We start from the raw sequence: 262862 nt of genomic DNA on the forward strand, positions 1-262862 counted from the left end.
ATGAACAGCGTCTACGGATAACTGTAATTTTTCCTTTGTGTTCTTTCTCAGCTAACTGTTGCAGCAAATAAATGGAATCTTTTATGAAAGCCTTATGGAATCTTTACAGTAGCTGAGTACAGCAGGAGGTTATCTCCATATGGTAAAAAGGCTGATTTCTCAGGGAACTAGAGGGTACTTAAATCTTGGTGAAGTACTTGGGAGGAAAAAAGAAGGGGTCCCAGTGAACCCTTGAGGCATAAAAGTGCAGGTATACTGTTGATTGTTCCAAGTAAAGGCATGTAGATATTGGCTGTTGGGCCTCCGGGATGCTGAAGAAAGGTGAACAAAGGTCTCCAACAGTAAACCATTGCAAGTCAGTTGAAGCTTGTGACAGAACGGTGGCTAGGTTTGGAACAACAGGAAAACAGGGAAAAACTATTTTTATTAACAGCTCCCAAGTCCTGGACAAATCGCCATCCTGCCAGGTTTCCAACCAGGCAAGATTGGCATGCTGCCGGGACGAGTACAGGAATGATTACCTCCTGGGCAATTAAGTCTTCTACAATAGCTATGAGACCTTGTATGACCGCAGGCTTTAATAGCTGTTGAGGAAACCTAGGGAGAGGTTTAGCTACATCTATCTGAATCTTTATAGGTTTGCATTTTTTTATTCTTCTGATGTTAACACTGTCAGAAGTAGCCCCCCAAATTGCAGGCATCTCCATCCAATTAGGGAACTTTTGTTGAACTTCCGCTTTTATGTCCAGGACAGATTGTAAGGAACATAAATGATCAGGTTCAGGCTGATCAGGAAATTTTAAGGTGAGATCTCCACTGGAGGCGAAATGTACCGACCCTTTTAAGTTAGAAAAGAGATCTCTACCGAGTAGATTAACTGGGGCTATATTGCATAGCAAAAAGGAATCTTGGTTGAGATAAAAATTCTCTCTGAACTGTATTAGGTACTCCCACTATGGAAACATCCTCTTTACTCAGAGGGACCTGTTGTTCTTTGAGGGTGGGATTTAGAGTAGAAAGCACAGCTCTGGATAGGGCTAGGGGTAGGGTGTTAAAGGGTTAGGTAATTATGTTTACAGTTAGGGTTAGAGTTTAATGTAGATTTCAAAGTAAAATATGAGAGTGGGGTTTAAAGTAGAAAGCATAGCTCCAGTATCAACTAAAATTTGGCAGTTTTTCATTATATTTTCCTCTGGGCTGTTTAAGGTCATTGCTGGTAATAGTTGACCAGAGAACCTCTGGAGTTCTGCCAACTAGGGGAGAGGGTCATGGGGGGCCCTCCCTTTGAGACAGATATGAGAGCATTTGTGAAGAGTTTGCATAGGACCTTTGAGGACACCTCTTTTTCCAGTGTCCTCACTGATTACAAATGAAACATCAACTTTGGGTCATCGAATTGATCATGGACCCCTAGGAGGTTGTAATGGGGGAGGCCCAGGTGTTATTTTGTGTCTCTTGCCTTAGAGCTATTGTAACTGTAAGGCTAGGAGCTTGGTGGATTTCTGTTTGTGGTCTTACTCCAGGGTCCTTTCAAAATGCTCCGCTATAGTCACGAGTTCAGTGAGGCCTAGAGCCTCCCACCCTCTTTTCTGCCCTTTTATCAATCCACTAATCTCAGAAGATAATCCATTTACAAAGAGGGCAGTTAAAGCAGGCTGAGTGGCCTTTTTATTCCTTGGAACACCAACTGCTGTAAAAAGAGAGCTGCCAAACTGGCTCTAAAGTCTTCCACAGATTCACCCCTCTTTTGTTTGTACGAGTGAATAATAGATCAATCATTATTAGGCCAATTAATAATAGACCAAGTGTGAGCAGGGAAGATTTTAGGAATAGCTTATAAAAGGTTAGTTGTTATTCTGCAAGCCTTTTTAGGTTGAGGATCTTGAATATCATCCTAGGGATTATGTCATTTTGCTTCCCACATCCATTCTGGGATTTCACCCAGTCCTACCAACATGTGTACAAGCGGATAAAGATCTAGCAGTTTGGGGACATACGCCCTGACAGTGACTCTAAATTCTTCAAAAAATGTTGGGGGTTCCTCCCTAGGTTTAGAGAGTTCTTTAACTACAGTTCTCAGTTCAATCTTTGACCAAGAGGTAAAGGACACCTGAGGGGGCTCACCTGCAACCTCAGGTAGTTTTACTTTAAATGGCAATTGTTAAATATTCTCTTTGGAATAGAAAAGTATTTCAGACAGAAAATGAGTAAAACAAGAGTACTCAGGTGAAAAAGGAAAGGGGGGGACAGTAGGAGTTAAATCTGCAGTCACATCCGTCCAGTGGTCTTTTGTTTCAGGTACCTTTTGTCTCTTTAATTTTGCATTAGCTTTTTGTTCTAAGTCTCTAAACGAAGCTATTTTGGAATCTTGAAACCTTCTGTAAACTTTTACATACCGAGTAAAGCAGGCATCTCATTCTCCCTGTGCAATCTGTGAACCCTTGCTCTCTAGTGTTTTCCTTAAATGAACAATCTTGTCTAACTGGAACATGCCCCACAATGACCACTGTAATTCTAGATCAATATTAGTATAATTTTGTCATCTTTCTAAATATCTACAACCTCCAGGACCATAGTTCTTAAATATAAAATAAGCAGGTGTGCCAGAAGCTGGCATTCTCAACTCTTTGGTGATAAAAGATCTCATTTCCTTAGCTTTGTCAACCCCAAAGAACACACAAGAAAACTGCGCCTTAATATATCAGCAGTAACAAAGAGATGTTACTATGTCCTGGACAAAAGAAGGCCTGGTATGCACCACCACCAATTCCCAGGGATCCTTGGACTGAGGACAAAGATCCAACCGGCAAAACCCAAGGAAGGGGGACTGCAAACTGATTCCAAACAAAATGGAGAACTATAGCCGCCACCAACAGCTCCAAGCATGGAAACTGGGGGCTGATTCCAAACAGATGGGCGAGTGCAGACTACACTGTCAGCAGTGCGCAGTGTGGAGTCCAGGGAACAAATTAGGGGCTGTGGTTTACCACTCAAAAATACACTGGCAATCACCAAGAGATGTTACTGTGTCCTGGGAATGTCCATCTGAAAGGCTAGGGGTTTGGCCTCAGGGAGAATCCTCTACCAGCCAAACTGACCTGCCCTGTAAAGGAAAGCCAATTAGATTGGGAGCACAAACGCAAAGAGAATGGAGCTCAAACCAAGAGGAGCTTACCAACAACCTTCAGGAATGGCCAGAAAGACAGTGAACTCTAAGGAGTTGTGGGCACCACACCTGTTTCTCCTTGTCCCAAATGTTATCAGAAATTTGCTTCAGATCCCATCACTGCCACCAATATATTTACCTTTTTCTTTTTTAAAAGATAAGCATTTAATCATAAAATCATCTTGTTAGCAGTAGCAATCATAAGAGTGGATTTTAGAAAAGTGCACACACATATTTTTATACAGAACATTTCTGGAGGGATACATATTAAACTGTTAGTGGCCACCTCTGCATGCCACCAATGTATTAAAAAACAAAATTTAACTGAGTAAATTGGAAGATTTACTTTGAATTTTGAATAAATTGGCTTTATTAAACCATTCATGAATCAGGCAGCATCTCATCTGATAGAAAGGGAGATACTCCAACGGGTTACACAACATGGAAGGCTTTCTTTTTTTTTGGCCATGCCACATGGCATGTGGAAATCTTAGTTCCCCGACCAGGGATCGAACCCATGCCCCGTGCATTGGAAGCGTGGAGTCTTAGCTGCTGGACCACCAGGGAAGTCCCAGAAGGCTTGTATAGTAAGGAGGGTGGGACAAGGAAAGAAAGTCATCATCAAGGGAAAAAATGAAAGTTCACTGGAGGAAAGTAAAACTTCAGGTGACAATGGCGTCTCATTGGCTAAACTGCGGAATTTTCTATTAGCTATTTCTATTTTCTATATCTTGTTGCTGGCCAGGAAGGAAGTCTTCCCTCCTCCAGCTGGGGTAGTAAAGGGGTTGCACTTCCTCTTTGGGGTCAGTAAATGACCTCTTCCTGTGGGGGTAATTGATGATGAGGGACACGGCATGAGAGCTCCCTCTATGGGCCTTCCAGTCTCCAATTCTAGTGGAGGCTTCCTTTTGTTAACATTCACAGCATGTTTTATTGGCAGGAGGAGTCACAATGAGAGAGAAAAGGCCACAAGACTCACCATAAAGAAGGCGCAGAAATGCTTGGGTGGCTCCAAGGGAGGCACAAGGTGGCTGTGGGGTCAGCTGGTGGCTACAGTGATCACATGGTTCCCTCTGATGGGTTTGCAGCTTGATGTAGAATAGTGAATAAAAGGGTCAGTTCATCCTATCAGAGAAACATGAAACTGAGATAAGCTTCCCACTGCTAGAAGCATTTTGAGCCTTCAGAAAAGAACAGAGAACATGTCTAAAGGGTTTGGGAACATCAGAGCCATATCTCCTCAGAGTGGGACGCCCCAGGCTCTCCAGGTCTCAGTCCCCAACTCTCCCTCAGTGACAAAGCCTCCCTACCTCTGTCCTTGTAAGCTCAGTGATCCCTAGAGGTCCTGCCTATCCGTGAGGTCTTAGGTTTCCATGAGACAGGTTGGTTGAGACCTAGTGATACAGTTGACCAGCCTGATACGCAACAGTTCCCACCACCCTGGGGCAGTTGGGCTCAGGGACACATGGCTCTGGACCCCATGTGGAGGGTGTCCTTGTACGTCAGCTGTGCCACAGAAGAGCCAGTAACGCCTGTAGCTGTCCAACTGATTCTCAGGGGGTTTTCCTGGGAGAGCCCTTGGTCATCTGACCTCCTAGCCGGGAAGCCCCATGACTTTCTGATTGCTGCCTGTCACGCCAACAACACACCTGTGAAGGTTCTGCTCTGCATGGCCATCTGTCCACCAGGCCCCTCCTTCTAGGGACCCAGATGCTAGGACCACACAAATGCTGAAGGAGTGTCCACCTGACTAAGGTACAGACACCCCTGTATCCATATGCATGATTTCTACTGGGAATCAACAACATTTCTGGGGATTCTCTGGCCCTAAAGAACAGACCAACCTGATAGGAGCAATGCAATGATTCACAATTACCAGGGTCAATGCACATATACAAAGGCCCATAGCCCCAGATGCCCCACTCACAATTCACATAAGTGTCCCATACATACCCACCGATGCCCAAATATTCTTGCTTCATACATACATACATCCAAACATGCATATCAGTGGTACGCTGGCAAGTGATTGATAAAAAGCTCTCCGAGAAAGGCGGGAAAGACTTCACTTATGGTATCTACATGGTATAAATATTCCCAGCATGACCAATTTCAAGCTACCCACCTGACATCACTAAACACAGAGCTGGGAAGAGATATGCACCATTGACTCTCCCAAGATACTATGAACCAGTTCCAGCACATCCCATACCTTTTCCTGTGAATATGTGCACAGAATCCACTTACACCCCAAGTAGAACCCTCAACTCCCACCACAGATATATAACCAAAAAGATACCAGATATACATATGTGTTTGTACATATACATATATATATATATATATATATATATATATATATATATATATATATATATATATCCTGAACACACACGTGCATTTCTACCCTCACCCTGAATAAATACACAAACAGACCACCTCTTACTACCTAAATTTTTACAGATGAAACCTTACTCACCCTGAATATTCACATTCCACTCTTACAACTATATATACACACACAACATGGGCCTGAAAACAAACATGTGCAACCAATATGCCATCCAGATGTACACACTGAGTACCTAAACACACAGGCTCACCAAGTACACAACTGTCTCATGTGCAACCCCAAAAAAGACCCATATGCAATCCCACAGCCCTAAAATACATATACTCCAGGATTCCTGCACACACACATAACCTACACAGTCTACTTGTTTCCAAACACACAAACTAAACTCTCACATCTCGCAGAATACATACCCAAAAAGCCCCAGGATCTCAAAAACACACACAGACACAAATAACCTATACTTATCAAATACAGCTGACCCTTGAACAACTTGGGGGTTAGGACGCCAACCCTCCATGCAGTGGCTCTGCATCCATGGATCCTGTACTAGTCCTGTAGTATTTACCGAAAAAGAAATCCACTATAAGTGGACCCGTGTGGTTCAAACCCGTGTTGTTCAAGGGTCAACTGTACATATAAGTCCACCTCACTAATACTGAGAACACACATACAAGCAACACCACTAAATTCTTCAGGCATTACATTTTGAAATAGACACATAGAGGACTCTAATCCTCCTGATACACTCACAAATCACAAATACACACACCCACAAACTACTCATGAGTATACACCCCAAATGCTCAGACACACTCAAAACAGAAAAACACCGGCAACCTCTGCACTCTTACTAATATACATACACAATTCTCACACACCTATGGACACACACATGCAAATATTCCTAACCCCTGATCATACGGATCCCCTCCCAAACACTATACATTATGCTACCTCTTCAGAATACAAGCTCCCCACCACTACCCCAACATATAAACTGTATATGTGTGTGTGTATATATATATTTCTACCCTCACCCTGAATATATAGACAGACCACCTCTTACTCCTACCAAACACATGTATAAACACCCTAGCGTTCTCCAAAGAAATACACTTTGAATACTCCTAACAACTCCATACCTTATGATCAAACTTTGATAATGCATGCACCTGATGATGGACACGCACACGGCTTAGAATACACAAGTAAGATACATGGAAATATCTCCAGCAAACCATTTATGAAACAACTTCCATATATCAAATTATCCCTAGCTATCAGGAGCCAGCTCACACATATGCAAGTACTAACAAATACCCGTATCACACATTTCTAATACATATAAATGCAATTGTCCATCTTCCCTGTAGAAACATAGAACCCCCACCTCTCTATCAGATACACATATACTCACTTCCCCAAATACATAAGCCTAAGAGGCTCCTACTGAAAATTACAAATGCACAGCCTCAGCAAATATTCCTCCAAGTGGCCATGCCCCTTGAACACACACACAAACTCATTTAACACACAACTCTCCACAAGTCCCAAATAGAACCACAATTACCCAGTACACTACAAATAGGCAATAATGTCACCCTATACGCCCTTTGTTCCAAATACACACACAGTACCACACTACTGGCGTATACATAACCCCACATTCCCAACCTCTCACACAGAATTAACTCTGCCATCTTGCAGAATACAGGATCATACAAACACAACATACCTACACATTCAACATCCACCAGCCCCATAAAAGAGTCACAGACTTGCCCTCTACACATCCAAATATACATAGACAGCTCCTGAAAATGCACACCCACAAACACCCCATAACCATACAACATGCCCTGAATACACAAATGATCAGCCTACATTCCCCAAATATACAAAATAAACAGACTGGACACCCAAAGTAATATACACCATTACTTTTCCTGACATTGCCCTTATGCATATGCAGATAATCCTTCCAAATCCACCATGAGACACACACAAATCCCCAAATTCATGGGTGAAAAAAACACATGTAAACATATTCCCCAAACACCAAATTACAAACACCTAACCACCAACTCCTTGAGTATGCCTGCGTCACATCTCAACACCCTCCAAATACAACACTCACTCTTACACACTTTCACAAAAACACAGGCATGACCTCCCTTCAAACACAAATATCCACGGACAAAACCAACCCACATATTTGACTACATATCAGATTCCCACCAACCAATTAAATATGTACAGACCCCATCTATGCTTGCAAATCAATCATGATTTGACACCAGACTACAAATACATGTTTATTACCACATTCAGCAAAGTTGCTCGCATCACTGACAAAAGAATGCAGTTTGAACATAAGTGTTGACTGATGTTTTTATGATAAGAAGGAAGACACTAGTGAAACGATGAGTGTGTTCCTTCCATCTTCACTCATTTTCCAATCACCTGAGCTACACCTTCGGAACCAGATGAGGGTTTTCAACTCGCAAGAACTTCCCTCTAGCTTTTGTACTCTTCACAACGCGCAGACTAGAACGGCACCTGTTTAATAGCTCGCACACGCTATTTACCCCCCACTGTAGGCCCCGCAATCACTGAACCCTTCATGCAGCCGGCTCCCCAGTGGTGCCGATAATCCTGGGGTAAACATCTCAAGGGAATCGAGCTCTATGGGGGCGTGAATCCACATTGTGGGGAGTCTCCTTACAGGGACAAGGGCACAAATAACCCACAAGGTGAACAACAGCGCAGAGCGGTGACACCTGAGGGGTGAAAAGTCCCCGTACCCCTTACCTCAGGATTCCTAGAATTGACTCTAGAGGCCGCCATGACACGCCCCTCCCCCGCCGGACAGCCATTGGGGCCCCACCCTCCGCGCTCGCGCATGCGCTCCTGTCTTCCGGAGCAAACTACCCCAACAGACGCCGGGAGCCATTGGAGGACGGCGGTCCGCTTGCCCGAGAGACCCGCCCCAGTGGGCGTGCGCAGGCATGCGCGGGCGTGCAGGCGCGGGGTGCGCGGGCCTCGGAGGTCTCTGCAGGAGAGGAGAGAAATGGAGGTTCGGGCACGCTGCGGAACTTCTCTGGCGACGCTCCTCGCCGGGAACCTTCGTGACGGTCTCTTCTTAAGACCAGCTCTTGTGAAATGTGCACTCGTGAGTTTTATATTGCACTCGTGAAACCCATGCACTTAGCTACAAAGAGTTCTGGAGAGCTCCGCTGTAAGCACAGTAGCCTCAAATTGGGGCAAGTACTTTCATGCCTTTTGGACTGCAGTTCCTTGGTTCTTGTTAATGCCTTTCAAAAAACAGTAGGTCCTTTTTCCTAGCACACCTGAAGTTTCCGTTAAAGAACAATGCTAGCAAAGAATTTCAGACCTGGGAAACACTCTTAAGATACTGTCTCCTGACTCGGTTCCTAGAGTTTTTCCAACGCATTTACTCTACTGCAATATTTTTTCTCAGTGTTCACAGGTGTTTCCTTTGTACGGTTTTGGGTTTTTTTTTTTTTAATAATTTTGAGAAAGAGTTGACAATCTGGGCCAATTTCAACAGGTAGTATGGGAACAATTTGACTTTCCCTCCCTCCTTTTTTATAATATCTTGCAGAATTTCAGTTGACAATAAAAAAACAACAACAACAAAAATAGTAGCGGGATCAACTTACTGACCTGACTTTGTAATACTTCCCAAAGAAACTTCAATCATCAGATCCGCTTTCTGGTCAAATGCAAGATTAGAGCATTTCTCACTCAACAGGATGCCTCTGAAGACCCCTCACCTGTAACAGCACTAAGCGCCTCCAAGTGCAGACTTGAAAACTCCACAAGACACAAACATGGTATCTCTTCGTTTCTTTAATGTTTCGTGATTGAGTGGAAATGAACTGTCTTCTAAGTTTTGTGATGCATGTCCAGAGATGTTTTTTTGTCAGTAGTCAATGCCCGCCCCCAAATTCTGTGCAGGAATAGTCAGAGATCATGATCCAAAGGACTTTTAGATACTCCCTCCTGTGACTGGTCTTCCCAAATTAGATTTGGTCTAATTTGCTTATCTCTGTCTGTGGGGTGTAGGATTTTGAAGTATTACAAAAGTGATTGCAGAATTGGGACTGGCTAATTTTTGCACAGTGCAATTTTTGTATCAGTGGCCTTGAGAAGAGTCCTTCAAATACTGTATCAGAATTATGAGTGAGAATCTTGTAAATAATTGGTTGAATGACTGAACAAAGGGAGGAAGCAACAAGGAAGCCTGCCTTTCTCGAGTGCCTGGGTACAATATTTTGCCTCACCATTCCTCTAGTATGAAGTTATTGGTTGCAAATCATTTAAGTTTTCCTTCATTATAAAAGCTCCAGGGCTTCCCTGGTGGCGCAGTGGTTGAGAGTCCGCCTGCCGATGCAGGGGACACGGGTTCGTGCCCCGGTCTGGGAAGATCCCACATGCCGCGGAGCGGCTGGGCCCGTGAGCCATGGCCGCTGAGCCTGCGCGTCCGGAGCCTGTGCTCCGCAACAGGAGAGGCCACAACAGTGAGAGGCCCGCGTACCGCAAAAAAAAAACCAAAACAAAAAACAAAAAACCTAGGTTGATGGATAAAGACGTGAAAGGAAAGGAAGGGGCTGTCATGGTCAACCTCGGTGCCGTGTATCAAAACAACAGTTTATAAACTGCCTAAAGAGGCACACGCCAATTGTGTTGCCACTGTGGGAGGTGGAAGGAACTTCCGGTTCTTGCCTACCTGCCAGATCCCTCGTGGAATGTCCCCCCGGCGCACGCCACCCCGACCCACGTGCCCTCTGCCCCTCCCCCACCGCAGAACGGTTCAGCCCGCATCTTCCTGTTTACTTTCAAACGTGTCCCTCGTTGACTTGGATCCCGAGCGTTTGCTGAAGCAGGTCGCTCTCTGGCTCCTGGTCTTGACTTTTCTCATTGAGGCTTCCAGGCAGCAGTAGTCCGTGCCCAAGCCTGCAGGATGACTTCAATAGGAGGTAAGTCTATAGGCTGGGGGTGTGTTCTCAGAGACCCTGCCATCCTCACATCCTTCGGGTTCACACGTTACACTTAACTGTGGGCACATAGTTGGACTGAAGTAGAGGGAGAAGAGAGCACTGGACGCACAAAGGACATTTCACCTGGGGAGACTGGGGAGCCTGAAGAAACCTGAGACTGCCCTGGGGAGGAGGGGTCGTTGGAGGTGGATCAAGAGGAATTGCCCTGGCTATGGAGAAAGGATGGCAGCAGACAGTTTGATTCTTTCTAGAAGGGAGACAAGCCACTTTGAAACGTGTGTGTAAGGATGTGTGTGATGTCCTGGTGGTGACACAGGGAGGGTCATGAGGAAAGCCTAGAGCTGTATTGTGTTCCTGAGGCACCTGAAGCTTGCCTCACCATATCTTTCAAAGGGATTTAAACAGGAGCATACTGTATCTCAGGGGGCCGTGGGGAGAGATGGTCTTGGTGAGAAAACTATTCAATGGGGCTGTGTGTGGCCAGAGCTGCAGTGAAGTGTCCTCTCCGAGAGCTAGGCAGGGGGTTACTCTAACTGCCGCAGCCCACACCTGGTCCACTCCTCCCAGCCCAGAGCTCACTTCTCAGTTCAGGTAACTGTTGCCTTGGATTCAACAGGGGATGGGCAACCGTTACGTGTAACTTCAGGCAACAGAGGGCTCAGGTTCTGAGTTGCTCTGAATTGTTCTTCCTTTTGTGGAATGGCAGTACTTCAGACCTACTTCATCTTGTCCAGTATCTCATGGTGGACCCTCAGGCTGCCTTGAGAGGAAGAGTTTGTTCCTATTTCATGTCACTCCTTCATGGACAGGGAACAGATGTGGAGTGGGGTTGGTTCGGGTGGAATGTCTATGAAGGCTGCTTCCTCTTTTCAAGGGGGAAGGAGTGTAGCCCAGGATCAGGCAGATGATCTTCTGTGTTACTGTTAAACGTCCTATGACATCTGTTCTGGTTCGTTAGGTGCACCGTGGTGTGTACCTTGTTCTCCTGAACGGGGATGTGTTTCAGACAACTTGATCACCATGGCATCTGGCTTATGCCTGCATCTCAGATTGTCTCTCCGTTATTGGGAGCTGGAAGGGAAAGGACCACAGGCGGTCTGTACTCCCACGACCAATGTAACATGACAATTCCCTGGCCCTTGTTTAATCCTCTGCAGCCATCACTGGCTGTGAAATGACAGAATCTAAGGGACACGTGCCTACTTCTGAGACCACCCCAAGCCCCTAGGAACAGAACTCCTGACTGATGACAGTGACTCTGGGCACTGGGGAGGGGGTGGCAGGACCTGGCCCATGTTACGTATCTGCTGTGGGTTGTTCTGAGATGCAGGTGCTTTCTGGGCCAGTGTCATGGGTTTGTATCAGGATTCCATTAGAGATATTTTCCAGCATTTTGTTTTGTTTTGTGAGGCTAGGAAAGAAAGAGGGGGTTTATACTGAGCATCAGGAAAAGGAGGACTGAGGAGGAGGTGGGGCCCTAATATTTCACACAGTGCCTGTCCACAAAGGGCCTTTGGGGGCCTAGAACTTACCTTGCAGAAGGCCCCTACCTGCTAGTACGCCGGCCGAGGGGCATTTCTCACAGAGCGGATGTCCACACAGCTCCAGGTCTTGGGAGACAGCCTGTGAGGCTTAGGTGCCAGGGTGTGCCTTAGGGAGGCTCTCCAAGTGAGTTCTTGCTGAGGCAATTTCTTCTTGGCAGGCAGGGGTCAGGGAGCTTGGTGGATGGGCGTGGGGTCACCAGTGGAATAATTCTCAACTGGAGGTCAGGGCATGAAAATCACTTGAAGACATTTGCACGCTGCAGTTTCCCCTGTCCAAGTGTCTCTCATCTGTGATTTACACTCTGATGCCGCAGAAAGCCTCAGTCCCACTTGCCCATTCTCCTCCTCCATTCACTCCTTTCCTTTGCCTCAACAGCATCTGCAGTGCTGGGAACGGATGTCCCCATGAACCCCGGTGCCTCCTTGTCTACTTTCACGGCAGTGTCCTTTCCTCCACCCATTCCTGGCGCCCAGCACCGGCCCCCCTGGGAGCAGCACCTGCCACCTCTCATCGCCCCCGCATTCCCTCCTGGCAGCGGCCTGCTGCTGCCGGCTTTCCCCAGGATGCCTTTGGTGGCTAACGGTGGCTGTGGCCCCCGTGCCCCTGGGGCTTGCAACTTCACTGTCCGAGTCAGGTCACAAGGGAGGCCAGTGCAGGCCCCCCAGACTCCGACGTTTATCGTTCCTCAGGGCCCCCTCAACTGGAGCGCTCCAGGGGCCCTCAGCGGGAGTGCTGCATGTCCTGCACCCATATTCTTAGCCACCCCTGCGATGGAGACCATTGTGACTGCTCCAGCTGTTGGAGTTACTCAGGCTGGCAGGGGAGGCTGGACCCCAGGCTTTCCTCCTCAAGCTCCACCACCAGCTGCCCAGATGGCCCCTAACATTCGCCCGGTGAACTCTGGGCCATGGCCACACGGCACTTCCAGGGAGGGCAGCCTGGACACCAACCAGCCCTACGCCTCGCAGGAGGACTGCTCGAACCACCAGAGCGTGTACAGTAACTTCCGACGGTGGCAGCGCCTCAAGCCACTGGCCCGGAGACACCTTCCCCAGAGTCCTGATGCGGAAGCTCTTTCCTGCTTTCTCATGTGAGTGAACGCTCCGGGGGTCGTGAGCTTATCGGAGCTCTTAGATAAAGAGGAACTGGGGATGGACTCGCAGGTTAGGTTTCTAGGGATCCTGGAAGCAAGGTGTGAGGGCGATGTCCATGCCATGGGAAGGCACATTGTCGGCCATACGGGCGAGCCTGCCAGTCCCTGACATCATGACTGAAATGTGCCTTATCTCGACTGACCCCACCCCCCTGTGAGTCTAGCCAGCTTGTTCTTCCATGATTCTCAATGTCATATGGCCTGACGACTTGCAGTCAGAGAGGGTCGTGGTGTACGTTGAGGAGCCAAGGAGTGGATGCCACACTCTCCTGTGCTGCCGTCTCCTTTCATACAGGACTTGAGTGTACATGGCCGGGGGAGGTCACTTCGGAGGAGGGGGAGGAGGGCGGGGCCCCGGAGTGTGCTTAATGCACGCCTGGACTTCGTTGTTGTGGAGACTTCCAGTAGGAACAGGGTGATGGTAGAGCTCTCCTAAGGGCGTGGGCTCTCTCCCGCTAGATTTGTGAGCCTGGCAGGCATTTCCATCCTAAACCTGCGGTCCCTCGTAAAAAGGGGACAATCACACTTCACTCAGAGGACCGTGCAGAAGACTCCTTGGGCTAATCTATGAAGTGTGAGCAGATTGCCTGGCACATGCCACGCCTCACTGATGATAGTGATTTTTATTATGAAAAGGCAGCCTTGAAGAGGAAAAGAGCTCCCCAAGGCACAGTGTCCCAGCTCTGGCCTGGGAGTGGATGGTCATCCTCGAGGGAGTGTGAGGCGGTGACGGCCGTAGCCGGGAAGGCTTGTCTCTGCCACGTCCCAGACACCTGCCTCTCACCCTCCTGTGGCTCAGTCATGCTGTGTTGAGTGATGTGTGGTCCACATTGGCGGGTGGGGTCAGGCAGGTGGGGGCTGACCTGGGCACGGAGACTGACCCCGAGTGCTTACAGCCCAGCGCTTCGATCCCTGGCCCACCTGAAGCCGACCATGAAGCTGGAGGAGGGACTGTGCAGGGCCGTGCAGGAATGGCAGCACATTAGCAACTCTGACCGGATGATCTACTACGAGATGGCGCAAAAGTGAGTCAGCGTCCTGGGCCCAGGGGCTGCGTGGAGGGTGAGGCGAGTGGGTGAGGGCAGGGTCTGGCCGTGGGGGTGCTCATCAGAGAGGACAAAGGAGAAGGGCTGTCGCTCGGAACAGGGACCCCGCAGCCCAGAGGCCCTACAGTCCTCCAGAAACCCCTCCCTCACCTTGAGAGTTTGGGTCTTCTGTCCTTCCTCCACCAGGAGCTCTGCCCTCCCCTGACATGAAGGTCTCAGGACGGGGCAGGGTGAAGCTGTGAGTCCAGTAGGGGTCCAACTCCGGCCATATGGGCTGGGCCGGGGAAAGAGCTCCACCCGCCAGCCTGCTGCTTCCTTCATGGTGGCTGACGGCGGCCACTGACATAGATTTGGGACCCCCTCTCCTCATGAAAAGTGGCCTGAGTGGGTACCCTGGCATCCCTGAAGGGGCTGGGGAAGCCAGCTGTCGTCAGCCCAAAGGTCTCTGGACCTTCCAGTGTTTGCTCCACGGTAATCCCCTTGGTTTAAGAAACAAAACCAAACAAACAAGCGCCTCTCAGAGGAAAGGAAGGCCTGTCCTCTAAGCTCAGCATCCACATCGTCCAGCTTGTCCTGAGCCCTGTCTCCAGGTCTATGTTCCAGGACTCTCAGTCCCAACCCAGGGTCCTGGATTCGGGCAAGGACCCCTGTGGGGAACACATGCCTGTTCCAGACTCTGGCTGTCAGCCCTTCATGTGGCTCTGGATGGGGGGCATGAGGAGGGTGCCCCCTGGGTCAGCCACGTGTCCCGTTGACCTGGTTCAATGCAGCGACCTGGCTCTATGCTGTTGAATGCTCTCCAGTGCTGGTGAGGCAGGAAGGGTCCCAGATCTTGTATCAGTTCCAGGAGCAGCTCTCTGCTGTGGACAGCACCTTGCAGGGCCTTGACAGCGCCAAGGCACATCCTCTCCCAATCCCTCATTCTTGGCTGCCTTTGTTGGGCTCCAGAACCCAGGCCATTTTCTCAGGGTGGCCTGTGCCTCCGTCACCCCCCAGGTTCACGGAATTTGAGGCCGAGGAGGAGATGCAGATTCAGCAGTTGCAGTGGATGCAGTGCACGCAGGGCCTGCCTCCTCCAGCCCCACCGAAGCTGGATCCTCGGGGGCCCCCAGCCCCGAAAGTGGGCCTTCAGCCAGCCACCCAGGTTCCCACTGGAGTTGAACGCACAGGTAACAGGGGCCTAGGGTTGGCCACTGTTCCCATGTGGATCATTTTCCTTCAAGACAGGGGCACTGGTCTTTCAAGCAAAACAGCCACCGAGGCGGGGGGTGCGGGGGTGGGGTGTCAGATGCCCTTTGTCACTACGGGGTATTGACTTGGTCAATTTTGTAACTTCTCTCACACCTCCCTGTCAAAGGACTGCACACCAAGTCTGCCTAAGAAGTGGGCTTGATGGGGACACCCCTGGAAAATTGGAGGTTCCCCACTTCCTTACATGTGACTCTCTTAGATGCCCCCCTTACCTCCCCCCTCCAACTGTGCATGAGGTTTCAGGTGGCCCTGAACCCCCACACCCACATCAATGTCCCCCAACAATGCCCTCACCAGCGTGCGCTCGGTGGTCAGGAGGTGGACCGGGAGCCCCTCACCTTCCTTCCCTTCCTCCTGCTCTGCCTCAGCCTGTGCTCCCAGGATGTCCGGCCCCAGCGCCCAGCCCTCCCACCCGAAGCCACACAGGTCCCAGCGACCCCCGGAGCCCAAGGCACCCGAGGAGATTCCACCTGAGGCTGTGAGGGAGTATATGGACATCATGGAGGCGCTGGTGGGGCCCGTCCACTCAGCCACAGGCGACTCAGATGGAGAAAGGGGAGAGGACGGAAATGAGATGCAGCAGGAAGAGGACGGCACCTACTCGGACCCGGATCTCTTAAACTACATTGACAAGCTGTGTTCCCAGGAGGACTTTGTCACCAAAGTAGGCTAGGCCTGGAGACTGGGGTCTACAAGATGCCAGGGCATGGAACACTCAGCACCCAAGATCTGGGTTCTGCTCAGGCCGTTGGGACTTAAGCTCAGCTCCTTGTTCCTGAGCCTGGTGTTAGGGGAGGTTTACGCAGATGTTTGTGTGTATATGTTTGTGTCTATCTGTGTGTATGCCTTTGTGTCTGTGTTTGTGCCTCTGTATATGTGCTCTTTTGTGTGTGACTGTGTATGTGCATGTGTGCGTGTGCGTGTGTGTGTGTGTGTGTGTGTGTGTGTGCTGACCATCCCTGCCTTGTGGAGGAGAGTGGGGTGGGTCTCTGCTTTTCACTTTCCCTCCTGGTCTTCTTGCCTCACAGGCCACTCCTGGCCAAGGATGCTCACAGCCTCTTCTTTCTGTTCTAGGTGGAGGCAGTCATTCACCCTGGATTCCTGGCATATTTGCTTTCCCCAGACCCACAGCTGGATCTCTTGGCCCTGGAGAAGGAGCTGGAGCAGGAGGAAGGGCTCACCCCCGAAGAAGTGAGTCAGGGGAGGGAGAGGGACACTCAGGGAGCCAGGGGACCCCACGGGAGGGGGAACCCAGGTGATCCAGGGAACAGAGGAACCCAGATGACCCAGGGGAGCCAGAGGAGGGAGGGATCCCCGGTAGAACAGGGGACACAAGAGACACCCAGGAAGACCAGGGCACGGAGGGACCCCAGTGAACAGGGGAGAGGTAGGGCCCCAGAACAGGAGGGCCACATAGCACTGTCCATCCCTCCCCTGCCTGGGACGCCTGGCATGGGGAAGGGCCCGTTTTGGGGTGGGTGCAGTGCAGGGTGAAAGGAAGGAGAGGATGGGCATCCGGGAGGGGTGGGAAAGACACAAAGCTGGGAATCAGGTGCAGGAGGATGGCAGGACTGCCACAGTGTCTGTATTTGGATTCGAGTCCTGGGGTCGCCCGTCCCCTCCTCCCCCCCAGGGCCATTGTCCCACTGCCCAGTGCTCCTCCTCTCACACGTGTGTGTGGAGTCGTCACTGTCCTCCTCCCTCCTACCAGCTGGTGCAGAAACGACTCCTGGCCTTGAAAGAGGACGACGGTGTGCGGGCAGCCCCGAGTCAACAGTGCACCCGGAATGCGCTCAGGTCCTTCTGAGTCTGACGCCAGCCAAGGTGCCCACAGGCACGACCAAGACCCCCATCTAGGGGTCAGTGATGAAGCCTGCCCACCAGAGATTGATTCTGAGGCTCTTCATAGGCTCATCCAAACAGACACTGACCTGTGTAGGCCCAAAGTCTTTGTTCCCTGTCGAGGACATCAGGAGGTCTCTCCATTCCGGGCCGGACGGCCCTCCCCTCCCCAGGATCAAAGGCGCACTGGCCCTCTCCTGGGACCCAGGGATGCATCTCTTCTCAGAGAGGCCTCTCCTGTTCGGGAGGCCCGAGGGCCCAGGGACGGGTCCAGTGAGGACGAGGAGGAGCTCTCCAGCCTGGCCTTCCTCTCTGGCTCTCTGCAGAGCCTGCTGCCTTTCTGGCTGTCCCAGAGTCCTGTGCATGCCTCAGGCCTGGCCTCCCCTGGAGGTTGGGGGGCCCAGAGTGCTCCTTAGGCCCCCTCCTCTCAGAGAAGAGGCCTCAGCCCAGCTCCACCAGCCGCTCCCAAGTCGAGGAAGTGGGCTCTGTGTGGACGCCCAGCCGCTGCTGAGAAGCTGCCCATCCCCGGGGCTGGCCTCGGCGTCTCTGGGAGGCCAGCCTTGGCTCTGGGGCTGGCTCACCCCTCACAGACCAGAAAGAGAAAACGTGACCCGTTTGTCACAGAGAAGCGTGGGTGGAGGAAGAAGCAGCACTGCAGCCAGTAGGGAACAGCTGGGCCAGCCCTCCAGGGGAGCCTAGGGCTCCTCCTCCTCCCAGTGCTGATCCTGGATGATGTGGGGGGAAGGGAGGGTGGGCAGGACCACCAGGGTGGGGAGGGGGAGCGGGATTGTGGGGGGTTAGGGAGGTGGGGGAGGTGGGTGTGGCCAGGTGTGGGTGGGAGGAGGACCTTTGGAGTGATGTATGTAAATTGTGAACAAAGATCGTTTTCGTGGGAAATGCTCTCAGGCCACTGTCATCTTGTTGGTGTTGAGCTGCTCCACAGAGAGCGATCCTGAGAGGAAGGAAGGATGAGGGAGGTCACAGGAGCTCTGGATCTACAGGTGGCCACACCTTTCCTCCACATAGACAAGGACTCCTCAGGCTGCTCCTGGGAACGCACAGCTCTCACTTGCCCCAGGGACCCCCTCATCATGCCCTTCTCTAACGCCTGCTTGGCTAGGGCCCTTCTGGGGCACCTGTACCATCTGCTGCATCCCTGAACCTTCTGGGGAGGCAGAGCTGCTTTTGTGCCTTTCCGCCCTCTGGACACTCACCAGTTTCTAGGATGGAGCCTGGAGACAGCCCTTGTCATTATGGAGCTTCTCTCTGCTTCCCTGAAGTGGCCAGGCGACGGCGCTGGGATGACCCTCCGCTCATCCAGGGTTTCCTGTGTGGGTGGCCTGACCAGAGAGGAAAAATCTTGGCCATGGGGACAGGACTGTCTGCCTCATCGTAGCGGGAGCATCCTCTAGTCCCACTGGGATTATTGCAATGTGGAGAGTGGTGGAGGCCGCTACCTCTTAATCCTAATGAGGGTGCTACAAGGGGAATGGGTGTGGGGAAATTCATGGGGCACCCGTTAAAGGTGTGTATAAGGGAAAGGACAGTTGGGCCCCTTTGTGGAACTTGTGGGATTTCTGTGCAGCAGCATCTCGTTCAACTGAGGGAGGAGGACCCATCTGGCTGTGGCTGTGGGGACTGGCGTTAGGGGCCTACGGGTCTGCAAAGACACCCCAGAACTACTGTCCCTTCCCTTTCCACCCATGGTTGGACATGTGTGTGTATTGGTATCAACACTGGTTTGTATCCCCATAGAAAACAGATCCTCCTAACAAACTATGACCACGTTTCACAAGAACAGCTTGCTCACAGGGGCAGCAGGGGGTGGGAGAGGTGTCTGTGGCCCCAGATCTGAGTGGGAGCTGGGATCCATGCTGAGGAGTGTGGAGGCCTCAGTCACCGTCCTGTGGGTGCCGGCAGAGACTTCGAATCATCAGAGCAGGGGAAATGACCCGCTCATTAGAGTGAGAGGAGCAAACAACGAGGGGCAGGGAGTAGACCCCTGCTGTCTCCCAGAAGTGCCTCCCCTCCCAGTCTGCTTAGCCTCTGTCACAGCCTGTGCTGGCCCACCTCTGAAGCCCCTTCCTCCTAAAGCACTGAGATGCTCTGATCTTTTATGGACCTGCCCTGGGCCTCACCCCCCTTCCCTGCTGGCCAAAGGCTCTTCTCCTGCTTCTGAATTCTGATTCCTTCCCCAGGACCCAGGCAGGTGTTAGGACAACAGAGACTCCCTGAACATGACCCCTACACCACCAGCATGCAATACTGGGGCCGCAGGCTTTCACAGGTGGCCTGACTCTCTGCTGGACCCTGCAAAGAGCCTGGAGAAGAAAGGGGCTCATGTCTCTCCACCTCCACAGAATCTGTAGGTCAGCCTCACAGGTCCTTCTCTGTCCAGGTGGGCAGCACATATGTGCTCCCAGCCCTCCCTGACCCTTTGTGAAAGAAAGTTTTTGCAGCTTAGTAGTCTGATAGTAGTCAAGGTGTCTCAGGGCTTGTTCCTTTTGAAGCCCTACAGGAGAATCTGTTTCCTTTCCCTTTCTGTCTTCTAGAAGCTGCCTGCATTCCTTGGAATTAGTCCCTTCTTCCATCTTCAAAGTGCATCACTTTAATCTCTGCTTCCCTCATCACATGGTCTCTCCAACTCTGACTCTTCCTGTGGCCCTCCTATACAGCTCTTTGTGTTTATATATAGCCCACCCCAAAAATTTATGATCATCTCTTCATCTCAAGATTTTTTACTTAGTCACAGCTGCAAAGTCCATTTTTCCATACAAGGTAACATTCACATATTGTTATAGGAGGGGTTAAACACGGACGTTTTTGAGGAACCATAATTTACCCTACTAGAAGAAATCCACAAGAATACCTACCATCAGAATCCACATGAATAATAGACTATGACCAGGTGGAATTTATTCCAGGGATGCAAGCCTTGTTCAATGGTAAAAAATCATCAATGTAATCTACCATATTGAGTCTAAAGAAGAAACACATACTGTCACACCAATTAATACAGAACAGGCATTTAACGAGATTCAACACCCCTTCACATTAAAAATGCTCAGAAAACTAGGAATAGAAGGTCACTACCTCAACCTAATAAAGAACATCTACAAAAAACCTACTTCTAACATCACATGAAATGGTGAAAGAATGAATGCTTTTCCCTGAGTTCAAAAACAAGGTTAGAATGTCCACTCTTATCTTAGTTTTCAACTTAGCACTTTAGATTCTAGTTAGTGTAGTACAGCAAGAAAAGGAAAAAAAGAGGCATACATATTAGAAAAGAAGAAATATAACTGTCATTATTTACAGATGACATAATTGTCTACATAGAAAATTCCAAGGAATGTATAAGTAGACTCATAATAAATTATAATAACTTGCTTTAGCAGGATCTCAGAATATAAAATCAATACATAAACATTAATACACAACATTGATCATATTTCCATATACTAGTAACAAACTGAACGATTGAAAACCAAAATTTAAAACATATTAAATAGGTTCCAGTTCAAGATGGCAACAGACGAAGATCCTGAACCCACCTCCTCCCACAAACACACCAAATCTACAGCTACATATGGAAAAATTTCCTCTGAAGAAAACTAAAAGATGGTGGAGCAACCCCTTCACAGCAGGAAAACCAGAGGGAAACCACATCAGAACAGGTAGGAAAGGCTGAGACACAATTTTGCCATAAACCCCATCCTTGGTGTGGAGACACACAATTAGGAAGGAACTCAAAACCTGGAGCTTCTTCCTGAGAGGTGAAGGGTTTGGACCCCACATTGGGCACTCCAAATTTTAAGGCTGGCACCTGAGAGATAGACCGCCAAAACATGTGACTTTGAAGACCAACAAGGCACATCCCATGAGACCCACAGGACTGTGGTGAACTGAGGAACAGCTCTTAAAGGGCCTGTGCACAGACTCACCTGCCCGAGGGCCAAGTGCAGAAGCAGCCCTTTGAAAAGCACTCTGACTTTTTGTGAAAGAGATTCACTTCCCAATTTTAAAGCATTAATCTGAGAAACAGGGGCCTGCTGGAATACTCCCCAGGGACAGAGGCTGGCGGGTGCCATCTTCCTGCGCTCTCTCTGCCTTGATAAAACTGAAAGGTGCCATCTTTTTTCCCCTTTTTCCTTTCCTGCAGGTGACAACTTTGTGCTCCAGCCATCTGGCTCCTTCTTCCCTGCTCTTCCTCTGTCTTGCTATGTATATATTTTTTCCTTCTTCTTTTTCTTTTTTTCTTTTCCCTCTTTCCCTTTATTCAAATGGTGTCATCTTTGCACTCTTCCCACCGCCTCACTCCAGCCAGTAAGCATCATCTTCACACTTTCCTTCTGATGTGCTCCAGAGAGCCAGAATCTCCAAGACGGGAGATCCCGTTTTTGTGGCCTCCACTCAGGGGATGCTCCTTGATCACCTGGCTCTGGAGGCCAGCAGGGATTTCTTTTCTGGGTCCCATGGGACTGTAACAATTGGAGAGACAGTTCTTTGCAGGATACCACCCCAGGATGTACCATTACAAATTAGACTGAGACACAGCCCCAGCCTTTACATGAAAAAGGCCTATTTGCTAGTAGGGACAAGACTTAAGAGCAGGCTTCAGGTTCAGCACACATCTAGAGGCTACGGATGTGCTCTCAGGGAAGGTAGCCTGGGGGTACCATCTTTCCACCCTCACTGTGCCTTACTACAGTTCACTGGTATCTCCCAGAATGGAGCTTGTACACTTATCTGAAGCACTGTTTTCTTGTGACTGCTCCCCAGGGAACACCTTCAGGTTGCTTGCTTCTGGGGCCCAGCAGGGCTTACACTTGCAATCTCACAAGACTGAATATGTTTGCATTCTTTAAAAGCTGTTACCAAATTTTCTGGCTTCCTATCAACCTGAATCTAGGTGCTGCCTGAGATCCTCCCCTTTGGGATGCTTATTTGTCTTGGCACACCCTCAACTGCTGGGATGGTGTGCCATGTCTATTAAAAATAAACTGCTTAGACAATCACAAAGGTTTGAAAGGCAACCAAGAGTAGACAGGGTTAAATGACAAGGTTCATCTGTCACACAGCTCTTCAAGACTGGGAGATGTGGCTATTTCACTTAATGCATAGAAACCAACACAGAGAGTCAAGCAAAATGAAGAAAGAGAGGACTATACTCCAAAAAAAGAACAAAATAAAACCTCAGGAAAAAATCTTAATGAAATGAACGTAAGTAATTTACTTGATAAAGAGTTCAAAGTTATGGTCATAAAAATGCTCACTGAACTCAGAAGAAAATGGATGAAAACAGTGAGAACTTCAACGAAGAAACAGAAGATATAAGAAAGGTCCAAATAGAAGTCACAGAGCTGGAGAATGCAATAACTCAACTTAGAAATATAGTAGATGAAGCACAAGAAAGAATAGGTGAACTCAAAGACAGGTCAGAGGAACTCATCCAATCAGAGAATAAGGAAGAAAAAAGAATGAAAATAATGAATATAGCTTAAGGGATTTATGGCACATCAAATGGAATAACATTCACCTTATAGGGACTCCAGAAGGAGAAGAGAAAAGGGGGCAGAAAACATTCGTAGAAATAATATCTGAAAACTTTTCCTAACCTGGGGAAAGAAACAGACATCCAGATACAGGAAGCCCAGAGAGCTCCAAAGCAGATCAACCTAAAGAGATCCATACCAAGAAATATCAAAATTAAAATGTCAACGTTAAAGATAACAAGGGAATCTTAAAATCACCAAGAGAAATACAACTTGTTATATAACCTGTTATATACAACTTGTTATACAACTTGTTATATAACGGCATCAACCTAAAAAGCTTCTACACAGAAAAATAAACAATCAACAAAATGAAAGGGCAAGCTACAGAATGGGAGAAAATATTTGCAAATCATGTATGTGATAAGGTGTTAGTATCCAAAATATATAAGGAACTCATACAATGGCTATATATATATATAGATATATATATAGATATAGATATATAGATATAGATATAGATATAGATATAGATATAGATAGATTTTCAAACAATTCAATTAAAACTTGGGCAGAAGAACTGAATAAAATTTTTTCCAATGAAGACATCCAAATCACAAACAGGTTCATGAAAAGATGATCTACATCACTAATCACCAGGGAAATGCAAATCAAAACTACAACAAGATATCACCTCAAAGAGACTAAGAGGTAACAAATGTTGACAAGGATGCAGAAGAGGAAACCCTTGTGCACTGTTGGTGGGCATGTAAATTGGTACAGCCGCTATGGTAAACAATATGGAGTCTCCTCAAAAAATTAAAAAGAAAACTAGCATATATTAGCAATCCTGCTTTGGGTATATATATATCCAAAGAAAATGAAATCACTATTTCAAAGAGATATCTGCACTTGCACGTTCATTGCAGCATTATTCACAATTGCCAAGAAATGGAAACAACCAAAGTGTCCATACATGGATAAATGGATATAGAAGATGTGGTATGTACATAGATGGAATATTATTCAGCCATGAAAAAGAAGAAAATCCTGCCACTTGCAACATTTATGGATCCTTGGGGCATTATGATGAGTGAAATAAGTGAGAGAGAGAAAAATAAATACTGTATGATATAACTAAATTGTAGACTCTAAAACAGCCAAACCCAGAGAAACAGAGAATAGAATGGTTGTTGCCAGGGGTTGGGGTTGGGGGAAATGGGGAGATGTTGACCAAAGGGTAAAATATCCAGTTAGCAGATGAATTTCTGGGAATCTAATCTACAGCATGGTGATTGCAGTTAACAGAACTGTATTATATACTTTAAAGTTGCTAAGAGAGTAGATCTTAAATGTTCTCATGGAAAAAAAGAAATGGTATTTATGTGAGGTAATGGAGTTGTGTTAACTAGCTCCGCTGTGGTAATCATTTCACAACATGTAACATACCAACAAGTTGTACACCTTAAACTTACACAATGCCGTATGTCAATTACATCTCAATAAAGTTAGAAAAAATACAGAAAACAGACTGTTGCGCAACATTCAAGCAAAAATACTAGTTTTGGACTCCTTTTTCTTGAATGTAGTCATTGTTCCTTCTTGAATCTGTTTTGTATCACATGATAGCAGACTCATACAGGCAGCTTACTTCTGATCAGGCACAGCCAAAAAGAAGCAACTGATGGTATATGGGAGTTTAGGGATAAGCTACGAGATTTCTCCCTTTCTTCCTCTACTTTGTGAAGATTCTCCAGCAGCAACTGTGTAACTTCCACGGCTCCAACTCCAATGAGACAGAACTGGTATGGTCTGCCATTGATGATCATTTAACCTGGCCCTGGACTCCTTTACAACCCTCTCCTTAACTTTGCCTTTCCAGCATAGGGGTAAAAGTAAATTCCTGTTCCTACTAATCACTCCATTATCTAGGTGGCCCTTCTTTACTTCTCAGAAGTTTCATCACTGGTGTTCTTAATACCCTGTATTAAATTTATTTGCTAAGATTTGAAACAATTTCTATTTTATTTGTTATAGGCAAATACAGTATAATAAAATTTCCAAGTATTAAAAAAATTAGAATAGACATGAAATCTCAAAATGGGGAAATATTAGCCACGTTTAGGAAGAAAATGTACTAATATTATTGGAGGAGAGAATTCAGGAATTGGAAGATAACACTAATGAGTTTGGAAGGTATAAGACTGTGGAGAAGTTTGAATGGTGGGCTTCATGCCACAGGAAATAGGGAGTGAGTCAAAGTTCTATAAAGATTGTGCTCACTTCAGCAGCACATATACAAAGTTTTATAAGATTAATCTGAAAGTGGTAGGCAGTTTGGAGTATGTGATGGAGTGATGTCAAAGAAAAATTGCACCAGATGGTTAAACAGGCAAGGAGTACTTTACTCAAGATGATTCTGTAATAGGGGAGAGAGACTGAACTCCGTTCTGCTGAAACAAAAGGCACGGAAGTTTTTAGATGCCAGGATGAGCTGTAGGAAAAATAGTAGAGGATGCTGGGGAAGAGGTTGGTCAATATAATTAGACCATCTCTGTTTGCTTTGGCTCTTATCAAAGTTAGGCTCCTATACTCCCCACAGAGACTGGGAACTAGGGGCAGTACCTTTCTTGAAGGTTATATTTCAAAGAGCTGACTCCCAGGTCCTTGAGAAAGACATTTCTGGGTTGGAAAATTATCAAGTGACTAGGAGAAAATTTACATCTCAAAGGGGCAGAGAAAGAATTTACAATTTCAAGTTTCTTAAAGTAAATGTTTTCAGAAAAGGGAGGTTAAGGGCCTATGGTAAAGAAAAAACCTGTCTGAGGTTTAGCCAAACTGAGGGAAACATTAAGGCCATCTTGATCAGGAGTTAAAATTAGCATTACCTTCAGGAAGGTTATTTTATAAAGGCATGATCTATAGGAGTAAAGAAAAGCAATGCTTTAGAAACTTTATCAGAAGAATCAAAAGTAATTGTCTGCTAGTTAGATACAGGTCAGGAATAATGAGAAAGGGCAGTTACAAGGTAAACTCAACTAATGTTCTCTGTGTTGTAGCTTTAATAAAGATGAAACACGTAGAAAAAAAATAATCCATTGGTACACGGTGAGAGCCAATTGGATGGATTGCCCAATTAGAAATACTTCTTTATTTTCTAGTCATTATCAGTCAAGGATTAACAAACCTACTTTTATTAGATATACTTCTGTCTAGGGATTGAGAAATCATTTTTTAAACTTAATCACTACTTTATTTCTGTGAGATTTTTAAAAATATACTTTGGGGAAAAGTAACGGAAGAGTGATATAGCACTAAAACATTGAAGTGAATGACATAATAAGATCCTATCTTTCTCAATTTAAGGAGAAAAAAAGAAAGGGCAAAAGAAATGGGCAGAAAGTAAGTTGACCTACCAGTCATTGTGTCAAGTGTTTTCATATATTTATCTAATTTAATACTCACAAAACAATGAGACATAAGGAAGATATTTATCCCATTCCGTAGATGAAACTCTGTTTACAAAGTAATATATCAACCAATTGTAGAGCTGACCCTTGAGTTTAAGGCCTTACGTCTGTTGAAATGCAAGAGCCAAACCCTGCTAGTACAAGGTGCTTAGAATAGGTAGACTTCAGTGAGCAGGAAAACTAGAGCATGCGTGAACTGATGACAAGTTCTGCTGATCTAGTAGCTTTGTGAGATTTGTCTAGATTCAAAGGCCCCTGCTCTCCTAAACCATCAAATTATCGGTGGTCTCCTTCTTAAACAACCAATATTTGCAGAGCTATTCAGACTTTGGGTCATGGTATTTTTTCAAGGATTAACTATTATCACTGGCTTTTCCAATTTTAACTTTAGAAAGTCCTTGCTTTTGTTGGAAGCAATGTTAAATTTTGATGCAGTTGTTTGCAGGGATGAAACTTGGTCGCCCTCTGGAGGCTATTCTCAGGTCTGACTACCATACCTTAATTTTGAGAAAGAAGTCAGGTCTTAACAATTTAACAACTCATTTTAAATGTGTGGAAATTATGTATATACATTATACTTTTTTAGAAGCTACAGAAACACTGAGTTCAAAATGCTCAAAATAGGGCCTCCCTGGTGGCGCAGTGGTTGAGAGTCCGCCTGCCGATGCAGGGGACGCGGGTTCGTGCCCCGATCCCGGAGGATCCCACATGCCGCGGAGCGGCTGGGCCCGCGAGCCATGGCCGCGGGGCCTGTGTGTCCGGAGCCTGTGCTCTGCAACGGGAGAGGCCACAGCAGTGAGAGGCCCGCGTACAGCAAAAAAAAAAAAAAAAAAAAAAAAAAAAAAAAAAAAAAAAAAAAAAAAAAATGCTCAAAATATTTTAAAATGCTGAATTAAACGTTTTATGGCATAGCATGTTTTGAATTCCTGTTCTCCCTTTGGAAATGGAGATGGTCATCATTCCCCTTTTATCATGCAATATCTATAATGGGACTAAAACCGTTATTTTTCCTCCCTTATCATAGGAACCCATGGGCAATTAGTTCTATAAATTGAATGATAAAGCATATGACACAATACTATACACTCAATTACTACCAAGATCTTTCATTTTAGGTTTAAAAAAAAAAAACTCTAAATTTCCAATTAAAAAATTTTTTTTCTTTCTCCCAGAGATAAAACATCGGAACTTACAAGAACCCTTAAAAACAGAATGGCTCAAAGGATAAAAATGTTTTGCTCCCTAATTCATTCTTTTTCAGTTTTCTTGTAGAAGGTGTATTATACCAGTTAGTGAAAATTATACAAGGAAAGTTCTTGCCATATACCGGTGACAGCTTTTCTACATAAAGTAAGCAGTTAAGGGGCTTCCCTGGTGGCACAGTGGTTAAGAATCCACCTGCCAATGCAGGGGACACGGGTTCCAGCCCTGGTTCCGGAAGATCCCACATGCCGCGTAGCAACTAAGCCCATGCGCCACAACTACTGAGCCTGCAATCTAGAGTCCGTGTGCCACAACTATTGAGCCTGCGCTCTAGAGCCCATGCGCCACAACTACTGAAGCCTGCGCACCTAGAGCCCATGCTCCGCAACGAGAAGCCACCGCAATGAGAAGCCCGCACACTGCAACGAAGAGTAGCCCCCACTCTCTGCAACTAGAGAAAGCTCACGTGCAGCAACGAAGACCCAACACACAGCCAAAAATAATAAATAAAATTTTTTTAAAAAGCAAGCAGTTATGAGCTGCTATAAACCTACTGTTTCTTCCCTTGATTTAAATGAATTTAATTCTTTAAATAACTGAGCAGGTAGAGAATTTAGACTCAGCCATTATTAGATGTACCTTATACAACCACAGTGGTATAAAAACCCTGTAACATGAAAGTGTTGTGGAGGTCCTTCTGGTCTTCTGAGACCGGGACACCCGTACCTTCATGTCCCATTTATAAATGGTCCTGTATAATGTTTGGGATGCTGAAATATTTCATGAGATAGATACACCATGCGTATTATATGCCTTCCCTATATCTCTCTCAACTACATCCCTCTAATGAGTTGGTGCAGCTCCAAGGCTCTATCCAGTAACAAGGTAGTGTCAGGCGGTGCTTGTTGTACTCACTGGCTTTTTTTTTTTTTTTTTGTGGTACGCGGGCCTCTCACTGTTGTGGCCTCTCCCCTTGCAGAGCACAGGCTCCGGACGCACAGGCTCAGCAGCCATGGCTCACGGGCCCAGCCGCTCCGCGGCACGTGGGATCTTCCCGGACCGGGGCACGAACCCGTGTCCCCTGCATCGGCAGGCGGATTCTCAACCACTGCGCCACCAGGGAAGCCCTACTCACTGGCTTTTAAACCTCCAACTGCCTTGTAATCTCCTCCTTCACACCTGGATGCTTAGAAATGGCATATTTCCTGAGGAAGAGGTTTCTAGGGAGTCCTGTATACTTGCTTGACATGGGGACAGGAGGATGGAGGAACAGAAGGGAAGATATTGGGAAGGTGAATGGGGTTTTTTTATATAAATTTTTATGCCATAATAACTATAGGTACCAAGCAAAGCAATCAGGGAAATTTATATTCATGCATTAATTTACCACTTACAACGATGAGTAGATAGAGAACATTAGATAGATTAAGGAAGTATCTAGGAGGTAAAATGGATAAGACTGATAATGGATAGGATATAGTGGCTGATGTGAGAGGTTGAACTCAAGGATTATTGTTAGGTGCCTGGTTTATACAACTGGGTGAATGGTGTCACTACACGCTAAGACAAATGAAAATGAAGGAGGAGAGATTCGGCAGTTTAGGGAGACCATGAGTATTTAGCTTTATGTATATTTTTAATGAACAGATTTAGATGTTAAATAGGCAACTGGATTTACAGAATTCAGATTAGAGGTCTCAGGTACACAAATGTCCAAACTTTATGGAGTTGGTAACTGAAGCTGTGTGTTTCTGTGAAATCATATTACGAGTTCTAGAGTGAGAGGACATAATGGCCTAGAACCGAATTTTGAAGAATTTCAACATTTAATGTCTGAGGAGAAGGATATGTACCTGCAAAGAAGATAGAGAATGAACTGCCACAGAGATTAGAGGAAAACCAGAGGAGTTTTTGGGTCAAGGAAAACCAAGTCTCAAAGACAGAAGCTAATCCTACTTACAGGTCAAGTAACTGGGAGATAAAATTTTCACATCGCATCCATGGATTTGGAAATAAGTTATGAAGTAACTTTTTATTGGAGTAATTTGGGAGTGGGTTGAAGCATGAGAAGGAAGTAATAAAGTGAAGATATCAAATATAGATAAACATTTATAAACAGCTTTATGGAGGTACAACTGATGCACAAAAAATGGCACATGTTTAATGTACACTATTTGATGAGTTTGGACATATGCATAAACCCATGAGACAATTAACACAATCAAGGTAATAGACATATCTGTCCCCTCCAAAAGCTTCCTTGTGTCCCATTTTTTCTGTGTGTGGTAAGAACACTTAACATGAAATCGACCCTCTTAACTTATTTTAAGTGCTAAACACTATTGTTAACTACAGACACTCTTTGTACAGCAGATTTATCGAATTTATTCATCTTGTATAGCTGAAAATTCATACCTGTTGAACAACAGCTCCCCATTTCTCCCTTTCCCCAGCCCCTGGCAACCAACATTCTATTCTCTGCTTCCAGGAAGTCTGATTATTTTAGATACCTCATATAAATGGAATTATGCAGTATTTGTCCTTCTGTGACTGGCTTATTTACTCAGCGTATTGTCCTCCAGGCTCATCCCTGTTGCCACAATGGTAGAACCTCCTTCTTCTTTTAAAGTTGAAAATATTCCGTTGTAAATATATACTACATTTTTTGAACCATGCCTCTGTCGATGGACATTTTGGGAAAAGCTTCTTGACATTGATCTTGGCAACGATTTATTGGCTATGACACCAAAAGCTCAGACCACAGAAGCAAAAATAGACAAGTAGAACTACATCAAAATAAAAAGCTCCTGCACAGCAAAGGAAACAACCAACAGAATGGAAAGGCAACTAATGGAATGGGAGAAAATATCTGCAAATCATATATCTGGTAAGGGGTAAATATCCAAAATTTGTAAGGAATTCCCACAACTAAGTAGCAAAAAAAACAAATAACTCGATTAAGAAATGGGCAAAGAACTTGAATATACATTTTCCAAAGAACACATACGAACGGCCAAAACGTATATGAAAAGGTACTCAGCATCACTAAGCATCAGGGCAATGCAAATGAAAATCACAAAGAGATATCACCTCACACCTGTTAGGATGGTTAGTATTAAAAATACAAAGGTAACAAGTACTGGGGAGAATATGGAGAAACTGGATCTCTTGTACACTGTTGGTGGGAATACAAAATGGTATATAGTCACTATGGAAAATAGTATGGAGGCTTCTCAAAAAATTAAAAATACAACTACCATATGATTTAGCAATCCCACCTCTGAATGGATTTATGTATATATATATATATGTATATATATGCATGTGTGTGTGTGTATATATATATGTATAAGGGAACTGAAATCAGGATCTCAAAAAGATTGCACTCTCATGTTCACTGAAGCATTATTCACAATTGCCAAGATATAGAAAAACATTTTCAAGAATTATTTTAAAAACTGTGCCTTTGAAGAAGAGATAGTGTGGTAATTAGTAACAGAAGTCAGGTGGAGAAAGGTGAGTTTGGTTTTGCTTTTCTTTTTTGCTTTACTCTTCTTTATTATTTTTCCCAATTTGGAAGATTTTAGAATGTTTAAAAAAGATAGTGGAAAAGATCCAGATTAGAGAAGGTATTGAACAAAATAAGGATCCTTAGAGAGTGGAAGGTGACACAATCCAAATCACGAGTAAGGGAATTGGGTTTAGTAGGAATAGAGCTTCTGTTCTGTTAAATTACCAAAGGAGGCAAAGATGGGAGCAGATGTAGTAATTCTATTATATTCATTAAGAGGAAAGTTCTCCTAATGTCTTTTCTTTTCTTTTCTGTGAATTAAAAGAGATTATCTCCTGCTATTATAGCAAATGGTGGGGACATGGCCATTTAAGAACAGTGCAATAGCTGAATCACTTTGTTATACAGCAGAAACTAACACAACATTGTAAAGCAATTACACTCCAATAAAGATGTTTAAAAAAAAAGAATAGTGCAGAGAGAGAGAACGCACTGTAGAGAGTGGGAAATGATGGGTCCAGATTAATGTAGCAGAATTAAAGGGCAATAATAAAGGATCTTTTAGGTTAGTGATCATGAATTTATAAAGGAAACAATCTAAACTATTATACACTTTACTTGGGAAGACTTTGAAAGCTGGAGATCAAGAAAAGAGAAAGCAATGGTTTGGGTTGGTCCAGCATAATTAAAAGACACTGGAACGGGGTAGGGACAAACACACTATTAGATAATGGACATTGGAATGTAAGAGAGTAAGGAGAGGTACAAAAGCAGTATCAGGAGAGAGCAAGGGAGTAAACAGACCTGCTTCAAAGTACTATCATAGTGGTGGGGCATTTGAACAAGTGAACTGGAATGTAAGAAGTTATTGAAAAGGGATGGCATATTTGTGTTAATAATTTTTAAAGACTATTTCTCTTTTTCCAGCTCTGATTTTTATTTTAGAGGACTGACTCCTGAAATCTCGGTTTCCCAGGATTCACTGACAACTAGCTTCCAATTAATTTTGAGTAAAGGAAGGACTGGTGAGAGTTTGGAAGAAGGGGATAGGGGAGAACCCAGAATGACCTCTTTCTATGAGTTGTACATACAACTGAGGCTTCGTCTCCCTCATGCGCCCAATTCCTCCTGCTCAAGGGCTTCTCCCTCCATGTTCCCAGCACCCACCAGCAGTCTCTACATTCATTACAGTTCTGCTTAGGGGATTCAGTCTTTCCAAACTCTAGGTTGCCTTCCTATTTCATTTGACTCCAGCTTTTATAACTTTTGAAACAAGCTCCTTTTATTAAAAACTACTTTCTAAACTTCCTGAAGCAGATTTCCTGTCCTGCATGAGTAATCCCAGGAAAAAGATGCTCAAGATGGGACTCTGGAATGAGGTTTTGAGCTTGAATGTACTAGTGACTCCATTGCCAATGCAAAGACAAGTGCTTCTTTCGAGTAGTGGAAGCAATAAAGAAATTACCAGCAATAAATTACCAGCAATATTTGCTTTGAACATATTGCCAATTGAAGACAATACTTTTACATGTCAAGTGGCAACTGATTTTGTCTATTATGGCAGTAATAAATAAATAATTGTGTGGGTCAATGCTGCCTTAATGAGAACATTTGTGCATTCTCACAAGGTAAAGTTTCCTTCCCTGTCATTTTGATGACTGATAATACTACTGTAAACGTATCTGATTTTCTGAAGCTCAGAGGGTATTAATATGTTGGAGCACTAAGTAAACTTAAAGAAGTCATAAACAGCATTTATTACTTTGGTATATAAAAAAAATAATGTCAAGATCATTCAAATCACACATTAAATTTGAGGTTTCTATTAGACATCTAAGTGAAGAGGTCCTGGAGGTAGTCAAATATGCATGCACATCTGGGATTCAGGGGAGAGTCTAGGATGCCCAAATGGGAGTGGTCAGCATATGAATGAGACTGAATGAGATCACGACGTGTAAATACAGAGAAGGAGCCTGAGAACTGAACCCTGGGGGCTTGTAAATTTCAGGGGCTGGTTGGGGGGGGATGAGGAAGACCCAGCAAGGTGATGGAGAAAGAGAAGCCATTTGGGGAGCAGGAAAGCTGATATCTTCTCCCATTTACTGATCAATCCATCTCAGGAAAGGCAGGTTTACAAAGGGCTTAAGACTGAGGGTATTGGACTCAGTTGGATCTGGATTCAAATCTCCATCACAGTAAGTACAAAATGAGTTTAGACTTCATATATGCCACTGGAACTAGTATAGGACCTGGAGGGTATTTGTTCAGTAATAACTGATTGCGCATTACTGTACACTGGGCATATATTGAGTGGCAAGGGAGTTTATGAGAAAGAATAAAACAGAGGCCCTGGCCTCAGGGAGCTCAGAGTCCTGAGGGAAGGAGGAGTCCTAGAAGCCGATGATTGTCCATGACATCACAACATGATAAATTCCTGAATGAAAGTAAGAGCCATGCACCGAGAGAACAGAGGTGGAGTGATTAATCCAGCCTGCGATGGCCTGACTTAAATGTGCTGGTTTTTTTTTTTTTTCTCATTCACCTTTTACATGCCATTTTGCCCATAAAATTCATGACTTTTCTGAGCACCACCAGTTAACCTACATGACAGTTTATGAGAATGCTTTTCTTTAGGAGAAAAGAAGTGGGGGAAAAAATCCTCAGGATATAGACTACGGTCCTACATTTAAAAAAATGAAGTTAAGAATTACCATCTTGAATGAAAGTGAATCTATAATTGCCTCTTAGCTCACATTGACAGCAGCTGCTATGTTCTCCCACTTTGGACTGTTAGCAAATCACTCCCTGGTGTGGTTCTCCCATCACAGGCTTAACTGCCCAGCCTGTTACATCTGGTGTGGGAGGCTTCAGTGATCTTAATCTTTTTCCTTGGGCGCTGAGTTACCTTGCATTTTGGGGGCAGCTTTTCTTATTCAGATAGTGAAGCCCCAAGAATGTCAGCCTTTCCCATATTGAACAACCATACATTTCTCATGAAGAAGATTTCTAGCATCTTCTGGTGGTTTTTATTTCTCCTTGTTTTCCTCTCTGTGCATTTATTCTGACTAGAACTAAAAATTTTAGAAATAAAGTTTGCAGCTAAAGATGTCCTTCATGAGTTTACCATAAATTCTTGCACTGAAAATTCCACAAAGGCAGATTGCAAAGCTGCTTGTAAGTCAGTGTTGAAGGCGGACTACCTTCATTCTGCAGACTTAGAACTCCTCCAGCTCTGCCTGAAGAGGGGATTTTGGAGCCAGATGAATGTTTGGATCATTGTGTCCTCCAATCCTAAAGTAACTGTACTGTAGTCTCTTTGATGGCTGGGGTGGATGACAGTGAATGTATCTGGGACAAGGCAGGAAAAGAGATGAGGGCAGCATGGCTAAGTGTTGAGCACTGTCAGCTGGGATCCAAGGAGGACATTCTCTTCAACCAGCCAGGAATATACCCAGGAACCAGTGTTTGTTCTTTCCAAAACAAAAAGACCATGAAAACTCATTAAAAGAAAATAAAATTAGATAAGTGTGTAGCCCTGATTCAAAAGTGAAGATAACACTAGCTTTTTCTCTTAGAAAAGATAGTTAAGGTTTATTTCCCTCGAAGGGTATATATTATTTGAAGAATAACTGCTCTTCAAAGTTGTCCCTGTACTTCAGCCTTTAACTAAAGGGACCAAGTCTCTTTTAAAGTTGGAATGCCAATGACACTGAGTACAATGGACTGAATATTTGTGTCCCCACGCCCCATTGCCAAATTCATATGTCGAAATCCTAACCCCCAATGTGATGGTAGCAGGAGCTGGGGCCTCTGGAAAGTGATTTGGTCATGAGGGTGGAGCCCTCCTGAATGGGATTAGTGCCCTTATGAAAAGGACTCCAGAGAGCAATCTCGCCTCTTCCACCATGGGAGGACACAGCAAGAAGATGGCCTTCTAAGAACTTAGAAGTTGGTCTTCACCAGGCACCAAATCTTCTTGGAATTCCCAGCTTCCATAACTGTAAGAAATAAATATCTGTTGTTTATAAGCCACCCAGTCTATGGTACTTTGTTATAGCAGCCCAAATGGACTAACACACCAAGTTTCTCCATGAGTAGATTAGCAAGGAGTTCAGTGTTCCATCTGGTTTGGCCAAGTCTCTCAATGATGTTGACCCATCCGAAGGGTCAGTCCTGGTTACATTCATCAGCAGTCACTGCTGAAGCCTGGCTGTGCTCCAGGGGGCAAGAGCAGACATTCTCCCCAGCCCTCCCTGTGCCCTCCCCAACTCCCACCAATTTGTTATACTCAGTCTCAGGCATGCCACTAGCTCCCAGTGGTATAGCTCTTTAGGGTCCGAGTTCTTCACTTGATGAGTGCATGGCCATTTCCCTTGGCACACTCATAGTGTCAAGGCAGGTGGGTTGGAAGGAGGCTTCAGCATCAGCCTCATGCCGTTCCCAGAGCCAACTCACCCCTATGATGGGCTCCAGGCCCTAGGTCACTACTGTCTTACGGTGAGGGTCATTTCAATGGCCTTGTCACAGCTGTCTGGCATTTAGCCTTGTCAGGACCCCTCTAGTTCATCTGACATGTTCTGGTGACTCTGAATCTCAAAGAGACTAGATCTACAAAGCTCAGTGTGAGCCATTATTGTTGTTGAGCATCATTTGCTGTCTAAGCATAAGTTCCTATTAAAGTAAACTGAATGAAATGGAAAGGTGGGGAGGAGTTGACTCTGCCACTCATAGATGAGTGTGTGTGTATGTGTGTGTGTGTGTGTGTGTATGTTGTGGGGGGAGGAACAGTCTATAAAGACCTGAAAGCGCATTCTACTGAGGTCCAGGACTCTAATTTTCCTTCTTGTGATTTCCTAAGGGAATCTAGGGTAGGACAATACCAAGGTGTTGAAGACAGATTTGGGGTGACAGGGAAATTTTATAACCTCTAGCCATCATCAGAGTCAACTGTCTAAAATTCTTGAACCTTCAGCCAGTTTGGACAGAGGCCTTGCACTGCCAGTAGTAACAACATAGAGCAGTTCTGTAAGTTTTTACAATCACGTGACAGGCTAGATAAAAATCGTACAGTAGGTATGCCAGGAAACCCAGAGAGAGCTGCTAAGAGCCCTGGGAATCCAGAGAGAGGCAGACATGCTTCTTTGGTCTATCACAAACATCAATTTTTCACAACCCAATTAGCAATGCTGAGTATCTCCTCTACGCTACACCTTTAGGGAATGGAATGCTCTGGCTCTTCCTGTGCAAGAGTTGATCACCTCCTTGGGGAAAGCAGAAGGATGCACTCCTAGAAATAAATAATTAAGACAACAGACTCTGGACAAGGCCCCTGGGCATGACCTTTAGCTACCCTGGTTACTACTGTATGACCAGCTACCTTCAGAAGGAAATGCTATATACCTCCCACATGGCCACTCTACATAGCAACAACCTGATTCCTGGCATTAAGGAAGAGTTTGCTCCTAGTGGTCAGGGCATTTGGGTTGAGAAGTGAGATGGCAGCAGCTGGCACCCCTTCTGTCCGTTCCAGAGACAGGGTAGACCTTTTACCAAAAGGCTTTACTCTAGGATTTACCATTCATCAAGAAGGCACAGACATCTCCCAGGAGAGGGTGGCTACTGTGCCTGGAGAGCCGGGTGCCTTGTTGTAGTGAAAAACCATCTGAACAAATAAAAAGACAAGGCTAAGTCAGGGTAGGTGGGAGCAGACACGGGCTGGCAGGGACATCTACCCTCATATTGGATTAGAAGAGGTTGGCCATCTCCTGGGAGAGTCAGGTAGGTATTTCTTACAAAAAGCAAAGTCCCCCAGTTTCTACAGGGCTATGAACAAAAGAGCTGTTAATTATGTTAATTACAATAACAGAGCACTTCAGTTCTCAGGAGAGCTTTTCATCTTCAAAGGGACTCCAGGACGGAGCATTACCGGTTGACATGAAAGTCTCTGGAGTTTCAGAACTGAAGTCTGAAGTCCGAGGGGCCCTAGCTGTGTGGGACAGGCAATGCCCAAGGAATTCTCTTGCTTCAGGGTGGGGAGCAGGTCAAGGCAGGGTTATGTGTCCAGATACTGGCCCTTGCCTCCCTGAAATTGGAGAGGCAGGGGGATGGAGTGTCAGCCTCAGTCCAGTTCAACCAAGTACTGCCCCCTATATTGGGGTTGCCAGATAAGTTCAGTTAAATTTGAATTTCAGATAAGCAAAAAGTTCACGGATGCACTAAACAATTATTTGTTGCACACACACACACACACACACACACACAAACACACACACACACAGCCCCTGTGCAATCAGAAGCTGGGCTTCCTACCCAGAGACTCCTACCTGAGAGCTCAGTGAGTCGGGACGTGTTCCCCCAAAGCCACAGGGAACAGGTGCTCTCCAGACCTGCCCAGATCCAGTCTCTTTCCCGCCCTCCTGTAGGAATGTGAGAAAGTCCTCCTTTCAGGGACTCAGGACTGGGCTGCTGGGCAGACAGTCCAGCCTTCCCAACTCCCTTATTTGCCTTGGATTTGGGGATGAAACAACCTCAGGGATGGAATGTCTCAAGCTTCCCTTCCCTCCCCTCTTTCCTTCTCTACAGACTGATATGCACCCCACCACTCTGTAGCTTAAGGGAGAAGAAGCCCGTGGCCACCCACCCACCCTCATCGTCCTGAACTGCTGGAATAGAAATTCCTCTGTGACAAAACCCAGGGAGAAATGGTCCCTGGGCTGAGATGAGCTTTCTGCCTAGGCGGTGGAATCCAGGCCACCGGGACGGGTCTGGGCCTGAGCTAGAAACGCCTCCAGTTTCCCAGGCTGGGCGGGAAGGGAAGAGAAGCTGGCACTTGCCACAGCGCAGAATAGCAACTGGGAGTTGGCCATGCCTGCTCTGAAACAGCGAAACTCTTGGGGCCTCCAGACATTGAAGCACTTAGAGAGAGGTTCCCCGGCCCCTAAACCTCCAGATCCAGCCCCTGGGTTCAGTCAGTCAGGGTCAAGGACAGAGCAACTTGCCTTCTTCACGCCCCCAGGACAGACAGATGGTCATGCACATTCACATCCTGGGATATTACTTCAGGCCCGTGGGCAAGATTAACATTCCAAAGCTTGGGTTCCCCTCCATGACCTAATGCAAAGGACACAGGGGCAGGCAGATTGGGCCTGGCCAGCTTCCTACTCACCATTTACCAGCTGGTAATTTATCCATTTACCTTGGATAAGACTCTTTTAAAGATTAAATTTAAGAAAAATCCCCCGATGGACTTGAAAATAAATCCACTTAAGGAAAATGAATGTGTGCAAGATGAACTGACTGGCCAGCAAAGCCGTGCGTGGGGTTCTGGCACAGAAATCAGTGCACTGAGCCGTGACTGTGCCTTCAAATACAAGCTTCTGGAAAGAGTCCAGAAATTGGTAAATTACTCCCAGAATTGTAGAGAGGAACAACAGCTTTCCCCTGTGAATTGTAATAGTTGGCAAAACATGCTAGTGTTTCCTTCTCTCCTTATCCTTTCTGAATAAACTGAAAGTGTATGAATATATGAATAAAATGTGACACAGTTCATGGGCATCATTCAAATCATTCCCTGCCAATTATGGGAGTCTGTTGAACACTGAACAACAAATGTTTCTTGACTGACTAAACTATTGTCTGATTTGATGAAGGGAGGAAGAGAGGAAGAAAGAAGGAAAGGAAGGAAGGATTGATTTTATGGCAACTGAGTAGATCTTAGCAGAAATCCTGACTCTGATTTTAGATGCCTCAAACACTGATATTCTATTTCCCCAAATCCCCCTTCACTGGCTCTATTGTTTTCCCACCTCCTTTCCTTTCTTTCTTGTTTTTAAATTAATTGATAACGGAGTACAGTTGCTTCACAATGTTGTGTTCGTTTCTGCTGTACAGCCCACCTCCTTTCATTTCTATGTATGCAGCAGCCATGAGCAGCTCTGCTAATAATGTTTGTAAATGAGTGAACTAGATCAGAAAAAGCCTTGTAGCTACCTGGTACCCCTAGGGATTTAGTCATCCAGGATCCTGGACAGCAAGATCTGGTGGGTCCTTGTTTGGATTTGAAAGACCCAGAAGAAACTGCTACTGCTAGCAACTCAATGTTTTACAGATGTCACTGTGCTGGGGAGGGACAGGTGGTGAGTGGGCTGCCTCATCTCTGATTCCTAGGTCTGAATGAGATAAGAGAGGGAAAACAGTCCCAGAGAACGGCATCAGAAGTTTCCCAGGGGGTTGAAAATCAAGTGGAGCCACACACAGGACATCTGAGTTGTCCCCACATCCTGGATAGGGGATGGGGGTGGTGTAAGGGTCTGACGAAGAGCTGTTTCTACTCTTCTACTCTTAGTCTACCTTAATCCATCTTTCTTGCAAGACATTTTGCCTATTTCCAAGTTCAGAGATTTGAACTTCAACCTGAGTGTGGCCACTTCCCGTGTCTTCTATTGTCCTCCATGAGCCTCAGTTTCCTCAAGCATACAATACGAATACTAATAACTAACACATACATGTACATTTAGCAAACATGTATGAACACCTACTGTGTGCCAGGCTCTGTGGCAAGCACTGAGAACACAGTGGAAATAAGACAAAGTCCCTGTCCTCCTGGAGCTTACTTATACTCCAGGCAGAAGCCCCCAGAGGGCAGCTCCTATGCGGCGTTTTATATACAATTAAAATTTTATACGTAATCAAAAATTTTTAAAAACTTGTTGCAAACATATAAAAAACTGGAAGATTTTATATAAAAATCTAGATTTCCCAGTGGCAAAACTGGGCCTGTCTTTCTGTACAGCAACCATCAGCCAGAACTCTGGCTGCTTCCTTTACAAGGAATGCATGCTTTCCAAGTAGACACAGTCCTCAACATTCCCGGACACTCTTACCTTGTTAAAGCTTAAACAATATTTTTGTTTACTTGTTTGTTTACCTAAAACCCTTCAATGTTCCCTCACTGTAAATAGGAGAAAGTCTAGCTCTTTGATATGACATTCCATTCAAGTCCTTCCAGATCTGTTTCCTGCCTAATGCATCCCTACAAATGCTACACACCAGTAAACTGCAGTTTCCTGACCCTCCCATGTGGTACCTCTGAACCTGTGCAGTGCTATTATCTTTGCCTAAAACGTCCTTTGTTTCTGTTTTTCTATCCAGATAATTAATATTGACATTTAAGGGTCATCCTAAACACCTCCCTCTTCCTTTGTGCAGGCTTCCTGTGAGGAAATGCCCAGAGGGTCACATGGTCTGTAGACCCATAAAGATGCAAATGGTCCACTTGAGACCAAAAGGGAATCAAGTGTTCTTTATCTTATGGTTGGGCCCAGGGACCTTCCAATTGGTGGCAACTTGTAAAAAGCCTCAGCTTTCCCAATAAGTGGGGACAAAATATAAACATTAAATGAAATCATGTCTGTAAGTGAAATTAGACAATATTTTTAAAAAAATTGAATGGAATTATTGATGCTGGATAAGTAGCAGCTATTATTCCAGTTGTTATTATTATTCGAAGTGGAGGCCACTTCATCAAGGATGATAGGTCGGACGCTGCCAAGTGTGTTCAGGGAACAAGAGTCTGTTAGGGCTACAGGGTAGCAGAATAGTAAGAGATGTGATTGGACAAACAGAAGAAGGCCAGCAAGGGGCCGTCCAACTCATCTCCCTGCTTGGCCATTTTCTCCTTTCTCTTTATTTTAAACACAGCAGCAAGAGTGATCCTGCAAAACAAGTCACCCCACGTCACTTTTCTGCTCAAAGACCCTAGTGGCCCCCTATCTCTATCAGAGTAAAAGCTGCAGCTATTAGATCTCAGATCTCACATCCCAACCCTCTCCCCTCTCTCCTCACTCTGCCAGACACTGGGCCTCATTCTGACCTCCCTGCTCATCCTTTAAAGTGTGCTCTTACCTCAGGGCCTTTGCACTTGCCAGCCTCTCTTTCTGGACCCATATTCTTTCTGCTATCCCCAGGGTTCCCTCCTTCATTTTCTTAGATCTTTACTTAGATGTCTTCTTCTTGCTGGTTAGTCTATCTAAAATTTTACTTCTCCCTCACCCCCTCCACTTCCTGACCTGTTGCCTTATTGCTCTTAGAACTTATCACCAACTAACATGCTTTACTTGTCGTACTTGTTTATCTTGGTTATTGTCTATCTCCCCCACTAGAATATAAGCACTGTAAGAGCAGTTTTTATCTGTTTCTCATGCTCACTGCTGTATCCCCAGCACCTAGAACAGAGCCTGACCCATCGTAGACATGCAATAAACATTTGTTGGATGAGTGAATCAAGTTTCTTGATTCAATAAACATTGGGAAATCACAGAAGGTTTTTGGCCAGAAGAGTAAACCGATCAGAGCTCACAAAGGGGCTTAGGATAGATTAGGGTAGGGGATAGGATGGGGCCACAATAGTAGAAGGATACACGTGGGAAGGTTTAAACAGAGGGCTTCAGTGGGAATAAAAGAAAACAGTAGGAGGCTGTAAGTTTCATGAGGGCAGGGAGTTTGTCTGGCATATAAGAGGCACTGAATAAATATTTACTGAAGGAAGAATGAAGGAATGTTGCTTGTGTCTCATGTGGGATGGGCCCAGGGCTCTGGTTTGGGTCTGTCTTAGAAAAGATATAAATCCTTTTTGATCTTGACTCGGATGCGCTCGTGGTCAGCGGTTACACGAGATCAACACTGAACTCTTATATCTGTATGTACATCTTCCCTTTCTTCCTGGATTGGGTTAACCCTCCACGGCATGTAGTCACCTTGTAGGCCTCAGTTCAACTCAGACAAATTGGGATTCAGACTGTGGGAATTGAGGAGGGGGGTCGAGCCGTAGGTGTCTAGGAGCAGCATCCAGATCGAATGACCTGTTTGAATGCTATGCAACCAAAGTTTTAAGTGATGTGGAGAAGTTAGTGTGGAAGGCAGCCCATAGTGTGGAAAATCAGTGTGCCAGTCCAGAGCCACTCAAGAGAGAGGAAATCCCTGTGGACACCATCTTTACCTTTTCTGCAGAACGATAGGTAATGGAATAGGAGGCTAATCTAGGTTGAGGTTGTGTATGTGGACACTGCTAAGAGAAAGTTCCCACAGTGGAGGGGTGGAGGGATGGAGGGTACTTGGTCAAAGAACCTCTCATTCATGCCCTCCCTTGTCTACCTCTTTAGTTAGCTACCTCTCCTCAAAGGAATTACTCACTAGGCTCTGATATCCACACTTGGACCTTGCCCCTAATACAACCAACAGAAATGAGGTGCTTCGCATTCTCCCTACCCCAAGAATAAATAATACAGTAACTCATTTCTGAACTCTTCAGGTTTTCATTAAACCAATGCCTGGTGACCAGAACTGTGCCAGATCCTTGCCTAAATATGGGAGGTGCAGCAGTTGAGAAAACATACATTTGCTGCTTCACTTATTTGTTGCTTTACGTATTTCATTGAATCCTTCTGTCAGTCCTGAGAAATAGGCAGTATCCTCATGCATGAGCTGAGTAAACTGAGGCCCAGCCAGCTCACACAGCTAGGAATTGAAAGGGGAAATCTGAGACAACTTGTGACTAATTCCAAAGCACACGTTGTTCTTCTGAGGACGTCAGTGCTGCCGCTATAAGTTACGTGTAGAACTAGGAACTGTTAGAACTAGAAGGTGATTGTGGCAGTGGTTCAGCTCCTTCAGATAAAGGGGCTCAGGCTCAGACAGAGACGGTGGCAAGCTCTGCTGTCACCAAGTACCGAAGAAAGATCTGACACCCAGGTCTCTCCTGAGTCCCAGGTGCTCTTGCTTCTTTCTTTAAAAAAAAATACTTATAATAATATTTTTCTTAAATTTTATATATATCTGCTTTAAAAATTAAATAGTACTGAAAGCTTTATAATCAAAATATCAGCCCTCCCCACTCCTTAGTTTTGTTAACATAATATTTCATCTCCTAGTATTTCCTGTTGAAATCTTTCATCCATCTTATCTCCTCGCCTGTGCTTTTGTCCTCTCTTAACCTTGTGGGTTAAAATCTTTTTTTTTTTTTTTTAATTCCGTCATTGTCATTTTACTGGAATGGCCTGGGGAGGGAGACACGATAAAACACATTTGGTCAATCAGTCTTACTGAACAGAAGTCCAGTTTTTCGTCTCACTGACCCCCAATGATCCTGTATCCACAGATAACTCATTTTTCTGAAGTCAACACATTCTCCATTGCTCGTGGAGATCACCCTGCCCCTAGCCCTGTGCCAGGAGCTCCTGACTTACAGGGGTTCCTGTCTGGCCTGTGCCTTGCTGCCCTCAAGGACTTGACTGAGGCCTGGAGAGAATGATTTACAGGAGGAAACAAAAAGCAGGTAATAGCAGTGAGAAGCCCTCCCATCCACACAGCACTTGTCCAATTTCAGAGAGCTTTCATATCCACGATCTCATATCATAGCCATAGATAATCAAAGGATAGGTAGTTTGGTGCTGACCAAAGTCAAAATCAGGACACTGCTCTGTCCCAACAGGGAAACATATTTGAAATCAGGACTATGAACCCTCACGTTCATGGTACTTGTAACTTCTTGTTTGGCTCTTTTATCTGCAGGTCCAGTGACAACTTTCTTTGCCAGGGGAGATGGAAGTGGGCTGTTAGATTGGTGCTGAAGGGAAGAAGTTTGGAGGGAGGGCCCCGGGTGGGTAGCATACTTCCAAGGGAGTTACTGAGCCTTCTTTTTCCTCCTCCTCCTCTTATACAGATCCAAGTTTGGAATAAAGAAAGCTGCTTCTCTGAGAACACTTACCAGTGCTCAGCTTGGTCCAAGGATAAGAAGAGAGTCAGAAACAAGTAATTCTGAACACGTTAGTGGAGAATTCTCCTAAAGTCCCAGGCCAAAGTCTGCTTCATTGTCTGGGTTGGAAAGTGAGATAGATTCATTTATGGATTTCTTCTGCAGCTTCCGTTGCAGAAAGCTCAGTGATTCTAGGATTTGGATTGCATTCTGGGATGCAGTCTATGGAGGGTAAGGGGACAGAGGAAGGGGCAACAGCAATGTGCACTACAATTTAGGTTGCTGTTCGGGCAATGTGTTAGGCCCATCGGTGGCCCCAGTACCTTGAAACACTTGATGGAGCCAGAGATAAGCCAGGGCCCAGAAAGGACTTGGGGTAGACCTGGTGGGCTCCAGAATTGCCTTCCAGAGGCTGGCTGGGGTCTGAGTTCCTCTGAGAGAGCACAGAATTGGATTGTTTAGCTTGAAGTCCCTACTCCTTCTTCAGGAGCTCCACTGACGTGCAGCCCAGTCTCTGAGATTATTTGCTGTCACTGATTCCAGGAACACTCTCCACTGTACCGAGCCATTGGGAAAGGTTCCAGTTGCCATGCCCTCTACTCTGCCAAGAAGAGGGTGGGATTTCGGTCACATTTGGGCTTTGGGCTTTATTGTCCTGTGTTTGATATTGCAGAGACCAAAGCCACAGGGTGGTGAAAAAGACCCCTCCTCACCAGGTAAGAGTTGCCTGGGAGCCAGAGAGGGAAATTCCCTGATTCCCTGTAGTTATGAATCACGGCCTCTGTGCTCAAACGTACATCCCACTGCCTGAAACTCAGACTCACAAGTGACTCAGTAATGCCTCACCTGAGCAGGGACGGAGGGCAAAATGCTGGGAACACTGCAGGTTCAAGCCACACTGGGGAAGTCTGAATCCCGTGAGAGCTCTTTTGAGAACATAGAAGAACTGATTCCTCTAGAGCCCTTGCAGAGACTCACAAGATGTTCTTATTCCTCAGACCAAGCAGATGAGGTATGTCTCAAGCAAAGGAGACTTCAGGGTAGCCTATTGCCAGCTCTCATCATTTGAAGAGCCAGGAGTTTCCTCCTGATCTCTACCTTAATTCCTCCTGCTTTATTCCCTTTCACTGATTCTTCAGTAGGGTGACACAGGAGTTGTTCACCATAATATCGACAGTGTCTAGATGCATGGGTAACTTAAAAAAAAAAAAAATTAACGACCAGTGCAGCACAGTCAGAATAGAGTCTGGCTGGGGTGCTGAACAGGGTCCAAGTGGGAAGAGCTCTGGGCTTGGGTTCTAGTCTTGGCTTTGTGGCTAATTTGCGATGTGACCTTAAGCAAATCACTTGACCTCCTTGGGCCTCAGTTTTCTCACCTTAAAAAAGGGATATTTGGACTAGAGGTTGCAAACTCATATGCCTACAGAATCGGGAAATTAAAGTAAATGAGTGAATCCAATAAGATGGGGTTGTCCTGACTGCTACCTGTAGACTCCCTCTAAATGGGCAGCTGCTGCCTGTTGGAAATGCTGACCTAGGCTGTCCAGAGCATTTGACTCTTCAAGAGATGCTAAGGATCTGGATGTTTATGTGAAATCTCCCAATGTTTAAAAATCTGTGTGGGGGACTTCCCTCGTGGCACAGTGGTTGAGAATCCTCCTGCCAATGCAGGGGACACAGGTTCGAGCCCTGGTCCGGGAAGATCCCACATGCCGTGGAGCAACTAAGCCCTTGCACCACAACAACTGAGCCCGCATGCTGCAACTACTGAGCCCGTGTGCTGCAACTACTGAAGCCCATGCACCTAGAGCCCGTGCTCTGTGACAAGAGAAGCCACCGCAATGAGAAGCCCATTCACCGCAACGAAGAGTAGCCCCCGCTTGCCGCAACTAGAGAAAGCCCAGGCGCAGCAACGAAGACCCAATGTAGCCAAAAATTTTTTTAAAAAGTAAAAAACCAAAAAACGTGTGGGTCAAACAAACATCTCTAAGCCAGTTTCATCCCTAGGCTAGAGGATTTGAAGGGCCCTCCCAGCTCGAATTTTCTGATTCTAAACTCTGTGTCTTCCAGGGAATTCCCTGGTGGTCCAGTGGTTAGGATTTGGAGCTTTCACTGTTGTGGCCCCGGGGTTCAACCCCTGGTCAGGGAACTAAGATCCCACAAGCCACACAGAGCAGAAGAAAAAAAATGTGTCTTCCAAAGAAGATCACTAAGAAATCATCTTAGTTATGGTAATTTCAGCTACTGGAAAAGTGAATGTCCGTGTGTGCACTCATACTCGTATGCCATTGGGCTTTTGGCTCCCCTCAAATGACACTCTCCTGGTGGTCTTCCTCCATCACACACACCTGCAGTAGACTGTTTGCTTGGTCTCAGGAGCCCAGCCCTGGGCCTGATGGAAGATATGGCTTGTCCGGTGAGCTCATCAGCAGTAATAGGCTGGCTGTGCTGACGAGATAGCCCTTCCCTTCCCCTAAGTGAAGGGAAGAGTGGCCACAAGCAGTGACTGAGACAGAGGCTGCCTGAGTCAGGATCTGGGCCTTGCTGCCTTCCCAGGCCGTTGCTAGCTATGTCTCCAGGCTGGATTGGGACTAGGAATCAAGTCCACAGTATTACCAAATCTGGAGCTCTCCAACCCATCTGTATTAGTTTACTAGGGCTACTGCAAAAAAGTAGCACAGACTGGCTGGCTTAAACAACAGAAATTTATTGTCTTACAGTTCTGGAGGCTAGAAGTCCAAAATTAAGGTGTCTGTAACGTTGGTTCCTGCTGAGTGAGGACTTTGAGTGAGGAAAGGATCTGTCCCAGGCTTCTCTCCTTGGCTTGAAGATGGCTGTCTTCTCCCTGCGTCTCTTCACATCATCTTCCCTCAATGCCTATCTGTCTCTGTGTCCAACTTTCCTTTTTTTTTTAGAATGACACACGTTGTATTTGATTAGGGCGCACTCTAATGACTGCATTTCAACTTGCTTACCTCCGTGAAGACTTTATCTCCAAGCACGATCTCATTCTGAGATACTGCAGGTTATAGGACCTCAACATCTGAATTTGGGGGGGGACACAATTCAGTCATAAAACTACTCCATCACGGTCTCTCACACATTGCTTTAAACCCCAAAACCTAAGTACCCTGCTTATGCCCCTTCTTACCTGTGACAGCCTAGTGCTTCCACATCTCATGTGCTAGTACACAGCTCACCGTAAGCATGCACTTTACGTGGACCGGAGTTCTCTGCAGTGGGAAAGGTGAGAGAACTTTTATCAAGCACCTGTTAAGGGACATACAGGCCTTGGATTACAGGTAACAGTAGATGTCTGTTTCTTCCATGAGGCAATGCCAATATGGTACTTTTTATCCTCACACCAATAAAAATGGTATTTATACTGCACTTGGAAAGTGCCAAATACTGTTCCAAGCACTTTATATGAAGTAATTTTTTGAATGCCCACAACACGCCTTTGAGGTGGGTACTATTATTTACCTCCTTCTACAGATAAGAAACTGAGGCCCAGACAGCTTAAAAAACTTGCCCAAGTCTGTAGTAACTGGTGGAGTTGGATTTGAATCTCAGTAGTTGGCTCCAGAGGCCATGCTTTTAATCATTACCTGATAGTATTTGGAAAAGGCAGGACTATTATTCTCATTGACTAGATGAGGAAACTGAAACTGAGCAGCTAAGCAACTCACTCGGGGTCATAGGGGTAAAAGGCAGAGTGAAGGCAGAATTCCTGCCCTGTAAGCCACGGGTCTTCCCTCAGAAGGGACCAAGTGTCCCGAGTCCCTCCCTTCCCCATACCCCACTCCACTTATACAGGCCCACAGGTATTAGGGCCAACACAGAATCTCTAAATCCTTATTTGTAGTTAACTGTCTCCACATCGCAGCGGGATTATGGGGCATGAAGGAAGGGAGGCACCTTCTCGACTTAGATCTAAGTCTTTTCGACTTATTTTTCCTCCCAGTCGCTTCCAGTTCAGAAGACCACTAGCCCCAAGGGGTCAGGTCTAGACCCCAGTCCCGGAATTTTCTCAGCCCGGATTAGAAGCGGGGGAGGGCGGTGGGGAAGGGGCTGGTGGGGTGCTGGGCTGCCCAGGAACACGGAGTATCATATTTCTCGCAACCCGCCAATCCTGAACGCGGGGGGGCGTGGCCACACCTGGGAGGCGCGGCCGGACGGCAGATGGGTCCGCGGCGTCCCGAGGCGAGGCGCTGACGTGAGCTTGGCTCACCTGGGCGGGGAAGGTGAGGGCCGGTGTGGAACCGGGAGCGGAGCCTGCAGTCCCTACGTGCGCAGAGCCAGGTGTTGCTTGCCCAAGCGGCCGAGGAGAGCAGTGGCGACGGGTGATCCTAACTGGGGACTTGGTTCGGAGGGACGTTCGCTTCTGGCGGCCGGATTGAAGAAAGGTGGGGACGCCAACGTCTGGAGCCTCGCTTGAGGGAGGGAGGACACGCCCGCCGGTGAAGAAGCGTCCCCTCCAGAGTTTGTGGGGGTGAGGAAAGCTTGCTTAAGGACATCTGTTTGTTTGGGGATAGCCTGTAGGGCTGGGTGCCCATCTCTCTGCTTCAGGTAGCTTTCGGGCGGTCCTAGCCCGGGGCCGCTGGGCCCTTACCGACCCCCTACTTCTGTCGACTCCCTTTCCCTCCCGCCCAACTGGAGTGTGACGCTCTCGGGCCCCTACCCACCAGCCGTCGGGGAGCGCTAAGGCTCCTCCACCACGCTGGTCCTCCCAGCTCACGGCTCCGCAGGCCCCTGGATCCCGAAGAGGGGATTTCCCAGGCCGGCCGGCGCTTGATCTTGGTGGGTGTTTTGGGAAATTGCGCGTCGGGCCGGCCAGTAACTTTAGCCAGTTTGTTTCCTCTCCTGGGATTTGTTTAGCACAGTCAGGCCCCTGCCCTGGGCCTGAGAGACACCCGTGAATTTCCAAGTAGCGAAGCTACGTGCTGGCGAGGGCGGCGCCGGGCGTGGTTGCTCTGGGGGTGAGGCCCTCTTCGCCTGAAAGGGCTGGAGGGCTGGTATAGAGAAGTGGGGAAAGTCTTCCAGGCCTGACTGGAAAGCAGGCCCAGGGTGCCACTGTTTACAGGGAGCCTGCTGTGTGGTAAAGGGGTCATCCCTCCCCCAGCCCTGCTCTCTTGCTGTATGTCAGAAGTGGAAGCCAGGGAAGGGAGAGGAAGAAGGCGTTTGAGTAGGGGTTGGTGAAAGCTGATGCCGACCCAGGAGAGTAGTTTTCGATGTTTGTCTCCTGGGTGACAGCAGCACCTCTACCCTGTAGCTCCCTCTCCAGCCGCCAACTTCAATCAAGCAGGGAGGCAGGGTGTGGGAATTATGGCTAGAGGCCCAGAATTTACCCCTGAACAGGGCTAAACTAAACGAAGGAAAGACTGGGGAACGTGGAAGATGGCATTTCAGGTCTCTCCAGGAGGAAGGGAAAAAGCAGGACCACTCCGGAGGCCTGTCTGCAAGAAATGAGGGTGTGTGTTTTACTCTGAGCAAAACCACTGACGACTGAATCTTGGCTTTGGGGTGGCCGTGTTCCTGGAAACTAGTCTGGGCAGGGGCTGCAGAGATGGCAGTACAGGTGTTTGTAGGGGACCTGTTCCCTGGAATGGGGGTGTGAGATTGGATGGTTTATGCCTTGGGGAGGTTGATAGTGTCCCTGCTCAGTGCCCAGTATGAGGGGAGTGGGTGGGTTAAATCTTTGTTCTTTGGCTAGTTGAATACCTGTTGGAGACACAGGCTTTGAATTTTGCTGTGATGGCAGCTAGAGATGCCAGAGCTGAGTTAAAGTAGGCTAAGCTTGTTCTGTGGGCATTGGGATTTGGGTGGTGAGAGTGTTCTGAAAGAGGACTCTGGTTTAGGTGTGTTTAAGGGTGGGTGTCATGCAGTCTCCTCCCTAACCACTTCGTTGGCCCTCCATGCTGCTTGGATCTTTGTTGATGTCTTTCATTTACTTTCTTGGTGTATAGAAGAAGGGAGGGACTTAGAAGGCTGGGTGCAGTGGCAGGATATGGTACAGCACACTCTGACTGAGAAGTGTTGGGTCCAGGCCCCAGATAAAACACTTTGCTGTGCCTCAGTTAACCCAGCTGTAAAATGGGGATGATAACAATGGGGATGATCATTTAATTATGAGGATGAAATCAGACACGTTAAACAAAAGCGCATGAAAAAACTGTTAAGCCTATGTAGGTAGAGGATTGTTGTTACCATGGTTTCATTAGTTGAAGGCCATCATCTTTTATATCTCCCAGTGACCAAGAAATGTCTTAGCTTCCTGTGGTTAAGAAAAATACTACTTGTAGTGTTTTGTTTTTAAGTTGTGAATCGACACACGGCATTGTAGGAAAATGTGAATCGTATATAAAAGTACTTAGGCACGTATAAAATTCACCCACAGTCCTATCACCAGGTAACCACTAAGAACTTCTTGTCGCATCGATGTATTATTTGTTTCCCTTTCAAAAATTCTCTGTGCTTATGTACACAAGTGCGCGTTCTGTTACAAGATGGAGATACTACTATACAGTCAATATTGTATGATGCCTTTTCCCCCCTTAAGTACATATTTAAACATTTTCCCAAATCCAGTAAAAATTCTTCAGATGCCTCGATGTTAATGGCTACTTGCTATTGCAACCTATGAATGTCTAATTAGATATTTTTCTCTGTGATCTTGGTTGCTTCCAAAGTCTGCCTCTCTGCCTGTTCTTATAGTCTTAGGTGCTGGGTGGCAGGTGGAGGAGATCTCGGTGGACTTTCAGAAGGTGGAGAGGGTTAGCTGTGATGGAGGTGGGGCATAGAGGAGGAGGAGGCTGGGGCAGCGTTGCTCCTGTGTACTGCCATCTTGGGAGAATGCTGAGAACACAGGGCTCTAGAACTTAGGCATCGACCTCTAAGGGTGGCTGCCTCTCCCTCCCCAGCACTCTGTGCAGTTCCTTGCGTTGGCCTGGTTGCCTTAATTTTTTTTGATGTGCTGTGGATCAACTAGGATAAGCCCTTTTCTTCAAAGCCCATGATCCGTCAAGAGGTGGATTTCACGTGTCTGCCAGGCCTCGACACAAGACTGACCAATATTGCAACAGAAATTCTCGAAAGCCCCTCACTAGGTGGACCAGTTTGCTGCCCATTTCCCTGTTCTCTTTGTTCTTCCCTTACCCCATCCCCCTTCCCCCAGGCCAGGACTGAGGAAGAGAAGGCTAGAACTTGCCCTGGGGAGAATATGCATTCCCTCCTCCTTATAAGGTAAATGTTCTCCATGGTTTGATAGCTTGACTCTGCAGTCCTACAGAGCAACCTACACCGAGGCCAAGAACATGGGGGTGGGGGGCACTTGAGTACGGAGTGCTACCTCACCTACCCACTGTGAGCTGCCCCCAGGGGGGAAGGTTTCAGTTGCAGAACTTGGTAATTGGGTCAGAAGGCTCAGGTGAGAGCAGGTCCTGCCTCGCTCTTAAAGTGCCAGTGACCGAGCTGGGTTTGAGTTTTCCCATTTGTTGGGAGCCTGGCTGGGGAGAGAAGTGGCCTTAGGACCCACCCCTTAAGCTAAGTTCCTCCGAGGGGGAGCCTTCGGGGGAGCCTTCGGCTGACTCAGCTGGTTTGGGTTCTGAACCGCGATCCAGGTGGGAATCTTTCTGGGTGGGAAGGTGACTTATTTATCTTCCTTTTCTCAGGTCAGTGGATGTTTGAGCAATTCCAATGTGGATTTCTTCAGGGAGTCTGATGAGAACATTGTGTTTAGTAACTAATGTCGCCCTTGTCACACAGTAGCTGACGGACAAATATTTGTTGAATGAACGTCCTTTTGCAGGCCTGTCTTTCTCACCCGAAGTAAAAACAAAGAGAAATGAGAACGCCAAAAAATCTAAACACAACACCCCAGGCAAACACTTCTCCGGTAACTGCTTTTTCCTTTAGGCACCCAATCTGGGCAGGCCTTTGTTTCCCCGCTGTGAGCGCTGGCCGCTGCCACCAATGTTATCTGCTACGCTATGCCCTTTATGAGAATCAATTGCAGACTTTACCCAGGCTGGCTCCAGCAACCAATCAGTTCAATTCAGCCTCTGTGGGGAGGTAAACAGACCCAGGTGAGGAGGCTGTCCCAGCAGTACAGAGCTTGTCTTATGACTGGCTTTAGTACTCTAAAGGGTTAGGAACTGTGGTATTTGATCATTCTAGGGCATCTTAGCTTTACCAGACTCAGATACAGGGCAGGGTTCTTACACTTTGTCTCCAGTGCTCCCAAGCCTTCTCCTAGACACTGGATTGTCGTGGGGATAACCAGCTCAGACCCCCACACCCCGCATTTTTGTTTTGTTTTGTTTGGTTTGGTGCAGAAACTTTGGGTGGCCCAGAGAAAGTTAAACTGACTTGAGGCCCAGCTCTCAGATCCCTGTGGATACACTGCCTGCCCATCTATGTAAGTGAGGACTTTGGAACCAGGGACCATCCCTTGCCTACTTCTCTCTCATCCTGATGGTATCATTTCTTACTAAAATATTCCCATTCACCTTAGTTGTCTAAAAAGAGAGCATGCTTCAAGTTCTTGCCTATATACCTGCTATTTCTGTAACTTTTTTCTTCCTTCTCCCGAGATGAGATTGAAAAGAGCAGTTTCTCTTCTCTTCCCTTGGTACTTGCGGAAGGACTGTTTTCCAGCAGGGATGACATCATCTCTTTATTTTTCTGCCTCAGGATTTAAATAGAAGAAATGTGATCTACTTACGTGATAAGTCTGATTTGGCTAGAGCATGAAAAATAAATGGCTTTGGAATAAGAATCAAAAGAACCTTTTAACCTGTTTTCTTTTCTTCCCCACCTGGCACAGTTTATTCCCATATTTAGTTTCTTTGCTGTAATCTAATGGAACTGTAGCTCTATCATATGGGAACAGTGGCTGGGACCTTTTCCCAGGGGCTGGCCTAATTCTCCTCTCCCCATTTCTTCCCCCTCCCCCCAACCCAGATCATGGCTCTCCACCCCCGCCGAGTTCGGCTGAAGCCCTGGTTGGTGGCCCAAGTGGATAGTGGCCTGTACCCTGGGCTCATCTGGCTACATAGGGACTCCAAACGCTTCCAGATTCCCTGGAAGCATGCCACCCGGCATAGCCCCCAACAAGAGGAGGAAAATACCATTTTCAAGGTAAAGGTATTCTTTTACCATCTGACTTGAAGTGTTTTCCAGTTCTCTCAGACCTTTCTGGTTTTTTGCTTTTCTGTTTTCAATTTTGGCTTGAAGAAGGTACTATATCCAAAATGCTGATGCAGCACTTCCCTGGTGGCGCAGTGTTTGAGAGTCCACCTGCCGACGCAGGGGACACGGGTTCGTGTCCCGGTTCGGGAAGATCCCACATGCCGCGGAGCGGCTGGGCCCGTGAGCCATGGCCACTGAGCCTGCGCGTCCGGAGCCTGTGCTCCGCAACGGAAGAGGCCACAACAGTGAGAGGCCCGCATACCGCAAAAATTAAAATAATAAAAAATAAAAAAAAACCCAAAATGCTGATGCAACAAAAAGAATGTTTATGATGGGGGAGGTGGGGGCAAACTTAGCAGGCATAGTAATTTCTCTTGTTGGGGCATGTCTGTTATGGTTGAGGCCATTTATTCTTTCCCATTGGTGAAAGCTACTCAACTCACATCCCAAGGGATCCCAGGTGTGATTGGCTAAACTCCTGTAAGTGTGTGTATGCTGTGTATGTTGTTCTAGAACTCCCAAGGATCAGCCAGCAATCAACCCTTCATTCGCTCAGGGCTCTTGCTCTGGCCCGGGAATGGCTGTCCAGATCAGGGCAGAACTCCTGAGTGTTCGCAGGCTCCTAACAGCCTGTAGAATGGGTGTCGAGGGCCCTTTGCAAGTTTTTCTTTTGATGTTAAAACCTTTTGCCCCATCCATAACCTCCGCTTAAAAATGAAAGGCGATTTAATTACAGGTTTTTATTCTACAAATATGTTTTCTTAAGTGAAGAGTAGCTCTGATGTGAGAGTTATTTTGCTTCACTGAAACTAAGATTGAACCACGTGGCATTTCATAAAATGTCAGTGAGACCAAAGTCTAAGACAGAAGTAGGTGGGAAGCTCGTTGTGGGAAGGGGTATTATGTGGTTTGTAACTCCGGAGCCCATGCCTCTGCTCTAGACCAACTTCTCTGTGCTGGTCAGTCTTCCATCTCATGAGTAGCTTTAGTTCCTGCCCTCCCAAGACACGGAGAAATGAGTTTGCCCATTTCTTCCCTGACTATAAGTTGGAAGTCAGAAGTGAAATCCAGTCCCTGCCCTGAGCCTCTCAAGATTGATGCTCCAGGTTCTTGCTGAGACTGGGCCAGGAAAGGTGGGCTCATACCTCAAAGGAGAGAGAGCCAACTTAGAGTTGTTTCCCACCCAACTCAGTTATATTGGGTGTAGAGATGAGAGGTAGAAGAAAAATTGGCCTGTGAATATTAGAAAGTAAATGAATGCTTTTAATGTAAACATTAAATAATGATATGAAAGTGGTAAGGAAAACATCTGTAAATCAGCACCAACTACTGGAGCTGGCATCAGAGGGGGATGGGCCTGCCCTGGCCCAGCTGGCCTCTCGCTGTGGCCTTGGTCTGAAACTGGACTTGCTGTTGAAGTGCCTGGTGGTGGCTGGCCATGTGGGAGGAGACTGGTTCCTGAAAGCTCCACTCGTGAGAATGTTCTGTATGCTCAGGGCTTGAGGAAAAATTGGCTGTGGGAAGCTGCTTTGTCCTACTTATATCTGTGTATCTGTTTGCAGAATGCTAAGGGAGGGCCTGGGTGTCAGGAGAAGAGTGAGGGTGCTTTCACAGATCCCAAGCTCTGACAGGCCTTTGGTAGGATATGGGGTGTGGGCCGTTCTGACTAGCATTAAGTGGGTGCCTGCTGCATACCCTAGGTCCATTATCTCATTTGCTTCTCGAGAACACTGTAAGGGGGGCGGCACCCTCATGTTACAGATGCAGAAGCTGAGTCTCAGGGGGGCTAAGTAACTTGCCCAAGTCACATAGCCAATAAGCGGTGGGGTTAGGGTTTGAACCCAGGCCTATCAGCTCCCCCATTATCAGACGGCCCCTTCTGACCAGGAGCTGGAAGACCTGGCTTCAGATCCTACTACCATCCCTTGCATGTGTGGTCTTGAACAAGTCACATAATCTCTTTGGGCTTTAGCTTCCCCTTCAGTAAAATGGGGCTAAAACCAGTCTTGCCTGCCTCACAGGATTGTTGTGAGAATTGAGTGAAATCAGTGTGTGGGAAGGGACTGGTAAATTGCCATGAAAATGCAGAGACTGTGTCCATTTTAGGAAGAGAAATAGGGACCTGCCCAGTGACCAGGATCTCAGAGGCAAGACGCAGAATGGGTTTGAATAAGGGATGTTTATAAAGCACAACGATTGTCATGTGGTGGGTACCACCCTCAACTGCATCAGCCTCAGGTTCTCTGCATCATCTGAGTGGGCCCTGGGGAATGGCTGTGTTGTGAGCAGGATGTTAGTCTGGCTGCTCTCTGTGGAGGGAGAGGGATTCAGGGAGCCACAGAAATTTTGCAGACCTGTGCCAAAGTCAGCACAGCCCAAGCCAGCTGGATGGGGACAGAGCGGGAGTGGGCACGGAGGATCAAGCAAAGAGAGGGGAAAACGTGAGGAGGCAGCAGCCAGGTACTGCCAGGGGCAACTGGAGACGTGCCTCTCCGACACTGGGGACTGATGAGGTTGAAATCCCCTGCAGGGGGTTGGATGGAATGGAGCCTGCTGAGTGCCCAAGGGCAGCAGCTTTGTCAAACTGCTTCATTCCATACTGCACACCAAGTGGAGGAGCCCCCAGGTCTGAGAAGGTGGTAAGAAGAAATGAGTGCATTGGAGGAGAAGGATTTAGCTCGGCTGTTGAGAGAAGCTTCCTCATGATTGTGAGGCTCTGCAGGGATTGACTGAGGGAGACCAGAGAGCTCAAAGGACGGGGCCGGAAAAGTTCCATTTCGGCTTGAGGAAGTAGTCTAGTTCAGGAGCAGAGGCGGGGAGTTGGGACTGGACAAGCGATGTGCCCTGTCCACTTGAACAAGCTGCCGTGTGCTTCCTGACCTTGAGTCCTCTGCAGAAGACATCCCCCTTTTCTGCACCAGCACATACGTCACAGCCCTGAAGAAAGTGTAGACATCTGAGATACGTTAACAGTGAGGGAGAGCTGATATCCCGTGAACAGACACATAAATGCCCGTTAGACCTGGAAATTGAAAACCAGAGAGGCGGGGCCGCACTGGTTTTGGCCCAGGCCACCAGCCACTGGTGTTCCCAGCAAAATGTTCCCAATGTGGGAGTCTGAGGAAGCAGGGAAAGGCAGGTGGTGTGAGTTTATTAGGACTTGAGGCCCTCAGCCTCGCACTGAGGCAAGCTGAACCCCCAGAGCATGCTTCCTGCCCTCCTATGGGCTGCTACTCCTAAAGGTACTTGGTTTCAACAGTTATTTGTGCATCAGATTACAGACTGAAGGGAGAGGGAGCAGCAAGCCTAAATTCTTCATATCATATGCCACCTCCCTTTCTCGTCTTATTATATAAGCAATTCATGTGTAAAACAAATAAGGCAAACAAAACAAAACAAAACTACCTGAAATCTTGCTATCCAAAAGTTACCATTAGAATTTTGGTGTATACTTGTTCCAGAGTTTTCTTTATTTTCAACCCTTCATTAAGGCCATTGTAGTCTTGACAGATGATGCTGGCACAAGCACTTGAGATGAGGCTCCTCTTTTTAAAAGACTGTATTTGCATTTGGCTTAATTTCCCTCAGGCCCTGCCTTGCCTGGTCCCCAGCGTGGTGTTTTCTGCTGCAGTCTCTGTCAGTTGGAGTTGGGGTGATGGGGCGGTCAGGCAGGGCTGTGTGTATCTGTGTCTGTATGAGGGAGGGCGGGCACACTTTCCAGTGTTTCTGGGCAACAAGCAGGCACTCAGTGCAGTTTCCTATCCCTCAGGCCTGGGCTGTGGAGACAGGGGAAGTACCAGGAAGGGGTGGACGACCCCGACCCAGCTAAATGGAAGGCCCAGCTCCGCTGTGCGCTCAACAAGAGCAGAGAATTCAACCTGATGTACGACGGCACCAAGGAGGTGCCCATGAACCCAGTGAAGATATATCAAGTGTGTGACATCCCCCAGCCCCAGGGCTCTATCATTAACCCAGGTGAGGCCCCAGCTGCTGGGGAGAAGGTGGACAGTGTGCCAGGTTCCGGACTGGACCCTTAAAGCGATAGTCGACTTGAAAGTCGCCTCGCTTACAAAGTTGAAGACTGGTAAATAAAGCAAGAAATCCTGTCCCTAGAAAGAACCCAGAGAACAAAAGATACAAACTCAGCACAGTCTTCCTGCCCATGCACTGGAACAGTAAAGCATTAGAAAGAAGAGGGGGTATTGAGTTCTATAAAAAATAACTTCTCTTGGGACTCAACACTGAGAAGAGAGGCAAGGTAGTTTACAAGAAGGAGGGATTAAAACTTAGAAGGTCTGAGTTATAAACCTCGGTCTTTCCATCTCACTACTTGTGGGACATTGAATCAAGTCATTCAACCTTTTGAGCCTCAGCTTCTCTCACTATAAAATCTGGGTTCTCATCTTTCCTGCGTATTTCAAAGGCTGTTCTAAGAATCAATTGACATGACATTATGAAGGCTATTAAGTTCTCTTTATAAATGATGGGTATTTGTATGGTATTTTTCCTAGGAGAATACCACCTGATCCCTATATTTACTCAATGTTTAGCAAGTTCCGACTAAGAGCCAGATAATTTAGACTTGACCTGCAGTGAATCTAGTGAGGCTCTGCCATGAGGGAAGGGTCTGTCTTCACAGTAAGCTTATAAAGGAGAGAAGCTGTGCTCCTTGGGTCCTTAGAAGGGATGCGAATGTGCAGAAAGGGATTTAGAGTAGGAATTAAAAGATTTCTAGGAGAAGGGAGTAGGGTCTGCAGCTCCTGGATAGGGGAGGGGATGAGAGCTTGCACTGGGGCTCCGTAGGAGGAGCTGGGAGTGGGGTGAACACCCTTGGTTCCCACTCTTTGGCATTGAGGGTGCACACTGAACCCAAGGAACCTCTGTGCTGGCAGTGCCTAGCTTGAACAGTGGGTCAGCTGCAGGGATGACAGTGCAACGTGAGCGCCTCACTTCTGACCTTTGTGTGTGTGTGTGTGTGTGTGTTTCTCGGGTAGGATCCACTGGATCTGCTCCTTGGGGTGAGAAAGATAATGATGTGGATGAAGAAGATGAGGAAGATGAGCTGGACCAGTCACAGCACCACGTTCCCATCCAGGACACCTTCCCCTTCCTGAACATCAATGGTGAGTGGGGTGGGGGGTGGGACAGAGGCATGGAGAGGATGTAAGGGGCTTTGATTTTGCAACCGTTGACACCATATCCACCATTGCCCTGGGAGCAGCGACCAGGCCCTGGGGCCAGGCTACCAGTCTGTTAGCAAGTAGGAGTCATAGGCAAAGGAACTCCGTAGGCATAGTTATCCCAGTGGGGTGGCTTCTAGGCAGAGAGAGCATCTTCTGAATCTTATGTGATAATTCAGAGAAATTAAAAAATTAAATTCCTTCTCAATCCCGCATACAAATACACAAGCTGTTATAAATGTTGCTGATTTCCTTCAGGCCAAGTGCAGGGATCATTTTCGTGAATTGTAGGCAAACTCTTCTGCTATTTCCCTCGGTACAAATTTTCTGTCACTGCCTTAACAGCCTCTGCTAAGGCGGTATCATGGGAAACTTGTGGCTCTACAGCTCTTAATACTAGGCTCTGATAAAATTTCTCTACTAGAGACTTTTATCTTTTTTTTAAATTGACTTTTTGAATCCAGCTTCTCAGGAAAGATGAGTTTAGAGGTTGGAGGGTCACTGTGAGACAGAGCAGGTACTGCGTCTCCCATTGCACGTTCTGAGGACGCTCAGCCACAAGGTGAATTGCTCTTCCACAGCATCTTCACTTGAACTTTCCACTGACATGCTCCTAGTCATATGACTTGCATTCAGTTGAGTAGCTTTTCACTACTTTTCTAAGTTCCATCTGGCTGCTAGGGTCAAATGAGATACTTTTGCCACCTAGAAAATTTAGTATATCAAGATGATTCCTGTAGGATTTTGGAGTACCCTTCCCTAGGTGATGCCCCTTCTTCTGAGAATCAGGAAATGACTCTTATCTGTCTACTTGCCCTCCTTGACTTACCCTGTCATTTATAACCTTGCAACCAAGTGATGAGTAAAGACAACGATCATAGAGCTCTCTCAGGTTAATTTGCCACAGCTACATTCCCACTTGGTGCAATTTTAAGATTTGGACATTTGGAAATGTGAGATCCTTTCCCAAATCTTTGGCTCACTCATTCTGTCATTCTCACCCCTTAAAAGGATGCAACCCATTTCCAGGATCATGATTTCCCTTTTTTTTTTTTCATGTTTTTTTAAAGCTAATATTGTGTGTCCTTACGTTATGGGCCACCTTGGATCCTTTATGGAAACATGTGAACATATATTAAAAATAAAAAAGTAAAATGGGTACATAGATATAACCAGACTCGTACACAAAGGGTCAAAGAAACCTTAACCTCTGATTTCAGAGCTGTTGGGCAGAGGAAGAAGAATTGTTGAAGGATAGATGCTTAAAAGGTGAGGCTAGGGGGAAAAATCTGTAAACTTTGGAGTGAGCCAACTTTGACAATAGCAGGGATATAGGATGTGTTTTTCATTCTCTCTTTTAAAAGCTTTAACTGGATACTTTTGAATAAATAATACTCTTACATGGTTTAAAATTCATAATGGTACAAAAAGGAAATCAGCTGAAAGGTTTTCCTTCTAACCTGTCTGAACAGTTCCTTCCCTGGAAGAGAGACAGATCTTTCCAGGTTCTTGAGTATCCTTCCAGATGTTTCATGCATGTAAAAAAGTATGTGTTTGTTTTTAAAGGAATTTCTATACATTAACACTTACTCGAAGCTAATCAACCAATTTAGTTGAGTTCATTTTACGGAAGACAACCAGTTTCTGTTTAATTGCTGGGTTCCAATTTTGTAACAGGGGATCTCTCATTCATGCCTGTTCTAATTTAATCCCAGGGAGTGCCCACTTGTCTGTTAATCATCAGCAAATGCATGTTTTCAGAATTATGAGTTTATGAGAGAACTAATAAGATTAGGAAGCAGAAGCAGCAGAGCCTTATTTCTTTTGGTGTTTGTTGGGGGAATTACTGATGGGCTGCCACACGGAGTTGTGGTCCAGTGTTGGACCTTTTAGGTTTGAGAGCTTCGGAGCCAGGTGATATGCATGTGTGGTGCTCCTGCCTGCTCACCCACATCCTTCTGTTCTAGGTTCTCCCATAGCACCAGCCAGTGTGGGCAACTGCAGTGTGGGCAACTGCAGCCCCGAAGCAGTGTGGCCCAAAACGGAACCTCTGGAGATGGAAGTACCCCAGGCACCTATACAGCCTTTCTATAGCTCTCCAGAGCTGTGGATCAGCTCTCTCCCAAGTAAGTGAGCCTTGATTTTCTAGCTGGATCTTCAGCTCCTATTACAGTCCATTTCCTGCCCCACCTTCTGCCTCCATTTCTTTGCCATGTATAGAATAGTCCCCCAGGCAACCTCTGTGTCTGGTTCCTGGCTGGCTGATGAGTCACCAGGAACTAAAGAAACATTAGCCCATACCTACTTGCCCATGGGGATGCTCTGATTGGTGCTGTGCAGCTCTAGGTTACTCACCTGTTAGGTGGGTGGAAGGCCTGGGTTTATCAGTTTGCCCAGGGGATTTGTGGGATGGGGAAGTTAATGACTGTGGATTTGGTCAAGGAGGCCCTTGGGTTTTGAGGGACTTTAGGACCCAGAGAAAATCTCTTTCAGAATTGGGTACACATTGATCTCAGTGAAGAATCATTGTCATTGCACCTCCCTTTCACACTACACATGGTAGGGGAGGTGCGGGGGGAGTACTAGCATTTTGTCCAAGAGGCTGATAGCTTTGATAAGACCTATAGGGTTCAATGGACACTTGCTGAGTGAAAATTTACTTTGTTGTAAACTGTGTCCTTCTGTAAACTTCTGTGATATATTATTAGAACATATCAACGGTGTGTGCTCATCTGTATAATTTTCAGAAATATGCCTTGGTATTTCTTATTGTTCCTCTGGTGTATTTAAACAGTGAGTCAAAAATGATACACAGGGCTTCCCTGGTGGCGCAGTGGTTCCGGGTCTGCCTGCCGATGCAGGGGATGCGGGTTCGTGCCCCGGTCCGGGAGGATCCCACGTGCCGTGGAGCGGCTGGGCCCGTGAGCCGTGGCCACTGAGCCTGTGAGTCCGGAGCCTGTGCTCCACAGCGGGAGAGGCCACAACAGTGAGAGGCCCGCGTACCGCAAAATAAAAAATAAAAATTTTTTTAAAAAAAAGTTACATATTTTACTAAACACACAAAAATAATAATAATAAAGATATTTAGATTGTCAAAAGATTACATATTTTAACTTTTGGCATCATCTCATGGATGGAGAGGTTCCACATGTTTATTGGTCTTTTGAAGTGATAACTTTAAACATTTTTATCCTATAGATATACTTGTGAAATTATACCAGACAAAAACTCACTGAAAGCACTCCTTCATATTCATACAACTGCAGATCCAACTGAGGATCCATTACCTCCACCACTGACAGGTCACAAGGGCTAAAATAATAGTGACAGCTAACATGTACTGAGTACTATATAAGTGTTAGGTCATATAATCTTTAAATAATCCCATAGGGTAGGGATTATCATTATAGTCATTTCACAGAGGAAGAAACTGAGATGTAAAGAGGTTAAATAATTTACTAAACTGAAACAGGCAGTAAAGGTGAAGCCAGGCTTCCAACACAGGCAGGCCTACTTTGGAGCACCCTTGCTGCTCTATTGCCCTGGGCTGCCATTCAGGGCAAAACCCTTCAGAGTGAGCAACAGGACATATCAGATATGATACATAAAGTAATCTTGTTCCAAAGTTGAAAGTTATCCCAGCTCTGAATTTATCATTGTAATCACAGAAAATTATAATATTATAAGTCATAGTTATTTTTATGTCTATTAAATGGTATTAACCAGTGGTTAATCATTATCCTGAGCAATGCTAGGGAGGCATGGCTGTCATTCAATAATAAGGAAATTATTAAACAGATCATAGCACACTCACATTATGAAAGATTGTGACAATACTAAAAAGTAAAAATGTGAAAAAAGGTAAAAACATGAAAACTACTTATAATACAGTATCAAGTGGAAAGAAAACACTTAACTGTAGATTCACAACACAAAATCTATATTTAAGAAGAAAAAGATGTGTGCATACAGGCAAAAACTAGAAGGGAATGTAAAAAATATGAAACTAATTTGTGTTTGGGTGGTAAGATGAGGTCTTTCTTTTTCTATTTTAAATATTCTTTTAAGGGTATCAGATTACCCCTTTATAGAACTGAAAAAAAAGAAAATGAAAGAAAATCTGAAGGCCCTCTGACCCATTTGTCCACCAAGCTGCTTTCATTATTGGTCTTCAGAGCCCTGGAATGCTCTCTGCAGAGCAGGCTGACAGCCATCTAACATTTCAGCGCTCTGGTGAGATCAGTCTGGGTTCATTTTACTGCATCAATTCAAATATTCTCTGTTATGGATAATAGATTGTGCTGAGTATAAAACAGATCTGAAAGGTTAGGGTAGAAATGTAGATGTAAGATGTATTGAAAAGGCTCTGGAGGACATTACAGTTTGGGAATGTGAGGCCATCTGTGAAATAATTGGTATTGTTTAACTGAAGCTGTGGCCAAAAAATGACAATTTAAACTAGGAAGGAAAATTGTCAGTTTCAGAAAGAGGATAACACTATCAAATAACCTAATCTTACCAGAGAGCAAACGTCTCTGGAATTACAGTGTTAGTGTGTATGGTTACCATGGTTGAGGTTCTTAGAATTCTTGGCTTCAGACAGTTAGTTACTGGCTCTGACGACCCAGGCTTGTGGACGTGAAGTAGAGTAAGTGGAAGCACGTTTTAAAGAATAGAAGCTTCATATTTTTAATTTCTTCTTAAGTGACTTTTGGTAGCTGGGTAATTTAGGTAAGTATATTGTTTTTAATAAATAAGGTGGCTTTTTAGTGATAAACTAGAAGTTCTCAGAGTCCTGTTATTGGACAACTCACCCTGGGGAGAGGAGGGCAGTGCTTTAATTGAACCCTAAAAAGCAGTAGTTTTTAAAGTTCAGAAAGGGGTATGGCATACCTAGGGGATAACTCATGATGATATTTGATTCGGAGATAAGCCTTATTTTGTATTCTGACAGGCCCAAAGGGACACAATCTGAAACAAAGTCTAAAGGGAGAAACTAAGTTGCTCTGAAGACTAACACCCAGTTTTTCCTTTTAGTCCAAACAGATTGGTTTCTGGGAGGCCCTCCTTTTCTGGCCTACCTTCTTCTTCGCTTTTCTATCTGTCCATTCTAACACACACACACACACACACACACACACACACGCACGCACGCACGCACGCACGCACACACCTTCCACCCCAGCCTCAGGTTTAAAGTTGCATTCTGTCTGGGCCCTTCCAGGTCAAAGCCAGTAAGATGGTCCTTCTCAGGAGCCTCAGATGAAAAGTAACCTGTTCCTTGCTCAGTGCTGAGACCCACAAGAATGGATTCACAGTTAGCTGTGCATTGGGGTTAAGCCTTTCAGATTCTTAGCATCTATACAATAGATGAATCTCATGCCAATATTGATCATCTCTCACAGCGTAACTTGGAGGTTTTAGTACAGTAAAAGGTCCTCTATCAACAATGATGACACAAAGCAACAAAAAAGAGGACTGAGACTTCTGTCCTGCCATGAATGTGAAGTTGTAACTCCACTGTTAGAGAAGCAAACTTGCAAATGGACAAGTTCAGAAGATATTTATCTTCTCCTGATGAGTTTAGACTGTATCACCTCTGAGAATGAATATTTGTCCTAGGGATGTTTGTATGGACATCCGATTAAACAGTTAGCAGCTAGACACTTGGAAAACTAAAGAGGAAAGTCTGCAAGTCTGCACTGGGGAAAATTTGAATGGGAACAGACTTAAGTATGCCCACCCTGAGCTGCTCTGCAGGACTTAGAGTTCCAAGCTCCCCTCACCAAACACCCCTGGTACCTTCGGCAAAATGTGGGTTGCCAAGGCCACCAGGTACTATTCTGTTGAATGTCTGTGAACTTACTGTAAAGTGAATAACTTAGACTTCAGGAAGGCATTGTTGAGAAAATACTGGAGGGGCAACTTCTTTTGAGCAAGGTTGCCATTTCCCAAAAAATGAATAAGGAGTCATCCAGTAGAGTGGAAAGGGGGAACAAGATTAGAACTAGTAGCACCCATAGGGGGCCCTTCATGGGTTAACTAGGGGTTAACTTCATAGTGCTGTTTCTTGGAGTATAGGAAAAGTCATACTAGCATACAGTTTAAAATTTTTTCTTTCATAATTGAGATTCCCGGTCATTACCCCAACCCTAAAATAAAATCTGATAATCCTATACCTCCCTGTGTGATGTTGTGAAGGGTAAAGCAACAGGGTTCTAAAGCATAGTGTTTCTTATCCTATATTCACCCCTTCATGGGAGCTCATAGAGGGCTCAGCATCTATCAAGGCGACCATATCCCAAAGTTCAGGATATGACCATCAACAAAGGGACCTGGAAATAGTGAGGAGAAGCACAGAATGCCAGCCAGTAAATGCCAGGTGGTCAACTCAACAGGGGCCTGAACTGAATCCTTCTCTTTACTAACCCACACTAGAGGAAGGGGACCCTCAGGTAGAGGCAGGCAGATGATTAGACTATCTATCTCTACTTGAGTCTAATTTGGTAAAGCAGAGTTTCTTAAATCCATCTTATCCAGATTTTCAAAACGCTAGCATAGTTACACAAATAACTCTAAATTTATTTTAGTTTCCATTGAATTATATTTACTTTCCATGTATCATTTATACATTTTTACAGATACGCTTTTGCTTTTTTACATTGATTTGGCTTGCTAGTAGTTTATTTTACTGCTTCTGTTTTCTATTGGTATTTATAACTCTCTCCACAAACACACATGAGGACCAGTTCCTGAATTTATTTATGAATAAATAAATGAATTCTCTAAATTCCAACTTATCCTATTGCTTTCCCCTTTTATCTCCCTTTTATTCTTACCTCCTTTCTTTTTTTAGAAATTTATTTGAAAATAAATAAATGGCTAATTTGTTTTTAAACCCCCTTATTTAAGAAATGAAAATAGTTAAGACTATGCCTTGGCCATATCTCATAGATTTTGTTCTTAATATTCTCATTAGCATTGTTTTCAAGTCATTCTTAGTTACAGATTTGGTTTCCTCTATATTTCAAGAGCAAACCAGGAGGATTTTTTTCCCCAAGAGGTTGAAATATTTATTTCTTCCAACTTTTGCTGTTTCTATTTTTTTTTTTTTTTTTTTTTTTGCAGTACGCGGGCCTCTCACTGTTGCGGCCTCTCCTGTTGCGGAGCACAGGCTCCGGACACGCAGGCTCCGGACACGCAGGCTCAGCGGCCATGGCTCACGGGCCCAGCCACTCCGCGGCATGTGAGATCTTCCCAGACCGGGGCACGAACCCGTGTCCCCTGCATCGGCAGGCAGGCTCTCAACCACTGCGCCACCAGGGAAGCCCTGCTATTTATTTCTAATTTTACTGTACTATGGTTAGAAAATCCTGCTGTAAGAGATAAAGTTGTTTTAATGTTTGCTTTTTTCTATATTCTTTTGTATGCATGAAATATAATAATTTTTATTGTAAAATATACGACATAAAGTTTAGAATTTTAACCATTTTTAACTGTACAGTTTAGTGGCACTACTTAAGTAATTCACATTGTTATGCAACCATCCACCATTATCCATCTCTGGAACTTTTTCATCATCCCAAACTGTGCTTTTGGTGTCACATTCAAGAAATCATTGCCAAATCCAATGTCCTGAAGATTTTGCCCTAAGTTTTCTTCTAAGAGTTTTATAGTTTTAGCTGTTACATTTAGGTCTTTGATCCGTTTTGAGTTCATTTTTATTTATGTGATAAGGGTCCAACATCATTCTTTTGAGGGTAATACATTTTTAAACGGAAAGCAAAGAATCAGAAAATATCAGCTCCAGAAGGGGCCCTCCCCATTTACGAATGAAGAAATTGGGATAGTAATAAAATAGTAAGCCAAGCTCACACAACTGATTGAGGGCAGCAGCAGACTAAAAGTCAAATCCTGTCTATTTTCAATGCATTACACTAGACTAATGTTTGCTTTTTTTTAATGACGCTTGCTTTATGATCAATACGGTGAATTTTTTGACACTTCATGGGCATTTGAAAATAAGGTACGTTCTCTGTATTCAGAGTTCTTTGTTTGTGTGTGTGTGTGTGTGTGTGTGTGTGTGTGTGTTTCTCTTTCTTTCTGTCCATATAGATAGATAGGTATGACAACCTTATTAATTGTATTATTCTCAGAACATAGTGTTAAGAGCTCAGGCTCTGATGCCAGGCGAACCTGTGTGACCTTGAGCTCACACTTGTAACCTCTCCAAACCCCAGTTAAAGTAGAGGTGGTATCCCATTGAATGCATAGCCCTAGAAGGGATTTCAATCTTCATACACATTTCTTTCTGACTTTCAGTGGAACCCAAATAGTTGGCCCACAGGAACTCCTATTACCGTCACCTGTCCTCTCTTATGCTCTAGCGCCCTAAACTCCCAGAACCTTCTCATACTTCTGTGCCCATAACATTCTCTTACTCTGCCATTTTGGTCTCCCCAGCCCCTCTGTCCTCATTCCCATTTCCATGTGCCAAGCTTCAGGAGCAGGACCTTGGGCTATTGTCTCTCATCCTGAGGGAATGTCGTTTCCCTTCAGTCCCAGTACTTGATAATCCATCCTCTTCATTTCCCCTGCCTCCTCCTGCTCTCTTCTCCTCAGAGAATGGAGGCAGTAGTAGGCACCCGAGAAGGTCGAGACATACTCCCAACCTCTTAATAATTGTTACCTTATCACAGCTATTGAAAAGTCTCATTACGTGCCTCACATGTGAAGTCTTAGACTTCATGGGAGCCACATAAATCACCCATTCAGACGCTGAATGGACCATTCAGACAAGATGAATTGCACAAAGGTTACAAAGCTACTCAGTCAACTTGTCCCAATCCGGTTCCCTCTCCACCATCTTATACTGAACTTCTTGAAAATTTCCTGACTATCACATTTGTAATAGTTTCTTTTTAATGCACACAGATAAGTTCCTTTTAGTTTTTCCCCACATTTCCTAGTTCAGTGGACTAGGAAATATTTTCATAAGATTCTGCCTGCTATTGCTCCCTGATTTCCCAGCCACCCAACCACCATCTTTTCACCTTCCCCTACCCCCTGTCCCCCGTCCCATTGCTTCAGAAAGGAGGAAATTCAGAGCTGACCTCATTCCAGAATTCTGAAAAAAAAAAATACCAGTACTTTAGAAGAGCAAAAAGCCTTTACAACACCAGGATTGGGAAGAAGTAAAGTAAGAAAAGAGAAAATCCTTACACAGAGAACTACCTGATACACATGAAAACCTACACTGGAACCTCTCTTCTAGGTCAAAAAGGCCTTTTTTTCCCCTTCATAGAAACTGCAAGGTTTGACTCTGACCCAGAGACCCATCCTTGTCTAAGCTCGAAAGGGATTTTTGACTTGAAACTGCCCGAGAGCTCAGACCAATTGAAGAGCAAGAGAAAGGGTGGCTCGATGCCCGCTGGTGGGAGGAGCTCCTGAGCCCAGCCCTGAAGGCCTCAAGGGTTCAGGCGCCCCTCAGATCGCACCAGAGAGCAAGAGAGAGGAACTGGGGTGAGCAAGTATTGTGGTTTCCTGTTTCAGCAAGGCTGCTGTACAAAAAGAAAGACAGTACCGAGAAGGGAAATGCTAAGGGGGCCCAGAGCCATGGATTGAGAGCTTGCCCCATTAGAGACCAGAGCCGAGATCTGCCCAGGAGCTGGGATGCTTTCCTGAGCTGCTTGGGTTGGAGCCTGGGACCCAAGGTAACTGAGGAGGAGGCTTTTGTGTCCAGGTTGGGGACCTCCGATTCCGGGGTGGGGCAGAAGAGGCTCTGTCTGTCAGCTTCCCTGGTCTGAAGGTGGAGACACTGGAGTGGATGTTGTAGTTTAGAGTGTTGGGGGTTGGGTACACAGGAAAGTGTCCCGCGTTGGTCTCCAGAGGCACAGCTTCCATCACTCTCTGCTCCATCCATAAGATTAGATTAGCAGTGAGTCAGATGACTAAGGGTTCAGGCTCCCCAGTAATGGGGAGGTACATTTTACAGCTCCCTTCACAGCAGGGACCCCATAGCACCAATCTGCCTGCCCAGCAGCTTGGGTGCAGGCCCTTCTCTCCTAGCTCACTCTGAGAGCTCTCGGCTAGGAAGTCCAGACCGTTCATTCATGCAGGAGGCCATTTATCACACACACAGCAGGGAATTAGGAGCAAAGACCGGGAAAGTCAGCAACAAAGCACTGTCAGGTGAGGGCAGCGCGCAGATCTCCCCCTGTGGCGGTGAGCACAGTCTCCCCCAGCCAATACCACCCTTTCCCAGAGCTCCAGCTGGGCCCTATCATGCTACCAAGGGCTGCCTGGGCAGTGGCCCAGTGACCTTTATTTGAAGCACATGGGGACCCCTTCCATTTTCTTCTAGAGTCCATCTCTGTCAGTCAGCCGTCCACATGGCTTCTTGTGTTTAAGCAAATCAGAATAACCAAGACCTCCCGGAAAGTTGGGTATGATTCTACCCAGGTGTGCCACACCAAATCCTACCCAGTGTGAGAGTCGGGGGGCCTGAGAACACTCACATCTCTGAGGAGACTTTCCCACTGCAACTCCGAGCTTGGGTAGCAAGGGCTAACGTCTGCCCCCCAGAAAACAGAGCAGGGCAGCCATGCGTTTCAGTGAACTAGCATAGACACAGCCCACACACTTCTCTCTCCCTAACAGCCCTTTCTTCTTCACAGCAGGAGGCAGGAGGATTCACCACAATCAAGGGATCTGCCTAGTCTACAAAGCCTGAGGGATTACCTGAAACCAAACAGGGAGGGGACCTAGCGCCCCACATTTTAAAGGTGAGAAGCAGGCAGTCCTCTCTTCCTTGCCTTTCTGCCAGGCCTAACTGAGATGGCAGTTGTATCCAGACCACAGAGTAGTCCTTTCTCCCTGTAGCCTACACCCAGAAGTCAGATGAACAGAGCAACAGTAAATATGATTTCAACCAGGGACCAGCATCGCCTCCGTGGGGTAGACAGTGCCCCTTCAAAGAGAAAGGGGGCGGGGGAATTGGAGGATGAGGCATTCTCGGTCCTGGAGTGCTAGGTTAGCTCGGGACATTTGTCTTATAGCACTGAGTCTTCGATATCCAAGATCTGTAGGACAGGAGTGATAATAATCATATTATTCTAAAAAGCTAACATTTCTTGTGTGCTATGTCCCAGATGCTTGACATGCATTTTCTCTTTAATCCTCATAACCTTAGGAGGTAGGTTCCCACTTTATAAATGAGGAGACAGAGACATAGAGACAGTTAATAGCTTGTTCAAAAGCACGTGTGTAGTAGATGACAGGGCCAGGACAGGAGTCCACACAGTCTGAGTCCAGGGTCGGGGCACCTTGCCTCCCCCATTTACGGCAGAATAACTAGGGCCTATGGCTTAGGACACCACAAGTATAGATTCTGAAAGTGGAGTTTACCTGCACACCCAGTCCTACATAATTGAATATGAATCGGTCTCTCAGATCCTTTCCTAAGTTTTTAAACAAAGAAAGTGGCAGGTGAGAAGTGAGGGGACCCTACAGAGTAGGAGTGAGGAAAAAAGCCTAAAGAGAGGGGAGAAGCACCCAGGGATGAGACGAGCGGACAAGCATTGACAACTTAACAGTTCTGCTTGGGGTCAGCACTGCCCAAGACCAGAAGATGCCCCTCCAAGCCTGGAGAGTCAGGCATTGGAGAGCGAACAGGGTCTGACTGTGTCAGACTCCCTCTCAGGGTGTGATACGGCCCCACCCATGACCCCACCACCCCCATAAGGAGTCGTATGACCAGAGAGAGAGAAAGAGAGCAAGAATCCTGCAGAGAATTCCAGACTGATCCAGGAGGAGCAGGGAACTCCAATGAAAGGGCGGAGAGGCTGCTACCTGTTGGGTCTGTCTGACTATAAATAAACCCGAGGGGCCAGAGCCAGCAAATGCCTCCTGGTTGGTGAAGCTGAGAAATCCCTCCACTGACCTCCCCGGGAGCTAGATTCCCAGGGCGGTGGGTAGTGAGGCTGTGGGACAGAGAGAGGCGGCAGCTGTAAGGGGAAGTCCCCCTCCCTTCATCAGTCTCTGGGCTGACCCCAGGGACCAGAATTTCCAGTGCTCAGAATCCAGCTTAGCCATGTCCAGCCCCAACTCAGCCAAGCTACCAGAGGGTTCTAGGAGAATGAATAAATTTGCAGAAGACAGGTGAGGGAGAGTAGGAAAGAGAGAGAAGGGCACAGAGAAGGCAGAAGGGGTGAGGGTGGGCTTATGTGAGTAGCAGGTAAGGCCACGTAGAGGGGCAGCAAGTGTGGCCTCTACTCCAAGTCTGGTTCCCTGGGGACCTTTGGTTACTATTTTTGTTTGTTTGCTTTGGTTTCCTTTTTCTTGGCAATAGCCTTATTTAGGTATAATCCACATTGTTGCTGGTTTCGTTGGCACAATCTGTGTCTGGGCTAAGGAAAGCAGACTTGGCACCATACTTAGCCCTAACAGGGAGGTGATTCTAAAAAAATGGAACCTGCCACTTGAAGAGATACTGAGCTGAAAGCTCTGAAATGAGTTTTGGTCAGTGATACTCAGCCAGTATGGATCTGGGTGGTCCTGTACCTCAGAGTCAGAGCCCAGTCCTTGGCTAGGAGTGGAGTGCCAAGGGACCAAGGTCAGGACTCCATGACTGTAGGCAATAGCGTGGGGTGTCCCTCCCGAACCATGCCCCGGACCAGGCTGGCAAGATAGCTGCTAAAGGCTAAGCAGAGGACAGTGAGTGCTGGCCATAGGACTGGTAGCACCTCGAGGGGTTTGGCTATCCCTCCAGGCCTTGAGAAAAGTTACTCACCTATGTTAGTAACAACTGGTCCAAGGGAGCAGTAAAGATTCTGGCTTTCCTTTTAGATTGGGGATCAGGGAGCCAGTTTAACTGGTTCTTTAGAAGTCCCTGGAAAAGAAACACAGCCCCATCTGCCCTCCAGAAGGCTAGAAGCTTTTAGTGATTTTTATCAATTATTTCTCACGTTCCCCTAACTTAGAGGCAGGGTGAGACGTTTGGTCAAGGAAGAAGTGGCAGCCAGAGGAATCTCGCCACTTTGCAGAAGGGGAGATGCAGGCCAGAGAAGAGCAGAAATTAGTCTAGAGGCTGAATCCAGAAGTCCTGAGTTCCCACATGACATCATCCCCTCTTCAGTTGTCAACCCACACATATGGGACGCTGTGATATTTCTGCCCCCTCGTCCAGGGAGATGGCCATTTTTCGGCCCATCTCCTGACCCCTCCTCTTCGCCTCCCTCTTGGCACTTGGCAGATCCGGGCAGCTATTCCAGGAACTGAAAGCCAAGCACAACAGGTCCTCACGAGGTCATCATGATCAACCCAGACCCTACGCCGGCCTCTGGCTTGGCCTGGTGGGCTGAGAGCTACGAGGCCAAGTGCGAGCGCTGGCAGGAGACCCGTGAGAGCCGCCGCTGCCGCCCCAATGTGACCACTTGCCGCCAGGTGGGGAAGGCGCTGAGAACCCAGCAGAGGGAACAGCTCCAGAGTGCACGACAACAGCAGTTTTTCAGGCAGAGGAACCTGAAGGTGGAAGAGAAAGGCAAGGCACAGAGCCCGCAGGCCAGGGAGCCAGGCCAGGCGACTGACCTCAAAGAGCCCTTGTCTTGGGCCAACAGGATTTCTTCCCCCAGACAGCAGGTGGGCCATGTCGAGGGACACACTTCTCTGGAGGGGATGGGGTGCAGCACCAAGGCAGGTGGGTGGGCTCAAGGTCACTAAGAAGTGATTTAAATGAAGTCCCTCCTTCCTCAGTCATCATAAAGTCTCCCTTAGCCACTTACTCAACAGATATTTTTGTTGTTGTGTTTTGGGGGTTTTTTTTGTTTAGCTATTTTTTTGTTTTGCACTTGCCTTTTAGGAGAAAAAAGAATCATTTAAAAACAATTCCATAGCTAATTCCTAGTATTAGTTCAAATTCAGTCTATCTAGACGTATCTTCTACAGCATTCATTCATCTGTCATTCAACATTCAATGAATGCTTACTGTAGGCCAGGGACACAGACCAATCTTCTTAACGTCTCCCTCAAATCTCTCTCTCTCTCACACACACACACACACACACACACTTCTCATCTCTATTCTTCTGTAAGGCTGCTGCATCATCCACCTTCTCTCTTTCTCTCGGGCCATCCCAATTCCAATATCATTCACCTATGGCCGCATCTGGCCCAGGAAGCCCTAGCTTCCCTAACTTCTCCAGGCCACCTCTGCTCTCTGTGGTTTTTATGAGGTTATAAATCCTCTAAGATCGTGTAACTTTTAGAGGGCACATTAGTCTGCCCTGGGAAGGAGCAGTGCTGGAAAAACCCAGGGTATGTTGAAATGAGCTCAGCCAGCAAACCATCTGTGTCTTCCTACCCACGTTGTGAGCATGTGGACAGCAGGAATGGGTCCTCCAGATTCCCTGGGAGTAACTGGTATTGTACTGTCCCCTGAATAGGTGCTCTGTTGGGCCTTCTGAACCAGTGCATATGTTATCCACAACAGGAGGTGCTGTTCAGAAAAATGATCCTTGAGCCCAGCTGTAAAATAAAACCAACTGTGTACTTTCTAAGGCAAGAAGGTTTCTATGTGCTTTCGTTGAAAAAATAATTTTAAGGAGAAAAAGAACAGAAAACACAGTTACCTAAAGAACTCTTCCTGAGTCTATCAGTTATTTAAGGTTTCTTGAGATTGAGTTAGTCTGCATGATTAGCTGCCACAGGCATTTCCTAGCCTTTTAGTGTTATGTTACAAACATAAAATTTTTTAGTTTGTAAGAAGAAAATATAAAAATAGCAGGCAAAATTGTGACAACTACTGCTGCATTCCTCCCTACAGCTGCCTAATTTACCTTCTCTTCACACAAAACCTCAACAATAGTCCAGCTGTTAATAAGAGGAAGGAAACCACCTCTAGAATAGGACGGCACCTTGGACACCATCTACTCCAAGCTCCTCATTATACAACCAGGAGACTGAGACCAAGAAAAGGCAGGACCTGATCCCAGATCCCCTCACTCCCACCTCAGACCGGTTCTCTTTCCGGGATCAGGGACTCTAGAGAGTATTTGGAGACAAGCTCCGCTCCCCATTTGCTTGAACTGAGGAGGACCGATCCCACCAGCCAGGACAAGAAAGGGCAGGAGCAGGGATAACCTTGTAGCTTTGAAGGCTTGAATGGGGTCCTTTGGTTTTCTGGACCCGAAACAATCACTGGCTCATCTTTCTGCAATCAGCTGGAGAATCCTGTTCTAAGAGGCTCTCAGCATCCCCCACTTGCTTTCCAGGTGTCAGGGACCAGCTCCGAGGTCTTTGCAACCCAACACCATCCTGCCTCAGGCGCCTGGAGGGATCCGGCTGACCACCTCCCCGCCCAGGCTGGGGGCCTTCCACCACAGGACTCTCTCATCAAGAAGCCACCCAAACACCACCGTGGTAAGAGCAGGGCCTTCCTCACTCACTGGGCCAAGGCATTTCCACTCGCTGGCGGTGGAGAGTCCCTATCCCTCCCCACTTCCCTCACTGCCTCTCCCATGGGCTCTGAATCACCCTATCCCTATCCCTCAGGCACTCAGACAAAGGCAGAAGAAACACAGCCAACAATTAAGAATGACGCCAGTCAGCAAACCAAGTGAGTACCTTTCATGTTCCTGACCTCAACTCCTTCACAGCCCATCCATTCCTCTCTTCTAAGCTTTTACCTGAACCCTCCCCCAGAATGTGGAGAGGAGCACAAGGAACTTCCACATCCACCTTAATTAAGAAAAAGGAAGGTCTTTCCCCGGCTTCCCCATTGGCTCTTCAGAAGAGATCAGAGAAGGAATCAATACTCTGCCTCCTGACACTCTTATTTCTTTGATCCATTGTCATTTTTGTTTTTTGTTTTTTTCTTCTCTTCCAGTTATGGAGCTGCAGTTCTAGACACGGTAAGAAAATCCCCATGGTGAAGGTGTTGAGTCAGGTGGCATCTAAGCTCCTCCAAGGTCTGACATTCTGGAATTCCACGGTAAACTCAGCTGGGATGGAGGGGTACCCTCTTCCTGGATGAGCATAGACCTGGGGGCCTGGAAGGACCCTGAGCCAAGGAAGAAAGTTGACTCAGCACAAGCCAGTCCTGGCTCGGGTTCCATGTTCTAGGATTTCAGGGAACCTACAATCTTCTTAAATACCCTTTTTCTTTCTCTCTAGAAAATCATCCAGCTTTCTGAGTACCTCAAAGTAAGTAACATGTGAATTCTCCCCTCAGCTCCTCCATCCATCTGCTCCCTTCTCCTCCAACTTAATCTTACCCTCTTGCATTTTGCCCCCCAGGAGGCCCTACAGAGTGAGCTGGTTCTAAAACAGAAAATGATGATTCTCCAAGACCTACTGTGTGCCCTGATTCAGGCCTCTGACAGCTCTTGGAAGGTAAGGGAAATCTTTGCTTGAACAAAGTCATGGACTTCTATGTGTGCCTATCTCATTCTTCTTTCCATACCATCCCAGCAAGAGAAGGGGCTTTTTCGCTACTGAAGAGGCCGAAGGTGGGGGATGGTGCTAAGACCTAGAGGTCAAACATGTCACAGTAAATATATGGGGAAGCTTGGCTCAATCCAGGGTGGTCAGCTGAGGACACACCCATGGAAGACCCAGAACCAAAAGAGGCAAGAGTTTCCATTCTTTAATTTGTTGGAAGGAAGAAAGGACGGTCCCAATTCAGTTAATATTACTGACTGTGATAAATGCAACTATTTTCATATGGGATTCACACCAATATTTATTCCAAGTCATCCTACACCTACTAGTCAGCCCAGACGTGAATGTCAAAGCGGGAAGGACCTTGGAGATTAGCTAATTTTCTCATTTTGCCAATGAGGAAACTGAGTGTCAGGGAGGTCAGGTGACTAGTCCACAGTCACACTGCTAGTCAGAGGCAGAACTGGAACTAAAATTCAGACCTCCTGATTTTAGTCCATTCATTCAACAAATATTCATAAGTCATGGTCTCTACACTGAGCCCTGGAAATGAGGTTAATTAGACAGGGTTCCTGATGCTAGAGAGCTTGCGGTTTTGTCAGGGAGACAGATGCCTAAACAACGCAGAGATGTGAGAAATAAATGTTTTCAGGATATGGTAGAATACAAGGAGGAATGAATGACTCCACAGAAGGGGAGAACCAGGGAAATATTTATAGTTATATTAGTATTTTCCAGGCAAATGTGGAAACAGGAACTATATTCTGGGCAGGGGATACAGCATAGGCAAAGAACCAGAGGCATGATATAGGCTAATGCAGTGGGTGTCCAGCTTTTTAATCTCAGGACCCCCTTATACTCTTTTAAAAAAATCATTAAAATCCAAAGAGCTTTTTATACTTACCACTTTGAAATGAAAACAGGAATCTTAAAATATGTATTAATTTTAAAATAACAATAGTAAATAGATTACATGTGAACCTAAATTATATATTTTTGTGAAAAATAAGTATTTTTTTAAAAAAGAGTGAGCGGAGTGGCATTGTTTTATGCTTTTTCAAATTTTTGTTTGGTTTTGTTTTTTGAGTTTTTTTAACATCTTTATTGGAGTATGATTACAGTGTTGTATTATTTTCTGCTGTATAACAAAGTGAATCAGCTATATGCATACATATATCCCCATATCCCCTCCCTCTTGCGCTTTCCTCCCTCCCTCCTTATCCCACTCCTCTAGGTGGTCGCAAAGCACCAAGCTGGCAAATCTTTTTAATGTCTGAACGGAAGACAGCTAGATTCTCATATTTGCGTCTGCATTCAGTCTGTTGTTAATACATTGTTTTGGTTGAAGCATATGAGGAAAATCCAGCCTCACACAGAAATGTAGTTGGAAAAGGGAAGACCTTGCAGATCCTGGATTCCCAGGGGTCCTTGGACCCCACATCGAAACCCCTAGACTTTAATGTTCAGGGAGCATAAGCAGTTTGATGCCACTGGAGCAGAAAGCCCCGGGTGCACAGAGAGAACACCCAACCTCCCAGCCTCCGTGAACATCTGACCTTACCACGTAGATGGCTGTGCTTAGACAGAGAGATGGGATGGGAGGACGTGGGACAAAACTAAGAAGTTTGCAGTGATGTCAAAGAGACTCCTAGGCTCAGCCCTCCCTCTTCATGTCGGTCACTGTATCCGGATTTAGGTGTTTATGTTCAGGGCTCCTGCTGGTTAAGGAAGTTGTTTTCATAGCCGAGTAGGAGCCTGAGACACACAGCTGTGCATGCCAGGTGGTTTCCGGTGCTGAACTAAACTGAGTTGTCTCACTCGTTTATTCAACAGACATCTGATAAGTTCCAACTATGTGCTGGCTTGGGTGCTCCAGGGACAGAGGTAGGGTCCTTTGTCTTTAGGAGTTCCAATAGCAGCCAGGAAGAGAGAGACAGGTCATAAATAACTCTACTGCAGTGTGCTAAGGCTGCAACAGCACTTTCTACAAAGTGACACAGAGAAAAGAGAAGGGAGCAATTCTTCTGCCTGAGGTGGTATAGGGTAGACTCGAAAGGAAAGGGACCACTTTAGCGGGGTCTGGAAGGATTGAATAGGAGTTTACCAGTACAGAAGCAGGAATGATGAAGGGAAAGAAGAAGGAAAAGGGTGCTTACAGTAAAGGAATCAGAATGATTACAGGCCTAGTTGTAACAAAGCATAGGGTATAGCAGAGTGTGATGGAAATGAAGGGACTGTGTCAGAGTAGCTCCAAAGATAAGACCGAAAGGGCCTCAGATAGGTCTCTAGAATTATGGTGCTTAAACATTTTCTGTTGAATAGAGTATCTGAAACTTAAATAGTTATAGATTCCCTCTTAAAGGAAAAAGTATATATATATACATACATATATATATATATATATATATACACATATACACACACACACACACACACACACACACACATATATATATATATATATATATATATATATAAAATGAGAATGCATGCCACCCCAGTTTAAGAAACACTGCCACAGGCAATAATCAGGGGAGCAGTGGGACCACGTTTTCCTCAGGTTTAAAGCCCAACACTTAGCAGTGTCCGGCCCATCCTGAGAAGGAACTTGTCCAGTAGCCGTGGAGTTGCACTCGCTTGGCAGCACGTGTACTAAGATAGCTGTGGTGGGACTTCCTTGGTGGTCCAGTGGTTAAGACTCCACGCTTTCAATGCTAGGGGTGCGGATTCGATCCCTAGTCAGGGAAGTAAGATCCCACGTGCCGTGCGGCGTGGCCAAGAAATAAATAAATAAGTGAAATGAAACGAAAAAGATAGCTGTAGAACTGAGTTGAAAGCGATTGATCAGATCTGTGTTTTATAAACCTTATAAAAGGTTCTCTGACAACAGTGAGGACCCTGGCTCCAAGTGGGTGTAGGGGTGGTGAAAGCTCTTGCAATACCGCAGGTAAGACACAATCAGAACTTGAATTACAGCCAGCGTGGTGGGAATGGGGAGGATTTATTAAGAGACATTTCCAAGGTAGACTCTGAGGGCAGTTTCGCTCCATGCTCCTGCGGGGGGCAGGAGTTCCTCCAGCTGTGGTTTTCTCCCTCCCTTCTCCCCCCCCCCCCGCTAATATGAGCCCCTTTTGTCTTCTTCCTCCCCACCAACCCCTCAGCTTCCTGTTTTTAAGAAAAATAGTCTCAGATTTTTCAGTTAACAGCTCTTGCTTCGCCCAAAGCAAGACAATTCAACCCCCTACCCCTCCCTTGGAAAGCTCAACTTCAATGAAAGGACAGTCCCTGACTGCAGTACTTGGGGAAAGTAAGTGGAAGAATGTGGCCAGAACAGAGACTCCGATATTCAGCCAAGTTCAGGCCTTTATTTTTTTTCCATTTGGCCTCCTTAATTTGAATCTCCAACTTCACATGCAGAGAAGCTCACGACAAACTCTATCAGAACACCAGAGATCAGCTCCCTCTGTTGCCTCCACCTTCAAGCTGACTTTGGGCCTTTTGGATGTGACAGGCCCTGGGGCACAGCAGAGACTCCTGAGCTGGGTCCAAGCTTCAGAGCAGAAACAATTCCGGCAGTAGAGAAAGTGAGCCCTCAGTATGGGGCAATACAAACCCAGAGCAGGGCACACGTGGGTTTTAAGTTCTGCAAAGTGGAAATGAGATCTTAAGATGACAGCGCAGTGGGGGATTGGCTGTAGGCCCTAAGCAACCTCTAGTAGAGCAGAGAGATCAGAAGTGGGCTGGTGCTTCTGTGGTGAGGCGGTGGTGTTTCTGGAGAGCAGATCAGAGACAAGCCAAGCAGAAGCAGGAGCTGAAGCCCTCAGACCGGCACCGGGTGGGTATGGCCTCCACCTTGCTCCCTTTTACAAGCAGGGGCACTATGCTCTCTGAACCCTGGGTTCCTGGGATGCAACTGCGAAAAAAGGTCCACAATGGCCTGTAAAAGGTGCTTCTTTCCCCATACTGTACCACTGGGCTTCACGTAGGGAGAGCTGGGGCTCAGACCAGGAAACCACATGCCCCATTTGCAACAACTTGGCTGCAACTTTCCTGCCTGCCTTGGGGAGTCTGGGCAGGCAGAGCTGTGGATCACAGATGTTTTCAAGCCCCAGACTTGGGTGGCCCTTCGTCTCCACTGAAGGGGCTAGCCTGAATTGTCTTCTATTATAATGTGAATGGAAAAGTAATCTGGGGTGTGGCTAAAGCACAAAACCAGTTGGAAGAGGCAAAGACACTGGATAAAAACCATACTAAGGAAGGAGAAGGGAGCTACCCAGAAAGGGTAGAAGACTGGGGGAATTGTAAGAATATTGCCTTGGGCTTGTCTGTTTTCTTCTGAAACTACGGCAAGAAAAACTGTCAAACTTAGTGGGTTTGATTGCATCCTGCAAATTAAGAGTTTAGGCAAAGGAAAATACACAGAGTCAGACTCTCTGAACCCGGAGCTGCGGTACAGGTGGAGGGAGCTGATTTCAGGACTTGTGGATTAATAATGAACAGGCCATGCAGGGGAGTAACTTTTCCCAGTTACTCCGGAGCCCAGAACAGTGGAAGTCTTTGTCCATCTGTTCTATCTGTCCCAAAGCCCTGTGGTTATTGTAGATGCCAAATCCTGACTCTCGGCTCTCACACCAGACATTATGAAAGACATTAATAGCAGGAGGCACTTTGAAAAATTATTTTTGGCAAAGGCTTTTGCTTTTGCAAGGCCCCGCTGAGGAATACTGGAAGGAAAAAGGGTGGAGGCGCCTCCTGGCTCCCAGGGTTAGAAGAATTAGCCAAACAAGGTCAAAACAGGAGTTGTGAGATACCACTTCCTGCCTCTCCCAGGTGCCCTGAAACTCAGTGAGGGAGACAGACCTCAAAACAGAGGCTCGGGCTTCCCTGGTGGCGCAGTGGTTGAGAGTCCGCCTGCCGATGCAGGGGATGCGGGTTCGTGACCCGGTCCGGGAGGTTCCCACATTCCACGGAGCGGCTAGGCCCGTGAGCCGTGGCCGCTGAGCCTGTGCGTCCGGAGCCTGGGCTCCACAACGGGAGAGGCCACAACGGTGAGAGGCCCGCGTACCGCAAAAACAAAAAAAAAAAAAGAAGAAGAAGAAGAAAAGGAGAGCTTAGAAGCTTTCCTTCAAATGGGCCCTTGCTATGATACCCTGAGCCATTTGATACAAAACCCCAAGGTACACAGAAGACTTTGGGGGCCAGTCTGATTCTTCCTTCTCCTATTACAGAGAAAGAGGAAAACATCCTTTTCTTTCCAAACATCCATCATCTCTCCCCCTCCCTACCTCCTGAAAGAGCTCAAATCCACATACACTGTTTATTCTAAGCAGTAGGCTGGGAATACGGAACAAAACTCTTTGCATGCTATATTCTAGCCCAAGCTGTATTCTGGCTAACTCATCCCATTTGCTCCAGGGCCAGCTTAATGAAGACAAATTGAAGGGCAAACTGAGATCTTTGGAAAACCAGCTGTACACCTGTACCCAGGTAAGCATTCTGGAGGACACTTCTAGCCCAGGAATCTAGAATTAAGGGAGAGAATGCTTGAACCTCAAGCTTACTCTCTAGAAACATCACCTGCTAGAGATTAATGCACCCACCCCTACTCACCCAGTTCTGGCCTTTACCATTTTCACTTTGGTCTCCAATTCACCAAAACACTATCTGCATCCCCCTCTCCCTTTCTCCTGGTGTCCTTCACTTTGCACCCTAGGAAAGGAAGCCCAGCACTAAGCACTTTGCCAGCTCCGGGGGAACCTTGAGTATACCTGGAAACGTAGGGAGAGGCCGTTGCTAAAGATTAAGCTCACCTGGATAGAACTTCACAGGCCCTAATATTTGAACAGATGAGTTGGATATTACAATGAAGTCTCGCGAAACGATTTTCATCCCATGGGCAACTTTTATCTAGCAGCAATCCCTGGGAGAAAGTAAAAGACTGTGACTCCTGGCTTTCTGTGGCATTGTTAGCCAGCTCCGGTAATCTCTTGATTGGCCTGATCTTGGATTATATGAGATAGAAAAAAGTCAGTTTTCACACTCGAGAAGTGATAGATTTCTGACAGGCGGAGAGATAAGTCAAGAGAACGTGATGGACCGGCCAGACTGCTCCCACTTGATGTTAGGAAGATAAGGTGGCCATGTAGTTAGAATTCTGCAGGGGAACATAGTCTATATAGTCTATGGGTTTGCGGATCCACAACTTTTATTTTTTCAGTAATGCCAGCCAAGCTCATAAGAGACTGACATATAATCCAGAATGCCAGTCTACTCATTTTCAATGGGGGATAAAGCTGGTCAGTGACCAGCATGGTTAAGTCCAATAACCTGGACATAACCATTATGATCTCAACCAGTAACTCCTGTATCTGGTTTCTAATGACAATTCCAAGAACATAAGACCCACTCAACATTTAAATCCAAATTTTCAGATGACTCCAAAGCTAAATGGAAATGATTTGATATTGAACTCTAAATTTGCATTATCTAGACTATCTCTTACCCAGTTGGGTAACCCAGAATCGATAGTAAAAGGCTCCTGCTTTCCCCAAAATCACAGGGCATAAAAATGAAAAGCACTGGAAAGGCAAGACCCCCAGTGAGTTTGCAAAGCTGCTCTTGTGTCTTTTTCTTTTTGACCTTGAAGCCAGGAGAAATTCTAAAAATACAAATGTATTAATTTTTAAAACTTGACTTTACTGAATATTGTTCAGATCCCCAAGCCTACAAAAATAATTTTATTTTTTTAAAAATGCTCCCTGCCTCAAAGGAGTTTACAATCCCTTAAAGGAGACAGATGAGTCAATAGATTAGAAATATAGATACTATGTGAACACCAGTAAAACTGCCTAATCCATAAAGAGTCGGGGAGTAGGTATGGTTGGCCAAGTTTATCAGAATTTATGATTCTAGGGCTGAATCTTGAACATGGGTAGAAGTTAAGCAGGTGAAAAGTGTGGGTCACGATACTCTAAGCAGAAGAAGCTTTATGGGCAAAGGCAGAGGCTGAAAAGCACAGTGCTTAGGGGACCTACAAGCAGTTCAGCTTGCGTGGAGGCAGCATGAGATGAAAGTCTGGGCTTGTAAGTAGGAACCATGCCAAGGAGTTTGGACCTGATTCTTAGAACACTGAGAACCACTGAGAGATTTAAGCAGGTTGTGATGGGATCAGATTTAAGTTTTAGAAAGAACCCTCTAGCTGCAGGACTGAAAAGGGTTTGAAGGGAGGCAAGGCATGAAGATAATACATAGTCTCTATATAATCCATATAATAGTGTTACGAGGGTCTGAACTACGGAGGAGGCAGTAGGGATAGAGGATACAGGTCATGAGCTGTTAGAGACGTTGACTTGACAAAGCTTGATGATGAACTGATTCCTTGAAGAAGGTGAGAGAGAAATCAAGGATGATTCCCTGGTTTAGGGTTTGGGAGACTGGGTGGGTGGTGATGCTGGCCACTGAGATAGGAGCAGGTTTAGAAAGATGATTTCCCTTTGGAAATGTCGGATTTCAAAGGCCTGTGGAAGGCCTAGGGGAGAATGCCCGGCATGCCCAGGGCAGTTTTTTATCCCCACTCACCTCTCACATCACCTGAGGGACTTTCCCTGCCGGCCTCCAGCCTGGAAGAAGGTCCACCAGATTACTGACATCTCTGCCCTGTGGGCAAGGATCAATTTCTTTTCATTTCCGTATCCCTGCTCAGGCTTTAGCACACAGTAGATCAATGTGTATTTGTTGAATTGCCTCAAATTTACAGAAATACACTTCTTGGGGATTAAATAAGTTGCTATTAGAGATGGAAGACCAGAAAAACAGCTATGAGCAGAAGGCCAAGGAGACACTGCAGAAAGTGCTGGAGGAGAAAATGCGTGCAGAACAGCAACTGCAGAGCACACAGGTGTGGGGATGCTCCATAATCCTTGGGGCTGGGAACCCTGGGGCAGTCTGGGTGGCAAGGGAGCCAGCTGCACAACTCCCTGGAACCCCCAAGGCACCACCTTCTCCTCTGATCTCCCTCAGCGGTCCCTGGCTCTGGCCGAGCAGAAGTGTGAAGAGTGGAAGAGCCAGTACAAGGCTCTGAAGGAGGACTGCAGGACCCTGGGGACCCAGAACAGGGAGCTGGAGAGCCAGCTCCATGTGCTTCAGTCCAAACTGCAGGTACCAGGCCCTGGGGGTAGGGAGGTGGGGAGGGAAGGCAGCGTTTAGGGGAGGGAGGTGTTGACAGCAGTGATGAGAGAAGCTGCCGCTGGGCAGGGGGCCCCAAAGTTAATTTTGAGTTTAGCAAGGATATCTGCACTGCTCATGCAACTGACCTAAGTGTTCATTGAAATGACATCATCCAAATGCAAAGAGCTGGGCTGGAATAGTCATCAGCCTACTGTCATACCCCAACCCACTCTCTGCACCCCATCCCAGCAGGGCATCCAGTTCAGAAATGCCCACTACTGGGGCAGAATAAATGTCACCAGTTTACTTACAGTTTGAGTATCAACTAACACATCTTGCCAATGTGTTTTTTAAGCCATTACAGTAGACCCTTGGCATTCTCAAGGGTTCCATCATTTCCAATCCGTGTTTACCTTGGAGAAGTTCACTAACCTCCTAAGCCTCAGTTTCCACATCGGTAAAATGAGGATAATAATGGTACCTCTATCATAGGATTGTTGTGAGGATTAGGTGAGGAAATCCATGCAAAGCACTTAGCACAATGCCTCGCACATATAAGCTCTCAATAAATATTAGCTATTGTTTTTCGCAGATTTTACTTACTTGGTTTGGAATTTCGAGGACCCACCTCAAAAGTGTCTCTTTATACTTTTACTGAAGCTGGGATCTGAGAATCCTAGTGTGTGCCAGTTCTAGAAATAAGATCAATTAAGTGTGAAAGTTGTTTTTGTTTGATTTGTTATGTTTTTTAACAACCTAAACCTTGTGTGGCTCTAAGGTGAGCAGGGAGAAAGGGGAACATTTTGAGTGATTGTAAAGAATTTGTTGGGGGGATGGTGGTCCAGATATCAATGTGTTTGAGTTTTATATACAATATCCTATTATTAGCAATGAAGAAGAGTGCAACTCTAGTTCAAAGTCATTAAAAAGACATTTGTAATTCCCTTATTACCTCGAGCACTTTGTACTCATTGACATCATATTTGTTTATGAAGAATTAATGTGCCAAATGTAGGAAAAGGAAGAACAGATCAGACAGAGGAATGGGGGTTAAAAACATTTAAGATTCATCTATAGATTTCCTTTCAAATCTATTACAAAACAGAAACCTTAGAATTTATTTGCTTCTCGCTTTTTTTGCTTCTCACTTTTCATATTCTTATGTACAAGTTATTCTTATATTGTTCTTTAATTTTTTATTTTAAAAGGCAAAGAATTTCTCAAAGGACGTTAAAATTCTTTTTTTTTTTTTTTTTTTTTTAAAAAAAAAAGCCCATTTGATAAGAAACAGCAAGTGAGTCGTCTTATCACAGGAGGGAACCTTGCTGGGCGCTGCACGGCAGCCACATCTCACCCACTGTTCTCTTCCTCGAATCACCTACAAGGCAACTCTCCTGAAGGCCCTTTTCTTTTTAACCTTAATTCGTTGTGAAAAATGATCCCACCCGCCGCCTCCCCCCACCCGCCCCCCCCACCCCAGATAGCGTGAGAATGAGAAGTAAAGACAAAGTGAAGACATCTAGAAAAGTGATGATTCAGTATTCCTTAATTTGGGCATTTACCCAAATGTATACCTTGTGAACATCAAAAATCGAATGCACTGTTTGCTATAAGCATGAGGAATAGAGCAAAGCGAAGAATTTTAAAACTTTTCCTATTTTTCCATTTCCCTAAGGCTCCTTCCAGCTCTAAAATTCCACAATTTTCTACAGTTTTCCTCTTCCTTGGCATCTGCCCCCCACCTTCACCCTAGCACTGACCTGCTTGTGTCCACCCCTCCTCCTCCTTCCAGGGAGCAGACAGTAGAGACTTACAGATGAACCAGGCCCTATGGCTTCTGGAGAATGAGTGCCAGGAGCTGCAGGCCAAGACTGAACACCTGCAGGGGGACAGAGACCTGTGCAGCTCGGATACCCAGCACCTACAAGGTACCCTTCTCCTTGGAGGCCTCTGGCTGAAGGAGCCCAGAGAAAGGAAGCTGGGTGCAAATGCTTCAGTCTTTCACTTGTTCCTTTGGTTGACTTGGCGATTTCATTTGACTTTGAGAAAAAGTCCAGGCTGTTTTAATCATCCAAGACAAAGGATCCAGCCCATCCCTCTAAGCCAGAACACAGCAGTCACGTGTCAAGGCCGCATTCCTAATTTAAAGGGAAAGGTCAGTTGAAACACAAGGCATAGTGAAGGTTTCCCAGTCACAGCCTCTGTCAGCTGAGAGAGAACCAAATTATGTGCACATATAACCCTTAATTCAGCCCACTGTTGATGCAGATGAAATCCCAGGTAGTCGGGTTCTGGTTCACCTCTTCCAAACTGGGACAAGCAGAAGAAAGAGCAACTTCCACTTGACACTGGTCAGAGGCCATGGGCAAGACAGCATCTGTTACTAATTTCCAGCCTCAGGGGTGAGCTCATTAAGTCTTAGGTTCTTCTGTTTTGGTTTGCATTATTTCATTTTCAGATCAACTAAAGAGGTCAGAGGAGGAGAAACTTGCCCTGGTGACCAAAGTACAGCAGTTGCAGAGTAAGTCCCTTTTCCAGATTCTGAAAGTAGCACAGGTGGCTTTTTGGTGTCCTTGGGGCTCCTGCCCCACGAAAGGCACCCAAAGAAGGGATGGGGAGCCCGGTCCTTGGCATAGCCTCTACCTCTGCATTTTCAGACTCTCTTCTTGTGCAGTGAGGTGATTTACAGCTCTTCACAAGTTCCACATTAGCCTCTGGGTCTTTTTATTTCTACTTTTCTCCACCATGTTCTCTGACAACCACCTGCATTTCCCCCAGAACTGCAGATTTCAAAACGTGTCGAGTTTTATGAGGTAGTTCTTATTTTATTTATTCTAATTTATTATGTACATATGTCACATAGACCTCTGTCACTAGGAATGGTTCAGAAAATAAGCTCACACTACCTATGCCTCAGTCCACTTCAAAATTACACGTTGAGGCCAAAGAAGAAAAGGGACGTCTCAGAAGAAAAGCAGGCAATTTCTGAAAAGCCGGAGAACCTGATTCAATTAATAGCTCTGCTGGTTGCCCAACACCTTAACCTCTGACACCCTGACAGGGAAGTTTCATGCAAACAGTAATGAATATGAAAACAGCAAGACAGCCACAGGGGTAAGGGAAAAAGAACACCAGCAGAAGCCGGGCTCCTACACAGTGGGAGCTGAATGGGCAAGTCACTTCAAAATCATGCCTTTATTTCTTCAATACATATTTATTGAGCCCCTACCAAGTGCCAGGCACCCTAGACACACACTGGGGATACAGTAATGAACAGAGCTGGCATGGTTTCTTCCCTAACAAAGCTTACATTCTAAGGAAACACTGCAGTGGACTACGGAGTTTCTAGGAACAAATATGTGTCAGGTATTAACAACGGCTACAGAGAAAAAAATAAAGCAGGTTAAAGAGAAAATAGTTGCTATTTTACACAGGGTCATCTGGGGAAGTCTTTCTTCTAGGGTACCATTTAAGCAGAGACTTAAATGTACATTGTAGGAAAAGACATAAGGAGGGTGTGTTCATAACACAGCACCACAAACTGGGTGACTTAAAGAACAGACATTTACATTCTCATAGTGCTAGAGGCTGGAAGTCCAAAATCAAGGCATCAGGCAGGGTTGGTTCCTTCTGAGGGCTCTGGGGGAAGGATCTGTTCTAGACCGCTTTCCTTGTTTTGGAGATGGCTGTCTTGTCCATCTCTTCACACGTCTTCCATCCATCCACATCTGTGTCCAAATTTCCCCTTCTTATAAGGACGTCAGTCATATTAGGTTAGGGCCCATTCTAATGTCCTACTTTAACTTGATTACCTCTGCAAAGAACCTGTCTCCAAATAGGGTCACATTCTGAAGTACTGGGAGTTAGGGCTTTGACATATGAATTTGTGGGGGGCAGCGGGGGGAGACACAATTCAACCAACTACAGATGGGAACACAATCATTAAGGTTCTAAGCAAAGTTCTGAAAGGATACTCTTCGCAGTAAATATGCTAGCACAGAAAAGTTCCTTGTGTTTTCCAACAGGTCTGCTTCAGAATCAATCCTTACAGCTTCAAGAACAGGAGAAACTCTTAACAAAGAAAGGTCAGCAAATTTATTTCCACAAATTCTAAGATACTGCCCTTTCCTTGTCCGCCTAGAGACAGAGGGATGGACTACATGACCTCTTGGAGTCCCACCCAGTTCTGGAAGTCTGTTAGGTCAGGGAGCTAGAGGACCAACCATTTTAAGGACTCGTCACTGGCTCTGAGAATACTTTAGTTAGCCTCCTCTCCTGAGAGGTATATAAACTGTGAAAAGGATTTCTACTCCCTCTGAAAACATATGTCTGTATTGAATATTTCAATAAATTGATTTTGAACTCAGGGTTTTATGTTAATTTTTACCCTTAACTTTCCAAACCACATCCAGCTCCCCAAGTAGAAACCACGTCACATGCAACAGTCAACCTCACTCTGAGCCCTCAAGTCTGCTGCCCGAGCTTCCCGAGAATTCATCATACATCTGGAGGGGCAAAAGCTCCTCATTTATCCACTGCACATGGCCCTCTGTTTTGTCATCACAATCACTGGGTAAAATATAAAGAAAGAATTATTATGCCCACATAGGATGGATAAGAAAATGAAGGTAATTGAAGGTCTGTGGTCATACAAACTAAGGACACAGCTACGACAACAATCCAGAATTTCTGACTCCCAGTCCAGGGCTCTCTTCACCAAGATGTAGACTGTCAGGTGGCATTCTCATCTCACCATTTTGAACAAGGACAGAAGGAAAATGGAGTTATACTGAAGCATCCAGCAAACCTCCCAGCCTAAAAGATGTAACATGCCACCAAAGAAACTAAATTAATAAGTATTTTCTAAAAGAATCTGGCGTTAGACGGGACTAGAGATACAGAGAAAAGTAAAATGCCAACCTTGCCCTCAAGGGGCTCAAATTCCCGCTCTCTGTCCAGTCTGGGCAGGGTCCCAGTGGATGTTCTTTAAAGGTCAGAGAATTGCAATCCACACAGTCTGGCCAGGGACAGGCCCTTCCTTATTCCCTCCCGCCTAGGGGTTCTCTCAGTGTGTAGGGGCCATTCCTCAGAGGTATGGGCCTCACTATCACTGTGAATCTGGCTGATTTTTCAGATCAAGCTTTGCCTGGGTGGAGTCCAAAGCCCTCCCATAACGAAGTGGAGCCTGAGGGTCCAGGGAAGAAGGACTGGAATTTCAGAGACCAGCTCCAAAAGAAAACTTTGCAGCCCCTGGCCAAGGAAAAGGAGGTGAGATGGTGACCTCAGATAGTAAGGGGCTCATCCTACAGTGATAGGGAAACTGCTGGGAGGCAGCCAGACAACAGGCATTTCAGAGCTTAAGTTGTGATTGGATGCCTGCAGGTATTCATTTAGGCCTGAATAAAACATCTTTGCTTTCGGGTTAACTTGTCAATCTTTTCTCTTATTTATACCAGCCCTTATTCAAGGTTTTACTAAAGAGTTACTTTTCAGAAAGTCAAGCTAAACTCAAACACATTTAACAAACACATTAACTCCTCAAACTTTGTCCTACATTGAGTATCTTAAAACTTTATACAGTGTCTTTTAAATAACAAAACTCTTCCTATCTGTATACTCACAGAAATACGTAGCTCCAGAAGTGTTCACATGCAACTAGTCCCCAGCAAAGAGACTTGCACTAAGATCACTTCCAGGTTGTGTGTGCTATAGGAACTTCATTTTTGTGTGTCTCCATTTACAAAGCACTGGCACATACAACTGTCACACATGTATAATATATAATAATATGCATTATGATCAATCATTTAAATGAACACATTACAAACAAAGTAGGTGAGACAGTCAGAAGGCAAACTGAAAGCTCTGAGAAAAGCTGGGGAGGATGGAGGTAAAAATTCCAAATGAATGACAGGGTCACTTACACAGGGCCCTCTCCCCTACCTGGGCTCTGTCCCTGACGGAAGTGTCTTGATGACCTTGGTGGTGTTCTCCCGCCCCCCCCCTCCATCCCCCCAACACAGTGCAGAGAACTGCATTCAGAATTAGACAACCTCAGTGATGAGTATCTCTCCTGCCTGCGTAAGCTGCAGCATTGTCGAGAAGAGCTGAACCAGAGCCAGCAGCTGCCTTCCAGAGTTAGAGGGTCTATCCTCCCAGACAGCCCTAGGTGACCGTGGGACGATTCCTCCTTTAGCCAAATCTTGCCCATAAAATTGTTCAGCCCCTGCCAACATCTGACCAGCCGGCCCCGTTCAGCTTGGTTTATACTGTGCTGAGAGTATAGCAACCATGTAAAGAAACACTGGCTCATGCCTCCAAGCCTAATTTTCATGGAACGCCTGAGCCTGAAGGGAAAAACTTACTGAAACGGTGTTCTTTTAGTCTATTATGGGCATAGTGGCAAGGACAGCGTGACGCGAAAAGGAATATAAACAGAGGACAATTTTGCTGAGTTATTTTCCACTTTTGATTATTCATATCAGTATTTAAGTACCTGGCCCCCGCTGGCTGTGGTTCGCTGGGCCAGCGACCGTTGGAAAGTGGTTTTATCCCGAGGGAGGTGGCAAAGTGAGAGAGACAGATATAAAAAGCTTTTTGTCTGCCACCAACCCAAGGTTTTCCACTGGGCTAGAATGGGAAGAAGGAAGATTCTTTTTGCCTGCATCTTCTCTGACCAACCCATGGCCTCTTTCTCTTCTCTCCCCCCCCCGCTCACAAAGGCAATGTGGCCGAAGTTCCTGATGCTGATGGCACTGATGGCTATAGCAGTGGCAGTGTTCCTGGCCAATAAGGACCTCCTGAAGTTCTGGAGAACTGGTGACAGCTGCCTTGGGTGAAAATCAGAGGCAAGAAATGCAGTAAAAAACTCAGGTCTGGGTACTTTAATGTGTGGGTTTTTCCAACTCAACTGAGATTTCTGACCCTAGTTTTTTTTTAACCTGCTGTAAAAAAAACCAAATAAACTGGGGGGCTTCCCTGGTGGCGCAGTGGTTGAGAGTCCTCCTACCGATGCAGGGGACGCGGGTTCGTGCCCCGGTCCGGGAAGATCCCACATGCCGCAGAGCGGATGGGCCCGTGAGCCGTGGCCGCTGAGCCTGTGCGTCCGGAGCCTGTGCTCCGCAATGGGCGAGGCCACAATGGTGAGAGGCCCGCGTACTGCAAAAAAAATAAAAAATAAAATAAATAAACTTCACCTGATGGCCTCTGTTCCAAAGAACTCTGTTTATTCCTAAAGCATCCTGGTCTACTCTCCCTAGTCCAGTTCAGCATAAAAATGGCCAATTTATTACAGCATTCTTCCCTAGTGTCGAGATGCTTGGAACTGGCACTTGAGATGATTCCTATTTGCCATCTCTGACCTAGAGCTGATCATTTACCGAGCTCCTTCTACACAGGAAAAGAGTTAAAGTCAGAGGGCCACAGCCGGCAGTGTGACTATCTCAGAGGAGACGCTGAGGTCAGCGAAGTCATTCTGAGTCCTACATCGAGTTCTAAGGTCCTTCTCCCAAGTGTTTAGAATGTTCCTCAAGGATGGGAACAAGCTCTCTGGGACACTAAAGGAATAGAGCAAGACTGGTGGTTGACCACGTAGCCATGAGATCCGGGCAGTGAACACCCGTAGTGGAGTCTGGGCTAAGCAGTTGTCATCTCCCTGGTTCATGTGAAAAGTATAGGGGACAGGATAGCCCAGGAGGATCCCAAACACAGTACAGAGATTCCAGTCTGAGGAACGGAGCCTGCTGCAGGAGACTGCCAGGGATCGGTTCCTCCGTGGCCCCTGCAAATGTGTGATGATCTCAGCCACGAGGGCCTTTAAGTCCTGAAGCTGGTCCAGGGAGCAGATGGAAGGGTGAAGCTGAGAGCTGGAAACATCCACAAAGACTGTGGTACCAAGCAGCACCTGCTCCAAGTGCCGACACACATGCTCAGGAAGGACAATCAGGCTGTTTTCTCCAATCTCAAGGATGTGAAGTCCCTGGGTCGGGAAGCCCAGGCCCTGCAGCTCCTCCAGATAGCTCTGGAGCTCTGCTGCCCCTGCACAGTTGCAATCATAGAGCAGAGCTGGCTTCAGTCCCCTGGCCACAGCCAGCACCTCTCCGGCTAGATGAAGGCAGACAGCTCGTCTCTTTCCTATGCCCAGGGTCTGCTGAGCCGCTGCCACCAGCAGCTGAGGACTTGGTGCTGACATGGGATCTGGCAGCAACAGTAAGCATGGCCTCCTCAACTAGTCACATTTCCCTCCCCTGGGCTGCATCTCTGAGCTCCAGACACTTGAAGAAGGGCCTAAAAACAAAGCAGTAGCAGGGGATTATTAACACCAGCTAGTGACATACCAGGAAACCTGCCAACAACTTTCCCTTAAGTCTTACAGCATCTTCCAGAGGCCATTTCCCCCTCCCTCTGCTTTGGAATGCTAACCCAGCCCAGACAAGATGGGGTCACCGATGCTATCTGATTTTTTTGGTTGACTTGGCCTCCATTAGTCCCCAATTCATGTGTCTTTCTAGCCTACGGCTAGATTTATATTCTCTCGGGCTGAATTTTGCCTGTTTTAATTTATTTTCTCTGATTCAAACGTTAAGGAGTTTGGGGCAGAAAGGAAGCAGAGGAGTTTTTGGCAAAATCCTGAGCATTTCACCTAAAACTGCCCTCCGAGATAGAGTTCTAGGTTCCAAATGCACCGTTTTCACGGCCAACTCCCCCTTCTCTTCCCGCCAATAGTTGGAAGAAGAGCAATCTGATTAAACTAATATACACTAGAATGTGGACTACCAACCATCTCACCCTGAGACAGAAGAGTAAATAAATGAAATCGGGTAGAATTGCAAGAGGGTTGTATTTTAACTTCTGCTGGTCCCGCCTTCCCCTACTAGTGGACATCCACGGACCCTCGGACGATGGGCTCACCTCCACCCCTACACCGTTTCCTGAGCATAGTATCGTAATTTGTTAAATGAGGCAGAGGTCTCTCTCACACATACATACGTTCTTCTACTTCCGCTGCACGTTCAGGCTCAGCAACTCCTGCCACTTTCCTGCCCGCTGCCAAGAAAGCCGCTAGGCGCCCGCCCTCTGCCACACAACTGCCACACAACTGGAAATCCCACCGCGTGGGCAGGTCCTTTCATGCCGGCGGGGCCAGGGTCGGAGAAGTCGATCTATTGCGCATGCCCAACACGTCCCCCGTCCCGCCGCCTTCCTTGACGTCACCCAGTCCGCCCGCGCGCCTCGCGTTAGAACTACCCGCAGGGCAGCCCGGCTGAGTGCCGGAGGTCTGGGCGCCTGCGGCCCGGCCCCTTCCGGCCCCTTTCCATTCCTACGCAGATGCGGGCCGCACCCGGCTGCTTAGGAATGGAAAGAGGCGGGAGTGGAAGGAAAGAGGCGGGTGAAGCTAGTAGCCCGCCGCCGCCCTCCCTCGGCTCCGCCGCTTGCCCTCCTTCTGTGTTAAATTAAGTCCGGTGTCCCGTTTGACCCGGAAGGCAGAAGCAGGGCACTCGACGTAAAAACACGCTTTGATTTGTCTCTGGAGAAATGTACTTTCCCCTCCAAACGAAACTTATCTCAAGACAAGCGACGTGTTTTGCATAATACCCTCACCTGTGGGTGCTGGAAAGTTTTTTTTGTTTGTTTCTTACTTTGACCTACCTAAATCCTGAGAGGCTGAATTCCGAGAAGTGGGTGGACAGGTGTCCTGGCCAAAGTTTGTCATAGCTAAGCAGGGTGTGAAGTGCATGAGCATTCACGCCGAACAAATGTGTGCTAGGTATGCTTCTGGGCGCTGGAAGTATTACAGCGTAGAAAACAGACAAAAACCCCACCTTCTTGGAGCTCAAACTGAGGAATTCAGTTTGCTGACTTCACATGAGAAATGAGAGGCAGAGGTGCAGAAGCTTTTCAATCAGGTCATTAGGAAGAAAAAGTTAGTTCACTGAAAGGCTAACTACCAGTGATATGACCCATACCACGAAGGGAAAGAATTTCTTGAGAAAATTCGTATCTGAAGAGATAGCCCAAATTTATTGATACATGGGCAGGGCAGAGGCTAAGGGAACTGCAGTCACCTACACTGGAAGTTTCACTCCTGGCTGTACCTTGGTGGCATCTTCAGACTGTGAAAAGAGACCACTGTAGAGTAAAGGTGGGGCCAGCCTGGAAGGAGGTCCAGCTTGTAGGGGCTCCCACACTAACGTTCTTAGCTCAGAGGGAGTCAGAAGCAGAGCAGAAACTAATTTTAGAATTTTTTCCATCCCCATATTTACTTTATTTTCCCATGGTAGTTAGCAATCAGTTTCTGAAATGAAGGACGTATTGAGTTAATGCATTTATTCTAACAATAAATATTTGAGAACATACTATGTACCAGACCTTGTGCTAAGGGCTGACAGCAAAGTCCAAGACAAACAGTCCCTACCTCCAGCAAGTCTGTAGTCATGCAGGACACAAACTGAGCAATTACAAGGGAATTGATTATTCTGAAAGAGGAACTATAGGGTGCTATGGGAACATATAGCCAGGGACCTAATTATGTGGGCAAGGGACCAGTCCAGATCCAACATTTGCCCTCCCAATTTACACCTACAGCTAATCTAGTTTAGTGGGGTGGACAGTGAAGAAAATGAAAAGCTGGGGACACCACCTAACTCCCTTCCCAGTCTTAAGCAAGGTGAAGGCAAGGAAGTAGAAAACACCAAGGGAATGAGTGGTGTAGCCACCAAAGGAGATAGCAGACTGAGTCTCCAAGAAAGGACACCTGGCATCAGGACCAGAGACGGAGCACGCAGGGAGATCAGTGGAGAGCCCTGCATGCGCTCTCCCAGTGTTCTGAGAAGGATAAAGAACAAGGAAGAAACTACACTACTGGGTTAAGACCACATAAAACCACTCATCCATTCCTCTAACATATTCATCAGCTTTTCATTACAATCACATACTAAATGTTCAACCCTTCTTGGCACTTAAGAACACCGTTCTCTATACCCTTTGCCAGCTCACATTTTCTGGGCCCCCACCCAGGTGTACAGCCTGGCTGTTAGCGTCTCACAGAATAAGGGGAAGAGACCAGCCCAGATCCAGCAGTTGCCCTCCCAATGTATTTTCTGTGGATTCTTTTTAACTTTGAGCTATGCAGATACAGACAGAGGCAGCCAGACATCAAGACCAAATCCCTCACTTCACCCACTCAACACAATGCCCCCAAAATATAACGTTCCTATACCTTGCATGTTTCTTGGTCTCTAGAAGCCCAACTTCTGCTCACAGCTGAGCCCCTGAGCACCCAGATTTCTCTTGGTCATGCTTTAGTAACAGCAGATTCTACTAGGTCCCTTAGAGAGAACACCCAGATTTCTCTTGGTCATGCTTTAGTAACAGCAGATACTACTAGGTCCCTTAGAGACCCTAAAACCACAGCTTAAGCTTTCTAAATAAATAAGTCCCATTGCCACTTGTGATTGAGGGGCTTTTGAAATAAAGCTAGCACAACTTTACAGCTAGCTCAACTACAGTAGCAAGTAGGAGGTGGCTTGCTTTAAGGGTAGCAGACCAGACATGGACTTTCTTAATATGGCATGGCACACATAGGTATCAGTATTCAGGAGGGTTGGAACCTGCAACCAGGGATAAGCATCTTGTTTTCCATTTAGGTCCTGGAGTTTAAATTATGTATAATTTCATCCTAAAAAACAAAACAAACAAAAACAAAAGAGAGTCAACGGGTCAGGGACAGAGCGAACGTTAATAGATCCGACCGGTTTGTGGCAGCCATAGCTGCAATGTTCTACACCTTAATCTACACTCTTCACCTTAACTGTTCACACCCAGCTACCTCCACCAGGAAGGGAGACAAGCAGGTTTGTGCTAGGTGAGCCATTTCCAGAAAAGCACTGCTCGGCCCTTCTTCACCTCGACCTTTACACATTTAACACCCCCCTTTTCCCATCCACAAAATATCCAAATGACAGGAAGACTGTAAACATCTCCATACAAGGAGGAACTGTCCCTGTCTCCTCTGTGGTCACAGGAGTTGGTCCTGGATGCCCAGCTCACTCTCAGGTCTTCCTCAAGGAAGGGAAAAAAGAACAAGAGAGCTCTGTCCTCTCCAAAGGCTATCACTGAGTTATATACTGTCGTCTACCACACACATACAGTGGTACAGACATACCTCATTTTATTGTGTTTTGCTTTATTGCACTTTGCAGATACTGTGTTTTTTACAAATTGAAGATTTGTGGCAACCCTGCGTCAAGCAAGCCTATTGGCGCCATTTTTCCAACAGCATTTTTTCACTTCATGTCTGTGTGTGATGCTTTGGTAGTTCTCACAATACTTAAAACTTTTTTATTGTTATGTTTGTTATGGTGATCTGTGATCAGTGATCTTTGATGTAACTATTGCAAAAAGATTATGACTTGCTGAAGGCTCAGATGATGGTTACCATTTTTTAGCAATCAAGTATCTTTTTTTTAATTAATTAATTTATTATTTACTTTTGGCTGCGTTTGGTCTTTGTTGCTGTGCGCGGGCTTTCTCTAGTTGCAGCGAGCGGGGGCTACTCTTCATTGCAGTGCACAGGCTTCTCATTGCGGTGGCTTCTCTTGTTGTGGAGCGCAGGCTCTAGGCATGCGGGCTTCAGTAGTTGTGGCATGCGGGCTCAGTAGTTGTGGCTCGCGGGCTCTAGGGCGCAGCCTCAGTAGTGTGGCACACAGGCTTAGTTGCTCCGCGGCATGTGGGATCTTCCCAGACCAGGGCTCGAACCCATGTCCCCTGCATTGGCAGGCAGATTCTTAACCACTGCACCACGAGGGAAGTCCCCAAGTATTTTTAATTAAGGTATGCACATTTGTACTTTTAGACATAATGCTATTGCACACTTAACAGACTACAGTGTAATGTAAACATAACTTTTATACGTACTGGGAAACCAAAAAATTTGTGTGACTTGCTTTATTGCAATATTCACTTTATTGCAGTGGTTTGGGAATAGCCCTGCAATATCTCCGAGGTATGCCCATATTTCAGTGGTGATAAGTTGAAAACCTGACAGCCAATTCTTCTACAGAATCCCTAAGCCTTCTACATCAACAGCTTCCCTTTAGAAGCTCAATTTGTGAGTTTTTACTCCACAGGCTTGGTGACTTTCAGACTTTGGCACCTATTTCTATTTAGATATCTAGCTTGGTTCCCAAGCAACCAGCCGGTGCCCCTCCCTCCCTCTTCCCCCATCAGGGAGCCAGCTTACTATACTAGCAGAACAGGTCAAACGGAGATCAATCCTGGACAAATCAGTGCTTGAGGGAACTTTAATGAAAGCAAAAAAAAAAAAAAAAAAAAAAAAATGGTGCAAGAACAAGGCAGAAATGTTCTGTTCCAGGCAGTTTTGCCTTGTACAAGTAGAATGAAGTCACTGAGTCAGAGTTTTAAAGCTGGCATTATTTCAGGCATCATTCCAGCTCCTTCATTTTATAGTAATGAATCTGAAGCCCAGAGGCTAAACGACTTGGTTCAAGGTCACACCACTGGAAGCAAAGCTGCAGCTAGAACCCTGGTGTCCAAACTCCCAGGCCAAATCTCCTTCTACTACATTACACTACCATGGGGAGGTTTAAAAAAGAAAGGGAAAGTATGAAGGGTGATTTTTCCATAAATTAAATCAACTTTAAAAGGCACATCTGGAGAGTCAGAGAGTACTAATATTGTTAGAAAGAAGAAAGGTTTAAAAGCTGGTTAAATCTAATTTTAAAAATCATATGTACAATATTGTAAAAAAGAGAAGGAAGACGGCATTCATGATTACTGGGCTGGCAGGGTAGGGGACAGTTGCATGCTGGGGGTGGGCTGCATAGGCTGCCAGCTTTCCTGGGTTTGCAGGATGCGGTACAGCTGCTTCAGCTGAGCAACAATGTTATCCTTGATGTCTGGCGTTGAGATCTGCAGGCGGACACTGCCACTGTCAAAGGATCGTGTGAAATCACCAGAAAACATCTCATAGATCATCCGAGCCACCACCGGAATGACCTGTTCAGGACACAGAGCACACAGCTATCCACTGAGGAAAGGGTATTTTTAAACAGCAGCAGGGGCCCAAGATTGAAGGCAGGACCAGTGAGGCTGTGGGGAAGCCCACCACTTTAATGTCTAGATACAGACTATGCCTTCATCTCTCTGGACCATCCTGCCAAGGTTCACTTTAGAATTTGGTTCAAATGAAGGTAAAGAACCTAGAAGTAGCATCACATCACATGCCTAAATAAATAACTGCTTATTTAGCAAGACTTTTATCCAAATTTCATCTACTGCCTGTCTTGATGCACAAATCCACAGCCAAACCCAAGTGGTCTTGCTGCCACTTTCCAGAATAAGAACACGTTCTTAAAAGTACCTCAAAAGGTTTTTCCAAAAGAGCTAGAAAGAGTCATATCCTATTAGGTTTCAGCAAGACTCTAATATTAGTCAGTAAGAGAATAAGGTCTCCCCTGAATCAGTCACTTGCTTTGAGGACACTGTTTTCTCCAGCCTGGTCCTACTGTACAATGTACAAAGCTCAAGTTGCTACATCTGATGGGATTAAAGCCCGCAGAGGCTGATGGATCCTCACTCAGGGCTCAAGTCCAGACCTACGGGCTAAAGCATTAATAAAAAGGCAAAGAGTTGCTGACACATTATTATCTCCTCACCTGAACCAAGATGAGTTTCCTTTCCTGAGGTTTCCCATCTGGCCATTCTTCCCCAAAGCATAAGTAGATCTCAAATGGTGGCTGTTTCTCTATCTGTCCTTTCTGGTGGGCAATGAGATCTGCAGAACACGGAAGAGCATGGAGTTTGGGGTACTGGGTCATTCCACACCTACTCAGTAAACACTTTCTTTTACACTGTCCAGAATAGTAGCCACTGGCCACATCATGTGGGTATTGAATTTAAATTCACTAAAATTAAGTAGTTCCTTAGTCACATTAGTTACATCTACATACTCAATAGCCACATGTGGCTAGTGGCTACCATACTGAACAATACAAATATAGAACATTTTCATCATTGCAGACAGTTCTACTGGACACCGCTTAAACCAGACTTAGGGTTCAAATCACATTGGAAAATTCACATCTCAGTGCTCTCCCTAAATATGTCTGCTTAAATTTGCCACGCAAATATGTCCCAAATGAGAAGAGTATATGTTTTGCGGATTATGATAAACAGGGTCACCTTCCAAAGTTAAGGATAAGCTGGTAGAATGTGGGGAGCAATAAGGCTGTCTCCTTCTTCTGCCAATAAAGGGGCCACAACCACCTAAAACTGGCTTCAAATGCATAGCTTTGGAGCGAAACACCCTTCTTTGTTGCCCAGGTCACTTTTATTTTTCAGAATCAAGGTCCCCTTCTACCTTGACTTCCTCCAGAAGAAACCGTTTGGTTAAGATCTTTGCAGAGCCAGGAAAGGGGGGCAGGAAGGAGGAAGACAGACTCGCAGGGAGCAGTTCCCACCATCAATCGTCTGAAAAAAGACTCACCACTAAGGAACGTTTCCAGACAAAACAGTTTGACCTTCTTTTGTCTCTCGATCAGGTTGGGGGCAACAAGCGATGGGGCACATGGCCCAGACCAGTACACCTTGCACTGGCACAGCCTGATGGCATAGATGGCATGACCGCTGACCTCCAGGATCAGTCCTCTGTCCATGACGTCTAGCAGCTTGCTGGTGAACAGCTTCTGCTTCTCATTGGTGATGTGCTCTGGACCTGGGAACTTGACCTGCTCCAGGCTGACGGGACCAAAGAGCTCCTCCTGGTCAGGCATGGGACCCAGGTCTCCATAGAAGAGCCGGCAGCCCTGGGGGTTGCTCACCGTCATGGTCTGTGCATACTCCTTCCCACGGTACTGAAATTTGATGTCCAGGTCAGTCACTGCAAGGTGAGGAGGGGGACAGTGAGAGTCCTGCTCTGCTGCTCTGCCCGTCCATCCCTAAGACTCATGCAATGCAAGTCCATCAAGATCAAGCCACCTTTCAACCAGCATTCAGGAAGGCCACTGCCATAGTTATCCTTCCTGCAACAAAGGGAGACATCAACATATCCCTGGAATATTCACTCAAAAGGCTGCCTTGAAGCAAATAGTTCAAATTCCATCTATACTATCACTGTTCAGTCACCACACCCTAACAGCTAGAATTTCTCCAACCAAAGTTCTGGGTCCCGGTCTCCCCATTTTGTACTGACTGAGTCTTTACATCAATAGGCATTGGAAGGAGCTGAAAACTAAGGCAGCATCTGGTTTGTGTATCTTTTTTTTGTGTGTGTGTGGTATGCAGCACTCTCATTGTTGTGTCCTCTCCCGCTGCGGAGCACAGGCTCCGGACTCACAGGCCCAGTGGCCACGGCTCACGGGCCCAGCCGCTCCACGGCACGTGGGATCCTCCCAGACCGGGGCACGAACCCACGTCCCCTGCATCGGCAGGCGGACCCCCAACCACTGCGCCACCAGGGAAGCCCTGTGTATCATTTTTGACTCACTGTTTAAATACACCAGAGGAACAATAAGAAATACCAAGGCATATTTCTGAAAATTACACAGATGAGCACACACCGTTGATATGTTCTAATAATATATCACAGAAGGACACAGTTCACAACAAAGTAAATTTTCACTCAGCAAGTGTCCATTGAACTCTATAGGTCTTATCAAAGCTATCAGCCTCTTGGACAAAATGCTAGTACTCCCCCCGCACCTCCCCTACCATGTGTAGTGTGAAAGGGAGGTGCAATGACAATGATTCTTCACTGAGATCAATGTGTACCCAATTCTGAAAGAGATTTTCTCTGGGTCCTAAAGTCCCTCAAAACCCAAGGGCCTCCTTGACCAAATCCACAGTCATTAACTTCCCCATCCCACAAATCCCCTGGGCAAACTGATAAACCCAGGCCTTCCACCCACCTAACAGGTGAGTAACCTAGAGCTGCACAGCACCAATCAGAGCATCCCCATGGGCAAGTAGGTATGGGCTAATGTTTCTTTAGTTCCTGGTGACTCATCAGCCAGCCAGGAACCAGACACAGAGGCTGCCTGGGGGACTATTCTATACATGGCAAAGAAATGGAGGCAGAAGGTGGGGCAGGAAATGGACTGTAATAGGAGCTGAAGATCCAGCTAGAAAATCAAGGCTCACTTACTTGGGAGAGAGCTGATCCACAGCTCTGGAGAGCTATAGAAAGGCTGTATAGGTGCCTGGGGTACTTCCATCTCCAGAGGTTCCGTTTTGGGCCACACTGCTTCGGGGCTGCAGTTGCCCACACTGCAGTTGCCCACACTGGCTGGTGCTATGGGAGAACCTAGAACAGAAGGATGTGGGTGAGCAGGCAGGAGCACCACACATGCATATCACCTGGCTCCGAAGCTCTCAAACCTAAAAGGTCCAACATTGGACCACAACTCAGTGTGGTAGCCCATCAGTAATTCCCCCAACAAACACCAAAAGAAATAAGGCTCTGCTGCTTCTACTTCCTAATCTTATTAGTTCTCTCATAAACTCATAATTCTGAAAACATGCATTTGCTGATGATTAACAGACAAGTGGGCACTCCCTGGGGTTAAATTAGAACAAGCATGAATGAGAGATTCCCTGTTACAAAATTGGAACCCAGCAATTAAACAGAAACTGGTTGTCTTCCGTAAAATGAACTCAACTAAATTGGTTGATTAGCTTCGAGTAAGTGTTAATGTATAGAAATTCCTTTAAAAACAAACACATACTTTTTTACACGCATGAAACATCTGGAAGGATACTCAAGAACCTGGAAAGATCTGTCTCCCTTCCAGGGAAGGAACTGTTCAGACAGGTTAGAAGGAAAACCTTTCAGCTGATTTCCTTTTTGTACCATTATGAATTTTAAACCATGTAAGAGTATTATTTATTCAAAAGTATCCAGTTAAAGCTTTTAAAAGAGAGAATGAAAAACACATCCTATATCCCTGCTATTGTCAAAGTTGGCTCACTCCAAAGTTTACAGATTTTTCCCCCTAGCCTCACCTTTTAAGCATCTATCCTTCAACAATTCTTCTTCCTCTGCCCAACAGCTCTGAAATCACAGAGGTTAAGGTTTCTTTGACCCTTTGTGTACGAGTCTGGTTATATCTATGTACCCATTTTACTTTTTTATTTAATATATGTTCACATGTTTCCATAAAGGATCCAAGGTGGCCCATAACGTAAGGACACACAATATTAGCTTTAAAAAAACATGAAAAAAAAAAAAAAAGGGAAATCATGATCCTGGAAATGGGTTGCATCCTTTTAAGGGGTGAGAATAACAGAATGAGTGAGCCAAAGATTTGGGAAAGGATCTCACATTTCCAAATGTCCAAATCTTAAAATTGCACCAAGTGGGAATGTAGCTGTGGCAATATTCACCTGAGAGAGCTCTATGATCGCTGTCTTTACTCATCACTTGGTTGCAAGGTTATAAATGACAGGGTAAGTCAAGGAGGGCAAGTAGACAGATAAGAGTCATTTCCTGATTCTCAAAAGAAGGGGCATCACCTAGGGAAGGGGACTCCAAAATCCTACAGGAATCATCTGGATATACTAAATTTTCTAGGTGGCAAAAGTATCTCATTTGACCCTAGCAGCCAGATGGAACTTTTCTAAAAGTAGTGAAAAGCTACTCAACTGAATGCAAGTCATATGACTAGGAGCATATCAGTGGACAGTTCAAGTGAAGATGCTGTGGAAGAGCAGTTCACCTTGTGGCTGAGCGTCCTCAGAACGTGCAATGGGAGACGCAGTACCTGCTCTGTCTCACAGTGACCCTCCAACCTGTAAACTCATCTTTCCTGGGAAGCGGAATTCAAAAAGTCAATTAAAAAAAAGATAAAAGTCTCTAGTAGAGAAATTTTATCAGAGCCTAGTATTAAGAGCTGTAGAGCCACAAGTTTCCCATGATACAGCCTTAGCAGAGGCTGTTAAGGCAGTGACAGAAAATTTGTACCGAGGGAAATAGCAGAAGAGTTTGCCTACAATTCACGAAAATGATCCCTGCACTTGGCCTGAAGGAAATCAGCAACATTTATAACAGCTTGTGTATTTGTATGCGGGATTGAGAAGGAATTTAATTTTTTAATTTCTCTGAATTATCACATAAGATTCAGAAGATGCTCTCTCTGCCTAGAAGCCACCCCACTGGGATAACTATGCCTACGGAGTTCCTTTGCCTAGGACTCCTACTTGCTAACAGACTGGCAGCCTGGCCCCAGGGCCTGGTCGCTGCTCCCAGTGCAATGGTGGATATGGTGTCAACGGTTGCAAAATCAAAGCCCCTTACATCCTCTCCATGCCTCTGTCCCACCCCCCACCCCACTCACCATTGATGTTCAGGAAGGGGAAGGTGTCCTGGATGGGAACGTGGTGCTGTGACTGGTCCAGCTCATCTTCCTCATCTTCTTCATCCACATCATTATCTTTCTCATCCCAAGGAGCAGATCCAGTGGATCCTACCCGAGAAACACACACACACACACACACACACAAAGGTCAGAAGTGAGGCGCTCACGTTGCACGGTCATCCCTGCAGCTGACCCACTGTTCAAGCTAGGCACTGCCGGCACAGAGGTTCCTGGGTTCAGTGTGCACCCTCAATGCCAAAGAGTGGGAACCAAGGGTGTTCACCCCACTCCCAGCTCCTCCTACGGAGCCCCAGTGCAAGCTCTCATCCCCTCCCCTATCCAGGAGCTGCAGACCCTACTCCCTTCTCCTAGAAATCTTTTAATTCCTATTCTAAACCCCTTTCTACACATTAGCATCCATTCTAACGACCCAAGGAGCACAGCTTCTCTCCTTTATAAGCTTACTGTGAAAACAGACCCTTCCCTCATGGCAGAGCCTCACTAGATTCACTGCAGGTCAAGTCTAAATTATCTGGCTCTTAGTCGGAACTTGCTAAACATTGAGTAAATATAGGGATCAGGTGGTATTCTCCTAGGAAAAATACCATACAAATTAAATGATCACTTACCCATCATTTATAAAGAGAACTTAATAGCCTTCATAATGTCATGTCAATTGATTCTTAGAACAGCCTTTGAAATACGCAGGAAAGATGAGAACCCAGATTTTATAGTGAGAGAAGCTGAGGCTCAAAAGGTTGAATGACTTGATTCAATGTCCCACAAGTAGTGAGATGGAAAGACCGAGGTTTATAACTCAGACCTTCTAAGTTTTAATCCCTCCTTCTTGTAAACTACCTGGCCTCTCTTCTCAGTGTTGAGTCCCAAGAGAAGTTATTTTTTATAGAACTCAATACCCCCTCTTCTTTCTAATGCTTTACTGTTCCAGTGCGTGGGCAGGAAGACTGTGCTGAGTTTGTATCTTTTGTTCTCTGGGTTCTTTCTAGGGACAGGATTTCTTGCTTTATTTACCAGTCTTCAACTTTGTAAGCGAGGCGACTTTCAAGTCGACTATCGCTTTAAGGGCCCAGCCCAGAACCTGGCACACTGTCCACCTTCTCCCCAGCAGCTGGGGCCTCACCTGGGTTAATGATAGAGCCCTGGGGCTGGGGGATGTCACACACTTGATATATCTTCACTGGGTTCATGGGTACCTCCTTGGTGCCGTCGTACATCAGGTTGAATTCCCTGCTCTTGTTGAGCGCACAGCGGAGCTGGGCCTTCCATTTAGCTGGGTCGGGGTCGTCCACCCCTTCCTGGTACTTCCCTGTCTCCACAGCCCAGGCCTGAGGGATAGGAAACTGCAGTGAGTGCCTGCTTGTTGCCCGGAAACACTGAAAGTGTGCCCGCCCTCCCTCATACAGACACAGATACACACAGCCCTGCCTGACCGCCCCATCACCCCAACTCCAACTGACAGAGACTGCAGCAGAAAACACCACGCTGGGGACCAGGCAAGGCAGGGCCTGAGGGAAATTAAGCCAAATGCAAATACAGTCTTTTAAAAAGAGGAGCCTCATCTCAAGTGCTTGTGCCAGCATCATCTGTCAAGACTACAATGGCCTTAATGAAGGGTTGAAAATAAAGAAAACTCTGGAACAAGTATACACCAAAATACTAATGGTAACTTTTGGATAGCAAGATTTCAGGTAGTTTTGTTTTGTTTTGTTTGCCTTATTTGTTTTACACATGAATTGCTTATATAATAAGACGAGAAAGGGAGGTGGCGTATGATATGAAGAATTTAGGCTTGCTGCTCCCTCTCCCTTCAGTCTGTAATCTGATGCACAAATAACTGTTGAAACCAAGTACCTTTAGGAGTAGCAGCCCATAGGAGGGCAGGAAGCACACTCTGGGGGTTCAGCTGGCCTCAGTGCGAGGCTGAGGGCCTCAAGTCCTAATAAACTCACACCACCTGCCTTTCCCTGCTTCCTCAAACTCCCACATTGGGAACATTTTGCTGGGAACACCAGTGGCTGGTGGCCTGGGCCAAGACCAGTGCGGCCCCGCCTCTCTGGTTTTCAATTTCCAGGTCTAACGGGCATTTATGTGTCTGTTCACGGGATATCAGCTCTCCCCCACTGTTAACGTATCTCAGATGTCTACACTTTCTTCAGGGCTGTGACGTATGTGCTGGTGCAGAAAAGGGGGATGTCTTTTGCAGAGGACTCAAGGTCAGGAAGCACACGGCAGCTTGTTCAAGTGGACAGGGCACATCGCTTGTCCGGTCCCAACTCCCCGCCTCTGCTCCTGAACTAGACTACTTCCTCAAGCCGAAATGGAACTTTTCCGGCCCCATCCTTTGAGCTCTCTGGTCTCCCTCAGTCAATCCCTGCAGAGCCTCACAATCATGAGGAAGCTTCTCTCAACAGCCGAGCTAAATCCTTCTCCTCCAATGCACTCATTTCTTCTTACCATCTTCTCAGACCTGGGGGCTCCTCCACTTGGTGTGCAGTATGGAATGAAGCAGTTTGACAAAGCTGCTGCCCTTGGGCACTCAGCAGGCTCCATTCCATCCAACCCCCTGCAGGGGATTTCAACCTCATCAGTCCCCAGTGTCGGAGAGGCACGTCTCCAGTTGCCCCTGGCAGTACCTGGCTGCTGCCTCCTCACGTTTTCCCCTCTCTTTGCTTGATCCTCCGTGCCCACTCCCGCTCTGGCCCCATCCAGCTGGCTTGGGCTGTGCTGACTTTGGCACAGGTCTGCAAAATTTCTGTGGCTCCCTGAATCCCTGCCCCTCCACAGAGAGCAGCCAGACTAACAACCTGCTCACAACACAGCCATTCCCCAGGGCCCACTCAGATGATGCAGAGAACCTGAGGCTGATGCAGCAGAGGGTGGTACCCACCACATGACAATCGTTGTGCTTTATAAACATCCCTTATTCAAACCCATTCTGCGTCTTGCCTCTGAGATCCTGGTCACTGGGCAGGTCCCTATTTCTCTTCCTAAAATGGACATAGTCTCTGCATTTTCATGGCAATTTACGAGTCCCTTCCCACACACTGATTTCACTCAATTCTCACAACAATCCTGTGAGGCAGGCAAGACTGGTTTTAGCCCCATTTTACTGAAGGGGAAGCTAAAGCCCAAAGAGATTATGTGACTTGTTCAAGACCACACATGCAAGGGATGGTAGTAGGATCTGAAGCCAGGTCTTCCAGCTCCTGGTCAGAAGGGGCCGTCTGATAATGGGGGAGCTGATAGGCCTGGGTTCAAACCCTAACCCCACCGCTTATTGGCTATGTGACTTGGGCAAGTTACTTAGCCCCCCTGAGACTCAGCTTCTGCATCTGTAACATGAGGGTGCCGCCCCCCTTACAGTGTTCTCGAGAAGCAAATGAGATAATGGACCTAGGGTATGCAGCAGGCACCCACTTAATGCTAGTCAGAACGGCCCACACCCCATATCCTGCCAAAGGCCTGTCAGAGCTTGGGATCTGTGAAAGCACCCTCACTCTTCTCCTGACACCCAGGCCCTCCCTTAGCATTCTGCAAACAGATACACAGATATAAGTAGGACAAAGCAGCTTCCCACAGCCAATTTTTCCTCAAGCCCTGAGCATACAGAACATTCTCACGAGTGGAGCTTTCAGGAACCAGTCTCCTCCCACATGGCCAGCCACCACCAGGCACTTCAACAGCAAGTCCAGTTTCAGACCAAGGCCACAGCGAGAGGCCAGCTGGGCCAGGGCAGGCCCATCCCCCTCTGATGCCAGCTCCAGTAGTTGGTGCTGATTTACAGATGTTTTCCTTACCACTTTCATATCATTATTTAATGTTTACATTAAAAGCATTCATTTACTTTCTAATATTCACAGGCCAATTTTTCTTCTACCTCTCATCTCTACACCCAATATAACTGAGTTGGGTGGGAAACAACTCTAAGTTGGCTCTCCCTCCTTTGAGGTATGAGCCCACCTTTCCTGGCCCAGTCTCAGCAAGAACCTGGAGCATCGATCTTGAGAGGCTCAGGGCAGGGACTGGATTTCACTTCTGACTTCCAACTTATAGTCAGGGAAGAAATGGGCAAACTCATTTCTCCGTGTCTTGGGAGTGCAGGAACTAAAGCTACTCATGAGATGGAAGACTGACCAGCACAGAGAAGTTGGTCTAGAGCAGAGGCATGGGCTCCGGAGTTACAAACCACATAATACCCCTTCCCACAACGAGCTTCCCACCTACTTCTGTCTTAGACTTTGGTCTCACTGACATTTTATGAAATGCCACGTGATTCAATCTTAGTTTCAGTGAAGCAAAATAACTCTCACATCAGAGCTACTCTTCAGTTAAGAAAACATATTTGTAGAATAAAAACCTGTAATTAAATCGCCTTTCATTTTTAAGCGGAGGTTATGGATGGGGCAAAAGGTTTTAACATCAAAAGAAAAACTTGCAAAGGGCCCTCGACACCCATTCTACAGGCTGTTAGGAGCCTGCGAACACTCAGGAGTTCTGCCCTGATCTGGACAGCCATTCCCGGGCCAGAGCAAGAGCCCTGAGCGAATGAAGGGTTGATTGCTGGCTGATCCTTGGGAGTTCTAGAACAACATACACAGCATACACACACTTACAGGAGTTTAGCCAATCACACCTGGGATCCCTTGGGATGTGAGTTGAGTAGCTTTCACCAATGGGAAAGAATAAATGGCCTCAACCATAACAGACATGCCCCAACAAGAGAAATTACTATGCCTGCTAAGTTTGCCCCCACCCCCCATCATAAACATTCTTTTTGTTGCATCAGCATTTTGGATCTAGTACCTTCTTCAAGCCAAAATTGAAAACAGAAGAACAAAAAACCAGAAGGGTGTGAGAGAACTGGAAAACACTTCAAGTCAGATGGTAAAAGAATACCTTTACCTTGAAAATGGTATTTTCCTCCTCTTGTTGGGGGCTATGCCGGGTGGCATGTTTCCAGGGAATCTGGAAGCGTTTGGAGTCCCTATGTAGCCAGATGAGCCCAGGGTACAGGCCACTATCCACTTGGGCCACCAACCAGGGCTTCAGCCGAACTCGGCGGGGGTGGAGAGCCATGATCTGGGTTGGGGGAAGGGGGAAGAAATGGGGAGAGGAGAATTAGGCCAGCCCCTGGGAAAAGGTCCCAGCCACTGTTCCCATATGATAGAGCTACAGTTCCATTAGATTACAGCAAAGAAACTAAATATGGGAATAAACTGTGCCAGGTGGGGAAGAAAAGAAAACAGGTTAAAAGGTTCTTTTGATTCTTATTCCAAAGCCATTTATTTTTCATGCTCTAGCCAAATCAGACTTATCACGTAAGTAGATCACATTTCTTCTATTTAAATCCTGAGGCAGAAAAATAAAGAGATGATGTCATCCCTGCAGGAAAACAGTCCTTCCGCAAGTACCAAGGGAAGAGAAGAGAAACTGCTCTTTTCAATCTCATCTCGGGAGAAGGAAGAAAAAAGTTACAGAAATAGCAGGTATATAGGCAAGAACTTGAAGCATGCTCTCTTTTTAGACAACTAAGGTGAATGGGAATATTTTAGTAAGAAATGACACCATCAGGATGAGAGAGAAGTAGGCGAGGGATGGTCCCTGGTTCCAAAGTCCTCACTTACATAGATGGGCAGGCAGTGTATCCACAGGGATCTGAGAGCTGGGCCTCAAGTCAGTTTAACTTTCTCTGGGCCACCCAAAGTTTCTGCACCAAACAAAACAAAACAAAACAAAAATGCGGGGTGTGGGGGTCTGAGCTGGTTATCCCCACGACAATCCAGTGTCTAGGAGAAGGCTTGGGAGCACTGGAGACAAAGTGTAAGAACCCTGCCCTGTATCTGAGTCTGGTAAAGCTAAGATGCCCTAGAATGATCAAATACCACAGTTCCTAACCCTATAGAGTACTAAAGCCAGTCATAAGACAAGCTCTGTACTGCTGGGACAGCCTCCTCACCTGGGTCTGTTTACCTCCCCACAGAGGCTGAATTGAACTGATTGGTTGCTGGAGCCAGCCTGGGTAAAGTCTGCAATTGATTCTCATAAAGGGCATAGCGTAGCAGATAACATTGGTGGCAGCGGCCAGCGCTCACAGCGGGGAAACAAAGGCCTGCCCAGATTGGGTGCCTAAAGGAAAAAGCAGTTACCGGAGAAGTGTTTGCCTGGGGTGTTGTGTTTAGATTTTTTGGCGTTCTCATTTCTCTTTGTTTTTACTTCGGGTGAGAAAGACAGGCCTGCAAAAGGACGTTCATTCAACAAATATTTGTCCGTCAGCTACTGTGTGACAAGGGCGACATTAGTTACTAAACACAATGTTCTCATCAGACTCCCTGAAGAAATCCACATTGGAATTGCTCAAACATCCACTGACCTGAGAAAAGGAAGATAAATAAGTCACCTTCCCACCCAGAAAGATTCCCACCTGGATCGCGGTTCAGAACCCAAACCAGCTGAGTCAGCCAAAGGCTCCCCCGAAGGCTCCCCCTCGGAGGAACTTAGCTTAAGGGGTGGGTCCTAAGGCCACTTCTCTCCCCAGCCAGGCTCCCAACAAATGGGAAAACTCAAACCCAGCTCGGTCACTGGCACTTTAAGAGCGAGGCAGGACCTGCTCTCACCTGAGCCTTCTGACCCAATTACCAAGTTCTGCAACTGAAACCTTCCCCCCTGGGAGCAGCTCACAGTGGGTAGGTGAGGTAGCACTCGGTACTCAAGTGCCCCCCACCCCCATGTTCTTGGCCTCCGTGTAGGTTGCTCTGTAGGACTGCAGAGTCAAGCTATCAAACCATGGAGAACATTTACCTTATAAGGAGGAGGGAATGCATATTCTCCCCAGGGCAAGTTCTAGCCTTCTCTTCCTCAGTCCTGGCCTGGGGGAAGGGGGATGGGGTAAGGGAAGAACAAAGAGAACAGGGAAATGGGCAGCAAACTGGTCCACCTAGTGAGGGGCTTTCGAGAATTTCTGTTGCAATATTGGTCAGTCTTGCTTCGAGGCCTGGCAGACACGTGAAATCCACCTCTTGACAGATCATGGGCTTTGAAGAAAAGGGCTTATCCTAGTTGATCCACAGCACATCAAAAAAAAAAATTAAGGCAACCAGGCCAACGCAAGGAACTGCACAGAGTGCTGGGGAGGGAGAGGCAGCCACCCTTAGAGGTCGATGCCTAAGTTCTAGAGCCCTGTGTTCTCAGCATTCTCCCAAGATGGCAGTACACAGGAGCAACGCTGCCCCAGCCTCCTCCTCCTCTATGCCCCACCTCCATCACAGCTAACCCTCTCCACCTTCTGAAAGTCCACCGAGATCTCCTCCACCTGCCACCCAGCACCTAAGACTATAAGAACAGGCAGAGAGGCAAACTTTGGAAGCAACCAAGATCACAGAGAAAAATATCTAATTAGACATTCATAGGTTGCAATAGCAAGTAGCCATTAACATCGAGGCATCTGAAGAATTTTTACTGGATTTGGGAAAATGTTTAAATATGTACTTAAGGGGGAAAAAGGCATCATACAATATTGACTGTATAGTAGTATCTCCATCTTGTAACAGAACGAGCACTTGTGTACATAAGCACAGAGAATTTTTGAAAGGGAAACAAATAATACATCGATGCGACAAGAAGTTCTTAGTGGTTACCTGGTGATAGGACTGTGGGTAAATTTTATACGTGCCTAAGTACTTTTATATACGATTCACATTTTCCTACAATGCCGTGTGTCGATTCACAACTTAAAAACAAAACACTACAAGTAGTATTTTTTTTAACCACAGGAAGCTAAGACATTTCTTGGTCACTGGGAGATATAAAAGATGATGGCCTTCAGCTAATGAAACCATGGTAACAACAATCCTCTACCTACATAGGCTTAACAGTTTTTTCATGCGCTTTTGTTTAACGTGTCTGATTTCATCCTCATAATGAAATGATCATCCCCATTGTTATCATCCCCATTTTACAGCTGGGTTAACTGAGGCACAGCAAAGTGTTTTATCTGGGGCCTGGACCCAACACTGCTCAGTCAGAGTGTGCTGTACCATATCCTGCCACTGCACCCAGCCTTCTAAGTCCCTCCCTTCTTCTATACACCAAGAAAGTAAATGAAAGACATCAACAAAGATCCAAGCAGCATGGAGGGCCAACGAAGTGGTTAGGGAGGAGACTGCATGACACCCACCCTTAAACACACCTAAACCAGAGTCCTCTTTCAGAACACTCTCACCACTCAAATCCCAATGCCCACAGAACAAGCTTAGCCTACTTTAACTCAGCTCTGGCATCTCTAGCTGCCATCACAGCAAAATTCAAGGCCTGTGTCTCCAACAGGTATTCAACTAGCCAAAGAACAAAGATTTAACCCCCCCCACTCCCCTCATACTGGGCACTGAGCAGGGACACTATCAACCTCCCCAAGGCATAAACCACCCAATCTCACACCCCCATTCCAGGGAACAGGTCCCCTACAAACACCTGTACTGCCATCTCTGCAGCCCCTGCCCAGACTAGTTTCCAGGAACACGGCCACCCCAAAGCCAAGATTCAGTCGTCAATGGTTTTGCTCAGAGTAAAACACACACCCTCATTTCTTGCAGACAGGCCTCCGGAGTGGTCCTGCTTTTTCCCTTCCTCCTGGAGAGACCTGAAATGCCATCTTCCACGTTCCCCAGTCTTTCCTCCGTTTAGTTTAGCCCTGTTCAGGGGTAAATTCTGGGCCTCTAGCCATAATTCCCACACCCTGCCTCCCTGCTTGATTGAAGTTGGCGGCTGGAGAGGGAGCTACAGGGTAGAGGTGCTGCTGTCACCCAGGAGACAAACATCGAAAACTACTCTCCTGGGTCGGCATCAGCTTTCACCAACCCCTACTCAAACGCCTTCTTCCTCTCCCTTCCCTGGCTTCCACTTCTGACATACAGCAAGAGAGCAGGGCTGGGGGAGGGATGACCCCTTTACCACACAGCAGGCTCCCTGTAAACAGTGGCACCCTGGGCCTGCTTTCCAGTCAGGCCTGGAAGACTTTCCCCACTTCTCTATACCAGCCCTGCAGCCCTTTCAGGCGAAGAGGGCCTCACCCCCAGAGCAACCACGCCCGGCGCCGCCCTCGCCAGCACGTAGCTTCGCTACTTGGAAATTCACGGGTGTCTCTCAGGCCCAGGGCAGGGGCCTGACTGTGCTAAACAAATCCCAGGAGAGGAAACAAACTGGCTAAACTTACTGGCCGGCCCGACGCACAATTTCCCAAAACACCCACCAAGATCAAGCGCCGGCCGGCCTGGGAAATCCCCTCTTCGGGATCCAGGGGCCTGCGGAGCGGTGAGCTGGGAGGACCAGCGTGGTGGAGGAGCCTTAGCGCTCCCCGACGGCTGGTGGGTAGGGGCCCGAGAGCGTCACACTCCAGTTGGGCGGGAGGGAAAGGGAGTCGACAGAAGTAGGGGGTCGGTAAGGGCCCAGCGGCCCCGGGCTAGGACCGCCCGAAAGCTACCTGAAGCAGAGCGATGGGCACCCAGCCCTACAGGCTATCCCCAAACAAACAGATGTCCTTAAGCAAGCTTTCCTCACCCCCACAAACTCTGGAGGGGACGCTTCTTCACCGGCGGGCGTGTCCTCCCTCCCTCAAGCGAGGCTCCAGACGTTGGCGTCCCCACCTTTCTTCAATCCGGCTGCCAGAAGCGAACGTCCCTCCGAACCAAGTCCCCAGTTAGGATCACCCGTCGCCACTGCTCTCCTCGGCCGCTTGGGCAAGCAACACCTGGCTCTGCGCACGTAGGGACTGCAGGCTCCGCTCCCGGTCCCACACCGGCCCTCACCTTCCCCGCCCAGGTGAGCCAAGCTCACGTCAGCGCCGCGCCTCGGGACGCCGCGGACCCATCTGCCGTCCGGCCGCGCCTCCCAGGTGTGGCCACGCCCCCCCGCGTTCAGGATTGGCGGGTTGCGAGAAATATGATACTCCGTGTTCCTGGGCAGCCCAGCACCCCACCAGCCCCTTCCCCACCGCCCTCCCCCGCTTCTAATCCGGGCTGAGAAAATTCCGGGACTGGGGTCTAGACCTGACCCCTTGGGGCTAGTGGTCTTCTGAACTGGAAGCGACTGGGAGGAAAAATAAGTCGAAAAGACTTAGATCTAAGTCGAGAAGGTGCCTCCCTTCCTTCATGCCCCATAATCCCCCTGCGATGTGGAGACAGTTAACTACAAATAAGGATTTAGAGATTCTGTGTTGGCCCTAATACCTGTGGGCCTGTATAAGTGGAGTGGGGTATGGGGAAGGGAGGGACTCGGGACACTTGGTCCCTTCTGAGGGAAGACCCGTGGCTTACAGGGCAGGAATTCTGCCTTCACTCTGCCTTTTACCCCTATGACCCCGAGTGAGTTGCTTAGCTGCTCAGTTTCAGTTTCCTCATCTAGTCAATGAGAATAATAGTCCTGCCTTTTCCAAATACTATCAGGTAATGATTAAAAGCATGGCCTCTGGAGCCAACTACTGAGATTCAAATCCAACTCCACCAGTTACTACAGACTTGAGCAAGTTTTTTAAGCTGTCTGGGCCTCAGTTTCTTATCTGTAGAAGGAGGTAAATAATAGTACCCACCTCAAAGGCGTGTTGAATGTGGGCATTCAAAAAATTACTTCATATAAAGTGCTTGGAACAGTATTTGGCACTTTCCAAGTGCAGTATAAATACCATTTTTATTGGTGTGAGGATAAAAAGTACCATATTGGCATTGCCTCATGGAAGAAACAGACATCTACTGTTACCTGAAATCCAAGGCCTGTATGTCCCTTAACAGGTGCTTGATAAAAGTTCTCTCACCTTTCCCACTGCAGAGAACTCCGGTCCACGTAAAGTGCATGCTTACGGTGAGCTGTGTACTAGCACATGAGATGTGGAAGCACTAGGCTGTCACAGGTAAGAAGGGGCATAAGCAGGGTACTTAGGTTTTGGGGTTTAAAGCAATGTGTGAGAGACCGTGATGGAGTAGTTTTATGACTGAATTGTGTCCCCCCCCAAATTCAGATGTTGAGGTCCTATAACCTGCAGTATCTCAGAATGAGATCGTGCTTGGAGATAAAGTCTTCACGGAGGTAAGCAAGTTGAAATGCAGTCATTAGAGTGCGCCCTAATCAAATACAACGTGTGTCATTCTAAAAAAAAAAGGAAATTTGGACACAGAGACAGATAGGCATTGAGGGAAGATGATGTGAAGAGACGCAGGGAGAAGACAGCCATCTTCAAGCCAAGGAGAGAAGCCTGGGACAGATCCTTTCCTCACTCAAAGTCCTCACTCAGCAGGAACCAACGTTACAGACACCTTAATTTTGAACTTCTAGCCTCCAGAACTGTAAGACAATAAATTTCTGTTGTTTAAGCCAGCCAGTCTGTGCTACTTTTTTGCAGTAGCCCTAGTAAACTAATACAGATGGGTTGGAGAGCTCCAGATTTGGTAATACTGTGGACTTGATTCCTAGTCCCAATTCAGCCTTGGGACATAGCTAGCAACGGCCTGGGAAGGCAGCAAGGCCCAGATCCTGACTCAGGCAGCCTCTGTCTCAGTCACTGCTTGTGGCCACTCTTCCCTTCACTTAGGGGAAGGGAAGGGCTATCTCGTCAGCACAGCCAGCCTATTACTGCTGATGAGCTCACCGGACAAGCCATATCTTCCATCAGGCCCAGGGCTGGGCTCCTGAGACCAAGCAAACAGTCTACTGCAGGTGTGTGTGATGGAGGAAGACCACCAGGAGAGTGTCATTTGAGGGGAGCCAAAAGCCCAATGGCATACGAGTATGAGTGCACACACGGACATTCACTTTTCCAGTAGCTGAAATTACCATAACTAAGGTGATTTCTTAGTGATCTTCTTTGGAAGACACATTTTTTTTCTTCTGCTCTGTGTGGCTTGTGGGATCTTAGTTCCCTGACCAGGGGTTGAACCCCGGGGCCACAACAGTGAAAGCTCCAAATCCTAACCACTGGACCACCAGGGAATTCCCTGGAAGACACAGAGTTTAGAATCAGAAAATTCGAGCTGGGAGGGCCCTTCAAATCCTCTAGCCTAGGGATGAAACTGGCTTAGAGATGTTTGTTTGACCCACACGTTTTTTGTTTTTTTACTTTTTAAAAAAATTTTTGGCTACATTGGGTCTTCGTTGCTGCGCCTGGGCTTTCTCTAGTTGCGGCAAGCGGGGGCTACTCTTCGTTGCGGTGAATGGGCTTCTCATTGCGGTGGCTTCTCTTGTCACAGAGCACGGGCTCTAGGTGCATGGGCTTCAGTAGTTGCAGCACACGGGCTCAGTAGTTGCAGCATGCGGGCTCAGTTGTTGTGGTGCAAGGGCTTAGTTGCTCCACGGCATGTGGGATCTTCCCGGACCAGGGCTCGAACCTGTGTCCCCTGCATTGGCAGGAGGATTCTCAACCACTGTGCCATGAGGGAAGTCCCCCACACAGTTTTTTAAACATTGGGAGATTTCACATAAACATCCAGGTCCTTAGCATCTCTTGAAGAGTCAAATGCTCTGGACAGCCTAGGTCAGCATTTCCAACAGGCAGCAGCTGCCCATTTAGAGGGAGTCTACAGGTAGCAGTCAGGACAACCCCATCTTATTGGATTCACTCATTTACTTTAATTTCCCGATTCTGTAGGCATATGAGTTTGCAACCTCTAGTCCAAATATCCCTTTTTTAAAGGTGAGAAAACTGAGGCCCAAGGAGGTCAAGTGATTTGCTTAAGGTCACATCGCAAATTAGCCACAAAGCCAAGACTAGAACCCAAGCCCAGAGCTCTTCCCACTTGGACCCTGTTCAGCACCCCAGCCAGACTCTATTCTGACTGTGCTGCACTGGTCGTTAATTTTTTTTTTTTAAGTTACCCATGCATCTAGACACTGTCGATATTATGGTGAACAACTCCTGTGTCACCCTACTGAAGAATCAGTGAAAGGGAATAAAGCAGGAGGAATTAAGGTAGAGATCAGGAGGAAACTCCTGGCTCTTCAAATGATGAGAGCTGGCAATAGGCTACCCTGAAGTCTCCTTTGCTTGAGACATACCTCATCTGCTTGGTCTGAGGAATAAGAACATCTTGTGAGTCTCTGCAAGGGCTCTAGAGGAATCAGTTCTTCTATGTTCTCAAAAGAGCTCTCACGGGATTCAGACTTCCCCAGTGTGGCTTGAGCCTGCAGTGTTCCCAGCATTTTGCCCTCCGTCCCTGCTCAGGTGAGGCATTACTGAGTCACTTGTGAGTCTGAGTTTCAGGCAGTGGGATGTACGTTTGAGCACAGAGGCCGTGATTCATAACTACAGGGAATCAGGGAATTTCCCTCTCTGGCTCCCAGGCAACTCTTACCTGGTGAGGAGGGGTCTTTTTCACCACCCTGTGGCTTTGGTCTCTGCAATATCAAACATAGGACAATAAAGCCCAAAGCCCAAATGTGACCCAAATCCCACCCTCTTCTTGGCAGAGTAGAGGGCATGGCAACTGGAACCTTTCCCAGTGGCTCGGTACAGTGGAGAGTGTTCTTGGAATCAGTGACAGCAAATAATCTCAGAGACTGGGCTGCACGTCAGTGGAGCTCCTGAAGAAGGGGTAGGGACTTCAAGCTAAACAATCCAATTCTGTGCTCTCTCAGAGGAACTCAGACCCCAGCCAGCCTCTGGAAGGCAATTCTGGAGCCCACCAGGTCTACCCCAAGTCCTTTCTGGGCCCTGGCTTATCTCTGGCTCCATCAAGTGTTTCAAGGTACTGGGGCCACCGATGGGCCTAACACATTGCCCGAACAGCAACCTAAATTGTAGTGCACATTGCTGTTGCCCCTTCCTCTGTCCCCTTACCCTCCATAGACTGCATCCCAGAATGCAATCCAAATCCTAGAATCACTGAGCTTTCTGCAACGGAAGCTGCAGAAGAAATCCATAAATGAATCTATCTCACTTTCCAACCCAGACAACGAAACAGACTTTGGTTTGGGACTTTAGGAGAATTCTCCACTAACGTGTTCAGAATTACTTGCTTCTGACTCTCTTCTTATCCTTGGACCAAGCTGAGCACTGGTAAGTGTTCTCAGAGAAGCAGCTTTCTTTTTTTTTTTTTTTTTTTTTTTTTTTGCAGTATGCGGGCCTTCTCACTGTTGTGGCCTCCCCCGTTGCGGAGCACAGGCTCCGGACGCGCAGGCTCAGCGGCCATGGCTCACGGGCCCAGCCGCTCCGCAGCATATGGGATCCTCCCAGACCGGGGCACGAACCCGTATCCCCTGCATCGGCAGGCGGACTCTCAACCACTTGCGCCACCAGGGAGGCCCAGAAGCAGCTTTCTTTATTCCAAACTTGGATCTGTATAAGAGGAGGAGGAGGAAAAAGAAGGCTCAGTAACTCCCTTGGAAGTACGCTGCCCACCCGGGGCCCTCCCTCCAAACTTCTTCCCTTCAGCACCAATCTAACAGCCCACTTCCATCTCCCCTGGCAAAGAAAGTTGTCACTGGACCTGCAGATAAAAGAGCCAAACAAGAAGTTACAAGTACCATGAACGTGAGGGTTCATAGTCCTGATTTCAAATATGTTTCCCTGTTGGGACAGAGCAGTGTCCTGATTTTGACTTTGGTCAGCACCAAACTACCTATCCTTTGATTATCTATGGCTATGATATGAGATCGTGGATATGAAAGCTCTCTGAAATTGGACAAGTGCTGTGTGGATGGGAGGGCTTCTCACTGCTATTACCTGCTTTTTGTTTCCTCCTGTAAATCATTCTCTCCAGGCCTCAGTCAAGTCCTTGAGGGCAGCAAGGCACAGGCCAGACAGGAACCCCTGTAAGTCAGGAGCTCCTGGCACAGGGCTAGGGGCAGGGTGATCTCCACGAGCAATGGAGAATGTGTTGACTTCAGAAAAATGAGTTATCTGTGGATACAGGATCATTGGGGGTCAGTGAGACGAAAAACTGGACTTCTGTTCAGTAAGACTGATTGACCAAATGTGTTTTATCGTGTCTCCCTCCCCAGGACATTCCAGTAAAATGACAATGAAGGAATTAAAAAAAAAAAAAGATTTTAACCCACAAGGTTAAGAGAGGACAAAAGCACAGGCGAGGAGATAAGATGGATGAAAGATTTCAACAGGAAATATTAGGAGATGAAATATTATGTTAACAAAACTAAGGAGTGGGGAGGGCTGATATTTTGATTATAAAGCTTTCAGTACTATTTAATTTTTAAAGCAGATATATATAAAATTTAAGAAAAATATTATTATAAGTATTTTTTTTTAAAGAAAGAAGCAAGAGCACCTGGGACTCAGGAGAGACCTGGGTGTCAGATCTTTCTTCGGTACTTGGTGACAGCAGAGCTTGTCACCGTCTCTGTCTGAGCCTGAGCCCCTTTATCTGAAGGAGCTGAACAAATGCCACAATCACCTTCTAGTTCTAACAGTTCCTAGTTCTACACGTAACTTATAGCGGCAGCACTGACGTCCTCAGAAGAACAACGTGTGCTTTGGAATTAGTCACAAGTTGTCTCAGATTTCCCCTTTCAATTCCTAGCTGTGTGAGCTGGCTGGGCCTCAGTTTACTCAGCTCATGCATGAGGATACTGCCTATTTCTCAGGACTGACAGAAGGATTCAATGAAATACATAAAGCAACAAATAAGTGAAGCAGCAAATGTATGTTTTCTCAACTGCTGCACCTCCCATATTTAGGCAAGGATCTGGCACAGTTCTGGTCACCAGGCATTGGTTTAATGAAAACCTGAAGAGTTCAGAAATGAGTCACTGTATTATTTATTCTTGGGGTAGGGAGAATGCGAAGCACCTCATTTCTGTTGGTTGTATTAGGGGCAAGGTCCAAGTGTGGATATCAGAGCCTAGTGAGTAATTCCTTTGAGGAGAGGTAGCTAACTAAAGGGTAGACAAGGGAGGGCATGAATGAGAGGTTCTTTGACCAAGTACCCTCCATCCCTCCACCCCTCCACTGTGGGAACTTTCTCTTAGCAGTGTCCACATACACAACCTCAACCTAGATTAGCCTCCTATTCCATTACCTATCATTCTGCAGAAAAGGTAAAGATGGTGTCCACAGGGATTTCCTCTCTCTTGAGTGGCTCTGGACTGGCACACTGATTTTCCACACTATGGGCTGCCTTCCACACTAACTTCTCCACATCACTTAAAACTTTGGTTGCATAGCATTCAAATAGGTCATTCGATCTGGATGCTGCTCCTAGACACCTACGGCTCGACCCCCCTCCTCAATTCCCACAGTCTGAATCCCAATTTGTCTGAGTTGAACTGAGGCCTACAAGGTGACTACATGCCGTGGAGGGTTAACCCAATCCAGGAAGAAAGGGAAGATGTACATACAGATATAAGAGTTCAGTGTTGATCTCGTGTAATCCCTGACCACGAGCGCATCCGAGTCAAGATCAAAAAGGATTTATATCTTTTCTAAGACAGACCCAAACCAGAGCCCTGTGCCCATCCCACATGAGACACAAGCAACATTCCTTCATTCTTCCTTCAGTAAATATTTATTCAGCGCCTCTTATATGCCAGACAAACTCCCTGCCCTCATGAAACTTACTGCCTCCTACTGTTTTCTTTTATTCCCACTGAAGCCCTCTGTTTAAACCTTCCCACGTGTATCCTTCTACTATTGTGGCCCCATCCTATCCCCTACCCTAATCTATCCTAAGCCCCTTTGTGAGCTCTGATCGGTTTACTCTTCTGGCCAAAAACCTTCTGTGATTTCCCAATGTTTATTGAATCAAGAAACTTGATTCACTCATCCAACAAATGTTTATTGCATGTCTACGCTGGGTCAGGCTCTGTTCTAGGTGCTGGGGATACAGCAGTGAGCATGAGAAACAGATAAAAACTTCTGCTCTTAGAGTGCTTATATTCTAGTGGGGGAGATAGACGATATCCAAGATAAACAAGTACGACAAGTAAAGCATGTTAGTTGGTGATAAGTTCTAAGAGCAATAAGGCAACAGGTCAGGAAGTGGAGGGGGTGAGGGAGAAGTAAAATTTTAGATAGACTAACCAGCAAGAAGAAGACATCTAAGTAAAGATCTAAGAAAATGAAGGAGGGAACCCTGGGGATAGCAGAGGGAATATGGGTCCAGAAAGAGAGGCTGGCAAGTGCAAAGGCCCTGAGGTAAGAGCACACTTTAAAGGATGAGCAGGGAGGTCAGAATGAGGCCCAGTGTCTGGCAGAATGAGGAGAGAGGGGAGAGGGTTGGGATGTGAGATCTGAGATCTAATAGCTGCAGCTTTTACTCTGATAGAGATAGGGGGCCCCTAGGGGTTTTGAGCAGAAAAGTGACGTGGGGTGACTTGTTCTGCAGGATCACTCTGGCTGCTGTGTTTAAAATAAAGAGAGAGCTTCCCTGGTGGCGCAGTGGTTGAGAGTCCGCCTGCTGATGCAGGGGACACGGGTTCGTGCCCCCGCCTGGGAAGATCCCACATGCCACGGAGGGGCAGGTCCTGTGAGATATGGCCGCTGAGCCTGCACGTCCGGAGCATGTGCTCCACAGCGGGAGAGGCCACAGCAGTGAGAGTCCTGCATACCGCAAAAAAATAAAAATAAAATAATAATAATAATAATAATAATAATAATATAAAATAAAATAAAATAAAGAGAAAGGAGAAAATGGCCAAGCAGGGAGATGAGTTGGACGGCCCCTTGCTGGCCCTCTTCTGTTTGTCCAATCACATCTCTTACTATTCTGCTACCCTGTAGCCCTAACAGACTCTTCTTCCCTGAACACACTTGGCAGCGGCTGACCTATCATCCTTGATGAAGTGGCCTCCACTTCGAATAATAATAACAACTGGAATAATAACTGCTACTTATCCAGCATCAATAATTCCATTCAATTTTTTAAAAAGTATTATCTAATTTCACTTACAGACATGATTTCATTTAATGTTTATATTTTGTCCCCACTTATTGGGAAAGCTGAGGCTTTTTACAAGTTGCCACCAATTGGAAGGTCCCTGGGCCCAACCATAAGATAAAGAACACTTGATTCCCTTTTGGTCTCAAGTGGACCATTTGCACCTTTATGGGTCTCCAGACCATGTGACCCTCTGGGCATTTCCTCACAGGAAGCCTGCACAAAGGGAGAGGAAGGTGTTTAGGATGAGCCTTAAATGTCAATATTAATTATCTGGAGAGAAAAGCAGAAACAAAGGACATTTTAGGCAAAGAAAATAGCACTGCACAGGTTCAGAGGTACCACATGGGAGGGTCAGGAAACTGCAGTTTACTGGTATGTAGCATTTATAGGATGCATTAGGCAGGAAACAGATCTGGAAGGCCTTGAATGGAATGTCATATCAAAGAGCTAGACTTTCTCCTATTTACAGTGAGGGAACATTGAAGGGTTTTAGGTAAACAAACAAGTAAACAAAAATATTGTTTAAGCTTTAACAAGGTAAGAGTGTCCGGGAATGTTGAGGACTGTGTCTACATGGAAAGCATGCATTCCTTGTAAAGGAAGCAGCCAGAGTTCTGGCTGATGGTTGCTGTACAGAAAGACAGGCCCAGTTTTGCCACTGGGAAATCTAGATTTTTATATAAAATCTTCCAATTTTTTATATGTTTGCAACAAGTTTTTAAAAATTTTTGATTACGTATAAAATTTTAATTGTATATAAAACGCCGCATAGGAGCTGCCCTCTGGGGGCTTCTGCCTGGAGTATAAGTAAGCTCCAGGAGGACAGGGACTTTGTCTTATTTCCACTGTGTTCTCAGTGCTTGCCACAGAGCCTGGCACACAGTAGGTGTTCATGCATGTTTGCTAAATGTACATGTATGTGTTAGTTATTAGTATTCGTATTGTATGCTTGAGGAAACTGAGGCTCATGGGGAACAATAGATGACACGGGAAGTGGCCACACTCGGGTTCAAGTTCAAATCTCTGAACTTGGGAATAGACAAAATGTCTTGCAAGAAAGATGGATTAAAGTAGACTAAGAGTAGAAGAGTAGAAACAGCTCTTCGTCAGACCCTTACACCACCCCTATCCCCTATCCAGGATTTGGGGACAGCTCAGATGTCCTGTGTGTGGCTCCACTTGATTTTCAACCCCCTGGGAAACTTCTGATGCCGTTCTCTGGGACTGTTTTCCCTCTCTTATCTCATTCAGACCTAGGAATCGGAGATGAGGCAGCCCACTCACCACCTGTCCCTCCCCAGCACAGTGACATCTGTAAAACGTTGAGTTGCTAGCAGTAGCAGTTTCTTCTGGGTCTTTCAAATCCAAACAAGGACCCACCAGATCTTGCTGTCCAGGATCCTGGATGACTAAATCCCTAGGGGTACCAGGTAGCTACAAGGCTTTTTCTGATCTAGTTCACTCTTTTTTTTTTTTTTTTTTCTTTTTGCGGTATGCGGGCCTCTCACTGTTGTGGCCTCTCCCGCTGCGGAGCACAGGCTCCGGATGCGCAGGCCCAGCGGCCATGGCTCACGGGCCCAGCCGCTCCGCGGCATATGGGATCCTCCCAGACCGGGGCACGAACCCGTATCCCCTGCATCGGCAGGCGGACTCTCAACCACTTGCGCCACCAGGGAGGCCCTAGTTCACTCTTTTACAAACATTATTAGCAGAGCTGCTCATGGCTGCTGCATACATAGAAATGAAAGGAGGTGGGCTGTACAGCAGAAACGAACACAACATTGTGAAGCAAGTGTACTCCGTTATCAATTAATTTAAAAACAAGAAAGAAAGGAAAGGAGGTGGGAAAACAATAGAGCCAGTGAAGGGGGATTTGGGGAAATAGAATATCAGTGTTTGAGGCATCTAAAATCAGAGTCAGGATTTCTGCTAAGATCTACTCAGTTGCCATAAAATCAATCCTTCCTTCCTTTTCCTTCTTTCTTCCTCTCTTCCTCCCTTCATCAAATCAGACAATAGTTTAGTCAGTCAAGAAACATTTGTTGTTCAGTGTTCAACAGACTCCCATAATTGGCAGGGAATGATTTGAATGATGCCCATGAACTGTGTCACATTTTATTCATATATTCATACACTTTCAGTTTATTCAGAAAGGATAAGGAGAGAAGGAAACACTAGCATGTTTTGCCAACTATTACAATTCACAGGGGAAAGCTGTTGTTCCTCTCTACAATTCTGGGAGTAATTTACCAATTTCTGGACTCTTTCCAGAAGCTTGTATCTGAAGGCACAGTCACGGCTCAGTGCACTGATTTCTGTGCCAGAACCCCACGCACTGCATTGCTGGCCAGTCAGTTCATCTTGCACACATTCATTTTCCTTAAGTGGATTTATTTTCAAGTCCATCGGGGGATTTTTCTTAAATTTAATCTTTAAAAGAGTCTTATCCAAGGTAAATGGATAAATTACCAGCTGGTAAATGGTGAGTAGGAAGCTGGCCAGGCCCAATCTGCCTGCCCCTGTGTCCTTTGCATTAGGTCATGGAGGGGAACCCAAGCTTTGGAATGTTAATCTTGCCCACGGGCCTGAAGTAATATCCCAGGATGTGAATGTGCATGACCATCTGTCTGTCCTGGGGGCGTGAAGAAGGCAAGTTGCTCTGTCCTTGACCCTGACTGACTGAACCCAGGGGCTGGATCTGGAGGTTTAGGGGCCGGGGAACCTCTCTCTAAGTGCTTCAATGTCTGGAGGCCCCAAGAGTTTCGCTGTTTCAGAGCAGGCATGGCCAACTCCCAGTTGCTATTCTGCGCTGTGGCAAGTGCCAGCTTGTCTTCCCTTCCCGCCCAGCCTGGGAAACTGGAGGCGTTTCTAGCTCAGGCCCAGACCCGTCCCGGTGGCCTGGATTCCACCGCCTAGGCAGAAAGCTCATCTCAGCCCAGGGACCATTTCTCCCTGGGTTTTGTCACAGAGGAATTTCTATTCCAGCAGTTCAGGGCGATGGGGGTGGGTGGGTGGCCACGGGCTTCTTCTCCCTTAAGCTACAGAGTGGTGGGGTGCGTATCAGTGTGTAGAGAAGGAAAGAGGGGAGGGAAGGGAAGCTTGAGACATTCCATCCCTGAGGTTGTTTCATCCCCAAATCCAAGGCAAATAAGGGAGTTGGGAAGGCTGGACTGTCTGCCCAGCAGTCAGTCCTGAGTCTCTGAAAGGAGGACTTTCTCACATTCCTACAGGAGGGTGGGAAAGAGACTGGGTCTGGGCAGGTCTGGAGAGCACCTGTTCCCTGTGGCTTTGGGGGAACACGTCCCGACTCGCTGAGCTCTCAGGTAGGAGTCTGGGTAGGAAGCCCAGCCTCTGATTGCGCAGGGGCTGTGTGTGTGTGTGTGTGTGTGTGTGTGTGTGTGTGTGTGTGTGCGTGCGTGCAACAAATAATTGTTTAGTGCATCCGTGAACTTTTTGCTTATCTGAAATTCAAATTTAACTGAACTTATCTGGCAACCCCAATATAGGGGGCAGTACTTGGTTGAACTGGACTGATGCTGACACTCCATCCCCCTGCCTCTCCAATTTCAGGGAGGCAAGGGCCAGTATCTGGACACATAACCCTGCCTTGACCTGCTCCCCACCCTGAAGCAAGAGAATTCCTTGGGCATTGCCTGTCCCACACAGCTAGGGCCCCTCGGACTTCAGACTTCAGTTCTGAAACTCCAGAGACTTTCATGTCAACCGGTAATGCTCCGTCCTGGAGTCCCTTTGAAGATGAAAAGCTCTCCTGAGAACTGAAGTGCTCTGTTATTGTAATTAACATAATTAACAGCACTTTTGCTCATAGCCCTGTAGGAAACTGGGGGACTTTGCTTTTTGTAAGAAATACCTACCTGACTCTCCCAGGAGATGGCCATCCTCTTCTAATCCAATATGAGGGTAGATGTCCCTGCCAGCCCGTGTCTGCTCCCACCTACCCTGACTTAGCCTTGTCTTTTTATTTGTTCAGATGGTTTTTCACTACAACAAGGCACCCGGCTCTCCAGGCCCAGTAGCCACCCTCTCCTGGGAGATGTCTGTGCCTTCTTGATGAATGGTAAAGCCTGGAGTAAAGCCTTTTGGTAAATGGTCTACCCTGGCTCTGGAACGGACAGAAGGGGTGCCAGCTGCTGCCATCTCACTTCTCAACCCAAATGCCCTGACCACTAGGAGCAAACTCTTCCTTAATGCCAGGAATCAGGTTGTTGCTATGTAGAGTGGCCATGTGGGAGGTATATAGCATTTCCTTCTGAAGGTAGCTGGTCATACAGTGGTAACCAGGGTAGCTAAAGGTCATGCCCAGGGGCCTTGTCCAGAGTCTGTTGTCTTAATTATTTATTTCTAGGAGTGCATCCTTCTGCTTTCCCCAAGGAGGCGATCAACTCTTGCACAGGAAGAGCCAGTGTATTCCATTCCCTAAAGGTGTAGCGTAGAGGAGATACTCAGCATTGCTAATTGGGTTGTGAAAAATTGATGTTTGTGATAGACCAAAGAAGCATGTCTGCCTCTCTCTGGATTCCCAGGGCTCTTAGCAGCTCTCTCTGGGTTTCCTGGCATACCTACTGTATGATTTTTATCTGGCCTGTCACGTGATTGTAAAAACTTACAGAAGTGTTCTATGTTGTTACTACTGGCAGTGCAAGGCCTCTGTCCAAACTGTCTGAAGGTTCAAGAATTTTAGACAGTTGACTCTGATGACGGCTAGAGGTTATAAAATTTCCCTGTCACCCCAAATCTGTCTTCAACACCTTGGTATTGTCCTACCCTAGATTCTCTTAGGAAATCACAAGAAGGAAAATTAGAGTCCTGGACCTCAGTAGAATGCGCTTTCAGGTCTTTAGAGCCTGTTCCTCCCCCCACAACACACACACACACACACACACACACACACTCATCTGCGAGTGGCAGAGTCAACTCCTCCCCACCTTCCTATTTCATTCAGTTTAATTTAATAGGAACTTATGCTTAGACAGCAAATGATGCTCAACAACAATAATGGCTCACACTGAGCTTTGTAGATCTAGTCTCTTTGAGATTCAGAGTCACCAGAACATGTCAGATGAACTAGAGGGGTCCTGACAAGGCTCAATGACAGACAGTTGTGACAAGGCCACTGAAATGACCTTCACCGTAAGACAGTAGTGACCTAGGGCCTGGAGCCCATCATAGGGGTGAGTTGGCTCTGGGAACGGCATGAGGCTGATGCTGAAGCCTCCTTCCAACCCACCTGCCTTGACACTATGAGTGTGCCAAGGGAAATGGCCATGCACTCATCAAGTGAAGAACTCGGACCCTAAAGAGCTATACCACTGGGAGCTAGTGGCATGCCTGAGACTGAGTATAACAAATTGGTGGGAGTTGGGGAGGGCACAGGGAGGGCTGGGGAGAATGTCTGCTCTTGCCCCCTGGAGCACAGCCAGGCTTCAGCAGTGACTGCTGATGAATGTAACCAGGACTGACCCTTTGGACTGGGTCAACATCATTGAGAGACTTGACCAAACCAGGAGGAAGACTGAACTCCTTGCTAATCTACTCATGGAGAAACTTGGTGTCTTAGTCCATTTGGGCTGCTATAACAAAGTACCATAGACTGGGTGGCTTATAAACAACAGATATTTATTTCTCACAATTATGGAGGCTAGGAATTCCAAGAAGATTTGGTGCCTGGTGAAGACCAACTTCTAAGTTCTTAGAAGGCCATCTTCTTGCTGTGTCCTCCCATGGTGGAAGAGACGGGGTTGCTCTCTGGAGTCCTTTTCATAAGGGCACTAATCCCATTCATGAGGGCTCCACCCTCATGACCAAATCACTTTCCAGAGGCCCCAGCTCCTGCTACCATCACATTGGGGGTTAGGATTTCGACATATGAATTTGGCAATGGGGCGTGGGGACACAAATATTCAGTCCATTGTACTCAGTGTCGTTGGGATTCCAACTTTAAAAGAGACTTGGTCCCTTTAGTTAAAGACTGAAGTACAGGGACAACTTTGAAGAGCAGTTATTCTTCACATAATATATACCCTTCGAGGGAAATAAACCTTCACTGTATTTTCTAAGAGAAAAAGCTAGTGTTTTCTTCATTTTTGAATCAGGGCTACACCCTTGTCTAATTTTATTTTCTTTTAATGAGTCTTCATGGTCTTTTTGTTTTGGAAAGAACAAACACTGGTTCCTGGGTATATTCCTGGCTGGTTGAAGAGAATGTCCTCCTTGGATCCCAGCTGACAGTGCTCAACACTTAGCCATGCTGCCCTCATCTCTTTTCCTGCCTTGTCCCAGATACATTCACTGTCATCCACCCCAGCCATCAAAGAGACTACAGTACAGTTACTTTAGGATTGGAGGACACAATGATCCAAACATTCATCTGGCTCCAAAATCCCCTCTTCAGGCAGAGCTGGAGGAGTTCTAAGTCTGCAGAATGAAGGTAGTCCGCCTTCAACACTGACTTACAAGCAGCTTTGCAATCTGCCTTTGTGGAATTTTCAGTGCAAGAATTTATGGTAAACTCATGAAGGACATCTTTAGCTGCAAACTTTATTTCTAAAATTTTTAGTTCTAGTCAGAATAAATGCACAGAGAGGAAAACAAGGAGAAATAAAAACCACCAGAAGATGCTAGAAATCTTCTTCATGAGAAATGTATGGTTGTTCAATATGGGAAAGGCTGACATTCTTGGGGCTTCACTATCTGAATAAGAAAAGCTGCCCCCAAAATGCAAGGTAACTCAGCGCCCAAGGAAAAAGATTAAGATCACTGAAGCCTCCCACACCAGATGTAACAGGCTGGGCAGTTAAGCCTGTGATGGGAGAACCACACCAGGGAGTGATTTGCTAACAGTCCAAAGTGGGAGAACATAGCAGCTGCTGTCAATGTGAGCTAAGAGGCAATTATAGATTCACTTTCATTCAAGATGGTAATTCTTAACTTCATTTTTTTAAATGTAGGACCGTAGTCTATATCCTGAGGATTTTTTCCCCCACTTCTTTTCTCCTAAAGAAAAGCATTCTCATAAACTGTCATGTAGGTTAACTGGTGGTGCTCAGAAAAGTCATGAATTTTATGGGCAAAGTGGCATGTAAAAGGTGAATGAGAAAAAAAAAAAAAAACCATCACATTTAAGTCAGGCCATCGCAGGCTGGATTAATCACTCCACCTCTGTTCTCTCGGTGCATGGCTCTTACTTTCATTCAGGAATTTATCATGTTGTGATGTCATGGACAATCATCGGCTTCTAGGACTCCTCCTTCCCTCAGGACTCTGAGCTCCCTGAGGCCAGGGCCTCTGTTTTATTCTTTCTCATAAACTCCCTTGCCACTCAATATATGCCCAGTGTACAGTAATGTGCAATCAGTGATTACTGAACAAATACCCTCCAGGTCCTATACTAGTTCCAGTGGCATATATGAAGTCTAAACTCATTTTGTACTTACTGTGATGGAGATTTGAATCCAGATCCAACTGAGTCCAATACCCTCAGTCTTAAGCCCTTTGTAAACCTGCCTTTCCTGAGATGGATTGATCAGTAAATGGGAGAAGATATCAGCTTTCCTGCTCCCCAAATGGCTTCTCCTTTTCCATCACCTTGCTGGGTCTTCCTCATCACCCCCCCACCAGCCCCTGAAATTTACAAGCCCCCAGGGTTCAGTTCTCAGGCTCCTTCTCTGTATTTACACGTCGTGATCTCATTCAGTCTCATTCATATGCTGACCACTCCCATTTGGGCATCCTGGACTCTCCCCTGAATCCCAGATGTGCATGCATATTTGACTACCTCCAGGACCTCTTCACTTAGATGTCTAATAGAAACCTCAAATTTAATGTGTGATTTGAATGATCTTGACATTATTTTTTTTTGATATACCAAAGTGATAAATGCTGTTTATGACTTCTTTAAGTTTACATAGTGCTCCAACATATTAATACCCTCTGAGCTTCAAAAATCCAAATACATTTACAGTAGTATTATCAGTCATCAAAATGACAGGGAAGGAAACTTTACCTTGTGAGAATGCACAAATGTTCTCATTAAGGCAGCATTGACCCAGACGATCATTTAGTGTCTGTCAAGATGGATAAAAGGGTCTCTGAGCCACAGGAACGGAGGGAAAACAGAAGCAGTTAACAGCGATGGGGAGCAGGGCCCATTAGCTTGGCCCCTATGATCCCCTCATGTTGTATCCACGCCCCACACAGGAACTAGCATGGATGGCGTGGATTTCACAAAGTGAATTCACTCCAGTCTCAACTGAGAATAATTCTATCAGGAGAGACTTGAAAGACTAGTTTCAAGAAATATTGAGAAGTGGGAGGAAGCCTTTGGTAAAAACAGGAAAAAGGGCTTCCCTGGTGGCGCAGTGGTTGAGAGTCTGCCTGCCGATGCAGGCGACGCGGGTTTGTGCCCCAGTCCAGGAAGATCCCACGTGCCGCGAAGCGGCTGGGCCCGTGAGCCATGGCCGCTGAGCCTGCGCGTCCGGAGCCTGTGCTCCGTAACGGGAGAGGCCACAACAGTGAGAGGCCCGCGTACGGAAAAAAAAAAAAAAAAGAAAAAGTCTCCGAAGTCTTTTGGAGGTGGGCAGCATCAGTAGCGAATCGGCTGCTCCAGGAAGGCGTCGGAAAGGAAGATTTAATGTCCTTGTCACCCGTACAGACATCACCGTGATTTCGCTGAAGTCCAAATTGCTTCACATAACCCCCTTGCTTGAAATCCTTTAAGGGTTCCTCACCTTACATCGGATTGGGCCTCAATGCCCCAGCAAGGCATGCAAGGCCTTTAGTGGGCTGACTCCTCACCTGTCCGTCTCTCCAACCTCTCTACTCCCAGCCACCCACCTCAGCAACAGGGTCCACAGACAGTTCTCCAAACACATCTTTCCACCTTGCTCATGCTATTCCCTCTCCCTGGCACCTTCTTTCCCAGGAAACCCTGACTCAGTGCATCCTCTGTGCAACTCCCCATGACCTTTCCTCTCTCCTCCACAGCAAGAGGAGCTTCTTTATCTTCTGGGTTCCTAAAACCCTTTGTAGACACCCTCCTAATCTAGCCCATGACAACATAATTATTTGTTAATTGCTTTGTCTCCCCCAACTAGACTACGAGGTCTTTCAAGGGGAAAGCCTGATGTCTGAGCTTTTTAAATCATTACTGCCTAACATTATGACAGGAACATGGTAACTGTTTAGAAGATGTTTGATGAATGAATGAAGGTTTGCCTGCTAAGCCTCTGCCAGAAAAATGTGAAAAACAGAATGTAGTTACACCAACATTCCACTAGAGAGAGGGAGGTAAAACTTTATCCCCTCTAGTGTAGCATTTTAGCCTTGTTCTCAGTCAGATGAATATAATCTGATAAAATATTTCAGTTTTAGGCTAGGCCTAATATAAAACAACCTCTGATAAGCTTGAGGAAACATAATTATTACAGGTCACTCTATGCCAGGCTCTGGGTTTGACAATGGATAGTTCTTCTGGGTACAGATGAATAGAAAGTGTAGGCACTATATATAATAGTGTTTTACATTTTCAAGTTATATAGAGTGCATTGAAATGCACTACAAAGCTTTTCTCTTTTCAGACATAATCTCGTTATCTAAAACATGCTCCACCTAGAAAGCTCATTGCTCCTTACACAATAAGCGCTGTGGAATCCGATGACTACCCAGCTCTCTAGTTTCCTGTTGCCCTATATCCCTCATACCCTGTCTTGAACACACACACATGCTGTTCATGAAGTCAGCTGAAACAACTCATACCGCCTAAAATCTAGAATCTAGATTAATCTCAAGTTCAATACCGATGTTCAATGAACGTGACAGGCTGACAAATGCTCAAAGGCAGCAGATGACCTTCCCCCCCAGCCCCCAACCCCCAGCAGCACCAAAACCCTGACTGAGCTGCTTCCTTAGCACCCAGCATCTATCAGTTTAGCATTTATCACAGTGTATCGTAATAGTCTGCATACTTATCCATACCTGGATGAGGCTGAGAGCTCCTTGAAGAGGCTGGAATGGATCTTATTCTTTCCCCCAGCCTCAGCTACTAGCACAGCACCTGGCACATGGTGTTTCGTACCTTTTTTTTTAATGAATAAACAAGCTCATTTCATTATACAGGTAGCGAGAGACTGATTTCTGCCAGCACTCTCAGGAAGAGGCTGGATGGCTTTGGGGTGTATACAGACATGTATGCATACATGTGGTGGAGGAGACTGTCTGATTTGAGGATCTAGGAGGAGACAGATGTGTGGGTGCACACACCTTCCCCAGAATCTTCCCAAATCAGTAGCTGAGGTGTCGGAGCTTTCATAATTAGAGAGTCATACCTTTGGATTATTTATGGCTCCCTGTCAACATATCTTGAACACATGTGCCCTTGTTACCATTTATATTATCATATAAATTTCAAAACTCAAACTTCCCCAGCATCTGATCTGTATCCTCAAATTGTGCTCCTTCCCCACCTTCCCATGCCTGCTCTGTTGAGAATCTCAGATAGACTCCTGTTTACTTTCTGTAGTTTGTATTAGGACATAGTTTGTCTTTTCAAATACATCACTATATGTCAAATAAGCTCTTTCCAATCATGTACACCATAATATTTGCAAGGGATTAAAACACATCAATTTGTATAATTCCATGAGTTCATAATGATACTAAAAATTAAAAAAAAAAACTTGACTGGTCAACAATAGAAGATCCAGTGAATTGACTCCTTGTGTTGAAAATTAGTAAATGAAGGGAGAGAATCAAGCATTTCTTCTGCTTTTCCTATACAAACAGTACCGCTGGGTAAGCAAAATTTAGGGGAAGGAAAAGCTTGCTTTCATAGAAATAGTCCAGCAAGTAAGTGAAGAAGAAATGATAGAATTAGAATATCACCTCATGATAGAATTAGAATGTGACCTCTAATGAATTCACGAATTTAGACATTGACTACCAATGACTGGTAACATCACAAAATGAAAGACAATCAGACGGTATACGCCTCCTGATGGAAGTATAAAATATCAGCTATAATGAAATCTGATCAAAGTTCTAAATCCCACAATGTATTCGTGAGAAACACAGAGAACAGCAGAACATGTTCAACTAACAGTGTAAAAAAAAAAAAGAAAAAAAAAAGATGACATTTATGAGACAATCAGAAATCTGAATACTGACTGGTTACATGATGATATTAAATAATTGTTATCATCTTTTTTTTTTTAGGTGAAATAGTGCCATTGTAGCTATGTTAAAGAAAGAACCCTTATCTTTTAGATATTTAGAAATAAATATTTACAGATAAAATAATACAATGTCTGGGATTTGCTTCAAAAATAATACAGGGGCGGGAGTTAGGGGTAGTGGGTGGGCATATAAATGAAACAAGATGGCCTTGCATTGAAGCCGAGGGATGGGAACATGGGAGTGTATTATACTGTTTTGTCTACTTTTGTATATACTTGAAATTGTCCAAAGAAAAAGTTTTTAATAAAGAAAAACGAACACTTTTCTGAATATTCTGACCATCTTGTCTTAAGGGACAGCCACCCCCCTCCCACCCCTTGAGATCGTTATCCTAGGGAGTCTCCCCGAATTGAAAATACCCAAGGAACATTAATTCATCAGCCTCTCTTTACAAACTAGTCTAAAAGATTATTTCCTGGATTGTTTTTACCCCTGAAAATACTGAGTCCCTGAGGGCAAAGGGCAAAGAAAACCCTGCAGGAGGGAAAAGGAAGGGCTGAGCGTGAGAAGAAGAAAGGGAAGAACAAATTTTGCCTTTATTACAATTTTCCCAGGGCCTTCACTAGTTGGCACATGCATCTTCTTTGTGTGGGTTTTACCAAGAGAACTTTCACTGGAGGCATGAAAAATATGTTGAAATTCCGAACTCTCAGGTTAAAATTTCACAAGGCATCCCCTTTTATGTTGTCAAAGGCTAATATAAATATTTTCAGAAGCGGGCTCAGTGAGCCAATGATGAGACCACTTGGGTGGAGCTAGGGCACAGTTGTGTCTGAACCTGGGAACAGTCTAGACCTGTCCATAGGACTACAATGCCATGGAAAGCAGGAGAGAGTAAAGAGTCACATCAAGTGCTCAAGAGTATAGCTTTTTAGAGCAGATCTCTGGAAGAACACCAAGAAACTGGTTGCCTCTGGGGAGGGAAGCTGGGGCACTTGGAATAGGGTGGGAGGAGACAAAACATTGTATGACTGTATTGTCATAGCCAGGTTATACTGTGGTTAGTGCCTTAGTATGTATGATGAGATTTGCAAGCAGCCTCTTGTTTAGGTAAGTGACTGTACTTTTTATGTTGAAATGAGACAGAAGACAGATGTGTGTTTGTTTCTGGGTTCCTTGGCTGGGCCACCTGCTGGCACTACCTGCTGTTTGCATATTTTCTTGATCCTCCCTCCCCTTGCCTCCCTCCCCCACCCTAAGCTCCCAGCATCTAATTAGGAGTAGATGGTCCCCAGAAGGACAAAACTAGGATTTGAAATAGTTGTAGTGCGACGTGTATAGGTGTGACATGGTATTGGAGAAAGGTCCAATTCTCTCACAGACACTCGTCTAATAGGAGAGGCAGTGAACACTATTTTTGATGGCTCCTATTTTAGCTTAAATATTCAGGTGAATTCTGTGGTTTATGATTGACATTGTAAGTTACTATTAGAAACAAAGTGTCTCTGTGTTTATCCTGTGGTTTATTGTTTTGTTTTGTTTTTCCGGTATGCGGGCCCCTCACTGTTGTGGCCTCTCCCGTTGCGGAGCCCAGGCTCCGGACTCGCGGGCTCAGCGGCCATGGCTCACGGGCTTCGCCACTCCGCGGCATGTGGGATCTTCCCAGACCTGGGGCACGAACCCGTGTCCCCTGCATCGGCAGGCGGACTCTCAACCACTGCGCCACCAGGGAAGCCCTATCCTGTGGGTTTTTTTTTTTTTTTTTTTGCGGTATGCGGGCCTCTCACTGTTGTGGCCTCCCCCGTTGCGGAGCACAGGCTCCGGACGCGCAGGCTCAGCGGCCATGGCTCACGGGCCCAGCCGCTCCGCGGCATATGGGATCCTCCCAGACCGGGGCACGAACCCATATCCCCTGCATCGGCAGGCGGACTCTCAACCACTTGCGCCACCAGGGAGGCCCTATCCTGTGGTTTTTAAGTATCCCTGCACACTCTGCCTGTCTCTAGAGTATTAAGTCCAGTTGCCCTGTTTGTACCTCTTTGTTTATTGAGGTTATTATTTACTTGCATTAAAATGTACCAATTTCAAAGGTACAGTGTGATTAATTTTGGTAATTGTATACAAGGTGTAACCACCACCACGACCCAGATATAGAAAAGTTACTTACCCTTTAAAAGTTTTCCATCCCAATTTGCCCCAACTCAGTTTTGAGACACTTGATTGAGTTTTACTTCTTTCTCTAACATCGACTCTCCGGGTGATTTAGGAAAGTCACTTTACCTCTCTGGATGTGTTTTTGCTTTTATAACATGAAAAATGCCAGAACAGATGTGTTACCAAGGGCCCTTGCAATCCTTTCAGAAAATGAGGGGGTAGGGTAAGGGCGGGAATCTCAGCCTTGCGTCCCCATTCTTCACATGGCACACGCATGTGGCAGATCCTAGTGGGAAAAGCCTGTGGTCGCATCAGAGAGAATGAGGTTTCCATCTCCTCTCTTGCTAGTGTGTATGTAACCTTTTGTAAGCTTCAGCTTTCTCATCTCCAATATCAGGCTTATTAACAAGGCCTACTTGTTCACTGTTGTTGTGAGGATGAATTGAGATGCACCGGCAGCCTTAAATGTTAGTTGGTATTTGTATTATGGCATAATATAAAGGCACTGCATTCAACCATCTTAGTTACTACACGTTTATGCAGGCTGATTCTCACAGCCAGAACAGACGCACAAAGTACACCCACCCATTTACCCACCTGGGGAAGCCCAAAGCCTCCCTGCCTGCCTTCCTTACGGGGCTCAGAGAAAAGCTGCGCAGGCGTGCATGTGCTTCCAAAGAGCCTCGCTAGGGGGCGGAATGGGAAGCAGGAAGTTCTAACGCCTGTCGTACAAGCGCGACGTAAAGCGGGTCTGCTTTATGGCACCCTGCTTCCGCCGTAAAGCGCCGTTGGCACGCCTGCGTGAGTGGGTTGACGAGACTACTTCCAGGTGAAAAACGCGACTCTTGGAGGTTGGCTGACTTGACGTCTTCCCATGGGCAAACACGGGAGCCGGAGCCGGAGCCAGAGCCAGCTGCTCAGCTCCCTAACTAAAAAGCAGAAGAAGCATCTAAGTGTTTTCGGCGAGCAGCATCCCTTCTATGACAGATATGGAGAGGCAAGGCTGGGACCGGCGCTGCCGGCGTCCTTTCCCGGTGGGAGCCCGCGTGTCCGCGCGTTTGGTCCGCCGGTGCCCCGGGGGTAGTGACAGGGCAGCTCCCGCCGCGTCCCACGCTGCCCCGGCGCCGGCCTAGCTCGCCCGGGGATCCTGGCGGCTTCCCGCCTGAGATGGGGTTCTTCACCGGTCTTCCTACCCTTTGTTGAGCCTGTAGTTTTATGCTAGACGGCACGCCTCCTGTGTGGCGACTGGGCAGAGATTTTATAAGCTTGTTTTCGTTTGATATGTTTTTAAAGAATTGCTTGGGGCCTTCCCTGGTGGCGCAGTGGTTAAGAATCCGCCTGCCAACGGAGGGGACAGGGGTTCGAGCCCTGGTCCGGGAAGATCCCACATGCCGCGGTGCAAGTAAGCCCGTGCGCCACAACTATTGAGCCTGCACTCTAGAGCCCGCGAGCCACAACTACTGATCCAGGGTGGTGCAACTACTGATGCCCGCGAGCCTAGAGCCCCTGCTCCGCAACAAGAGAAGCCACCGCTCGCCGCAACTAGAGAAAGCCCGGGCGCAGCAACGAAGACCCATAGCAGGCAAAAATAAAGAAATTAAATAAGTTAAAAAAAATAAAAAAAGAATTGCTTGGGACCCTCGACATCACCTATCTATTCAATGACCATGAGGAAACTAATGTTTGGGTAGTTGTGGGTTCCTCTATAAGTGTCCAGACTCTCAGTGATGATCTTAGTGCTCATCCCACCCCCTTTGGGCTGCTTTATCAACCGTTAGAGGGATAGTCTACTTAAGAAATTTGCTAGAAAAGGTGAACCCCGAGGGCTTTTATTTGCCAAAATTTCCCATCTTTTGGATGAGAGCCTGTTACTGTGTGACTGTAGTATTTGTCATGTGGTCTTGTTAGACTTTTTCATTCGTCTCTTATTATCTATTTGGCATATCCTTCCAAAACCTGTGCAAATGCATATGGAGTTTTTACTTGACACTAGATATAATGTATTTATAACGGTATAGTCTGCCATGTTCATTTAAAGTTGTATCATTAGACTTTTCCTAATTGCTACATACTAGTAGTTAAAGTTTAACATTGCCTGTTTCTTCTCAGGGTTCCCAGAAAGGAAGCAAAACCACAGACTTGTCAACTGGTAATGCTTTATACCTTCTTTATGATAGTAGATTCTGGACTGTTACTTTTAAGATTATATATGGTAATAAAGTTTGGCTACATTTCCACTCTTTTTGATTTTAGATGTAAGCTGTATTTTAGTAATATTGCTTAGTTTTAAGTGCAGATGTCTGTTAAAATGCCATTGTGATAACTAATATAGAGTATGAAACTGTCCTGAGAGATTAGTCTGTTAGAACCTGTTAAGGAGGCTTCCCAGAGGGCTCTTGGTGAATTCTAAGAGGGAATGTCATGTTTGCTTAACATAAAATAGAGTGCAAAATCATCAAAGGTCTTATTATTTTATTACTACAGACTCAGAAATAAAGTACACTTTTTTGTTGTAAGTTTTCCTGTTGCTCCTTTAAAGGTGCCAAATGTCTGACACATAGGTTAGATCGCCTTATAACCTAAAGCTCCATGTGTTTAGTTTGCTGTCTTCCCATGTGGAACGTTAGCAGTTCAAAGAAGAGGAAGCGCTTCTAGAATCATAGCTAGATTAGCTGTTTTAAACAAATTTGGTGCTAGGTTTGGTTGAATAGATAGGATTGCATATTTGCAGAAAAGCTAGTTTTTATTTAGAAAAGTCTGAACTTGGTTCCACTGTGGGCCTGATGATAGTCGTGGGGTAGCAACAAGAACAATATAATTTTTGTTTTTAAAATCCCCATTTTCCTTTTAGTCAGAGAGTTTATAGGTACTTCAAGTTCTGAAAGTGAAGCATAGAGTGAACCAGAACAAGTTTCTGGTTACAACAGACTACTTGCCACATTAAAGGATGTTTCCAAGGAAGATGAGGAGGAGGACGAGGAAGAAGACAGTGTTATAGATGAGACAGAAAGGAATCTTGAAGATGGCGATAGTGACGACATTGTGGAGGAAGAGATGGCAGTAGAGTCTACTGACATGCGGAAGAGTAAGTGCCTTTGATGTGGGTTTATCATCTTTGCAGGGACCACAGACAGATTGCCCCAGGGGCAGGGTGCCTTGTACCATAGAGCTGGGTGAAAGCACATGGATTCAAAGCAGAGATTCTTAACATTGTTGGGCTCTGTGATATCTTCAGGAATCTGATGAAAACACAGGACTCTCTGGCCATAAAAATGCAGAAGTGACATTTTTGCTTAAGATTTCCAGGATTTCATCAATCCTACTTCAAATTCCCCTGATTGAGAGGAAAGGGAACATAATTCTGTTTTTGTAATGGTCTCAGTTTATGAAAGAGATGATTGTTCCTGCCTTAGAGGCACCAAGTTTAATGGAAGATAGACATAAAATATACAAAAGTTTTCAAGCATCAAATCTGAATGGAACGGATAAATATAAGGTGTTAAAGAGATGCAAAGTGGTCACATGCTGCCAGGGTACATGAGGGGAGGCTTCAGAGAAGAGCTGGGACTGAAAGCTTAAAGGAACTCTGTCTCACTCAGACATCTAGGTGACTTATTTTTTTAAAAATTATTATTAATTTATTTACTTTTGGCTGCATTGTGTCTTTGTTGCAGTGCGCCGACTTCTCACTGTGGTGGCTTCTCTTGTTGTGGAGCATGGGCTCTAGGCACGTGGGCTTCAGTAGTTGTGGCACACGGGCTCAGTAGTTGTGGCTCACGGGCTCTAGAGCACAGACTCTGTAGTTGTGGCGCACGGGCTTAGTTGCTCTGCGGCATGTGGGATCTTCCCAGACTAGGGCTTGAAACCACGTCCCCTGCGTTAGCAGGCGAATTCTTAAGCACTGTGCCACCAGGGAAGTCCCCATAGGTGACTTTTTAATTTAACTTTAAAATCAACTTGACTGAAGTATGAATTACATTCAACAAGGTGTACCCATTTTAAGTATGTAATTTGATAAGTTTTGACAAATGTGTATATCTATATTGTCATCGCCAAAGTCAAGATACAGAACACTTCCAATACCTGCAACAAGTTCCTTCTTGTCCTTTTACAGTCAGTTTCCCAGGCCTGGCATCAGGCAACCACTGACATGCTTTCTTTCACTATGTATTAGTGTTTCCTATTCTAGAAATTCATATGAATGGAAGCATACAATAAGTACCCTTTTGCATGTGGCTTCTTTGGCTCCTCATGTTGTTGTGACTCATCCGTGTAGTTCATATTAGTAATTCATTTCTTTTTGTTACTGGAATAGTAGTCCATTGTCTGGATATATCTGGGTAACTTTTTATATTCTATTATCTTAATGCCTATTTGCCTTACTGTATTTTTTTCTATACTTTAAGGTGTCACACACCATTCTTAGTATTTTCATTCATCACTTTTACTAGGATAAAAAAATCGTTGCCTCAGACTTAGGGATTTTTTAAATTTTGTTGGTTTTCCAGTTTTCTTTCATGTTTTAGGTTTTTAAAAATGAAAAGTTTGGTTTTTTAAATTATAAAAGTAATATATATTTACTGTAAAAATTTAAGAGGGTAATATAGTTAACGTATATCTCCTCCACCCTGGGATGAACACCTTTAACATTTTATAGAAACTTCCAGACGACTTTTTTATGGATATATGAGTGAATATATATTTGTGTGTATGTGCATAATGGCCTCATACATTTCTGTAAGTTAGTTTTTTCTTTAATAATATAACGTGTAACTGTGGGTTCACATTAGCTTGATCACATAGTATTCCATTGTAAATAATATGTGATAATTTAATTAGTACCCCTTCGATAGAAATGACAAAATCATTTTTTCTAGTTATTTGTTATATCAACGCTGATTTGAACATCTTTACATGTACCGGGTCAGCAGTCAAGCTGAATTTTGAAACTTATGTCTTCTACCTGAATTTGCTTAGAAGTAAATGATAGCCTAAGGAATTAGATTTCATTTGTTAACAAAAGTGTAATTATATTTATGAGTAGTAAATAATTTCACAAAATGTTTTATCAAAACTGCAGATGTGCCCTTACCTGCTGACACTAAGGGAAAAGATGGGCACGGGCCACCTGGCACATCAGAGGAATCCCCAGAGGAGTTTACAGATGCAAAACATGAGTCACTCTTCAGCCTAGAAACCAACTTTCTCGAAGAGGAAAGAGGAGGCAACTGTTCTCTGAAAGCATCACAAGGTCAGAGCACAGCTCATGTTGTTTGAATTTCAGCTAGTGCTTAGTATGGGTGGTTGTGGTCTAATACCTGTTAAATCTCCTGTTATTGGAATGAGCAGTAATAGAAACAGGTAGTTTAACAGCTAGATGTAGAGCTGGAAAGAAATGCTTCTCCAAGATCTTTTGTGTTTTTCAGGGTTAGGCAGTGTTGCGAGTGGGCGCAGCTGTTCATGAGAACAAATAGTTGAACAATGATAGCAGGGAAGGCCAGTTCCTCAAAGCTCACGATCCACAGCTGGGGTCAGGGGAAGACCTCTGATTTTTTTCCCCAAGCAGGGAAGGGAGAGAAAGAGGAGAAAAGTACTTTGCATTTTTCTCTCTATCCTTCACTTGCTCTTCCTTACTGGAGCAGTAATTTTACAGATTTGTGAGACCCGGCAGTGGCTAATCTGATTGGTCCTTATTACCAGGAAGCACCTCAGAAGCCAGAAAGCTCCACCCTGTCTCCCCAGTCTCTCTCTTTATTTTTGGCTGCATTGGGTCTTTGTGGCAGTGCGTGGGCTTCTCACTGTGGTGGCTTCTCTTGTTGTGGAGCGCAGGCTCTAGGCACGCGGGCTTCAGCAGTTGTGACACGCAGGCTCAGCAGTTGTGACACACGGGCTCAGTAGTTGTGGCTCGCGGGCTCTAGAGCACAGGCTCTGTAGTTGTGACACACGGGCTTAGTTGCGCCGCGGCATTGGCAGGCGGATTCTTTTTTTTTTTTTTTTTTTTTTTTTGCGGTATGCGGGCCTCCCACTGTTGTGGCCTCTCCCGTTGCGGAGCACAGGCTCCAGACGCGCAGGCTCAGCGGCCATGGCTCACGGGCCCAGCCGCTCCGCGGCATGTGGGATCTTCCCAGACCGGGGCACGAACCCGTGTCCCCTGCATCGGCAGGCGGACTCTCAACCACTGCGCCACCAGGGAAGCCCGGCAGGCGGATTCTTAACCACTGTGCCACTGGGGAAGTCCCCATAGGCGACTTTTTAATTTAACTTTAAAATCAACTTTATTGAGGTATGAATTACATTCAACAAGGTGTACCCATTTTAAGTATATAATTCGGTAAGTTTTGACAAATGTGTATATTTATATTGTCATCGCCAAAGTCAAGATACAGAACACTGGGCCATGCCTCTGTTCCCATGACTGTTACTTAGACAAGCCTGTGGTAGGCTGAGGCAGGGCTCTGCTGTCTCTGAGGTCCTGTGTCTTAGCCTGTGCCTGGGTGGGCACATCAGGTTGGTCTCATTCTGGGTCCTGACTGCCTTTTTTGGTCCCAGTGCCATTCTTCAACCAGCGGTGCCATTGAAGTTGAAATTTTAATCCTCATTTGGTTCTGTTAGCTATTCTAGACAAGAGGAAGAAGTAGCAGGTAGAATTTGGGCAAAAACCGCATTCTGAACTCAAAAAAAGTAAAAAAAAAAAGAAACCCTGGAGGAAACATTAGGAGGCTTGACTGTCCTAAAGTTTCTCTGGTTGTTTGGTCTATACTGATATATTATCACCTAGAATTCTTATTTCCTGTTGTTCACCTTTATCTTAGGTCTTAATATAAGGTGCACTGCATTTGAAGTTTTACTACCTGGGTCCCTAAATGAGTCATTTAACTTTGCTTCTTACATGAGTGGGGCTGGAAGAGAAGGTTGGGTGGCCAGTGCAGACCCTGCCATTTTGATCATTTGTTCACCTCAGTTGAGTGTTGAGCATTTATATTTGTCTTCCAGTGCAGGTTAAATCAGACATGGAACCTGCCCTCAGGGATCCTGAAGTCTAGTTAGGTGAGGTAGGACATGCACATATATGTGTTGGTGTGGGTAACTGAGGGCAGGGTGGGGCGCTTGAGAGAAAGTGATGACTGTCTATAGGGGACCAGAGATGGCTTCTTTGGAGCCAGAACTGTGCCTGACACAGTAGGCTCTTGGGAAATAGTTATTTATTGTGAGTCAGGGGGTAACATTCAACGGATACTATTTGGATATATAGAAATGCGGTGAACAAGAGGATAGAATTTTCAGTTAAAGGAAGGAAAGCCACAGTGGCAGAAGAATTTGAGAGCCATGTAATTCATAAATTACATTAGAGAGGTAGGTTAGAGGTGCATGTTGAATTTCAGACTGAGAAGTTTCTTCAAAGGTTTTTGAGGTGGGGAATAATGTGATTAAAGAAATGCTTTAGGGAGATGGACCTGTCAGAAACTTTTAAGCTCTGGACTGGGATAAATGATGGGGAAAGTTGATGGGGAAAAAGATGAGTCAACATCATGAAAACAGGATGTCATTCACAGGGGAAGACTGGAAAATCCCTGTCATTTGCCCTAAGTGTTCTAATATTCTTTATTTCTGAATTAGATCCATTTGCACAACATGTAAACAAAGAACTGAAAGAAAAAGAAATCCAGGCTGTTGCCACAAATCCCAAAACTACCCACCAGCTAAAAGTAAGCATTGTTCCATCATCACAGTTACAAATGGAGAAAAGCAGTGGTCTTGGGTTTTAGTGGTCTCCCTGAATGTATGATACACACCCGTGGCAGATGGCTTGATAGGGAGCAAGACAGAGGAAGACTGGAAGAGCCCAATAAGGCACAGACATAGCTAGAAAAGGCACTGGGAAGCTGGAAGGTGGGGACCAATAAGATAAGAATGCTTTGGAGACAGGTACACCAGGGTTTAGACCAACGTCTGCAAGGGGCTATCTCATGACCTAAGGCAAGTTAATCTACCTTTTTAATCTTCACTGTTCTCATCTGTTAGAGGGGGACAGTAATGCCTGCATCAAAATAAAGTAATTTAGTTTATTGGGAGATATGTACGAAGTGTTCAGTCAAACAGTAGCTACTGCTGTTCATTTGTTTGAAATATCTGAGATAAGTTCACACCTAAATTATTCAGTATGGAGCAGTTTTTGCTTCTTTTTTCGGTGATTTTTTTTTTTTTTCACCACTGATGCTATTCATAAGAATTGGTCAGCCTTGTTTCATTGAAATTTTTATTGAGATAATAATTATAGATGCAGTTGTAAGAAATAATACAAAGGTATCCCATGTGCCCTTTGCCCGGTTTCCCCCAATGGTAGCATCTTACAAAACTGTAGTACAATATCACAAGTAGGAAATTTCCACTGATACAACCTACCTGTCTTATTCAGATTTCCTCACTTTTGCTCCTGCTCCTTTGTGTTATTTAGTTCTATACTGTTTTATCACGTGTAGGTTGCCCTGGCCACCACCACAGTCAACATACAGAGCATTTCCAGCACCATAAAGATCCCTCCTCTTCCCTGGTGCCATTTTATAACCACACCCACCTCCCTCCCCCCATTCCTAACCCTTGGTAACCACTAATCTGTTCTCCATTTCTATAATTTTGTTATTTCAAAAGCGTTATATAAATAAAATCATACAGGTTGGCTTTTTTCACGCAGCATAATTCCTTGGAGATTCATCCCAGTTGTTGGCATATATCAATAGTTAATTCTTTTTTTTTTTTTTTTTTCTTTTTTTGCGGTATGCGGGCCTCTCACTGTTGTGGCCTCTCCCGTTGCGGAGCACAGGCTCCGGATGCGCAGGCCCAGCGGCCATGGCTCACGGGCCCAGCCGCTCCGCGGCATATGGGATCCTCCCAGACTGGGGCACGAACCCGTATCCCCTGCATCGGCAGGCAGACTCTCAACCACTGCGCCACCAGGGAGGCCCAGTTAATTCTTTTTTATTGCAGAGGTCATCCTTTCTTTATTGCTAAGATCAGCAGTTTTGTTACAGTGCAAAAATTCCCAGACTGGTATTCCACAAAATACTATTCTTTTCGATTCTAATATATGTCTCCAAAAAAAAAAAAAAATCCAAAACAACAACAAAAACCTTGTTCCATGTCCAAGTAAATTTGGAAAACTCTGGGTCAAACGAAGTGGAACGGAGTCCTTGTTACAGGACTCAGCAGAACCTTTAGTGTCCGATCTGCATGTGACTCTCCCTGAGGGGGATTAGGTTTTGTGGTGGTTACCGAAGTTATTTGACCGTTGGGCCCCCTTTTCTTTTGTCTAGAGTAAATTTTGACTTCCTACAGTGTGGTCCACAGGACAGTTTGTGACCCACTGATCTAGTGAAGAGCTCACAAGGTTTCTAAAGTCAGAAATCTTGGGCTTTAACCCTTAGCTCTGTTCTCCTCTGTTTGTCTGAATCCTATAAGCTCTGAACCTCAGCATTTCCTAAACTGCAAGAAGAGCATTATAGTGTTTAGCTTGTAAGGTTGTTGTGAGGATAAAGTGAGAGGATCTGTAAGTTGTGAAAGGCCTTGGTAAATTATAAAGCACTATATGAATGTAAGGTACTATAATTCATTTCTAACTTAGTTCTTGATCATTTCTCCCACAGTGGCCCATCCTGGGCCAGCTTGTCTTTTCATCCAGGTTTCAACAGTTGGAAACCTTTAAACCCCCAAAGGACATTGACTTAAAGTCACTCCATCTCCAGAAGCCTCTGGAATCCACCTGGATCAAGACCAACAGCCAGTTCCTCTCTGGTCCCCCAAATTCAAGTAGCCCCTTCACACCCCTCCAGAAAGAGCTCTTCTTAATTATGAATTCTTACCGGGACCTGTTCTACCCAGAAAGGACTGCCCTGAAGAAAGGGGAAGAGATCCGCCACGTGTACTGCCTGCATGTGATAAATCACGTTCTCAAAGCCAATGCCCAGGTGCTTGCCAACAACAGCAGATGCTGAAGCCAGAAACTTGGGTTGGGTGATGATGATGACTTCAGGGACCAAGGGCTAACGAGGCCCAAGGTGAGTGGCAGCAGCAGAACTTTGCCCTCAAGGAGGCTGTAAGGCTCTAACATATGGGTCCTGGCACTTAGCAGGTTCTCAGATGGTTTAATGATTGGAATAATGAATGAGTCCAAGAATGAGCATATTAGATGGGCCAGGTAATGTCACAGCAGTGCTGCAGACAGCTCAGTGGACTGTCTCTAACAGCAGATCTAACTGGAAACTGGAGTAGTAGGTACCTCCATGATAATTCTCTCCTTAAAGATAAACCCTGATCCTACATAAGTAACACTCCACTATAAATCTCTTCTTTGTGATTGTCAGAGCTGGATGGGACCTTAAGGAGCCTTTTATTCAGTCCCTACATATTACACCTGTGGACAGAGACCCAGATTCGTAGAAGACCTTGTTAAAGAGAACCAGGGAAAAAGTAGCAGAGACAGGACTAGAACCAAGTATTCTCTTCACTAAGCCACATAAATATGTAAACCTTGGAAAACAAAATCCCTGTTTTTGCATTGTATCATTATTACTGCTTAAAGTGATGATTACATTTATGTGGCTCATAAGCCTAAGCTCCAGTGGATTGGGAGCTTAGATCGTTTAATTCTGTCTACATTTTTCATGATGTCCTGGAGCTAGATACTGTGCCACCCATACCCCCTTACCCCTTAGCCTCTGTGTCTGTATTGAAGAAGCCTCATCTTCTTAGATTCTTCTCATTGGGCTTAATAGGATTTTAGGATTTTGATACTGATATGGCTCTTAGAGATTTCTTAGTCCAACCCTCTTGTTTGATAGTTGGGGAAACCAAAGCCTAGACACTTACTTAGTGTGACAGCCGGGACAGTAACTTGGCCCTCTTCAAAACTGATCCATCATCCCTGCACTGTACCAAACTGAATCACTACACCCCTCTGGCTGTGCTGGTTGCCTTTCTGAGAAACTACCTCAGAATCTTGAACATCAGGGTAATAAGATTATCTGTTTCCATTTAGAATTGCAAAATAGAATATGAGGTAGATTACCCATGAATCACATTCAGAGTTTGGTGAATTGCCTGATCTGACTGGGGTTATATCCATTGATTGTATTGTTTACACAAGGGTAGTTAGAAGGTAATCATTTGTTAAGCATCTTCTAGTTTTTTTCCTCAACAGTTAAAATTAAGCACTTTTGGAAATGTTTGGAAAACTGAATCCTATATTTCTCATTGAAGTATCATCTTATTTCAGAAATCCTTTATCAACATTTCTGAAAAATGTACTAGGAAATGTACTAGAAATGTAATGATGCTTTAGTCCTTTCCTTACCAGCTTTATTCTCAATACATCTAATTCATTTGTTCAGCATATTCCTTGGGTCTTACGGATCAAAATACTGAACTAAGTTCTGTGGGAGACAGAAATGAGTAACATTTCTTGTCCTCAAAGAGCTTTGTGTGTTTATGCCCTTGGGTTTTTGCTAATGGACACCTCTATTAACGGCATTGACTTACCTCAAAAGGTATTTCTGGGCTTCCCTGGTGGCGCAGTGGCTGAGAGTCCGCCTGCCGATGCAGGGGACACGGGTTCGTGCCCTGGTCCAGGAAGATCCCACATGCCACGGAGCGGCTGGGCCCGTGAGCCATGGCCGCTGAGCCTGCGCGTCCGGAGCCTGTGCTCCGCAGCAGGAGAGGCCACAACAGTGAGAGGCCCGCGTACCGCAAAAAAAAAAAAAAAAAAAAATTCTACATTCTGCTTAAGAATTGCGCCCCCCACCCCAAGGAGCCATGAGATTGAAGTCCATAGGACATGGTGCTGTGGGTCGGAAAGATGCTCAGCCTTCAGTACTGAGCCAGGTCCTGTGTAAAGGGGGTGACACGGATGTGGTCCTTGGCCAGGGACTGTGGAACAGAGGGCTCCTTAGGTCCCCAGCAGGCTCACCTCAAGCTGTCCTTCCTTCCCCTTGCCCCTCCAAGGCTGCCCATCACTCCCTCCACAGGTGCTGATAGTGGTGCCATTCCGGGAAGCTGCTTTGTGGGTGGTACAGCTCTTCATCAGTCTTGAGGGCGACAGCAAGAAGAAAATAATTGTAAGCAACAAAAAGAGGTTTAATGGAGAGTATGGCTCAGATCCCAAGGAGAGACCACCCAACCTGAAGAGGCCTGAGGATTATGAAGCTGTATTTGTCGGCAACATCAATGACCACTTCAGGACTGGTAATTCCTCCTTGTCAAAACTGAGACCCTGAGGGACCTGAGGTGTGAGGTGCACATAGCTGGAAGCTAGAAGCCTGGAATTAGGCATTCTTTCAGAGGGTCTTCCTATTGTTCCTCTGGTGTCTTTAAACAGTGAGTCAAAAATGATACACAGGGCTTCCCTGGTGGCGCAGTGGTTGGGGGTCCGCCTGCCGATGCAGGGGACGTGGGTTCGTGCCCCGGTCTGGGAGGATCCCACGTGCCGTGGAGCGGCTGGGCCCGTGAGCCGTGGCCACTGGGCCTGGGAGTCCGGAGCCTGTGCTCTGCAGCGGGAGAGGACACAATGAGAGTCCTGCATACCACAAAAAAAAAAAAAAAAGATACACAAACCAGATGCTGCCTTAATTTTCAGCTCCTTCCAATGCCTATTGATGTAAAGACTCAGTACAAAATGGGGAGACCGGGACCCAGAACTTTGGTTGGAGAAATTCTAGCTGTTAGGGTGTGGTGACTGAACAGTGATAGTATAGATGGAATTTGAACTATTTGCTTCAAGGCAGCCTTTTGAGTGAATATTCCAGGGATATGTTGATGTCTCCCTTTGTTGCAGGAAGGATAACTATGGCAGTGGCCTTCCTGAATGCTGGTTGAAAGGTGGCTTGATCTTGATGGACTTGCATTGCATGAGTCTTAGGGATGGACGGGCAGAGCAGCAGAGCAGGACTCTCACTGTCCCCCTCCTCACCTTGCAGTGACTGACCTGGACATCAAATTTCAGTACCGTGGGAAGGAGTATGCACAGACCATGACGGTGAGCAACCCCCAGGGCTGCCGGCTCTTCTATGGAGACCTGGGTCCCATGCCTGACCAGGAGGAGCTCTTTGGTCCCGTCAGCCTGGAGCAGGTCAAGTTCCCAGGTCCGGAGCACATCACCAATGAGAAGCAGAAGCTGTTCACCAGCAAGCTGCTAGACGTCATGGACAGAGGACTGATCCTGGAGGTCAGCGGTCATGCCATCTATGCCATCAGGCTGTGCCAGTGCAAGGTGTACTGGTCTGGGCCATGTGCCCCATCGCTTGTTGCCCCCAACCTGATCGAGAGACAAAAGAAGGTCAAACTGTTTTGTCTGGAAACGTTCCTTAGTGGTGAGTCTTTTTTCAGACGATTGATGGTGGGAACTGCTCCCTGCGAGTCTGTCTTCCTCCTTCCTGCCCCCCTTTCCTGGCTCTGCAAAGATCTTAACCAAACGGTTTCTTCTGGAGGAAGTCAAGGTAGAAGGGGACCTTGATTCTGAAAAATAAAAGTGACCTGGGCAACAAAGAAGGGTGTTCCACTCCAAAGCTATGCATTTGAAGCCAGTTTTAGGTGGTTGTGGCCCCTTTATTGGCAGAAGAAGGAGACAGCCTTATTGCTCCCCACATTCTACCAGCTTATCCTTAACTTTGGAAGGTGACCCTGTTTATCATAATCCGCAAAACATATACTCTTCTCATTTGGGACATATTTGCGTGGCAAATTTAAGCAGACATATTTAGGGAGAGCACTGAGATGTGAATTTTCCAATGTGATTTGAACCCTAAGTCTGGTTTAAGCGGTGTCCAGTAGAACTGTCTGCAATGATGAAAATGTTCTATATTTGTATTGTTCAGTATGGTAGCCACTAGCCACATGTGGCTATTGAGTATGTAGATGTAACTAATGTGAGTAAGGAACTACTTAATTTTAGTGAATTTAAATTCAATACCCACATGATGTGGCCAGTGGCTACTATTCTGGACAGTGTAAAAGAAAGTGTTTACTGAGTAGGTGTGGAATGACCCAGTACCCCAAACTCCATGCTCTTCCGTGTTCTGCAGATCTCATTGCCCACCAGAAAGGACAGATAGAGAAACAGCCACCATTTGAGATCTACTTATGCTTTGGGGAAGAATGGCCAGATGGGAAACCTCAGGAAAGGAAACTCATCTTGGTTCAGGTGAGGAGATAATAATGTGTCAGCAACTCTTTGCCTTTTTATTAATGCTTTAGCCCCTAGGTCTGGACTTGAGCCCTGAGTGAGGATCCATCAGCCTCTGCGGGTTTTAATCCCATCAGATGTAGCAACTTGAGCTTTGTACATTGTACAGTAGGACCAGGCTGGAGAAAACAGTGTCCTCAAAGCAAGTGACTGATTCAGGGGAGACCTTATTCTCTTACTGACTAATATTAGAGTCTTGCTGAAACCTAATAGGATATGACTCTTTCTAGCTCTTTTGGAAAAACCTTTTGAGGTACTTTTAAGAACGTGTTCTTATTCTGGAAAGTGGCAGCAAGACCACTTGGGTTTGGCTGTGGATTTGTGCATCAAGACAGGCAGTAGATGAAATTTGGATAAAAGTCTTGCTAAATAAGCAGTTATTTATTTAGGCATGTGATGTGATGCTACTTCTAGGTTCTTTACCTTCATTTGAACCAAATTCTAAAGTGAACCTTGGCAGGATGGTCCAGAGAGATGAAGGCATAGTCTGTATCTAGACATTAAAGTGGTGGGCTTCCCCACAGCCTCACTGGTCCTGCCTTCAATCTTGGGCCCCTGCTGCTGTTTAAAAATACCCTTTCCTCAGTGGATAGCTGTGTGCTCTGTGTCCTGAACAGGTCATTCCGGTGGTGGCTCGGATGATCTATGAGATGTTTTCTGGTGATTTCACACGATCCTTTGACAGTGGCAGTGTCCGCCTGCAGATCTCAACGCCAGACATCAAGGATAACATTGTTGCTCAGCTGAAGCAGCTGTACCGCATCCTGCAAACCCAGGAAAGCTGGCAGCCTATGCAGCCCACCCCCAGCATGCAACTGTCCCCTACCCTGCCAGCCCAGTAATCATGAATGCCGTCTTCCTTCTCTTTTTTACAATATTGTACATATGATTTTTAAAATTAGATTTAACCAGCTTTTAAACCTTTCTTCTTTCTAACAATATTAGTACTCTCTGACTCTCCAGATGTGCCTTTTAAAGTTGATTTAATTTATGGAAAAATCACCCTTCATACTTTCCCTTTCTTTTTTAAACCTCCCCATGGTAGTGTAATGTAGTAGAAGGAGATTTGGCCTGGGAGTTTGGACACCAGGGTTCTAGCTGCAGCTTTGCTTCCAGTGGTGTGACCTTGAACCAAGTCGTTTAGCCTCTGGGCTTCAGATTCATTACTATAAAATGAAGGAGCTGAAATGATGCCTGAAATAATGCCAGTTTTAAAACTCTGACTCAGTGACTTCATTCTACTTGTACAAGGCAAAACTGCCTGGAACAGAACATTTCTGCCTTGTTCTTGCACCATTTTTTTTTTTTTTTTTTTTTTTTTTTTGCTTTCATTAAAGTTCCCTCAAGCACTGATTTGTCCAGGATTGATCTCCGTTTGACCTGTTCTGCTAGTATAGTAAGCTGGCTCCCTGATGGGGGAAGAGGGAGGGAGGGGCACCGGCTGGTTGCTTGGGAACCAAGCTAGATATCTAAATAGAAATAGGTGCCAAAGTCTGAAAGTCACCAAGCCTGTGGAGTAAAAACTCACAAATTGAGCTTCTAAAGGGAAGCTGTTGATGTAGAAGGCTTAGGGATTCTGTAGAAGAATTGGCTGTCAGGTTTTCAACTTATCACCACTGAAATATGGGCATACCTCGGAGATATTGCAGGGCTATTCCCAAACCACTGCAATAAAGTGAATATTGCAATAAAGCAAGTCACACAAATTTTTTGGTTTCCCAGTACGTATAAAAGTTATGTTTACATTATACTGTAGTCTGTTAAGTGTGCAATAGCATTATGTCTAAAAGTACAAATGTGCATACCTTAATTAAAAATACTTGGGGACTTCCCTCGTGGTGCAGTGGTTAAGAATCTGCCTGCCAATGCAGGGGACATGGGTTCGAGCCCTGGTCTGGGAAGATCCCACATGCCGCGGAGCAACTAAGCCTGTGTGCCACACTACTGAGGCTGCGCCCTAGAGCCCGCGAGCCACAACTACTGAGCCCGCATGCCACAACTACTGAAGCCCGCATGCCTAGAGCCTGCGCTCCACAACAAGAGAAGCCACCGCAATGAGAAGCCTGTGCACTGCAATGAAGAGTAGCCCCCGCTCGCTGCAACTAGAGAAAGCCCGCGCACAGCAACGAAGACCAAACGCAGCCAAAAGTAAATAATAAATTAATTAATTAAAAAAAAGATACTTGATTGCTAAAAAATGGTAACCATCATCTGAGCCTTCAGCAAGTCATAATCTTTTTGCAATAGTTACATCAAAGATCACTGATCACAGATCACCATAACAAACATAACAATAAAAAAGTTTTAAGTATTGTGAGAACTACCAAAGCATCACACACAGACATGAAGTGAAAAAATGCTGTTGGAAAAATGGCGCCAATAGGCTTGCTTGACGCAGGGTTGCCACAAATCTTCAATTTGTAAAAAACACAGTATCTGCAAAGTGCAATAAAGCAAAACACAATAAAATGAGGTATGTCTGTACCACTGTATGTGTGTGGTAGACGACAGTATATAACTCAGTGATAGCCTTTGGAGAGGACAGAGCTCTCTTGTTCTTTTTTCCCTTCCTTGAGGAAGACCTGAGAGTGAGCTGGGCATCCAGGACCAACTCCTGTGACCACAGAGGAGACAGGGACAGTTCCTCCTTGTATGGAGATGTTTACAGTCTTCCTGTCATTTGGATATTTTGTGGATGGGAAAAGGGGGGTGTTAAATGTGTAAAGGTCGAGGTGAAGAAGGGCCGAGCAGTGCTTTTCTGGAAATGGCTCACCTAGCACAAACCTGCTTGTCTCCCTTCCTGGTGGAGGTAGCTGGGTGTGAACAGTTAAGGTGAAGAGTGTAGATTAAGGTGTAGAACATTGCAGCTATGGCTGCCACAAACCGGTCGGATCTATTAACGTTCGCTCTGTCCCTGACCCGTTGACTCTCTTTTGTTTTTGTTTGTTTTGTTTTTTAGGATGAAATTATACATAATTTAAACTCCAGGACCTAAATGGAAAACAAGATGCTTATCCCTGGTTGCAGGTTCCAACCCTCCTGAATACTGATACCTATGTGTGCCATGCCATATTAAGAAAGTCCATGTCTGGTCTGCTACCCTTAAAGCAAGCCACCTCCTACTTGCTACTGTAGTTGAGCTAGCTGTAAAGTTGTGCTAGCTTTATTTCAAAAGCCCCTCAATCACAAGTGGCAATGGGACTTATTTATTTAGAAAGCTTAAGCTGTGGTTTTAGGGTCTCTAAGGGACCTAGTAGTATCTGCTGTTACTAAAGCATGACCAAGAGAAATCTGGGTGTTCTCTCTAAGGGACCTAGTAGAATCTGCTGTTACTAAAGCATGACCAAGAGAAATCTGGGTGCTCAGGGGCTCAGCTGTGAGCAGAAGTTGGGCTTCTAGAGACCAAGAAACATGCAAGGTATAGGAACTTTATATTTTGGGGGCATTGTGTTGAGTGGGTGAAGTGAGGGATTTGGTCTTGATGTCTGGCTGCCTCTGTCTGTATCTGCATAGCTCAAAGTTAAAAAGAATCCACAGAAAATACATTGGGAGGGCAACTGCTGGATCTGGGCTGGTCTCTTCCCCTTATTCTGTGAGACGCTAACAGCCAGGCTGTACACCTGGGTGGGGGCCCAGAAAATGTGAGCTGGCAAAGGGTATAGAGAACGGTGTTCTTAAGTGCCAAGAAGGGTTGAACATTTAGTATGTGATTGTAATGAAAAGCTGATGAATATGTTAGAGGAATGGATGAGTGGTTTTATGTGGTCTTAACCCAGTAGTGTAGTTTCTTCCTTGTTCTTTATCCTTCTCAGAACACTGGGAGAGCGCATGCAGGGCTCTCCACTGATCTCCCTCCGTGCTCCGTCTCTGGTCCTGATGCCAGGTGTCCTTTCTTGGAGACTCAGTCTGCTATCTCCTTTGGTGGCTACACCACTCATTCCCTTGGTGTTTTCTACTTCCTTGCCTTCACCTTGCTTAAGACTGGGAAGGGAGTTAGGTGGTGTCCCCAGCTTTTCATTTTCTTCACTGTCCACCCCACTAAACTAGATTAGCTGTAGGTGTAAATTGGGAGGGCAAATGTTGGATCTGGACTGGTCCCTTGCCCACATAATTAGGTCCCTGGCTATATGTTCCCATAGCACCCTATAGTTCCTCTTTCAGAATAATCAATTCCCTTGTAATTGCTCAGTTTGTGTCCTGCATGACTACAGACTTGCTGGAGGTAGGGACTGTTTGTCTTGGACTTTGCTGTCAGCCCTTAGCACAAGGTCTGGTACATAGTATGTTCTCAAATATTTATTGTTAGAATAAATGCATTAACTCAATACGTCCTTCATTTCAGAAACTGATTGCTAACTACCATGGGAAAATAAAGTAAATATGGGGATGGAAAAAATTCTAAAATTAGTTTCTGCTCTGCTTCTGACTCCCTCTGAGCTAAGAACGTTAGTGTGGGAGCCCCTACAAGCTGGACCTCCTTCCAGGCTGGCCCCACCTTTACTCTACAGTGGTCTCTTTTCACAGTCTGAAGATGCCACCAAGGTACAGCCAGGAGTGAAACTTCCAGTGTAGGTGACTGCAGTTCCCTTAGCCTCTGCCCTGCTGCCCATGTATCAATAAATTTGGGCTATCTCTTCAGATACGAATTTTCTCAAGAAATTCTTTCCCTTCGTGGTATGGGTCATATCACTGGTAGTTAGCCTTTCAGTGAACTAACTTTTTCTTCCTAATGACCTGATTGAAAAGCTTCTGCACCTCTGCCTCTCATTTCTCATGTGAAGTCAGCAAACTGAATTCCTCAGTTTGAGCTCCAAGAAGGTGGGGTTTTTGTCTGTTTTCTACGCTGTAATACTTCCAGCGCCCAGAAGCATACCTAGCACACATTTGTTCGGCGTGAATGCTCATGCACTTCACACCCTGCTTAGCTATGACAAACTTTGGCCAGGACACCTGTCCACCCACTTCTCGGAATTCAGCCTCTCAGGATTTAGGTAGGTCAAAGTAAGAAACAAACAAAAAAAACTTTCCAGCACCCACAGGTGAGGGTATTATGCAAAACACGTCGCTTGTCTTGAGATAAGTTTCGTTTGGAGGGGAAAGTACATTTCTCCAGAGACAAATCAAAGCGTGTTTTTACGTCGAGTGCCCTGCTTCTGCCTTCCGGGTCAAACGGGACACCGGACTTAACACAGAAGGAGGGCAAGCGGCGGAGCCGAGGGAGGGCGGCGGCGGGCTACTAGCTTCACCCGCCTCTTTCCTTCCACTCCCGCCTCTTTCCATTCCTAAGCAGCCGGGTGCGGCCCGCATCTGCGTAGGAATGGAAAGGGGCCGGAAGGGGCCGGGCCGCAGGCGCCCAGACCTCCGGCACTCAGCCGGGCTGCCCTGCGGGTAGTTCTAACGCGAGGCGCGCGAGCGGACTGGGTGACGTCAAGGAAGGCGGCGGGACGGGGGACGTGTTGGGCATGCGCAATAGATCGACTTCTCCGACCCTGGCCCCGCCGGCATGAAAGGACCTGCCCACGCGGTGGGATTTCCAGTTGTGTGGCAGAGGGCGGGCGCCTAGCGGCTTTCTTGGCAGCGGGCAGGAAAGTGGCAGGAGTTGCTGAGCCTGAACGTGCAGCGGAAGTAGAAGAACGTATGTATGTGTGAGAGAGACCTCTGCCTCATTTAACAAATTACGATACTATGCTCAGGAAACGGTGTAGGGGTGGAGGTGAGCCCATCGTCCGAGGGTCCGTGGATGTCTACTAGTAGGGGAAGGCGGGACCAGCAGAAGTTAAAATACAACCCTCTTGCAATTCTACCCGATTTCATTTATTTACTCTTCTGTCTCAGGGTGAGATGGTTGGTAGTCCACATTCTAGTGTATATTAGTTTAATCAGATTGCTCTTCTTCCAACTATTGGCGGGAAGAGAAGGGGGAGTTGGCCGTGAAAACGGTGCATTTGGAACCTAGAACTCTATCTCGGAGGGCAGTTTTAGGTGAAATGCTCAGGATTTTGCCAAAAACTCCTCTGCTTCCTTTCTGCCCCAAACTCCTTAACGTTTGAATCAGAGAAAATAAATTAAAACAGGCAAAATTCAGCCCGAGAGAATATAAATCTAGCCGTAGGCTAGAAAGACACATGAATTGGGGACTAATGGAGGCCAAGTCAACCAAAAAAATCAGATAGCATCGGTGACCCCATCTTGTCTGGGCTGGGTTAGCATTCCAAAGCAGAGGGAGGGGGAAATGGCCTCTGGAAGATGCTGTAAGACTTAAGGGAAAGTTGTTGGCAGGTTTCCTGGTATGTCACTAGCTGGTGTTAATAATCCCCTGCTACTGCTTTGTTTTTAGGCCCTTCTTCAAGTGTCTGGAGCTCAGAGATGCAGCCCAGGGGAGGGAAATGTGACTAGTTGAGGAGGCCATGCTTACTGTTGCTGCCAGATCCCATGTCAGCACCAAGTCCTCAGCTGCTGGTGGCAGCGGCTCAGCAGACCCTGGGCATAGGAAAGAGACGAGCTGTCTGCCTTCATCTAGCCGGAGAGGTGCTGGCTGTGGCCAGGGGACTGAAGCCAGCTCTGCTCTATGATTGCAACTGTGCAGGGGCAGCAGAGCTCCAGAGCTATCTGGAGGAGCTGCAGGGCCTGGGCTTCCCGACCCAGGGACTTCACATCCTTGAGATTGGAGAAAACAGCCTGATTGTCCTTCCTGAGCATGTGTGTCGGCACTTGGAGCAGGTGCTGCTTGGTACCACAGTCTTTGTGGATGTTTCCAGCTCTCAGCTTCACCCTTCCATCTGCTCCCTGGACCAGCTTCAGGACTTAAAGGCCCTCGTGGCTGAGATCATCACACATTTGCAGGGGCCACGGAGGAACCGATCCCTGGCAGTCTCCTGCAGCAGGCTCTGTTCCTCAGACTGGAATCTCTGTACTGTGTTTGGGATCCTCCTGGGCTATCCTGTCCCCTATACTTTTCACATGAACCAGGGAGATGACAACTGCTTAGCCCAGACTCCACTACGGGTGTTCACTGCCCGGATCTCATGGCTACGTGGTCAACCACCAGTCTTGCTCTATTCCTTTAGTGTCCCAGAGAGCTTGTTCCCATCCTTGAGGAACATTCTAAACACTTGGGAGAAGGACCTTAGAACTCGATGTAGGACTCAGAATGACTTCGCTGACCTCAGCGTCTCCTCTGAGATAGTCACACTGCCGGCTGTGGCCCTCTGACTTTAACTCTTTTCCTGTGTAGAAGGAGCTCGGTAAATGATCAGCTCTAGGTCAGAGATGGCAAATAGGAATCATCTCAAGTGCCAGTTCCAAGCATCTCGACACTAGGGAAGAATGCTGTAATAAATTGGCCATTTTTATGCTGAACTGGACTAGGGAGAGTAGACCAGGATGCTTTAGGAATAAACAGAGTTCTTTGGAACAGAGGCCATCAGGTGAAGTTTATTTATTTTATTTTTTATTTTTTTTGCAGTACGCGGGCCTCTCACCATTGTGGCCTCGCCCATTGCGGAGCACAGGCTCCGGACGCACAGGCTCAGCGGCCATGGCTCACGGGCCCATCCGCTCCGCGGCATGTGGGATCTTCCCGGACCGGGGCACGAACCCGCGTCCCCTGCATCGGTAGGAGGACTCTCAACCACTGCGCCACCAGGGAAGCCCCCCAGTTTATTTGGTTTTTTTTTACAGCAGGTTAAAAAAAAACTAGGGTCAGAAATCTCAGTTGAGTTGGAAAAACCCACACATTAAAGTACCCAGACCTGAGTTTTTTACTGAATTTCTTGCCTCTGATTTTCACCCAAGGCAGCTGTCACCAGTTCTCCAGAACTTCAGGAGGTCCCTATTGGCCAGGAACACTGCCACTGCTATAGCCATCAGTGCCATCAGCATCAGGAACTTCGGCCACATTGCCTTTGTGAGCAGGGGCGGGAGAGAAGAGAAAGAGGCCATGGGTTGGTCAGAGAAGATGCAGGCAAAAAGAATCTTCCTTCTTCCCATTCTAGCCCAGTGGAAAACCTTGGGTTGGTGGCAGACAAAAAGCTTTTTATATCTGTCTCTCTCACTTTGCCACCTCCCTCGGGATAAAACCACTTTCCAACGGTCGCTGGCCCAGCGAACCACAGCCAGCGGGGGCCAGGTACTTAAATACTGATATGAATAATCAAAAGTGGAAAATAACTCAGCAAAATTGTCCTCTGTTTATATTCCTTTTCTCGTCACGCTGTCCTTGCCACTATGCCCATAATAGACTAAAAGAACACCGTTTCAGTAAGTTTTTCCCTTCAGGCTCAGGCGTTCCATGAAAATTAGGCTTGGAGGCATGAGCCAGTGTTTCTTTACATGGTTGCTATACTCTCAGTACAGTATAAACCAAGCTGAACGGGGCCGGCTGGTCAGATGTTGGCAGGGGCTGAACAATTTTATGGGCAAGATTTGGCTAAAGGAGGAATCGTCCCACGGTCACCTAGGGCTGTCTGGGAGGATAGACCCTCTAACTCTGGAAGGCAGCTGCTGGCTCTGGTTCAGCTCTTCTCGACAATGCTGCAGCTTACGCAGGCAGGAGAGATACTCATCACTGAGGTTGTCTAATTCTGAATGCAGTTCTCTGCACTGTGTTGGGGGGATGGAGGGGGGGGGCGGGAGAACACCACCAAGGTCATCAAGACACTTCCGTCAGGGACAGAGCCCAGGTAGGGGAGAGGGCCCTGTGTAAGTGACCCTGTCATTCATTTGGAATTTTTACCTCCATCCTCCCCAGCTTTTCTCAGAGCTTTCAGTTTGCCTTCTGACTGTCTCACCTACTTTGTTTGTAATGTGTTCATTTAAATGATTGATCATAATGCATATTATTATATATTATACATGTGTGACAGTTGTATGTGCCAGTGCTTTGTAAACGGAGACACAAAAATGAAGTTCCTATAGCACACACAACCTGGAAGTGATCTTAGTGCAAGTCTCTTTGCTGGGGACTAGTTGCATGTGAACACTTCTGGAGCTACGTATTTCTGTGAGTATACAGATAGGAAGAGTTTTGTTATTTAAAAGACACTGTATAAAGTTTTAAGATACTCAATGTAGGACAAAGTTTGAGGAGTTAATGTGTTTGTTAAATGTGTTTGAGTTTAGCTTGACTTTCTGAAAAGTAACTCTTTAGTAAAACCTTGAATAAGGGCTGGTATAAATAAGAGAAAAGATTGACAAGTTAACCCGAAAGCAAAGATGTTTTATTCAGGCCTAAATGAATACCTGCAGGCATCCAATCACAACTTAAGCTCTGAAATGCCTGTTGTCTGGCTGCCTCCCAGCAGTTTCCCTATCACTGTAGGATGAGCCCCTTACTATCTGAGGTCACCATCTCACCTCCTTTTCCTTGGCCAGGGGCTGCAAGGTTTTCTTTTGGAGCTGGTCTCTGAAATTCCAGTCCTTCTTCCCTGGACCCTCAGGCTCCACTTCGTTATGGGAGGGCTTTGGACTCCACCCAGGCAAAGCTTGATCTGAAAAATCAGCCAGATTCACAGTGATAGTGAGGCCCATACCTCTGAGGAATGGCCCCTACACACTGAGAGAACCCCTAGGCGGGAGGGAATAAGGAAGGGCCTGTCCCTGGCCAGACTGTGTGGATTGCAATTCTCTGACCTTTAAAGAACATCCACTGGGACCCTGCCCAGACTGGACAGAGAGCGGGAATTTGAGCCCCTTGAGGGCAAGGTTGGCATTTTACTTTTCTCTGTATCTCTAGTCCCGTCTAACGCCAGATTCTTTTAGAAAATACTTATTAATTTAGTTTCTTTGGTTGCATGTTACATCTTTTAGGCTGGGAGGTTTGCTGGATGCTTCAGTATAACTCCATTTTCCTTCTGTCCTTGTTCAAAATGGTGAGATGAGAATGCCACCTGACAGTCTACATCTTGGTGAAGAGAGCCCTGGACTGGGAGTCAGAAATTCTGGATTGTTGTCGTAGCTGTGTCCTTAGTTTGTATGACCACAGACCTTCAATTACCTTCATTTTCTTATCCATCCTATGTGGGCATAATAATTCTTTCTTTATATTTTACCCAGTGATTGTGATGACAAAACAGAGGGCCATGTGCAGTGGATAAATGAGGAGCTTTTGCCCCTCCAGATGTATGATGAATTCTCGGGAAGCTCGGGCAGCAGACTTGAGGGCTCAGAGTGAGGTTGACTGTTGCATGTGACGTGGTTTCTACTTGGGGAGCTGGATGTGGTTTGGAAAGTTAAGGGTAAAAATTAACATAAAACCCTGAGTTCAAAATCAATTTATTGAAATATTCAATACAGACATATGTTTTCAGAGGGAGTAGAAATCCTTTTCACAGTTTATATACCTCTCAGGAGAGGAGGCTAACTAAAGTATTCTCAGAGCCAGTGACGAGTCCTTAAAATGGTTGGTCCTCTAGCTCCCTGACCTAACAGACTTCCAGAACTGGGTGGGACTCCAAGAGGTCATGTAGTCCATCCCTCTGTCTCTAGGCGGACAAGGAAAGGGCAGTATCTTAGAATTTGTGGAAATAAATTTGCTGACCTTTCTTTGTTAAGAGTTTCTCCTGTTCTTGAAGCTGTAAGGATTGATTCTGAAGCAGACCTGTTGGAAAACACAAGGAACTTTTCTGTGCTAGCATATTTACTGCGAAGAGTATCCTTTCAGAACTTTGCTTAGAACCTTAATGATTGTGTTCCCATCTGTAGTTGGTTGAATTGTGTCTCCCCCCGCTGCCCCCCACAAATTCATATGTCAAAGCCCTAACTCCCAGTACTTCAGAATGTGACCCTATTTGGAGACAGGTTCTTTGCAGAGGTAATCAAGTTAAAATAGGACATTAGAATGGGCCCTAACCTAATATGACTGACGTCCTTATAAGAAGGGGAAATTTGGACACAGATGTGGATGGATGGAAGACGTGTGAAGAGATGGACAAGACAGCCATCTCCAAAACAAGGAAAGCGGTCTAGAACAGATCCTTCCCCCAGAGCCCTCAGAAGGAACCAACCCTGCCTGATGCCTTGATTTTGGACTTCCAGCCTCTAGCACTATGAGAATGTAAATGTCTGTTCTTTAAGTCACCCAGTTTGTGGTGCTGTGTTATGAACACACCCTCCTTATGTCTTTTCCTACAATGTACATTTAAGTCTCTGCTTAAATGGTACCCTAGAAGAAAGACTTCCCCAGATGACCCTGTGTAAAATAGCAACTATTTTCTCTTTAACCTGCTTTATTTTTTTCTCTGTAGCCGTTGTTAATACCTGACACATATTTGTTCCTAGAAACTCCGTAGTCCACTGCAGTGTTTCCTTAGAATGTAAGCTTTGTTAGGGAAGAAACCATGCCAGCTCTGTTCATTACTGTATCCCCAGTGTGTGTCTAGGGTGCCTGGCACTTGGTAGGGGCTCAATAAATATGTATTGAAGAAATAAAGGCATGATTTTGAAGTGACTTGCCCATTCAGCTCCCACTGTGTAGGAGCCCGGCTTCTGCTGGTGTTCTTTTTCCCTTACCCCTGTGGCTGTCTTGCTGTTTTCATATTCATTACTGTTTGCATGAAACTTCCCTGTCAGGGTGTCAGAGGTTAAGGTGTTGGGCAACCAGCAGAGCTATTAATTGAATCAGGTTCTCCGGCTTTTCAGAAATTGCCTGCTTTTCTTCTGAGACGTCCCTTTTCTTCTTTGGCCTCAACGTGTAATTTTGAAGTGGACTGAGGCATAGGTAGTGTGAGCTTATTTTCTGAACCATTCCTAGTGACAGAGGTCTATGTGACATATGTACATAATAAATTAGAATAAATAAAATAAGAACTACCTTATAAAACTCGACACGTTTTGAAATCTGCAGTTCTGGGGGAAATGCAGGTGGTTGTCAGAGAACATGGTGGAGAAAAGTAGAAATAAAAAAACCCAGAGGCTAATGTGGAACTTGTGAAGAGCTGTAAATCACCTCACTGCACAAGAAGAGAGTCTGAAAATGCAGAGGTAGAGGCTATGCCAAGGACCGGGCTCCCCATCCCTTCTTTGGGTGCCTTTCGTGGGGCAGGAGCCCCAAGGACACCAAAAAGCCACCTGTGCTACTTTCAGAATCTGGAAAAGGGACTTACTCTGCAACTGCTGTACTTTGGTCACCAGGGCAAGTTTCTCCTCCTCTGACCTCTTTAGTTGATCTGAAAATGAAATAATGCAAACCAAAACAGAAGAACCTAAGACTTAATGAGCTCACCCCTGAGGCTGGAAATTAGTAACAGATGCTGTCTTGCCCATGGCCTCTGACCAGTGTCAAGTGGAAGTTGCTCTTTCTTCTGCTTGTCCCAGTTTGGAAGAGGTGAACCAGAACCCGACTACCTGGGATTTCATCTGCATCAACAGTGGGCTGAATTAAGGGTTATATGTGCACATAATTTGGTTCTCTCTCAGCTGACAGAGGCTGTGACTGGGAAACCTTCACTATGCCTTGTGTTTCAACTGACCTTTCCCTTTAAATTAGGAATGCGGCCTTGACACGTGACTGCTGTGTTCTGGCTTAGAGGGATGGGCTGGATCCTTTGTCTTGGATGATTAAAACAGCCTGGACTTTTTCTCAAAGTCAAATGAAATCGCCAAGTCAACCAAAGGAACAAGTGAAAGACTGAAGCATTTGCACCCAGCTTCCTTTCTCTGGGCTCCTTCAGCCAGAGGCCTCCAAGGAGAAGGGTACCTTGTAGGTGCTGGGTATCCGAGCTGCACAGGTCTCTGTCCCCCTGCAGGTGTTCAGTCTTGGCCTGCAGCTCCTGGCACTCATTCTCCAGAAGCCATAGGGCCTGGTTCATCTGTAAGTCTCTACTGTCTGCTCCCTGGAAGGAGGAGGAGGGGTGGACACAAGCAGGTCAGTGCTAGGGTGAAGGTGGGGGGCAGATGCCAAGGAAGAGGAAAACTGTAGAAAATTGTGGAATTTTAGAGCTGGAAGGAGCCTTAGGGAAATGGAAAAATAGGAAAAGTTTTAAAATTCTTCGCTTTGCTCTATTCCTCATGCTTATAGCAAACAGTGCATTAGATTTTTGATGTTCACAAGGTATACATTTGGGTAAATGCCCAAATTAAGGAATACTGAATCATCACTTTTCTAGATGTCTTCACTTTGTCTTTACTTCTCATTCTCACGCTATCTGGGGTGGGGGGGGGCGGGTGGGGGGAGGCGGCGGGTGGGATCATTTTTCACAACGAATTAAGGTTAAAAAGAAAAGGGCCTTCAGGAGAGTTGCCTTGTAGGTGATTCGAGGAAGAGAACAGTGGGTGAGATGTGGCTGCGGTACAGCGCCCAGCAAGGTTCCCTCCTGTGATAAGACGACTCACTTGCTGTTTCTTATCAAATGGGCTTTTTTTTTAAAAAAAAAAAAAAAAAAAAGAATTTTAACGTCCTTTGAGAAATTCTTTGCCTTTTAAAATAAAAAATTAAAGAACAATATAAGAATAACTTGTACATAAGAATATGAAAAGTGAGAAGCAAAAAAAGCGAGAAGCAAATAAATTCTAAGGTTTCTGTTTTGTAATAGATTTGAAAGGAAATCTATAGATGAATCTTAAATGTTTTTAACCCCCATTCCTCTGTCTGATCTGTTCTTCCTTTTCCTACATTTGGCACATTAATTCTTCATAAACAAATATGATGTCAATGAGTACAAAGTGCTCGAGGTAATAAGGGAATTACAAATGTCTTTTTAATGACTTTGAACTAGAGTTGCACTCTTCTTCATTGCTAATAATAGGATATTGTATATAAAACTCAAACACATTGATATCTGGACCACCATCCCCCCAACAAATTCTTTACAATCACTCAAAATGTTCCCCTTTCTCCCTGCTCACCTTAGAGCCACACAAGGTTTAGGTTGTTAAAAAACATAACAAATCAAACAAAAACAACTTTCACACTTAATTGATCTTATTTCTAGAACTGGCACACACTAGGATTCTCAGATCCCAGCTTCAGTAAAAGTATAAAGAGACACTTTTGAGGTGGGTCCTCGAAATTCCAAACCAAGTAAGTAAAATCTGCGAAAAACAATAGCTAATATTTATTGAGAGCTTATATGTGCGAGGCATTGTGCTAAGTGCTTTGCATGGATTTCCTCACCTAATCCTCACAACAATCCTATGATAGAGGTACCATTATTATCCTCATTTTACCGATGTGGAAACTGAGGCTTAGGAGGTTAGTGAACTTCTCCAAGGTAAACACGGATTGGAAATGATGGAACCCTTGAGAATGCCAAGGGTCTACTGTAATGGCTTAAAAAACACATTGGCAAGATGTGTTAGTTGATACTCAAACTGTAAGTAAACTGGTGACATTTATTCTGCCCCAGTAGTGGGCATTTCTGAACTGGATGCCCTGCTGGGATGGGGTGCAGAGAGTGGGTTGGGGTATGACAGTAGGCTGATGACTATTCCAGCCCAGCTCTTTGCATTTGGATGATGTCATTTCAATGAACACTTAGGTCATTTGCATGAGCAGTGCAGATATCCTTGCTAAACTCAAAATTAACTTTGGGGCCCCCTGCCCAGCGGCAGCTTCTCTCATCACTGCTGTCAACACCTCCCTCCCCTAAACGCTGCCTTCCCTCCCCACCTCCCTACCCCCAGGGCCTGGTACCTGCAGTTTGGACTGAAGCACATGGAGCTGGCTCTCCAGCTCCCTGTTCTGGGTCCCCAGGGTCCTGCAGTCCTCCTTCAGAGCCTTGTACTGGCTCTTCCACTCTTCACACTTCTGCTCGGCCAGAGCCAGGGACCGCTGAGGGAGATCAGAGGAGAAGGTGGTGCCTTGGGGGTTCCAGGGAGTTGTGCAGCTGGCTCCCTTGCCACCCAGACTGCCCCAGGGTTCCCAGCCCCAAGGATTATGGAGCATCCCCACACCTGTGTGCTCTGCAGTTGCTGTTCTGCACACATTTTCTCCTCCAGCACTTTCTGCAGTGTCTCCTTGGCCTTCTGCTCATAGCTGTTTTTCTGGTCTTCCATCTCTAATAGCAACTTATTTAATCCCCAAGAAGTGTATTTCTGTAAATTTGAGGCAATTCAACAAATACACATTGATCTACTGTGTGCTAAAGCCTGAGCAGGGATACAGAAATGAAAAGAAATTGATCCTTGCCCACAGGGCAGAGATGTCAGTAATCTGGTGGACCTTCTTCCAGGCTGGAGGCCGGCAGGGAAAGTCCCTCAGGTGATGTGAGAGGTGAGTGGGGATAAAAAACTGCCCTGGGCATGCCGGGCATTCTCCCCTAGGCCTTCCACAGGCCTTTGAAATCCGACATTTCCAAAGGGAAATCATCTTTCTAAACCTGCTCCTATCTCAGTGGCCAGCATCACCACCCACCCAGTCTCCCAAACCCTAAACCAGGGAATCATCCTTGATTTCTCTCTCACCTTCTTCAAGGAATCAGTTCATCATCAAGCTTTGTCAAGTCAACGTCTCTAACAGCTCATGACCTGTATCCTCTATCCCTACTGCCTCCTCCGTAGTTCAGACCCTCGTAACACTATTATATGGATTATATAGAGACTATGTATTATCTTCATGCCTTGCCTCCCTTCAAACCCTTTTCAGTCCTGCAGCTAGAGGGTTCTTTCTAAAACTTAAATCTGATCCCATCACAACCTGCTTAAATCTCTCAGTGGTTCTCAGTGTTCTAAGAATCAGGTCCAAACTCCTTGGCATGGTTCCTACTTACAAGCCCAGACTTTCATCTCATGCTGCCTCCACGCAAGCTGAACTGCTTGTAGGTCCCCTAAGCACTGTGCTTTTGAGCCTCTGCCTTTGCCCATAAAGCTTCTTCTGCTTAGAGTATCGTGACCCACACTTTTCACCTGCTTAACTTCTACCCATGTTCAAGATTCAGCCCTAGAATCATAAATTCTGATAAACTTGGCCAACCATACCTACTCCCCGACTCTTTATGGATTAGGCAGTTTTACTGGTGTTCACATAGTATCTATATTTCTAATCTATTGACTCATCTGTCTCCTTTAAGGGATTGTAAACTCCTTTGAGGCAGGGAGCATTTTTAAAAAAATAAAATTATTTTTGTAGGCTTGGGGATCTGAACAATATTCAGTAAAGTCAAGTTTTAAAAATTAATACATTTGTATTTTTAGAATTTCTCCTGGCTTCAAGGTCAAAAAGAAAAAGACACAAGAGCAGCTTTGCAAACTCACTGGGGGTCTTGCCTTTCCAGTGCTTTTCATTTTTATGCCCTGTGATTTTGGGGAAAGCAGGAGCCTTTTACTATCGATTCTGGGTTACCCAACTGGGTAAGAGATAGTCTAGATAATGCAAATTTAGAGTTCAATATCAAATCATTTCCATTTAGCTTTGGAGTCATCTGAAAATTTGGATTTAAATGTTGAGTGGGTCTTATGTTCTTGGAATTGTCATTAGAAACCAGATACAGGAGTTACTGGTTGAGATCATAATGGTTATGTCCAGGTTATTGGACTTAACCATGCTGGTCACTGACCAGCTTTATCCCCCATTCAAAATGAGTAGACTGGCATTCTGGATTATATGTCAGTCTCTTATGAGCTTGGCTGGCATTACTGAAAAAATAAAAGTTGTGGATCCGCAAACCCATAGACTATATAGACTATGTTCCCCTGCAGAATTCTAACTACATGGCCACCTTATCTTCCTAACATCAAGTGGGAGCAGTCTGGCCGGTCCATCACGTTCTCTTGACTTATCTCTCCGCCTGTCAGAAATCTATCACTTCTCGAGTGTGAAAACTGACTTTTTTCTATCTCATATAATCCAAGATCAGGCCAATCAAGAGATTACCGGAGCCGGATAACAATGCCACAGAAAGCCAGGAGTCACAGTCTTTTACTTTCTCCCAGGGATTGCTGCTAGATAAAAGTTGCCCATGGGATGAAAATCGTTTCGCGAGACTTCATTGTAATATCCAACTCATCTGTTCAAATATTAGGGCCTGTGAAGTTCTATCCAGGTGAGCTTAATCTTTAGCAACGGCCTCTCCCTACGTTTCCAGGTATTCTCAAGGTTCCCCCGGAGCTGGCAAAGTGCTTAGTGCTGGGCTTCCTTTCCTAGGGTGCAAAGTGAAGGACACCAGGAGAAAGGGAGAGGGGGATGCAGATAGTGTTTTGGTGAATTGGAGACCAAAGTGAAAATGGTAAAGGCCAGAACTGGGTGAGTAGGGGTGGGTGCATTAATCTCTAGCAGGTGATGTTTCTAGAGAGTAAGCTTGAGGTTCAAGCATTCTCTCCCTTAATTCTAGATTCCTGGGCTAGAAGTGTCCTCCAGAATGCTTACCTGGGTACAGGTGTACAGCTGGTTTTCCAAAGATCTCAGTTTGCCCTTCAATTTGTCTTCATTAAGCTGGCCCTGGAGCAAATGGGATGAGTTAGCCAGAATACAGCTTGGGCTAGAATATAGCATGCAAAGAGTTTTGTTCCGTATTCCCAGCCTACTGCTTAGAATAAACAGTGTATGTGGATTTGAGCTCTTTCAGGAGGTAGGGAGGGGGAGAGATGATGGATGTTTGGAAAGAAAAGGATGTTTTCCTCTTTCTCTGTAATAGGAGAAGGAAGAATCAGACTGGCCCCCAAAGTCTTCTGTGTACCTTGGGGTTTTGTATCAAATGGCTCAGGGTATCATAGCAAGGGCCCATTTGAAGGAAAGCTTCTAAGCTCTCCTTTTCTTCTTCTTCTTCTTCTTTTTTTTTTTTTTTTGCGGTATGCGGGCCTCTCACCGTTGTGGCCTCTCCCGTTGTGGAGCCCAGGCTCCGGACGCACAGGCTCAGCGGCCACGGCTCACGGGCCTAGCCGCTCCGTGGAATGTGGGAACCTCCCGGACCGGGGCACGAACCCGCATCCCCTGCATCGGCAGGCGGACTCTCAACCACTGCGCCACCAGGGAAGCCCCAGCCTCTGTTTTGAGGTCTGTCTCCCTCACTGAGTTTCAGGGCACCTGGGAGAGGCAGGAAGTGGTATCTCACAGCTCCTGTTTTGACCTTGTTTGGCTAATTCTTCTAACCCTGGGAGCCAGGAGGCGCCTCCACCCTTTTTCCTTCCAGTATTCCTCAGCGGGGCCTTGCAAAAGCAAAAGCCTTTGCCAAAAATAATTTTTCAAAGTGCCTCCTGCTATTAATGTCTTTCACAATGTCTGGTGTGAGAGCCGAGAGTCAGGATTTGGCATCTACAATAACCACAGGGCTTTGGGACAGATAGAACAGATGGACAAAGACTTCCACTGTTCTGGGCTCTGGAGTAACTGGGAAAAGTTACTCCCCTGCATGGCCTGTTCATTATTAATCCACAAGTCCTGAAATCAGCTCCCTCCACCTGTACCGCAGCTCCGGGTTCAGAGAGTCTGACTCTGTGTATTTTCCTTTGCCTAAACTCTTAATTTGCAGGATGCAATCAAACCCACTAAGTTTGACAGTTTTTCTTGCCGTAGTTTCAGAAGAAAACAGACAAGCCCAAGGCAATATTCTTACAATTCCCCCAGTCTTCTACCCTTTCTGGGTAGCTCCCTTCTCCTTCCTTAGTATGGTTTTTATCCAGTGTCTGCCTCTTCCAACTGGTTTTGTGCTTTAGCCACACCCCAGATTACTTTTCCATTCACATTATAATAGAAGACAATTCAGGCTAGCCCCTTCAGTGGAGACGAAGGGCCGCCCAAGTCTGGGGCTTGAAAACATCTGTGATCCACAGCTCTGCCTGCCCAGACTCCCCAAGGCAGGCAGGAAAGTTGCAGCCAAGTTGTTGCAAATGGGGCATGTGGTTTCCTGGTCTGAGCCCCAGCTCTCCCTACGTGAAGCCCAGTGGTACAGTATGGGGAAAGAAGCACCTTTTACAGGCCATTGTGGACCTTTTTTCGCAGTTGCATCCCAGGAACCCAGGGTTCAGAGAGCATAGTGCCCCTGCTTGTAAAAGGGAGCAAGGTGGAGGCCATACCCACCCGGTGCCGGTCTGAGGGCTTCAGCTCCTGCTTCTGCTTGGCTTGTCTCTGATCTGCTCTCCAGAAACACCACCGCCTCACCACAGAAGCACCAGCCCACTTCTGATCTCTCTGCTCTACTAGAGGTTGCTTAGGGCCTACAGCCAATCCCCCACTGCGCTGTCATCTTAAGATCTCATTTCCACTTTGCAGAACTTAAAACCCACGTGTGCCCTGCTCTGGGTTTGTATTGCCCCATACTGAGGGCTCACTTTCTCTACTGCCGGAATTGTTTCTGCTCTGAAGCTTGGACCCAGCTCAGGAGTCTCTGCTGTGCCCCAGGGCCTGTCACATCCAAAAGGCCCAAAGTCAGCTTGAAGGTGGAGGCAACAGAGGGAGCTGATCTCTGGTGTTCTGATAGAGTTTGTCGTGAGCTTCTCTGCATGTGAAGTTGGAGATTCAAATTAAGGAGGCCAAATGGAAAAAAAATAAAGGCCTGAACTTGGCTGAATATCGGAGTCTCTGTTCTGGCCACATTCTTTCACTTACTTTCCCCAAGTACTGCAGTCAGGGACTGTCCTTCCATTGAAGTTGAGCTTTCCAAGGGAGGGGTAGGGGGTTGAATTTTCTTGCTTTGGGGGAAGCAAGAGCTGTTAACTGAAAAATTGAGACTATTTTTCTTAAAAACAGGAAGCTGAGGGGTTGGTGGGGAGGAAGAAGACAAAAAGGGCTCATATTAGCGGGAGGGGGGGCGGGGGGAGAAGGGAGGGAGAAAACCACAGCTGGAGGAACTCCTGCCCCCCGCAGGAGCATGGAGCGAAACTGCCCTCAGAGTCTACCTTGGAAATGTCTCTTAATAAATCCTCCCCATTCCCACCACGCTGGCTGTAATTCAAGTTCTGATTGTGTCTTACCTGCGGTATTGCAAGAGCTTTCACCACCCCTACACCCACTCGGAGCCAGGGTCCTCACTGTTGTCAGAGAACCTTTTATAAGGTTTATAAAACACAGATCTGATCAATTGCTTTCAATTCAGTTCTACAGCTATCTTTTTCGTTTCATTTCACTTATTTATTTATTTCTTGGCCACGCCGCACGGCACGTGGGATCTTACTTCCCTGACTAGGGATCGAATCCGCACCCCTAGCATTGAAAGCGTGGAGTCTTAACCACTGGACCACCAAGGAAGTCCCACCACAGCTATCTTAGTACACGTGCTGCCAAGCGAGTGCAACTCCACGGCTACTGGACAAGTTCCTTCTCAGGATGGGCCGGACACTGCTAAGTGTAGGGCTTTAAACCTGAGGAAAACGTGGTCCCACTGCTCCCCTGATTATTGACTGTGGCAGTGTTTCTTAAACTGGGGTGGCATGCATTCTCATTTTATATATATATATATATATATATATATATATATATATATATATATGTGTGTGTGTGTGTGTGTGTGTGTGTGTGTATGTATATATATATATATATATATATATATATATGTATGTATATATATATACTTTTTCCTTTAAGAGGGAATCTATAACTATTTAAGTTTCAGATACTCTATTCAACAGAAAATGTTTAAGCACCATAATTCTAGAGACCTATCTGAGGCCCTTTCGGTCTTATCTTTGGAGCTACTCTGACACAGTCCCTTCATTTCCATCACACTCTGCTATACCCTATGCTTTGTTACAACTAGGCCTGTAATCATTCTGATTCCTTTACTGTAAGCACCCTTTTCCTTCTTCTTTCCCTTCATCATTCCTGCTTCTGTACTGGTAAACTCCTATTCAATCCTTCCAGACCCCGCTAAAGTGGTCCCTTTCCTTTCGAGTCTACCCTATACCACCTCAGGCAGAAGAATTGCTCCCTTCTCTTTTCTCTGTGTCACTTTGTAGAAAGTGCTGTTGCAGCTTTAGCACATTGCAGTAGAGTTATTTATGACCTGTCTCTCTCTTCCTGGCTGCTATTGGAACTCCTAAAGACAAAGGACCCTACCTCTGTCCCTGGAGCACCCAAGCCAGCACATAGTTGGAACTTATCAGATGTCTGTTGAATAAACGAGTGAGACAACTCAGTTTAGTTCAGCACCGGAAACCACCTGGCATGCACAGCTGTGTGTCTCAGGCTCCTACTCGGCTATGAAAACAACTTCCTTAACCAGCAGGAGCCCTGAACATAAACACCTAAATCCGGATACAGTGACCGACATGAAGAGGGAGGGCTGAGCCTAGGAGTCTCTTTGACATCACTGCAAACTTCTTAGTTTTGTCCCACGTCCTCCCATCCCATCTCTCTGTCTAAGCACAGCCATCTACGTGGTAAGGTCAGATGTTCACGGAGGCTGGGAGGTTGGGTGTTCTCTCTGTGCACCCGGGGCTTTCTGCTCCAGTGGCATCAAACTGCTTATGCTCCCTGAACATTAAAGTCTAGGGGTTTCGATGTGGGGTCCAAGGACCCCTGGGAATCCAGGATCTGCAAGGTCTTCCCTTTTCCAACTACATTTCTGTGTGAGGCTGGATTTTCCTCATATGCTTCAACCAAAACAATGTATTAACAACAGACTGAATGCAGACGCAAATATGAGAATCTAGCTGTCTTCCATTCAGACATTAAAAATATTTGCCAGCTTGGTGCTTTGCGACCACCTAGAGGAGTGGGATAAGGAGGGAGGGAGGAAAGCGCAAGAGGGAGGGGATATGGGGATATATGTATGCATATAGCTGATTCACTTTGTTATACAGCAGAAAATAATACAACACTGTAATCATACTCCAATAAAGATGTTAAAAAAACTCAAAAAACAAAACCAAACAAAAACTTGAAAAAGCATAAAACAATGCCACTCCTCTCACTCTTTTTAAAAAAAATACTTATTTTTCACAAAAATATATAATTTAGGTTCACATGTAATCTATTTACTATTGTTATTTTAAAATTAATACATATTTTAAGATTCCTGTTTTCATTTCAAAGTGGTAAGTATAAAAAGTTCTTTGGATTTTAATGATTTTTTTTAAAGAGTATAAGGGGGTCCTGAGATTAAAAAGCTGGACACCCACTGCATTAGCCTATATCATGCCTCTGGTTCTTTGCCTATGCTGTATCCCCTGCCCAGAATATAGTTCCTGTTTCCACATTTGCCTGGAAAATACTAATATAACTATAAATATTTCCCTGGTTCTCCCCTTCTGTGGAGTCATTCATTCCTCCTTGTATTCTACTATATCCTGAAAACATTTATTTCTCACATCTCTGTGTTGTTTAGGCATCTGTCTCCCTGACAAAACTGCAAGCTCTCTAGCATCAGGAACCCTGTCTAATTAACCTCATTTCCAGGGCTCAGTGTAGAGACCATGACTTATGAATATTTGTTGAATGAATGGACTAAAATCAGGAGGTCTGAATTTTAGTTCCAGTTCTGCCTCTGACTAGCAGTGTGACTGTGGACTAGTCACCTGACCTCCCTGACACTCAGTTTCCTCATTGGCAAAATGAGAAAATTAGCTAATCTCCAAGGTCCCTTCCCGCTTTGACATTCACGTCTGGGCTGACTAGTAGGTGTAGGATGACTTGGAATAAATATTGGTGTGAATCCCATATGAAAATAGTTGCATTTATCACAGTCAGTAATATTAACTGAATTGGGACCGTCCTTTCTTCCTTCCAACAAATTAAAGAATGGAAACTCTTGCCTCTTTTGGTTCTGGGTCTTCCATGGGTGTGTCCTCAGCTGACCACCCTGGATTGAGCCAAGCTTCCCCATATATTTACTGTGACATGTTTGACCTCTAGGTCTTAGCACCATCCCCCACCTTCGGCCTCTTCAGTAGCGAAAAAGCCCCTTCTCTTGCTGGGATGGTATGGAAAGAAGAATGAGATAAGCACACATAGAAGTCCATGACTTTGTTCAAGCAAAGATTTCCCTTACCTTCCAAGAGCTGTCAGAGGCCTGAATCAGGGCACACAGTAGGTCTTGGAGAATCATCATTTTCTGTTTTAGAACCAGCTCACTCTGTAGGGCCTCCTGGGGGGCAAAATGCAAGAGGGTAAGATTAAGTTGGAGGAGAAGGGAGCAGATGGATGGAGGAGCTGAGGGGAGAATTCACATGTTACTTACTTTGAGGTACTCAGAAAGCTGGATGATTTTCTAGAGAGAAAGAAAAAGGGTATTTAAGAAGATTGTAGGTTCCCTGAAATCCTAGAACATGGAACCCGAGCCAGGATTGGCTTGTGCTGAGTCAACTTTCTTCCTTGGCTCAGGGTCCTTCCAGGCCCCCAGGTCTATGCTCATCCAGGAAGAGGGTACCCCTTCATCCCAGCTGAGTTTACCGTGGAATTCCAGAATGTCAGACCTTGGAGGAGCTTAGATGCCACCTGACTCAACACCTTCACCATGGGGATTTTCTTACCGTGTCTAGAACTGCAGCTCCATAACTGGAAGAGAAGAAAAAAACAAAAAACAAAAATGACAATGGATCAAAGAAATAAGAGTGTCAGGAGGCAGAGTATTGATTCCTTCTCTGATCTCTTCTGAAGAGCCAATGGGGAAGCCGGGGGAAGGCCTTCCTTTTTCTTAATTAAGGTGGATGTGGAAATTCCTTGTGCTCCTCTCCACATTCTGGGGGAGGGTTCAGGTAAAAGCTTAGAAGAGAGGAATGGATGGGCTGTGAAGGAGTTGAGGTCAGGAACATGAAAGGTACTCACTTGGTTTGCTGACTGGCGTCATTCTTAATTGTTGGCTGTGTTTCTTCTGCCTTTGTCTGAGTGCCTGAGGGATAGGGATAGGGTGATTCAGAGCCCATGGGAGAGGCAGTGAGGGAAGTGGGGAGGGATAGGGACTCTCCACCGCCAGCGAGTGGAAATGCCTCGGCCCAGTGAGTGAGGAAGGCCCTGCTCTTACCACGGTGGTGTTTGGGTGGCTTCTTGATGAGAGAGTCCTGTGGTGGAAGGCCCCCAGCCTGGGCGGGGAGGTGGTCAGCCGGATCCCTCCAGGCGCCTGAGGCAGGATGGTGTTGGGTTGCAAAGACCTCGGAGCTGGTCCCTGACACCTGGAAAGCAAGTGGGGGATGCTGAGAGCCTCTTAGAACAGGATTCTCCAGCTGATTGCAGAAAGATGAGCCAGTGATTGTTTCGGGTCCAGAAAACCAAAGGACCCCATTCAAGCCTTCAAAGCTACAAGGTTATCCCTGCTCCTGCCCTTTCTTGTCCTGGCTGGTGGGATCGGTCCTCCTCAGTTCAGGCAAATGGGGAGCGGAGCTTGTCTCCAAATACTCTCTAGAGTCCCTGATCCCGGAAAGAGAACCGGTCTGAGGTGGGAGTGAGGGGATCTGGGATCAGGTCCTGCCTTTTCTTGGTCTCAGTCTCCTGGTTGTATAATGAGGAGCTTGGAGTAGTTGGTGTCCAAGGTGCCGTCCTATTCTAGAGGTGGTTTCCTTCCTCTTATTAACAGCTGGACTATTGTTGAGGTTTTGTGTGAAGAGAAGGTAAATTAGGCAGCTGTAGGGAGGAATGCAGCAGTAGTTGTCACAATTTTGCCTGCTATTTTTATATTTTCTTCTTACAAACTAAAAAATTTTATGTTTGTAACATAACACTAAAAGGCTAGGAAATGCCTGTGGCAGCTAATCATGCAGACTAACTCAATCTCAAGAAACCTTAAATAACTGATAGACTCAGGAAGAGTTCTTTAGGTAACTGTGTTTTCTGTTCTTTTTCTCCTTAAAATTATTTTTTCAACGAAAGCACATAGAAACCTTCTTGCCTTAGAAAGTACACAGTTGGTTTTATTTTACAGCTGGGCTCAAGGATCATTTTTCTGAACAGCACCTCCTGTTGTGGATAACATATGCACTGGTTCAGAAGGCCCAACAGAGCACCTATTCAGGGGACAGTACAATACCAGTTACTCCCAGGGAATCCGGAGGACCCATCCCTGCTGTCCACATGCTCACAACGTGGATAGGAAGACACAGATGGTTTGCTGGCTGAGCTCATTTCAACATACCCTGGGTTTTGCCAGCACTGCTCCTTCCCAGGGCAGACTAATGTGCCCTCTAAAAGTTACACGATCTTAGAGGATTTATAACCTCATAAAAACCACAGAGAGCAGAGGTGGCCTGGAGAAGCTAGGGAAGCTAGGGCTTCCTGGGCCAGATGCGGCCTTAGGTGAACGATATTGGAATTGGGATGGCCTGAGAGAAAGAGAGAAGGTGGATGATGCAGCAGCCTTACAGAAGAATAGAGATGAGAAGTGTGTGTGTGTGTGTGTGTGTGTGTGAGAGAGAGAGAGATTTGAGGGAGACGTTAAGAAGATTGGTCTGTGTCCCTGGCCTACAGTAAGCATTCATTGAATGTTGAATGACAGATGAATGAATGCTGTAGAAGATACGTCTAGATAGACTGAATTTGAACTAATACTAGGAATTAGCTATGGAATTGTTTTTAAATGATTCTTTTTTCTCCTAAAAGGCAAGTGCAAAACAAAAAAATAGCTAAACAAAAAAAACCCCCAAAAACACAACAACAAAAATATCTGTTGAGTAAGTGGCTAAGGGAGACTTTATGATGACTGAGGAAGGAGGGACCTCATTTAAATCACTTCTTAGTGACCTTGAGCCCACCCACCTGCCTTGGTGCTGCACCCCATCCCCTCCAGAGAAGTGTGTCCCTCGACATGGCCCACCTGCTGTCTGGGGGAAGAAATCCTGTTGGCCCAAGACAAGGGCTCTTTGAGGTCAGTCGCCTGGCCTGGCTCCCTGGCCTGCGGGCTCTGTGCCTTGCCTTTCTCTTCCACCTTCAGGTTCCTCTGCCTGAAAAACTGCTGTTGTCGTGCCCTCTGGAGCTGTTCCCTCTGCTGGGTTCTCAGCGCCTTCCCCACCTGGCGACAAGTGGTCACATTGGGGCGGCAGCGGCGGCTCTCACGGGTCTCCTGCCAGCGCTCGCACTTGGCCTCGTAGCTCTCAGCCCACCAGGCCAAGCCAGAGGCCGGCGTAGGGTCTGCGTTGATCATGATGACCTCGTGAGCACCTGTTGTGCTTGGCTTCCAGTTCCTGGAATAGCTGCCCGGATCTGCCAAGTGCCAAGAGGGAGGCGAAGAGGAGGGGTCAGGAGATGGGCCGAAAAATGGCCATCTCCCTGGACGAGGGGGCAGAAATATCACAGCGTCCCATATGTGTGGGTTGACAACTGAAGAGGGGATGATGTCATGTGGGAACTCAGGACTTCTGGATTCAGCCTCTAGACTAATTTCTGCTCTTCTCTGGCCTGCATCTCCCCTTCTGCAAAGTGGCGAGATTCCTCTGGCTGCCACTTCTTCCTTGACCAAACGTCTCACCCTGTCTCTAAGTTAGGGGAACGTGAGAAATAATTGATAAAAATCACTAAAAGCTTCTAGCCTTCTGGAGGGCAGATGGGGCTGTGTTTCTTTTCCAGGGACTTCTAAAGAACCAGTTAAACTGGCTCCCTGATCCCCAATCTAAAAGGAAAGCCAGAATCTTTACTGCTCTCTTGGACCAGTTGTTACTAACATAGGTGAGTAACTTTTCTCAAGGCCTGGAGGGATAGCCAAACCCCTCGAGGTGCTACCAGTCCTATGGCCAGCACTCACTGTCCTCTGCTTAGCCTTTAGCAGCTATCTTGCCAGCCTGGTCCGGGGCATGGTTCGGGAGGGACACCCCACGCTATTGCCTACAGTCATGGAGTCCTGACCTTGGTCCCTTGGCACTCCACTCCTAGCCAAGGACTGGGCTCTGACTCTGAGGTACAGGACCACCCAGATCCATACTGGCTGAGTATCACTGACCAAAACTCATTTCAGAGCTTTCAGCTCAGTATCTCTTCAAGTGGCAGGTTCCATTTTTTTAGAATCACCTCCCTGTTAGGGCTAAGTATGGTGCCAAGTCTGCTTTCCTTAGCCCAGACACAGATCGTGCCATCGAAACCAGCAACGATGTGGATTATACCTAAATAAGGCTATTGCCAAGAAAAAGGAAACCAAAGCAAACAAACAAAAACAGTAACCAAAGGTCCCCAGGGAACCAGGCTTGGAGTAGAGGCCACACCTGCTGCCCCTCTACGTGGCCTTACCTGCTACTCACATAAGCCCACCCTCACCTCTTCTGCCTTCTCTGTGCCCTTCTCTCTCTTTCCTACTCTCCCTCACCTGTCTTCTGCAAATTTATTCATTCTCCTAGAACCCTCTGGTAGCTTGGCTGAGTTGGGGCTGGACATGGCTAAGCTGGATTCTGAGCACTGGAAATTCTGGTCCCTGGGGTCAGCCCAGAGACTGATGAAGGGAGGGGGACTTCCCCTTACAGCTGCCGCCTCTCTCTGTCCCACAGCCTCACTACCCACCGCCCTGGGAATCTAGCTCCCGGGGAGGTCAGTGGAGGGATTTCTCAGCTTCACCAACCAGGAGGCATTTGCTGGCTCTGGCCCCTCGGGTTTATTTATAGTCAGACAGACCCAACAGGTAGCAGCCTCTCCGCCCTTTCATTGGAGTTCCCTGCTCCTCCTGGATCAGTCTGGAATTCTCTGCAGGATTCTTGCTCTCTTTCTCTCTCTCTGGTCATACGACTCCTTATGGGGGTGGTGGGGTCATGGGTGGGGCCGTATCACACCCTGAGAGGGAGTCTGACACAGTCAGACCCTGTTCGCTCTCCAATGCCTGACTCTCCAGGCTTGGAGGGGCATCTTCTGGTCTTGGGCAGTGCTGACCCCAAGCAGAACTGTTAAGTTGTCAATGCTTGTCCGCTCGTCTCATCCCTGGGTGCTTCTCCCCTCTCTTTAGGCTTTTCTCCTCACTCCTACTCTGTAGGGTCCCCTCACTTCTCACCTGCCACTTTCTTTGTTTAAAAACTTAGGAAAGGATCTGAGAGACCGATTCATATTCAATTATGTAGGACTGGGTGTGCAGGTAAACTCCACTTTCAGAATCTATACTTGTGGTGTCCTAAGCCATAGGCCCTAGTTATTCTGCCGTAAATGGGGGAGGCAAGGTGCCCCGACCCTGGACTCAGACTGTGTGGACTCCTGTCCTGGCCCTGTCATCTACTACCCACATGCTTTTGAACAAGCTATTAACTGTCTCTATGTCTCTGTCTCCTCATTTATAAAGTGGGAACCTACCTCCTAAGGTTATGAGGATTAAAGAGAAAATGCATGTCAAGCATCTGGGACATAGCACACAAGAAATGTTAGCTTTTTAGAATAATATGATTATTATCACTCCTGTCCTACAGATCTTGGATATCGAAGACTCAGTGCTATAAGACAAATGTCCCGAGCTAACCTAGCACTCCAGGACCGAGAATGCCTCATCCTCCAATTCCCCCGCTCCCTTTCTCTTTGAAGGGGCCCTGTCTACCCCACGGAGGCGATGCTGGTCCCTGGTTGAAACCATATTTACTGTTGCTCTGTTCATCTGACTTCTGGGTGTAGGCTACAGGGAGAAAGGACTACTCTGTGGTCTGGATACAACTGCCATCTCAGTTAGGCCTGGCAGAAAGGCAAGGAAGAGAGGACTGCCTGCTTCTCACCTTTAAAATGTGGGGCGCTAGGTCCCCTCCCTGTTTGGTTCCAGGTAATCCCTCAGGCTTTGTAGACTAGGCAGATCCCTTGATTGTGGAGAATCCTCCTGCCTCCTGCTGTGAAGAAGAAAGGGCTGTTAGGGAGAGAGAAGTGTGTGGGCTGTGTCTACTCTAGTTCACTGAAACGCATGGCTGCCCTGCTCTGTTTTCTGGGGGGGCAGACGTTAGCCCTTGCTACCCAAGCTCGGAGTTGCAGTGGGAAAGTCTCCTCAGAGATGTGAGTGTTCTCAGGCCCCCAGACTCTCACACTGGGTAGGATTTGGTGTGGCACACCTGGGTAGAATCATACCCAACTTTCCGGGAGGTCTTGGTTATTCTGATTTGCTTAAACACAAGAAGCCATGTGGACGGCTGACTGACAGAGATGGACTCTAGAAGAAAATGCAAGGGGTCCCCATGTGCTTCAAAGAAAGGTCACTGGGCCACTGCCCAGGCAGCCCTTGGTGGCATGACAGGGCCCAGCTGGAGCTCTGGGAAAGGGTGGTATTGGCTGGGGGAGACTGTGCTCACCGCCACAGGGGGAGATCTGGGAGCTGGCCTCACCTGACAGTGCTTTGTTGCTGACTTTCCCGGTCTTTGCTCCTAATTCCCTGCTGTGTGTGTGATAAATGGCCTCCTGCATGAATGAACGGTCTGGACTTCCTAGCCGAGAGCTCTCAGAGTGAGCTAGGAGAGAAGGGCCTGCACCCAAGCTGCTGGGCAGGCAGATTGGTGCTATGGGGTCCCTGCTGTGAAGGGAGCTGTAAAATGTACCCCCCCATTACTGGGGAGCCTGAACCCTTAGTCATCTGACTCACTGCTAATCTAATCTTATGGATGGAGCAGAGAGTGATGGAAGCTGTGCCTCTGGAGACCAACGCGGGACACTTTCCTGTGTACCCAACCCCCAACACTCTAAACTACAACATCCACTCCAGTGTCTCCACCTTCAGACCAGGGAAGCTGACAGACAGAGCCTCTTCTGCCCCACCCCGGAATCGGAGGTCCCCAACCTGGACACAAAAGCCTCCTCCTCAGTTACCTTGGGTCCCAGGCTCCAACCCAAGCAGCTCAGGAAAGCATCCCAGCTCCTGGGCAGATCTCGGCTCTGGTCTCTAATGGGGCAAGCTCTCAATCCATGGCTCTGGGCCCCCTTAGCATTTCCCTTCTCGGTACTGTCTTTCTTTTTGTACAGCAGCCTTGCTGAAACAGGAAACCACAATACTTGCTCACCCCAGTTCCTCTCTCTTGCTCTCTGGTGCGATCTGAGGGGCGCCTGAACCCTTGAGGCCTTCAGGGCTGGGCTCAGGAGCTCCTCCCACCAGCGGGCATCCCAGCCACCCTTTCTCTTGCTCTTCAATTGGTCTGAGCTCTCGGGCAGTTTCAAGTCAAAAATCCCTTTCGAGCTTAGACAAGGATGGGTCTCTGGGTCAGAGTCAAACCTTGCAGTTTCTATGAAGGGGAAAAAAAGGCCTTTTTGACCTAGAAGAGAGGTTCCAGTGTAGGTTTTCATGTGTATCAGGTAGTTCTCTGTGTAAGGATTTTCTCTTTTCTTACTTTACTTCTTCCCAATCCTGGTGTTGTAAAGGCTTTTTGCTCTTCTAAAGTACTGGTATTTTTTTTTTTCAGAATTCTGGAATGAGGTCAGCTCTGAATTTCCTCCTTTCTGAAGCAATGGGACGGGGGACAGGGGGTAGGGGAAGGTGAAAAGATGGTGGTTGGGTGGCTGGGAAATCAGGGAGCAATAGCAGGCAGAATCTTATGAAAATATTTCCTAGTCCACTGAACTAGGAAATGTGGGGAAAAACTAAAAGGAACTTATCTGTGTGCATTAAAAAGAAACTATTACAGATGTGATAGTCAGGAAATTTCCAAGAAGTTCAGTACAAGATGGTGGAGAGGGAACCGGATTGGGACAAGTTGACTGAGTAGCTTTGTAACCTTTGTGCAATTCATCTTGTCTGAATGGTCCATTCAGCGTCTGAATGGATGATTTATGTGGCTCCCATGAAGTCTAAGACTTCACATGTGAGGCACGTAATGAGACTTTTCAATAGCTGTGATAAGGTAACAATTATTAAGAGGTTGGGAGTATGTCTCGACCTTCTCGGGTGCCTACTACTGCCTCCATTCTCTGAGGAGAAGAGAGCAGGAGGAGGCAGGGGAAATGAAGAGGATGGATTCTCAAGTACTGGGACTGAAGGGAAACGACATTCCCTCAGGATGAGAGACAATAGCCCAAGGTCCTGCGCCTGAAGCTTGGCACATGGAAATGGGAATGAGGACAGAGGGGCCGGGGAGCCCAAGATGGCAGAGTAAGAGAATGTTATGGGCACAGAAGTATGAGAAGGTTCTGGGAGTTTAGGGCGCTAGAGCATAAGAGAGGACAGGTGACAGTAATAGGAGTTCCTGTGGGCCAACTATTTGGGTTCCACTGAAAGTCAGAAAGAAATGTGTATGAAGATTGAAATCCCTTCTAGGGCTATGCATTCAATGGGATACCACCTCTACTTTAACTGGGGTTTGGAGAGGTTACAAGTGTGAGTTCAAGGTCACACAGGTTCGCCTGGCATCAGAGCCTGAGCTCTTAACACTATGTTCTGAGAATAATACAATTAATAAGGTTGTCATACCTATCTATCTATATGGACAGAAAGAAAGAGAAACACACACACACACACACACAAACAAAGAACTCTGAATACAGAGAACGTACCTTATTTTCAAATGCCCATGAAGTGTCAAAAAATTCACCGTATTGATCATAAAGCAAGCGTCATTAAAAAAAAGCAAACATTAGTCTAGTGTAATGCATTGAAAATAGACAGGATTTGACTTTTAGTCTGCTGCTGCCCTCAATCAGTTGTGTGAGCTTGGCTTACTATTTTATTATTATCCCAATTTCTTCATTCGTAAATGGGGAGGGCCCCTTCTGGAGCTGATATTTTCTGATTCTTTGCTTTCTGTTTAAAAATGTATTACCCTCAAAAGAATGATGTCGGAACCTTATCACATAAATAAAAATGAACTCAAAACGGATCAAAGACCTAAATGTAACAGCTAAAACTATAAAACTCTTAGAAGAAAACTTAGGGCAAAATCTTCAGGACATTGGATTTGGCAATGATTTCTTGAATGTGACACCAAAAGCACAGTTTGGGATGATGAAAAAGTTCCAGAGATGGATAATGGTGGATGGTTGCATAACAATGTGAATTACTTAAGTACTGCCACTAAACTGTACAGTTAAAAATGGTTAAAATTCTAAACTTTATGTCGTATATTTTACCACAAAAAATTATTATATTTCATGCATACAAAAGAATATAGAAAAAAGCAAACATTAAAACAACTTTATCTCTTACAGCAGGATTTTCTAACCATAGTACAGTAAAATTGGAAATAAATAGCAGGGCTTCCCTGGTGGCGCAGTGGTTGAGAGCCTGCCTGCCGATGCAGGGGACACGGGTTCGTGCCCCGGTCTGGGAAGATCTCACATGCCGTGGAGTGGCTGGGCCCATGAGTTATGGCCGCTGAGACTGCGTGTCCAGAGCCTGTGCTCTGCAACAGAAGAGGCCACAACAGTGAGAGGCCCGTGTACTGCAAAACAAAAACAAACAAACAAACAAAAAAATAGAAACAGTAAAAGTTGGAAGAAATAAATATTTCAAACTCTTGGGGAAAAAAATCCTCCTGATTTGTGCTTGAAATATAGAGGAAACCAAATCTGTAACTAAGAATGACTTGAAAACAATGCTAATGAGAATATTAAGAACAAAATCTATGAGATATGGCCAAGGCATAGTCTTAAATATTTTTGTATTCGTAGTCTTAAATATTTTCATTATGTAAATAAGGGGGTTTAAAAACAAATTAGCCATTTATTTATTTTCTTTTTTAGCTTTTTAAAAAAATTTTTTTATTTAACAAATTTAATCAGTTATACATATACATATGTTCCCATATCCCCTCCCTTTTGCGTCTCCCTCCCGCCCTCCCTATCCCACCCCTCCAGGCGGTCACAAAGCACTGAGTTGATCTCCCTGTGCTATGCGGCTGCTTCCCACTAGCTATCTGCCTTACGTTTGGTACTGTATATATGTCCATGCCGCTCTTTCGCTTTGTCACAGCTTACCCTTCCCGCTCCCCATATCCTCAAGTCCATTCTCTAGTAGATCTGTGTCTTTATTCCTGTCTTACCCCTATGTTCTTCATGGCTTTTTTTTCTTAAATTCCATATATATGTGTCAGCATACAGTATTTGTCTTTCTCTTTCTGACTTACTTCACTCTGTATGACAGACTCTAGGTCCATCCACCTCATTACAAATAGCTCAATTTCATTTCTTTTTATGGCTGAGTAATATTCCATTGTATATATGTGCCACATCTTCTTTATCCATTCTTCCAATGATGGACACTTAGGTTGTTTCCATCTCTGGGCTATTGTAAATAGGGCTGCTATGAACATTTTGGTACATGACTATTTTTGAATTATGGTTTTCTCAGGGTATATGCCCAGTAGTGGGATTGCTGGGTCATATGGTAGTTCTATTTGTAGTTTTTTAAGGAACCTCCATACTGTTCTCCATAGTGGCTGTACCAATTCACATTCCCACTAGCAGTGCAAGAGTGTTCCCTTTTTTCCACACCCTCTCCAGCATTTATTGTTTCTAGATTTTTTGATGATGGCCATTCTGACTGGTGTGAGATGATATCTCATTGTAGTTTTGATTTGCATTTCTCTAATGAGTAAAGATGTTGAGCATCCTTTCATGTGTTTGTTGGCAGTCTGTATATCTTCTGTGGAGAAATGTCTATTTAGGTCTTCTGCCCATTTTTGGATTGGGTTGTTTGTTTTTTTGTTATTGAGCTGCATGAGCTGCTTATAAATTTTGGCGATTAATCCTTTGTCAGTTGCTTCATTTGCAAATATTTTCTCCCATTCTGAGGGTTGTCTTTTGGTCTTGTTTATGGTTTCCTTTGCTGTGCAAAAGCTTTGAAGTTTCATTAGGTCCCATGTGTTTATTTTTGTCTTTATTTTCATTACTCTAGGAGGTGGGTCAAAAAGGATCTTGCTGTGATTTATGTCATAGAGTGTTCTGCCTATGTTTTCCTCTAAGAGTTTGATAGCGTCTGGCCTTACATTTAGGTCTTTAATCCATTTTGAGCTTATTTTTGTGTATGGTATTAGGGAGTGATCGAATCTCATACTTTTACATGTCCCTGTCCAGTTTTCCCAGCACCACTTATTGAAGAGACTGTCCTTTCTCCACTGTACATTCCTGCCTCCTTTATCAAAGATAAGGTGACCATATGTGCGTGGGTTTATCTCTGGGCTTTCTATCCTGTTCCATTGATCTATCTTTCTGTTTTTGTGCCAGTACCATACTGTCTTGATTACTGTAGCTTTGTAGTATAGTCTGAAGTCAGAGAGCCTGATTCCTTCAGCTCCATTTTCCGTTCTCAAGATTGCTTTGGCTGTTCAGGGTCTTTTGTGTTTCCATACAAATTGTGTAATTTTTTGTTCTAGTTCTGTGAAAAATGCCAGTGGTAGTTTGATAGGGATTGCATTGAATCTGTAGATTGCTTTGGGTAGTAGAGTCATTTTCACAATGTTGATTCTTCCAATCCAAGAACGTGGTACATCTCTCCATCTATTTGTATCATCTTTAATTTCTTTCATCAGTGTCTTATAATTTTCTGCATACAGGGTTTTTGTCTCCTTAGGTAGGTTAATTTCTAGATATTTTATTCTTTTTGTTGCAATGGTAAATGGGAGTGTTTCCTTGATTTCACTTTCAGATTTTTCATCATTAGTATATAGGAATGCCAGAGATTTCTGTGCATTAATTTTGTATCCTGCTACTTTACCAAATTCATTGATTAGCTCTAGTAGTTTTCTGGTAGCATCTTTAGGATTCTCTATGTATAGTATCATGTCATCTGCAAACAGTGACAGCTTTACATCCTCTTTTCTGATTTGGATTCCTTTTATTTCCTTTTCTTTGATTGCTGTGGCTAAAACTTCCAAAACTATGTTGAATAAGAGTGGTGAGAATGGGCAACCTTGTCTTGTTCCTGATCTTAGTGGAAATGGTTTCAGTTTTTCACCATTGAGGACGATGCTGGCTGTGGGTTTGTCATATATGGCCTTTATTATGTTGAGGAAAGTTCCCTCTATGCCTACTTTCTGCAGGGTTTTTATCATAAATGGGTGTTGAATTTTGTCGAAAGCTTTCTCTGCATCGATTGAGATTATCATATGGTTTTTCTCCTTCAATTTGTTAATATGGTGTATCACGTTGATTGATTTGCATATATTGAAGAATGCTTGCATTCCTGGAATAAACCCCACTTGATCATGGTGTATGATCCTTTTAATGTGCTGTTGGATTCTGTTTGCTAGTATTTTGTTGAGGATTTTTGCATCTATGTTCATCAGTGATATTGGCCTGTAGTTTTCTTTCTTTGTGACATCCTTGTCTGGTTTTGGTATCAAGGTGATGGTGGCCTCGTAGAATGAGTTTGGGAGTGTTCCTCCCTCTGCTATATTTTGGAAGAGTTTGACAAGGATAGGTGTTAGCTCTTCTCAAAATGCTTGATAGAATTCGCCTGTGAAGCCATCTGGTCCTGGGCTTTTGTTTGTTGGAAGATTTTTTATCACAGTTTCAATTTCAGTGCTTGTGATTGGTCTGTTCATATTTTCTATTTCTTCCTGAGTCAGTCTTGGCAGGTTGTGCATTTCTAAGAATTTGTCCATTTCTTCCACATTGTCCATTTTATTGGCATAGAGTTGCTTGTAATAATCTCTCATGATCTTTTGTATTTCTGCAGTGTCAGTTGTTACTTCTCCTTTTTCATTCCTAATTCTATTGATTTGAGTCTTCTCCCTTTTTTTCTTGATGAGTCTGGCTAATGGTTTATCAATTTTGTTTATCTTCTCAAAGAACCAGCTTTTAGTTTTATTGATCTTTGCTATCGTTTCCTTCATTTCTTTTTCATTTATTTCTGATCTGATTTTTATGATTTCTTTCCTTCTGCTAACTTTGGGATGTTTTTGTTCTTCTTTGTCTAATTGCTTTAGGTGCAAGGTTAGGTTGTTTATTCGAGATGTTTCCTGTTTCTTAAGGTAGGATTGTATTGCTATAAACTTCCCTCTTAGAACTGCTTTTGCTGCATCCCATAGGTTTTGGGTTGTCATGTCTCCATTGTCATTTGTTTCTAGGTATTTTTTAATTTCCTTTTTGATTTCTTCAGTGATCACTTTGTTATTAAGTAGTGTATTGTTTAGCCTCCATGTGTTTGTAGTTTTTACAGCTCTTTTCCTGTAATTGATATCTAGTCTCATAGCATTGTGGTCGGAAAAGATACTTGATACAATTTCAATTTTCTTAAATTTACCAAGGCTTGATTTGTGACCCAAGATATGATCTATCCTGGAGAATGTTCCATGAGCACTTGAGAAAAATGTGTATTCTGTTGTTTTTGGATGGAATGTCCTATAAATATCAATTAAGTCCATCTTGTTTAATGTATCATTTAAAGCTTGTGTTTCCTTATTTATTTTCATTTTGGATGATCTGTCCATTGGTGAAAGTGGGGTGTTAAAGTCCCCTACTATGATTGTGTTACTGTCGATTTCCCCTTTTATGGCTGTTAGTGTTTGCCTTATGTATTGAGGTGCTCCTATGTTTGGTGCATAAATATTTACAATTGTTATATCTTCTTCTTGGATCGATCCCTTGATCATTAGGTAGTGTCCTTCTTTGTCTCTTCTAATAGTCTTTATTTTAAAGTCTATTTTGTCTGATATGAGAATTGCTACTCCAGCTTTCTTTTGGTTTCCATTTGCATGGAATATCTTTTTCCATCCCCTTACTTTCAGTCTGTATGTGTCTCTAGGTCTGAAGTGGGTCTCTTGTAGACTGCATATATATGGGTCTTGTTTTTGTATCCATTCAGCCAATCTGTGTCTTTTGGTGGGAGCATTTCGTCCATTTACATTTAAGGTAATTATCGATATGTATGTTCCTATTCCCATTTTCTTAATTGTTTTGGGTTCATTATTGTAGGTCTTTTCCTTCTGTTGTGTTTCTTGCCTAGAGAAGTTCCTTTAGCATTTGTTGTAAAGCTGGTTTGGTGGTGCTGAACTCTCTCAGCTTTTGCTTGTCTGTAAACGTTTTAATTTCTCCATCAAATCTGAATGAGATCCTTGCTGGGTAGAGTAATCTTGGTTGCAGGTTTTTCCCTTTCATCACTTTAATTATGTCCTGCCACTCCCTTCTGGCTTGTAGAGTTTCTGCTGAGAGATCAGCTGTTATCCTGATGGGGATTCTCTTGTGTGTTATTTGTTGTTTTTCCCTTGCTGCTTTTAATATGATTTCTTTGTGTTTAATTTTTGACAGTTTGATTAATATGTGTCTTGGCGTATTTCTCCTTGGATTTATTCTGTATGGGACTCTCTGTGCCTCCTGGACTTGATTAACTATTTCCTTTCCCATATTAGGGAAGTTTTCAACTGTAATCTCTTCAAATATTTTCTCAGTCCCTTTCTTTGTCTCTTCTTCTTCTGGAACCCCTATAATTCGAATGTTGGTGCGTTTAATGTTGTCCCAGAGGTCTCTGAGACTGTCCTCTGTTCTTTTCATTCTTTTTTCTTTATTTTGCTCTGCATCAGTTATTTCCACTATTTTATCTTCCACCTCACTTATCCGTTCTTCTGCCTCAGTTATTCTGCTATTGATCCCATCTAGAGTATTTTTCATTTCATTTATTGTGTTTTTAATCGATGCTTGATTCATCTTTAGTTCTTCTAGGTCCTTGTTAACTGTTTCTTGCATTTTGTCTATTCTATTTCCAAGATTTTGGATCTTGGAAATAGAATCTTGGATCATCTTTACTATCATTATTCTGAATTCTTTTTCAGGTAGACTGCCTATTACCTCTTCATTTGTTAGGTCTGGTGGGTTTTTATCTTGCTCCTTCTCCTGCTGTGTTTTTTTCTGTCTTCTCATTTTGCTTATGTTACTGTGTTTGGGGTCTCCTTTTTGCAGGCTGCAGGTTCGTAGTTCCCGTTGTTTTTGGTGTCTGTCCCTAGTGGCTAAGGTTGGTTTAGTGGGTTGTGTAGGCTTCCTGGTGGAGGGGACTAGTGCTTGTGTTCTGGTGGATGAGGCTGGATCTTGTCTTTCTGGTGGGCAGGTCCACGTCTGGTGGTGTGTTTTGGGGTGTCTGCGGACTTTTTATGATTTTAGGCAACCTCTCTGCTAATGGGTGGCGTTGTGTTCCTGTCTTACTAGTTGTTTGGCATAGGGTGTCCAGCACTGTAGCTTGCTGGTCGTTGAGTGAAGCTGGGTGCTGGTGTTGAGATGGAGATCTCTGGAAGATTTTCGCCGTTTGATATTATGTGGAGCTGGGAGGTCTCTTGTGGACCAGTGTCCTGAAGTTGGCTCTCCCACCTCAGAGGCACAGCACTGACTCCTGGCTCCTCAATTTGGGATGATTTGTTGTCTTTTCGTGTATTCCACAGATGCAGGGTACATCAAGTTGATTGTGGAGCTTTAATCTGCTGCTTCTGAGGCTGCTGGGAGAGGTTTCCCTTTCTCTTCTTCGTTCCCAGAGCTCCCGGGTCTCAGCTTTGGATTTGGCCCCGCCTCTGCGTGTAGGTCGCCGGAGGGCGTCTGTTCTTCGCTCAGACAGGACAGGGTTAAAGGAGCAGCCGCTTCGGGGACTCTGGCTCACTCAGGCCGGGGGGGAGGGAGGGGCAGGGAGTGTGGGGCGAGCCTGCAGCAGCAGAGGCCGGCGTGACGTTGCACCAGCCCGAGGCGCGCCGTGCCTTCTCCCAGGGAAGCTGTCTCTGGATCCCAGGACCCCGGCAGTGACGGACTGTACAGGCTCCTGGAAGGGCGGCGTGGACAGTGACCTGCGCTCGCACACAGGCCTCTTGGCGGCGGCAGCAGCAGCCCCAGCGTCCCACGCCCGTCTCTGGGCTCCGCGCTTTCAGCCACGGCTCGCGCCCGTCTGTCCATTTATTTATTTTCAAATAAATTTCTAAAAAAAGAAAGGAGGTAAGAATAAAAGGGAGATAAAAGGGGAAAGCAATAGAATAAATTGGAATTTAAAGTAGAATTCTTTTATTTATTCATAAATAAATTCAGGAACTGGTCCTCGTGTGTGTTTGTGGAGAGAGGTATAAATACCAATAGAAAACAAAAGCAGTAAAATAAACTACTAGCAAGCCAAATCAATGTAAAAAAGCAAAAACGTATCTGTAAAAATGTATAAATGATACATGGAAAGTAAATATAATTCAATGGAAACTAAAATAAATGTAGAGTTATTTGTGTAACTATGCTAGTGTTTTGAAAATCTGGATAAGATGGATTTAAGAAACTCTGCTTTACCAAATTAGACTCAAGTAGAGATAGATAGTGTAATCATCTGCCTGCCTCTACCTGAGGGTCCCCTTCCTCTAGTGTGGGTTAGTAAAGAGAAGGATTTAGATCAGGCCCCTGTTGAGTTGACCACCTGGCATTTACTGGCTGGCATTCTGTGCTTCTCCTCACTATTTCCAGGTCCCTTTGTTGATGGTCATGTCCTGAACTTTGGGATATGGTCGCCTTGATAGATGCTGAGCCCTCTATGAGCTCCCATGAAGGGGTGAATATAGGATAAGAAACACTATGCTTTAGAACCCTGTTGCTTTACCCTTCACAACATCACACAGGGAGGTATAGGATTATCAGATTTTATTTTAGGGTTGGGGTAATGACCGGGAATCTCAATTATGAAAGAAAAAATTTTAAACTGTATGCTAGTATGACTTTTCCTATACTCCAAGAAACAGCACTATGAAGTTAACCCCTAGTTAACCCATGGAGGGCCCCCTATGGGTGCTATTAGTTCTAATCTTGTTCCCCCTTTCCACTCTACTGGATGACTCATTCATTTTTGGGGAAATGGCAACCTTGCTCAAAAGAAGTTGTCCCTCCAGTATTTTCTCAGCAATGCCTTCCTGAAGTCTAAGTTATTCACTTTACAGTAAGTTCACAGACATTCAACAGAATAGTACCTGGTGGCCTTGGCAACCCACATTTTGCCGAAGGTACCAGGGGTGTTTGGTGAGGGGAGCTTGGAACTCTAAGTCCTGCAGAGCAGCTCAGGGTGGGCATACTTAAGTCTGTTCCCATTCAAGTTTTCCCCAGTGCAGACTTGCAGACTTTCCTCTTTAGTCTTCCCAGTGTCTAGCTGCTAACTGTTTAATCGGATGTCCATACAAACATCCCTAGGACAAGTATTCATTCTCAGAGGTGATACAGTCTAAACTCATCAGGAGAAGATAAATATCTTCTGAACTTGTCCATTTGCAAGTTTGCTTCTCTAACAGTGGAGTTACAACTTCACATTCATGGCAGGACAGAAGTCTCAGTCCTCTTTTTTGTTGCTTTGTGTCATCATTGTTGATAGAGGACCTTTTACTGTACTAAAACCTCCAAGTTACGCTGTGAGAGATGATCAGTATTGGCATGAGATTCATCTATTGTATAGACGCTAAGAATCTGAAAGGCTTAACCCCAATGCACAGCTAACTGTGGATCCATTCTTGTGGGTCTCAGCACTGAGCAAGGAACAGGTTACTTTTCATCTGAGGCTCCTGAGAAGGACCATCTCACTGGCTTTGACCTGGAAGGGCCCAGACAGGATGCAACTTTAAGCCTGAGGCTGGGGTGGAAGGTGTGTGCGTGTGTGTGTGCGTGTGTGTGTGTGTGTGTGTGTTAGAATGGACAGATAGAAAAGCGAAGAAGGTAGGCCAGAAAAGGAGGGCCTCCTAGACACCATCTGTTTGGACTAAAAGGAAAAACTGGGTGTTAGTCTTCAGAGCAACTTAGTTTCTCCCTTTAGACTTTGTTTCAGATTGTGTCCCTTTGGGCCTGTCAGAATACAGAATAAGGCTTATCTCCGAATCAAATATCATCATGAGTTATCCCCTAGGTATGCCATACCCCTTTCTGAACTTTGAAAACTACTGCTTTTTAGGGTTCAATTAAAGCACTTCCCTCCTCTCCCCAGGGTGAGTTGTCCAATAACAGGACTCTGAGAACTTCTAGTTTATCACTAAAAAGCCACCTTATTTATTAAAAACAATATACTTACCTAAATTACTCAGCTACCAAAAGTCACTTAAGAAGAAATTAAAAATATGAAGCTTCTATTCTTTAAAACGTGCTTTCACTTACTCTATTTCACGTCCACAAGCCTGGGTCGTCAGAGCCAGTAACTGTCTGAAGCCAAGAATTCTAAGAACCTCAACCATGGTAACCGTACACACTAACACTGTAATTCCAGAGACGTTTGCTCTCTGGTAAGATTAGGTTATTTGATAGTGTTATCCTCTTTCTGAAACTGACAATTTTCCTTCCTAGTTTAAATTGTCATTTTTTGGCCACAGCTTCAGTTAAACAATACCAATTATTTCACAGATGGCCTCACATTCCCAAACTGTAATGTCCTCCAGAGCCTTTTCAATACATCTTACATCTACATTTCTACCCTAACCTTTCAGTTCTGTTTTATACTCAGCACAATCTATTATCCATAACAGAGAATATTTGAATTGATGCAGTAAAATGAACCCAGACTGATCTCACCAGAGCGCTGACATGTTAGATGGCTGTCAGCCTGCTCTGCAGAGAGCATTCCAGGGCTCTGAAGACCAATAATGAAAGCAGCTTGGTGGAGAAATGGGTCAGAAGGCCTTCAGATTTTCTTTCATTTTCTTTTTTTTCAGTTCTATAAAGGGGTAATCTGATACCCTTAAAGGAATATTTAAAATAGAAAAAGAAAGACCTCATCTTACCACCCAAACACAAATTAGTTTAATATTTTTTACATTCCCTTCTAGTTTTTGCCTGTATGCACACATCTTTTTCTTTTTAAATATAGATTTTGTGTTGTGAATCTACAGTTAAGTGTTTTCTTTCCACTTGATACTGTATTATAAAGTTTTCATGTTTTTACCTTTTTTCACATTTTTACTTTTTAGTATTGTCACAATCTTTCATAATGTGAGTGTGCTACGATCTGTTCAATAATTTCCTTATTATTGAATGACAGCCATGCCTCCCTAGCATTGCTCAGGATAATGATTAACCACTGGTTAATACCATTTAATAGACATAAAAATAACTATGACTTATAATATTATAATTTTCTGTGATTACAATGATAAATTCAGAGCTGGGATAACTTTCAACTTTGGAACAAGATTACTTTATGTATCATATCTGATACGTCCTGTTGCTCACTCTGAAGGGTTTTGCCCTGAGTGGCAGCCCAGGGCAATAGAGCAGCAAGGGTGCTCCAAAGTAGGCCTGCCTGTGTTGGAAGCCTGGCTTCACCTTTACTGCCTGTTTCAGTTTAGTAAATTATTTAACCTCTTTACATCTCAGTTTCTTCCTCTGTAAAACGACTATAATGATAATCCCTACCCTATGGGATTATTTAAAGATTATATGACCTAACACTTATATAGTACTCAGTACATGTTAGCTGTCACTATTATTTTAGCCCTGTGACCTGTCACTGGTGGAGGTAGTGGATCCTCAGTTGGATCTGCAGTTGTGTGAATATGAAGGAGTGGTTTCAGTGAGTTTTTGTCTGGTATAATTTCATAAATATATCTATAGGATAAAAATGTTTAAAGTTATCACTTCAAAAGACCAATAAACATGTGGAACCTCTCCATCCATGAGATGATGGCAAAAGTTAAAATATGTAATCTTTTGACAATCTAAATATCTTTATTATCATTATTTTTTGTGTGTTTAATAAAATATGTAACTTAAAAAAAATTTTTTTAATTTTTTATTTTGTGGTACGTGGGCCTCTCACTGTTGTGGCCTCTCCTGTTGTGGAGCACAGGCTCCGGACGCGCAGGCTCAGCGGCCATGTCTCACGGGCCCAGCCGCTCTGCGGCACGTGGGATCTTCCTGGACTGGGGCACGAACCCGTGTCCCCTGCATTGGCAGGCGGACCCCCAACCACTGCACCACCAGGGAAGCCCAAATATGTAACTTTTAAAACTCACTCAACGGACCAGGTTCTTTTAAGTATATGTGTTACACTACTCTGTGGAAGAAAAATATTTGATGTGCTTCATTGAGTGCCCCCCACATAAGTGTCTGGTAGGCCACTTAACTTCTATTTTTTATTGGACCAAATCAAATGTGTTCTGCCATAAATAATGGGAATCATAATAGCACCTATCTCATTTTGAGCACTAAGTGGGTTAATATTCGTACAGTAGATTACTGTCTGAACATAGTGAGTATATGGAAATGTTGGCTAATAAATGAAGTTAAAAAATCATCCCAATGTGTTGATACTCTTTTTAGCTTTTGCATTACGTGATTGATAATTTGATTTATATGGAGATTATATGGAGGAACTTAATTTTATTTATATGGAGATTTTGGTCATTTCTAATTTTTAGCTTTTACTACAGTGCTGCCAGTGAGCACCTTCATGCATGCAGTTATGCGTTTTCTTCTTTTAAAATATATCCTTGAGGATGAACATCTCAGGAGTGGGTTTGCTGGAGCGGTTTCATGAAGACGTGGTTTCCTTCTGATGAGAAAGTTTTGCAGGAAGTGGGCCGGAAGGAGAAGAGCTAAGGTATAGGGCACTGCTGGAGATGGCAAAGTCAGGAGAGCTGCAGAGAGGTGAGGGTCCTCCTACCAGCATGATAGCTCAGTGCTGCTGGGTGTTGGCAAGGAGGCAAAACCAGGGTGGTGTGGTGAAAAGAGTAATCGTCTGGAATCTGGAGAAATGACTTTTACATCCATCTACGCCTCTCTCCTGAAATGCAAAGTTGTTTTGTCTCTGTGGGTCTCAGTTTCCCCTAAAGCCTTTCCCAGTATTAGGGTCTAAGAGTCCTCTATTTCTGAAATGTTAATTAAATACCTTATACATGCCAAGATCTGTGTTTGGTACTAGGGATGCAACAATGAGTAAAAGACAGTAAGTCCCTTGATGTAGTCATGTAAGACAATTTAAAAGGTAAATTTAGAGTTGGTAAACTCAAGTGATAGGCAAATACAGAAATTTATAGAAGCATGGGAGAAGGGTGGGAGAGTACCCATCCCAGCCTTGAGGGGTGGGCCCTGGCGGAAGGGGGCAAGTTTTCCTAGAGAGGGTAGTGGTTGAGCTGTGTCTTAAAGGGTGAGCAGGATTTAAGCAGACTGTGGGGAGAGTGAAGAGTGTCCGGGCAGAAGAGGTGGCCTGGGTAGAGGTACAGTGGGAATAGCAGGGTGCCTTCAGAGGGCCAGCGGTTCCGTGTGCTCAGGGAATCCAAAGCATGGCAGGTGACCTGAGGTGTGTCCGGGGAGGTGGCCGAGGTCCTTGCACATCACTGTAAAGAGTTTAGGTTTTCTATGTACCATTTTACCCAAGGATGGCTTTGGGTATATGCTAGCCTCCGCTTGCAGCCAAGACTCTGTCTTGATTTCCCCATACCTTGACATTTCTTTCCCCTGGAGGCTCAGAGCACCTTGCTTTTGAGGATGACCACTAGCTGTCGCTATTGAACAGATCTGGCTTCCCGCAGCTAAAGGCGAATGGTGGTGTCCTAGGTTGCTAGCTCCCGGCGGCCCTACCAGATGCTTGAGTGTGCCCCGCCTCCTCTGGGTCTGTTCATACGTCCTGAGAGGTGACTTACAGTAGGCACGCAGTGAGGAGGTGGTGGTAGCCCTTGAGCAGAACCTGGGCAAGCTGGGGGAAGGAATTGTGGTGAAGTGCGGTCCACCACACTACCGCAGTCAGCCACTGGGTGGCGCTGCCACCACTGACCGCAGAAAGGGAGGCCTGTGAAAAGGGTAAGTCTCTGAATAGGACTGCTTTGCTGCTTTGGGGTGGGGTAACTTTTGCGTCCACTCTGTTACCTGGAGTTCGGGTGCCACAGGACTGGTCAAGGACAGTGTGAGGGAAGCCTGGAAGCACACCGACCCAACAGTCCCAGATCAGCCAACACTGCCATTTTTCGGGTCCTTCAGGCCTCACCCCTGGTCGGCGTGTGTTTTTTGACTTGTCCCCAGTTTCCACCCTTTGGTTCCAGGTCCTGCAATGAGCCAATACCCCCTTCCCTTTGGCTTCTGTTTCCTTATTTTCCTTCCCAGTAACTCCCATCTCCAAAGCCTCCCCATTCAGCAGGTGTTCATCTGGGACTTTTCTTTTTTAGGAATCCATGTCCCCCTCTCCTTTTTCCTGTGGCATTGCTGTTCGCTGTGAGTCTGTGTCCTCACCCTGTGTGTTCGGATCTGTGCAGACTTAATTCTACTTCTCCTGGCTTTTTTTGCCTCTGGGCGTTGTAGTTCTAAGCACTATTTTACCTTTTTAAAAAATTCTCTCTTTTCTTGTCTGCCTTTTCTTTGCACATTTGCCCTGTCTTCGTCCCTGTCTCCCATTCCCCCACCTATAAAAACCAGAGAATTTAGACATATTCTAAGTCTAACTAGAAAACTTGTGAGTCTAACAACTAGAGAAGTTAAAGGAGTTAAAGTCTAACAACTAGCGGGGGAGGATATAGCAAGTAAGGGGTATCCCGACTTTTCTTGGCATCCTTCATGAACTGGCGACCCTCTGGGGTGGGCTGGTGATCTAGGGGTGCTGAGAGGCTGACACTGAGGCAGACTTGCTGGAGACATTGTAAGGCAGCGCGGGTACTTACGTGTTTTCCTTTTCCCTTAATGCTGCAAGCTACTTTGGTTCTCATACCTCCCTCGAGAAATTAAGGGATGCTTCTGGGACTAGATTAGCATATGTGTCCCCGTGCTCTGGGATGGGCACTAAAGAAGAAGAATGTGGGTTCTTGGCAAATTCCCTGGACAGCAGGCAATGCCAAAAGGGGTAAGGGTTCTGCCCAACATGTAGCAACCTCGGAGGGGAACAGGAGCACACTCTGAACCAAGGGAAGGTTAGGCCTGTAACTAAGGTCCCAAAGGACTGGTTAGTAGCATGACATATGCTGACTTCTTCCTCTCACACAACTTTGGAGCCTTAGTCTCCAAAGGGGATGTGTTGCAGGGACTACTGGGGTGTAGGGAGAAAAATATTAGAATTTCTCTTTATTTTTTTTATCTTGTCTTTTTAAGATTTCTATTTTTGCATATGTTTTGTGCTAGTAAATATTACATGCATATATTATATAAATAGTAGCTATGTATCTATTAGAAATACATATGCCTAATCATTTTTTAATGATGAAGTGTGGGATCCAAAGTTTCAGAGATCACTGCTCTGGAGAAACTTTGGAGCTTGCCATGGACTCTAGCGGAAGCCTGTGGTGCTGGCCCAGAGCAGCCCAGCTGAGGAGAAAGGCCGAGCCTGTGTGGACAGACTTGGCGGCAAGGTGGGACTTAGTTGTCCTTGAGAGGGAGCTCTCCAGAAGCAGCAGCTGGATGACTGTCCCCCATGCCCATGTGAGTCACAGCCTTTGAGGTCACCTCAGGGTCCCCTGCTACCTGATATCTTAGGGCCTTTTATTACATTCTTTGCTGAGGAGAGGTTTCATAGTTTCTCAAAGGGAAATTTGAAAAGGTGAGAGGCCTGGGATATTCTCCAGCATGGGGGGAGCTGTGACTGATTAGGACTTTGCAGATGGTCAGTGGGAGGGGATCCTGTCACCATGGTTAGGAGCCTGGCATCTTAGGGACTGTGTCCTCCTGCTCTGACTGTATCTCAGACTTGTTTCCGAGGTGATTTACATTTGTGACAAATACTTGTGGTTGCCTAACGGAACCCCATTTTTGTTTGGGGTGGAAATGTGCTCAGCTGGAAATTCCATTTCTCAACCTCTCTTGAAGGGAGAGGTGGTCCCAAGATGGGACCCTAGCCCAGGGGATGTAAGCTGAAGTCCTGGCTGGGGCTTTCCCATTGGCTGTTTATTAGGGGTCAGAATCAGCTGGTGCACACATTTGGCCCTTCACATTTCTCTTTTTTTTTTGGCATGATGCTGAAGGTGGGGCAGCTGTCTTGTGACCCCACCGTGACAAGGAGGAAGATGGATAATTGGAAATACAGAAGGAGCCTGGCTGCCGGAGGTGCTGGTCTGCTCTTCGCAGACTTCTTGTTATGGAAGGAAAAGAAATCTCTATTTGATTCAGCCATTGCAGGGGTTTTTCTGTTGCTCCCAGGGGAATGTAGTGCTAGCGAACATGAAGGTGGACTCAGGGCTCGCAGACACTTGGGTTAAGGCCATGACTTCATGCAAGATGCTGACGTACTTAGAGTTGAAGAACGTGAGCGTCCCCTGTCTCAGGGAGCCCTTGTTCCCTCTTCTTCTCCAGCAATAATGGAAACAAGCTGTCCTGTTACTTGCAAGTCCTTGGAAGAGGAGAGAGGCATTGAGCTGGCCCTTTAAGAATTACTAATTCTGTTAAGAATGTGGAAATTGAAAGTCAGGGTGAGTGCTGGAGCCGGCTGTGCAGGTTTGAGCGAACGGATGGTGCTTAGCTCCGCTAATACAAATTCAGTGGTGGCAACTGGTGGCTTCAAATTGGCCATGGTGAGAGTATTTGTATCATGGAAGTAGGCAAATATTACACATCAGGGCTTTTTTCTTTTTTTTTCTTTTCGGGAGAGCCAGTTGTTAAGTATTTACCAACACACCCTTGGAAAGACCACAAGTTTAGTTTACTAACTACCTTAATATTGTTTCATAGCTTCTCTGCTTTCCCCATGCTGTCTAATAAGTTATAAGTGAGCAGAATCAAGAAGCAGCTGATTTCTACTGAACTCAGGCTGAAGTCTTTTATGTATTTATTTTTAAAGATCCTTGAATTTTATTTACTTATTTATTTATTTGGCTGTGTCGGGTCTTAGTTGTGGCATGCAGGGTCTTTTGTTGTGCACGGCTCTAGGCATGGGCTTAGTTGCCCCGAGGCATGTGGGATCTTAGTTCCCCAACAGGGATCCAACCCACATCCTCTGCATTGGAAAGCGGGTTCTGAACGACTGAATCACGAGGGAAGTCCCAGACTGAAGTCTTATTATGTCTTTGGGCCTAAGGTGAGTCCTGAAAGTTCAGCCTGAAGGCAAAACTAATTTTAATCTGAATTTGGCTGTAAATTTGTCATCCAGTCGAGCCCCTGTCTTGGCATTCGTCTCCTTTCCACGTCATCAGCCTCCTGCCCCCATCCTGTCGACAATCTACAGAGCCTCAGCTCTTGCAAACCTGGCTTCTTGCCCCAGTTGTGCCACCCACAGAAGCCCCCGATTCTGGGTCTGGAACAGCAGTTTCTCACTTGCATCCACACACCTTATGATCTTCCTTATGAGCACACCACATGCTCTTCTTACGATGTGACATGACACCCCTCTATCAAGAGGTGGGGTCTGTATGTCCTGTCCTTGAAATGGGGTGGATCTTCATAAAACTGCTTCACTAATAGCATATGGTTGGTCGTAATGGGCAATACAGCTTCTGCCTGGCTCTGTCTCTCAGGACACATGCCTTTGGAGCCCGGAGCCACCATGTAAGAAGTCCGGCAGTCCTGAAGCTGCTGTTCTGAGAGACCACACGGAGAGGCCACAGAAAGCTAGAGATGCCCAAGGAGCCCTCAGCTGTTCCAGGCTCCAGCCAGCCCAGTCTTTCCAGTTCAGGCGCAGGCTGCATGTGCGATGGGGCCTGCAGATGATTTAGTGCCTGGCCTTTGAGCCAGCCCAGCTGTGCTGAGTGGAGCAGAAGTGAGCTGTCCCCCTCTGAGCCCTGCCCAGACTGCAGACTCATGAGTGAAGTAAATGTTTCTCCGAGGTACCGGAGATGAAGCCTTCACCGTATCTTTAGAGGGGGACACACTTCAACCCACAACACTGCCATTGCAAGAAACACAGGTCTGCTCTTCAGAGGGAAGCCATTCCTAATTCTGTCAGGTCTGAGAAGAGTGCTTCATGCAAGTTAGCCTCCCCATTCCATACACTCACACTGACACTCACACTCACGTACGTGTGCACAAGCCTCCCATTATGTGTGTGTGTATATATATATATATATATATATATATATAATATAAATATTATATATATAATTTTAACATAAATGGGATTATGTTATACACATTTGTTAACAACCTGTCTTATACACTTAACAGTATGTCCTGAAGGTCCTTCCATGTGAGTACGTTTAAATCTACCTCATCCCTTGTTATCATGATATAGTGATTTCATAGTATTGATAGCCTGTGGGTAGATAGTAAAGTTGTTTTCAGTGTTTTGGTTAGGGTTAGCCCTAACCACAAATGTAATGTTTGGTGACTTTAAAATTTTCCTAACAGTTAGTACAGTCATTCCTTATGGTAAGAGAATATTTTTGTTAAAAAAATATTGCTGGGTGACCTCCAGGTGGAGTCATAATCCACTTTTCATGATAAATGGGGGAGCAGGAGGGTGGGGGCTGAGCGCTCTGGGGTCTGAGTCAGGGAAGACATGGAGCTGGGGAGGAAGCACTTTGAAAGAGACCTGGCCCAGGGGGGCCTTTTGAGTTAAGTGATGCCCACCCATGGAATGGAAACCCAGTCTTCCTTCCCCTCTCTGAAATATTAGGAAAAGGTGACATTGCTCACTAATACGTTCAGTGAGAGTGGAATTGCTTTTGGAATCCACAAAGGAATGCTGAATTTTCGTGTCACTGTGGGTGAAAACAGACATCCTTGCATATATATTTTTGAGCTCATTATGAAGTGAGCTAGGCAGGCCAGATTCTCTTACATGGAACTCATCCAATGACAAAAACCTTTGGACTGCTGGTATCACTGAAATTGGACCTTGCCTCTGGAGACAGTGGGCAGATATCTAGGGGTAGGGGAGCCAGGTAAGGAGCTGGGTTAGGGCCCCACCTGTGGGTGAGAGAAAGAGCTGAGTTTATTGCTCACTCAGGTAAGGGGAAGTACTACCTTGGATGGAGACTTAGCAGCCTTTCAGAATGGGGAGGGCAAAGTCGGGCTATTTATGAAGTGTTGGAGTCTAGTTTAAGGTGGGCTTTCAATGTGGTGGTTTGATTAGAATTGGGGAAGGATCGTGATGCAAACATTTCAGATTGGTGATGACAGGGTTTTGACATGAGGTTCCAAAGAGACTTGAAGAGTAATAGCCATTTGATGCTGTCTATTGAAAAGCTGAGCACTTTTAAATGGGTTTGCAACATTTATCTTCCTGGACAGAAATTGATTGGAATAGTAAGGTCATGCTGCTGAAGACAAAGGAATTGTAATGTCCAGGTTAGTGAAGACAGCAAATGACGAGGGTGTCAATGGTATTGGTTCTCAGACCTAATTTCTGAGATCATCCCCTTTGGATTCTGGGGAAAACCTCATGTAGTAAGACGTTTAACCTCTACCCAAGCAAATTCTAAGTCGCTTTTAATATTGTCCCCACCCTTCAGTTAAGGAATTATTGCACTCTATGTCATCAACAAAGTCTGTGAAGAGGGAGCCTCATTTCTACAGGAGACTGAGGAGTGTTAATCTGACTGGTCAGAAACCAAGACATCTACTAGACCTCATTTTACGTGTGTGTGTGTGTGTGTGTGTGTGTGTGTGTGTGTGTATTATGCTATATAGTTAGAAACCAGACTTCACGTTTTTGGTCCATTTTCTCACACACAGGTTCAGTCAGGTCTCTCCTGCTCCCTTTGCCCTGGACATAACCTGGGAAGGTCCATGTTATGGACTGAGAAAAGTCCAGCCATATTCACACTCCCAGATCCAGCTTCTTGTCCATGCGGCTGGCAGCTCAATGGACGCCAATTTGTTCTCCTGACCAGCCATTTAGATTAAGAAGCGAGAAAAGGAAATTTACCCTATACTTCCAGACCCATGTCTTGTGTCCCAGCATTACTTCCCATGGAAACTCTACATTTGGGAGTGTTGGGTTTGTGCTGGATATATACCATCTATCCCTCCAAACACTCTCCATCCTTTTCCACCCCGCTCTGTGTATGGGTAGGCTGACCTGTATGGTTTATATCAATCTACACTTTGCCCCTTTGTTCACCTAATAGAAAATACCAGCCAGAAACCAGAGGGAGGGAAGTGAATGAGGCTGGTATATTTTTTTCCCCAGATCCCTCCCCTGTGGTCCTTGATGGGCTGGTGGTATCCTTTAACTGAATGTCATAGCTCCTGTCACGTGGCACTCTGCAAACATTTCTTTCTATCTGGGCTTTTATAACAGTTCTCACCTCTTTTCCTGATGGTGGGCCTAGGGTTGGAAATAGCTGTAACTAACCCTGAGATGCTACATTACCTCTGTGATTTCCCTATAACCTTGCCCACACTTTTGTAAAAAATCTCCTTTTCATTAACCTCTACTAAAATTATCCAGTTTGCCACTCTTACCTGTTGGGGGACCTGGCCAATATAGGGCTTTGTTGAGTTGTTAATATTTTGTTTCCTCTTTGGTTGTAGTCAAGTGATGCCTGGCAAGTGTTTGATAGATATTTGTTGAATGAATGAATGACTAAATGTGTGAGTGACAGGATTTGAACTCCAACCCCTGCTCTACAAACTTCTAATATACTACTGAGTGTTCACATGTAGAGTACAGTTGCTTGATGCACTCTGAGTACAATTTACAAGTGTAGGTTGTGTGGCTCCAGTTTCCAGGAACCTCCACTTCTCTGGATTTGCCCTGGTTGTTCATACCCAGATGTCCTCCTTCCCAGAGGAGCAGTATGAAATAATATAAAGAGTATCTGAAATATACAAAATGGTAAAGACACGATGTTCACTAAATGAAGAGTAGGATGATTTTTTTCAACTCAAAAAGAGATAAAAGGCCCATATCACAAAATAAGAAATGTACACTGCAAAACTTCGCATGTATAGGTTATGGTTTTAATGGAGCCGTACTGAATGAACTGAAGTTACGGCCATGAGGTATGAATTTATAAAGTTTATGTGACCTTTATTATAATTAATATTGACTAAGCATTATAACATTATTACATATGAGATCAATTTGATATAACTATCTTGTAATTATATCTGTTGTTACTATCAGTTTCACAATTGCTGGTTCATGACATTCGTACACTTTCTACTGTATAAGTGTTAGAGGAACTTCTTTAAATTTTGAGATGTGATATGTGACTTGCAACCCCCTGGGAACACCCATATCTCTCTGGGGAGATACCTTCATGATGGAGCTCATGTAAATATCAGGCAGAATTGTTCCAAGCCCCCTTATCATGCCTAGCCCTAAGGAAGTGCCTAGTTGTTTATAAATATTTCCATATTATAATTTCGTAAGGAGAGAAATTCCATGATCTTCCTCCCTGGATTTCCCAGCAGGAAAGGAGTCAAGACCGAACTGTCATAATACACTTCCTTTTGGCGCAGAGCTCCCCCTTTGATAATCTCCAGGGCACATTCTTCCTTTGGAGATGCTTCTGCATGGTATATCCCAGCAGTTCCTGTCATGGCTGTTTCTGTAGAACAAGAAGAGAAGAGTGGGGTTATCTAAGACTAGTACAGTCTACACAATAGAAGGCCTGCAGACACCAACAGCTTAGCTTTTAGGGGCTGTTGGCCAGTGCTTGCTCGGCAAGGTCCACGGGCCCTGGCAGGAATATGTGGAGAAGACTGGGTATGTTTAGGGCCTATTGGGCAAAGAGAGGCTTAGTGTTCATATGGGCCTCGTCTAAATGGATGAAGATTTGTGGAGGCAGCTGGAGGTTACTTGTTGGGAGATTTGAACCATGCTCCTCTCTTGGGTGTTTTGGCTCGAGTGAGGGAGTAATATGGGGGAGCAGAATGAGGATAGAGGTCATGTGATGGGAAGTGTCAGTGGGCAAAACCAGAGTGAGGTATGATAACGACTACTGATTTGTAAAAGGAAATGATGGACGAGAATCCAGACCTTTGCTCCCTTGTCAACACCAAGCACTTTCACTTAGAAGGAAACTATTGTTACCTGCTCTCTTCCTCCAGGTATTTGTGTCCTTCTTGCCCAGCTTCTCTCTCTCTCTCCATCCTTGTTTCACTGTGTTTCTTTGTCTTTCTCTCTCTCTCTCATTCTGTAACTACTACTCAATTTACTCAGTGACTCTTAAATAAAGTTTTCTTTTAAAAAAATTTTTAATTTTTATTTATTTATTTGGCTGCGTGGCATGCGGGATCTTTGTTCCGCAGCCAGGGACAGAACCCGCGCCCCATGCAGTGGACATGTGGAGTCTTAACCACTGGACTGCAGGGAAGTCCCTTAAATAAAGTTTCCTTATCATACTTGCCACATGTTTTAGATAACCTTGCATTTGGACTTACAGAAAAGTCGTAAAAATGGTGCAAAGTTTTTCCTTATATCCTTCAATCACAACAACATAACCATTGTACGATTATCAACAATAGATATGATAGAATTGGAACAACCTTACTAATTAAACTGCAGGCTTTATTTTTTCACTAATATCCTTTATATAGTCCAGGATCTTATCCAGGATTTCACTTAGTAGTAATTTCTTCTTATGTTCCCTCTTATCTCTGACAGTTCCTCAGTCTTTCCTTGTCTCTCATGGCCCTGATGCTGTTGAAGAGTACTGTTCAATTGATTTGTGTAATGCCCCTCAATTTGGGTTTGTCCACTGTTCTTATAATTAGAATGAGGTTATGAATTTTTGGTAAGAATACCCCCCAAATGATACTGTGTCCTTCTCAGTGCATCATATCAAAGGGTTCATGATATCTAGGTCTTATTACTGGTATATTATTAAGGAAAACAAACTCACATTTGGTAAGTCTCACATAGGAAAATAATGGCCACTGAGTTGTCATGAGGACATAAGGTGTTCAGAATAGGGTCATATGATGAGTGTGGTGTCACTCAGCACACTTGGTGGTCAGAATGGAAAGAAGGGTCAAAGAGCAGTCAGAGGCTCCACTAATGACAGTGGAGCCCCCTCATTAAAGGGAGACTAGCGCTGTCACTGGTTTTCAGTGCATGACACATGACGATATCAGGGAGTTCAGCACCCTCTTTACCCACAATGGTAAGAAAGACAATCCATCTACAGGCCATTTATTCCAATCTCTTGACCTTACCTGTGTCTATGAGGCCAAGGATACAGAGGGTGATCGACACATTGACATTGGTCACTGCATATTCCACCCTGAGAGAGGAGAAGAACCCATCCAGAGCAAACTTGCTTGCAGAATAGGCAGCAATAAGTGGATTAGCTATTTTCCCTAAATGATATAGAGATGGGTTAACACGGGGACCTATTTCAACTCTGACAGAGCTGATCTGTGTTTTATCAGTAGCAGGCTTTGTAACCCCTGTGAAGTCCTTTTACCCTTTGAGTCTTAGTTTCTCTCTACTCCCCAAAGAGATTATTATGCTGTGTTGAATTTCTGAAAGACAAAAACATTAAGGTATCAAAGAAACTCTCTTTGATGAGACTGGGATGCAGTGTGGAGTGGGCTGCAGGAAAGCCTTTATTGAAGAGGGGTTAGTTAGATTTTTAGTAAAGATGGTAAATAAGTGGATTATGAAAGAGCCATGTAATTCCACAGCTGCTAACTTTTCCACCTCTGACCCAAGAGCACTGGAAGGGTTTGGCAAGGGCTGTCTACACAGAAACCTATCACTGATTTACTTTCTATGCAAGGGGAATGAAAACTCCTGTCTTTGTTTTCTACTCCATATCACTTTTCTTACTTTCATCAGCCTGGTTAATTCTCACTCAGTTTTTTGGAGGATATGTGGACATATGCCTGATAGCATAACCTATTCATTATACCCTTTCCAAGAGGAGAGAGTAGTGGTGTCCTGAGACCTTAGACTCTTTGCTCAGCATTATTATAACAGCTACTTTAAAATTCTTGTCTGCTAATTCTAAAATCTGGGTCATTTTAGGACTGATATCCATTGATTGCCTTTCCCTCCTGAGTATGAGTCACATATTCCTATTCTTGGATGTGCAGTAATTTTTCATTGTATCCTTGATATTGTAAGAGTCTCTGGATTCTGTCATATTCCTCCAAAGAGTATTCATTTTTATTTTTTATTTTTTGGTGGGCAGTTAACTCGGCTGAAACTCTGTGTCTCTTACAGTAGGTACCAGATGAAATCTCTGTTTAATTATTTGAATCTTAACTGGGCTTCTTGGTATCTACACTGCCCTGTGAGTATTTCAGGGGACAAATAGAGATTTGAGAAGGGTGTTTACATACAGAATTTGGTGCTCTTGCACCGTGGCTCTTTCCTTTCTGGGATGTCTCCCTTCACTTTCCAGCTGTTACAGAAACCCCAAACTCTTCTTTCTGCTTTTACAAGGTAGTAAGATGGCAGATTTCAATCCTAAAAATGACACTGATTGGGGTCTGCCCTTGAGCACAAGCTACAAAATTGGGAAACTCATCTAGTGTCATTTCCCTCTTTCAAGTGCCAACAACTCTCCAGTTTCTTCTTTTGATTCTTCTCTTCAGTGCTTTCAATGGTTGTTTTCTGTATTTTGTCCAAGTTTGTTATCTGGAGAAGATTGGTCTATTATGTATTACCCTGCCATTATTGGAATTGGAACCTCTGTGAGTTTTTAAAATATAATGAAGTTTCATTCCAGATCAATGAAGGAAGAATGATTTATTCAGTAAAGATGCTGGGAAAGTTGGTTAACTAATTGGAAAAAATTGTTAGCTCCTTACTTTATGTCATATATCAGAAAATGATACATGGAAAATTATACAGATGGTGTTGTCTACCCAATATCCATTTCCCTTTCTTTAATAAAAGAATCTAATTTTGTTCAGGATAGCAATGTATTCAGATAAAAATATTTACTTCTTCAAGGTTCCCTTGCTCTTTTGGGTAGTCATGTGATCTAAACCTGGCCAATGAGAAATCTAGCAGTTGGGGTCTCCAGGAAAGATATTGATTGCCTGATAAAATAGATGGATTCAGGTGACATGCAGCTTTTACATTTTGCCCTTTCACTTTATTTCTAAGTAGACTACAGATGTGATGCCTAAAATTGCAGTAGTCATTTACGAACTTGAGGAAAAGCTGTATATTAATTATATAATTAAGGGTTCTAGAACAAAAATGTGGAATGAGCTTAGATTCTTGAAGATATAGTAAGTCCATCAAACCAGCCCTGAACTTATTACCTGAGAAAAGGAAACCCCATTTAGTGTTAAGCCATTTTAAGTGCAGTTTTTGTTACATGTGCAGCAGAATGAATCTCCTGACTGATTAAAACATTCAACCATAGAAAGAGGATAATATAGGCAAACACTTACCAGATTCTTGTTTATGAAAAATCATTCCAACATAAAAGTAAAAAAAAATGTAAAGGCAAAGAATATTTTATTATACAAAATGTAAAATTTCTATATGTCAAAATGATAGCTATAATAATTTCACTATAAAGGTAAAGGGTAAATGATAAACTAGAAAATCATTTTCAACATATCAGTCAGACAAAAGCTTAATATCATCAATCTTTAGTATATAAAGAACTCTTAAAAATTCAAAAAATACAAACAAATCTCTGTAGGGAAACACTCCATCCTCAATCCTCAATCATGAGTTTTGGCTTGAGATAACTCTGCAGTCAAGTTCCAGGAAGGGGTGTGTAACACAGGATGTCCAATCAGAGTTTCTGATACCCTGGGTTACTGACTAGTCTAAGGCTGGACCAAAGACCCAAGCAGGGCATCAAGATACATTGTTGTTGTTTAACAAGAAATCAGTTCCCTTTTCTTCCTCTGTATCAGAACCTCAACTGAATTCATGTTTCCACCTGTTGCAGAGACTGCAGTATTCTCTCCAAATATCTTCTGTCCCTCTTCCTTAGCAGTAGAATCCTGGATTTGTAGCTGGGCTCAGTTATCTGGAATAAAGTCCACATTTCTCAGCTTCTTTCAGCCAGATTGTGCCAAATGACTAAGTGCCATCCAATAAGTTGTACACAAAGGTGTGTCATGTGATTTCTGGGATATGTCCTTAAAGGAAGATATCAGTCTCTCCCTTCTCAATCCTTCCTCCTTCTTGGTTCCTGAAGGTTGACCCCAGAACTATCATGGACCTTGAAGTAGAAGCCATATGTTGAGAATGGCAGAGCATTTAGAGAAAAGGAAGGAACCTGGGTGACCATGGAGCTGCCATCCTAGCCCTATACTGCTTACCTCCAGACTTGATTTGCCTTTTAACTTATTACATCCACTGTTATTTTAGGTTTTCTGTCAGAGAGCTTCACCTAATCCATGTTGAGAGTCTCCTTCACTTTTATGTAGCCCATGTGCCAAAGGAAAGCTGATACCATCTCTAACTCTAGGGGTGGCTTGTATGATTTATTTAATACCAGCCTCCTTGCTCATGATTGTTACAGGAATGGGCACGGGGCCCAGTTTGGACCAATGAGACTCGTGCGGAATCTTGTTGGAGTGTCTGGGAAAGTGCTTTGTCCTTATGGGAGAGTTTCTTAAAGTAGAAATCCTATTTCTCTTCTGTTGGACATTTCCGTGTATGGATATGGGGGCTGAAATTGCTACATCTATCTCACTGTCAGCCTGAGGATGAAGCTGCACATGGAAGAGAGCAGAGCCAAGAGAGTCACGGGGACACTGAGCTTGAGCCAAGTCAGTTGCCTGCCCTGCATCTGGACTTCCAGTTATGTCAATAATTTTCCTGTTGTTTAAGTCAAAAATAGATCCAAGTTTTTTATAAGAATAGCATAATTGTCAAAACTATGAGTTCTCGAGTTAGATGACCTGGGTGTGAAATCCCAAGTATGCCATTTCTTAGCTGTAATACGTGGATAACAATATTACTAAGCTGAAGTAATCCATGTAATAGAGTTAGCACAAACTGACACTTAGTAAATGCTATTATTAGTAGTATTAGTATTTCAAATTGGTGAGAAAAGCATGAGCTGTTCAAAAAATCACGTTGGAACAAATAGCTAGCTATTTGGAGAAAAGAAAAATGCCATTCTAATAAATAAATTCAAATTATATTAGAGAATATATGTGGAAAATAAAATAATAAAATATGTGTGAATATATAACCTCAAGGTAAGAGATAGTTGCAGTACGAGGGCCTCTCACTGTTGTGGCCTCTCACATTGCGGGGCACAGGCTCTGGACGCGCAGGCTCAGCGGCCATGGCTCACAGGCCTAGCTGCTCCGCGGCATGTGGGATCTTCCCGGACCGGGGCACGAACCCGTGTCCCCTGCATCGGCAGGTGGACTCTCAACCACTGTGCCACCAGGGAAACCCCAAGAGATACTTTTTAAAGAATGAAATCAAAAGCATATGCTATAAAGGAAGAAATAAAGAGGTTTGAATATATGAGATTTAAAAAGCTTCAGTGTACTAGAAATGCTTGCCATTGCCTTCCTACACACATCCCCTTCAAAAAGATTTTGTCTTTCCATCTACAGAAGGTCGGGTCAGTGGTAGTTAATATGCACAATGGCTTGAACATGTATCATGGTGTCTCTCTCAAGAAACTGAAATAAGCAACAGCAGGGTTCTAATTAGCCCCTGTGGATTTTGAACTAAAACATCATGTAAGATTGGGACTGGGGTAGCCATTTCCAGTCATGGAAAAGGATAAGTAAACAGACAGACAAAATAAGCGGCCACATGGAGCAGACAAACAAAATAATCATAAAAGTTGGAGCTAAATAAGAGCTAACATTTACTAACATATATTTAGCTCTTATATACTAGTTTAAAGTCTAAAGGCTAAATAATTGCCTAAGGTTTCATGGTTAATGAGTTGGAGAACTAGGATTCAAATCAGCATTCAAACTTGACTCTAGTGGTCCACACTTTCAAGCACAAGGTGGTATTTCCTCTACATAAGTCATCGTTCTTTATATGAGTGTTTCTCAGGAGCCATGTGTCAAATCCAGCCATTCCTGAGTGGGTGAAGATTCTCTCTACTCGACAACTAAGCCCCAAATAGGCAAAATTTATGAAAAGCAGAAATATTTTCAGTTAAAAAAATTTTACTTATTTAATCTATTTATTTGGCTGCGTTGGGTCTTTGTTGCTGTGTGTGGGCTTTCTCTAGTTGTGGCGAGCGGAGGCTACTTTTGTTGCAGTGTGCAGGCTTCTCATTGTGGTGGCTTCTCTTGTTACGGAGCACGGGCTCTAGGCGTGCAGGCTTCAGTAGTTGTGGCACACGGGCTCAGTAGTTGTGGCTCGTGGGCTCTAGAGTGCAGGCTCAGTAGTTGTGGTGCACAGGCTTAGTTGCTCTGCAGCATGTGGGATCTTCCCGGAGCAGGGCTCGAAACCATGTCCCCTGCATTGGCAGGCAGATTCTTAACCACTGCACACCAGGGAAGTCCCAATATTTTCACTTTTAAGCTGACAGATGAGGGTACCTGTAAAAAGATGGGGCTAGTTACTCCTAGTCACTTTGTATTAGTTTCCTGGGGCTGCCATAACAAATTTCCACAAACTTAGAGGCTGAGACAGAGAAATTTATTCTCTCATAGTTCTGGAGGTTAGACGTCCCAAACCAAAGTATCAGCAGGGCCACATTCCCTCTAAAGACTTTAGTGGAGAAACCTTTCTTGTCTCCAAGCTTCTAATGTCTGCTCCTCATCTTTGGTGCTCCTTGGCTCGTAGATACATCAGTCTCTGCCCCCATCTTCAAAATTTTGTGTGTGTCTGTAGCTCTTTTTGTAAAATGTGTGGCTCTTTTTTTAAAAAGTGTTTTTGAATTTATTTTTGGCTGCGTTGGGTCTTTGTTGCTGTGTATGGGCTTCCTCTTGTTGCAGCGAGCAGGGGCTACTTTTTTTTGGGGTGCACGGGCTTCTCACTGTGGTGGCTTCTCTTGTTGTGGAGCATGGGCTCTAGGTGTGCGGGCTTCAGTAGTTGTAGCACGTGGGCTCAGTAGTTGCGACATGCAGGCTCTAGAGTGCAGGCTCAGTAGTTGTGGCACTCGGGTTTAACTGTTCTGCAGCATGTGGATCTTCCTGGACCAGGGCTCGAACCCGTGTCCCCTGCATTGGTAGGCAGATTCTTAACCACTGAGCCACCAAGGAAGTCCTGCTCTTCTTATTAAGACACTTTTCATTGAATGTTGGCTCACCTAGATAATCTGAGATGATCTCATCTTGAGATCCTTAACTACATCTGCAAAGACCCTTTTCCATATAAACTCACATTCACAGATTCCAGGTGGACATATGCTTGGGGGTGGGTCACCCTTCAGCCCATTATACCATTCTAGATGATGATAAAGATATTGACTATGGCATTTCATAATATATATGTCCAGGTAGCAAGAAAAATGCAGAAGCAAGGGACCATGTGAACCCATAGTCTGCATTCTCATAGCAGTGATTTTTGTCCCACTAATGGAGCTTAGTGTATTCCGTTTTCTATTCTTGATTACCACTTAGGTAACGCTCAAAATAATAAAAAGGATTCTAAGTTGTTTGGCAGGAGAAAAGGGACAGATTTTTTTCATTGTTGTTGTTCCTGAGAGGAAGGTGAGAAAAGAGAGGAAGGGAAAGAGGAAGAAAGGAGAGGGGTACGGAAGGAGCCATGGCAGAAGAGTTTTTGAAAAATTCATCAGATAGCTGTATGGTTTCAAAAAACGTTTTAAATGGTGAAGAGAAATACTGAATTGACATAGAGATGGCCAACAGGCACATGAAAAAATGCTCAACATTGCTAATTATTAGAGAAATGCAAATCAAAACTACAATGAGGCACCGCTTCACACTGGTCAGAATGGCCATCATTAAAAAGTCTACAAATAATAAATGTTGGAGAGGGTGTGGAGGAAAGGGAACCCTCCTACCCTATTGGTGGAAATGTAAATTGGTACAGCCACTATGGAGAACAGTATGGAGGTTCCATAAAAACTAAAAATAGAGTTACCATGTGATCCTACAATCCTACTCCTGGGCATATATCCAGAGAAAACTCTAAGTTGAAAAGATACACACATGCCAATGTTCATTGCAGCACTATTTACAATAGCCAAGACATGGAATCACCTTAAGTGTCCATCGAGAGATGAATGGATAAAGACGTAGTACGTGTGTGTGTGTGTGTGTGTGTGTATATATATATATATATATATGAAATATATATACATATAATGAAATATTACTCAGCCATAAAAAGAATGAAATAACGTGATTTGCAGCAACATGCAGGGACCTTGAGATTATCATACTAAGTGAAGTAAGTCAGACAAAGGTAAATATATGATATTGTCTATATGTGGAATCTAAAAAAAATGCAGATGAACTAATTTACAAAGCAGAAATAGACACACAGACATAGAAAACTCATGGTTACCAAAGGGAAAAGGTGGGGAGGGATAAATTAGGAGTTTGGGATTAACATATACACACTACTATATATAAAATAAATAACCAAAAAAGACCTACTATAATACAGGGAACAATACTTGATATTTTGTAATAACTTATAATGGAAAAGAATCTGAAAAAGAATAGGTATATTATGTATAATTGAATCACTTTGCTGTACACCTGAAACTAACACACACACACACACACACAAAATAGTGAACTATTAGACAAGGGTCAAGACTGAACAGACTACTGAAAGTTTTTCATCTTTATCATGAAAATTATGCATGAGGTACACTTTAACTTAACTACCTATAGGAACTGTCAGTTTTTCAGCTGAAGGCTGCAGCTGTCATTGACATTCATTATAACCATATTTCATTTCTTAAATTTTGTGACCTGCCACTGATCTGCAAACCTTTAGACCAGTAGTTCTCATATTTAATTCCCATAAGCACCATGTGTCAAGAACATGCAGTTTTGAACCCACCTCTTCTTCAGAGTCTTCTAGTTGATGTTTTGGGGTAGAGGCTGTGCTGAAGGGTTCAGTAGGAAAGAGGGTCATAAACCATATCTAGGATGGTTTTAAGGGTGGATATGGGAGCAGGGAAGGTATGGCGACATAAGCTTACTGAACCTGATCTAGGAACTTACAGGAGAAATGGAGGGGGAAGGTCTTTGGAAGGGGCTGAAGTCTCTCACAAAGATAATTGGATGAGCCGTCAGTAAATTATGAGTTGTTGGATCTCTTTAAAGCTCATACTAGTATGATCAGGGAAAACATCTGTCCCAAATCTAAAGTGGATATTCAGGTGAAGAAACATATTGGACTAACCAGGAAACTTCACCTGCAGGAGGTAAGTTCTGAACTCCGTTTGGATGAAAGAAAGTGCAGGAAGGGCCAGGTTGGTGGGGGAACCGTTTGTACAAAGACTAGAGGTGGGAATGAGTTAGTTACAATGAAAAGCCAATGGAACAAGAAAAATAACAACGAAGTTTATTATATTTTCTCCTCTGTAGAAGTATAGGCTTATAAGCACTTATCCAAAGCCTTTAGGGCCTGATGTGTTATGGAATTATTTTTGGAATTTAGAAGATGGTGTGAGGCTTATACAGCGTATTACATAACACTCCCAGTAGGGCCTGGGGAGGCATCCTGTAAGCAAACACATTATTATTTCTGCAATAAGATATTTGAAAGTTCACACAGAGATAAAGGCTTTAAGTAGCCTCACTTTAGTTCAAGTTAAATTAATTACAGTAAGTCCCCTACATACAAACGAGTTCTGTTCCGAGAGCGCGTTCCTAAGCCCACTTTGTTCGTAAGTCCAGCAAAATTAGCCTATGTACCCAACTAACACAATCGGCTATATAGTACTGTACTGTTATAGGTTTATAATACTTTTCACACAAATAATACATAAAAAACAAACAAACACAAAAAAACAAAGAAAACATTTTTAATCTTACAGTATAATACCTTGAAAGGTACAGTAGTACAATACAACAGCTGGCATACAGGGCTGGCATTGAGTGAACAGGCAAGAAGAGTTACTGACTGGAGGAGGGAGAGGAGGTGGGAGATGGTAGAGCTGAAGGAACGTCAGCAACAGGAGACGGAGGGCAAGCTGCCATTTCACTCATGCATGACTTTGATGGCACAGGTTCTGGCTCCTTGGTGGATTCAATTCTATCTACCCTCTTGAAAAAATGATCCAGTGATGTCTGGGTAGTAGCTCTTTTTTTTCTTGTCATAGATGACATGGTGGCACTGGATTGCATTCTGAACGGCTGCTGCAACCTTCATGTACCGTTCTACATTCGGGTCCTGTGCCTCCAAAACTAACAGTGCCTCCTTAAATAAAGAAAATCCCCTTGCCACTTCCTGCATCGTGAATCTCTTTGGTTCTTCAGTTACTCTTTCTCTTGTCTCTCTTTGTCCTTTTTCTGGACCTTCAATACCATCAGGTCCTCATTAGTAAGCTCCTCGTGTTGCACATAAACCGTACTGTACAGTAAAGTACCCAAAAGCACAACCACTTGTAGAGGATGCATGTACGTAGCAATGTACACCAGACACGTGAAATAACATTCGAATGCATGTTCGCATCTTTGAAAGTTTGCAACTTGAAGGTTCATATGTAGGGGATTTACTTGCATATAGAATTAATTATTTTTTTAAAATCCTTGGTTTTCAGTGTTTTTTTTTTTTTTCTTTTACCCCACACAGCTTTTTGGATTTTTGGAAATTGCAGATAAAGGATTGTAAACCAGTCTAGGCTGGCTAAAGGAAAGCTGAAACATATCAAAAAATAGAAAAAAGAGGAAAGAGGAAAAAACCTCCTAGGTTCTCACGATTCCAAACAATCTTGGTGCATTTCGTTAAAGTCTGTTTTCTCTTCACAGCACTATTCTTAATCATCTCCCCACATAATGCTAATTAGCTTGTGTGAGGAAACCTTTGCATTCTGCTCTAGGTAAAATATATTTCGAAGTTTCAGAGAACTGAAAAGGGCAAAAGCCCTCTAAAAACACAGACTTTTATTTTTCAAAAAGGATCTTTGAGCTAAGGGGCCCTGGTCAAAATGGAATAAATAATATGTAACAGGATGTTAAAATATGACTTTTCCTGCTCTAATTTCAGCTGAGGTTCAAAGACTGAGAACATAGTAAACAGCAAAAGCCTCCATATTCTGAAGGGAGGTTCCAGACTACCTGTGCACCTTATGTAAGATGTGGTAACACAAACAAACCCCCCCAAAACCCTAAAAATAAAATCTAGCTTGCAACACGTAGACCCTTAACCATCCCAAGGGAATGAAAAGGGACGAAGGTGAAGAGGTTGGAAAGGACAGGCATTAGGGAGAGGAAAAGAACAGTGTCTCAATGAGCTTCCAAGAAGAAGGGGTTAATCCACCTCATGGAAAACTTGTCCCCAGAAATTTGAGGGGCACTAAGGGCTGGGGTTTGACCCAACCTGAGAGGTGCTGGTTATGGGCAAGGCCACTGCAGAGCTAGTGCAAATTGTGTCCTATGTAAGGGAACTCTCCCTGTGGGGGGCCTGAAATCCAGCCCACACTCTGCTTGCCAACCTGCGGGTCTTGTCCCAGGGCTCATCCCTTCTCCCCTAGAGTCATTTCCAGTCCTGCCCAAAAGGACATCCCTATGTGATAAGTGTATTCGCCTGTACTCCCACTGTATTCTCAGAGTCTGAGGGAAATAACATAAGCAACTGCTGCCCAGCTCACAGGAAGAACTCTCAATATCCCAGCAAGGACCTCCAAAGAACCCATGAAAGCACCCAGTGGAAGAGTCAGGTGTGGTCATCCTCCCAGTCCAGAGAACATGAGCTTTCAACATGCACTGTGTCCAGAGGAGACTGATGCTGTAATAGCTGGGTACGAGCCAAGGAAGATCTTTCCTACCCTGAACTTTTCTTCCCTGCATCCTCCCTTTCCTTTTATAGGAGAGACTAGAGGGAGCCTGATGAGTAGGGAGATGGGGAACAGGAGGAAAAGTTGAACACATGTCTCTTTCCTATCCCAGGTCTCCTATGACAACAGGTTCAAGCTTGATGAGGGGAGAAGCTTTACTTAAATTACAAATGAATGGACATTTTAATTACTGAAGTGAGACCTTTCCTGAGACTGGAGGCAGCTGTGGAGGATCTTTTATTATCCTAGAGTGTTGCCATCTGCCCTCAATCACATCCAGGTTCAGGGAAGAACTCACCCATAGAACAGGTATGAACAAAGAATAAGTTTGCTTTCTGATTGCACCTTACAAGATCCACCGTTCAACCACTGCTCATAAAAAATATGCCAGAATATGAACCTAATTAAATCAAATGAATAAATGAATGAATGAATAAATAAAACAAACAAACAAATAAATGAATAAACTGTTCTAATATGCATGACTCAGTCATGAAAGTGAAGGGATTAGAAGCCTGAGTGCTTTTGCTCAGGGTTAAGTTTTGGTTTACATAGGGAGAATGGAGCCCGCAGTGAGGTTTATCTTCTGGGAAGTTTTAGACCACAAAGAACAAGAGCTATGGCGATCATATTTTCTGAAGCAAAATATGGGACATGGAATCTGACAAGTAAGAGTGCAGACTTGGTGATAGATGGGACAGATTGCAATTAGCTCTGTCCCAGAAATGCAGGGAGTTAGTCACTGTAGAAACAGCAAGAGCCAGAGAGCTGGCAGATCAGCTGTGCGCTGGAGCTTGTTAGCTGAGCAGAGGTCAAAAGCAGGTCTCGGTGCTTTTGTTCATCCACTCCACACCCTCCATCCCCAACTGCTTTGCTGAGATTTTGAAATTATTTCCATTTCAAAGGCAGATTTTAAACTACTTTAATTGAGAACTCGGAAGAAAGTGCACAGGATTGCAAAGCTTCATTCCTGCACGCCCTTAGACTTTCAGAGTGACCCCAGGAAAATGTGCCACATCCTCTATTGAGCAAGCCCCAGCTTGAGGTTCATCAGGCCTCAAAGGCTGGGTCCTGCCCATTTTTTTCTAGCTCTTCCTAGAATATTTTTTCTCAGCTAGGACCCTCATGGTCTAAACTCTTTAGTTGTTTGGGTTGAGTTGGGTGCTAAAGATAAATCCATCTCTTTCCTCCAAGCTTTGGTAAACTGAGGTGTAGTCATAGGTATTGAGACAACCCACAATTATCCAATAATAATTGAAATAATGGGAATGGATGGGATTGTCCAGGGAGAGTATATCTGGGGGGAAAAGAGACACAAGGGCTTACAATGGAAAGAATCCTGAGGAAACCAACAAGAGAGAACTGAGACAGGCAGTCAGAGCAGCTAGAGGAAACCCAGGGAAGGATTTTGGCTGAAGACAAGGGAGTGTATGGTGTAGAATCAGCACAAAATCCTTCAGAGATGAGATAAAACCTGTAAAATTTCACAAGGCAACTTTGGCAAGAGCATTTCTGTTCAGGTACAGGACCTGGGAAATGTAGCTCTTCCTTAGATCCTTAGCGCATCTCCCAAGGCAAGAATAAAAGAATAGATTTTAAGAACACCCATAGTTGAAGGGTGGACCAAAACCAGTTCCACCAGCATCACCACATCTCCCACATGCAGCCTAAATAGCTGTATTTGGAGAGAGGAGAGTTGTCAGTGTCCTATGTGTTCATCCACCAGAGGTCAGTTCATCCACTAAGGGTCAGGTTCATCCACCAACGGTCAGGGGAGGCATTTGCATTGCCTTCATCTTAATCAGCATGAGAGGGACTTCAAGAGGATTTTTTGGAGACCTTTACAAGTATCCCTGGAGTTTGGGGATTGGTATTTGACACACACCTGGAAGTCTAAAGGCAAGAGGCAGGGCTGGAACTGCTGTAGTTTGAGAGTGAATCTGAGTGCATTGTGGGATCAAATATATCCACACACAGCAGTCTTCCCAGAGACCTGGGAAGTGTGAAGGGGGACTGGCTTGGGGTCACCTACTCAGGGATGGTGGGTGGACTGGGTCAAGAAGGCTGGATTTATTGAAGCCCTGGAGCAGAGGAGGACACTTAAAGGAGTGAGCTAGAGGGACCACTGTTCATGCCAAGGGGGTCTCTTTCAGGGGATCCCTGAGGAACCCATGATAAAGCCCCACAGAATCCACCCTCACTTCCTCCAAGTCAATAGAGCCCTAAGATGGGGATTCTTTTTTCTTTTGAAATAATTTCAGATCTATGGAGGAGTTGGAAGAATAGTACAAATGACACACCCCTCTTCCTGAACTATTTGAGAGTAATTGCTATAATTTAGGTAGTTGCTGACCTGATATCCCATTGCTCCTGAATATGTTAGCATGCATTTCCTACACGTAGGGACATTCTCCTACATAACCATCCAAATGAAGAAAGTAATTTATTAGTTTCTTAGAACTGCTGTAATACATTACAATAAGCTGGATGACTTAAGACAACAGAAATGTATTTTCTCACAGTTCTGAAGACCAGAAGTCTGAAATCAAAGTGTTGGCAAGGCTGCACTCTTTCCAAAGGCTCTAGAGGAGGGAGAATCTTCCTTTGCCTCTTCCAACTTCTAATGGCTGTCAGCATTCCTTACAGCGACAAACTCTGCCTCTATCTTCACATGGACCTCTCCTTGTTTCCTTCTGTCTTTGTCTTCTCTTCTGTCTCTTATAAGGACACTTGTCACTGGTTTTAGGGCCCACCCAGATAATCTTGGATGATATATTGCAAGATCCTTAACTTAATCACACCTTCAAAGGCCTTTTTTCCAAATAAGGTCATCTACACAAGTTCAGGGAGTTTGGATGTAGACATATCTTCTGAAGGCCACAATTCAACCTACTCCATCAACATTGATGTATCCATTTCATCTAGTCCAAAGACCCCATTCAAGTTTGTCACATGTCCCAATGATACTCTTTATAGAAAAGGATTCAGTCGAGGATCACATGTTGCATATGTGCATGACTCTTTAGCTTTCTTCAAGCTGGAACATTCTCTAGTCTTTCCTTGACTTTCATGACTTTGACACTGTTGAAGAGTATGCCAGTCATTTTATACTGGAGTTGGTTTATCCTGGATCATGAGAGCTGGTTGTGCAATTTTCATGAGTTTTGCAAGCAGGTTGATCTTGATATGGCTATCAAGAGATTATTTACACCATGGAAATGCTACAAAGCAGAGTTCTTAATGTTCCCCTTCTAAAGAGCTAGTTGGTAAACATTTACCAGCTCACTGCAGATGAATGTCCCTCAGTTTGGATTTCTCTGTTTCCTATGATTTGATTGGGGCATATATTTTTGGCAAAATCATACAAATAATTATCTTCTTTTCACACTGTATCCCCTAAAATTATACATGATTTCGGTTTATTCCATTACTGGCGATGTTAAGTAACTTCGATCATTTGATTCAGGTGGTGTCTGTCAGGTCTCTCCACTGTAAAATTACTCTTTTTTTCTTCTGTAATCAATAAGTATTTTGTAGGATGGTGCTTTTTTTTTGTTTTTTGGGTTTTTAAAAAATATTTTAACCATTTTTAAGTCTACAGTTCAGTGGCATTAAGTTCATTCACAATGTTGTGCAACTATCACCACTTTTGATCTCCAGAGCTCTTTTCATCTTGCAAAATGGAAACTCTGTACCTATTAAACAATAACTCCCCATTCCCCCATCCCCTGAGTCTCTGGCAACCACCATTTTACTTTCTGTCTATGGTCTTGACTACTCTCAGTATCTCATATAAGTTTTTTTTATCTATTTATTTATTTTTTTTTGCGGTACGCGGGCCTCTCACTGCTGCGGCCTCTCCCACTGCGGAGCACAGGCTTCAGCCACGCAGGCTCAGCGGCCATGGCTCACGGGCCCAGCCACTCCGCGGCATGTGGGATCCTCCCGGACCGGGGCACGAACCCATGCTCCCTGCATCAGCAGGCGGACTCCCAACCACTGCGCCACCAGGGAAGCCCATCTCATATAAGTTTAATCATGCAGTATTTGTCTTTTTGTGACTGACTTACTTCACTTAGAATAATGTTCTCAGGCTTTATCCATGTTGTAGCATATATCAAAAATTCCTTTCTTTTTAAGGCTGAATTGTATATATGTACCACATTCAATTTGCTTATCTATTATCTGTTGATGGACAATTGGGTTGCTTCCATGTTTTAGCTATTGTGAATAATGCTGCCATGAATGTGAGAGTACAAAGATCTCTTCAAGACTCTGCTTTCTAAACATATTGAATCACTGTGTTGTACACCTGAAACTAATATAACATTGTAAAGTAACTATACTTCAACTTAAAAAAGGAAGGAAAAATGAAGAAAAGACTCTGCTTTCAATTCTTTTGAGTATATACCCAGGAGTGGAATTTCTGGATCATATGGCAATTCTATTTTTAATTTTTGGAGGAACCTCCATCTATTTTCCACAGCAGCTACACCATTCTACATTCCCACCAACAGTGTACAAGGGTTCCAATTTCTTCACATCCTTGTCAACAGTTATTTTTTGTTTTTGTTTTTGATATAGGCCATCCTAACAGTTGTGAGGTGATATCTTCTTGTGGTTTCAATTTGCATTTCTCTGATAATTAGTGACGTTGAGCATTTTTCATATACCTGTTGGCCATTTGTATGTCTTCTCTGGAGAAGTGCCTATTCAAGTCCTTTGCCCATTTTTCAATCAGGTTGTTTTTTTGTTTTTGGGTAGGGTTGTACTTTGAGACTATGTAAATACTATGTTTCTTATTAAACTTTTACCCACTAGGTTTAGCATCGATTTATGCTTCCTGGATAAATTATTACTATGATAGTTGCCAAATGGTGATTTTACTAATTTCATTATTCCATCTATATTTATCACTTGGCTTTTTATTGTATGGGAAAAGCTTCTTCTCTCCCCATTTATTTATTCATGTATTTATTTATATCACTTTGAATTCTTATTGTATGTAATGGTTTATAATCTGTTATTATCTTTACTGTTTATTTGAATGTCCCAGTGGTCCCAGATTTGGCTAGTGAGAGCCCATGAGAAGTTTCTGTGTTCTAGTAACGTGTCCCTGTTTTTCTTTGAGCAGTTCTTTACTTACAGCCACAACGAGATTTTCAGGTTCATCCTTCTGGCCATTGTCCTGGAATCAACCTTTTCTCCAGAAAGTCTTGGTTTCTTTTAGTGGAGAATGATATTTAGAAACTAAGATCTGGGTGCTAAGTGTGCTTCCAGGGCCTCTCAGATGATAGAGCTAGGGAATATATGCACTCATATATAGACACATATACCTATATTTCCCTATCTATCCATGTATATTAAAAACTATTGATTCACACCAACACCTCCAATTCCAATTAAACATCACTGGATTCATTCTAATTTTCTTATTTTCATATTTATAACTCCAAAAGTGAGAACCTAGCTTCTGTTATCCTCAATATATACTACTTATTTGATTAATGATCCTGTATGTGAGTATTCTTCCGTTGCTTCTGTGCCCTCTACATGGATGCCCTCTCCAGTGTACCTGGGCTCTGACACCCCCATGCCAGGCTACACAGATGCCCTCTTCACTCCACATTGGGCTGCCCAATTGCAGCCCCCTTGCACATACCCTCTTTGCCTCTCTTAGTTCTGGCACCCCATGCCAGATTATCCAAAGGCTATGCAAGCAACTCAGACATGTCTGCCACTGCCTACCTTGCTTCTAGCCTAACTCTGCCTTCCCTCAGCATGGCTTTGCTGATGAGACCTGAGTCAATGACTGTACCTCTCTAGGCTGGTCTTCATAAATAATTTGGGGGGTTGACTTATAAAATTCAGCTAAGCCAGTTAGACACCCCTTCTTTGGGGGGAAGTTTAGAGTTGGAAAATTGAGAGACCAAGAATGTTGGCAATGGGGTTGACGTCAAGAGTGCACTGAGAACTGTCATGCTGAGAAAGGACTGTAACAGCCAGATTGAACTCCATCCCAAATGAAGCAGAGCATAATAGGGAGAGAAGGAAGAGGAGCAGATGTGCTGAGGGAGGCTGGTATAACCTGACCATGTTACCTCTGGGATATCCCAGCTGCAGTTCCCCCAAGGCCAGTTGTCTCCCCAGGGATGGACTGAGACAGATGTGTGCCCAGTGTGGGCCAGTAATTTGGCAGCCCTTCAAATAATATTCTTTAAATATTGTTCACATTTAATTATTTAGTGAGTACAGGGAAAGACTAATTTTCTAATGCTATAAGTAAAGGATTTATTATATACACTTATTACATGGAAGTTCCTGAACCAGACAACTTCATGGAAAAATGTTAAATAATTTAAAACCCATATAATCAACTCAACTCTGCCATACATTAATCGGAATCTGACTTCAGGCACATGTCCATTGCCTATTTTCAGCATTGGTAGCTTTGCTTGTAGGTGCATAGACACATTGAAAAGAATCCTACAACAAATGTTTTTGTGCATATATCTATGACCGGATTGATGATTATTCCTTGACAGATTCTTAACATTATATTTGCTGGGTAAAGTTGGAACCAAGAAGAACCCTGCAGACTCCACACTACCCCATGTACAAGAGCCCCTCTATGTCCCCTGCCTCTTGTTTGTAGGAAACCTGAAGTCTCCCAGGCCTCCTACAGTCACAAAAGAGCAGGCTCAAGAAGTCAAAGATTAGGACAATAGAGTCACAGACTCAGTGTCTGATGCACATTCCTGGGCTGTTTTTCAGATACTATAACTGCCACCAGAGAACATGACATATGCTGCTCCATCTTGCTCAGTACTAAATCTATGACTAATACAATTCCAAGAACTGGCCTCAAGAGAATGGGATTAACATTATTGTTCATAATGACCTATATCTTTGTGGTCATCAAAATAATTATAGCTTGCTCTGCCTGTATTTGTAAGTGGGCAATTAAAATTGTCAGCAAAGAGATGCTACAGACCCAGGCTGACATCTTCAACTCTGAAAATACGGCACCCTATGTGAGCATGAAGAAGTTACAGAAGATGGACCTTTGCTCTTAATCCCATAGAAATGGAATGACGTTGGACAGTGGGTAATTGAAAGTAGCTCTTTTGCCTCTTTCCTGTTTGCCCATTTCTGTTCCCCTCTAACCTTGAAAGAACCTAATTATAAGCATGAGATCACTAGACAATTTAAACTAACTTCTGACTTATGTGCTCCTGAATGCACACCATGCCTTGCCTAAGCTGTTGATTCTTTTCCTAGATTAAAAGAATTAAGAATGGAGAATTGGGCTTCCCTGGTGGTGCAGTGGTTGAGAGTCCACCTGCCGATGTAGGGGACACGGGTTCGTGCCCCGGTCCGGGAAGATCCCACATGCCGCGGAGCGCCTGGGCCCGTGAGCCATGGCCGCTGAGCCTGTGCGTCCGGAGCCTGTGCTCCGCAATGGGAGAGGCCACAACAGTGAGAGGCCTGCATACCGCCAAAAAAAAAAAAAAAAAAAAGAATGGAGAATTAAGTGCTTAAAGGGTGACTAGCTCTCTACCCCCAATAACCCCTTTAGCAATCCTGCAGGCAGATCATGAGGGCAAGATAACATCTGAAGAGTCAGCCAGCCTGCATGCACGCAATGGAGAATGATGCAGAAGCCAACCTCCTGCCTCGATGATTCACTGGGATTCTTCCCCCTCTTTTTCCCTTTAAAAACTGTCATGGCTGAGCAGATTCTTTGGAGTTGGTCTCCGGACATGAGTCCACCTTCTCCCTAGATTGCTGGTTTTTCTGATTAAAGTAACTTTCCTTTCTACTGACACTTGCCTCTTGAATTACTGGCTTTTGAGTGGTGAGCAGCCGAACCTGAGTTCAGTAACAAAATGATGGGAACACATAAGGCTACATATTGAATATAGAATATTCATATTCTACATATAGAATGCATATTGCTAGATTGCTTTAGGTGAGATGAAAAATGAAGAACTAGACTTTTAAAAATCAATAGTGAAACCAGTTAAAATGAATAAAAGAACTATACCCTTTCCCACCATCTCACACCTACTTTGTGGAGTTAACAAAGTTTGCAACAATTTACAATGTTGTAGGCAAACAAAAGACCAAACCAAACAAGAAAAAACAATGCCTCCACCCGCTCCATGGTATTTAATAGTTTGAATTTGGTGTTTTAGTAGTTTCAGTCATTTGAATTTATTTGTTTACTTGTGAGATGGAGTACAATCTCTGTCGTCCTGAAGTCAGTCATCCTGAGAGGTGAAATATTTTGCTTTTGGTTACCATAAAGAACCTGATCCCTTACTTTTCTTTAACAAAGTTATTCTAACAAAATTCATACCAAGCTTGTTGTACAATAAGTAGTTCCAAAGTGTATAAAATGAAAGGTAAAAGACCCTTTCTTTAGACACAGTTGAGCTCATACTATATATACTGTTCTCTAAATTATTTTTCCTTGAACTTATGATTTTTATAGTCAGTATGCATAAAAATTTATGTAGTATTTCACCATTTAGAAACCTGTCCCTAGTGGTGGATATGTACGTTGTTTTTAGTGTTTTTATGACCACGAACAATTCAGTGGCAATCGGTTTGCACTGGAATGTGGGCTCCAAGGTGACAAGGGCTTGCCTTGTCATAGCGTCGGCATCTGGAACTGTGCCTGGCTCAGAGTGGACCCTCCATCATATCTTTTGAATAAATGAATGAACGTATTTGGGGAACATTTGTGCAAGTTTATCTGTAGAATACATTTCTCAGGTGTAAAGTGATGCTCTCTCTCCCCAACCTGTCCTCATTTTATTTAAAGATTTAAAAAATTTTTAGATGGTTTTATTTTTTAATGTTTATTATTATTATTTTTATTTTTTGGCTGTGCTGTGCAGCATGTGGGATCTTAGTTCCCCAACCAGGGATTGAACCCACACCTCCTGCAGTGGAAGCGTGGAGTCTTAACCACTGGACCACCGGGGAAATCCCCTGTCCTCATTTTGAAGTAGCTTAAGTGGATTTCTCCTCATTGAAATCAATGCTTATTTCAAGAGGAATCTTCCTTGGGTCAAGCTCAACCATCTAAAGCTATATAGTCACACCATGTCAAATTCACTTTTCACTTTATTAACTTTATATTTAGCTGTGTCTCAATGATATACCTTTGTCAAAGTTTGCGACAAGAAGCTGCATATGACATTGATTTGCTGTACATACTGTTAGAAAAATTTTGCTAACATCTCAATGGGCAAGAACATAGAAAAACAACTCACAGAATAGAAAATATAAATAACCTATAAACACATGAAAATTCATTCATTCATTAATTACCTGACTTTTATGAAATATCCACCATGTGCCAGGTGCTGTTGTAGGAAATAAGGAAATAAGTATAACCAAAAATAGAATACTACTAAGGGAAGAGAGAGATGAGCCCCCAGGGCAAACGGTTTGAGTTCGTTCCTTGTGGGCAAATACTCCGAAACGGGAATAACAGGGCAATTGAGAGAGGAGACTGGCACCTGCCCAGATAGAAGATGAGACCACATATTCCTCATTCTCGAAGTCAGAAGACCTCCCTGACTACACATGTGCAGAAAGGCTCCTTGGAGGTCAAAAAGGGAGTGATGCCAACTAATGCTCACTACCCATAGGCCTCTTCAGTAGAATCCATCTTAGCTAAGAGATGTGTGTGCACACATGGGAAAATCCTGAGCTATACCAAATACGGACTTTGAACCAGGCAAATCAGAATGACTGGCCAAAGGAAACTTGGAAGAAATGCACCATAAAAGTGATTCAAACTGCCACGAGGGCGCGACTCTCTCTCTGAGCCTGCCCGTGTGTCTATCCACACGTACTCTTTTTTCCTCTTAATAAACACTTTACTTGTTTCACTACTTTCTGTCTTTGTGGGAATTCTTTTTCTGCAGAGCTGTAGGGCCAGGGCCTTGTCACTGATCACGGGTCTAGGGGCTAGGAATCAGTGCTCTCACCACCGAGACCCAACCTCAATCACTGGCCGGGAGCCAAAACCCTGCTTCAAGCTGCTGCAGGATGAGGCCACCCGAGATCACTACTGCTCTCAAGGGGACAGGGACCTCACATTCCATTTCATAAGTAAACAAAGAAATTCAAATTATAACCACTAAACGCCTTTCTCCTTTACTTACAAAATTGTCAATGGCTGAAAACTTTGTTAACTCTGCAAAGCAGGTGTGAGATGAACACTCATATGTATACTCAGGGTGGGAATGGGACATGATGTTCATATTCATTTAAACTGGTTTTTCTTTTTATATATTTAAAAAGTCAGGGCCTTTAGTTTTTATTTTATATAAAGCAATTCGGAAATATGTACCAACCTTAGAATTGGTTCCATCATTTCACCCAGTAAATCTAGTACTAAGAATTTATCAAGGAAATAATCATCAACCAGGCCACAGATTTATGTGCAAGATACTTGTTTAGAATTTTTAAAATACACTGAGAGTAACTGAAACCAAGTTCCCCTTAAACTGAGTTCCCCTGCTGAGTTAACAATCTTTCTATCCAAAACTTTATTCCCTTTCTTGTCCTACCCTTGTTCCCCTCAAGATTGAGGAACATCAAAGAAAAGGGGGGATTGAAACCAAGCATGACCCTGAGGGGCATTCCTGGGGCCTTCCGTGTCCCCCATTTCTTGTTTGAAGAAAAAAAGGTTTTCACCTCCTAGGCCTTCCCCAAGTTCCAAAGTGCAGACTCAAGCCATTAATGATTAGGACAAGAGTCACAGGACTCCTATTTCCTCCTGAAGGGATATAAATAATGATCTACTGCATATCTTTGAGTTGTTCTGCAGGAACCAAGCCCCTCACTCCGGTGGAGGATGATGACTACATGCTGACCACAAGCTCGTGGACCCCAGACTGTTGGAACCAGAAGGCTGATGATTGAGATCTCAGAAACATCACCCTGTTACCTCACAATCAACCAACCAGAAAAAGGTCCTCAAGCTGATCCTATGACCTCTCCCCAGCACTGTCTTTAAAAACCCTTGTCTAAAAGCCAATGAAGAACATGTTCGATCCCTGGTCGGGGAACTAAGATACCGCATGCTGGCCAAAAAAAAAAACAAAAAAAAAAACCAATGAAGAGTTTGAGTCTTTTGAGCATGCACTGCCTGCTCTCCTTGCATGGGTGACCTGCAGTAAACACTGTACATTCCTTCACCACAACCTAGTGTCAGTAGATTGGCTTTGCTGTGAGACAGGTAAGTAGACTTGAGTTTGGTTCAGTAACATAACCTAAATATCTGGCAGTAGGAAAATAATTGTTCTGTATCTATATGGACCTAGAAGGAAATTTTCCAAAATATTGGCATGAATATGGATGATCTTTATTTTCAGCTTTGTGCTTCTCTTCATTTTTCCAATTTTCATAATGTGTGTGTATGTGTAGCTTTTATAATCACAGAAACATTTTTAAAAAGTTGTTAGGGGCCTTGCTAGTTCCATTATTTTGTGCCTTCAATTTATAATCTTTTATGAGAGGTTTATTTCAGAAAATATTGGCTTCCTGCAGTGCTTCCTTCTTTTGAATATAATCTTGTGTATATACTGATACTATTTTTTTTCTTTTTGTTAAGAAATTCAAGAGCCAAATTAGAAACTTAAGCACAGCTTCTATGTTGAGTTTAATTTTGGTGTTTTTATATTCTTCTTTTCTTAAGACCTAGTTTTTTATTTGGGTGTTTCCAAATAGAGTGTATTTGTTGTAAGCCTTTTGAAACTCCTTGGTGAGTGAATGTAAAGGCATGGATGATGGTAGAACCCTGCTATTTTTGTCAAGAACAGTACTTGAACAAAAATAATGGTCCAGCAGGGTTAAGGAGCCATGACTATTTAAGCTCTTCCCACCCACCCCTTTCAAGGGAGTAAACGGAGTAATGGTCACATAGATAGCATTACAGTGTTCTCAACCTGCACTAAATTGTCACTGTCATCAGCAGGGAGTCTTCTCTTCCCCTTTAAAATCTCCAGTCACCCCTCCTGGGGGGCAGATACAACACTGAACTCCAATGTCGAGTGCATCAAGTTGTTTCAATCCTCCAGATTCTGCCTGAGCCCAGTCTCTTGAATTTAGGTAACAACGACTCCTGAAATTTTTATGTCCAGGCTGTTGATTCTTACTCTGATCTCCTTTTTTTTTTTTTATGCTTTAACATTTTGTATTAATTTGTTTCTAATTACATACTTAGCACAGACAACTTGGAAAATATGTTTAAGAAAGGAAAATTTGTATAATTCCATCACCCAATATACATTTAACTCCAGTTACCTTCCAGTTTTTTTATATACATAAATATTTTGTTTATAAAAGTATGGCACACTGTTTTGTAGCATGATTTTTCTATTACAAATATTTTCCCAAGCAATGAGTGTTTTTATACAGCAATACATATACTAACATCCATTAATGAATGTACCAAAACATAGTAATCTCAATCCAAATCTATACACACACATGCCTCACCTCCCTGTGTTTCTCCCCACGCCCCTCCACACAGTCCAAATCTGCAGCACTCCCCCATCATGTAAATACCTGTATCCACATGCATACACTTCCACTTACCTTGGAAATTGTGGTCCCTGAAAATTACTTCTGAGGTAATCAGGTTTAAGGGTAAAGATTCATCTTTCTTAGAAAAATTAGGACAATTGGGTGAGGGATAAACTACCCCATTCTACTATATTTCTTATTCTCCTTTGCATCTTAGACCTTGGTTGCCACCCTCTCCCCTGCACTCAAGTTATATCCATAAACTAAGCATTGATCTATCTTTTAGGAAAAAGTGTGTGCCAGAGGCAAAGGTGGGGGATGAGATTAACACCTGTACATTCTTGTCTTTATGCAGAGCAGCATTTTGCATATTCCAAATCCTGTTAGTTGATCTGTGTAGTTGAGAAATCTGTTTTTTTTTTTCCTCTTTGTAATGTAGAATTCTTGAAATAGGTTTGGACTGCACAGCCAACCCTCAACCAACAGTTTAAGGTCCAACAAATGACTTCATGCATTGGTTTGAGTTTTCCCACAAAAGCATTGTCTTACAAGGTATTTGCCTCTGGCTAGTCAGCTTATAATGAGCCTGAAATACTACACATTTGTATAAAAATAGTATGAAACAATGCTGGGAATGAGTAAACCAGGAAAGGAATACATTTGAATAAGACTTAAACTATAAAACTATATATATATATATATAATATATATTATTATATATATTAATATATAATAATATATATATTATATATATAATAATATATATAAAAGTTGATCTTTTTAAAAGAAGATTTACTTGGAGAAAAATGAATAGGTAACTGGAGACATTTATTGGAGCTTCCAAAGAGAGGTCTGAGCATTCAGAGGTTATTGGCAAGGCTCTTTCACTCCTTTTGATGTGTTTTTCACTTTGAATATTTAAAGAAACCCAGTGTTTTATTATGTCTAGTTTCACTTCAAAATAGACCCTGGGTTTTTCTTGATACAGACGAATCACCATCCTTACACTTGTACTGGCCCAGTGTGGTTGGCATTTGTACTATAATTGCTGTTGCTAGTATTTGTATCACCAATGAAGCTGGAAAAGAGAAATAGAGAGGAAGTAGGGTTTCTAAAGGTAACTTAGGACAATGTAGTAGGTAAGAGGAAACGTTTAAAGGAAGCTGGTGAGGACTGAAAAAGTCTTCATAGGAGGTGAGGTTAAATGGATCCTTAGAGGAAAAAAGGTGGGGCTGTTGGTAGGGGTGACAGGTTTGTCCATGATCCCCCTGAGGGGGAGTAAAGAAGGGGCAGAGAAGCAGTATTAGATGCTGGGTCCAGCTGTCATGTGTGTAACTACCATAGTTATGGGGTTCACAGAACCAGGGAATTCAAAACTGGAATGACTTTTCCTTTTCTAAAATTGACCCTAAGACAACATTTTTGACTCATGGCAAATAAACTTTTTCCAGATGTTGTCAAATGTTCTCTGCCCAATCCAGTGATTTTTTTCAGGCAAATTGGAGTGTTAATCTTTCTGTCTCAGTTTGTTTCGCAAATACCATCTAGGTATTTTCTTCCCATTCTTTCTCTTACCCCACTGTCTCCTGCATCAGTGGAAGGGGTTTTGCTTTCATGATGGACCTGAATGTGAGAGAGATTGGGTCTGGGATATGTGTGTATGGTGTGAGGTACACATGTGGGGTGACCTAGAGGGAATACTGCCTCTGGTCTTATATGCATGGGTGATATGGGGGAGACTGTTAATAGTCAACATCAATGTCTTTTATAGAAATAGAACCCCTGATTTTCAGCTGGACACAAGTTCACCTTGAATAAAATCCACAACTGCAATCAGCTGTAGCAGAAGTATACGACATTCAAGTTGTATTCTTCTTTCTCCATTTTCTCTAGCTAGAATTCTGACATGATAATGAGCCACCTTGGACATACAGGTGAGGATAACACCCAGGGATGGTGGTTTTGTGATAGAAGGTTCCTAGATGATTCCATGGGGCAGAACTCCCATTGCAGCTCTAAACTGCTTACCCCAGGCTGTTTCATGAGAGAAAAATTAATTTCTATTTGTTTAAGCCGTTGTAAATGTAGGTTTTTTTGATAGTAGCTCAAAATATATCCAAACTAGCATGTGGAGGAAGGAGGGGAGACTAATCGATGTAACATATACATAGAAAGTTGAGCAGTAGGTGCCAGAAACAGTGTTGAGTGGTGGATGGATGTGGACTGTAAGGAAATTCCCAGAGGCAGCCATACTGTCTTTGATGATGCTAAAGAAATAGCTGAGGTTTTAAAGAACGTATTAAAAGTATGGGATTTCCATGTAACACAATACCTAGAAATGCACTGGGGATAAAAACAATTGCTGATTACTGCAATTCAATAAACCACTTAATTCAGTCCCTGGAAAGAATTATTAAAAAGCCATCTCAACACTCTTTTGCTGACCTTAGGATCAATCTGCGGTTTAGCATCCCATGTTTGTGGAATTCAGATTTTACGGAGGAAGGATTAAGGAACATATTTGCTGACTGTCTGAAAGAACATAGCTTATGTAAATCAACTATGCTTCAATTTAAAAAAGGATATAGCCTAGAGCAGAGAAATTCTTCAGTTAGGGAGAGAAGGCAAAGTGTTTGTACTTTGCCAATTCACAGACATGCTTCAAAGCAAACAGGCTGAACTTCTGGCTATACAAACAACAGACACGAAGTTTAGTAGTCCAGCTAGATTTCTACCTCCAAGAGTCCATAGAAATTACGAGGTGACATTTGGTAGCTGGAGAAGATGTGTGGAAGCAGAGGTTATCAGAATTTCATCACACCCTTGGACTTCTATAGTAACTCTGTTCCTTCTGAGGACATTTAGGCTGTAATGTTGTAAGGCTGTAAAACCCCCTTTGCCTAAAGTGGATATATTACTTATTCAACTGAGATCATTAAAGCCACCTACATCATGACTGATGCGAGGGTTTTGGCCAATGCCCTAGGATGGTTTGGGGATGTGCCCAGCACCCTCTCACTCAGTATGCATCCAGAAGCTCTCCCTTCCTTTCAGCCCAGAGACAGGCTGTGTCTGGGGAGGGGTAGGGGAGTCTGTGTTGTCCAGGAAGCACAGGGATGCATATCAATCACCCCGTTTGGCGGGTAGAACAGACACATTGCCCTTTTATCTAATCACTGATCACTATGTCCGTCCTGGAAGTAGAACTCTTTACAGCATAGATGGTGTTCTGAGTTACAGGAATAACTAATGTTTGTGAAGTACTTAAGAAATTACAAAGTCTTCTAGGTTATTTGTTTTTACATTGCTAGGAATCCCATGTAGATGGCTAATTTTCATCCTGGTGTTTGCATCTTCCAGGCACATCCTTCTAACTGACTAATCGACAAATACGTGTGGAAATTCTCTACTGGACCCATAATGAAATGGGCCTAGGCATCCCCCAAGCTGGAAACTCTCTGGCTTTTCACTGGTGATAACTTCGAATGCTGTCACCATCCAAAGCATAGGGGACTTCTCTTGATCACACAGAGTTCTCTTTATATTTCTCTGTACACACTCTCTCCCAACCCTGTTGGTGGATTAAAATGGACTTTTGATGTAGCAAGTTCAGATTTTGGAGAACATCCCAATATAGGCAGGTCTGTTATAGTATGGTGTGTTTGTTTTTGTTGTTCATTTCACTTTGGCTTGGCTCAACCCACTTATCAGACAACTGTATGTTGTTAAAACATTTCACCTCTCAGTTCTAACTTTGTATCAACTGACTTTACCAACCTAGAGCTCTTGGTCATGGAAGAAGCAAAACCTTGTTTATCTGTGATGACCAGGTCTCTCCCTGAAACCCAGGACAGGCTGTCCCTCCAGAAGCCTCTCGATGACCCTTTGGACTCCCATTTGTTGATCACAAACAACCAGGCAAGTTCAGGGAAGCACTCTGAACTGCTGCTCTTCCTCCGTTACTTCCAGGAATCTTGTAGTCTATCCATCCTGAACAAGCCCTCATTTTAATGGTCTCACTTGTTCCTAACACTGTGTCTTTTACTCAGCATGCATGCTTCTCGGTGAGTTTCCATACCCAAGGCTCTTATTCGTACATCTGCCTGTCCACGCATATGGGCAAGCTGTTAATCAGCTTTTGTTTAATATCACTGTGAGCATTTCAACTTCCAGTTTCCATTGTGTTACTTCTCAAGATGGAAACTGATAAAATGCATGTTCACTGCAGAGCCCCCAACACCATCCCCGGCACTTCTGCCACTCCTGCCTTCCACACTGGCCCCTGCCCCACTCACCAGCTATCGAGGAGACAACCACAATGCTCCCGTTGCTCTGCTTCAGCATGGGCATGGCGGCCCCGCTCAGGACCACATAACTCAGGAAGTTAACCTCCATGCTTTTGCGCACGTGGTCAATGTCATCAATAAATACAGTCATAGGATTGTTGCTGCTGGTGATGTGGTTGAGAATGAGCATGTCTAGTCCCCCTGTAAGAGACGGCTGTGTTGAGAGAAACCATCTGAGGTTGATACCTTCTTCCCCTCCTCCCCGTCTCAAAAGCTCCCTGGTGATCCCTAGGGCAAAGTCCAGAAGAGGAGAGAGAGAAGCTGTCTCACCCATGAGTTTTCCAGCTTTGGCAACAAATTGCTCTGCGAAGGTCATGTTCTCCATGGTGCCAGCAACGTAGTGCGCAGAGGATGCACCAAGCTCCAGGCAGTGGGATACCACCTGCAGAAGCACAGGGGCCATGGTGTCAATCTTGGCTGCAGACTTTTGGGGGGCAGTCTCTGACATAATGGGGGTTTAAATGAGAGGTTGCTCACAGCCCTGTTTTGGTAGGGGTGTGTGTGTGTATGTGTGTGTGTGTGTGTGTGTTGTTAAATGCAACGGACACAATATTAGTCCCCTGTTTGAAATACTGTCTGGAACAAGATAGGGTATAAATGGCTAAATCACTGTGCTGGAGTTTAAGTCTGTGCTCATGAGTTTCTGTAAACAGATGTTTCTGAACACATTATTGGTAGAGATGCTAGTTCCTGTGTGGGTAGCCCTAAGTTTGTGAATATTTGTGTATCCTTGTGTTTGTGAGTCTGAGTATATAAGAGAGCATGTGTCTGCATGGGTACCAGAGTATGAATTCATGAGTAGGTACTGGAATGTTGGTATCTGAGCACATATGTGTATGTCTGTGACTCCAAATGTGTGTGAATAGGCATGTCTATCTCATAGATAGAGATAGAGCCCAAGAACTTTGTGTCTAGATATGTATGCATGAGACTGAATACTTAAATGCATATTTTTATATTCTTGTGGATGTCTGGGTGTTTGAATCCTCTGTGTGTGTGTGTGTGTGTATATGCATCTATGTCTGAGTGTGCCAGTTCTGTGTGTTGGCATGTATATGTGAGCATACATAGGAATACATCTGGGCACGTGAGGGTACCTATGGCTGTGGGCACAGGACCCTCACCTTCTTTAGAGATTCTTCTGACCTCGCTGTCACTACCACATGGGCTCCCATTCTCGCCAGATGATAGGCCATCTCTCTTCCAATCCCCTTGCTGGCCCCTGTGACAATCACTCTTTTTCCTCGAAGCATCTCTGGGAAACCCCAAAAGAAAGTGAGGAACATAGCTGGCAGCAACATTCCTCCTCCCACTTTAGAGGTGGACAGCCTTATCTCAGTGTCTAAAGGTTATGAGCCCAGATCAACTCATCTCAAATTGCATAAATCAATGAAGGAACAGATCAACTCTTCCGTAAACATTCTCTGAAATGGGAGTTTGCTTTGGTTGCTCAAAACCAAGCCTTCCTGCTGTTCTTTTTTGAAAACCCCTATGGAAAGAGAATTCAGCTAAAACACTGGAGTTCCAGACATTTCTGGATTCATCCAGTTGCTCATCTGAAATAAAATTCAAAAAGTCATCAAAACAAATGTGCTCAGAGAGATTCCAGATATTTTCTCTCACTTCCATTTAGTCATCAACTCCAGAATTCTTTCTTGTTTCCCACTTATCCATCTCTCCACAGAGCCCAATTATCTGGCTAAGTTGTGAATTTTGGAATTACCCCATTTTTTGGGTAAGATATCTGAAATTGCTTTTGATCAAAGGTGCCAAATAAAACATGGACTATTTGGTAATCTTTTAACGCGATGATTACCCCTCCCTACACCCCTATTAACCAGCCTGGGGCTGGAAGACATAGAAACACAGTCTCACCTCAGGGTCCCCTCTTGTCCATCAACTTTGGGAATCAAGAACGCCTTTTTATCCTCAGAAACACTCTAGCCATCCCTGGGTTTTAAAATCTATTGCTCCAAAATTAGACACATTGGTACTTACCTGGTCTGAATTCTTCCTTCGCAGAATAGTAGTAGTAGGCCAAGAAGATCCCCAGAATGGGGAGGAGATATTTTTTCATAAAAGCCATCAGACAGGGACCTGGCCCAAGGAGCCCTGTAGGACACACAGAGAGAACCTACAGAGCTTTCTACAATCTCCTAGGCAGGCAGCGGCCTCTGAATTGTGACATCAGGGATGGGGGAGGCCGGTTTAGTCTCAGGCAGTCCTAGCCAATTTCCCTGTCAGAGCAGCAATTGGCTTTGGGTGGGATCCCATTCGTCCCTGGCAGTCTGTGTGGTGGATTTCATAATGGACAATGTTTACTCCATTTCATTGAGCAAGAAGAGACTTCCAGATGGCTAGGCTCATGATTGTATAGGACTGGATTCCTGAGCATCCCTACCCTGAGCCCGTCTTCCTCTTAATACCATTTACTCCAGGAATCAACGGCCTTTCAAAAGTGGTATATCAAAGGCAGAGAGAAAGTGTGCACGGGGCTTCTGGGGAAGTGTGAGTAATAGCAAAGAGAGCCAAAGTCAAGCAAGTCTCATTCTCAGCCCCACCTCCTAGTCGGAAGCAATTAAAAATAACAGCACAAAACAGAAAAATAAGCTTAGTTAAAAAAAAAAAGTGCACATTTTGGAGAAAAAAAAAAGCAAAGAAGCCCTATAAATCCCACACTTAAGTTCAATGAACAATATTACAACATCAAAGGGGAATGCAAACCAGCCAGAACCCAGATGGCGGGAAACCCATGACTGGTCAAGACTCTCAGGCAAGTGCAATGGAATGTACACTTAACAGCAAATAAAGAAGAAATAATGAGTGCCAAGAAAAAAAGGCATTAAGCTGTTAAAGTAGGTCTTATAAGTGTGACAGAGGACCAAGAATGTGAAGAGGATGGTAGGAAGAGGGGACCTGATGTAGAATAAAAAAGCTTTGCATCGTTGAAGCAAAGCTATCCTGAAAAGCCCACATCCAGCTAAAAATTGATTTAGTAACAGTACAAGGACCGGGGTGGGGGAGAAACCCCTACTAATTTAGAATTTATCACAGAAATATAGAAATAACCACCTTGGTATGTCTGTAGCAAGAATTCATTAAGGATCAATCTTCAAAGAAAGAATTTAAGATATAGTATTGTTAAGTTTTTCAACTTAAAAACAACTAACCAAACCATACACATTACCCGATCACAGAGCAAATCCAGAATTCTGCAAGTTACCAGTGTAGCCAAGAAAATCATTTAGGTATGACAATAAGCATAGGTACCTGTGCTTTGGAGGAGGAATGTGGGTTGAGGGCGGGGGTTGGAGGTTTCACACAAGATTAAGAGAAATCAAATTATGACCCCAAGTACAGTATCTGGAAACACTCACTGAATTTTCACTTCAGAGCAAGGGAAAATAAGTTAAGACCCAGAGGAGATGAAATAATTTGTCAACAAAGGCCCACAGCTGTGAAGTTCACTTCCAGAAAACAATGCAGATTTGAGAATCGTTGAGGGCTAGATAGAGCTCAAGGTTCATGGAGGGCAAAATAGAAAACATGTTTTTTAAAAATCAAGTGGAAAATTACATTACATAGTGTCAGAACTACAAGATCTATATGCATAGTTTTATAAAGGACTTTATGCCACCAAGATATGTGACACACTAGACTCCATTTTCATCTCTACAGGAAAAGGAATTTAAGTTGTATTTTCTTAATACTATACTATTAATAGAAAAAATATAGGAAACAATGAAAAATGACTTTCCAAGCTGATGATGCTAAAATGATAGAAAGAGGAACAGATTAGGGAAGTTTATTGCCTGACACACACACAAAAAGAATTTTAAAGTGCACTACAGAAAATATAAATGAAAAGAAAGCAAAAATAACAATGAGCAGAAGGAACTGTAGGTGACAGAACATAAAACAAACAAGTCAACTATTGCTCGTTGTTGGCTGAATTAAAAAACGAAGTCCAATACAGATGTAAAAAAAAAAAAATGAAGTCCTATGTTGTGCTGCCCCCAAAGACACATTTAAATGCAGACACATAAAAAAACCTGCAAACAGATTAATAATTAGATGGCCAAAGAGCTATCATGTTGGAAAATAAGCACACAGAGAGAGCATCCAAGAAAATAATTTTCATGGACTTTGATGAAATAATTTTTTTTATATCTTTTTTTTTTTGGCTGCGTGGCATGCGGGATCTTAGTTCCCCGACTAGGGATCGAACCCGAATCAGTGCCCCCTGCAGTGGAAGTGCGGAGTCTTAAACCCTGGACCACTAGGGAAGTCCCTGATGACATAATTTTTAATCAATAAAATGCATCAATGAGAATGAGGACACTGTGTAATGGTTGATGACATTCAATCTTAGAGGTTCTCAGAAGTTTTGGTCTCAGGATCCCTTTAACAATCTTAAAAATCATTGAGGATCTCAAAGAATTTTTGCATATGTGTTTTTACCTATTGACATGGATGTATTAGAAATTGACAGAGAATTTCTTTTTAGCTCAAGAATACATAAGCATCCGTGTATTAAGCTTTGTGTTATTACACATCCTGTAGGCTGGGGAAACGCATGAGAGAAGGAGAAGGAAAAAGGACAAATAATGTTGTAGTATGATTATGAAAGCAGTTTTGACTTTTCAAACTCCCAAGAGGGTCTCAGGGACCCAGGAGACCACACTTGAACCACATTATGTAATACACATGGATTCACTGTATGTCTATAGTTACATGCCTGGTTCTCTCATTAGCTTGTCAACTCGGACACGGACTATGTCTTTTTCATCTTTATCTCTCTCCATCTCCCTCTAGCTTTGCTCCAAAATAGGCATTCAGTGAACTTTTGCTGTTTTAGTGTTTCCGAGGCACTGCAGCGATGAGAAAATTGCTGTCTTTCTGGAGCCTGATTTAATCCGGGGAAGTCACTGAGATTTAGCATTCTGGCCAGATCTGATCAACCCCCGCCCCCTAATCCTCTTCTGGTGGTGCTCAACAAATTGAAAAAAAAAAAAGAAAGAAAAAAAGACAAAGGAAGTATGAACACTTCACCTAGCATTTGTTTGGACAAATTTTCACCAATCAAGTAAAGTTTCTTTCACTGCCATAGCAACGAACTGAGCTGTTCATTCCTTCACTCTGTTCCTCCTTTGTAAGGCATTGACCACCTACATTGTAGAGCAGGGTTTCAGTGAAATGCCCTCAACATGACCTGGTCATTTTCAAAAACCCACGTAGCATGGGTCACTCTCAGCTGTAGGTGCATGGCTGAGCCCAGCCAGGAATTCTCTCCGACTTGATCAGCCCCACCTAAATAAACGGGGTCAAGAAAAGCGAGCCGGTGAGAAGATGTGCGGGGGTTGTTGAATGGGAAAGGGCCTCGGAGGGACGGGCCAGATCTGGGAGGACTCACAGGAAGTGGCAAACACGTGAGGGGGAGCAGCCACAGGGGAATTCCTGTGCATTTGGCATAAAATGTAGATCATGCAAGGAGCACCTGCCATTTCTGAGGCAGCGGCATCTGGAGGGCTTTCTGGGACTGTTTGGTAGCTTTGTTAAGAAAGCTGTCTCTTCCTTGTGAAAACTAATCCTGCCCGTGGAACAGCGGGCAGACCTTGGAGTAAAAGGTGGGTGAACCCCCTCTGTTCCGAGGCTCTGCCTTCTCTGGGAAAATAGCACCAACAGGTTGAGACAGGAAAGGATCTTAGCATAATGTTAGAACGCATAAAATTCTCCCCTTTCCTTAATCCTCGCCCCCTGTTCCCCACCCCAATCCAGTTCCTCTGGTCCGATTGTTTTAAGAACTCCTCAGTCTGTGCCACGGCTGCCAAAATCTGTTTCTAGCCATGGAAACAACTGTAAAATGAAATTCATGAAATTCATTTTATGGCAAGACAAGAAAAATTTAAACAAAAAAATCTTCTCTACCCTTTGGCCTCCTTTCTCCTCCCACTGTGCATTGTATTTCTGTATTATGCATGGCTCAAACCTTCCCCATTGACAGAAATACCTGCTCAACCATAAGAGCGATGTTCTGCTAGCATCAATAAGACAATTCCTTAAAGACAACAGTCCTTCATGGTGCTTAGATGTGGATTATGTAAATTGTCAATAATCCGTCATTATACGTCAATAATACAGCCCTCTGTCTCAAAAAACTTATATAACTGTGGCTTGACTTCTAACGGGCAGAACAATTCTCAGAACTTTCTGAGATGCTCTTCCTGGGTTGTAACCCTCAAATTTGACTCAAATAAAAATTTCCTTTTCTTTCTTAGATCAACGGATTCATTTTTTGTCGACACAACTATCATTTTACGTCATTTTGTCTAATAACATGGATTCCCTCCCTCCCCTACCCTGTCCCCTTCAGGTGGGATTCTTAGGATGCCAGTGACTACAGCATTAGAGGGAGGCCACTTCCCTTTGGGGCGAAGTAGGGTTGCCACATTCAGCAAATAGAAAGACAGGACACCCAGTTAAATTTGAATTGCAGATAAACAACAAATGCTTTTTGAGGATTTATATAATCTCAACTATTGCATGGGATTATACGAACACTAAAACATTATTCATTGTTTATCTGCAATTCAGATTTAACTGGGTGCCCTGAGTTTTATCTGGCAACCCTGGAATTGGCACAGAACTTTGGGAACGCTGGGAAATTGTACCTTAGGTGTGGACAAAGCATCCTTGACCGTGGCTACTGATAGCAGAGGCGAGTACCTTCCCCGCAATGGAATCCAGCTGCCCGGCCACAGACAGCTCCCAAAGGGCTATAAGTAGCAAAGGAGGAAAAGGGTACACGCCACATGTTGGCTGAGTGACTTCATTTATTTAGGTTGTACTACCGATCGGATCCTATGACCTATGAAAGAACAAATGCGTTCCAAGTCCCAGTAGGCGCTAGACATGGCAATAAATGAAACGTGTAAAGTATTGTCAGTGCTGAGATGGAAGTCTACGGTGGGGAGTAAAGAAGGAAATAGCCCTTTCAAAGTGGGGGATGGGCAAGTAGGGCAGGCTTCAGAGGAGAGGTCAACCCTGATCCATATTGGAGCAAGAGCAGGAATACTCCAGGCAAGTGAAGAAGGGTAGGAGGGAGCATTGCTAGGGTTCCAGAGTGTGTGGGAGAGAGAGGAGGGTTGGTCTGTAGAACATTCCATGCAAAGGAAGCTGTGTGAGAAAATAGAAGGAGGTGTGGAAGAGAATGGAGTGTTTGGGAAACTGCAAACAATTCCACATGGCAGAATCACCGAATTTCAAGGGGTGGGGTTACGTGGGGCGACATCAGCCAGGAGAAGTAAGCAGGAACCACATCCTTGAGGGCCATACACATTTCCTGCTGGAATCTGTTGTTCTGGCATTTACTGCCAGACATGAAGCCTCTGCACCCTCATGCCTTCCCAGAACTCTGCCTGTTCGCTGGCCTTTTGCATCCCTCACAGCCTTATGCTGAAAATTCTGGATCCCCTGCCCACCTCGGGCTCATCAATCCAGCCCCCCTCCCTCCATCAACACTTCACTCTCCCAGTGCCACGCTGGGCCTGGCCTCATCCTCTGGCAGCTTGCAGCTCTGAAGCTTTGCTGAGCCATGTTCCTGGGCTCCCCAACCCATACGCAGGTAGATTTTCCTACCACGTCTTCCGCGTTTTGGTTCTGTTTACTTATCTGATGTCTCAGGAGCCCTTTCTGCTCTTGCCTCTCTCCCCTGCTCCCAAGCATCTTCTTCCCTTGGATTCTGTCCATATATAGTCTCTGGGCTTTCTTCCTACTCCTCAGACTACTTCCTCTTGGTGTTCTTTAGATTCTGTCCTCACTCTTTCCTCCGTTCTATCTTCTCTGGGCGATTTCCCTCATTCTCATGGTTCCAATGGCTATCTTTAAGTTGATGACTATTAAAAACCTCTATCTCCTGGGCCGCATTGTATCCTAAATTTCAGGCAGCATAATCACCTGTTTACTCCACCTCTCCCTCTTAATGTCTCCTAAACACCTCAAACTCAACATGCCGAAACTGCCCTGATTATTTTTTTTAACAGCTTTTGTGAAGTACTGTTTTGTTTTTTTTTTTCCGGTACGCAGCCCTCTCACTGTTGCGGCCTCTCCCGTTGCGGAGCACAGGCTCCAGATGCGCAGGCTCAGTGGCCATGGCTCACGGGCCCAGCTGCTCCGCGGCATGTGGATCTTCCCGGACCGGGGCACGAACCCGTGTCCCCTGCATCGGCAGGTAGACTCTCAACCACCGCGCCACCAGGGAAGCCCAGTATCGTTTTTATACCAGAAGAGTATCTCGTGGTAAGTGTACAGTTCAATGGTTTTTAATAAATTTGCGGAGTTGGGAAACCAACACCACAATCCAATTTTACATTTCCGTCACCCGCCAAAGAGTCATCTTACCTATTTACAATTACTCCCTGTCCCCATCCCCAGACTTGGGCACCCAATAATCTAAGTTTCTGTCTCTCATTTTAGTGGAATCACATAATATGTGATCTTCTGAGCCTGATTTCTTTGACTTATCATGTTTTTGAGGTTCATCCGTATTGTAGCATGTATCAGTACTTTGTTCCTTTTTATTGCCAAATCATAGTCTGCTGTATGGATATACTACTTTTTGTTTATCCATTCACTAATTCACAGACATTTAGAATTTCCCACTTTTTCGCTATTACAAATAGTGCTTCTATGAACATTGGTGTGAAAGTCTTTGTGTGGCCTTGCTGGGTTGTGAGGTAAATTTATGTTTCTCTCTAAAGAAACTGCTAAACTGTTCTTCAATGACTTTGTGATTTATTTCAATCAAGGGCTTTACCATCCATCCAGTTAATGCTCCAGAACCTTGGAAGTCCTTCTTTACTCCTGCTTCCCCATCTCCCCACATTCCATTACTTACCAAGTCCAGACAATTCTACCTCCTGGATATCTCTAGAACCATGTCCCAGTCCTCACCCTTGCTGTGAGTATCCTCACTCTTCTCTCTGCCTATCCCACCTTCTCCAATCCATTTATTTATTTATTTATTTGTTTTTATTATTTTTTTTTGCGGTACGCGGGCCTCTCACTTTTGTGGCCTCTCCCGTTGCGGAGCACAGGCTCCAGATGCGCAGGCTCAGCGGCCATGGCTCACGGGCCCAGCCGCTCCGCGGCATGTGAGATCTTCCCGGACCGGGGCACGAACCCGTGTCCCCTGCATTGGCAGGCGGACTCTCAACCACTGGGCCACCAGGGAAGCCCCATTGATTTATTTTTTAAAAAGACTGTGAAACATTTGATATGCACAAAACAATAGATGAAGCCATGAACAATTTAGGGGGCATGATAATGAAGCAAAAGCCTTGCTGGCCTACCAACCACCTTAAGACCTGACTGTTGCCAACACTGTGGAAGGGCCCTGTGGGCTTCAGTGCACCCAATTCTTCAATGACTCCTTATTGTTCTTAGAATAAAGTCCAAACACATTATTTTAGCTTTAACAAGCTCTTTGTAAGCTTTGAAATACGTTCCCAGGAACCTCTCACCACTCTACCCCCATTCCTTCTTATCCTTTAGGTTCTACCCATTGAAGTCTCCCTCCCTGCCCTCCCTTGGACATGTAACATATCCCCAAACACTGGGTATTTCTCTTATCATAGCTCCCGTCACTTTGTACTCACAGTTGCCCATTTGTCTGTTTTTCCCATTACACACAGGTCTGAGAGGGCAGAGGCTTGATCTATCTCACCAGTGTATCTCCCGTGCTTAGCACGGTGCTTGCACATGGTGCGAGCGCTAGAAAGCATTTTTGAGTGCTTAATGGAAACAGACTCTTATACATACAAATAAATATGTCTGATAGGTATTTGAAGGTCAGGAGAAATCTCTAGGCTAGAGATATTGATTTGGGAGAATGAAATCATATAAGTTAAAGTTAAAAGCAAACAGATGACACCCCCAGGGAGTGGGTGAAGGGCACAGTGGGATATCACAGAAGACGAGAACTGGTGGAGAGGAGCAAAGCAGGAACAGGCAGCCGGAGGGCCTGAGGCAACAGGTAACCTGGGGGAGGGGTGGGGGTGGGCGGAGGGTGGTCTCTACGAGATGTGAGAGGTCACAGCTTCTGAGAGGTCAAGGAGGATGAGAAGAGACCAAAATACATCGGGTCTGGAAATAGGAATCGCTGGAGTCCTGTCACAGTCGTGAAGGCACTAAAGCTAGGATGCTATGGGTTGAGGAGTGATGTACAGAAGGAAAGGACATGTTTAGTGTGAGTGTGGAGGAGGGGGACATTCGAGTAGCTTGGGAGGCACGCAGATCTGAAGGAGGGTTCTGATTTTTAGGATAGCAGTGAGTTAAGGTTTCATTCGAATGTTTTCGAGCATTTTCTCTGTGCCAGACACTGTGCTGGGATGAGCAGATTTTCAGCGTTTGGGAAAGATCCAACAGCGTCCATAGACGGAATCGCTGGAGCGACACGATTTACAGGGTCCGACGATCTGGCACGTGGCTCCAGAAAAAGAGACTCAAGGAAGGAAGGTGAGGGTGGCTATTGAACCCCTGCGGTCTGCTTCTAAATTCCATGAGCTTTTTAGCCCAGCGTGTTTCCTTCCTTCGATTTTTGAGAAGCAGATGGCTAAGGCTTCCCCATGTGTCCACCTCTCTTGGAGGAGGGCAAGGAAGCAGGCGGGGAGTTGAACTCCTTAAGGTCTCCTTTTCCTCGGATTTGGCCACAGTATGTAACTTCTGTCCTCATATCTGCCTCATCCTGCGCCGTTCCTGATCTTTGTGCATTCACACCTGTAAGGCAGGAAAGTCTGTCCCAGGGTGGTTGAATTTTTCCTTTTCTGTCTGATGGGAGGTTCACGAAGTTTGAGGGCTTGGAAATCACCTGGGAAAATGGCCTTATAGGAACGGAGGGAGAATTTCTAGGTTTAGGACGCTACGAGTTTTAACAGGTTTCTGCCAGAAGAGGGAGCCCCAGGGCTGAGAGAGAAAGCACAGACTGCTGGGGTTTAAAATCATGGGGATGGGGTCTTTGTTTCTCGTATTGTTCTCAGCAGTCCTCAGGGGTTTATGCGTTAAGATAAAAGAAGATGAAAGAGGGAAGGAGGGAGGAAGACAGACTCACAATACACTGACATATACACAGAAACAGTTACACACACACAAATCACATAAACCCCCCCTCCTCACCCCTCCCTACACGCACTCACAATTTCTGCTTTAGTCCAGTGATTCCTAAAACTTGCTGTGCAATTGAATCATCTGGGGGAACTAAGGGCAGATCCCCAAGCCCCACCAAGGCCTGTTGAATCGGAACCATCAAAGGTGGGACCCAGCAATCTGTATTTTTGCAAAGCTCCCCAGGTGATTCTGAAGTAACTTTTAGGTAGACAGACTGGGGAACTCTTCTGGGTAATTAGGTAAATACTTTAAATATAGCTTGTTTGAGACTGAATTTAATGGCTCCAGCCATCAACATGTTGAGTGGTAGGTAGAATGTAATCCATGAATGCTGTTATAACTGAGCCCTTTCCTCTCATCTTTCTTTCTTCTTCCCTCCCTTCCTCCCTTTCTTTCTTTCCTTCTTTCTTTCTTTCTTTTTGTATTTATTAATATAATACATGAGAGGCGTTACAAAGTCACATGATATCAAAAGGCCTATGATGATAACAGCAATCCTTGCTTCTCCCTTCCCCATGCCCTAGTCCCATTCAGAGGCAACCACGTTTTAATATCTTCTTTCTTTCCTTTGGGAATTAACTGCATATTTAAAAACATTTACTGCTATTTCTTGATTTTGCAGTTTTAGAGATTATTTATTGATTTTCCACTAAGGAATATTAGGACTTTTCCTTTTTTTTTTTTAAACAGCACACACAGATGCTCATTCCCTTCCTTCTAGATTCCTAACACTATTAAATTACAATTTTAATTAAATCAATAGTCAGTGTTCATATTATTATGACTGATTTTTTGCAGCTCAGCAATATAATGTACTATGATTGCATTTCTTTTCTTCTATTCCCCACCCCCGACTGGGGAGTCAGTAATCACCTCATTTTTGTTTGTTTGCTTACTCAGTTGTCATGTTCTCCAAATCCTCCAGTAAGAGCAATACAACTCAAATAAATTGGTCAAATTAATTGGATAAGCTATCTATTTTTTCCCTTGGAGACATCCATCTTGGAGCCCCGTTCTTCCTGTTCCAATCTGGACTAGGAGCTTGATAGGCTGGTAGATGGGACCTCCCTCTGCCATCCACCTGGCAACCCCGGCTTTTTCTTGGTTTATTTCTTCATGATGGTAGGGAACTTTTTTGAGACCTTGGATGCAGGAGTGCTATTTTACATTGAACATCTTTACATGGGCTTTAGTCCATCAGACCCTGGCCACATACAGCCCAGTGTGTCAGCCCTGCCTGCTTGTCCTTACTTTACCCTCTCCCTGATTCATTGTTTGGCTGGGTAAGGATTTCAAGATTGGAGATTATCTTCTCCTGGAATTGGAAGACATTGCTGTATTGCCTTTCGGTTTCTAGCTTCCAGTGTTGATACTGAGAAGTTCAATTTCTGTCTGGACTCCTGATCCTTGGTTTGTGAACTGTTTTTCTTCTCTCTAGAACTTTTGGGATCCTTTTTTCCCTGGTGTTCTAACGTTCCTAATTATGTGCTTTGGGGAGAGGTTTTTTTTTTGTTGTTGTTCATTGTGTTGGGCACCCACTGGGTCCTTTCAATATGGAAATTCAAATTTTCATTATGGGAAATTTTGGAGAAATTATCTTTTTGGTTAATGTATTCCCCTCCATTTTCTCTGTGCTCTCTTTTTTGGAATTCTTATTAGAAGATGTCAGATTTCCTGGATGGATCCTGTAAGTCTCTTATTGTTTTTGTCCTATTTTTCATCTCTTAACCTATCTGTCCTACTTTCTGGGAGATTTTGTCAATTTTATCTTCCAGTACTTCTTTTTAATTTTTAAATTTCTAGTTGTATTTTTATTTTAAAAAGCTCCTTTCTGTTCTCCACTATTTTTAAAAACACTGACTTCCTGATCTTCATTGATGTATACACTGCCTTCCTTTATCTCTGGGGGGATATTGACATTGCCAGGGCTGTTGTTAATGATTTCTTCTGCTCCCTGGATTACCTGTGTTGGGGTCTCCATCGGCAATGTCAGGGGCTTTCATTTTATGCTTGGTGATCTTTGGAGTCAATTCCTTGGCTGTTGGAAGCTTTGTGTGTGAGGGCAGGGCTTGTCAACTATGGGAATGCACTGCAGGGTAACCCAGAGGGAAGTTGGCAGTATCATTGGGGGACCCCCAAATATCAGTGTCTGTAATCATTTTTTCTTTAGTTGTATACTTTCTACAAGGAGGAATGCTTCATTCTTCTGCCTGGGGTGGGCTGGAATAAGGAGAATGCAGAGGGCTGTGCGTGTTCTGGGATCTGAGTCAGGATAGGGGCTGGGGAGTCTCATCTTTCAGGATGGCATCTTCCTCTAATCCTCTGTTTCTAGCTCCCTGCCTAAGCCCACCCTTTGCTGTGCCTGATGTCCCTGAGCCTGGCATCTCTTTGGCCGATTTCTCCAGAAAATAAACTTTCCTTCTTCTTGGAGGGAAAGAAAGGGGATTTGGGGCGTCTCTTCCTATTTTTGCTCCCATCTCTCCCTCTGAATTGAGGTTTCTGGTCGCCTGATCCCTGGGACTCTCCTGGGCTCTGTGGCTTCTTGTTGGCCTCCATGGGCTGTTGGGCTTCAGCAGTCTCCAGTTTGCTAAGTCACTTATCCCTCGTCCATCCACTTTCCATCTTCTGAAAGGGTATTGACATTTCCCATCTGTTGTTGTCTCCATTCTGGTTCTCTGTCCTTGTGATTTATAGCATGCACATTCTTCTGCTGTACTGTGATCAGTGCATTTTGTAAGGGAGCAGAAATGAATGTTTGTTCAACTGGCACGTATAACCCTAGAGAGTGCTTCTGAGCAGCCTGTCAGGTTTGAAAGGAGAAGAAGTCTATAGTAGTGCCATCTTCTATTCCTTCCAAGATACCCAAAAGTCAGGAGTGTGGGAGTGAGACTTTTTAAGAAAAGGAGGAGAAATCTTTCATTTGTTCATTCATCCATTTCCCCCAAATGTTTATTGAGCACTAATAAATGTCCAAAACTGTGCTTGGTGCCAGGAATATATTGTAAAAGCTGATCAATATCTGATGTTTTCCTTCCAGGAGATTCTAGTTAACTATAAGGAGGGTAGGCAAGTAAATCAAAGCTCACAATAGTGTAATAATAATGTGCATAGTGTGCTAACGGAGTACAGAGTAGGGCAGCCAAGTCATCCTAGGGCAGTGGGAAAGCCTTCAGGGAGGAGGTGACTCTGGGGCTAAGTTTTGAAGAATAAGTACAAGTTATGGAGATGAAGAAATTGGGGGAAGGCCATACCAAGCAGAGGGAGCTATATGTGTTTAGGTAAGGAGTCTAGAAATAGCTTGATACGTCAGAGCGACTTCAAGTAGTTTGAAGTGGCTGGAGCAGGGGTCCATGTTGGGGAATGGCCTGAGTAAGAATGTAACAGCCACTGAAATATAAATATTCACGTTAGTCCACAGCATGATGCTGGACCTACTAATGAAAGATGCAGAAATAATAATATCTTATTCTCTCTGTGAATTTGAGCAAATTAAAAAAATATTACTTGTAAAAGGAGGATACTATGTGATTATATAAAGAGATAAGATATGTAAAATGCTGGATCAATGGTAGGAATGTAAAATATTCTGGCTCTTTCATGACAAATCTGTCTTGAATCCTTCTACTCTCTCCAGTTTCCTAACAGTTTCAAAACAGATCTAGAAAAGCTTAACTATTAGGAAAATCTTTTCCCACTTTCCATTTCTGCCAAGTAAGGATTAGTTGAGCATCTTTAACTGAATATTTTATTTTATTTAATCAGGAGTTGCCATGTTTATGTGTCCTTGGGTATCTGGGGCACTTTTGCCTAAAGTTTCTTGCAAGGCCCCTGGGTGGGACTGAGATAATTGAGTTCCAGTCTCCCTTCCTCCACTGACATATATGTGACCTTGGGCAAGACCCTGCCCCTGTCTTGGCTTCAATTCCTTCACCTGGCAAACAAGGGGAATTAGATTACCTTTAAGATTTGTTCCAGCTCAGAAATTGGATGCATGGAGCTTTTTAGCTGTACTGAAATTAGTATCAAGAAAGAGCTAGGATTTTTGGATTTTATTTTCATATCATACGTAAGAGGGAAAGGCAATTCCTTCCAAATTTTGGCAAGCAAGCAGAAGTGAGATTCTTCCATCTCTCCTTACCTCTCCCGCCTTCCTTTCAGCTTCCGTCTGTGATGCACTCACAGAAAACCTAAAGGAAAATACTGGCACTAAAAGAAAAATAAACACTTCAAGTGTGTCCCTTTGAATTGGTAAGCTCTGTTGGAAAGGTTGGGGGAGCAAGACTCTTCAAAGCCAAGTGTTGTGAAAACACACCACCATGGTCTATAGGCATTTTCCAAAGTGTGAGTTTAACTATTTTAATTCCCCCAAGTGACTGGATCAGTAAACTGCAACCTTCTGGATGGTACTAGCTGTCAATGGCAAGGGAAGGTTTGGGCAAATGGGGGTGTAGAGAGTGGGGAATGTTATTTCTTGCTCCTGTTAGGTTTCCTCTAATGGACCTAAAACCAGGGGCTTTGAAATCTGATTAGACCCTTCTAAGGCTCAGAATGTCAGTATCCTGAGCAGCAGGCTGGACTAGGATTAAGGAATAGATGAACAGCACAGGAAGAATTTTGAATGACAACTTTAGGCCTCCCTTGGTCCTTTGAATAAGACTCCTTGAGATAAAACATGCCTTCTTCAAAGCTCTAGATCTCAATATTAAAAATGTGAAACTAGCTGATGATTGGATGCAAAAGGCAGATATCTGCACTCTTAGCAATTCCCAAGATACAGCATAGTGTTTGTGCTCTGTCATTACTTTAAAGCCGCTTTATAAAAATGCTTAAGACCTGCAATCTTTGTATGATTTCAAAAGAACATGCAGACACTTTTAATAATATTTTTGCAATTTTTTGTTTCAACTTAACTTTCTGTCCCAAAATGATCAGAATGTGCTCAGTGCCAGTAACAGACATCTGGTTCCATCTGTGTTTTATCACATCTTCCCTCCTACAGAATGCAAAGCTCCAAAAAGAAAAAAGAATGCAAAGCTCATCGGGCATTTCTTTTTGTTTCTTGTTTTGACCAGCATTTGACATTGAAATCTCTTTCAGCCCAGCCCTCCAGTTTATTCCAAATAGATGCATTATTTCAATAGCGGTTTTTTGAGGACTTACTATGGACTAGGCCCTTACACAAATGGTGATGCTATTACATATTATTGTGATTTAAAAAAGTCTTACCTTAGCGTTTCAACCAGATTTGACTTATTTTTATTGATCTCGTTTTTCCTTTTGCTTCTTTTCTCCCTCTCCCTCCTTCTCTGCTTTCCCTTCTGTTTCATCTCTCTCTTCCTCTGCAGTTTCCCACTCTTTGGGGAGGGGCAGGGTTTCCTGTTCAGAAGGTGGTTGGTTTCTGGGAGGAGTCAGAAGATCTGATTAGGAACTGGAACCAGCTGGTCTGCCACCTGATACAAGAAGGTGAAACACGGGCCAAGGAAGAAAGCCCACATGCTAGGACTGAGCTTGCAGCCAGGAGGCACCGGGAGATGAGCCCAGTCCTGGGCACTGGGCATCAGGACTCCCCAAAGAATAGAGGGCCCCTGCAGCGGCCCACGGTGGGAATGCTTGGAAGTGGTCCTGGTTGCCCTGGAGACTTGTCTATTACTATTGCTAGCTCTGAACATGCCAGAGGCACACCAGGCAGAACCCCTGTCCCACCCTTAGCAAGCGCTCACTCTCAGATTCCTGGCTTTGCCTCAAAGGAAATAATTAAAACAAGAGCTGGGTTTGGGCAGATTTTCCTTTCCCACCAAGAGAGACTAGCAATCTAATGTACTCTGTGAGGCTGCGTGTCTACGCGTTTCTTAGTTATAAACTCCTTAGGAATCATCGAGATGACTTATAGACCATTATGGTGATCACATCAGCGGGAGTGTGGAGTGGATGGCAGTGAGGAGACGGATCCACATGGGGTAGGGTCTCCACAAGTAGGGACAGTAATTCCAGCCTGATTGACACCAACTAATGATGGAGGGTCACATCCCAATTCAGAGGTTTCCATTCTTTTGGACTAAGGCATGGATAACAATGGGTCATCAGAAAGTTTACTTTCTTCATCCATTTATTTATTCTATATTCAACAAATATTTAATGAATACTTGCTCCTTGCCAGGCCCTGGGTTAATACTTGTTTACTCCAGAATGCTCTTTGAAAGTTTCCCGAAGTCTGTTTTCATTTTTAACTTACAATTTTGTATTTTTGTCCACTGTATCTTTAAAAGAAAGGCTTCTGGAATTGTCTTTTGTACTGTGTTTTCTGTTTTTTTTCTTGCCCCCCTTAAAACACTTTTTTTTTTCATTTTACACAGCTGACTTATTTAAAATTTTCCTTTCTTACCCTTCTGCTTTTAAATATTTTTCTCCAGCTGAAGGATTAACAATTCACTGAACTAGTTGGTAAAGATCTAGTCCAGAAGAATAAGTACCAAATAAAATCCTAAATGATGTAAAAATTTTTTACCTGGCTTCCTGAGATTTAGGAAAATCCTTAATTTTAACCCTTAATATGGCTCCAGATCAGGGTTTAAATTTAACTTCTTTAGGGATGCCTTCTGGTTTAGCAGATTTACAGTGTAATTGCATCTTTTCTAAAGAAAACTCTGAAAAAAGGGTGTTTCATATGGAAGGTCAGAGAAAGGTGAGTGGAAGAGAGAGAAATGAAATTAAGGTGGATCTCAGAAGGTATTAGAGTCTTTGCGGGAGACCATGCTGGAATTAGAATTTTGTTTTTTAGGCCTCAGCATACTAATCAAAGAAGATAACTACTGACTTTTTAGATTTCTGGGGTTCCTCTTAAATGTATTAATTTCTTTGGGGGTTCCTCAAATGAATTAATTTATTGATTTTGATATGTCAAAAGTTCCCTCATGTTGACCATAGTTATTCTAAACTCAAAGTTTTTGCTCTTTATCAAAGTAAGTGCAAGAACTGGGATTATAGTGCAACAGGAAGCAGGAGTTCTTCCAAGAGGAGTTTGCAGATTTGACGTAGAAGAACCCAAGAAAGACAAGAAAGGCTACTTAGTAAGAATGTGTGCCTGTGAATAGTATGTTGGGTTCCCTTTCTATGCAAAAGTTAGGAAAGGGCCATGTAATCAATGACCTGACAGTCTTTGACCTCAGAATACAGACTAAAAGTGACCTTCTTTTACACCTTGGTGAGATAGATAGAGAGTGCTCTCAAGAAAGTTTTAAGGAGACCCAAAGCCAAGTTTGATCATTTACCTTTTCCTGAATTGGTCACCAATCTAATGGAGCTCCAACTGTTGTCCCCTAGGACCAGCTTGGATTGGCTTGTTGACTTATTGGGCCATTCCATATGGAACACTTCTTTATTTGTGTATCAGAAATAAGGCATTTCAGTACAAAACAAAAACACATAAAATAAAACTTTACAATATAGATAAACAAAAGCAAAAGCAAAGTGAGCAGCAGGGAATTAGCAGTTTAATGGCAAATACAGTTATCAAATGGTATGCCTCCAAAAAAAGAGTCTAATGAACTTATACAAGACCTATGTCTAATTACTCAATAGTATACCTCCCAGACAAAAATGTCTAATGGCCATATACAAAGGCCTAGGTATAATTATTTACCAGAATGTATATCTGTAAACTAAAATTTCTATTTACTTTACACAAAGACTGAGATCTAATGATTTTATACAAAGATGTACTTGGTTAGAAATTTTAGAAGCCATGAGAACTCAGTGAAACTCATCAGATTCAGATTATAGTTGAGACTGACTTATCTGGCAGCAGATCTGAAGGACAAATAGAGTCTGAACACAAGGAACCCGGTAAGTATATCTTTTGGTTTTGGGAAAGCAGGAAGTTCAGAGTTTGGTGTACTTTCCTGGTGGGCTGATATCTGTAGAAGCATATTTATTTGTTGATTGGTTGGCACTCTGAAATATATTTATGGGGGTGAGTCACTTCATGGTTAAATGATCCTTAGAAGTGAGGGAGTGTTACTGATTGGTTGGCTTGTAAAAGTGTGTTACCTGAGGAGAGTTGTGATTGATTGAGCCAATGGGTTTAAAACTGGTTCTGGTTACCATGACTACACAACAATCAAACTTTTCCTAAGAAAGTGTGAAACTTTTAAATGTTCTCACAGTTGATACCTAGTATCTGTTTTCACTAGAAAGTAGTACAAGTTCACATCTGATATAGCACAAAATGATGTATATATATTTATTTATGTTAATAGATCAGAGTTTTGTGGTGTTTTGTAAAGAGCAAGGTGACTAATAAGTGGGCTTCCTTGGTGGTGCAGTGGTTGGGAATCCACCTGCCAATACAGGGGTCACGGGTTCGAGCCCTGGTCTGGGAAGATCCTACATGCCACGGAGCGGCTGGGCCCGTGCACCACGACTACTGAGCCAGTGCTCTAGAGCCTGCGAGCCACAACTGCTGAAGCCCGGGCGCCACAACTACTGAAGCCCATGCGCCTAGAGCCTGTGCTCCATGACAAGAGAGGCCACCTCAGTGAGAGGCCCACACACTGCAATGAAGAGTAGCCCCCTCTCACAGCAACTAGAGAAAGCCCGTGCACAGCAATGAAGACCCAACACAGCCAAAATAAAATTAATTAATTAACTAAAAATAAAAAAAGGTGACTTATAAGTGTTTCACTATGACTAACTGTGAGGACCATTAGGTTCAACTATGAAGTTAAGGTATTTTCTAAGAGAAAAGAGCATTAGTTAAGTAAACTTAATCAGGAAATAGTTTATTTTTAAATTAAATGAACTTAATCAGGAAATCGTTTATTTTTAAATTACTTCTAATAGTCACTGAGCCAGAAGGAAAATATTTGTCAACATGCTAAGAAAAAGAACAAAGAAGCACTGAAAACATAGAGAAGGAGGGGTGGGTTCTAGAGAAGCAGGCTGGAATGGGTAATACATTCTCTATTTGGTGGTTATATTAAACAGAATCCTAGCATCATATAATTGGATGGGACCTCAGAAGTCATATAACTAACCTCCCTCCAAGTACAGAAATCTCCTCTCCAGTTTATCCCATCCCTGGCATCCTTTGCTTGGGCATTTTTAGTAATGGAGAGCTTACTATGTATCACAAGGCAACTCATTATGTTTTGAATTACTCTGATTTCTTAATGACCTATGATCTGCTTCCTTGTACTCCTAGTTGCTAGTTCTAGTTCTGCATTTCTCAAGCCACATAAAATAAGTGTATTTTAGTGGACTTTGTTGGACCAATATGGCAGCCCTTCAAATATTTGGAGGAAATTGTTGTGTGACACTACTGTATTTTATCTTCTCTAGATCCATTCAATTGTTCTGTGTATGGCAGGAGTTCTAGACTTTTATCTGCCCAAGTTACTCTGATCTAAGTAGGTTTTTGTTTGTCAAGGTCTCTCTAGAAATATAACAACAACTATCTTTGGCTGAAAGCTTACTATATGCCAGGTACCACTGTAAACACTTTATGTTCATTATCTCATTTAATCTGCAAAATTATCTCGTGTGGAAGGTACTATTTTATAGATGAGGAAAGAACTGAAGTAACTTGAGGCAGAGAGTTTACAAGTAACTGGTCCAAGGTCTTAGAGCTAGCAAATAGAGGCGTCAAACCCAAGCAAATCCAGGCAGTCTGACTTAACTTCTTTGGTTTCCCACCTGCCAGACTGCAAAGTAAAACAAAACCACCTCTCCTTCCCTTTTTCTGGTCATTCTACTTCTACTAATAAGGTGTTAGTTTATTTCAGTAGCGCTATCACAAAACTCGTTGGGTTATACCGAGCTTGTAATCAGTGAAAATACCTAGGTCTTTTTCACATGCTAGAATAAGTCTAATTTTGTGGTCATGCAACTGATTTTTGGACCTGAATTCTGTGCTGTATCTTCTTTCGTGTTCAGTGTCAGTTGGTTAGCCTCAGTGCATGGTTCTAGCCTGTTGAGTTGTTCTGAATCCTGACTCTATCTCAGCTCTGCATCATCAAAAAGAACTGATAAGTATAAATTCTGTCACTTCTCCTAGGTTGCTGATAAAATTTGCCAAACAGGATAGGGCCAAGGACCCTTTTTGTCCCTGTGTTGAGAGAGGGACTTTTGTTTCATCACAATCAGACATAGTCTTTCGAGACCACCTCAAAACCTGGATTCTGAAACGATTAAGCAAACCCTTTTTCTTTACTTTCCTTTAACCCAGGGTTTCTCAATCTCAGCCATATTGAAATTTTGGACTGGAGAATTCTTTATTGTGAGTGGCAGCCCTGTGCATTATGAGATATTTAATGGCAGCCTTAGCTTCAACCCATTAGATGCCAGCAGGAGTGCCCCTCCTTCACTACCAGAGAAGCAGAAATGTCTCCAGACATTTTCCAATGTCTCCTGGAGGACAAAACTGCTCCCCTTCCCATTGAGAGCCACCGCTCTAAAGTTATAAGTAGATTAATCGAGAAATCAAGTATATATTAAGAATCTACTGTTTGCCTAGGACTTGTTCGTTTCCTTCAACACTAAAGAGAAATACATCAAGAAGATTATACTCTGAGAGAGATGATCACCTCCATAAAACAACTGGGACAAAAATGTCCATCACTGTGTGATCCAGTATGAGACCCAGACTGAATGTCCTGTAGGAATTCAGAGAAGTGAAAAGATCAGTGAGGACAGAAAAGATTTCGATAGCTTGGATTTGATTGGGTTGGGTAGTTTGTACACGTATAGGTAAAAGGCATACCCTTTGAAACTAAAAATACATAGGCATTTCCTATATATTTAGGCAAATATGTAAAATATATGTAGTTTTACATATAGGCAAACCAAAAAATATAGGCATTACCTTCTAAACCAAAAATTGGAGTACATGATTTGATATACAGTTTGACAAGAGGCAGAATATTTGAAATTATCCCTCTCTTGGAGAATCTGAGGTCTGTGGCTTCAGAAGGTGTGGCGATTGTGGGTGGGCGGGCATTCAGGTGGGAAGAGTAATGTGAACAAAGGTGTGAAAGACCAGAAGGGACTAGGAAGGTCCTGGGTTCATGCGGAGCGTCAGTTGGGAGGGCTGAGATGCGAGCAGATCACGGAGACACTGGAAAATCTGGACAGGAGTCTTGGGCGCTGACATTTTTGAGGGAGGAGCAGCAGGATGAAGGAAGGTCACAATCCCCAGTCTGGCAGGGATGTTTTGGGGTGAATGTGCTAGAGAGTGCAGGAGGTGGTTTGAGATGCTGACAGCTGGACCAGAGGGTGGCTGCATGGGTGGAAGAATAATAGACATAATAGGAGAGGCACTTGGGAAGGAAAACTGAAGAATAAGATGGGGTGAATTCCTGAGAAGTTTTTTGGACAATTAAGGTGAGGTTATGTCACCTTAATATAGGGTCAAGTTTCCCATTTTGGAAACTGCGAGAACAGTGGTTCCACCGGTATTCTTCTTTTCCTTTAAATACGTGTCTTTTCCCTTGATTAATCTCACCCCATTCTGACTGCTCTCTTGTTTGGAGTGATAAGGATATCAGAGATGGCACTTGATCAGGGCCAGGAACACTGGGTAGGATTTGAGTTGGCAGAAATAAAATGGAACGGTGTGTGTGAGGGAAGAGGGTGGTGGTGGAGAGAGAGTCTGGTCAGAGGCGATGGCACGCACCTTGCTATGTTTGGCAAAAATGCATAGCCATGGATGGAGAGAGGGAAATGTCTGTACCTGGTTAGGGCAGGAGACGTATTAAAATCACTAGGGGAGTGGCATCAGGCCTATGCCCCTAACTACTTCTTTAAGAGCCATTGTTTAAAATTCCCTATGCTGAGCCCTATAGAGCCACTGGACTAGCTATTACCACAGAGCAAGTTCTGTCCCTGGAGGAAGATGACTCAGGACTGTGACAACCGGTCTTTCCCCCTCCTAACCTAGAACTTCTTACTGTGATTCAGTTTGTGAGGAGAAAGGCTTGGTAGAGCTAGATATACAATTAAATGTTCTTGGGAGATTGCCTTCCCTCTTTTCCTACCAGCTAGCTAGTTTCCTCCCTCCCTCCCTCCCTCCATCCCTCCTTCCCCCTCACTGTCCCCACCCCCCTCCACTAAAATACAGTTAGGAAGAAAGAGGTATCAACCATGAGATCCTCTGGTGCACAGGTGTGAGATGGCAAATAGGCTTTGTGCCCTAGAATTAATCAGTATCTCTCATTCACTTACTCTAGCTCAGAAGTTGAGTTATCTTCTGATCTTAAAATGCTGAGTCTGGTGGGACTTAGAAAAGTTTCTCTCTTGCCACTCCTAACACAAAGCAAAAACAAATCCTCAACAGACTTATAAGCATGTAACATCAATATGAGTCCAGAGCCCTGAAGCAAGTGTTGCCTGACCTTCAGGAAACTGCTCTCTCCACTGGGCTCACGTAAGACCCCCTCCGCCAAAATGCCCGCCCTCCCTGCTGCCCACCCCAGAAAACCGTGCCCCTCAGGAATCTGATGCTGAGATATAGTACAAAACGTTTTTTATTTCAAAATGCAAAATGGTGGTCACTGTAATAATAATAACAATAACAACAATAATAATATAAAAAGCATTTCTCCTCCGTTCACCCTAGTGCAAAATGCTGGATGCAGTCAGAGAGCTGGAAGGTTTTGGACATGTCATCCTTCTGCAGTGCTGCACAGCAGCAAAACTCAATCCCAAACGCCTTTTGGTGGATCCACGTGGTAGTTCAATTCTAAAGTCAGTAGTTTCTCGGAAGTCCAAACAGCACGAGACGCCCACTCGAGCCCAACCCTCGCGCTCTGCCTCACTCTCCTCTTCCTGTGTGTCTCTCTCCCGCTCCCTCCGCCGGCCCCCAGGGTTTCTACGAGGCGTGCAGCCGGTTGGTCGGGGCCCGGCAGCCCTGGACGGCCTCCAGCTGCTTGCTTTTCTCCTGCAGGGCCCGCGCCCGGAGGGCCTGTCGCTCCCGGGCGGCCTGCAGCTCGGCCACCGCTGCCTCCCGCTCCCGCAGGCGGCCGGCGGCCGTGAAGGGGCTGCACAAGGTCTCCATCAGGCCGAGCACGGCGCCGAAGAGCGCCAGCACGCCGCCCAGCACGTACAGCCTCACCAGCTTCCGGCTGGGCTTCTGCGCCATCAGCTCCTTGGCCAGAGGAATCAGCTCCTGGACCGTTTCCATCTCGACTCCGGGCTCTCGGGGGTGGGAGTGATCTGCGGGAGAAGCGGAGCAGAAAAAGGGGCTTTTAAGCCACCGAAAGACGGATGCATCTTCCCGAGCAGCCCTCACTCGGCTCTCTCGGGGTAGGCCTGCAGAGAGGGGAGCCCACCCTGGACCCCGCGCCCCGCCGCGCTCTTCCCCGCCGGGCTCACCTAGGGGCGTCGAGCGAGCAGCAGGCAGCGCAAGCCGGGTGGGCGATCACGGTGTGCGTGGGTACCGCGGCTCTGCGTTCTCCTCCTCCTCCTCCGCCTCCTCCTCCCCTTGCTCGGCAGCCGCGGGTATTCCGGATGGAGATTCCGCAACTGACACCTGGTCAGCGCCCCGGGGCCACTTATATGTTTTTCTCCGAGCCCCGCCTCCTGGGCTCCTTGGGCTGGGGCCCGTGCTGCACCGGCCAGAGAGCGGAGGGGGCGGGAAGAGGAGGGTGGGGGAGGAGTGGGGCAAGGACCCTGGGGGAGTCAGCCACGAGATGTGCACGTCGCGCCGGCCGTGTGAGCCCGGGGTGCGGGGGAGGGCGGTCCTGGGTGTACAAGGGTGAGGACCCAGAGCCCAGGGAGGTATGCACGTCCATTTCTGACCTCTTTCTTCTTCTTTTTTTTTTTTTTTGGCGATACGCGGGCCTCTCCCCCTCTCCTGTTGCGGAGCACAGGCTCCAGACGCGCAGGCTCAGCGGCTATGGCTCACGGGCCCAGCCGCTCCGCGGCATGTGGGATCCTCCCGGACCTGGGCACGAACCCGTGTCCCCTGCATCGGCAGGCGGACTCTCAACCACTGCGCCACCAGGGAAGCCCCTGACCTCTTTCCTAATCGTGTGGGTGGGTCACAGCTTCCCTCGTCCGGGGCAGCCTGGAAGGACCCCTTATAAGGACACCTGGGGTTCTACCTAACTGAAAAATTAGTTTTTATTCGGGAGGTTTGTCGTCTTCCCACACGTATAGGGATCCGAGGTAGAAGGCAAGGGGGAGGGATCCGGGTAATGATCAGAACGGGTCTCCAGGCTCTGCATAATGCAGTTTGTGCTTATACTGTTTATTTCTGGTCTGACTGGTTTTATTCATAGGTGCTTGCATTGCTAGGGTCACTTGATAGATAACTATTCACTGAGGGTGCCCTTTATGCACAGATGGGGGCGTGTGTGTGTGTGTGTGTGTGTGTGTGTGTGTGTGAGTGAGTGATGTCAGTCTCTGTGCCTGTAGGTGTTTGTATCTGTACTTTTGTGTATCAGGGAACTGCCATTAAATCCAAATTGTCCCCACTCCCACTTGAGAAGTGAAGTTGGGGTCTAGGGAGAGGTGAACATGGAGGGGGGGCCGTTGGTAAAAGTTTGTCTGCTGGTCTTTCCTCAATAATTATATGCCACTTCCCTGGATCTGGGGGGCAACACCACCGTACCAGCTCCACTTAGCATAGACACAGTTTAGGGGCAGAAGAGTGAGAGTAGGCAGCCTGGGTAAGAAGCGAAAGAGTAGAGAGTGCTCTAGGAAGCATGAGGAGGGTGGGGTTGATTTCAACTAGGATTAAACTTCATCACCTTTGTGGCGGGTGTTCTGGTTTAGCTTTGGTTATCCATACACCAGAGTTAGTTAGCAAGTAGGGGAAAGGAGAGACATTGGGCTAAAAGCACTTCAAGCAGAGAAAGGGAGAGGGCAAAGAGAGGAGGGGGAAATTGGACTGGCCAGAAAATTGCAAAAGTCAGTGATGCAATCTTGCAACAGCGAAGTCAGTCAGGCTGAGCCTTGCGGGGAGGGACCAGGAAACGGCTGTGGCAGGGCTCACGTATTTGGGTCCTTGGAAATTTTAACAGTAATCTTTCTTTGGGGTCTGAGGTAATTTCCTAGACAATTCAGTTTAAAAAGGCAACAATTATGCCTACCCTTCACCTTGGCTATTAGTAGTTCAGTTAATAGGATTTGTGTGTGCAGAGTGGGCAAGGATACCTAAAGAGCTTATTTGAAATTCTACATTTTAATATGTACACAAGCAGTCAAGGTGACAAAGGGCCAAATAGGGATGATTCCTGGAGGCTTGTGTCCCCTGCTTATTATTCTTTTCACCTCGTGAGGCAGGAAAATTCTGTAACAAGGGGGGATGAATATCAGTCTTGGCATTTTCTTTGAATCTTCCTTATAATTTTGGAGAAGCCTCTAATAACTGGCGGAAATGATCTGTGAGCAATCCCAAGATCTGTGTGAGTTTCAAATACTACGGCTTCTGAATGAGCGTATGCTGTACACCTTAATACCAGGGCTTTCACGTGGTTTCTGATCTGAAGGTGAGTCAGCCGTCTGGAGCTTTGGACCCAAAACTCCGAAATGGACTGTTCAGTGAGCATTTCTAGTGTTTCTGTAACTCAAAGACGCAAACTGCACGTCTCCCAACGTCAGCAGACTGTAATTTATCAGGGGTTCCCCTTTCTTGTGATTTGCTGTGGTACAGCACGTCACCATCTCAGATGGGTTCCCCTCTTTCCCTCTCTGATAATCCAACTTTGACCACCGCCCCCAGGCCCTACCAGCTTGCTGTCCAGGGCTGGGCAGAGAGGGTGGCCAGTGCCATGGATTGGGGTCACTGGTGGATTTGGTGTTCCTTGTTTAGGTGGTAGCTGGAGCTGAGTGTGAGATGGTGGGAATAGAAGGCTGAGGAATCCAGGGTCACCACATGCCTAGGAATTTCTGACACAGCTCCTCTGTCTGGGTGGGAAAGAGTACCCAGTTTCTAGGGTAGCAGTTTGGCTAGGGCTTGGGAAACTAAGCACGTGATATGACTGCGCTCTTCTCTCTTTAGAGATGTAAAGCCTTGTGTTGCATCATGCAGGTCAGACATAGGGTATAGCAGTCAAGTTCATACCAGTTGTAGGGTGACCAACCATCCCAGTTTGTCTAGGGCTGAGGGGTTTCTCCAAGATATGGGACTTACAGTGCCGAAACTGGAACCGTTCCGGGCAAACTGGAGCCTATGAGTCTATCCCAACGTTAATTCCTGCCATTTCTAGGAAGGCAGGATTGGTCAGTTTAAAATATGTTTATTTTGCTTGCTAAATCCCTTTCTCCCAAACATTAAAACGTTCAGAACTGTCAGCAGAAGAAGCAATCACAAAGGGGCAACATATGGTCCAAGGAGTCAGTACGGAAGAGGGATAGAGCTATCCCAGCAACCGTGCTTAGGGGTTTGAAGGAACAGGGGACAGACATCTTTTGGATGGTTGGTTGTGTATAAGCCTCAATTATTAGTATTATTATTTTGTTACTAGCTTGCTGCCTATCAAAGTCACTGCCCAGGGCTTCCCTGGTGGCACAGTGGTTGAGAGTCCGCCTTCCGATGCAGGGGACACAGGTTCATGTCCCGGTCCGGGAAGATCCCACATGCCGCAGAGCGACTGGGCCCATGAGCCATGGCCGCTGAGCCTGCGTGTCCAGAGCCTGTGCTCTGCAGCGGGAGAGGCCATAACGGTGAGAGGCCCGCGTACCAAAAAAAAAAAAAAGTAACTGCCCAATTCCTGAGGTTCCAGGAGGCTGGAGCATGGGGATCATCACAGGAGATATAGTAAAACTATTTGTGTATCTTATACTCCAATTTTTTCAGTCCTTGAGTTACTTACATTTCATGTCAATTAGTTTTGGAGAGAAGGTTCTTATCTCTGAAATATCAATGGATGATTTTAAACTCTACATGGCTAATGTTTATCTTCCTCTGATCTTGTACATTAGAGTTCTAGTATCCTGACATTTCTGTGTGGATATCCTGCTTTTAACACAAGCCTGCCACACTTGAAACAAGACTCCCCACTTTCTCTATACTCTTCCAAACTGAGTCACCTTCTCAATGTTCTTATTTCTAGTGGTGGCATCTCCATTTTGCCTGTTCTCTGGGTTTGAAATATTGTGACATTTTCTTTTAGAGGTCTTCCCTGACCTCTTTATCACACCATTCCCTGCCCAATGCCCTGCTTTATTTTCCTTCATAGCACTTCGTACCTGGCTTTACATTGATGTAATTATTGGTTTGCTTTTGTGTTGTCTTCCACACCCACCTGAGGCTAACCTTTATGAGGGCCAGAGCTTTGTTTTATTCTTCACTGCATCCCCAGGACCCAGTATAATCCTTGGCACATAGCAGGTCCTTAATAGGTAACTATGGGATTAATGAATGTCTTCCTCGTTGGACTGGCAGGAGATAGACTATGTTTATTAAGTTTGCATGCAGTCAGATTTTTAGTGTATACCCAAGAAGCATTCAGGATTTATTTGTTTTTGTTTTTGGTTTTTTTTGACAGTTTTTTTGTTGTTGTTGTTTTTGCCTTTAGTCCGTTTATCTCTAATCCATCTCAAACACTACCACCAAATAAATCTTCCTCAAATTAAATTTTTATTCTTAATTGCCTTTTTCAAAGCCCGGATGATTTCTCATTGCCCACGTGATGAACTTCTGGATTCTGCACGTTAAATTTACTTGATCAATATTCTTGGATCCAGGACCTGTATCATCTGATCTTCCCTACTCATCTAACTTCAGATCCCATTCTTCTCCAACAAGAATCCTTTGTTCCACAGATGGGTTTCATACAGCCCAAGAAACAGTTCCTTCTCATTGCTGCCGCGTCACCTTTGCTCCCCCTCTTCCTCCTACCCGAAAAGCTCTTCTCTTCTACTCTGTCTTCCTTCATGTGCTCCAAGAAGCCCCCACTGCCTGTGCCAGCACACTCTGCTCTTTCCTTTCTGTGAATTCCAGCTGCCTTTGTGGCTGGGACCGCACAGGTTGGCGCTGCATTATGTATTGTTTTATACAGCGCTCTCATTGTGTCCTGTCGCTTGCCCTGTCTCTGCAGAAGACCAGGTCTTTGTACCTTTCACGGTGCTAACGTCTAATCAGGGTCCAATCAATGCTAATGACATTGACCTAAAAGTCAGAACTGGGATAATGATTACAAAATGGTCAGTTAAGACTCTCTTGGGAGGTTATTTTAGGCACAGTGGCTTGTCCTTGGCTCAGGGCCTTGGGCTTGAAATTGCCCAAGACCTGGCAACTTGGCTCGATCCTCTCCACTCTGGCTCCCTCACCTTTTACTTCCATTCCCAACTTCATGTCTGACATTGCAGTGACTGGCTTACTCTTTGGAATCCCTCCTACCTGCCCCCGGGACCCCAGGGCCTTGACAAATCAATACCAAGGGAGAGACCCTTCACAGACATTTTGCTTTTGTCCCTCACAGCTTCTGGCCAAGCAGAGCCACTAGCTGCTGGAGCGGGCAGCGTGGGCTGGGAGCAGTGGCACCCTGATGCCCACATAGCACAAGCCCAGTACTGTCCGTCACAAGTTTGAAGCAGTGCAAGGAACTTCCTTCAAACTCAAGTGCTAGCTGGACTTAAGAGTATGGGGCTCTGGAGTCAAACAGACTTGCGTTCCTTCAAGTCCTGGCTCCTCTTGTCAGGGTCTGACCTTGGATGAGTGACTTAACTTCTCTAGCCTCCATTTCCTCATCGGTAAAGTGAGGATGATGCTAACACCAACTAAGGGGTGTGGTGAATACTGAGCTAGGGCACTATGAAGGGCTTAGTGGTCTGGCACCAATGAAGCAGTTGGTTCAGTTATTATTTGGTTATGCTTCAGTTGTCTTTGCTTCCTGCTCCATGTCAGCAATTCCCGTGGTCCTTTATCCTAGCCCAAGACATTTGCATTCACTAGGTGGTATAGGCAGCAATAGGGTCCAGAGCCTTTGTTGAAGCCAGCTGTGTGTCTGATACTATGTCATGTATAGCTATAAAAAAAGCAGAATACAAAGTTCTCCTTGCCCTCAAGTAGCTCATAGTCAAGTAGAGGACACAAACATTAAATAAGTTATGACAATATATTGAATACTAGGATAAGCACAATCATAGAACTATATACCAGGTAAACAAATAGAATGAGAAATGTATTGATTCATTTTGGGGAGGAGGTGGTCAAAGAAGGCCTAAGAGTGGATGATGTCTGAGCAGCTTAGAGTATTAAAGGATGGATAGTGTTCGCTGATTCTGGGGGGGAAAGGAGGGGCTCAGGGTTGGGGATTCAGGAATGAGAGAGGGCTTCACATGAAAAGGGGAGGATGCATGAGAATACATTGCATGGTCCAAGAGAAGTTAGACAAGATTGGTGTTAGAACATAAAGGATGGGTTTGGGGAAATGGCAGGAAATGAGGAGGAAGTAGTATGCAGGAGGCAGGTAATGAACAATTCTGTAAATGATCACGACGTATGCCATGCCTAGGAACTGTTGACCACTCCCTTCTAGAAATACATTCTCCCTGGCTTCCATGATATCAGATTCTCTTAGTTTTCCTGCTGTCCTATTATGGACACTCCTTAGTTCTTTTTCTCACTCTTGCTTTTTATCTAACCTCTAAATGTCAGCATTTCTGAGGACTAAGTCCCGAAGCCTCTTTTCTTATTCTGCGTACTCTCTTTAGGTAATTTAGTTTACTCCCAAGCCTTCCATTACTGCCTCTATGTAGATGACATACAAATCTGAGCTCCAGACCTGTGTGTCTCCCTGCCTAGTCTACATTTCCATTTGGATATCTTGCAGGTATCAAACTTACCATGTCTAAAGCCAAATTCAATATTTCTACTCCATAAACTTGCACCATTATCTTTCTTAGTCTAAGCTTTGCTGTTTACCTAGTGTCTCAGATCCTAAGCCTGGGAGCCATCCTTTGCTCCTCTCTCTCTGTCACCTCTTATATGCAAACAGTTACCAAGACTTGTCATTCTACCTCTTAAGTATCTCTTGCTTTTATTTGCTTTCTATCCCCTCTGTCATCCTCCTAGTCAAAGCCCCTGCCCTCTCACCTGGACTATTACTGGTCTCACAGCTGATCTCTCTGCTTTGGGTCTTGACCCACCCAATCCAATCCAGTCCAATCCAGTGCAATCTTAAAAAAAAAAAAAAAGCAAAACGTGTCACTCTTCTCCTTAAAACCCTTCAGTGGATCCCCACATTGCCCTTTGGATTATGTCCCAGATTCTTAGCATGGCTTGTAAGCTCACCCATGATCTTGTCCTTGTCTATTTTCCCAGTTTCATTATATATATATAATTTCCCTCAACCTTTGCTCTCTAGGTGCCAGCCACACTGTTGTCTTCTTTCACAACTTCAGATCCTTCCTCATGCTATTCTCAACCCTTGGAACACTTCCTTCATTTTTTCCTTTGACCTGGTGAACTCTTACTCATCCGTCAAGTGTCACTATACTCCCACTTCCTTAGGGAGTCCTTCCCTACTGCTTAGACGAGGCTAGTTCTCTTTGCTACACACGTCCACACAGTCACCTCATTTTCCCTTTCATAATTATCATCTATCTCCATTGCAGAGCTGTAAACTCTATGAGGGAAGGAACTACCTCTGTCTTGTTCTCAGAACTAGCACAATGCATAGTTCCTTGAGGTGTTTAATCATAACTATCAATTTGTCTTATATTGAATTGGTTATTTTGCAGGCAATGGGAAACACTGATGAATTTTAGGCAGCAAGAGAGTTCAACAAGGCTGCCATTTTAAGTAGATAATTATGGCAGAGTGAAGAATACATGAGAATGGAGCAAGCTAGAGGCAGCCAGTGGGGTATCGTTAGAATAATTCAGGCAGGAAGTGGTGAGGGAGTGGACCAAGACAGAGCAGTGGGGACAGAGGGAAAGATCTGAGTCATAAATTATAGGTGAAACTGGCAGACTGTGGAAGAGAGAGGAGTTGGAGGTAACTCCCAGGCTTGGAGAAGAGAAGAGGAAAAACACATTTGGTGAGGAAGAGAATGAGTTCCATTTTGAATGTATTAAGTTTGGGCTGTTTATGGGACATACAGGCAATGATGGTCAGCAGAGAGTTGTATGTAAACCATGAATCTGGAGCTCTGGAGAGAGGGTAGGTCTGGAGTTGAAGATCTGAGAGGTTTCAGTGAGTTGAGGATGGATGAGATCTTGGGAATGGGAGAGATCACCCCATGAAGGGACAGAGAGAAGAGGGAAAGGTTGGAAGTCTGGAGATTGAGGAAACTTCGATGCTTGCATAAGGCTGGTAGTGAAGCAGAGCCATAGGTTTTATTTCCTAAATCAGCTTCCAGAGTAGTTCAGTTCTAGGGGTATGTATCACAAAATCTGATTTTCTCCCTTCATATCCAGAATCTAGGTCAGAAGCCCTCTTGTGATAAAGTACTCTTTTCTTTCCTTTCTTCCTTCCTTTCTTTTTCTTTCTTTCTTTCTTTCTTTCTTTCTTTCCTTCTTTCTTTCTTTCTTTCTTCCTTCCTTCCTTCTCCCTTCATTTTTTCTTTCTTTTTTCTTTTTCTTTTTTTTAGTAAAGCCAATACTTTATTCATATTTCCTTAGTTTTTGCCTAATGTCATTTTTCTGTTCCAGGGTCCCATGAGAATATCACAATCCATTTAGTCATTATATGCCTTCAGGCTCCTCTAGACCGTGACAGTTCCTCAAACTTTCCTTGTTTCCATTGACCTTGACAGTGTTGAGAAAACTGGGCAGGTATTTTGTAGAATGTCCTTCAATTTGGGTTTGTCTGATGTTTTCCTCATGGCTAGACTGGGGTTATGGGTTTGGGGGAGGAAGATCACAAAGGTAAGGTAACATTCCCATCACAGCATATCAAGGGTACATGACATCAATGTGACTTATCACTGTTGACATTGACCTTCAGGCTCAGGTAGTGATTGTCAGGTTTCTCCAGTGTACTCATTAAAAGGAAGTCTCTGTGTATGGCTCACATTTCAGGGACAGAGAGTTATGTTCCACCTCCTGGAGGGGAGAGTATCTACATTATTTGGGATTCTTCTGTCAGGTTTGTCTATTCTCCCCCTCTTAAAAGGACTCTTTTCTAGTGTGGTAGGCAGAATTCTAAGATGGCCCAAAGATTCCTGCCCCTGGTGAACAAGCCCTGTAAAATTCCCAGGACCTGTGAATATGATTGGATAGTCACTCCCATGATTAGGTTATGTTACATGGCACAGCTAATTTTAAGAAAGGGAGATTATCCAGATGAACCTGATCTATTATGTGAGCCCTTAAAAGGAATTGGGCTTTTCCTGAAGAAGAAGTTCAAAGTGTGAGAGGCATTCAAAGTGAGGGAGAATCTCCCTTGTTAACTTTGAAGATGGAGGAGGCAACGTGGCAAGAAATGTGGGTGGCCTCCCAGAGTGGCTCCCAGCTAACAACCAGTGAGAAAATGGGATGTCTGTCCTACAACCATAATGAACTGAATTATCCTGCAACTACGTCAACTTGAAAGAAGACCCTGAGCTCCAGATGAGAATGTAGCCCCCTGGATATTAGCCTTGGGAGACCCTGAGCTGCTGTGCCCAGACTTCTGACTTACAGAAGTGAAAGCTTATAATTGAATGTTGTTTTAAGCTACTAAGTTTGTGGTAATTTGCTATGCAATAATAGACAACTAATACCAGCAGTATGCTAGGAGCTCCTGCTGGGATGCCAGGAGAAAACCCAGTCAAAACTTGATGAGGATTGGGGAAGACTCCCCGGGATGAGGAGAATCTGGCTTTGATTCTATGGTCCATCCTCATAAGCACTTCTTTGAAGACACCTTGTCCTTCCTTGTCCTCTCTGTTTCTTTCATGTTTACCCAGAAAGACTTAACTGTGGTAGAGTCAGCCATCTGCTCTATAGCAATCTACACCCAAGAAATTGGAGAAATTTGTCAAACTAGGCT

The 262862-nt window shown here is 44.9% G+C and overlaps 8 protein-coding genes and 3 pseudogenes across 14 annotated transcripts; 6 read left to right on the plus strand and 5 right to left on the minus strand.

The window, feature by feature from the left end:
• Positions 1 to 11541: 11541 nt before the first annotated feature.
• On the plus strand, positions 11542 to 14273 carry LOC132476325 (NUT family member 2G-like). The gene is made up of 3 exons (XM_060078210.1): positions 11542 to 11662; positions 12467 to 13181; positions 14141 to 14273. The coding sequence occupies exons 1-3, from the start codon at positions 11542 to 11544 to the stop codon at positions 14271 to 14273; spliced, it is 969 nt and encodes a 322-aa protein (XP_059934193.1).
• Positions 14274 to 14559: 286 nt separating this feature from the next.
• On the plus strand, positions 14560 to 18048 carry LOC132476333 (NUT family member 2G-like; annotated as a pseudogene).
• Positions 18049 to 51656: 33608 nt separating this feature from the next.
• Positions 51657 to 148910, plus strand: LOC132484442 (interferon regulatory factor 6-like; annotated as a pseudogene).
• Positions 71494 to 86899, plus strand: LOC132484444 (TRAF3-interacting JNK-activating modulator-like). The gene is made up of 12 exons (XM_060090961.1): positions 71494 to 71820; positions 73452 to 73599; positions 73732 to 73795; positions 74066 to 74090; positions 74353 to 74382; positions 74476 to 74571; positions 80035 to 80106; positions 82376 to 82516; positions 82639 to 82776; positions 84578 to 84713; positions 85244 to 85306; positions 86811 to 86899. The coding sequence occupies exons 1-12, from the start codon at positions 71494 to 71496 to the stop codon at positions 86897 to 86899; spliced, it is 1329 nt and encodes a 442-aa protein (XP_059946944.1).
• Positions 85666 to 92000, minus strand: LOC132484445 (UPF0739 protein C1orf74 homolog). 3 transcript variants are annotated; one of them, XM_060090962.1, is made up of 2 exons: positions 91774 to 92000; positions 85666 to 91071 (listed from the first exon to the last, which is right to left on the minus strand). In XM_060090962.1, exon 2 carries the CDS (start codon positions 90974 to 90976, stop codon positions 90197 to 90199), a length of 780 nt encoding a protein of 259 aa, XP_059946945.1. In that variant the 5' UTR covers positions 90977 to 91071; positions 91774 to 92000; the 3' UTR covers positions 85666 to 90196. The 3 variants fall into 3 exon arrangements, with proteins under 3 accessions (XP_059946945.1, XP_059946946.1, XP_059946947.1); XM_060090963.1 differs by having other exon boundaries at positions 91770 to 92000; XM_060090964.1 differs by having other exon boundaries at positions 91696 to 91781.
• LOC132484441 (interferon regulatory factor 6-like) lies at positions 96134 to 108373 on the minus strand. The gene is made up of 8 exons (XM_060090959.1): positions 108323 to 108373; positions 107079 to 107255; positions 103297 to 103501; positions 102135 to 102263; positions 99947 to 100105; positions 98291 to 98683; positions 97461 to 97579; positions 96134 to 96801 (listed from the first exon to the last, which is right to left on the minus strand). The coding sequence occupies exons 1-8, from the start codon at positions 108371 to 108373 to the stop codon at positions 96577 to 96579; spliced, it is 1458 nt and encodes a 485-aa protein (XP_059946942.1). The 3' UTR covers positions 96134 to 96576.
• On the plus strand, positions 134231 to 146264 carry LOC132484443 (U3 small nucleolar RNA-associated protein 25 homolog; annotated as a pseudogene).
• A 4153-nt stretch (positions 148911 to 153063) lies between the features above and the next one.
• LOC132484447 (UPF0739 protein C1orf74 homolog) lies at positions 153064 to 159368 on the plus strand. Of its 4 annotated transcripts, XR_009531202.1 has the most exons (3): positions 153065 to 153258; positions 153961 to 158271; positions 158398 to 159368. XR_009531202.1 is itself a non-coding variant. In XM_060090969.1 (2 exons), the coding sequence occupies exon 2, from the start codon at positions 154056 to 154058 to the stop codon at positions 154833 to 154835; it is 780 nt and encodes a 259-aa protein (XP_059946952.1). In that variant the 5' UTR covers positions 153064 to 153262; positions 153961 to 154055; the 3' UTR covers positions 154836 to 159368. The 4 variants fall into 4 exon arrangements, 3 of the variants coding, with proteins under 3 accessions (XP_059946952.1, XP_059946951.1, XP_059946953.1); XM_060090969.1 differs by having other exon boundaries at positions 153064 to 153262; positions 153961 to 159368; XM_060090968.1 differs by having other exon boundaries at positions 153961 to 159368.
• On the minus strand, positions 155362 to 173560 carry LOC132484446 (TRAF3-interacting JNK-activating modulator-like). 2 transcript variants are annotated; one of them, XM_060090967.1, is made up of 15 exons: positions 173294 to 173560; positions 171452 to 171599; positions 171256 to 171319; positions 170961 to 170985; positions 170669 to 170698; positions 170480 to 170575; positions 164923 to 164994; positions 162513 to 162653; positions 162253 to 162390; positions 160318 to 160453; positions 159725 to 159787; positions 158161 to 158220; positions 156978 to 157111; positions 156111 to 156224; positions 155362 to 155525 (listed from the first exon to the last, which is right to left on the minus strand). In XM_060090967.1, the coding sequence occupies exons 1-15, from the start codon at positions 173558 to 173560 to the stop codon at positions 155409 to 155411; spliced, it is 1605 nt and encodes a 534-aa protein (XP_059946950.1). In that variant the 3' UTR covers positions 155362 to 155408. The 2 variants fall into 2 exon arrangements, with proteins under 2 accessions (XP_059946950.1, XP_059946949.1); XM_060090966.1 differs by having other exon boundaries at positions 173234 to 173560.
• A 25817-nt stretch (positions 173561 to 199377) lies between these two features.
• Positions 199378 to 230867, minus strand: HSD11B1 (hydroxysteroid 11-beta dehydrogenase 1). Its single transcript, XM_060088411.1, has 6 exons — positions 230780 to 230867; positions 229906 to 230036; positions 229052 to 229163; positions 228731 to 228922; positions 201205 to 201348; positions 199378 to 199595 (listed from the first exon to the last, which is right to left on the minus strand). The coding sequence occupies exons 1-6, from the start codon at positions 230865 to 230867 to the stop codon at positions 199378 to 199380; spliced, it is 885 nt and encodes a 294-aa protein (XP_059944394.1).
• Positions 230868 to 252444: 21577 nt separating this feature from the next.
• G0S2 (G0/G1 switch 2) lies at positions 252445 to 253448 on the minus strand. Its single transcript, XM_060088412.1, has 2 exons — positions 253310 to 253448; positions 252445 to 253150 (listed from the first exon to the last, which is right to left on the minus strand). Exon 2 carries the CDS (start codon positions 253116 to 253118, stop codon positions 252807 to 252809), a length of 312 nt encoding a protein of 103 aa, XP_059944395.1. The 5' UTR covers positions 253119 to 253150; positions 253310 to 253448; the 3' UTR covers positions 252445 to 252806.
• Between the last annotated feature and the right edge of the window lie 9414 nt (positions 253449 to 262862).

Source organism: Mesoplodon densirostris, chromosome 2, assembly GCF_025265405.1.
Source record: "Mesoplodon densirostris isolate mMesDen1 chromosome 2, mMesDen1 primary haplotype, whole genome shotgun sequence".
NCBI lineage: Eukaryota > Metazoa > Chordata > Mammalia > Artiodactyla > Ziphiidae > Mesoplodon > Mesoplodon densirostris.

Excerpts from the sequence above, each read along its gene's own strand:
- LOC132476325 (XM_060078210.1), top strand. The coding sequence starts at position 11,542 with ATGTGTTTCAGACAACTTGATCACCATGGCATCTGGCTTATGCCTGCA. Across the intron at positions 11,663-12,466 it reads TCTGTACTCCCACGACCAAT|CATCTGCAGTGCTGGGAACG; the intron begins GTAACATGACAA and ends TTGCCTCAACAG. Across the intron at positions 13,182-14,140 it reads GCTCTTTCCTGCTTTCTCAT|CCCAGCGCTTCGATCCCTGG; the intron begins GTGAGTGAACGC and ends GAGTGCTTACAG.
- LOC132484444 (XM_060090961.1), top strand. The coding sequence starts at position 71,494 with ATGATCAACCCAGACCCTACGCCGGCCTCTGGCTTGGCCTGGTGGGCT. Across the intron at positions 74,091-74,352 it reads GAGCTGCAGTTCTAGACACG|AAAATCATCCAGCTTTCTGA; the intron begins GTAAGAAAATCC and ends CTTTCTCTCTAG. Across the intron at positions 74,572-80,034 it reads CCTCTGACAGCTCTTGGAAG|GGCCAGCTTAATGAAGACAA; the intron begins GTAAGGGAAATC and ends CATTTGCTCCAG.
- LOC132484445 (XM_060090962.1), bottom strand. The coding sequence starts at position 90,976 with ATGTCAGCACCAAGTCCTCAGCTGCTGGTGGCAGCGGCTCAGCAGACC.
- LOC132484441 (XM_060090959.1), bottom strand. The coding sequence starts at position 108,373 with ATGAGAACGCCAAAAAATCTAAACACAACACCCCAGGCAAACACTTCT. Across the intron at positions 97,580-98,290 it reads TCTGGAAACGTTCCTTAGTG|ATCTCATTGCCCACCAGAAA; the intron begins GTGAGTCTTTTT and ends CGTGTTCTGCAG. Across the intron at positions 96,802-97,460 it reads GGAAACTCATCTTGGTTCAG|GTCATTCCGGTGGTGGCTCG; the intron begins GTGAGGAGATAA and ends TGTCCTGAACAG.
- LOC132484447 (XM_060090969.1), top strand. The coding sequence starts at position 154,056 with ATGTCAGCACCAAGTCCTCAGCTGCTGGTGGCAGCGGCTCAGCAGACC.
- LOC132484446 (XM_060090966.1), bottom strand. The coding sequence starts at position 173,560 with ATGATCAACGCAGACCCTACGCCGGCCTCTGGCTTGGCCTGGTGGGCT. Across the intron at positions 170,699-170,960 it reads GAGCTGCAGTTCTAGACACG|AAAATCATCCAGCTTTCTGA; the intron begins GTAAGAAAATCC and ends CTTTCTCTCTAG. Across the intron at positions 158,221-159,724 it reads CAAAGTACAGCAGTTGCAGA|GTCTGCTTCAGAATCAATCC; the intron begins GTAAGTCCCTTT and ends GTTTTCCAACAG.
- HSD11B1 (XM_060088411.1), bottom strand. The coding sequence starts at position 230,867 with ATGGCTTTTATGAAAAAATATCTCCTCCCCATTCTGGGGATCTTCTTG. Across the intron at positions 229,164-229,905 it reads CAGAAGAATCTCTAAAGAAG|GTGGTATCCCACTGCCTGGA; the intron begins GTGAGGGTCCTG and ends GTGCTTCTGCAG. Across the intron at positions 201,349-228,730 it reads GGTTGTCTCCTCGATAGCTG|GGAAAATAGCTAATCCACTT; the intron begins GTGAGTGGGGCA and ends TATATCATTTAG.
- G0S2 (XM_060088412.1), bottom strand. The coding sequence starts at position 253,118 with ATGGAAACGGTCCAGGAGCTGATTCCTCTGGCCAAGGAGCTGATGGCG.